Below are 255129 nucleotides of genomic sequence, written 5' to 3'. Positions count from 1 at the left end.
ATGTCATAGCAGAGAATCATTCTTCACGTCACCCAAAACTGGAACAGTCCATTGTCAGATATTTAGGCCCCGGCACCCAGACAGAGGAGAGAGGTCCCATAACAGAGATTCAGGCTTCATGTCAGCAGAGAATCAGTCTTCATGTCATAGCAGAGAATCAGGCTTCACGTCAGCCAAAACTGGAACAGTCCATTGTCATATATTTAGGCCCCGGCACCCAGACAGAGGAGAGAGGTCCCATAACAGAGATTCAGGCTTCATGTCATAGCAGAGAATCATGCTTCACGTCACCCAAAACTGGAACAGTCCATTGTCATATATTTAGGCCCCGGCACCCAGACAGAGGAGAGAGGTCCCATAACAGAGATTCAGGCTTCATGTCAGCAGAGAATCATTCTTCATGTCATAGCAGAGAATCAGGCTTCACGTCAGCCAAAACTGGAACAGTCCATTGGCATATATTTAGGCCCCGGCACCCAGACAGAGGAGAGAGGTCCCATAGCAGAGATTCAGGCTTCATGTCATAGCAGAGAATCGTGCTTCACGTCACCCAACACTGGAACAGTCCATTGTCAGATATTTAGGCCCCGGCACCCAGACAGAGGAGAGAGGTCCCATAACAGAGATTCAGGCTTCATGTCAGCAGAGAATCAGTCTTCATGTCATAGCAGAGAATCAGGCTTCATGTCAGCCAACACTGGAACAGTCCATTGTCATATATTTAGGCCCCGGCACCCAGACAGAGGAGAGAGGTCCCATAGCAGAGATTCAGGCTTCATGTCATAGCAGAGAATCATTCTTCACGTCACCCAACACTGGAACAGTCCATTGTCAGATATTTAGGACCCGGCACCCAGACAGAGGAGAGAGGTCCCATAACAGAGATTCAGGCTTCATGTCAGCAGAGAATCAGTCTTTATGTCATAGCAGAGAATCAGGCTTCACGTCAGCCAAAACTGGAACAGTCCATTGTCATATATTTAGGCCCCGGCACCCAGACAGAGGAGAGAGGTCCCATAACAGAGATTCAGGCTTCATGTCAGCAGAGAATCAATCTTCATGTCATAGCAGAGAATCAGGCTTCACGTCAGCCAAAACTGGAACAGTCCATTGTCATATATTTAGGCCCCAGCACCCAGACAGAGGAGAGAGGTCCCATAGCAGAGATTCAGGCTTCATGTCATAGCAGAGAATCATGCTTCACGTCACCCAACACTGGAACAGGCCACTGTCAGATATTTTTAGGCCCCGGCACCCAGACAGAGGAGAGGTTCATTCAACTTTGGGTTGCCCCGCAATATAATGGTAAAATGAAAATAAAAATAGGATTGAATGAGGAAGTGCCCTGGAGCAGTGGCGTACCAAGGAAGGGGGGCGGGGGGGCGGCCCGCCCCGGGTGCCACTCACAAGGGGGGTGCCATGACGGAGTCACCCCTCCATCCACTGCTGCACCGCGACGCGACTCCGCCAGGCGCCGACTTCTGTGGAAGGATTATTGCGGCGGCGCGCAACATGACATCACGACGCTGACGCCGCGCCGCCTTCACCGAAGCGGAAGGATCCATTACCAGCGGTCGGACGGAGCCTGAGGCATCATCAAAATGTGAGTAAATAATTGTGTAATTAAGGGGTGTGTGTGTGCGTAATTAAGTGGGGGTTTGTAATTAAGGGAGGGGGGTGTAATTAAGGGATGTGTGTGTGTAATTAAGGGAGGGGTAAGGTGGGGAGGGAGGGGGTGTAATTAAGGGGGGGTGTAATTAAGGGGGGGTGTAATTAAGGGAGGGGTGTAATTAAGGTGGGGAGGGAGGGGGTGTAATTAAGGGGGGGTGTAATTAAGGGAGGGGGTGTAATTAAGGGGAGAAGAGAGGGGTGTAATTAAGGGGGGGTGTAATTAAGGTGGGGAGGGAGGGGGTGTAATTAAGGGGGGGAGTGTGTAATTAAGGGGGGTGTAATTTAGGGAGGGGGTGTAATTAAGGTGGGGAGGGAGGGGGTGTAATTAAGGGGGGGTGTAATTAAGGGAGGGGGTGTAATTAAGGTGGGGAGGGAGGGGGTGTAATTAAGGGGGGTGTAATTAAGGGAGGGGGTGTAATTAAGGGGAGAAGAGAGGGGGTGTAATTAAGGGTGTGTGTGTGTGTGTGTAATTAAGGGGGGTGTAAGTAAGGTGGGGAGGGAGGGGGTGTAATTAAGGGGGGGAGTGTGTAATTAAGGGGGGTGTAATTAAGGTGGGGAGGGAGGGGGTGTAATTAAGGGGGGGTGTAATTAAGGGAGGGTGTAATTAAGGGGAGAAAAGAGGGGGTGTAATTAAGGGGGGGTGTAATTAAGGGGGGTGTAATTAAGGTGGGGAGGGAGGGGGTGTAATTTGTAATAAATATTATTGAAAACATTGAAAAAAGTTTGTACATGTTTTCTTAACTTTCTTGGGCGGGGGGGTGCCAAACAAAGGGTTCGCCCCGGGTGCCAAATGCCCTGGAGTACAATAATATATGGTTAAGGGGAGGTAGTTAATGTCTAATCTGCACAAGGGATGGACAGGTACTGTGGGATCCATGCCTGGTTCATTTTTATGAGCGTCAGCTTGTCCACATTGGCTGTAGACAGGCGGCTGCGTTTGTCTGTAATGACGCCCCCTGCCGTGCTGAATACACGTTCAGACAAAACGCTGGCCGCCGGGCAGGCCAGCACCTCCAAGGCATAAAAGGCTAGCTCTGGCCACGTGGACAATTTGGAGACCCAGAAGTTGAATGGGGCCGAAGCATCAGTCAGTACGTGGAGAGGTGTGCACATGTACTGTTCCACCATGTTAGTGAAATGTTGCCTCCTGCTAACACGTTCCGTATCAGGTGGTGGTGCAGTTAGCTGTGGCGTGTTGACAAAACTTTTCCACATCTCTGCCATGCTAACCCTGCCCTCAGAGGAGCTGGCCGTGACACAGTTGCGTTGGCGACCTCTTGCTCCTCCTCTGCCTTCGCCTTGGGCTTCCACTTGTTCCCCTGTGACATTTGGGAATGCTCTCAGTAGCGCGTCTACCAATGTGCTCTTGTACTCGCGCATCTTCCTATCACGCTCCAGTGCAGGAAGTAAGGTGGGCACATTGTCTTTGTACCGGGGATCCAGCAGGGTGGCAACCCAGTAGTCCACACACGTTAAAATGTGGGCAACTCTGCTGTCGCTGCGCAGGCACTGCAGCATGTAGTCGCTCATGTGTGCCAGGCTGCCCAGAGGTAAGGACTCCAAACTCCATACTGAAAAATACAAAGAAAAAACAACAACAAAAAAACCGCACAAAAACCGCAACTGTCAGTTTTGACTCATCAGACTATGAGGGCTTTGAGACCAGTATGGAGATACAATCAAGCGAAAAAGTGGACACAAAAAATAATACTACAGGAGCTCAGTCCTCATATTACAAGAAATCAAAAATGAAGTCTAAAAATCAATCAAAAAACGAGTCAGAAGAGGAGGAAGAAAGCACAACAAGAAAAGCACACAATATGGCTACCCGATTTAAAAGAAAACAGTGACTCAAACACATGAAGTGATTCATTTATCATATGCCATTTTAACTAGAGCACAATTAGAATTGTTGAGTTTGGGTTTAAATTTTGTTCCTGCCACTGACTTTGACCTGTTTTCAACCTTACTGGATATTAATAAATTCATCAGATTACTTACGGTTAAAAAACATTTCAGTGAGGTTGGGAACAGTTCAGACTCAGTGGCAGACACGAGGGTTGAAAAACATCAAAATCTTTATACAGGTTTTTCTTTCCGTGAACAGGTTACATTGTTGCAATTGCACAATTTGCAGGAATTTTCAGATGACATGTGTGAACATAATAAAGTTAATTTTCAGGCGAAAAATCCCAATTTCTATCCCCTTAAATCACGGAGCAGTGGAATGGATACATTCCAAGAAATAATAGAGAAAGAACTGATGCAAATCCATGCTGACACAGTCGGCAACAAAAATAAAAATAATTATAAAAATAATAACCTTACTAAACTACAAAAAATAGCTATGGGCGAATTAAGAGATAGGGAAGATATTGTCATCAAAATGGCGGACAAGGGCGGCGCGGTGGTGTTTCTAGACAAAATAGTATACCAGCAACAAATGTTGGAAATTTTGGGGGATACAACTACATATTGCAAGTTGGACTCCAATCCTTTGGAGTGCTACCGCAAGGAGTTAACGAACATTCTACAGGAAGGTAGAGATTTGGGAATTTTTTCCCATGGTGATTTTCAATATTTAAATGTACAATGTTCGATTACTCCTATTATACACGCCTTAGCCAAGGTTCACAAAGGTCTCTGCCCACCACCGCTCCGCCCTATAGTTTCGGGAATTGGTTCTCTGACAGAGAAATTAGGCCAATGGCTAGATACAATCTTACAACCTTTAGTCAAAAGAACACCGGGGTATATAAAGGACACAGGAGATATACTGAGAGGGTTCTATGATAAAAAATGGTCCCAAAATTATACATGGTTGACAACAGATGTAGTCAGCCTCTATCCTTCCATCCCCCATCATATAGCGCTCCTAGCGTTAGAATACCACTTACATCGCTACAGTATGCATGGTGACGTTTTCATTGACTATGTACTAAAGATAACTGATTTTCTACTCACACATAATTATTTTAGTTTTGACAACAAGTTTTATTTACAAATACAGGGTGTGAGTATGGGAGCGAAGTTTTCCCCGTCACTTGCAAACGTCACCATACTGTGACTGGGAGGAGCGCTATATTTATGACACCGATAATTCCCTTTGGTGATTGTATAGAGTGGTATGGCAGATACATCGATGACCTGTTATTCATTTGGTCTGCCGATGTATCTGCCATACCCTCTTTCCTGCAATATCTCAATGGTAATCTTTATGGCTTGCGGTTTGTTGGAGCACATGATGGCTGCAAAATTAATTTTCTGGATGTAACTCTGATGGGTATTCCAGGACAGACAATATGCACCCGAACATACCGTAAACCCATAGCGGGAAATACAGTACTGCGAGCTGACAGCCATCATCCTCTCCACACAATAAAAGCCATTCCAGTAGGGGAGATGATCAGAGCCAGGCGCAATTGCAGCAGGGACTCTGACTTCTATGAGGAGATACAAACAATTGCCAACAGACTACAGGATAGAGGTTATCCACTGTGGATGACCGAAAGGGCATCTAATATAGCCAAGGGAAAAAAACGGCAAAATTTGTTATTTGGAATCCCCTTAAATCACAAAAAATCTAACAGAAAAGAATGTAATAGAGAAAAAACTGCTAGAAATAGACAGGAGAGAGAAAACGGAATCAAATCAGATCATGTGGACAAATCCACCAATATCCCAACACTTGTACTAACCTTCAGCAACCAATTCTCTATAATAGAAAAAGTGGTCTCCAAGTGCATTCCCATCTTGTATGAGGATCCACAATTATATAAAATACTAAGGGGAGGACACAGAGTAGTATCCAAGAGACCTGCGTCTTTGGCTGCCTCACGGTCTCCTTCTTGTTTTAGCTTAAAATCAGTGGGAAAATCACAGACATGCTGGTTGCGATATACAGGCTTTTCACGATGTGGCAGCTCCCCATGCAGAGCTTGCAATTATGTTACCCCAAAAAAACAATTCCAAGATTCTGAAGGTACCAATAAATATTGTATTAAAACTTACATTAACTGTAATACATCAGGGATTATATACATTATTGAATGTGAGGAATGCCGGCTAATATATGTGGGTTATATATTAAATCCTGCATATGTTAATATCTCAAGTGCGGCAAAACACTTTATCACGGCTCATAATAGAAGTCTATCTTCATTTACAGCCTATGCTATAGAAAGAGTGTTTTTGCCCACAAGAGGCGGAGATTTCAAAAAGCTTGTATATCAAAGAGAAGCTTTCTGGATTTTAAAATTAAATTCCAGAAGCCCTGCAGGACTAACAGAGAAAGGAACTTATGTATATTTACTAATAGCATTAACAACTACACCATGTTGCAACTTTGAAGGATATTATTGTATAGCCTAATTCAGTGTTTCCCAACCAGTGTGCCTCCAGCTGTTGCAAAACTACAATTCCCAGCATGCCCGCACAGCCAAAGGCTGTCCAGGCATGCTGGGAGTTGTAGTTTTGCAACAGCTGGAGGCACACTGGTTGGGAAACACTGGCCTAATTGAACTGAAATTGATTGCACCCAGCAGATACAGAGGAGTGTTCAGACAGGGCGTTTCCAGATGCAGAGGAGTGTTCAGCCAGAGCGTTTTCAGATGCAGAGGAGTGTTCAGACAGAGCGTCTATAGATGCAGAGGAGTGTTCAGACAGAGCTTTTTCAGATTTTTTCATATATTTGTTCATTTTTTATATCTCGTGACTGCACTTTTATTTCTCTCCTCCCTACCTGCTGGATGCAATAATATTATAGAATGTTTGTTCATAATGGCTCATTTTGGATTTTAATTTTTAATTCTAAATGTGTTTTTGTGCACTTAAATTTCTGTTATCACTTTTAATTACAACACCTGAGATGACCAGCACCGCCCTGCTAGTTTAATGGGGGAGGGATTTCTGTGTTCACCTCTCTATATATACACTGTGTTGGAAATTTACTGTGGAGGTCATGATTAAGAACCAGGGGTGGGATTCAAATTTTTAACAACAGGTTCCCTACTCAGCGGTGGATACGCAGCGCGTCACGAGTCATGACACATATTTACATACACCATATATATGCAACACAGTCACGACATATTTACATACACCATATATACACTACACACAAATACACTATATATACACTACACACATACCACTCAACTTTTAAAAAGCCTTAGGCCCCCTCTTTGTTATTACTGTAATGGCCCCCTCTTTATTATTATTATAATGGCCCACTCTTTATTAATAATATAATGACCCCCTCTTTTTTATTAATATAACGGCCCCCTCTTTGTTATTACTGTAATGGCCCCCTCTTTGTTATTACTGTAATGGCCCCCTCTTTGTTATTATTATAATGGCCCACTCTTTATTTTTAATGTAATGGCCCCCACTTTATTATTAATATAATGGCCCCCACTTTATTATTAATATAATGGCCCCCACTTTATTATTAATATAATGGCCCCCACTTTATTATTAATATAATGGCCCCCACTTTATTATTAATATAATGGCCCCCTCTTTATTATTAATATAATGGCCCCCACTTTAATAACAAAGAGGGGGCCATTACATTAATAATAAAGAGGGGCCATTACATTAATAATAAAGAGGGGGCCATTACATTAATAATAAAGAGGGGGCCATTACATTAATAATAAAGAGGGGGTCATTATATTAATAATAAAGAGGGGGCCATTACATAGTGGAGTACCGCTTAAAAAAGCTGCTCTTACTCTGTGGGCAAAATAGATGTGTTTCCCTGTGTGTAGCCACCTTAAATATTGTCATCAACCCCATCCATAACTCTTGTTTGGCTAAAAGAATCTAAACATTGGGTCAGGATGAGGGGAAGGTGGAGTAGGCACCTGCTTAGGAGAAATAATTAATACTTACCTCTCTCTCCTTCACAGCTTGTGGCATCCTGGTACAGGCGGTCACCAATGCCTCGCTCACTGTGCCTTCCCGCGCCGCGTCATCTCGCGAGATCCGCCGCAGGAGGTAGGTACGTGACTAAGTCCTGCGTCGCACCTCAACTGAAGCCGCTCCCCCGACCCCTCCTCACTTCGCCTGCCCAGCTGCCCTGCACAGTGCGCGTCACACAGGGGCCGACAGGGCCTCTCCTCTCGGCTTCCGCTCCGCCCCCACCCCTATAGCTACGCCACTGGTGCAGGCGCAGCTGCAGGACCGGGTCGGGATCCCTGCTTCTCACCGGTCCTGCGAACCGCCTGTAATTTTAACAAACGGTTCGGCAGAACCGGAGAGAACCGGCTGGATCCCATGCCTGTTAAGAACCATCTGGTTCGAAACATGTAGACCGTACTGGGGCTTATTTTTGGAGGTTTCTATCACCGCTGTACATTTGGTTTGTGGAATAAATGTCAAGCAAGAAAAACAAGGTGCTGGATCTTTTTTCCTTTCCGTTCAAGTTTATATGCTTGGGTCTTATCCCATCCGTGCACTCTTAAAACTGTTGATGCAGGTGAGCTGGACTTTTACTATTATTTGTAAGGACAAGCTGTCCTCTGTGGGAGGCGTATCGTCATCGCCCTGCGTTTCCCCCCAACCACGCGCCAGTGATGGGCCCGAGCTGCGTTGGGTGCCACCCCGCTGTGAACATGCTTCAGCCTCATCCTCCTCATCCTCGTCCTCCTCGTCCTCCAGTAGTGGGCCCTGGCTGGCCACATTTGTACCTGGCCTCTACTGTTGCAAAAAAACTCCCTCTGAGTCACTTCTAAGAGACTGGCCTGAAAGTGCTAAAAATGACCCATCTTCCTCCTCCTCCTCCTCCTCCTCCTGGGCCACCTCCTCTTCCATCATCGCCCTAAGTGTTTTCTCAAGGAGACATAGAAGTGGTATTGTAATGCTGATAACGGCGTCATCGCCACTGGCCATGTTGGTGGAGTACTCGAAACAGCGCAACAGGGCACACAGGTCTCACATGGAGGCCCAGTCATTGGTGGTGAAGTGGTGCTGTTCCGCAGTGCGACTGACCCGTGCGTGCTGCAGCTGAAACTCCACTATGGCCTGCTGCTGCTCGCACAGTCTGTCCAGCATGTGCAAGGTGGAGTTCCACCTGGTGGGTACGTCGCATATGAGGCGGTGAGCGGGAAGACCGAAGTTACGCTGTAGCGCAGACAGGCGAGCAACGGCAAGATGTGAACGCCGGAAGCGCGAACAGACGGCCCGCACTTTATGCAGCAGCTCTGACATGTCGGGGTAGTTGTGAATGAAGTTCGGCACCACCAAGTTCAGCACATGCGCCAGGCAAGAGAGGCAAGGGATGTGCGTCAAACCGGCTAGTCCCAGAGCTGCAACGAGATTTCACCCATTATCGCACACCACCAGGCCGGGCTTGAGGCTCACCGGCAGCAAGCACTCGTCGGTCTGTTGTTCTATACCCTGCCACAACTCCTGTGCGGTGTGGGGCCTGTCCCCCAAACATATGAGTTTCAGAATGGCCTGCTAACGTTTACCCCGGGCTGTGCTGAAGTTGGTGGTGAAGGTGTGTGGCTGACTGGATGAGCAGGTGGAAGAAGAGGAGGAGGAAGCCGAGTAGGAGGAGGAGGCAAAGAATGTTGCCCTGCGATCCTTGGCGGCGGAAGGACGTGCACCAAACAGCTCTCCGCCTGGGGCCCAACTGCCACTACATTTACCCAGTGTGCAGTTAGGGAGATATAGCGTCCCTGGCCGTGCTTACTGGTCCACGTATCTGTGGTTAGGTGGACCTTGCCACAGATGGCGTTGCGCAGTGCACACTTGATTTTATCGGATACTTGGTTGTGCAGGGAAAGCACGGCTCTCTTGGAGAAGTAGTGGCGGCTGGGAACAACATACTGTGGGACAGCAAGCGACATGAGCTGTTTGAAGCTGTCTGTGTCCACCAGCCTGAATGACACCATTTCATAGGCCAGTAGTTTAGAAATGCTGGCATTCAGGGCCAGGGATCGAGGGTGGCTAGGTGGGAATTTACACTTTCTCTCAAATGTTTGTGAGATGGAGAGCTGAACGCTGCCGTGTGACATGGTTGAGATGCTTGGTGACGGAGGTGGTGGTGTTGGTGGTACATCCCCTGTTTGCTGGGCGGCAGGTGCCAACGTTCCTCCAGAGGCGGAGGAAGAGGCCGAGGCGGCAACAGCAGAAGAGGTAGCAGGGGGAGCCTGAGTGACTTCCTTGGTTTTAAGGTGTTTACTCCACTGCAGTTCATGCTTTGCATGCAGGTGCCTGGTCATTCAGGTTGTGCTCAGGTTCAGAACGTTAATGCCTCGCTTCAGGCTCTGATGGCACAGCGTGCAAACTACTCGGGTCTTGTCGTCAGCACATTGTTTGAAGAAGTGCCATGCCAGGGAACTCCTTGAAGCTGCCTTTGGGGTGCTCGGTCCCAGATGGCGGCGGTCAGTAGCAGGCGGAGTCTCTTGGCGGCGGGTGTTCTGCATTTGCCCACTGCTCCCTCTTTTGCTACGCTGTTGGCTCGGTCTCACCACTGCCTCTTCCTCTGAACTGTGAAAGTCAGTGGCACGACCTTCATTCCATGTGGGGTCTAGGACCTCATCGTCCCCTGCATCGTCTTCATCCCTGACCTCCTGTTCAGTCTGCACACTGCAGAAAGACGCAGCAGTTGGCACCTGTGTTTCGTCATTATCAGAGACGTGCTGAGGTGGTATTCCCATGTCCTCATCATCAGGAAACATAAGTGGTTGTGCGTCAATGCATTCTATGTCTTCCACCACTGGGGAAGGGCTAGGTGGATGCCCTTGGGAAACCCTGCCAGCAGAGTCTTCAAACAGCATAAGAGACTGCTGCATAACTTGAGGCTCAGACAGTTTCCCTGATATGCATGGGGGTGATGTGACACACTGATGGGCTTGGTTTTCAGGCGCCATCTGTGCGCTTTCTGCAGAAGACTGGGTGGGAGATAATGTGAACGTGCTGGATGTACTGTCGGCCACCTAATTGACTAATGCCTGTACCTGCTCAGGCCTTACCATCCTTAGAACGGCATTGGGCCCCACCAAATATCGCTGTAAATTCTGGCGGCTACTGGGACCTGAGGTAGTTGGTTCACTACGACATGTGGCTGTGGCAGAACGGCCATGTCCTCTCCCAGCACCAGAGGGTCCACTAACACCACCACGACCATGTCCGCGTCCGCGTCCCTTACTAGATGTTTTCCTCATTGTTACTGTTCACCACAATTAGAAAACAATTATTTGGCCCAATGTATTGAATTCAAATTCAGGCCTTTTTTTACAGACACCTAACACTATCTGGTTATCTATTTAGGTACCGTATTACACTAATACAGGCACAGCAGTAACGACAGATTTAGCTGAATATAAGTTGTAGGCCTAGTATTTAGGCCCTGGATGACAGGTATACGTTTACGGACAGAATAAGACTTGGAAATGCACGGTAGCGTGTGTGTGAAGTTATTGAGAATGACCCTATCCGCACCTTCAATCTAATATACCCTTTTATGGATAGATTTAAAGTAGGCCTGATACAGCAGAAACCACTGATTTAGGGAATTGCTAAGTTGGGAATTGTATTTCAACCCAGAACAAAAACTGTGCTTTGGCGGACACTAAATGAATTGACCAGCCTCAGCAATAAACACAGATTTAGCTGAATATAAATTTGAGGCCTATTATTTAGGCGCTGGGTGACAGGTATACGTTTAGGAACAGAATTAAACTTGGAAATGCACGGTAGCGTGTGTGTGAAGTTATTGAGAATGACCCTATCCGCACCTTCAATCTAATATACCCTTTTATGGATAGATTTAAAGTAGGCCTGATACAGCAGAAACCACTGATTTAGGGAATTGCTAAGTTGGGAATTGTATTTCAACCCAGAACAAAAACTGTGCTTTGGCGATACACTAAATTAATTGACCAGCCACAGCAATAACCACAGATTTAGCTGAATATAAATTTGAGGCCTATTATTTAGGCGCTGGGTGACAGGTATAGGTTTACGGACAGAATTAGACTTGGAAATGCACGGTAGCGTGTGAAGTTATTGAGAATGACCCCATCCGCACCTTTAATCTAATATACCCTTTTATGGATAGATTTAAAGTAGGCCTGATACAGCAGAAACCACTGATTTAGGGAGTTGCTAAGTTGGGAATTGTATTTCAACCCAGAACAAAAACTGTGCTTTGGCGGACACTAAATGAATTGACCAGCATCAGCAATAAACACAGATTTAGCTGAATATAAATTTGAGGCCTAGTATTTAGGCGCTGGATGACAGGTATACGTTTACGGACAGAATTAGACTTGGAAATGCACGGTAGCGTGTGAAGTTATTGAGGATGACACTATCCGCATCTTCAATCTAATATACCCTTTTATGGATAGATTTAAACTTGGCCTGATACAGCAGAAACCACAGATTTAGGGAATTGCTAAGTTGGGAATTGTATTTCAACCCAGAACAAAAATATATCCTTTGCCAGACAGCAGACAGTATTACAATTGGCTGTCCACAGCTGAAACACCAGATTTAGGGTACTGCTATTTTGGCAATTGTATTTCACCCCTAAAAAAAAAAAGAACGCACAGCCAAGCCCCTGATGTAGGATATAGCAAAAAAATAACCACACTATTGATGGTTAAATGGACTTGGTGGCAGCTTGTGCTGGCGCACCACAAGACACAAAATGGCCGCCGATCACCCCAGAAAAAAGTGACTGAAAAACGCTCTGGGCAGCCTAAAAACATCGAGCAATAAAATAGCAGCAGTTCAATGATCCACAGCTGTAGATCGATCACTGAATTAAGTGTTTTTGAGTTAATCACTGCCTAATCTCGCCCTAACAGTCGCAGCTGCAACCTCTCCCTACACTGATCAGAGCTGAGTGACATGCGGTGCTACGTGACTCCAGCTTAAATAGAGGCTGGGTCACATGCTGCACTGGCCAATCACAGCCATGCCAATAGTAGGCATGGCTGTGACGGCCTCTTGGGGCAAGTAGTATGATGCTTGTTGATTGGCTGCTTTGCAGCCTTTCAAAAAGCGCCAAGAAAGCGACGAACACCGAACCCGAACCCGGACTTTTACGAAAATGTCCGGGTTCGGGTCCGTGTCACGGACACCCCAAAATTCGGTACGAACCCGAACTATACAGTTCGGGTTCGCTCATCCCTAATCATATGTTTAAGTAGTTTTATATTTTGCATTAGCTAATTGACCTTGAAAAATATATTTTATCAAATGTAACAATTTCCCAAACATTATTTGAATAAATTGTCATTTCAGAGTAAATTTGAGATGTATGCATGCGCCACGTATATGTTGTTCACACAAAGTTGTGTATTTTAAGTTAAAAAAATTAGAATTTTTTAACGGTTGTAGACAAATGATGTAATATATGTTTTCATGTGATTTTCCTATACAGTACTGTGGACAGTCTGGATGAACCAGAAGAGTCAGAGGGGGCATTAAGTGGAGACTCATCGCCAGTTTTTTCCCCGGCTACTAGTCCTACCCCAACGCCAGCTGAGGAGCCAGACCAGCCATCCCAGGCTGAGGCCTCCCGATCTCCGAGAAGTCTTTCACATCTACAGCAGCCGCAGCCCAGGAGACGCCGCAATGTCCCTCAATCTTCCTCTGGGCAAGCAACTCGGGAGGCTATAGATGCCCGAGTCATTGAATTCCTTGCCCAGAGGAGGAGTGACGGCATTGAGGAGTCGACGCTGAGGGGCCTTGCCAGTATATTGAAACAAGTCCCCGTGACTAAACATCCCGAATGCGTTGCATCAATAGCACTGGTCATACAAATGTATGCCTCCAATTATCAGGGAGACATACACTCTCAAATAAATTACCTACGCAGGCAAATTCTCAATATCCCCCCACATGTACCTGTCCCCGGCTATTACCAGCCTCAAGTGCCACCTCAAGGGCCATCTTTCCCCCCCAATACCACTTACCAGCACTTCCAAGCCCCGACACCATCGAGTTTTCCGCCAAAGATGGCAACTCGGGCCACTGATCCTGGCTAGGTACGGCCACAAGCTGCATTTCAGCCTGGCTCGTTTAGGCTACTTTCACACTAGCGTTCGGCTGTCCGCTCGTGAGCTCCGTTTGAAGGGGCCCACGAGCGGACCCGAACACTTCCGTCCAGCCCTGATGCAGTCTGAATGGATGCGGATCCGCTCAGACAGCATCAGTCTGGCGGCGTTCAGCCTCCGCTCCGCTCGCCTCCGCACGGACAGGCGGACAGCTGAACGCTGCTTGCAGCGTTCGGGTGTCCGCCTGGCCGTGCGGAGGCGTGCGGATCCGTCCAGACTTACAATGTAAGTCAATGGGGACGGATCCGTTTGAAGATGCCACAATATGGCTCAATCTTCAAGCGGATCCGTCCCCCATTGACTTTACATTGAAAGTCTGGACGGATCCGTCCGAGGCTATTTTCACACTTAGCTTTTATATGCCAATATAATGCAGACGGATCCGTTCTGAACGGAGCCTCCGTCTGCATTATTATGATCGGATCCGTTCAGAACGGATCCGATCGAACGCTAGTGTGAAAGTAGCCTTACACGAGAACTTTTTGACCTATAATCTATTATGTTCATGCTTGTATATTATTTGGTTAAATATATGTGTCCCAAAAACATTTTTGAACAGAATGTATTTCCTTGTGTGATTTTTTTTTATTAAACAAACAAATATTTACAGTTCATAAACACATTTCATACACACATATAGACGCACACTAGTTCACAATGTACATAAGTTTTATTTGGGAGGGACAGAATCAGTTTTTGATATTATGTGAACATGAGGTATTAGAAGATTTTTTGGCCTATTACATTAAATTCTAATGATGCAAATGTTGGTGACATTTTCATTCAAACATCATTAGTAAGGATATGTACGTTAAAAAATATGCTGGCCAAAAAACCTCAGCCCGCAAGCCCACTGTCAAGGGTCCTCAGTCTCTTGCGAGTCCCTACATTCAACTACCGCAATAAATGTAATTAATCTATCTACAAAACAATAAACAACTACAGAGCCCAGAAGAATTCAAAAACTGCCACGAATAGCATCCCTCTGCCATGGCAAGGACCCCTCTGGGCAGGGCCGTCTTTAATAGTGATTGGACCCTGGGCAAGAATTTACTTGGGCCCCCTGAATCCCGCCTTCCCACACCCTAAAAAAATCTTATACTCACCTGTGTCCTTTCACTGGCGCTCACTAGCTGCTGGTACAGCGAGGGATGGTGCAACGCAGACGCGCACACCTCACCGCGTCCTGGCACAGGCGGGCGTGATGACATCATCACGCCTGCATGAGCTGGGATTTCACTACCAAATAGACCTCAGGCCTGTAGCCTATGACAAGTCTTGTCGCCTTCTGCAAATTTTAAGGCGCATTGGCGACCATTTTGGTCGCCATCTGGAGCGCTGTATTGCATCAATGACATGAACACTCTCCACATATCATGTTATATTACATCAGTGACATCACTGCTCTCCACATATAAGTGATATTTTACATCAGTGACATCAACGCTCTCCCTGTGCGAGCTAACCTTGTGGTAGTGTTACCTGCAGTCCTATGTAAAACCACAGATAACACTAGTGCTGAATAATGTAGTAGTGTTACCTGCAGTCCTATGTAAAACCACAGATAACACTAGTGTAGATCATGTGGAAGTGCTACCTTCGTCCTTAGTGTGCCTCCCTGTGTCTATCGCACGGACTCCATGCTGGCGCTGACTCCTCTTCCTTCTTCTTGCCCCGCACAGAACGTTCTGAAGCAGCTGCATCAAGACATAGGAACACTGTGGGCATGGTGATATACACAGGGAGAGACACCCACACAAAGGGACGGACAGTCACACACAGGGACGGACAGTCACACACACACAGGGATGGACAGACGCACACACACAGGGATGGACAGACGCACACACACAGGGACAGACAGACGCACACACACAGGGACAGACAGACGCACACACACAGGGACAGACAGTCGCACACACACAGGGACAGACAGTCGCACACACACAGGGACGGACAGTCGCACACACACAGGGACGGACAGTCGCACACACACAGGGACGGACAGTCGCACACACACAGGGACGGACAGTCGCACACACACAGGGACGGACAGTCGCACACACACAGGGACGGACAGTCGCACACACACAGGGACGGACAGTCGCACACACACAGGGACGGAACAGTCGCACACACAGGGACGGACAGTCGCACACACACAGGGACGGACAGTCGCACACACACAGGGACGGACGGTCGCACACACACAGGGACGGACGGTCGCACACACACACACACACACACACACAGGGACGGACAGTCACACACACACACATACATACAATTAATATGATCACCACACCACTCCATCATGGGCCAGTGGCAGATGGGACCCATCCAGTTGTTACTACCAAATACCTGTAAGTTGCTTGGCTGGCTCAGGCTGTGTCTGTTGTGCGCTCGGGCTCGCTCCGCCTCCTTCTTCTCTCTGCCTGTGCGGCAGCTGCGTCACGCTCCAGCAGCCACTGGTCTGCTCTGTTAAAGAGACAGGCAGGCCAAGCAGCAGAGCGGAGCGCAGAGCAGCCGCGGGCCCAGCCCCCTCCTCACTCAGTCTCTTTCTATAGTCCGGACCGTGACTCCGTGCTGTTAGATGGCTGGCGGGTGGCGGCGGCGGCAACAAAAATATAGTAGTAAGCACAGCCCAAAGGCCGGCCCTGTGCGCAGCGCACAGCTCCCATGTCCCGCTGCAATATTCGGCAGCTAAAAGGCTAAAAAGTCTTGTTGGTCACCGAGTGCTGCTGGGCCCCCCAGGAGCAACTGGGCCCGGGGCAGCTGCCCCTTTTGCCCTGCGGTAAAGACGGCCCTGCCTCTGGGCTGTAAAAGTAGTCTGCATAGAGTTCCCGAACTGCAATGCCTGCAGTCCCAGGTCGTCTATGCAGGGTCCTTTCCAAACTCAAATCTGATGACGTAGGAACATCTTCCAGGTCAACAGAAGAGGAAGCCTCGTGAATCCTGGTGAAGTTGTGTAGAACAACACAAGCTTGAATCACCAGGGTAGCATTTTCCTGGTCCATTTGTATGGATGACAAAAACACCCTCCACTTGCTAGAGAGTATCCCAAAAGCGCACTCAACATACCGACGGGCACCAGTCAACCGGTAGTTGAAAATACGCCTTTGGACATTCAAACCACGCTTTGGAAAGAGCCGCATAACATGCAACCCCTTCATCCGCCACGATGACAAATGGAGCCGGCGGACCTGCATATCCGGGCAGTCTTCTGGAACTCGGGCACGGCAAGCTGGTTGGCAGGAAGCCGCTCACCCATTCTAGAAGCACTAAAGATGCGAACATCCGCAGTGCTTCCATAGGTCCCGATATCAACCATTATAAACCGGTAGTTACTGTCAGCAACAGCCATCAGCACTACCGAAAAATATTGTTTATAATTGAAGAATCGGGACCCTGAGTGAGGAGGCTTCTTCACACGGATGTGCTTGCCATCCATTGCCCCGATGCAGTTTGAAAACTGCGCTGAAATTTGGAAGCCCTCAGCAATCCGAACCCAATAGTCCGCCTTGGGCTGCGGCATCACCGTCTCTCGGAGTTGCTGCCAGATGACATGGCAAGTGTGACGTACAATCCGAGATATCGTCGAGGTTCCTAAAAGAAACTCAAAATGCAGGGATGCAAAAGAGTTCCCAGTTGCAAGGAATCTGTTGAAAAAAATAAATAAAAAAAATCAGTCAGCAGCAAATCAAAGGGAACAACAGATTCATGAATCATGTATAATGTTGTATACAAGACATGATATTAAACACCCTATGTCAGTGGTGGCGAACCTATGGCACGGGTGCCAGAGGCGGCACTCAGGGCCCTCTCTGTGGGGCACCCACACCCTTGAAAAAGTATATGGTTTTACAATTTACCTTAGACTTTTCAAAACATTCATCTGCGCAGGGCGCACTATGAACAGGACAGGCAGCACTGCATGTAAGCAGGCTATTGTAGCTCAATGATAAAATACATGGAAGATAAACTATATTGGACTATAGAATTCAAGTAAAATTGCCGTGTTGTCACTTAGCGATAAATACGTGGGTTTTGGGTTGAAGTTTGGAAACTCGGTTTGTAAACAGCTCGCCATCACTGCCCTTTGTCCTTTTGTGTCTAGGAGCAAAACACTAACAGCTACTGGGGTGTGGGCAGTACTACCACAACTAAGTGACAACAACTGTGTTTAGCCCCATTAGAAAATGCTAAAAGTAATGTGAAAGTTCTAAATTATGTGAACATTATGCATGATGAGGACGCTAGCTGAAAATCTCTGGGGTTGGCAGCACCACAATCCACCAAAATAGGGTACAGACCAGTATCTAGGCTTCAAGCCGGGAGGTGCACGCAGATAGGGAACATGACTGAGGGTCCCAATTCTTCCAGACACTACAATAATCCACAGCACTCGTCAGAAATTGACGAAAAAAGATGATTTATTCACTCAGACAGGCAGGTTACAGCCTGCTGTAACCTGGCTGACTGACTGAATAAATCACAATTTTTCACAAACTACTGGTGAGTGTCTCGGGGACGTTAGCTGAACACAAGTTTGAAACTTGCACTAAAGAAAAAAAAAACTTCTATAACGGGGTTCCGAAGGCGCACTCGGTCTCCCATCAGCCGCAGACCTGCTGCTTAGCTTCGGGAGCGAGGATCTGTGTTTGACCTTGTTCCCAGGGTGGCTTTGCTAGCTGGGAGGCTCCCTGCTCCTAGGTCTGCCTTGAGCGCCGAGCTGATCACTCGGTGCTCGACTGGTCGGTCTGTCGGTCATGTGACGCTGGCCACGTCATATGACCCTCACTCCCCTTTATAAATACAGGCAGCCTGCTGGCCACAGGTTGCCTGTTAATTTAGGTACCTGGCAGTTGTTGGATACCTGTGTACTTACCTGATCCTGTTCCCTGACGATCCTTTGCCTGCTCCTCCTGTACTGCGCATCCTTCCTGGTAAATTGACCTCGGCTTCCACCTGACTATTCTTTGCGGACTCCTTTGGTACTTCTCGACTCTCCTGGTATTTATGACCCTGGCTTCTCCTGACCTTTCTTTGCTTATCCCTCTGTACTGCGTTGTCCTCTTGGTTTTGACCCGGTCCGTTCACTATCCGTTATTTGTCTTGTCTGTCCTTCCCGCACGTATTCTAAGTTAGGGACTGCTGTCCAGTTGTCCCCTGTCATTAGGACTCGTGAGGCAAGTAGGCAGGGCCAGGAGTGAGGGTGGAGCGCAGTGGTCACTATCCTCCCCCCTGTGTGTGTGTGTGTGTACGTGACCGTTACAGATTAACAGGCACAATAACCACTGTATAATGAATCCTCTGGTGACCCTGACTGACCATGTCTCTAATTTGACGCAGATGGTGCAGGAGCTAGGGGAAAAACTCAGTTCTTTTGAGTTAGGGCAAGGTTCTTCCACTCCTCAGGCCTCCAGTCCGCATTTTGAGCCCCAGATTAAGCTCCTAGAATCCTTTTCTGGAGACCGGAAGAAGTTTCTCTCTTTTAAGGAGAGTTGCAGACTTTACTTCCGTTTGCGCCCTGTGTCATCTGGCCCCGAGAGTCAACGCGTGGGCATTATCATTTCCCGACTACAGGGTGATCCCCAGGACTGGGCGTTCTCTTTACCTGCTGGCGCCAGTTGTTTAACTTCTGTGGAGGGGTTCTTTCAGGCCCTGGGTACCCTCTATGATGAACCAGACAGGGCTCTAGTAGCCGAGACGGCTCTAAAGGCACTGGTTCAGGGCAATCTACCTGCAGAGGATTATTGCACCCAATACAGAAGGTGGTGTGGCCCCTCAGGATGGAATGAACCAGCCCTGAAGAGTCAGGTCAGGTCTGTCTGATAATTTAAACGATCTTCTGGTCAGTTATCAACTTCCAGAGACCTTAGAGGAGATGATGACCCTTGTTGTCCGACTTGACCGACGGGTTAGAGAGAGACGGCAGGAACAACAGTTCTCTTCCCAGATGGTGGTCCAGCCAGAGGCCTATCCCAGAGACAATGCTGAGGTCTCCACCGAGGAACCCATGCAGGTTGGCATGACCCGAGGGAATCTTCGCCGCAGACGTGGAGAATGCTTTTACTGTGGAGATCCTGACCATTGGATCAACCAGTGTCCTAAGAAGGTCCTTTCTGTCAAGTCTCCTAAGGCAAGGCAACCTAAAGACCAGGTACACTGATTTTTCTAAATGTAAGCTTTTGGTACCCATTACGTATTCTCTGGGGGTAGATAAATGGCTGGGTAAGGCCTTTATTGATTCTGGCTCAGCGGCCAGCTTTATTGACTCTGAGTACGCTGTAAGATTGGGTATTCCAATGTTTGCTTTACCAACTCCTATCCATGTCATGGCTATTGATGCTACTCCTCTTATTGGTGGTACGGTGAGCTCATATACCTCAGAGATTTCTCTAACCGTGGGTGTGTGCCAATCAGAGAGATGTTCCCTTTTTGTCCTGGAGAACCTACCGGTTGAGGTGGTACTAGGGTTGCCTTGGCTCCGACTACATAACCCCACTATAGATTGGTCCAAGTGGGAGTTGGTGAGATGGGGGCCTAAGTGTGACTCGTGCTTGTCTGTGGTACAGGCTGGGGTCTCAGTAAAGTCTGATACTTTACCCACTGTTATTAGGGAATATTCTGATGCATCACCAACCCCGGAGGTTCTACCCCCCCATAGACCTTATGACTGTACTATAGAGCTAGTAGAAGGGGCCAAGTTTCCTAAGGGGCGAATTTATAATCTTTCTAAGCCCGAACGCAAGGCCATGGAAGATTATATTAAGGAGAGCCTTGGTAAAGGGCATATTAGACCTTCTGTCTCTCCTATGGGGGCAGGGTTTTTCTTCGTTAAGAAAAAAGATGGTGGTCTTAGGCCATGTATCGATTACCGGAGAGTAAATAAAATCACTGTCCAGAATAGATACTCCCTCCTATTGATTCTGGATTTATTTAACCAGGTTCTGGGGGCAACCTGGTTTTCCAAGATTGACCTGAAAGGGGCATACAATCTAATCCGAATCAAGGAGGGAGACGAATGGAAGACGGCGTTCACTGCTCCGGCAGGACACTTTGAATATCAGGTGATGCCTTTTGGACTCAGCAATGCCCCAGCTGTGTTCCAAAACTTCATGAATGACATTCTTAGGGAGTTCTTAGGTAAATTTGTTATTGTCTATCTTGACGACATTTTGATATTCTCTCCTGACTTCGAATCCCATGTGTCTCATGTTAAACAAGTATTAGAGGTGTTGAGGGAGAATCGGCTATCCGCTAAGCAAGAGAAATGTGTCTTTGGTGTACAGGAGATTCTGTTTCTAGGGCATGTTCTGACTCCTCACGCCTTCAAGATGGATCCTGGTAAGGTACTAGCAATTAAGGAATGGGTAAGACATTCATCCTTAAAGGCCTTAGAACGGTTCTTAGGTTTCGCCAATTACTATTGTAAATTTATTATGAATTTTTCCGTAATTGCTAAACCCTTCACCGACCTTACTAAGAAAGGGGCCGATTTGGAGAATTGGTCTACTGAGGCCATTTCTTCATTTGAAAAATTAAAAAAGGCATTCAGTAGCGCTCCCATTCTGATCCAGCCTGATCAGGAGAGACCTTTTATTGTGGAGGTGGATGCGTCCGAGGACGGCGCAGGAGCAGTCCTTTCACAAGGTCCTGCTAGCCTCACTAACCTGAGACCATGTGCTTTCTTCTCCAGGAAATTCTCTCCCACTGAGAGAAACTACGACATAGGGAGTAGGGATCTGCTGGCCATTAAATGGGCATTTGAGGAGTGGAGGGGGCAAGGCATTGTGTAACTGTTGTCACTGACCATAAAAACCTTACTTTTCTCGAGTCTAAGAGGTTGAATCCCCGTCAAGCCAGATGGGCTCTGTTTTTTACTCGTTTTGATTTTTCCATTACGTTCAGGCCGGGAAGTAAAAATGTGAAGGTGGACACATTATGTCGGAGCTTCCATGCTTTTCAACCTTCTGAGGTACCACCTGAATCCATCATACCTGCAAAAATCTTCATAGCAGCTCTAACCCAGGATATCTCAGCTCGCATTAGGTCTGAACAACACCTGGCACCAGTATCCACCCCAACAGATAAGTTGTTTGTTCCCGTACAATTTCGTCTCCAGCTGTTGGGTGAGTGTCACGATTCTGCCTTTTGTGGACATCCGGGTGTTGAGGGCACTAAGGATCTGATAAGGATCTTATTGGTGGCCCACTCTAACTAGGGATGTCAAGTCCTACTTGTCAGCCTGTGAGGTTTGTGCCAGGTCCAAGACACCTAGGACTCGCCCTGCTGGTAACCTACGACCCCTACCCATTCCCAGTAGACCCTGGTCCCATATCTCAATGGACTTTATAACTGACCTACCGCCGGCGGAGGGTAAGACTGTAGTTTGGGTAGTGGTCCGTAGGTTTAGCAAGATGGTCCATTTCATTCCCCTGACTAAACTCCCGAATGCCAAAACCCTGGCGTCTATTTTTGTGAAAGAAATTGTTCGATTGCATGGTATCCCGGAAAATATTGTTTAGACAGGTGTGCAGTTTGTGTCCAAATTCTGGAGGGCCTTCTGTCAAAAATGTCAAATTTCATTGTCTTTTTCCTCTGCCTACCACCCTGAGAGTAATGGGCAGACTGAATGCCTTAATCAGTCTGTGGAACAATTCTTGAGGTTGTATGTTGCTGATGACCAGCAATTATGGGTGAAATTTCTTCCATTGGCTGAATTTGCTTTGAATAACCGTGTCAATTCTTCTGCTGGGGTTTCACCTTTGTTTTGTAACCATGGTTTCCATCCCCGTTTTCATTCTGGGTCATCCGTCTCCTCCTCTAACCCTGAGGCGGATAGGCTCTCCTCTGAACTGTGCACAGTTTGGGCCCGGGTTCAATCGAACTTAGAAAAGGCTCAAAGTTCTCAGAAACTCAAGGCCGAAAAAAGTTTGCTCCTCGTTTTATTGGACCATATAGGATCACGGAGGTGATTAACCCGGTTTCATTTAGGTTGGAGCTGCCCGAGTCATTCCACATTCATAATGTGTTCCATAGATCTCTACTTAAAAAAATATTTTGAACCGGTAGTACCATCGAAAGCCTCGCCTCTGCCGATTCTTGTTAATGATGCTGTCTAGTATGTGGTGTCTAAAATAGTGGATGTCAGGAAGGTGCGTAATTCCTTGCAGTACCTGATTCATTGGAAGAGGTATGGACCTGAAGAGAGATCTTGGGTACCTGCCAGGGAGGTTCATGCTCCTAGACTTGTTTGAAAATTTCATTTGGAACACCCTGAAAGGCCATCACCCGAAGTCTTGGGTCTGGTGGCCCCTCGTAAAAGAGGGAGTACTGTAACGGGGTTCCGAAGGCACACTCGGTCTCCCATCAGCCGCAATGATTGTAGTGGATGGCACTCCTGTTGATGGTGGTCGGTGCTCAGTGGAAGGGGTCTATCAGAGTATATTCATATAAACCACGGCACTCGAAGTATTTGCAAAATAAGATTCTTTTTTATTTATTGTCCATCCCAAAATGGATCTTTTTTGTAAGTGCACTGGCCAACGTTTCGGTCTGTTAAAGACCTTGATCACGGCCTGAAAAATATATATAGGTACAACATTTTTTAGTACCTCATAGGTACAAAGTTAATGGACAATAATTGGTACAGCAATTGCCAAAACAAAATAATAGAAAAAGTATTACAACTTCAATAGCTGTCAATCATAAAGAAACAGTAGACTAGATGAATTAAGTGCGCCTTATAAGGCATGCTGGAATATGCTTGGCAGGACGTAGAAGTTTGTCTGTATCTTCGTTATAAGAATTATATGGAGACCTGTATATAAAAGGGTCATAGAGTATGTAAGTACAAGTTACTCTACTACTGCAACATCGTCGATTGCAGTAGTAGAGTAACTTGTACTTACATACTCTATGACCCTTTTATATACAGGTCTCCATATAATTCTTATAACGAAGATACAGACAAACTTCTACGTCCTGCCAAGCATATTCCAGCATGCCTTATAAGGCGCACTTAATTCATCTAGTCTACTGTTTCTTTATGATTGACAGCTATTGAAGTTGTAATACTTTTTCTATTATTTTGTTTTGGCAATTGTTGTACCAATTATTGTCCATTAACTTTGTACCTATGAGGTACTAAAAAATGTTGTACCTATATATATTTTTCAGGCCGTGATCAAGGTCTTTAACAGACCGAAACGTTGGCCAGTGCACTTACAAAAAAGATCCATTTTGGGATGGACAATAAATAAAAAAGAATCTTATTTTGCAAATACTTCGAGTGCCGTGGTTTATATGAATATACTCCCATCAGCCGCAGACCTGCTGCTTAGCTTCGGGAGCGAGGATCTGTGTTTGACCTTATTCCCAGGGTGGCTTTGCTAGCTGGGAGGCTCCCTGCTCCTAGGTCTGCCTTGAGCGCCGAGCTGATCACTCGGTGCTCGACTGGTCGGTCTGTCGGTCATGTGACGCTGGCCACGTCATATGACCCTCACTCGCTACTATAAATACAGGCAGCATGCTGGCCACAGGTTGCTTGTTAATTTAGGTACCTGGCAGTTGTTGGATACCTGTGTACTTACCTGATCCTGTTCCCTGACTATCTTTTGCCTGCTCCTCTTGTACTGCGCATCCTTCCTGGTATATTGACCTCGGCTTCCACCTGACTATTCTTTGCAGACTCCTTTGGTACTTCTCGACTCTCCTGGTATTTATGACCCTGGCTTCTCCTGACCTTTCTTTGCTTATCCCTCTGTACTGCGTTGTCCTCTTGGTTTTGACCCGGTCCGTTCACTATCCGTTATTTGTCTTGTCTGTCCTTCCCACACGTATTCTAAGTTAGGGACTGCCGTCCAGTTGTCCCCTGTCATTAGGACTCGTGAGGCAAGTAGGCAGGGCCAGGGGTGAGGGTGGAGCGCAGTGGTCACTATCCTCCCCCCTGTGTGTGTGTACGTGACCGTTACAACTTCACTATTGGGATGTTATGTGTCAGGGATTAACGGTTTGAAAAAAAAAAAACTTTTCCACAAAACATTATGGGCAAAGAAAAGTTACTTCAGCAAACAGAAGCACATGTCTAACAGCAGCCATTTTCGAGCACATGTTCCCCCTGACAGAAGCAGTGCACATTACTGTTGATAATTTAATTGTAAAATATTTCTTACCTCAACGTGACAATGAGCCTTTCCTCAGGAGAAATGCTGCGCCTCATATTGGTGTCCATGAAGGTAAGGACAAAAGGAAAAAAACTTCTCTGGACACAGCCGCAAATCTTAGTAGAGGGTATGAAAGTGTCCTTTCCGGTAACGTTGTGAAACAATCGGATGGACCCAAAATCGCTGCCTTCTACTCGGTTCCTCATCCAACAAAGGAGTGCACTGTCCCGATCGCTGAGAAACAAGCCAATGCAGTAAGACCTCTTCCTCAGAATCTGACATGGTGATACAGCAAAGATAAGCAACCAAATGAACCTCTGTACTCTGTGAAGACTACAGAAAATGGCCAGAAAACCAAACTCAGGTGACCTTGATTTATACCAGTATCCTGGGTGGAGTTATTAAAATTAAAAAAAATGTCACCATTCCTTGTGATTGGGCGGTCCGCAAAAAAAACAGACACATGGAGGCACAACGGAAGAAAAAACGGACACGGAACAACGGAACCCTGTTTTGTGGACCATGAAAAAATACTGTCGTGTGCATGAGGCCTTACTAAGATATTTTAGCCTTCTCACATTGGCCCACAAGGAAAAAGCAGGCCGGTAATGGACCATTTCTTGTGGGCCAATGTGAGAAGGCTAAAATATCTTAGTACTGAATTAGAATATTCTTTAATATAGTTTATCTTATGCAAAAAATTGGCAATTAAATATGCGCATTAATCGAATCACGTTAGGGCGTTAGGCAACTTTCCTATTGAGTTGGCTTGGTAGAATTGTCAAATATGTCGAATATAGCGCTATATTCGTAAATTACGAATATAGCGCTATATTCTACATATTCGACAATTTAAACAATGTAAATTACGAATATAGCGCTATATTCTACATATTCAACAATTCTACCAAGCCAACCCAATAGGAAAGTTGCTTAATGCCCATACGCAATTTTATTAATGCGCATATTTAATGTTTCGCATAAGATAAACAATATTAAAGAATATTTTAATTTAGTGCTGACTAAGATATCCCACTGTTAAAAAAAGAGACGTGCTGAAGAGGTTGAAATTTGCCAAAGAGCACATTGACTGGCCTAAAGAGAAATGGTGCAACATTTTGTGGACTGATGAAAGTAAGATTGTTCTTTTTGGGTCTAGTGGCCAGAGACAGTTTGTCAGATGACCCTCAATCACTGAATTCAAGCCACAGTACACTGTGAAGCATGGTGGCACAAGCATCATGCTATGGGGATGTTTCTCATACTACAGTGTTGGGCCTATTTATCGCATACCAGGGATCATGGATCAGTTTGAATACATCAGAATACTTGACGAGGTCACGCAGCCTTATGCTGAAGAAGAAATGCCCTTGAAATGGATGTTCCAACAAGACAATGACTCCAAACACACCAGTAAACGTGCAACATCTTGGTTCCAGACCAAAAAGATTGATGTTATGGAGTGGTCAGCCCAATCCCTGGATCTTAATCCAATAGAAAACTTGTGGGGTGACATCAAAAATGCAGTTTCTGAGGCAAAACCAAGAAATAGAGAAGAACTGTGGAATGTAGTCCAATCATCCTAGGCTGGAATACCTGTTCACAGGTGCCAGAAGTTGGTTGACTCCATGTAACACAGATGTACAGCAGTTCGCAGAAACAGTGGTTATATAACTGAATATTAGTTAAGTGATTCAAAGGAAAGCAAAATCTTCAAACATTTTTCAGTTTATATAGTGAATGTTTGAGTTTGTAAAGAAGAATACAAACACTGCTATTTTTTATTATTTTTTTAACAGTCTAATATTCACTTTTCTTCAATTTCTTCAGAGGAACAACACAAATTTGATATATTTTTCTTCATGTTTTGATTGTGTAGTGCTACCAATATATTTGTGTTTATGGAAAGCTATTAGAAGGATTTGAGGCTTTATTCTCTTTTTTTCAACACACTGCTATTATTTTGAACACAACTGTATGGTTCCAGTTCATCACTATAATCACTGTACTTGTTAAGGTGGTGAGACAAAGCATGCATGGCTGCTTGGTGGGGAAAAGAAGGATAAATGGTGTCATTTATCAAACTGGTGTAAAGTAGAACTGGTTTAGTTGCTCATAGCCCATAGCAACCAATCAGATTCCACCTTTTATTTTCAAAAGGAGCTGTAAAAAATGAAAGTTGATTGGTTGCTAAGGGCAACAAAGCCAGTTCTACTTTACACCACTTTGATAAATGAGCCCAAGAGTTTAAACCTCACATGTTAGCCAAGAAAATGTGGAAATCCATTTACTGGTCTGCATAGCACTCAGAACATATCTACTATCCTGTAGGCATTCCAATGTATGAGATATCAAGGGCTTACGATAGTTGTCCAGCCATTGGAAAAATCTTAAAAAAATGGAACCCGAGTAGGATATAATAGGTCTGTATTCTAGAGGGTTGGTGTTCTTTATTACATTTATTTAAATGAAGTCCGTCTTCCCATTTTTGTTTGAGTGCCATGTAGTCCTTTGTTGGATCAGTGTCCAGTTTCTGGTATCCTGCAAAATAGTGAGAATGACATTTTCCCTTTTATCGCCACTACTGCACATCCTTTGTCTGAATTGTGCACAATAATATCCTTCAGGTTATTCGAATCGGACTGGAGAAAAAATGGGGACATTACTGGGGTGTATCCCCATTGAGGGGTCGCCCTATTGTGTCTGGGGTGGACTCGGTCACTCAGAATAGCGGTATCTATATCGATTGGATTTTAAAGGGCTTTGTATCCGCCCTTCCTTCCTATACCAGGGATACTATGGACTTTCTACAGAAAATAGAGACCATAAATATAGAAACATTATGCTCACTTGCATAGATGTTGAATCCTTGCATAGCGCCATTCCTCACTCAAAAGGACGGATGGCAGCTGCAGAGTTTCTCAAAACGAGGGCGGTATGTTATAGGTTCCATAATGATTTTGTGGTGATGTTCCTCGAATTTGTCCTTACCCATAATTTTTTTTCTGTTCGATTCACGGTTCTTCCACCAGCTCAAGGGGACCGCGATGGGGAGCCCTTGTGCCCCTACATACGCTAATCTCCTCCTGGGCTGGTGGGAGGATAAGGTGGTCTTTCCTGATGTACAAACCTGGTGGGGTGACAAGATTGTGTTCTGGACACGCTATATTGACTATGTCTTTTGTAATATGGAATGGTGACGCTGAGGAATTTGAAACATTTGTTAAGCCCAGCTCATTTATATTAAGTGCCTTATCTTTTACCTTTGCGTTTCATCCAGATACACTAACGTTTTTGGCTGTCAGGGTCACCAAAGAAAGAGAGAATGGTCACGACCACCTTCAGAAAGGCTACCGCGACGAACAGTTAACTTCATTGGGACAGTCATAATCCTACGAATCTAAAAAGGGGTATCCCCCGGGGTCAATACCTAAGGATGAGGAGGCTACCCACAGAAGGTCCTAAGAGGGGCTTTCCAAAATGCAGAATCATGCGAACGTAATTCCCTCCTAGTACCTAGGGAATCCAATGCAAAAGGGGAGGAAATCATCCGGATTATCTCCACCTTTGATGTGAAAAATCGGCAGGTGAGGGCCATCATTGGGGGCTTTCCAAAATGCAGAATCATGCGAACGTAATTACCTCCTAGTACCTAGGGAATCCAATGCAAAAGGGGAGCAAATCATCAGGATTATCTCCACCTTTGATGTGAAAAATCTGGAGGTGAGGGCCATCATTGACAAATACTGGCCCATTCTCCTAATGGACTCAGGCGTGGCTGATGTACTCCCTCCTCGTCCAAGTATCACCTTTAGGCGAGGTGGATGTCTACGTGACTAGTTAGTACATAGCCATTACTCACGACCAGCTCTTGAGGAGACGTGGTTAGATAGAAAACCGATCGGTACATTTTGCTGCGGGTCATGTTTGGCCTGCTGCTATCTGAAAAGCACTAAGACCAACATTTGCTCAGTCACAAACAAGCGATACGATATCAGAGACTTCGTCAATTGTAGGGTAAGGGGGTAGTGTATCGCTGCCAATGTACGTGCCTTAAGGATTACGTGGGAAAGACCTTCAGGGAATTTCGTCGACATATTCTGGAACACACTAACGACATGAAGAAAAAGAAAGATACCCCTATAGCGAATCACATGTGGGAACATCATGGTGGTGGTCTGAGGTCCCTGAAATTTTCAGCCCTGGAATTAGTGAGACCCTCCCCCAGAAAGGGTGACTGGGACAGGAGAATCCTTCAAAAAGAGACCGAGTGGATCAACAGATTCTGCTCCCAGTCACCAAGGGGGCTTAATGAGCAACTTACATTCTTATGTTTTATTTAACCCTTAAGTTGTAAATCTCACCTACTTCAAATTTGTTTAGCCTCTTACTGTATTCAATACGCTTCATTCTCTATAACTGATAGAAAACACTATCGACACAAGAAGTGTCATGTCACTATTTAAGAGACCGCTCTATATCTGAGCGTCTATCTATATATATCTTATGTATCTATGTGCTGGCAAGAACAGTTGGTGGTCTATCGCACACTCACTAATCTTTCCCATGCTGCCCTCATAATGTGTGGTCATAAAACATAAATATTATTATGCCCCCCCTTTCCTTCTTTGGGGGAGTACTAGTGTGGGACACATATATGGAATGATAGCAATGGAGGGTCGTACTCCCTTATGATCTGTCTGGCTACACATACCAAGTAAGCGCAATATTACTGCACATTGCGTTCCACTGTGTACATTGGTGGAGCGCGCGGCCACTTTCCTGTATCACGTGAGTATGTCACGTGACCCGGACATCGCACGTGCATTCCACTTGCTTCATAGGTGAGACGCATGGCCAAATTGTTAAGGATCCCGCAAACAAGTCATGTGATCGCAGTATCGAGGGAGCCGCAACATAATGGCATAGCGGCACAAAGGTATGCCGGCGCTGTCACGGATGACGCTTTAGTGCTGTATGATTGTGGACACCATTTGGTCTAGTGAGATCTTCTGGTATGTAGGCATTGTAAGCAGGACCTGGCCAGTGGCATTCATCGTCATGTGACAAACATGGGCGGAGTAGTATCTAGCCAAGGGCAGGTCTAACTTACTATCACATGATTACATGAGCGGATCAGGATTGGCCAATGCAGGTGGGGTCTGTCTCTATCCAGGCATATAAAAAGTGAGCGTGTTTGCTTGGACTAATTGGAGCTGTATCTATTTGCCCCCTGGAGCCCCTCCCACTGTGCACTATCGGTCTGTGAGTGAACAATGTGGACCGGACTTATCAGATAAGTACAATACCAGTGGTTATTATTGAAGTATCTATTTACGTCGACACTGTATATGATTTATAGCTAGATTGTTGACATACATCGTGTAGTTTATCATACTCTCACAGACCAGTGCCGTTTTGGGGCGCTCCAGCTTTTTCTCTTCTCTTTTTCCTTTTTCCCTGTGTATTTTTTTTTTTTTATATACTTGATCTGATACTTAACTATTAGTGTTTGATACCAAGTGTCCCCTGACGAACCTTAATTACCAAAAGGGGAAACGCGTTGGGACTGTGAACCAAGTACAGGACTGTGAACTAAGTACTGTGTATTAAATGTATGGGATATTCAATCATGTATCGTGTATTAGATTGAAGTAAGGACAGGTTAGCCAAGGCACGCGGACAGAGTGCGCCTACCATCCAGGTGTATCTCTGGGCTGAAGATACTTTTGTAGAGTGAATTAGGGACAGACATTAGATGTATAGACGTGTTGTCCCAGTACTAATTCCCTAACCACTGGCTGTCTGTTCAGGTTATCTTAGCTCCTTCTGCAGCTGCATTCTTATATATTAGTCCTTTTGGGATTTGTTTTTGATATTGAATCTATAATAAAAGTAAAGTTTTAGGTGATTGCTTTCAGTGATAGTGACTTTACTGGGGGGGGGGGGCACAAGAGAATATTACTGAAGGGACAGTGGGGGGAAAACTACTACATGGGGGCAAATTACTAGTGTGGGGGAAATTAATATTTGGGTAGGAACTATAGGGGCATTTCTATTACAAGGACATATTAGGGGACATTATTTTTAAGGGACACTATTCAGGCATTATTACCTGGAGCACAATATAGGATGTTATTATTACTGGGGGCCCTCTAGGGGACATTATAATTGCTGTAGACACTATAGGGACATTTGGGGGTCATTTATAAAACTGGTGTAACGTAGAACTGGCTTAGTTGCCCATAGCAACCAGATTCCACTTTTAATTTTAGACAGCTCCTTTTGAAAATGAAAGGAATTTGATTAGTTGCTATGGAAAACTAAGCCAGTTGTACTTTACACCAGTTTGATAAATGACCCCAATTATGAGAAATCTAACATGTCTGTGTAACAAACTCTGTAGAGACGAGATGCGGCTGAAAGAATTAGTCATGGCATTCTGGGGCAAACGGAGGAGAAGAGGAAAGAGAAGATCTACATGACAGGAGATTTCACTGGAAGTAAGAGGTATGTGGTGCTGTATTCTATTATATGTAGAGCTGGCTCACTACTGTGAGCTGCGTCTCATCTTCTCCTCCAAGTCTTTTTTTATTATAAATTATCGTATTTTTCGCTTTATAAGACGCATGCCTCCCCTAAATGGGAGGAAGAAGTCAATGCGTCTTATAAAGCGAACGTGCCCAGAAATATGGCCGTCACATTGCAGGCTGTTATCTAGAGACGCACCTCCAGTGTTAATAATTTGAGGCGGCGCCCTCTAGTAGGAAGTGTGGGGCGGGTGGCGGTCATTAAAGCTAAATTCCGCCTGCACGCATTTTTAATAGGACGTGTGAGCGCTCAGTCTGCCGTTGCTTAGCAGCACTGAGGCTGTGCTGTCCTCCAAACCACACCTCCCTCCCCTACTGTGAGGCGCTCCAGCACTGCTGCCCTGTATGTTGAACTGATTGGTGGTGAGCACGGCGGGAACTGCTGCTCTGCCGTCTCCACCAATCAGTTTAGTCAGCTGCCCGACTGCTCGCCACTACCAACTGCTCGTCACTACTGAACCTCCGGCACCCCGAGTCAGCACTGCTTTCCCCTGGGACTACTGGGCTGCCTCTACCTCTGCCTCTAAGAAGGGGAGCTCAAGGGCCGACCTGGACAAATACGTATTACATATGGCTATAACCTGTCCTCATCTATAGGAATACACCCATGTACTGCAGTACATGGGTACACTCTTTAGGATGAGGGGGGTTATAGTCACATTTAATATAAACACTGTCCAGGAGCTGTACTATTATTGGCCTAAGTGTTTGCATTAAATGTGACTATAACCCCCCTCATTCATAGGAATACACCCATGTGCAGCAGTGCATGGGTGAATTTCTCTGGATGAGGGGGGTTATAGTCGCATTTAATATTAACACTGTCCAGGGATTGTACCTGTGTATAATAAATGTGACCATAAGCCCCCTCATCTATAGCAACACACCTATGTACTGCAGTAGTAGCATGGGTGCATTCCTATGGATGAGGGGGGTTATAACACAGGTGCATTACGGTACACTGGACACTGTTTATATTATGACTATAACCCCCTTCATCCATAGGTATGCACCCATGTACTGCACATGTTTTAGCACACCTTTATGTTGAAAATATTTTTTTATTATTTTCCTCCTTTAAATCTGGGGTGCGTCTTACATTCAGGTGCGTCTTATAAAGCGAAAAATGCGGTATGTATTTTAAATTTGACAACTAAAAGTTTAATTTGGCTCCTAAATGTTGGCTCCTGGGTATTTTTGCAGTCCTATGTAACACTACAGATAGCATAAGGTAAAAGGTTTCTCTGGGATTTATATATTCATGGCCTATCCTCAGGATAGGTCATCAATATGGGATTGGTGGGGGTCCGACTCCTGGCACTCCTGGATACGCCGATTTGGATGTGACTGAAAGCATTTGTGAGACGGATCCGTCTCACAAATGCATTGCAAGAACGGATCCGTCTTTCCGCTTGTCATGCGGACAGACGGATCCGTCTTGTATTTTTTTTTCACATTTTTACCGGCATTCCGGATGCCATACTCTATGGGGGGCATTCAGGCAAGTCTTCAGTTGCTACGGTTTTATCTTTTGCCTGATCAGTCAAAACGACTGAACTGAAGACATCCTGATTCATCCTGAACGGATTACTCTCCATTCAGAAGGCATGGGGATATGCCTGATCAGTTCTTTTCCGGTATAGAGGTAAGGGAGCAAAGTACAGGGTATTAGACTCACCAATCTTGGCCAGGTTGGCCAGCAGGTCAGTGGCCACTGGCAGGCAGGCATAGATTCAGTCACACAGTGCTGCTCCAGTGACTTGTGCTTCATATCCGTATCTCTTAGTAGTACTCACCAGATTTAACCATGTATTCACAGTGGGACTGTTTCGCGAAAACCAAAAACGTGCTATCAAAAGTCTTGCCAAAAACATTATCTTAAAAGATTTTTTTTGTATTGCTGACAGCTCACCTTGGGCAGCTCACCCAATACCCAACATTCGGGGGAAAAAGGGATCCGCACCTTCAATTTTCCCTCAGTGTATTTATGGATAGCCCCCCAATAGGGTTTCAACTCTGCACAGGACCAGAACATGTGCAAATAGTCCGCTTCAGGAGCATTACACCTAGGGCAGTTGGAGTCGTTCCTAATCCCACATCTATTAAGCCAGAGAGGTGTAACATAAAGTCTTTGTAAAATATTAAACTGCACCACCACGTGATTAAAATTATGGTAAACCAATTTTAAATTCAAAGTTACCTTCTGCTGGTCATCCAAATGAATCGTTGGGCACTCTGGCCAGCAGAAGAAATTTTGATAAAAGTGAGAAATCTTCAACTTGTGTTCCGAATTCCCTATCCACTCATTAAATTGTGCTGAAGTGTGTATATGAAACCAGTTTTTTCCTTTATACTCAAAAGTGCCGCTCTTAACTGTAAATACCGAAACCATAATAATTGTGATTTTTATCAAGATAATGGCTCTGGTTACTGACACTTTTGGGGGGCTATTGCAACTGGCTAGTGAGGGCAGGCGGGATTAGCCTCAGGGCTGTGGGCAGTGGCGGCCATCTTAACTGAATAGTGAAATTGCAGTTTTATGCAGACTGGTTGCTAAGGGCTGAACCTTATTAAATATGGGGTAAGTCAGTCTAATAGTAACTGATTCTGGAATATCATGTTATTAGTAACTACATATATGAAAATTGAAATTAGGGTCTAAGTGTGACAGTTATTAACCATATTAATAAACCTAGGGCCAAAGACCATCTTATGAAGCACTCTCCATAGAAATCACCACTCAACTGTCAAAGGCCTTAGACGCATCTACAGACAAGATAGATCGTGAAGGCCCTCCAAAAGTCTGTATATTAGAGAAAAGACGATGTAGATTATAATGAGTCCCCCTGTTGGGAATAAAGCTATTTTGGTCTGGATGTATAATTGACATCATAACACTAGATAGCCTCATAGCCAAGATTTTAGAATAAAGTTTAACATCTGTGTTAAGGAGAGAAATCGGTCTATAGGATCCCAGCTCATTAGGGTCTTTACCCTTCTTTAATATTACTATTATCGTGGCCTCTGTCATTGTTTCTGGGAGGGCTCCCTCTTTTATTTAATCAGAGAATGTTCTCCCCAAATGGGGAAAAACAACCTCCCCATATTTACGATAAAACTCGTACGGGAGTCCATCCAGTCCGGGGGAAGAGTTACGTGAACAGGCCTTCATTGCATCCACTATCTCTTGAGGGCAAAGGTCCATCTCCAGACGTTCCTTTTGCCCGTCTGTGAGAACCGGAAGGGAAATAGAGTCCAAGTATGAGTCTATCGCAGCCTCTGAGGGCACCCTCTGATTCAGATAATTCAGAAAAGTATTTTATAAATACTTCAAATATCCCCTCCTGATCTTTCACAATAGTACCATCAGATGTGCAAATACTACAGATCTCTTTCTTTGAGTCCTGGCTTGCTATTACTCTAGCCAGCATCTTCCCAGGGAGACCTGCCTCTGAAAAATATTTTTGTCCTCTAAAAAACAGCCTCTGTTGTGCTTTATCCAGAAGAAAATCTGAAAGAGCCTGGCTTGTCCTATTCATAATCTACCTTCCTCTGTTTTTCCCTTGACATAACTAGCCTTTCCTACAGCGTCTGCTTCCTCTAGTTCTTTCTCCTTCATAACATAGCGTTTGCTCAGGTTTGCAATTGTACTAATCCCGTCTGCCCTTCAACATCTACCTCCGACCACTCCTCAAAATCATCAGCAACCAGGATCTGCTCTATCATTCCTACGCTGATGACACCCAACTTTATTTACACATTACCAACAAAAAAGATCAATACCACGCCCTGGAAATCTGCCTCTCATTGATCGACGAGTGGATGACTGAGAGCTCTCTCAAACTCAGTGGTTCCAAAACAGAACTCCTCTTCCTTCATGCAAACGGAAACAAAAACACTAGCATAACATGCACGCCACCCACCATCTTCAGACAAACCATTACTCCCAGCACCAAAGTCAAAAATCTCAGTCATTTTTGACTCAGACATGACAATGGATGCACAAATAGGATCAGTAGTCAGTGGATCCCATCATCTTCTTCGCCCACTGCGCAGACTCATTCCCTTCATCCCTGAAGGAGACACAGCAGCAGTAGTTGGAATAACCATCAATTCCCGACTGGACTACGCAAACTCCCTCTATCTAGGACTTCCCAAATATAAAATTTCACGTTTACAAGTTGTCCAGAACACAGCCGCCAGACTGATAACTGGAAAAAAAAAATGGGAATCTATTACTTCGTCCTTGAAGACCCTCCATTGGCTACCCGTGAAGGATCGGATCAAATTCAAGACCCTCTGCCTCACCCATAAATGTACACAAGGGAAAGTACCCCAATACCTCTGCGAAAAAATAAAGCACTACACCCCAGGTCGCCCCCTCCGGTCAGCTAATCAGAACCTCCTCTATATCCCCAAGACCCGCTACAAATCAAAAGGCGAACGAAGGTTCGCAGTCCAAGGACCCCGGCTATGGAACATTCTACCTGCGGAGATCCGCTCAGAAGAAAACAATCTAGCCTTCAGGAAGAAGCTCAAGACCCACCTCTTCTGAAGGCACAGGCAGTCAAGGGCTGCAAAAGCGCCTTGAGGCGATTTAGTTCGCAATTGTAGCGCTATATACGTTATTAATTCATTCACTAATAAAAATCCCTCTCATAAATGCTTTGAACGCGTCCCAAATATATTGAAATTTAGCAGAGGCATAATTCCTATACCAAAAGTCAATAATCTCCTTTTCTATCTGATTGTGATGATGAATTATTAATAGCCAATGGGGATTCAATCTAAATGGGGGTTTCACTCTAGAGACATTCCCACCCCTACATAGCTCTATTGAAAAGGGAACATGGTCTAAAACGGATCTGGCCTCATATTTCATACGTTTGACACAATTTAGATAACTTTTATTTATCAAGGTCAGATCAATTCTAGACATAGAACTTCTCGATTTACTGACACAAGAAAAAGCTCTTTTCTACTTAAATAGATATTCCCAGACATCCACAAGGCCCACCTCTTGGCAAAAATGAGCCAGGGGGGACTCCCATTCCGGGGAACACCCATTCCCTCCATAACAAATCCTATCCACCTCTGGGTTCATTACACAGTTGAAGTCCCCATTGACTATCACCAAGCAATCAGGCCACTGATCCATAAAGGCCATCAAACAATTCAGTACCTGCCTAGAAAACGGAGGGGGCATATAGATAAACGCCAAAATACATAGCTTTCCTTCAAGCCTGCCATGAAGAAAAACATATCTCCCCTGTTTATCCATTGAAGATGCCAAACATAGAAAATTAATCTGTTTGTGAATCAATACTGTAACTCCTCTGGAATAGGTAGTGTATGTGGAGTTATAGGCCTGTGTAGCCCACTTCCCACCAAGTTGGGGTATCTTCTCCTGTGAGAAATGAGTTTCAACCAAACAGACAATAGCTGGCAGATGTCTCCTTATCAGATCTAATACCGCCTGTCTTTTTACCTTATCCCCTAGACCTCGAACATTCCATGTAAGTATTCTTATAATCATTAATTAATCCTAGGATTCCCAAGTACCACTCCCTCACGCCTTACTCCGTTCCCCACCTCATCATTAGACGCATCGCAGCAATCCCTCCCCACCCACCCTCCCCTATACCCCCCAATCCCAAACCTTGATTCCTCTTTGATCTGTGACTAGAAGAAACAGACCTCTTAACTAGGACAATCCCTCCCCCACTCCCCAGGGATTCGATGGGCCCTTTCAATAAGAAACAATGGTGAAAAATGTTCTTTCCAAAATTATCAAAAATTATAGATTGTATCGTTCCTACTAAGTCTTTATCATCTACTAAGCCAATAATTCGTACATTGTATCTTCTTGACCGATCTTCTAAGTTCACCATATTTTTTTTTTTCAGGAAGTTATAATCAATTTTTACTGTAGAGTTCTCCTCTTTTAATACCTTCACTTCTTGCTCCAAATTATTCACTGTGTTTTCTAAATCTTTAATTCTATCTCGTATCTACTCAAGTCATCTTTTATAATAAGAACGTCTGTCTGTACTGACCCCAATTGAACCGCAATATTTTGTATCGCTTTTCCATTGTTTTTAACAATGGATAGAATCTCATATAATGGGGAGGAGTTGTCCGTAGACGTCTCCCCGTCTCCAGGGGGTTCCCCCTCAGGTGTCTCCTCCGGCCTGGGTTCGGGACTGTTTTTTCTTGTATTAATGTCCTGCTTCCCTTTTGGACCTGACCTGGTACTTAAATTTGATTATCTCAAATATTGATCAATTCTGGAGGACTCTGCTTGTTTCTGTCCTAACTTAACCAAAATCAAGTCGGTTGAACGTCTTCCCCCCCCCCCTCCTTTATGTTAATTTGCATATGTATAAAATCGTTTTTTTACACAAAATACAGGTGACAAGTTCCCTTTAACCACTTCAGCCCCGCTAGCTGAAACCCCCTTCATGACCAGAGCACTTTTTACACTTCGGCACTACACTCCTTTCACCGTTTATTGCTCGGTCATGCAACTTACCATACAAATGAATTTTACCTCCTTTTCTTCTCACTAATAGAGCTTTCATTTGGTGGTATTTCATTGCTGCTGGCATTTTTACTTTTTTTGTTATTAATCAAAATGTAACGATTTTTTTGCAAAAAAATGACATTTTTCACTTTCAGCTGTAAAATTTTGCAAAAAAAACGACATCCATATATAAATTTTTCGCCAAATTTATTGTTCTACATGTCTTTGATAAAAAAAAAATGTTTGGGCAAAAAAAAAATGGTTTGGGTAAAAGTTATAGCATTTACAAACTATGGTACAAAAATGTGAATTTCCGCTTTTTGAAACAGCTCTGACTTTCTGAGCACCTGTCATGATTCCTGAGGTTCTACAATGCCCAAACAGTAGAAAAACCCCAGAAATAACCCCATTTCGGAAAGTAGACACCCTAAGGTATTCGCTGATGGGCATAGTGAGTTCCTAGAACTTTTTATTTTTTGTCACAAGTTAGCGGAAAATGATGATGATTTTTTATTTTTTATTTTTTCTTACAAAGTCTCATATTCCACTAACTTGCGACAAAAAATAAAAAATTCTAGGAACTCACCATGCCCCTCACAGAATACCTTGGGGTGTCTTCTTTCCAAAATGGGGTCACTTGTGGGGTAGTTATACTGCCCTGGCAATTTAGGGGCCCAAATGTGTGAGAAGAACTTTGCAATCAAAATGTGTAAAAAATGACCGGTGAAATCCAAAAGGTGCACTTTGGAATATGTGCCCCTTTGCCCACCTTGGCAGCAAAAAAGTGTGACACATCTGGTATCGCCGTACTCAGGAGAAGTTGGGGAATGTGTTTTGGGGTGTCATTTTACATATACCCATGCTGGGTGAGAAAAATATCTTGGTCAAATGCCAACTTTGTATAAAAAAATGGGAAAAGTTGTCTTTTGCCAAGATATTTCTCTCACCCAGCATGGGTATATGTAAAATGACACCCCAAAACACATTCCCCAACTTCTCCTGAGTACGGCGATACCAGATGTGTCGCACTTTTTTGCTGCCAAGGTGGGCAAAGGGGCACATATTCCAAAGTGCACCTTTCGGATTTTGCAGGCCATTTTTTACACCTTTTGATTGCAAGGTACTTCTCACACATATGGGCCCCTAAATTGCCAGGGCAGTATAACTACGCCACAAGTGACCCCATTTTGGAAAGAAGACACCCCAAGGTATTCTGTGAGGGGCATGGCGAGTTCCTAGAATTTTTATTTTTTTTTGTCACAAGTTAGCGGAAAATGATTATTTTTTTTTTTTCTCTTTTTTCCTTACAAAGTCTCATATTCCACTAACTTGCGACAAAAAATAAAAAATTCTAGGAACTCGCCATGCCCCTCACGGAATACCTTGGGGTGTCTTCTTTCCAAAATGGGGTCACTTGTGGGGTAGTTATACTGCCCTGGCAATTTAGGGGCCCAAATGTGTGAGAAGTACCTTGCAATCAAAATGTGTAAAAAATGGCCTGCGAAATCCGAAAGGTGCACTTTGGAATATGTGTCCCTTTGCCCACCTTGTCTGCAAAAAAGTGTCACACATCTGGTATCGCCGTACTCAGGAGAAGTTGGGGAATGTGTTTTGGGGTGTCACTTTACATATACCCATGCTGGGTGAGAAATATCCTGGCAAAAGACAACTTTTCCAATTTTTTTATACAAAGTTGGCATTTGATCAAGATGTTTATCTCACCCAGCATGGGTATATGTAAAATGACACCCGAAAACACATTGCCCAACTTCTCCTGAGTACGGCGATACCAGATGTGTGACACTTTTTTGCAGCCTAGATGCGCAAAGGTGCCCAAATTCCCTTTAGGAGGGCATTTTTAGACATTTGGATCCCAGACTTCTTCTCACGCTTTAGGGCCCCTAAAAAGCCAGGACAGTATAAATGCCCCACATGTGACCCCACTTTGGAAAGAAGACACCCCAAGGTATTCAATGAGGGGCCTGGCGAGTTCATATAAAAAAAAATTTGGGGCATAAGTTAGCGGAAATGGATATTTTTTTTTTTTCTCACAAAGTCTCACTTTCCGCTAACTTGGGACAAAAATGTAAATCTTTTATGGACTCAATATGCCCCTCAGCGAATACCTTGGGGTGTCTTCTTTCCAAAATGAGGTCAGTTGTGGGGTGTTTCTACTGCCCTGGCATTTGAGGGTCTCCAATCATTACATGTATGGCCAGCATTAGGAGTTTCTGCTATTCTCCTTATATTGAGCATACAGGTAATGAGATTTATTTTTTCCGTTCAGCCTCTGGGCTGAAAGAAAAAAATGAACGGCACAGATTTCTTCATTCGCATCGATCAATGTGGATGAAAAAATCTCTGCCAAAAAAAAGAGGGGAAAGGCGTCTGCCAGGACATAGGAGCTCCGCCCAACATGCATACCCACTTAGCTCGTATGCCATGGCAAACCAGATTTCTCCATTCACATCAATCGATGCGGATGAATAAATCATTGCCGGGATTTAGATATATTTTTTTATATACAAAGTGTTTGCCAAAGCATAGGAACACCGCCTCCTCCTCAGCTCGTATGCCTTGGCAAACGTATCTTTTACAGCAGAGGAAAAATCTCGTCTTGCAGCGCCGCATACACCGACTTGCGTGTAATCTGACAGCATTGCAATGCTTCTGTCAGAATGCAAATCAGTGCTGCAGCTAGTCGATCGGTTGGTCCACCTGGAAGGTAAAAAAAAAAAGAGAAAACCAGGCCGCAACGCAATAATTTTATTAACTTTGGAACAGAACATATAAACTTTAACTTTTTGAACAGAACATTAACCTTTTTGCTTACTGGTGTTTTTTTGTTTTTTTTACCTTTATAGAACAAACCTCTCCTTCCCCATGGGTCAATGTGCAAAGCGCAAATCGCCCAAAGATGTGGCGAAGGGCGTTATGCACTTTGTCCCAGGTGAAAGGAGACGTTTGCAGCAGCTGTGAGTGAATGGGCCCTAATAGCCCTGTGTGCCTGTCCTGGTGAGATGTGATCCCTATGCTAGGTGTACCTGTGTGTGGTACTTCCGGAAACACTCCCCTAAGCATAGGGCAGGGTGGTCAGGACAGAAATAGCGGGTGTCACGCCTTATTCCACTCCTGCTACAGACACGACATCTTTTTTGGGGTGACGGTTGGGTTGAGGTACCGGCAACGACATTGGGGAAATGTCGCTCGTGTAGACGGCTAACTAAACTGGTGGATGGGGCCACGGAACCTCCTGGGTACAGGAGGTTCTTGATGATCTCTTCCTGAAATTTGAGGAAGGATCGTGTTCTCCCAGCCTTACTGTAGAGAACAAAACTATTATACAGAGCCAATTGAATCAAATATACAGACACCTTCTTATACCAGCGTCTGGTTCTGTGGGAAACTAAATACGGAGACAACATCTGGTCATTGAAGTCCACCCCTCCCATGTGAAGGTTATAGTCGTGGACTGAGAGGGGCTTTTCAATGACACGGGTTGCTCGCTCAATTTGTATTGTCGTGTCTGCGTGAATGGAGGAGAGCATGTAAACGTCACGCTTGTCTCTCCATTTCACCACGAGCAGTTCTTCTTTACACAATGCAGCCCTCTCCCCCCTTGCAAGACGGGTGGTAACGAGCCGTTGGGGGAAGCCCGCGTGACTAGTTCGCGCGGTGCCACAGGCGCCAATCTGTTCTAGAATCAAATGCCTAAAGAGGGCCACACTTGTGTAGAAATTGTCCACATAAAGATGGTACCCCTTGCCAAATAAGGGTGACACCAAGTCCCAGACTGTCTTCCCACTGCTCCCCAGGTAGTCAGGGCAACCGACCGGCTCCAGGGTCTGATCTTTTCCCTCATAGACACGAAATTTGTGGGTATAGCCTGTGGCCCTTTCAGAGCTTATACAATTTGACCCCATACCGGGCGCGATTGCTTGGCATGTATTGTTTGAAGCCAAGGCGCCCGGTAAAATGTATTAGGGACTCGTCCACGCAGATGTTTTGCTCTGGGGTATACAAATTTGCAAATTTCTGGTTGAAATGGTCTGAGGGGCCGAATTTTGTGGAGCCGGTCAAAAGCTGGGTGGCCTCTGGGACGGGAGGTGCTATTGTCACTAAAGTGCAGGAAACGCAGGATGGCCTCAAAACGTGCCCTGGACATGGCAGCAGAGAACATGGGCATGTGATGAATTGGGTTTGTGGACCAATATGACCGCAATTCATGCTTTTTAGTTAGACCCATGTTGAGGAGAAGGCCCAGAAAAGTTTTAAATTCGGAAACTTGGACTGGTTTCCACCGGAAAGGCTGGGCATAAAAGCTTTCCGGGTTGGCGGTTATAAATTGTGTGGCATACCGATTTGTTTCGGCCACGACTAAGTCCAAGAGCTCCGCAGTCAAGAACAGCTCAAAAAATCCCAGGGCCGAACCGATCTGAGCTGTCTCGACCCGAACTCCAGACTGGGCGGTGAAAGGGGGAACTACAGGTGCGGCTGAAGTTGGGGACTGCCAATCGGGGTTTGCCAGCACCTCAGGGATTCTAGGGGGTCTATGGGCCCGTCTTTGCAGTGGCTGCGACGGGGTAACTACTGCTCGTGCCACCGTACCAGCTTCAACTGCCCTTCTGGTGCTCGCCACTTCACCATGTTCTACGGCAGTGCTGGTACTAGGTCCAGGGAGGGCTGCGCTGCTGGTGTATGCCTCACCACGTAATCCGACAGCGCCAGCCCCACTCTGCTGCCCTTGAAGCGGATCCTGCGCAACCTGTGGTCTCGCGACACGGGGCCGGGTACGCCTGGTGCTATCAGGGACCTCAGCCTCCTCGTCCGAACTTTGGGTCAGAGTGCCACTGCTTTCTACAGGTTCATATTCTGACCCGCTAGATTCGTCAGATGAGGGTTCCCATTCCTCATCCGACTGGGTCAGAAGCCTTTAGGCCTCTTCAGAAGAATACCCCCTGTTTGACATTTGGGCAACTAAATTTAGGGGTATTCCCTGAGACTACCCAAGAAAAAAAGCAAGCCTGTCTTACAAATGGGAGGCTAGCGAAGTACCGGAGGCCGCTGCGGTTGATAAAAAAAATATCAAAACGGATTTTTTTTTTTGCCGCAGCGCGTGTAAAGTGACTGTGCAGTGATCAAAAAATATATATTTTTTGTCACTGCGGTGGGGCGAGTGTGGGTGACCGATCAGGCCTGATCGGGCAAACACTACGTTTTGGGTGGAGGGCGAACTAAAGTGACACTAATACTATTATAGATCTGACTGTGATCAGTTTTGATCACTTCCAGATACTATAAGTACAAATTCTGATTAGCGATACGCTAATCAGCGAATAAGTGACTGCGGTGCGGTGGGCTGGGCGTTAACTGATCCCTAAACTACCTAACCAAGGGGCCTAAACTATCCCTAAAACCTAACAGTCAAATACCAGTGAAAAAAAAAAAGTGAGTTTACACTGATCACTTTTTTCCTTTCACTAGTGATTGACAGGGGCGATCAAAGGGTTAATTGGGGTGCAGGGGGTGATCTGGGGCTAGTGTGTGGTGTTTGGTGTACTCACTGTGAAGCCTGCTCCTCTGCTGGATCCAACCGACGAAAAGGACCAGCAGAGGAGCAGGGCAGCCATATAACAGATCATATTTACTAATATGATCTGCTATATGGCTTCTGATTGGATTTTTTAAAAATCATCAGCTTGCCAGCCGCGATCATTGGCTGGCAAGCTGATGACGTGACCCCCCTTGACGAAATGCCGGCCCGCACTGCGCATGCGCGGGCCGGCTAAGCGCGCCATCTCGCGTCTCGCGAGATGACGCGCCAATGCGTGATTGTGCGCAGCGCTGCCGCCTCCGGACCGCAGATCTGCGTTAGGCGGTCCGGAGGCGGTTAAAGACTTGTCATACGTGCAATGTAGCTCCACATCTGAAGGTGGAACTCACCCTAGAAGGAGAAGCAAAGACACAATTTTCTTGACAACAATGTTTTGATCATATTTTGAACTTCATGGCATTTTTAACCCCTTGATGACCAGCCTGTTTTTGTGCATTCCAAGAGCTTTAAATTATTTTACTTTTCTATCACTGTAGCCATATGATGACTTGTTTTTTGTGGGACAAGTTGTAGTTTTTAATGCACAATTTTGGGGTACATATACTGTAAACTTTTATTAACTCTTCTAAGAGGGGTGTGAAAACAGCAATACCACCATTGTCTGTTTACATTGGCAATTTTGTGGCATAAATAACATGATGGGCCAGATTTATCATTAGCTCAGGTCTGAATAATGGAGTGAAAAAGTCCCAAACGCTAAAACTGCGCACAAATTTGCGACTTTTTTCTGCTCTGCACTATGCTCGCCAGTTTTCTGAAAGTGGGCATGTTTTCTTATGTAAATGAATCTCTAGACAGATTTACTATTGGGACTATTTAAAAAAGTCTCAATTTCACTCCAGTGAGGACCATGCTTATCTTATGAGACTTTTTAATAGAACATGCGACTTTTTGATAAAATGTGCGACTTTTGTAAAGCTGCTTACTGTCGGATAAACTGCTACAGTTAAACCACATTTATTACAGTCTTAAAGGGCCGATCATAAATCTGACTTGGCTAAAACTAACTTTAGCCATATGTGGAGTGAGCTGTCAGAGTCATGATAAATCTGGACCGATAAGTTTAGTCTTTTGGTCAGTACGATTCCAGTGATACCAAATTTATATATATTTTTTGCACGTTTTACTACTTTCTATATGAAAGTAGTAAAACGTGCAAAAAATATATATAAATTTGGTATCACTGGAATCGTACTGACCAAAAGACTAAACTTATCGGTCCAGATTTATCATGACTCTGACAGCTCACTCCACATATGGCTAATCGATTATATTCGATAACTGGATTCGTTGTCGACGAATCCAGTTATCGAATAATCGCCGATTCGTTGCTATGCGGGCGGGCGCTGCATCTTTATTTTACCTTTTTACAATGACGCTCCCGCTCCTGTAACAGCCAGGCAGAGCGGACGGCGGCGTAACGTCACTCAATCACGTGACGCGCCTGCTCCGCCTCCTTCATTCATGAAGTGGGCGGAGCAGGCGCGTCACGTGATTGAGTGACGTTACGCCGCCGTCCGCTCTGCCTGGCTGTTACAGGAGCGGGAGCGTCATTGTAAAAAGGTAAAATAAAGATGCAAGCGCCGGGGCTGTTAGGGGGAAGGGGGGTCTGTGTATAGCACTGCTATGGGGAGGGGGGAGGATCTGTCTATAGCACTGCTATGGGGAGGAGGGGGGGTCTGTGTATGGCACTGCTATGGGGAGGGGGGTCTGTGCACTGTTATGAGGAAAGGGATCTGTGCACTGTTATGCCCATAACAGTGCACATATCCCCCTCTCCATAACTACGCCGTCCACAGATCCCCCATAATAGTGTCGTCCACAGATCCCCCATAATAGTGTCGTCCACAGATCCCCCATAAACGCCGTCCACAGATCCCCCATAAACGCCGTCCACAGATCCCCCATAAACGCCGTCCACAGATCCCCCATAAATGCCGTCCACAGATCCCCCATAAATGCCGTCCACAGATCCCCCATAAACGTCGTCCACAGATCCCCCATAAGTGTCGTCCACAGATCCCCCATAAGTGTCGTCCACAGATCCCCCATAAGTGTCGTCCACAGATCCCCCATAAGTGTCGTCCACAGATCCCCCCATAAGTGTCGTCCACAGATCCCCCCATAAGTGTCGTCCACAGATCCCCCCATAAGTGTCGTCCACAGATCCCCCATAAGTGTCGTCCACAGATCCCCCCATAAGTGTCGTCCACAGATCCCCCCATAAGTGTCGTCCACAGATCCCCCCCATAAGTGTCGTCCACAGATCCCCCCCATAAGTGTCGTCCACAGATCCCCCCCATAAGTGTCGTCCACAGATCCCCCCCATAAGTGTCGTCCACAGATCCCCCATAAGTGTCGTCCACAGATCCCCCATAAGTGTCGTCCACAGATCCCCCCATAAGTGTCGTCCACAGATCCCCCCCATAAGTGTCGTCCACAGATCCCCCCATAAGTGTCGTCCACAGATCCCCCCATAAGTGTCGTCCACAGATCCCCCCATAAGTGTCGTCCACAGATCCCCCCATAAGTGTCGTCCACAGATCCCCCCATAAGTGTCGTCCACAGATCCCCCCATAAGTGTCGTCCACAGATCCCCCATAAGTGTCGTCCACAGATCCCCCCATAAGTGTCGTCCACAGATCCCCCATAAGTGTCGTCCACAGATCCCCCATAAGTGTCGTCCACAGATCCCCCATAAGTGTCGTCCACAGATCCCCCATAAGTGTCGTCCACAGATCCCCCATAAGTGTCGTCCACAGATCCCCCATAAGTGTCGTCCACAATTTGTTTTAATATGGCCTTTGAACATAATTTTTCAAGTAAGATCATATAAACCTCTGTTTTGTAATTTTGTCGTTTTTCCCGATTAATCGATTAATCGTAGAAATTAATCGGCAACTAATCGATTATTCAAATAATCGTTAGCTGCAGCCCTACTTTCATACAATAAAAACACTTTAAAAAAGTTTTTGCATCGCCGTATCCCAAGACCTATAACTTTTTAATTTTTTATTCTACGGTGATGTTTACAGCATTCACTGTGCAAGATAAATTATGTGATAATTTTATAGCTCAGGTCTTTATGGATGCAGCGATACCAAATTCGTGGAGGGAATTTTTTATTTATAACTTGGAACTTTTTAAAGGGAGTCTGTCAGCAGATTTACCCCTTTTTAACAGTTGCCATTATGCTGTAGCCGCAAAACAGACGATTAACACAGTACCTTGATACGCTTTGGTGGACTTTTAAATCTGCCAAAAACGAACTTTGATGAGGGCTCGCAAGTGCCCAGGGCGGAGTCCACCGTGTTGGAGCCCAGGCAGCTCTGCCTCTTCGGCTCTTATCCCCGCCCAGCCTCCTCCTCTGCTCGCCTATCTGTTGTCTCTCCCCCTCAGCGAGATCCCGCGCCGATGCGATAACTTCCTTGGCCGGGGCATGCGCACTGCAATGCCCATTGCTGACACGGCATCGCAGTAGCTTATGCGCATGCCCCGACCAAGGAAGTCATCGCGTCGGCGCGGGATCTCGCTGAGGGGGAGAGACAACAGATAGGCGAGCAGAGGAGGAGGCTGGGCGGGGATAAGAGCCGAAGAGGCAGAGCTGCCTGGGCTCCAACACGGTGGACTCCGCCCTGGGCACTTGCGAGCCCTCATCAAAGTTCGTTTTTGGCAGATTTAAAAGTCCACCAAAGCGTATCAAGGTACTGTGTTAATCGTCTGTTTTGCGGCTACAGCATAATGGCAACTGTTAAAAAGGGGTAAATCTGCTGACAGACTCCCTTTAAAGAGGACTTTTCACAGGTCCTGATATTACAATATAAGTACCTGTGTAGGGCATATTGAGGAGATGTGATATCACTTTATTTTTATTTTTTCTGATGTTCTGCTCCGTTCTCCTTCTCCCTGGCTGTGAGCTGCCTAATCGCAGCAGAGCGCATCACAGCCAGGGAGTAGATGAGCTTTTTTTTTCTCCCTGGCTGTGACGCACTTGCTTGTCAATGGGTCCACTTGCTTGTCAATGTTGCTACACTAGTGGGTGCACATCTTGTACATTGTTTCTACTGCCTGAATAAAGACGAGGATTTTAGCTACCAAAGAAAACGTGAGTGCTGGAAATTTTTTTTTACTTATGTTATAGAGGCTCACCTGCCTGTTCCGTGCACACGGGTGATCCAGGTTGATTGAGTGAGCTGGACTTTTCTCTACTTACTACAGGCCCACTTGCTGTGTGACAAATGAGAAATATGTCTGTGCGCCCTCAAAGACCCCCTTCTCACTGCCACTGCTAATGGCATATTGCCACTGTTGATGGACATTACATCCAGCACTACCAAACACTCAGGATACAGTTAGACATACCTCTATCATCCAATGACTTCTCTTCTGATGTAGATGTTTGATTTCCTCATCTTCTTCATTGGGAGCAGACTTCCATAATGACATCTTTCGGACATGTCTCATCTCTGCAGAGTATGTCACATGGATAATTTAAGTTCCTAATTTTTTCATTATCCCCCCTCATCCTGATGCCCCCAGAGTGTTATCCTGCTGATACCACCAATACTGTGCTCTCTAATACCCATAAACACTATACTGAAGAAATCACAGCACCATACAGATAGCCCCCCCACACACACACACACATATTACTGGTGCTCTCAAAAGTCCCACCAATTATAATTCTCTTCTAGAGTGCTCTGATTACTAATAGTGTCCCTTACAGTGAAAATGCTCACTGAGAATGCTCTCGTTAATAGTACTGCCTTCCATATTGTGCCTAATAATAATACACCCCAACAGTCCCCTAGTTTAAATAATAGTGCCCTCAGCAGTGATAAGTTCTTCATAGTGCCCCCAGTAGAAATAAGGCCTCCTAAACTGCTCCCAGTAGTAATATGTCCCCTTCATAAAGCCTCCTATAGAGCCTCCAGTAGTAATAAGGCCTCCTGTATAGTGCCCCAGTAGTGCCCCCAGTAGTTATAATTCCCCCTGTATTGCTGGTGTCCCCTGTAGCAGGGGTGTAACTATCTCTGTAGCAGCCTTAGTGGCTGCTACAGGGCCCGCAGTAGCAGGGGGACTAGGCTGTCAGTATTTAAGTACACTCTGTATACACTAACACTAACTAGTGTACAGCAATAGTAATAGATGACACAGCAGCCAAACTCTAGCCTGAAATTACCATTCGGAGCCTGGACCAGGAGGCATACTGTAAACTATGCCTTGGGACTTAGAAGGAGAACTGTAAGGGATACCTCCCCTCATGCCCGCTTGACTTCAACTACGTCGAGCTCACGAGACGCAGTATGGTCACTGGTTACCAAGACGTGACGTTACACCCTCCCGGAGGAGCATGTAGGGTCAGCTTGGTACAGTTTACACTGACTCCTCCTGTCCACATGGGCACAGAGAGGCAACAAGCTGAGGGAGCCTGGTCACTGCCCCAGTGAAACAGCGCTTCCTCAGCTCGGGAAACCACCAGCCACCAGCTTCTCGTTTGATATAAGCCCGGTCCGCTAACGGGATTATATAGGGTGAGAAACCAAGCCGCGGTAGCTTCTAACTAGGCCGAAACACGGACGTAGGGATTCATGATCGAGATACAAGATAGCACAAGATTAAGTTATATATTTAATCGCCTTAAGGGGACACTAGATAACACAATATATACAGTGGTCTGAGGATACGAATACAGGTAGTATGGTACAAACAGGATTACACATGGTACAAGTCAGTTACCGGGTAGATGAATGTTCCTTTGGGTTATGATGGTGGAATAGTCTTTGGCTGCGGTCACATGGGGGAAGTGATGTCAGAAGTTTCCAGGTCTCTCCAAACACATGGCACGATGTGACCCCCTTTCAGAGAAAGACTCAGCCCGCTGTCTTGCATGAGCTTTTGACCTATAGCCGGACGCTCCCCTCCCCGCCTCTGGGGAGGTTCCCCTCCTCCTCTTCTGGGCTGGCAGCCAAGGACCCAAAAAACCCATTAGGGCCCATAGCTCCAGACCAGGAGGTCCCAGGGAGATGGTTCTGGAACCAACAGATCCACCTGGGTTCCGGCTACAAGTAAAATCCAAACATGGTACCGTCATTTGGTTTCTGTGGGGATGGAACCCAGTTAATGGATTTAAAAGTGCAGGAGTGGCCCACCCAGGGCACAGGCATGAAGCTCTATGCCTTCTTGGACCTAGTTGGCTAATATAGAAGGAGACCAAGAGGAACACATTGAAATTGGGTCCTGAGGAAGAAAGGGTGTCCCGAGACCGAGAGCTTAAAACATTGCTGATATTTTTCCATATTTTGGCTTATGCAGACTTCAATAAGTTATTTATGTTTTATACTGATAGAAGCCTGAAAGGAGTGGGGTGGTCCTGACCCAGATCCAAGATGAAAAGGAGCAAATCATTACCTATGCCAACAAGACATTGGAGACAGGGAAATGTTATTATGAGTTTGGGCAAAGTTTGATCGTTGAGCCAATAACCCTCAGACCTACTTGGACACTGTATCTGGGCACCCTGGAATAAAGATGGTTTGGAAGGTTGGTCAAGTTTGAGTGCAAGATTCAGTCAAAACTTACAGTAAGGCCTCTTTCACACGACCGTATGGCTTTTTCAGTGTTTTGCGTTCCGTTTTTCACTGATCCATTGTTCCATTTTTTGTTTCCGTTGTGTTTCCGTTTCTGCTTCCGTTTTTATGTATGGCATATACAGTATACAGTAATTACATAGAAAAAATTGGGCTGGGCATAACATTTTCAATAGATGGTTCCGCAAAAACTAAACGGATACGGAAGACATACGGATGCATTTCCATATGTGTTTTTTTGCGGACCCATTGACTTGAATGGAGCCACGGAATGTGATTTGCACACAATAATAGGACATGTTTTATCTTTCAACAGAACGGACAAACGGAAATACGGAAACTGAATGCATATGGAGTACATTCCATTTTTTTTGCGAAACCATTGAAATGAATGGTTCCGTATACGGACCGTATACTGATAGGCAAAAAACAGCCAGTAAATGAAAAAAAAACTGTTGTGCGAAAGAGGCATTTTTCCCTCAACCCAGTAAAAAAGACGACTGGCCCTATGAACAAGGAGTTAGAGACTGAGACACTCCCCTTTATGCTTGTTGAGGACAAGGGATTGCAGGCCTCTGAACTGGGGGGTGAGGCTGTCCAGAATACTGTAATGGTTAGGTTGCTATTCCAGAGTTCTGGTGGTTAATGAGTGGTGGAAAGAGCAACAGCAGAATGGCCACATTTGGTGAACAAATGGTAGCTTGCAGCTGGGTCCTCGCCAAGCCGTGGAAAAGAGAAGCTGTCACTTGCTGGGAAGCTGCTCCCTTAGACCCCTTTTACACGGGTGAGATTTCCGTGCAGGTGCAATGCGTGATGTGAATGCATTGCACCCTCACTGAATTCGGACCCATTCACTTCAATGGGGCTGTGCAGATGAGCGGTGATTTTCACGCATCACTTGTGCGTTGCGTGAAAATCGCAGCATGCTCTATATTGTGCGTTTTCCACACAGCGCAGGCCCCATAGAAGTTAATGGGGCTGCGTGAAAATCGCTAGCATCCGCAAGCAAGTGCGGATGCGGTGCGATTTTCACGCACGGTTGCTAGGAGACGAATCGGGATGGAGACCCGATCATTATTATTTTCCCTTATAACCATGGTTATAAGGGAAAATAATAATGTTCTTAATACAGAATGCATAGTACAATAGGGCTGAAGGGGTTAAAAAAAAGAATTTAACTCACCTTAATCCACTTGCTCGCACAGCCCGGCTTCTCTTCTGTCTTCATCTATGCTGTGCACAGGAAAAGGACCTTTGATGATGTCACTGCGCAGTGACGTCATCAAAGGTCCTATTCCTCAAAGAAGAAGACAGAAGAGAAGCCGGGCTGCACGAACAAGTGTATTAAGGTGAGTTAAATTATTATTTAATTATTTATTATTTTTAACCCCTCCAGCCCTATTGTACTAAGCATTCTGTATTAAGAATGCTATTATTTTCCCTTATAACCATGTTATAAGGGAAAAAATTTCAATCTACACAACACCTGACCCGAACTTCTGTGAAGATGTTCGGGTTTGGGTACCAAACATGCCGATTTTTCTCACGCGCGTGCAAAACGCATTAGTGTTTTGCATTCACGCGGAAAAATCGCGCATGTTCCTGCAATGCACCCGCATCTTTTTCCGCAACGCCCGTGAGCACCTGAGGGGTTCTGCGGATCGCAGCGCACAGTCAGAGGCTGGGTGCCGGGTATGGGATATGTCCGGCACCTGCAGTCTGCGTTTGTATTAAGCATAACGATATTCATTGGTGGTGCAGTGTGCCGAACCCCCCCCAACCCCAGTATTATAAATCAGAATCGTTGGTGGAGCAGTGCGCCCCCAACCCCCCCAAAGTATTATAATCATTGGTGGTACAGTGCGCCCCCAACACCATCCCCCAAAGTATTATAATCATTGGTGGTGCAGTGCATCCCCAACCCCCCAAGTATTATCATTGGTGGTGCAGTGGCAGCTTCCGATCGGAGCCCCAGCAGTGTAAGCCTGGGGCGCCGATCGGTTACCAAGGCAGCCAGTACGCTACTGAAGCCCTGGCTGACATAGTCCGCTCCCTGCTGCTGTGTGCACAGAGCACAGAGCACAGAGCAGCTGGGACAGTGTGAAGTCCTATTCACCCTGATAGAGATCTATCAGGGTGAATACGACAAGGGATGAAATATCCCAGGTTCTAGCCCCTAAGGGGGTAAATAGGTATTAAATAAAGTAAAAAAAATAAATAAATATTAAGTTTAAATCACCCCTTTGCCCAATTTTACATATAAACAATAAAAAAATTACCTGAAAAAGCGATATGCCACGCCCAAAAAAGTGCGAACTATTAAAATATTTAAAAATATCTCCTATGCGGTGAAAGCCGTAACAGGAAAAAAAACTAAGAACGTGCAATTTGCCTAAATTAGGTTAGGACTGTTCTATTATGGTCCAGACGTTCCATAAAATGCGGAATGCACGCAGCTTTTTTGGTGTTTTATTTTTTTCATGTGGTATCGAGTATCTCAATACTTTTTTATGGTATCGAAATAGAGTCAACATTTTGGTATCGTGACAACCCTAGGTAAGACATGTGTGTTTTTTTTTATTATACCGTAATTATAAAAATTTATATTTGGCTCGTTAATTTTTCAGGTTAGGAGCCAATGGCTCCTTGATATTTTTTTTAGTCTGGACCCCTGAGCTGGTTGCCTAATCATTAGGCAATCATCTAGGAACTAGTACCCGCTTGCCCATTGGTCATTTTTTGGAGTTTCTACTCTAGGGGTGCATCAGGGGGTCTTCAAATCTGATACGGCAACTTAAAATTATCCGAGTGAAGCCTGCCCTCCAAAAACCATATGGCAATTATTTCCTTCTGCGCCCTGCCGTGTGCCCGTACAGCAGTTTACGACCACATATGGGGTGTTTCTGTAAACTACAGAATCAGGGTAATAAATGTTGAGTTTTGTTCGGCTGTTAACCCTTGCTTTGTTACTGGAAAAAATTGATTAATATGGAAAATCTGCCCAAAAAGTGAAATTCTGAAATTTATCTCCATTTTCTTTTAATTCTTGTGGAACACCTAAAGGGTTAACAAAGTTTGTAAAATCAGTTTTGAATACCTTGAGGGGTGTAGTTTCTAAAATGGGGCTATTTATGGGTGGCTTCTATTAGGCCCCTTTCACACGGACGAGTATTCCGCGCGGATGCGATGCGTGAGTTGAACGCATTGCACCCGCACTGAATACCGACCCATTCATTTCTATGGGGCTGTTCACATGAGCGGTGATTTTCACGCATCACTTATGCGTTGCGTGAAAATCGCAGCATGCTCCTCTTTGTGCGTTGCGGTGCGATAATCCACGCAACGCAGGCCCCATAGAAGTTTATGGGGTTGCGTGAAAATCGCAAGCAAGTGCGGATGCGGTGCGATTTTCGCGCATGGGTTCTAGGTGACAGTCTAGTCACTGTATTATTTTCCCTTATAACATGGTTATAAGGGAAAATAATAGCATTCTGACTACAGAATACATAGTATAATAGTGCTGGAAGGGTTAAAAAAAAAAAAGTTAACTCACCTTATCCTCTTGATCGCGTAGTTCCCGGTCTGTTCAGTGCTAGCTGTGGGCTAAAGGACCTGTGGTGATGTCAGATCACATGCTCCATCACCATGGTGATGGACCATGTGATTGGAGCATGTGATCTGATGTCACCACAGGTCATTTAGCCACCAGCTAGCAAAGAACAGACCGGGAACTACGCGATCAAGAGGATAAGGTGAGTTAACTTTTTTTTTAACCCTTCCAGCACTATTATACTATGTATTCTGTAGTCAGAATGCTATTATTTTCCCTTATAACCATGTTATAAGGGAAAATAATACAATCTTCAGAACATCAATCCCAAGCCCGAACTTCTGTGAAGAAGTTCGGGTTTGGGTACCAAACATGCGCGATTTTTCTCACGCGAGTGCAAAACGCATTACAATGTTTTGCACTCGTGCAGAAAAATCGCGCATTTTCCCGCAACGCACCCGCCTCTTATCCGGGCAAAAAACATGACGTGTGAAAGAGGCCTTATGTAAGCCTCACAAAGTGACTTCAGACCTGAACTGGTCCTTAAAAAGTGGGTTTTGGAAATTTTCTAAAAAATTTCAAGATTTGCTTCTAAATTTCTAAGCCTTCTAACGTCCCAAAAAAGAAAATGTAATTTACAAAATGATCCAAACATGAAGTAGACATATGGGAAATGTAAAGTAATAACTATTTTAGGAGTTATCACTATCTGTTTTAAAAGCAGAGAAATAGAAATTTTGAAAATTGCTAATTTTTCCACATTTTTGGTAAATTTTGTATTTTTTTTATAATTAAAATATTTTGACTCAAATTTACCACTGTTATGAAGTACAATACGTGACGAGAAAACAATCTCAGAATCGCTTGGATAAGGGCTCCTTCACACTTGCGGCAGGATGGATCCGGCAGGCTGGTCTCCCTGTCGGATCCGCTGTTTCGCTGAGCTGCCGGGCCGCCGTTCCGTCCCCTTTGACTATAATAGGGACGGGGGATGAGCTCCGGCACAGCACGGGGGTGCACGGCGAAAGCCTCTGGACTAAAAAGTCCTGCATGTCCGACTTTTTAGTCCAGCGGCTTTCGCCGTGCACCGCCGTGCTGCGCCGGAGCTCAGTCCCCGTCCCCATTATAGTCAATGGGGACGGAGCAGCGGTCCGGCGATACAGAGAAACAGCGGAAGGACGGATCCGACAGGGAGACCAGCCTGCCGGATCCATCCTGCTACAAGTGTAAAGGAGCCCTAAGTAAAAAGCGTTTTAAAGTTATCACCACATAAAGTGACACATGTCAGATTTGATAAAAATTGGCCTGGTCCTTAAGGTGAAATATGGCTGTGTCCTGAAGGGGTTAAGCTGAAAAATGGCAAGGTCCTTAAGGGGTTAATGATCAGCACTGTATTAGTTACAAGCTGTGATGGCATTGGCTCTGGAGTTGTGCCCACACCATCAATTATGGATGTACAGCTGGCAGCCAACTCCTATTGTAATTGTGTGTATGGATGATGTACCGCTATGTGTAATATGTGCGTTTGGATGATATGATACTGTATTTAATATGTGCAGGGTCTGATTAAGGTTGGTGGATGCTCCTGGGCACAAAATGTAGTGAAGGCCCACCATAATTGTAATTTTATTTTAACCCCTTAATGAGCAGCCTTTTTTTGGCCTGAATAACCAGATGTTTTTTGTTTATTTTTTACATTTTTATTTATTGTCGCATTCCAAGAGCTATAACTTTTCTCCCCAGTCGTCTCCATGACACCAAGTCCTGAGATTGACTTCCTTCTGATTGGACAGGAAAAACACAGAGGTTAAAACCCCCACCCCCTCCTCACATCACCAGTGTTTTTCCTGTCCCATCAGGATAGGAAGCAGGAGAGGTGCACGGAGCTCGTTTGGGCTCACCTGGATTGATTCATTCACAGGCTGAGGTCGGATCTGCAGAGCAGCTCTCCCTCCTCCGTTCGGTTAGGCCTGGGCTCGGGTGCAGTTGAGTTGCCCCTGCGAAGATTCCCTCTGCGGCGGTCCCGGAGGGCTTGGTGCAGGGGGAAGGAAGAACACGGCGGATCGGCATTATGATGTGTCCCTTGTGGCCGGCCGGCGAATGACGTCAGACGCCGGGGGCGGAGCAAAGCGCGCTGACGTCATTCACATGCGCCACAGGTCCTGAAGCCTAAGAAGGCACTATAAAACCTCACATCACAGGACCTGTGTAATGGCTCCCTGCATAGCGTGGCTCACGCGTTTGATAGAGCATCTCTGGAGCGGTCGGGAGTAAGGATGAGCACCCCCCTCACGCCGGGCTCTGGAACCGAGCCTGCATCAAACCCTGGGACCGTGAGTAACCTGCTCTCAGGCACATGCTTTGTATGGATGGTTCAGTCTGCTCATCCTTTCCTCCCTTACCATTTCAGGGAGAAAAGGATTCGGCTTCTACAGCTAAAAAAACTAGGAAATGTGGTATCTGCTGCAAAAGATTGTCTAACACTGGATCCAAGCCCCTGTGTAAAGAATGTACCTCCAGTGTCGTCAAATCTGAGTCTTCTAGTTTAATTGAAGACATTAGGAAAGTGGTTACGGAAGAGGTCCAGCTGGCCTTAACTGCCAAGGAACCTACTCCCCCCAAAGTTACCCCCCCTCAGGACTCCCGTAGCATTAAATCTCTTATCCTGGATTCCGACTCTGAGGGGCTGGCGGTCTCAGACTCCGAATCAGTGCAAAAACACCCAGCATCTTCAGATGAAGAGGGTGAATACAAGCGCTTCCTGTTTAATCCCGAAGATATCGATGAACTTATCAGGGCCATCAGGGCCACCATTCAGATGGAGATGCCAAAAGCTCCTAAATCTACCCAACAAGAAATTTTTGGGGGTCTAGGGGAAAGGAATAAGGCGGTCTTCCCAGTTCCAGATAGTGTCCAAAAATTAATTCGGTCAGAATGGGAAAAAACGGATAAAGGATCCTTTAACCAAAGGGGAATTAAGAGGCGCTACCCCTTTAGCCAAGAGGACAGTACGGACTGGGAGACCATACCAAAAGTAGACGCACCTGTGGCTAAGGTGGCAAAACATACGGCTCTACCGTTCGAGGACTCAGCGCAGTTAAAAGATCCTCTAGACAGGAAAGCGGAGAGTCTCTTAAGAAAGACCTGGGAGACTACGGCGGCCCTTCTCAAACAGGGTGTAGCCTCTACATGTGTGGCCAGAACACTAAACCTTTGGCTAGACCAGCTGGAGATACATCTGGTCAACAAGACACCGCGGGATCAAATTCTAGAGAGCTTGCCTCTGTTAAAGATGGCAACCTCCTTTCTAGCAGACGCAGCAGCCGAATCGGTTAAACTATCCGCCCGTACAGCTGTTATCTCAAATACAGCGAGGAGGGCACTATGGCTTAAAGCGTGGTCACGAGATATCACGTCAAAAAATTAATTAATCGCACTCTCCTTCCACGGTCAGTACGTTTTCGGAGAAGATTTAGACAGAATCCTAGAAAATGCGACAAATAAAAAAAGGGGTTTTCCAGAGGAGAGATATAAACAAAAAAGGCAGCCCTTTTGTGACCGATTCTTTCAGCCCGAGAATAAAAAAGATAAAGGGAAGATTGGGAGGTGGAGCTATGCGAAGGGAGGCAGGGGGAGAAGTTTCCTCTTCAACCCAAACCGGGCTGAAGCCTCCCCATCCAACAGCAAACAATGACGCCATACCAGTGGGGGGAAGACTCAGCTCCTTTCTAGGATCTTGGGAGCACGTAACAAACAGCCGGTGGATTTTAAGTATTATAGAAGAGGGTTATTCGATAGATCTACTCTCCTCCCCTCCACAAAAATATGTGATCACTACCCTTCCCCCATCTCAAACTACTACCTTAAAAAACGACATAAAGAACTTGTTAACCTTGGCCGCCATAGAGCCCATTCCAAAAAATCAGACAGGACTGGGATTCTATTCCCGTCTCTTCATTATAAAGAAACCAAACGGGAAATCCAGAGTGATTATAAATTTGAAACACCTAAACAAATATGTGAGATATCAAAAATTCAAAATGGAGACCCTGAAGTCAACGGTGAAGCTCTTAAAGAAGGATGCAGTGATGGCCACAATAGATTTAAGCGACGCCTATTATCACGTCCCAATTCACAGGTCATCAAGGAAGTTCCTAAGGTTTGCGATAGAACTGGAGGGAAACATTCAGCATTTCCAGTTCAAGTGTCTCCCCTTTGGGATCTCTTCTGCCCCAAGGGTTTTCACCAAAATAATGGCGGAAGCCTTGACAACCTTGAGAGAAAGGGGATCACACAAATTGCCTTATCTGGACGACCTACTGGTAGTGGCAGACTACAGAGACCCTGGAAACCCACCTCAGGTTAGTCCTGGATCATCTACAGAACCTAGGTTGGCTCATCAATTGGGGAAAATCGGATTTATTCCCGTCCAAACGGAAGGTTTTTTTGGGCATAACTTTTAGGGAGTGTTAGGGAGTCTTTCAGCCTGCATCCCAGCAGTAGCCTGGGCACAGTTCCATCTAAGGCCACTCCAGAAGTTCATTCTAGACAAATGGAACAGATCGCAATTAACTCTAGAGAGGAAAATATTCCTAGATGCGGAGACCAAAAAAATCACTAGTGGTGGCTCAGCAAATCCAACCTAGATAATGGGATTTTCTGGGCACAAGATCTCCCCCTAGTCATTACAACAGATGCCAGCCTCCACGGTTGGGGAGCGGTCGTCCAGGGGAACTCCTACCAGGGAACATGGAGGAATTACGTGAGACAACAATCCTCAAATTTCAAGGAGCTGAGGGCAGTGTGGGAAGCACTGAAACACACGAGTCAGTTGGCAGAGGGTCGCCATGTACTAGTCTACTCGGACAACGCTACAGCCGTGGCCTTCATCCAACACCAGGGAGGCACAAGGCATCGCCTACTACAGAGCCTGGCAAACAATCTTTTCCTGGGCAGTAGACAACATACAATCTCTTTCAGCGGTTCATCTGAAGGGAGTTCTAAACATTCAGGCCGATTACCTAAGCCGGCACAGACTAGACCCAGGGGAATGGAGGTTAGCAGCAGAAGCCTTCCACCTAATCACAAAGAAATGGGGCAAGCCGACGTTAGACCTGTTTGCATCCAGGAGAAATCATCAACTAAACCAATTCTTTTCCCTCAACCCCAGGGATCATCCTCGGGCAGTAGACGCCTTCAACCAGAGTTGGACAACAAACTTAGTCTACGCGTTCCCACAACTTCCGCTTATCCCCAGAGTGTTACAGAAGTTCCTAAAAGAAAATTGTACACTAATCCTGATAACCCCCTTCTGGCCCAAGAGGAGTTGGTTCTCTCTCTTGAAAGCCCTCAGCGTGGAAGCTCCTGTCCCTCTACCTCGGAGGCCGGACCTTCTAAGTCAGAGGCCCATTACTCACCCAGACCTAAAAATACTAAAATTAACAGCCTGGATTCTGAAGAATCCAACTTATTAAAGTTTGGTTTATCTAAAAAAGTAGTGAACACCTTACTCCTCAGCAGGAAACAGAGTACCAACGACAAGTATCTAAAAATATGAAAGAAATTTGCTGATTGGTCTGGAACCTCCTTCAACCAGTTCAGAGCCAACATCTCACTAATCCTTGATTTTCTTCAGGAAGGGCTAGATTTAGGTCTATCCCCCAATACACTTAGGGTCCAGGTATCGGCTCTAGGAGCACTTTATAATACCAAGCTAACGGAACATCCCTGGATATCCAGATTCCTTAAGGCAGCAGATAGGATCACACCTACGATTAGAAACATGGTGGCACCATGGAACCTCAATACAGTACTAGGGGGTCTAACCTCCGATCCGTTCGAACCTCTGGACTCTACCCACATCAAATGGCTTACCATTAAAACTATTTTTTTGGTGGCAATAACCTCAGCCAGAAGGGTCTGTGAGCTACAGGCCTTGTCCATCCAAGAACCATTCCTTTCAGTATTTGAGGACAAATTAATTTTCAAATTAGATCCGACTTTCCTCCCCAAGGTAGTTTCGACCTTCCATAGGTCTCAGGACATCGTTCTTCCTTCGTTCTGTGACGATCCGAAAAATGATCAGGAAATCACCTACCACACACTAGACATCCGGAGGGCGGTCTTAAAGTACCTGGAAGCTACCAGTCCTTGGAGAATAGACAAAAATCTGTTTGTCCAATTTTCAGGTCCTAACAAAGGGAAGAAAGCGGCAAAAAGTTCAATCTCCAGATGGATTAAGATGGCAATCTCAGAAGCATACAAAGCTCAGGGAAAAGACGTCCCTGCTTCCCTAAAGGCACATTCTACGAGAGGCATGGCTGCCTCCTGGGCGGAAAAAGCTTCAGCCTCCTTACAACAGATTTGCAGGGCAGCAACCTGGAAAAGAGTTCATACTTTCACCAAGCACTACAAACTAGATTTAGCTGCTAATGATGACCTAAGATTTAGACGTAAGGTCCTGTCTGCAGTCCCCCCCCCCTAATTGTATCTTTGATATTGTCTCAGGACTTGGTGTCATGGAGACGACTGGGGAAAAGAGTATTACACTCACCGGTAATCCGGTTTCCTGGAAGTCTCCATGACACCACATACATCCTACCCTTTTTTATGCTATTAGCTATTATCCTTTCCTCCTGGGGTTCTTCGTTAAAATACACTGGTGATGTGAGGAGGGGGGTGGGGGTTTTAACCTCTCTGTGTTTTTCCTGTCCAATCAGAAGGAAGTCAATCTCAGGACTTGGTGTCATGGAGACTTCCAGGAAACCAGATTACCGGTGAGTGTAATACTCTTTTATTTTTCCATCGATATGGCCGTATGAGGGCTTGTTTTTCGCGGGACAAGTTATAGTCTTTAATGCCACCAATTTGGAGTACACATAACTTCCTGATTAACCTTTTATTAATCCTTTCTGTAGGGAATCGGAAAACAGCAAAACCACCAATGAGTTTTTACATGACAAATTTTGCAGTGTTCATTTTTCAACATAAAAATATATAATATATAAATATAACTTTATACTCTGGATCAGTACGATTACAATGATGCCAAATACGTATATATTTTTTTTAAGTTCTACTACTTTTGCACAATAAAAAAACTGGTTTTGCATCACTGCATCCCAAGACCGATAACCAATTTTTACTTTTCTGTCTATGGAGCAACATAACACTTTTTGATTGCTTTTTGGCCTTATTCACACAGTCAGTGTTCGGTCAGTGATTTCTATCAGTGATTGTAAGCTTATACCATATCTCTGTGTAGCCTCCAATCCTAGATTTGGCTCACAATCACTGATCGAAATCACTGACCAAAACACTGACGTGTGAATTAGTCCTTTGTCTAAATTTTTTGTGGTGAATAAGCAAAAAACAGCAATCTTGACACCGTTTTTTTATGGCGTTCACTGTACAGGATAACATGATAATTGTGCAGCGCTAGTCATCACGGATGCGGTGATACCAAATATGTGGAGGGGTTTTCCTGATTTTTTTTCAGTGGAAAAAGGTATATTTTTTAACTTGATTTTTTTTGTTTCTTAAAACTTTATTTTAACTATTTACTAGACCCACAAAGGGACTTTAATATGTGATTGCTTCTATAATGCACTGCATTGCTTATGCAATGCAATGTATTATTGTGTCAGTGCTACCCTGCAAAAAAAAAAAACACTGAAGGCAGGCCTGGACCTTCATTAGGCATCGGCACTCCACAATCTCATTCGTCTAAGGGGTTAAACGTCTCGTATCGGCAATTCTGCTGGTCCGGGCTGTTAAAGCATGTGAGAGCTAAGCCCCCGCTGTTTACTTCATAGGAGATCCATGCACCGCTTAGGCCAAGTTCACACTTCAGTTAGTGTCTATTCACACATCCGCAATTCCATTCCGCATTTTGCGGAACGGAATTGCGGACCCATACATTTCTATGTGGCCGCACGACATGCGGCCCCGATCGGAATTGCGGACCCGCACTTCCGGGTCCGCAATTCCAATCCTGAAAAAAATAGAACAAGAATAGGCATATTCTCTTAGTGGCGGCAATGTGCGGTCCGCAAAATGCGGAACGCACATTGCCGCTGTCCGTGTTTTGCGGATCCGTAAAACACAAACACGGATGTGTGAATGGGCCCTAATTTGGTCAGTTATTTCCATCAGTTATGGGAGCCAAAACCTTATCTTTGAGTAGGATTCACTACTGGTTTCGGCTCACAATGTAGTGTCCCACTAGGTAGGGGTGGGCACTACACAAGGGTAAATTGGTGTGCGCGTTACTCCTACTCACAAGGGGCAGAAATGTCATATTTAATTGTGCATTTAATGTATGTTCTAATGTGTTTTTATATGCAATGTTCCCCTGTATGATGCAATAGCAGACCTAGTTGGGTGTAGTTAGACATCCCAGACACTAGAGGGAGATAGGGAGCCCCTAGTATAAATGTCCAGGTCTAGACAGGGAGAGTGTGTGCAGAGTCAGGAGTAGTGATGGGAAGTTCGGATCTTTCAGCTGAATCGGTTCATTTGAATCAGCTCATTCAAATGAACCGATTCATGAATCGGATCTTCGGTTCACTTCCTGAGCCGGCAGAGGCAAGTGAACTGAAGATCAATGTGCATGCTCAGTTCATCGAATCTTCGGTTCTCTTGCTGAGTCGGCTCTCAAGTGAACCGAAGGTCAGAGAGACTCGCTCCTGGCAAACACAGCTCTGCTGCAGTGGAGCAGACTGTGATAATTGTCTGAGAGTTTTAGTTAAAAGAATCGTGTCACCGAGTCCCTACCAGACTTCCTGCTCTGCTACATGCTAGATCAATGCCCCCCCTTCCCCCCCGGACGGACTAGCAGGGAGCCGCAGAGCAGGGAGCCTGGCAGGGACTCGGTGACTCACGGTTCTTTTAACTCAAAAGAATCAAATGAGTCTCTGACTCATTCGATTCTTTTAACTAATAGACTCAGACGATTCTCTGAGTCCCTGCGACTCCCCCTGTGCTGTGTCAGTGCTGGCTGCCTCGCTCTGATTGGTTGGAGGGCGGGGAGGGGCGGGGCTAGCGTCCACTGGAGGCTCCTATTTCACTGCCTGCTGCTGCTTCTATGCTGATCTGACTGAGCCGTTTCACTCGGATCGGCTCAGTCAGTGGAACCGACTCTTCCGGATCAGTGAACTGAATCGGTTCAAAAGAAAGATTCGTTCATGATCCGGACATCACTAGTCAGGAGTCTGAGAAGACAGAGGTTAGAAAGCCTTCTCCTGACATGCAGCTTGATAGCCCTGGCTGCTAGCTATGACCAGGAGGTTAGTGAGGAGATCCAGCCTGCCTGAAGCCAAGAGAGCCTTAGTTAGCTCTGAAGACACCCCAGTAGCAGGTCAGAACCTCCTGGGAGAAACCCACAGTCATTCACCGGACAAGTAAGGACATCACAGGGAAAAGATAAGTAACCCTGATGGGCAGATGCAGTAGAAAGTAGAGCAAGGATTTAATTAATACCAGAGGAAGAGATATTTACCAAGGATTTAAGCCACCATTTAGGCATCCGGGCCTTGGGATAGAAAGCCAGACAGGAGTTCTAGAAAGAACAGTGTACACTATTTCTGAGGAAAGGTACAACCTGATTCTGAGTGCATTGTGGATTTACCCTCTGAGTATCTTGCATAATTAATACCTGCCATTTTGTGGAGTAAGCCTACTTGTGAAGCTGTGATCTAAAAGACTGTGTTACTATCTGATGTACAAAGTTGGACTGTTGAGTAAAGCAACGTTTGGTTCACTATACCACCTGTGTACCTCACTTATTCCAACTATCAACTGGTGTGCCACCGTCAAAGGCACTGGCGTCACGAATACAACAGGGACCTTGCCCCAGGCACTCAAAATACCTGTAACATCCAGGGCACCTCATCCACCATCAGGCCTGGTCCCTACATACAGAGTGTGCCCCAGAGGAACCGTGTCTACCTCTCCTTCACTGCCACACGCCTGCCCAGGGTTCTCCAATACAGTGAGCAACCCTCGATTGCCCATAACCGTGACCTCACCTCGCTATACCCTGCAGGTCTGGCGTGTTGCAACAATAACTGATGGAAATAACTGAACAAATAACTGAAGTGTGAACTTGGCCGTTGTGCAACCGTTCCATGCATTGGGGACCGCAATTAGCGGTCCCCAATGCACGGGCAACATCCGTGCGGCGGTCAGGGCGGCTTGAGACCCATTCAACTTGAATGGGTCCGTGATCTGTCCACACCAGAACATGTTCTATTTTTTTGCAGTGTGGAGGCATGGACAGAAACACCATGGAAGCACTCCGTAGTGCTTCCGTGGGGTTCCGTGCCTCCGTTCCGCACCGCAGTTCCGGATTGCGGACCCATTCAAGCGGGGAGCACACGTCTGGGGCCCGCATATTGCGGACCCGCTGTTTGAGGGTCGTAATACGGCCACGACTGGGCAACGGCCGTGTGCATGAGGCCTTAGACTGGGTTGTCCTAAAAAGGTGGTGACCCAGCCTCAGTCTCTTAGGGACTCCTGTAAAAAGGCATATTGTTGGTTCACTAAGGGGTTAAAGATAACCGTAAAAAAAAAGGCTCAGTATACATATAAGATTCGATTGGTGCGGCACATCTAATTCAGATTTGGAAGAAAGAGGACAAAGCCTGCTTTAATGTTACCAGAACACATATTGTTCAGCCACTGACTAAGTAAGTTTATGAATGATGGATCCTTTATGCTGTTTCTGTCCTTACTATGCATGTGTATTGCGATACTTTCTAGTCCCTACAGAAATGTTTACATGATGCATATCCAGCACTTTACATTACATCGGTACTTCTACTGGGTTCCATGCAAAGTGAAATGGTGGAAGGGGACAATACATGCTTTTCTATACAGTCCAGACCCTATAGAATCAGGACACGATGCACCTTTTTACCTTGATATACCTTTTTTTTTTACAAAAAAATGATGCCAACATAAAGTAGACAGAATGTTGATTAATAGCTATTTTTGTGAGGTATCACTATCTGTCTCAAAAGCAGAGAAATTCAAATTCAGAAAATAGTATATTTAAAAAAAAAAATTATGTCAATGTTGAGTTTTTTTATAGACAAAAAAAGGTTAAACATATTGACTACGTATTTGTAGCACATAATGTGATGGCTATGGGGATTAAAAACATAAGTTGTGTCATCTTTACTCTATTTGTTTAACAATAAAAGGGGTTGTCAGAGCAAATAAAGGGGTATTCCTATCACAGACAATGGGGACATATCGCTAGATGTCCGACACAAGACTGCTGAGGACAGTGATTGGCTGCAGCAGTCACATGCCCTATACCTGCATGTCACAGTAAGGCTCCAGTCACACGTCCATATAATGGGTCCTCATCCGCGCCGGTGCGGACCCATTCATTCATTATGGGGACGGAATGGATGTGGAGAGCACACTATGTGCTCTCTGCATCGGCATTTCCGGAGCACGCCCCCGATCTTCCGGTCCGCAGCTCCGGGGAAAAAAAAAATAGAGCATGTCCTATTCTTGCGGACAAGAATAAGCATTTCTATGGGGGTGCAGGCTGGGTGTATCGCGGGTCCGCTACGCACTACGGACATCTGAATGGACCCTAATCAAACAGCACTCTGGCGGCGAAGAACCAGACTTGTAGCGCGGAAAATAGCCGCTGGACAGGAGGTGAGTATGTAATCATTGTAAAGCATTTAGGGGTGTTGGGGGCACTCAGATTTTAATTATGTCTGACAATTCCTTGAATTTTTGGAATCCCATAAAGAATGGACACTTGATTCCAATCTATGTTTCTGACTGCAGTGCCACACCTCCACCAGGAGTTCAGCTCCAGCACACAGCACACCTCTACAGCTTCTCACACAGTGACGTCCGACGTCACACCCACGTGACTCTCGGCCGTTCCTGACACTACGCGCGCTCCCGAGCCTCCTGGGCGCGCGCTAGTCCAGGCCCGCTGTGACGTCAGACTCCGCTCAGAGCGCGCGCGCCGTCAGTCAGGAAAAGGGGGTGAAGAAGATGGCGGACGTGGACGATCAGCTGTCCGACGAGGACAAGGTTGGTGTGTCGCCGTGCGCTGGCTGCCTGTCCACTCTGTATTATCACGGTCTTGTGAGGTGCTGTGCAGGTACACGGTCAGGCTGCGGGGGGCGCTGTGTCTCGTCTGGTATTGTGTATAGGCCCCGGTGGAGGCCGGTTACGGGCTGGGTCAGCAGGTGACTTCCGTACAGGGTGACAGCCGGGCTCCGCTCGGCACCTGCTGCTCTGGGCTTCGGCTCGGTTCTTCCTCCTCTGCCAGTGTGTCCGCTCCTTGTAGGGCCTTAGCCGAAAATAGGAACCAGGAGGGTGGGGACCCGGCCACCCAGGGTGCCCACGGCGGAGGCTGGACATGGCAGTGCCTCCAGCATGATGATGCCAGGCTGTGCCCTCAGAGGCCTGGTCAGTGTGGGATCAGCACTGCCCTGCGACATGCCCCGGGAGGAGCTGTGCAAGGGGGAACTTTTCTCATGAGCCCAACACTTCCTGACAGTGACTTCCTCTATATAGTGTGTACACATGGCAGGCGGCCTGCCCCTCTGTGCCCGAGATCAGCAAGCCTCTGAGGATATCGTGTCACATCTGTCAGCTGGTGTCTGTCCCTCTGTGCCCGAGATCAGCAAGCCTCTGAGGATATCGTGTCACATCTGTCAGCTGGTGTCTGCCCCTCTGTGCCCGAGATCAGCAAGCCTCTGAGGATATCGTGTGTGTCACATCTGTCCGTCAGTCTCTCCCTGTCTGTCAGCTGGTATCTGCCCCTCTGTGCCCCAGATCAGCAAGCCTCTGAGGATATCTGTCACATCTGTCCGTCAGTCTCTCCCTGTCTGTCAGCTGGTGTCTGCCCCTCTGTGCCCGAGATCAGCAAGCCTCTGAGGATATCATGTCACATCTGTCCGTCAGTCTCTCCCTGTCTGTCAGCTGGTGTCTGCCCCTCTGTGCCCCAGATCAGCAAGCCTCTGAGGATATCATGTCACGTCTGTCAGCCGTGTCCGTCTCTTCCTATGTCTGTCGGTCAGTCTGTCTGTGGGCCGGTCAGACTGTGTCTGTCAGTTGGTCAGTCTCTCTCTCTGTCAACTGGTGTCGGTCTGTCTGTGGGCCGGTCAGACTGTCTGTCAGTTGGTCAGTCTCTCTCTCTGTCAACTGGTGTCGGTCTGTCTGTGGGCCGGTCATACTGTGTCTGTCAGTTGGTCAGTCTCTCTCTCTGTCAACTGGTGTCGGTCTGTCTGTGGGCCGGTCATACTGTGTCTGTCAGTTGGTCAGTCTCTCTCTCTGTCAACTGGTGTCGGTCTGTCTGTGGGCCGGTCAGACGGTGTCTGTCAGTTGGTCAGTCTCTCTGTCAACTGGTGTCGGTCTGTCTGTGGGCCGGTCAGACGGTGTCTGTCAGTTGGTCGGTCTCTCTCTGTCTGTCAGCCGGTGTCAGTCTGTCTGTGGGCCGGTCAGATGGTGGCTGTCAGTTGGTCAGTCTGTCTGTGGGCCGGTCAGATGGTGGCTGTCAGTTGGTCAGTCTGTGGGCCGATCAGATGGTGGCTGTCAGTTGGTCAGTCTGTCTGTGGGCCGGTCAGATGGTGGCTGTCAGTTGGTTAGTCTGTCTGTGGGCCGGTCAGACGGTGTCTGTCAGTTGGTCGGTCTCTCTCTGTCAGCTGGTGTCGGTCTGTCTCTCCCTGTGTCTGTCGGTCAGTCTCGGTCTGTCTGTGGGTCGGTCAGACGGTGTCTGTCGGTCTGTTTCTCCCTCTCTTTCTTGCTTTGATTCTTTTTTTTTTTAATCGAATGTTACAAAATTCCGGTTTGGCACCATCAGAACTTTTTGAAAAATTTGAGTTGAATTTCTAAATTTTAAAATCTGTTTACTAGTCTGTAGTGCCCAGTGCGTGCCCTCTCTCCTGAATGCCATACTGCAAGGGCAGCTGTACAGAATGGGGCAGAAGGGAGCCAGCGCTTCCATATTAATTTGGATCTTAAAAGGGGTTATTCCAGTATCAAAACATTGGCTGTGGCTGGGGGTCCCCCTACCTTTAGCTATGTAGCGCCAGCAAGCGTGCGTCCGCTGTATTCACAGGCTACATATGATGCAGTCGGGGATCCTTGTAATATACCTGCCCCCACCGCCGGATCTCCAACTCCTGGGTGTTGGCTAGGTCCGTAGATCATGTGATCACTGTGTACGGTAAGTCACCGTGGCTACAGCAATGTGGTCATTGTGTACATCACTACCCAGGACAGAGTGACACCAGGGGTGGGGACAGAAAAATTATGTCGGCCCTACACACCCCTTCATTGCCATATGTAGTTCAAAAATAAGGGGCCCCACAACTAGTGACCACTTCCACCAGAGGAGCAGCTGCCTCCTACACCTGTGATGCAGGGGTACATGCTGAGCTGCTCCTGTGCTGTGGAGCTTTCCTGGTGCATGCGCTGAATGCGGTGTGTGAATAGAAGCCATAGGTGCCCATGGTACATGTAAGACTGCACTGGCTGGTGGCATGGCAGCGCACACCATCTGGAGCAGTGGTAAAATATTTAGGTTCCTTTTTTCACCGTTGATCGAGGGCATGCTGTTTCAGTGGAAAGGGTGATGTCCACATATAAGGGGTTTTGATGACTTATCCTAAGAGCCTCCATACCTGCCTGATATTCAGGGAAGACTAGCACCATCAGCACAGGCTGATGCAAAGTAAATGGAAGGACTGGCAGAACGCTGCTGATTACACAGGAGATGTGCTGCCGATAACCGTCTGTCTTTCATCCTGCTGAAAAACGCCAGTAAACCGACAAGCATTGCTTCATGATTATACTGGTCAGTTATAAGGACAGAGCGCTCAATCGGCCCGAATATCGGTCAGTCTAACGAGCTGTCGGGCATCTCCACCGATCAGCGCCTATCAGCTGGCGCTGACAATAAAGGGTCCATTCACACGTCTGTGTTTTGCGGATCCGCAAAACACGGACACCTGCAATGTGCGTTTAGCGTTTTGTGGACCGCACATCGCCGGCACTAATAGAATATGCCTATTCTTGTCCGCAATTGCGGACAAGAATAGGACATGTTCTATTTTTTTTGGTGGTGTTCTTACCACTGGGGCCCCCATTGATCATGAGAACGGGAGCCCCCCTGAAATGGAGGTAGTGGCTGATTGGAAAAGCACCCTGCCGCCCCATTCATTTCTATGGGAGTGCCGGAGACAGCAGAGTACACAGTGTTTTAGATGGAGCAGCGCACTCCTGCTCTACCAATGACCTGTAACTAAAAGCTCCGGTCTTCAGCCTTGTGCTCTGTTTGGGTCTGAGGTTGGGGGGTCTAAACCCAGACACCCCAGCCGACCGCTGTCCCCTCTGCAGCCTCAGGTCTTGCACTTTGAATGGGGTTGGAAGCGCAGCATTGAGTGTAATGGTCATACTGAGTTACTACAGCTCAGCTCCTGTACAGACCCCTGTGAGCCCCTCTAGACCTGTGGACATATAGAGCCTGCGCAGCCCCCATATCACCGCTGAAATACAGTGCTAAATAGTTAGTTTTATGCTATAAATGAATGAGCCAATAAAATACTAAAGGGAAAACCTTTCACCGGTGTAAATGTGCAACCTGTGACTGTAGTGCTGCTGGGGAGACTACACGTTGCATTGCATGCTGGGATTTAGGAAGTCACCGAGCACTGTGCTGGCTGGGAAGTGATCTTCATGCTTGTAATGCATGACCTGACTTATCCAGTGATATGTGGCCTGGTGCACCCTGCCTGACCTGTAGGAGGAAGTGCTAGTGGTAAGGGGACCTAGCAGAGCGGGCTGCAGCTGCCTGTCAATGCTGCAATTTATTGATGTACAATTCCAGAAAAGATCTCTGGAGGATCAGCGTGCTACAAGGAGGTTTCCCTGCTGTCGGAGGAGTGCGTGCCGGACACGGATCTGGAGCTGCCCATTCCCTTGCTGTCAGTTCTCAAAGCTGCATCAATATACATTGTCAGGACTGCTGTGCATGCATAGGAGTCCTCTCCATTATGTTAGCACAGCACAGGTGACCGGACTGGGGGGCTGTAGGGAAACTATAGCCATATGGACTCTTTATTTGCCATACTACTCCTGTATTACAGCAGATAACGGTCCAGAGTCACGGTGATGGACTCCCGTTAAAGAATACATTTGCCGCATATGGCTACATTCTTGAAGTGGCACTTAGGCTTTTTTATGCTGTGATGATTCCATAGTCAGCCACTTCTTTGTTTTCGTGGCCGCAGTGATGAGCACTGAAAAGTGTTACAGCTGCTCCAGTTGACTATGCCAGTTTATACACTAAAAGAAGCAGATGCGCTTTAATTGTAGGTGTAACTTTTATGATGGGTCATTTTTGGAAAAGAGGACTGTTCGTGTGCATGAGGCCTAAGGTGCATGCTTTTAAAAACTGTGCTCATAGGTCTTCAGGTTCCTGAGCATCTTCAGTTTTCTCCACCATTACACCTTTTTCCATATAAAAATGTTGTTTTCATCTATAGTCAGTCATAGACAGCCTGAGGTCACTGTGTGTCGGTGGTATAGTACCCTGAATCTCTGCTGTGGGGTGGGCATGACTGGCCATTCAAGGGGTTCTCCGGGAACGCACTCTAGGACTGGTTGCTGGAGGCCCCTGTGGTAACATTCCTGGACAACACCTTTTTATAGGCCTGAACTAGACCCCAACAATCACTATAATGGAGGGCCCAAGCACCACTCCTCATCGCTGCATGACCAGTGCCAGGAGGAGCTTACATAGCGTGTTCACACATGTCTGTGGGGCTGATGTACACAGCAGCAATTTGATATTTATCGCCTATCTTGTGAATGGATGATAACAGTCGGTTCCGGAAAACTGTATTTGGAAGTAGTAGAGGCTGGAATTTGTGGCAGTCTGTCTGACCTAGCCAGCTCATGACCAGGCATTGTGCAGTGAACAGCATAGTCACAGGGGGGCAGCACTGTGGCTCAGTGTCAGGCCAAGGATGACATTCGCATGGAGTGTGCATGTTCTCCCTGTGTTTTCATGGCTTTCCTCCCACACTCCAAAGACATACTGATAGGGCACTTAGATTGTGAGCGCCACTGCGGACAGCAAGTGAAGATGTCTGTAGACGTGCTGCTGAATATGTCGGGGCTGTACAAGTCAGTAAAATAAAGTAGCACTTTTCAGCAATATAAAACAAATTCTATGGGGTCAGTTTACCAGCATGCCCTTCATTCTAGTGGTCAGTGGGGGTTCAGGGGGTCAGAACCCAAGGGATTAGTAAAGCTGGCCGTAAACATGGGCGTAATATCGGCTGAATCCTCTGATTCCAGAAGAAGAGCTGTCAGCCAAACAGCGGCCTGGTGTATGGCTGAGGTTCGGGCATATTGCAGTGAGGTGGCCATTGTTCATATGTGATATGGGCTTCTATTTTTTTCAGTGGCTGTAGACCCTTTGTTCTACGTGTACAGGCCCCAAGGAGGGCCTTTATTTAATATTATATTGAAGGGGTTCTCCTACAGTAGAAATGCCCCTCCTATAGACGATACTTGCCCTGCTCCCAGGCACCCACTTCCCTCTGAATCGCTGCCTTTCATCCAGTGACAGGCGAAGCTGCAGCGGTGACCAGCCGCCTAGCATCGCGGGTGATGCTAAGGAGGCTGCTCACCATCACGGCCTGCTCTTGGCTGCTTACCCCATTGCCGGATGTTTTGATCTGTGCGATGGGGAGATGCAACGGGGGCCATTCAGGCATTTAGAGGGACGCGGGGAGCAAGTAAGTATGATCTATAGGAGGGGCCTGGACGTTGTGGGGAAGGGAGGTATTTCTAAACATCTTTTAATGCTTTGATGTTGTTAAAGAGTACTGCAAATTGTAGCTGTGACATTGAAAATGCACGTCTCAGGCCTTGCCTTACATAGACTGACCTGTACCTTCCCCAGAAGTGTCTACTTTGTTATACATTTTATTTTATTTTTCTAGGTACGTGTAGCTGCAAAATTCATCATTCATGCTCCGCCTGGAGAGTTTAATGAAGTGTTTAATGGTAAGTAATACTGTTAGCGGTGTATTCTGAAGGTGGGCACACATGCGCTGCTCTCTCCATTCACTACTATGAGAGAAAAACAGCCAAGCACACTTACTTGGCGAGTTTCAGAACTTGTATAGAAGGGAATGGAGGGAACCCCAGATGTTCAGCCACCTCTCTAGTCAAGAGATCGCATCTATCAGACATTTATGGTACATCCTGTGGATACGCCATAAATGTTTGAGGTGGGAATACCCCTTTAGCCATAATGATAAAGGCAGAAGAAGGGAAGCTGTCATATGGCTGTGTGAATGAAGCCATGGCCTGGCTATGGCTGCCGCAATAATCACTAACTAGAAAAGTTTATGTAGGTTTTAGGCTCTCAGCCTCTTGGGAGTACATCCCATGTCTCTACATGCAACTCCCATGGTCTCTCCTCTGATGTATTTGAGTAGGGGGCATGGGCTGAAGAATGGTCTATGGTATTTAAAAGGGTTTTCAGAGACTTAACAACTAATGAACGATCCTCTGGATGGGTCATCAGTATCTTAGCAGTGGGGGCCACAACCCTCGGGATCCCCACTAATCGGCCACTTGAGATGGCATCCACACCCCCCCTGTGAGCTCCCTGGCCTTCTCCCTGCTCACCAAGCACGTGAACGTGACATCACTCGGACTAGGGAAAGCTGAGAGAAGGCTGCAGTGCTACTACCGGTGAAAGTGCCTTCTGAAACAGCTGATCGCCGAGTCCTCCTGATGGAAATCTGCTTCATTTTTGGTTGTTATTGGTGATTTGTACAATTATCAGATTTGCCATTCTTTATAAAAAGATGCATGTACGTCAGTGCTAATACACACTATTTCCCAAAATGCATGCTAGTTTCTGTGGGAAATATCGGGTCATGTCATGCCTATTTCCAGACTTGCATTCCAGCTGGAAAAGCTGTCAGAGGGAGGGAATCTTTGAAGTGTCATTTACATTTTTATTCTAAGGGGGTGGCCAAATTGGTAAATTACAGTAATGCCATTCAGAAGCACGTGATGGCATAAGCAGCAGCTAACCTTAGCCTTCATGGAGGTGCCTCACCTTGGAGTCCTGGGTAATGGTGTGAACAGTCGCTGCTGCCCGTATAATTTCCTAGATGGCACTTTTCTCTTTGTACTGTGCCTGCATTGAAAGTGGGGTGTCCAGTGCTTCCCCAATATCTTTTATCTACGCTTGCGTTGATTTCAGCGCCGACACAGTATAAGGAGAAAAACAACATCTTGGAAATGATATGGACAATGGCGATTATTTTACACTGCTACCGAAGATGCCAAAGTCGGGCACCTTCATGCAGGTGAAGGTAAGCCCAGAGGCCAATTAGCAGCTGCTAATGTCACCACACACTATTGCAGGGGTGGTCAACCCGCGGCCTCCTTTGCTGCCTATGTGTGGATCAGGTGATTTGAAAAATAATCCGCTATGTACATTTGCTGAATTTACTTATTTTCATCCTTAAAGGGGTTGTGTTATCTCAGACATTGGTGGCATATCACTAGGATGTGCCATCAAAGTCAGGTAGGTGCAGGTTTTAGAGGTGGGACCCTCATCTATCTTTAGAATGGACCCTGAAAGTGAAGGAGACTGTACTGTGCATGTGTGGCTTGCTCTCCATTCATTTCAATGGGAGAAATGAATGGAGAGCGCACCACAGAAGTGCAGCCACCGCTCTATTCACTTCTGAGGGACTGCGAGAAATACACTGTGTGTATTAGAGGTATTTCCTATCCTGGATGCTGCTCCCTTGACATTATCATGATTTCCAATGTCTGACCTCAACTCTAATGATTTGTACTGCGCCATTCTAATGTCATAGGAGTAGCATTCAGGACGGGCAATACCTGCGGCACACGGAGCGTATTCATCACACTGAACACGCTTGTGTGAAATTGGCCTTTCACTGGCTGCAGCATGCCAAATCCGTATTTAGCTCTGTAGATGCTGAATACAGATCTTTCTGGAGTGTCCTCTCTTCAGTTCTCGTCTCCTACAGAAATAACCACTAAAGGGCTATATTCAGCATATACAAAGCCAAATGTGGATTTCACATGGCAGAGGAGCACTAAATAAGATAGAGGCAGGGATTCAAGAGCCATTTAAGAATGAAAAGAAGCAAAATCAAGTAATGATATACATTGCAGATTGTTAAATTCTCCTGATCCCCACAGTGGTTATATGGAAATGTGAATGACTGTTTGGCCATGTGCATGTCTTCAGATTAAAGGGTGATGCTTTGCTGAAAAATATAAAGGTACATTTTTGCACATACTACAGACTGGCAAGTATTGTCTGAATTTGTTCTGAAATAATATTTCTTCCACAAAATTTTTCCCATGCAGATGTTCGGCTCCTGCTTAACAACGATAATTTGCTCAGGGAAGGTGCTGCTCAGTAAGTATCAGGTTCATGGAGTTTTCACAAAAATAGTAGACGTCTCACTTTAGTAAATTGCATTAATCATGTAGAGAAAGTTAATACAAGGCACTAATGTATTGTGATTATCCATATTGCTTCCTTTGCTGGCTGGACTCCCTTTTCCATTTCATTATATACTTTCCATGGTTATGACCAATCCATCAGCAGTGGCTGTGCTTGCACACTATAGGAAAAAATTGTGACTTCTCTGGTGGCCGGGACTGTGGGAGTGCGCATAAGGCTGGGTTCACACCTGAGCGTTTTACAGCGCGTTCCTACGCGCTGTAAAACGCTTAACAAGGAGAAACCAATGATTCCCTATGGGAATGGTTCACACCTGGGCGTTTTACAGCGCGTACGATCGCGCTGTAAAACGCCCTACGCTCCAAAAAGTACATGAGCTTCTTTGGGGCGTTTTGTCGCGCATTCCCGTACATAGACATTCGGGAACGCGCGACAATGGGCGTTCGCTTGTCTCTGTATGCGCGATTGTAAACGCCGGTACAATCGCGCATACCGAGCGCTCAGGTGTGAACCCAGTGTCAGACAACGTTTTTTCCTATAGTGTGCAAGCACGTCCACCGCTGATGAATTTTCAGGGTGGTGATAACCATAGAAACGAGAAGTACTGGTATGTAATTAAATGGAAAAATGAATCTAGCCAGCGAAGGAGACAATATGGACAATCACAATACATTAGTAAGTGCCTTGTATTAACTTTCTCTATATGATAAATGACATTTACTAAAGTGAGACAACCCCTTTTTAATTAGATTTTTTTTTTTTAAATGGTTTTTCATGCAATAGAATACCACCCTGACTTAACTTCGTTTTTCAGGGTACTGCTGTTTCTAGTTTTAAAGGGAAGGGTATTGAGTGGGTGCAGGTATCGTCTACTGAATGGTCTATAAAATTTCTAGCAGTCAACTTACATTGAGGCTGGCGGTATGTAATTTGCTTGCCAAAGCTTCATCTGGCAGATGTGCCTCGGACAATCAGGAGCATGAAGTTTGACAGCTGAACAATAGCAAGAAGACTGATAAAAGTAGTCCACCTTCATGCAAGGCTGGTGGGAATAAGTAGGATGCTCTTGGCCATACAGAAAAGGCTGGTATAATGGGAAGTGTTACCTATGTGGAGGCAACTTCCATACCAGGGGCCTGGCTCTCCGATCTCTGGGGAGTCCTTTGGGCAAGCAGTTATCTAAGAACTCTTTTATACCACGTGCTTGTGACTTGCATTGTGCAGGAATTAGTGCACAGACTTTTCAGCTATATTTTAGGTGCTGGTTCATTAACTTTTTTGTGTAAAGTTTATGACAGGACCTTGTATTATTACAAGTTGATATATAACATTGTTTTCTACATTTAGTGCCTTTGCACAATACAACTTGGATCAGTTCACCCCGCTTAAAATTGAAGGCTATGAAGATCAGGTATGTGGTGATTGTTCCCCATTTTTTTTACTATAGTCACAGTTGTTATTTTTAATCTGTTATTTCTGTCTAAGGCTACTTTCACACTAGCGTTCGATCGGATCCGTTCTGAACAGATCTGCTCATATTAATGCAGACGGTGGCTCCGTTCAGAACGGATCCGTCTGCATTATAACTTAGAAAAATTTTCTAAGTGTGAAAGTAGCCTGAGCGGATCCGTTCAGACTTTACATTGAAAGTCAATGGGGGACGGAACCGCTTTAAGATTGAGCCATATGGTGTCATCTTCAAGCGGATCTGTCCCCATTGACTTCCATTATAAGTCGGAACGGATCCGCTCGCCTCCGCACGGCCAGGCGGACACCCGAACGCTGCTTGCAGCGTTCAGGTGTCCGCTCACGGAGCGGAGGCTGAGCGCTGGCAGGCGGATGCATTCTCAGTGGATCCGCCTCCACTGAGAATGCATTAGGGCCAGACGGCTGCGTTCAGGGCCGCTTGTGAGCCCATTCAAACGGAGCTCACGAGCGGACACCTGAACGCAGGTGTGAAAGGAGCCTAAATTTGTGCATTATACAGTCAGGTTTATAAATATTGTGACATCGACACAATTGTAACATTTTTGGCTCTATACACCACAATGGATTTGAAATGAAACAAACAAGATGTGCTTTCACTGCAGACTGTCAGCTTTAATTTGAGGGTATTTACATCCAAATCAGGTGAACGGTGTAGGAATTACAACAGTTTGCATATGTGCCTCCCACTTGTTAAGTGACCAAAAGTAATGGGACAATTGGCTTCTCAGCTGTTCCATGGCCAGGTGTGTGTTATTCCCTCATTATCCCAAGTACAATGAGCAGATAAAAGGTCCAGGGTTTATTTCAAGTGTGCTATTTGCATTTGGAATCTGTTGCTGTCAACTCTCAAGATGAGATCCAAAGAGCTGTCACGATCAGTAAAGCAAGCCATCATTAGGCTTAAAAATCAAAACAAACCCATCAGAGAGATGGCAAAAACATTAGGCGTGGCCAAAACAACTGTTTGGAACATTTTTAAAAAGAAGGAACGCATCGGTGAGCTCCGGAAAACAACTGTGGTGGATGACCGACGAATTCTTTACCTGGTGAAGAAAACACCCTTCACAAGAGTTGGCCAGATCAAGAACACTCTCCAGGAGGTAGGTGTATGTGTGTCAAAGTCAACAAGAGAAGATTTCACCAGAGTGAATACAGGGGGTTCACCACAAGATGTAAACCGTTGGTGAGCCTCAAAAACAGGAAGACCAGATTAGAGTTTGCCAAACGACATCTAAAAAAGCCTTCACAGTTCTGGAATAACATCCTGTGGACAGATGAGACCAAGATCAACTTGTACCAGAGTGATGGGAAGAGAAGAGTATGGAGAACGAAAGGAACTGCTCATGATCCTAAGCATACCACCTCATCAGTGAAGCATGGTGGTGGTAGTGTCATGGCATGGGCATGTATGGCTGCCAATGGAACTGGTTCTCTGTGACTGCTGACAAAAGCAGCAGGATGAATTCTGAAGTGTTTCGGGCAATATTATCTGCTCATATTCAGCCAAATGCTTCAGAACTCATTGGATGGTGCTTCACAGTGCAGATGGACAATGACCCAAAGCATACTGCAAAAGCAACCAAAGAGGTTTTTTAAGGGAAAGAAGTGGAATGTTATGCGATGGCCAAGTCAATCACCTGACCTGAAGCCAATTGGGCATGCATTTCACTTGCTGAAGACAAAACTGAAGGGAAAATGCCCCAAGAACAAGCAGGAACTGAAGACAGTTGCAGTAGAGGCCTGGCAGAGCATCACCAGGGATGAAACCCAGCATCTGGTGATGTCTATGTGTTCCAGACTTCAGGCTGTAATGGACTGCAAAGGATTAACAACCAAGTACTAAAAAGTGAAAGTTTGATTTATGATTATTATTATGTCCCATTACTTTTGGTCCCTTAACAAGTGGTAGTCACATATGCAAACTGCTGTACTTCCTACACCGTTCACCTGATTTGGATGTAAATACCCTCAAATTAAAGCTGACAGTCTGCAGTTAAAGCACATCTTGTTTGTTTCATTTCAAATCCATTGTGGTGGTCTATAGCGCCAAAAATGTTAGAATTGTGTTGATATCCCAATATTATGGACCTGACTGTATATTGATCGTTATGCACGATTATAGTGTGGAGATGCATACAGGACTGACCCTCACATCCACTATGCCCATACTTCATGCCTGGCGTCTCTTTCTTTTGTTGTGTGTTTTTTTTTTTTTTTTTTTTTGAAGAGCCATTGATATCAGGAGCCAGAACTTTTAAAACGGTTAGGTCTGAAAATTGGACAGCAAAATAGATCTGTTTTCTCTGTTTCAAGGGGTATTCTTACACAGTCATTCATGGCTGAGATTGGAGTACTCGTCAAATACAGCAGCCAGGTTATGGAAACAGCTGAGAGGACTGTGCTGCACTGTTTCTGTAAATCACATAGAAGTTATTGGGAGTCGGGAAACTGCAAGCTTAGAGGTTTCTGAAAATCAGCCATCTCTGGCTTCCTCATGGGACAAATATACCAGCCTCAGCCATGAATAACTGAGATAGGAATATCTTTTTCATCGCTATCGGTGTCCTAAGGGCTCTTTCACACCTGCGTTCTTTTCTTCCGGCATAGAGTTCCGTCGTCGGGGCTCTATGCTGGAAGAATCCTGATCAGTTTTATCCTAATGCATTCTGAATGGAGTGAAATCCGTTCAGGATGCATCAGGCTGTCTTCAGTTCCGGAACGGAACGTTTTTTGGCCGGAGAAAATACTGCAGCATGCTGCGCTTTTTGCTCCGGCCAAAAATCCTGAAGACTTGCCGCAAGGCCGGATCCGGAATTAATGGCCATTGAAAGGCATTGATCCGGATCCGGCCTTAACCCCTTAAGGACCAGGCTCATTTTCACCTTAAGGACCAGGCCATTTTTTGCAAATCTGACCAGTGTCACTTTAAGTGCTGATAACTTTAAAACGCTTTTACTTATACAGGCCATTCTGAGATTGTTTTTTCGTCACATATTGTACTTCATGACACTGGTAAAATAAAGTCAAAAAAATTAATTTTTTTGCATAATAAAATACCTAATTTACCAAAAATTTGGAAAAATTAGCAAATTTCAAAGTTTCAGTTTCTCTACTTCTGTAATACATAGTAATACCCCCAAAAATTGTGATGACTTAACATTCTCCATATGTCTACTTCATGTTTGAATTATTTTGGGAATGATATTTTATTTTTTGGGGATGTTACAAGGCTTAGAAGTTTAGAAGCAAATCTTGAAATTTTTCAGAAATTTACAAAAACCCAATTTTTAGGGACCACTACAGCTCTGAAGTCACTTTGCAAGGCTTACATAATAGAAACCGCCCAAAAATGACCCCATTCTATAAACTACACCCCTCAAGGTATTCAAAACTGATTTTACAAACTCTGTTAACCCTTTAGGTGTTGCACAAGAGTTATTGGCAAATGGGGATGAAATTTGAGAATTTCATTTTTTTGCCTAATTTTCAATTTTAACCCATTTTTTCCACTAACAAAGCAAGGGTTAACAGCCAAAAAAGACTGTATCTTTATTGCCCTGACTCTGCCGTTTACAGAAACACCCCATATGTGGCCGTAAACTACTGTACGGCCACACAGCGGGGCGTAGAGTAAAAAGGTGCGCCGGATGGTTTTTGGAAGCCAGATTTTGCTGGACAGTTTTTTTGACACCATGTCCCATTTGAAGCCCCCTGATGCACCCCTAGAGTAGAAACTCCATAAAAGTGACCCCATCTAAGAAACTACACCCCTCAAGGTATTCAAAACTGATTTTACAAACTTCGTTAACCCTTTAGGTGTTGCACAAGAGTTATTGGCAAATGGGGATGAAATTTGAGAATTTCATTTTTTTGCCTAATTTTCAATTTTAACCCATTTTTTCCACTAACAAAGCAAGGGTTAACAGCCAAACAAGACTGTATCTTTATTGCCCTGACTCTGCCGTTTACAGAAACACCCCATATGTGGCCGTAAACTACTGTACGGCCACACAGCGGGGCGTAGAGTGAAAGGTACGCTGTATGGTTTTTGGAAGCCAGATTTTGCTGGACAGTTTTTTTGACACCATGTCCCATTTGAAGCCCCCTGATGCACCCCTAGAGTAGAAACTCCATAAAAGTGACCCCATCTAAGAAACTACACCCCTCAAGGTATTCAAACTGATTTTACAAACTTTGTTAACCCTTTAGGTGTTGCACAAGATTTAATGGAAAATAGAGATACAATTTCAAAATTTCACTTTTTTGGCAGATTTTCCATTTTAATATTTTTTTTCCAGTTACAAAGCAAGGGTTAACAGCCAAACAAAACTCATTATTTATGGCCCTGATTCTGTAGTTTACAGAAACACCTCATATGTGGCTGTAGACTGCTGTACGGGCACACGGCAGGGCGCAGAAGGAAAGGAATGCCATACGGTTTTTGGAAGGCAGATTTTGCTGGACTGGTTTTTTGACACCATGTCCCATTTGAAGCCCCCTGATGCACCCCTAGAGTAGAAACTCCATAAAAGTTACCCCATCTAAGAAACTACACCCCTCAAGGTATTCAAACTGATTTTACAAACTTTGTTAACCCTTTAGGTGTTGCACAAGATTTAATGGAAAATAGAGATACAATTTCAAAATTTCACTTTTTTGGCAGATTTTCCATTTTAATATTTTTTTTCCAGTTACAAAGCAAGGGTTAACAGCCAAACAAAACTCATTATTTATGGCCCTGATTCTGTAGTTTACAGAAACACCTCATATGTGGTTGTAGACCGCTGTACGGGCACACGGCAGGGAGCAGAAGGAAAGGAATGCCATACGGTTTTTGGAAGGCAGATTTTGCTGGACTGGTTTTTTTGACACCATGTCCTATTTGAAGCCCCCCTGATGCACCCCTAGAGTAGAAACTCCAAAAAAGTGACCCCATTTTAGAAAGTACGGAATAGGGTGGTAGTATTGTTGGTACTAGTTCAGGGTAGATATGATTTTTGGTTGCTCTATATTACACTTTTTGTGCGGCAAGGTAACAAGAAATAGCTTTTTTGGCACGTTTTTTTTTTTGTTATTTACAACATTCATCTGACAGGTTAGATCACGTGGTAATTTTATAGAGCAGGTTGTCACGGACGCAGCGATACCTAATATGTATACAATTTTTTTTATTTATGTAAGTTTTATACAATAACTTCATTTTTAAAACCAAAAAATTGTTTAGTGTCTCCATAGTCTGAGAGCCATAGTTTTTTCAGTTTTTGGGCGATTATCTTGAGTAGGGTCTAATTTTTTGCGGGATGAGATGACAGTTTGATTGGCACTATTTTGGGGTGCATATGACTTTTTGATCGCTTGCTATTACACTTTTTGTGACGTAAGATGGCAAAAAATTGCTTTTTTTGCACAATTTATTATTTTTATTTTTTATGGTGGTCACCTGAGGGGTTAGGTCATATGATATTTATATAGAGCCGGTCGATACGGACGCGGCAATACCTAATATGTATACTTTATTTTTATTTATGTAGGTTTTACACAATGATTTTATTTTTGAAACAAAAAAAATGATGTTTTAGTGTTTCCATAGTCTAAGAGCCATAGTTTTTTCAGTTTTTGGGCGATTATCTTGAGTAGGGTCAAATTTTTTGCGGGATGAGATGACGGTTTGATTGGTACTATTTTGGCGTACATGCGACTTTTTTGATCACTTTTATTACCTTTTTTGGGAAGTAAGGTGGGCAAAATTTCAATTTTCTCATAGTTTTTATTTTTTTATTTTTATGGCGTTCACTGTGCGGGGAAAGTAACATGACCGTTTTATAGATCAGGTCGTTACGGACGCGGCGATACCTAATATGTGTAGTTTATTTTATTTTTTTAATTTTTATTCAGTGATAAATGTTTTTTTTTTTTATCTTAACTTTTTTCACTTTTTTCACTTTTTTTTTTGACCCAGACCCACTTGGTTCTTGAAGATCCAGTGGGTCTGATGTCTGTAAAATACAGTACAGAACCTATATAGGTATCTGTAACTGTATTTTACTTACACTGAACAGATCTATGCTTTCAGCATAGATCTGTTCAGCACCATGGACAGCAGGACGCCTGAGCAGGCGTCCTGTTGTCATGGGAACCTTCCCCGTCTGCTCAGTTATGGTCAGAACTGCGCAGACGGGGAAGGGTAAGGACGGGGCTCTGGGGGGGCTGTCTGGGGGCTCTCTCCCTCTCCCATCGGGGGGCTGCAAAGGCACAGCAGCCCCCCGATCGGAGAGGGAGGGAGCTCCCTTTTACTGTTAACCTTTTCCATACAGCGGTCCGTACGGACCGCTGTATGGAAAGGGTTAAACGGCTGACATCGCATCAACGATGTCAGCCGTTTATACCAGGGTGCCAGCAATGTGCTGGCACCCTGGTATACCCACTGTACACCAACGATTATTCAATGGGAGGCGGGCGGGGGATCGCGATCCCGCCTGCCGCACCGCCCGCCTCCCGCAACGCCCCCACCGCCTGCGACAACCCCCCTGCACCACCCGCTGCCATCAAATCATGCAGGGGTGCAGGGGGGGGTGTACTATATTGATTTTAGACACTCTGAAGTTTCTGATCCCCGCGGTCAGGGACCGCGGGGATCAGAAACTGCAAAAAGCGCAGCAAACCGCAGGTCTGAATTGACCTGCGGTTTGCTGCGATCGCCGACACGGGGGGGTCACATGACCCCCCCTGGCGTTTTAACAGGATGCCGGCTGAATGATTTCAGCCGGCATCCTGTTCAAATTAACCCCTGCGGCGCCGGAATGCCGATTTTAAAGTCAGGACGTACCGGTACGTCCTTGGTCCTTAAGGACTCGGGAAATAGGGCGTACCGGTACGTCCTATGTCCTTAAGGGGTTAAGCTAAACTCGTTTCGGCGCATTGCCGGATCCGACGTTTAGCTTTTTCTCAATGGTTACCATGGCTGCCGGGACGCTAAAGTCCTGGCAGCCATGGTAAAGTGTAGCGGGGAGCGGGGGAGCAGCATACTTACCGTCCGTGCGGCTCCCGGGGCGCTCCAGAGTGACGTCAGGGCGCCCCACAGACATGGATCGCATGGCACGTCATCCATGCGCATGGGGCGCTCTGACGTCACTCTCAAGCTCCCCGGGAGCCGCGCGGACTGTAAGTATACCGCTCCCCTGCTCCCCGCTCCTACTATGGCAACCAGGACTTTAATAGCGTCCTGGGTGCCATAGTAACACTGAAAGCATTTTGAAGACGGATCCGTCTTCAAATGCTTTCAGTATACTTGCGTTTTTCTGGATCCGGCGTGTAATTCCGGCAAGTGGAGTACACGCCGGATCCGGACAACGCAAGTGTGAAAGAGGCCTAAGACTGTCGTTGTTTTCGAAGGAAGCAGTCAGTTTGGATTTTAAGCCCTTAACGCCATATGTACAAGAGATCGTATGGAGTGGCTTCACATGCTGAGCTCACTCTATACATTGCAGGTACTGGCTATGTAATATAGAAGACACCCGCCAGCAGTGGCCGATCTTGATTAATCCCTCAGATGCCATTGTCCATAGTGACCACAGCATCTGTGTGGTTAGAAAGAGGGACGGTTCTCCCTCTGATTGGCGGCCCCTTGCAGAAATGGCAGGGTTCTGATCAGTTGTTATGACAGCATAGGGCCTTGTGAAGGTTCCCAGTACTGTCATAGCGAGCTGCCTCCTCCTCTCGACGGCTCTGGCGCATTCTCAGCTTTTTTATGTTGGTTTGGCAGTTGGGGTCCATTCACACGTCCGCAAAACACAGACACCAGCAATGTGTGTTCCGCATTTTGCTGACCGCACATCGTTGGCACTAATAGAATATCCCTAGAATAGGACATGTTACATTTTTTTCAGGAATGGAATTGCGGACCTGGAAGTGCGGGTCCGCAATTTCGTATCCAGGCAGCACATAGAAATGAATGGGTCCGCAATTCCGTTCCGCAAAATGCAGAACACAATTGCGGGCCTTAGTGAAAATATATAATATAAGACTAGCAGAGCCATTATCAGAGCTGTCAGTGCTTTGATGTGATCCCAGTGTTATCTTTGTATGTGTGCACTTCAGAGGAGGCGGATGGAAAGCTGATACAGGGTGGGTGAAGGGAGTCTCCTCCACACAGTGACCAGTATAGCCTCTCCCATCCAGCTCTCTGCACTGGTTCTGTATTCAGTCCTCACCACCTGTGATGTATGTGCAGCTGCTGGCTTACGTACCTGGACAAACTGGGCAGAATGGAGCAGAACATCTGTCTTCCAAGGTGGAGTTATAGCTCTGAAGAGCGGGCTGTGTATGAAGTGGATGCTGCACTGGATACTGTATAAGCAGCGAATTCTCCTGTATGGCTGGTTGTGGAAGCTTTTCTGAGGCAGACTTCTGATGCTTCATACTAAACTGTATAGCACCATCAGGAATGGTCACCCGGAGCTGAGCATATCATAATCCACATAACAGGAGCAGAAAGGCAGTTGAAGAGAAAGTGGGAGGGGATTACCTCTTTAAAGGGGTTGTACCACAAATAATCTACCGTTTTCAAACCAGCCCCTATAATTAAAAACTTAGTATAGCCACTGAGTTATTCGATAATGTTTCTGTATAGCGCCACCTGTTAATTATTCTTCTCCTTATTTCTTGTCCACTTCACTTTGGTGGTCACACGCGCTCAGTTTAAACCTTCAATGTGTCACCAGCCATATGTTCTGTTAGAAGCTGTGGCAGTTACAGGGAAACGGCTGCAGCAGAAAGGACACACCCCCTGAGCTGCCTGCTTGAAATAAATCTAGCAGGGCAACTGGAGCAAGGAATGTGGAGATCTCTGGATCTATGTGAGGTACAGGACTGTATTGTCATGTACTATATGATGGCTCATTTTCATTTTGTATATCAATCAGAATCGTGGCATAAACCCTTTAAGGGATTAATATGTCAATTTCTTTTATCTCAGGTATTAATAACAGAGCATGGAGATCTTGGTAATGGAAGATTCCTAGATCCTAAGAACAAGATTTCATTCAAATTTGATCACTTGAGAAAGGAGGCAAGTGACCCTAGACCCTATGAAGGAGAAAATGCCATAGAGTCTTGGAGGAACGTCATTGACACTGCAGTGAGATCCTATGTGAAAGATCATTATCCAAGTGGAGTTTGTACTGTAAGTAGTGGGTCCTACTAAAACTTGGACTGCATGTTGTTTCAGGACCCCTTTACTAGGTTCTCACTGTAGAAATCTTTGTTTTCAGGTGTATGGCAAAACAATAGATGGGCAACAAACGATAATTGCATGCATCGAAAGTCATCAGTTTCAAGCTAAGAATTTCTGGTAAGTAATTCCCTACCTGTCACCAAAAGAGGTGAAAAAAGAACTAAAACCTAACCTTTAATGTTACACAATATGTCACTGAACACCACACCCACCAGGATAACAAACCCCTACAGTGACAGCTTATTCCCATAGAGTAAAACCTGACTCTTACCCCTTGCAATGGAGTGGGGGGGGGGGGGGCAGGTAAGTATGAGTCTTTCAGGGGCCATGCTGCAGGAACTTGTTACAAAATCATTTTTACCAGAAATACACAGAAAAATGCCAACATTTCCTTCCATCTTGCTTATTCATACACATTCAGTTCCTTCACTGCAGCTTAATACCTCCTCCTGCCCCATAGTTACAGGCGCGAAGCAGGAAGCACTTTACCTTACTAGTGGGGAAAGCGCTTGTTTGTTAACACTTTAATTTAATTTATTTTTATTTTTTTTGTGATTTAGCGCTTGTGGTAGTTCAAGTGGTTGTAACATTTTTATGTGTTGAACTACCCAATTTTTGCAACAATTTTTTACATGGCACATGGGGCCTAATTTATTTTTTATTTTTATTTGGTGGAAACTGTACAAAACATTTTTATAGGGACACTGACAGGCCCAATAACATGAACAGTTCACAAAATAGTTTGAAAAATACTGTCACCCTTGGCCAGAAAGCCAATAATCGTCTCTTTTTGCAGACCGCCTATTACACACTTTATATACCCACCAAGCCAGCTCAAGGCACTACGCACTGGCAGTGTCGAAAGCAGGACGTGGTCATAATAATGTGAATCAACTTCACACACGCTACTGCACAGCCCAGTATCCGAGAACATGGCTGCGCTGCTCACCCCCACCCCCTAATATTAAAACATTGGTGGCGCAGTGCATCCTCCGCCTTCCCCCTCCCCAGTATTAAAATCAATGGTGGCGCAGTGCGCCCACCACCCCCCAGTATTAAAATCATTGGTGGCAGTGGCCACAGAGTCCCCTCCTCCTCATTGGTGGTACAGTGGCAGCTTCTGATCGGAGTCCCAGCAGTGTAATCCTGGGGCTCCGATCGGTTACCATGGCAGCCAGGACGCTACTGAAGCCCTGGCTGCCATAGTCGGCTCCCTGCTGCTGTGTGTACTAAGCACAGGGCAGCAGAATCAGTGTGAGATCCTATTCACCCTAATAGAGCTCTATCAGGGTGATTAGGACAAGGGATTAAAAGATCACAGGTTCCAGCCCCTAAGGGGGAAATGGTTATTTAATAAACAGTTTAAAAAAAAAAAAGGTAAAAAAACGAAACTCACCAAAATATTAAGTAAAAATCACCCACTTTCCCAATTTTACACACACACACACATATATATATAATTACATATCGCCACGTCCAAAAAGCCCAAACGATTAAAATATTTGTAAAATCTCCTATGCGGTGAACACTGTAACAGAAAAATTAAATCGTGCGATTCGCTTTTTTTTTTTTTCTCTTTTTCTTTTTTGTCACCTTGTCCCCCCCAAAAATAGAATAGAACTGTTTGATTATGGGCTGAACATTCCATAAAATGCGGAATGCACGCACCTTTTGTGGGCATTTTTTTAGCCTCTGGATCTCGTCACGGTATCTCTGTGCATTCAAAATGCCATCAATAAAATGCACCTGTGTTCGTTGTCCATAACATACCCCTGCCCATACCATAACCCCATGGCCACTCGATCCACAACGTTGACGTCGGCAAACCGCTCACCCACATGACACTACACACACAGTCTGCCATCTGTCCTGAACAGTGAAAACCGGGAGTCATCCGTTAACAGAACGCCTCTCCAACATGCCAGACGCCATCAAATGTGAGCATTTGCCCACTCAAGTCAGTTATGATGACGATCTGCAGTCAGGCCCAGACCCCGATGAGGACAACGAGCATGCAGAGGAGCTTCCCTGAGACGGTTTCTGACAGGTTATGCAAACCGATTGTTGCTGCAGCTGTCCGAGTGGCTGGTCTCGGACGATCATGGAGGTGAACATGCTGGATGTGGAGGTCCTGGGCTGGTGTGGTTACACGTGGTCTGCGATTGTGAGGCCGGTTGGATGTACTGCCAAATTCTCTGAAACGCCTTTGGAAACTGCTTATGGTAGAGAAATGAACATTCATTGCATGGGCAACAGCTCTGGTAGACGTTCCTGCAGTCAGCATGCCAATTGCACGTTCCCTCAAACGTTGCAACATCTGTGGCATTGTGCTGTGTGCTCAAACTGCACATTTCAGAGTGGACTTTTATTGTGGGCAGTCTAAGGCACACCTGTGCAATATTCATGCTGTCTAATTAGTACCTTGATATGCCACACCTGTGAGGTGGGATGGATTATCTCAGCAAAGGAGAAGTGCTCACTAACACAGATTTAGACAGATTTGTGAACAATATTTGAGTGTAATGGGTCTTTTCTGTATGTAGAAAATATTTCAGATCTTTGAATTCAGCTCATGCAAAATGGGAGCAAAACCGAAAGTGTTGCGTTTGATATTATATATGTATATACACACACTGTATTTTTCACTTTATAAGCCGCACCTAGGTTTTAGAGGAGGAAAATCAGATTATTTTTTTTTTTTTTTATCAGATCTGAAATCAGACCCCCAGTCTTCATCAGACCTCAGATCAGACCCCCATATGAGACCAAAAATAATTGAACTTGCCTCTAATGCTTCAGACTCTGCACATCCAGCTGCTGCACTCAGGTCTTCTCTGGGCCCGTGCACTAGGTTCTAAAACTGTACTCAGTCATGACAGTGCAGCTTGATCCCAAGGAAGACCAGGGAGCGATGAGTACAGCCAGCACTAGCAGTGCTACACTCGCCCCTCCCTGCGCCTCCTGCATACTAGTGAGCACTTCTATAATGGAAGCACTTACTAGTATTCGCTTTATAAGACACACTGACTTTTTTCACCCGAAAAAGTGTCTTGTATAATACCAAGTTTTTTTTTACCCTATAAGTTTTTTTATATAGACCAGGGATGCTCAACCTGCGGCCATCCAGCTGTTGTAAAACTACAACTCCTACCATGCCCTGCTGTAGGCTGTCCGGGAATGATGGGAGTTGTAGTTTTGCCACAGCTGGAGAGCCGCAGGTTGAGCATGCCTGATATAGACCTTGTTCTGCTCTTCACCTGAAATATTTCTGCTCCCAAGCATCTTCAGGAACATTTCTGTATAGTAATGATATAAGCAGCTCTTATGAGCTGAACCTAAGTTTGCAGTGTGTATATTGTTTTCTATCAAATCACAAAAAAATGAAATACATATTTTAATTTGTTTTACAGGAATGGACGGTGGAGGGCAGAATGGAAGTTTACAATCACACCATCCACTACAAAGGTGGTCGGCATTCTAAAAATTCAGGTATGGTTATGTAGAGTTTGACTTTATAAAACTCTAATGCAAGTAGAGTCTGTGTTCATTTATGTCATTTATGCCTACGTCTACATGAAATTATCTTTACAAAAATAAAAACCCAATGTCTTGGCATACACTCCCTGTATCCTCTCCCTGGGGTCAGTAGGCTGTACAGGGGAACAGTGATATTAATAGGGTATGACCTTTCTTCACGCTGTCACTTGCAGCTTTCTTGGCCCCTACAAAGGGTGCTGCGCCTAAATAATGTTTATGGTATCATATGAAATATTCTGAGCATGAAGCTGAAGGTTGCCGCCAATTTTTTTTATTTTATTTTTTCCTCCCTGTTTTCCAAGAGCCAAGAGTTTTTTATTTATTTTTTACTTTTCTGTTCACTTTGCCGTATAAGGGCTTTGTTTTTTGGCGCAACGAGTTGTAGTTTTTAATGGCTTCATTTGATTTACCATATCTTGTATTGAAATAGTTTTTTATCAATTTCACCTCCATACTGTTTTTTGGGTTTTGTTTTTAAGACATTCCTTGTGTGCTGAAACCAATATAAAGACTATTCTGCAGGCCAGTGCGATTATGGTTATGCTACCTTTATATCGTTTTTAATATGTTTTGCTCTAAAAAATGGCAGTTTAGCTACAGCCATGGCGGCTTTTACTTATGTCCTTGGTAGTGAAAGGGTTATATAGGGTTTACTGGCATCCAAGGTAATAGGAAATAGACTAATCAAATCCTACGTGATGTGCACCATACGGAGCTAAATCTTGTTATTTAAAGGGGATGTCTGGGTTCAGAGCTGAACCCTGACTTATCCCCGTTTTCACCGAGGCAGCCCTCCATTTCATGCTCCGATGCTCTCCTTTGCCCTGTGCTGAATCATGCAGGGCAAAGGCATTTTATGGAGTTCCGGTGACATACTGGGCTCTCCATAGGGACTGCTAGGCGGAGGGCCCCCCCCCCGCTCTGCAGTGAGCCCTGTGATGTCACTGGCACTAATGGGCAGGATTTAGTTCTGTCCTAGCCACACCTAGTAGTGTTAAAAACAGCCCTTGCCCTGCGTGATCCAGCTTAGGGCAAGGGAGAGCATTTCATGCTCCAATGCTTATATCAGAAGGGCTGCCTGGGTGAAATTGGGGATATGTCCGGGTACAGCTCTGAACCCAGATAATCTGTTTAAAGAATCGTGTTCTCAAAGTTTTGGTAAGTGGGTAGCTTTAGAGCTAGAACCCCCTTGTCTGTGCGACTGATATTGGTATTGTAAATGTCATCATGGGGGTTACTGCTGTACTGTGGACCTGTCTCTGACCACACTAGTAGCTATATGCTTCCTAGGGTTCTACCTGGTGTACATGCAGGGAATGTGCCTTCCATACTGAGCACTGTCTGTACATCTCCTGAAATATGGGAACCTGTCGCCACAGTATGAACATATATATCACTTACAACCTATACATGAATGTAATGGTACCTTTTGTTATTTTCTTTACACTTGCAGAAGCTGGAAATACGACGTTTAATTAATATGCAAATGAGCACTCGCAAGTGCCCATGGGCGGTGTTCAGTGTGTAGGAGCCCAGGCTGCTCTGCCTTCTTTCATGGTTACTCCCACCTCTGCCCGCCCTCCTATTCCATTGCGTCATCCCTAGGTCTCTCCGGGGCATGCGCACTGCGATGCCCATTGTGGGCATGGCATCGCCTCAACTAGTGCGCACGCGCCGGCAAACTGGCACTATTTGGGAACATATGAATTAAACGTGGTTTTTCTTGCTTCTGTAAGTGTAAAGAAAATAACAAAGTTACCATTACATTCATGTATAGGTGTACTACAGGACAATGTAAGTGCTGTATATGTTCACATTATGGAGACAGACTCCCTTGAAAGGGGTTTTCCGAGACTTTTTATTTTTTTTTTAACAGATGACCTGTCCTCTGGAACACGTCGAACAGACAAAGGAGCCCAGCACTTCTGCCACTTCAGTGTACAGATTGGTGGGGGTCTCAGTAGCTAGACCCCCACTATCAAAAACTATGATATGCCAGTTTGTTAAAATTATAGGTACCCTGTAACGGACAAATTAGGCTCAGCTCTAGAAGTACTTATTGCTTCTGTTTGGTTTGCCACTTTATTTCAAATCCACGGTTTACCCCCCCTTATAAAATTAAAACGCGCTATATATATATATATAATATATATATATCCGAGATCCTGCGCACTTAGTCTGTCGGCTGGCGCATGCGCACTGCGATGCCCATTCCTTGTACGGCATCACAGTAATTAATGCGCCTGCGCATTAATTACTGTGATGCCGTACAAGGAATGGGCATCGCAGTGCGCATGCGCCGGCCGACGGACTGAGTGCGCGGGATTTCGGCGAAACAGCAAGTTAGTAGATAGGCGGTCAGAGGGAAAGGATGGCCGGGGGGAAGCGAAGAAAAGGCTGAGCTAGCAGGGCACCTACGAGGGTAACACCGCCCTCTGGGCTCTTGCGAGCCCTCATTTGCATATGTTACAAAGATGTTTTTTGATGGTTTTATAAGTCCAGGATTGATGCTAAAGGTAACGTTTTTATTAACTGTAAGGATGCTAGAAAGCTAAGGGAAGGGTTACAAACGTGAAATGCTGATGACAGGCTCCCTTTAAGTAAATTCTATTTATAAAATGTATTTCTTTTCATACAGGTTCATTATTATGAAGATGGTAATGTTCAGCTCGTGAGCCATAAAGATATTGCGGAGTCGCTAACGGTGACGGTAAGTGCACAATATTTCTACATTACTACAGCAATGGTAAGGACCATTACACATACAGGAAATGTTCCTAGTTAACATACTTTTTTCTGTTATAAATTTTCTTTCCCATTTAACCCATAATAAAAGGTTATACTACAATAAATATATAATCCATATAATAACAATAAAAGACCTTACCATAGTGAGAATGTGTGTTTTTTTTTTTTTTTTTTTCAGGTTTCTGAGCAAAAAAATAAATAAAACTATTACTGGTTTAGTCACATGCACAATATGTGGTTTTAAAGAAACCTGCAATATTTATTAGCTTTTTAAGCCTAAAATCATTATTCTCAATATGATATATAGAGGGTCTTTTACTATGCAGGTGTACAGACCCATCTCATTCTTTATTTTCTATGCCTGTTTTAGGCATAGAAAATGGTCTGAATTAAACCAGCACAGAAGCTGTCTTACTCTGGCGCTAGATATGCTGAAGTTAAGTAGAAGCCTGCGTGTCTTTTCAACTTCGGCAGATCCACCACCAGCTATAGGGGTTATTAAGACCTGTGTCTAAAACGCCAGTCTTAATAAATTACCCTATAGACTTTTATTATGAGTTAAATGTGGAAGAAGAAAAACCTGGAAGTCTCTCCCAGGATTCAAACTTGGGATCTCTACATGCAAAACCATGCACTTATCACCAATCTATAGCATTAGCACATAGAGATGCCTATAAGCTAAACACATTACTGGTGTCTTTCTAATCGTATATTGTGCTTGTGAATGAAGCAGAAATATGTATATTAGCTTTCTGGGCACATCTCAGTGTGGTGAAGCTATAGTACGTGGTGTATATGATATGTAGCTGCTAGAACACAGCTCTGCCCTCAGCATGTCTAGCCCTGTCAATCAAGGAAAGGGAGGGGAGCACATAGCAGTGCTCAAACAATTTAGCCCCGCCTCCCTGGTGCTCCAACTTCGTATTTGCATATGAATATAAACATAGATTTCTCTGCAGCTGTTTAGCATACAGACAATAGAAAGGTATCGTTTTAATCAGCACGATGAGCCCTACCACCAGGCAGTTTCTGGTTAATGGGGTTGATCCTGGTGACAGAGCTGCTTTAAATTATTAAGGATGGTCAGTTGCCATTGTTGCCGTAGTAACATGGGTCATGGGTATAATTCTTGCAAGGACTTTGCATTAGCTGTTCTGTGGGCTGGAATTACTGTACGTAGTTTAATGTGCAGGTTTTTTATTTTGTGATTTTATTTTTCTACTTTAGAATGAAGTTCAAACTGCAAAGGAGTTTATTAAAATTGTAGAGGATGCTGAAAATGAGTACCAGGTATGTCTCCAAGATGTGAAAAGGGATGTACACCTTTGCAACTAGTATTTTGTTCCAGTGCATCTAAAATGAAAATCTACTGTTTTGAGTATAAAGCTCATTTGCAAGCCGACGTGGCTCTATGGTTACGAGCTACAAAAAAGAAACCTTGGAAGTAGTCATGCAATACCTGCAGAGTGGGGTAACTCATGACTGCAGTATCGGTCTACACATAGGGTTTGTGATCTGTTGCCAGGGAACTGCAGAAAAGAGCTGTGTGTCCCTGCACTATGTATGATGGCTGTAGGTCCTCTGCAGTCCTCCTGTAAAGTGTGATGCGCCAATCAATGGCAAACCAGTGTTCAGTGATGATAGCAGGTTCTGCCTTGTTACTAATGATGGCTACATCAGAGTTCACAGGAGGGCTGGAGAGCACATACTGCAATCAGACAGGACCAACACCAGGTTGGCTACGGTGGAGGGAACTTTGACCAGCCTTCGGTATGTCCAGGACATAGGTGAACCAACCCTGCTTTTTATTTTATTTATTTTTTATTTATAACTTTAGTTAGGAGATTGTGTTCTAACAAGATAACGCCCGTCCACACACTGCTCGTGCTACACAACGTGCTCATCGGGGTATCCAGCATATCCCCTGGACATCTTAATCAACAGATCTCTCCTCAGTCAAGATTGTCTGGGACTGGATGGGTTGACAGTTCCCCCATGCAGAGCAGCTAGCAACCACCTTGGCTGAACTATGGATCCAAGTTGAAAGAGCTGAATGACATTCCACAGGAATATATCCAGCATCTGTACGACCAGATGGCTGTTACCATGCCGGAGGGGTAGCCTGTACCGCAGCAAGGGGAGATGCCACCCAGTAGTAATGTGACCCTGCTGCAGAACCCAAAATTAAGGGTGCACCACCTTGGTTGTGTGATCATTGATCAAGCACCACTAGAAGCTTATATATTGTCAATCTCAGCTCAATCACATTAACTTTTCCAGGTCTTTTTATATTTTCCACTATATGTAAATTTAGTAACACTGGATGTTACTGCAACAATAGTTCCGCATGCTGGGGCTAAGCTAGGGCCAGGACCCCACCTCTATATAAACTAGCTGGTCTTCTTTAGGAAAGAAGCATTGGGCGTGCAGCTACATGTCCATTGAGATGAGAGGGAGCTACAGACACCTCAGTCATGGTTTGCATAGCTTACAAAAAAATAGCAATTTATTTTATTAAAAGGGTTTTCCGAGACTTAAATACCGGTGACCTGTCCTATAGACAGGCCATCAGTATCTGATTGGTGGGCGTCCTTCTCTCAGCTTTTCCTAGGCCAGTGATGACACGTTCATCGGTCACGTGGCCTAGGCACAGTTGTGCTTGGTGAGCAGAGAGAAGGCTGCAGCGCACACAGGAGTGCAGGTGCCTTCTCAAGCAGCTGATCGGCGGGGGTCAGAAAGGAAAACCGTTTTAATCTGCAGTGTGTGGTATCCGTCTTTTTCTGCTTCTCCTACTTGTCATTTTGAAAAGCTGTCCCACCGTGCTCGGAGTGCCTTAAACATTGTGTCTCTTGTCTTCTCAGACTGCAATCAGCGAAAACTACCAGACTATGTCGGACACTACTTTCAAAGCCTTACGCCGGCAGCTGCCAGTGACACGCACCAAGATTGACTGGAACAAGATTCTTAGTTACAAAATTGGCAAAGAGATGCAAAATGCCTAACGTGAACATTGCATGACTGGATGATTTTAGTGTCTGTGCATATAAATAAACATGGTTACAAAAGTATTTGGAACTGCCAACTCGCCTGGTCAGCATGGCCCTTGCTCTAAAATAGGACATCACTAGATTCCAATAATTCAGCTACAGCACAACATTTCCCATATTAGTTTCATTACAATGTGTTTACATTGGGGGTGCTATATGTGCTGTATATGATTAGTCCCCATAAAGCAGTTAGGAGAAGACCTAAAAACAAGCACTCTGTAAGGAAAGACTTGTCGGTACAGTACTACACTCCATTATGCCAGCTCTAGAAGAAGGCTCTTCAGTGTGGCTTTGCCATTTGTCTGAATACTTTATTGTACCTTTTTATATTTTGCTAATTTGAACTAACCCCCCGAAGAGTCAATAAAGTAAAATTAAGGCCACGCTCCCCTCTCTCTCTCGTTCTGAAATTGATAAATCAGTCATTGCTTAAATATATATGAAATGCTTTCTTCCCATGACAGCTATTCAAATTGGCTTGAACTCCATCTGCCCTTAACTCTTATTTTATTACATAGCCGCCGATGTATTATAACAAGGCAAATTGTAATATATATATAATCCTGTACTCCTCATGTCTGTCAGTTTATTTTTTCTGTTTCTGCACTTGATGTATTACAATTCAATGTGACATTAAAATGCAGATTTTCTATTCCGCTGAGTGCGTCTCTCTTGTGGCAGATCACCTATGGTTAGTTTTCCTACATGAAAGTACACACTTAGGCCTCATGCACATGACCGTTTTTGTGGTCCGCATTCACTCTGTGTGCTGTCCGCATCCGTTGCACCATTTCGTGGCCCCGCAAAAAAAATATAGCATGTCCTATTCTTGTCCGTTTTGCGGACAAGAATATGCATTTCTACAATGGGCTGCTCGTTCCGCAAATTGCGGAAGGCACACGGCGGCTTCAGTTTTTTTGCGGATCGCAAAAAACTGCACGGTTGTGTGCATGAGGCCTTATTCAAGGGGTTTTAAGTGACTTTTTTTTTAACTGATGACTTATCCTCTGGTCCGGGGGATCTGCCTGACCGGTGGAGGTCTGACACCTGGGACTCCTAGCCAATCAGCTCATTGAGAAGACACTGGTGCTTTTGTAAGTGCTGCAACCTTTTTGCAGCTTTCTCTAGGCCAGTGATGTCCCATTCATTAGTCACATGGCTTAGGGGCAGCTCAGCCCCATTCAAGTACGTACCGACCACAGTGCTGTACATTGTATAGCGACTGTGCTTGGTATCACTTGATTGGGACTGATGAACATGATGTCACTTGGCCTAGTGAAAAGCTGTGAGAAGGTTGCAGCACTTACAGGAGCTCCGCTGCCTTCTCAAACAGCTGATCGCCAGCGGTCCTGGGTATCGGACTCCCATCGATCAGATACTGATGACCTATCCAGAGGTTAGGTCATCAGTTAAAAAGTCTCAGAAAACCCTTTCAAGGAAGGCCCAAGCATCTTTCTAAGCCCCATGCACATGGCTCATCATATGGTGAGCAAAATGGAATCAAACTCCAGTCACTTCAGTTCTTTAGATCCCTTATGGATCAGGTTTTTCTCAAGAAGCACTGAATGCAATCTTTGTAGGGTTCAGTGATATGACATGCGATGGATTATCACAACCGATATTTGGGATCTGTATGATATTGGTTCCAAATACCTGTAAGCATGAGGCCTTGAAGAAAAGTTTTGGTAGTGAGCTGTAGCACTGCTGCAGGTCGTCAATCTGTAGTAGTGCTGGTCACACACTGTGTCCGGCCGATACTCCGCATTGTCGTATGACCTCACCATGCCAGCTGATGCTTAAATTTTGCGCTTGCAAACGCCCTATTTTTGTGACTTTTTGACACCAGAATTCTGGAGAGAAGGTACGATAAATCAGGGCCTAAGTGTTCTGTCATGTGCCCAAGAAGTGTCTGATAACGCTACCATGAAAGCCTTACGCTGGGTTCACTCCTGAGCGTTTTACAGCGCGTTCCTACGCGCTGTAAAACGCACAACAGGCAAGAACCAATGATTCCCTATGGGAAGGGTTCACACCTGGGCGTTTTACAGCGCGTACGATCGCGCTGTAAAACGCCCGACGCTCAAACAAGTACAGGAGCTTTTTTTGGCGCGTTTGACGCGCGTTTGGGCCATAGACTCTTTGGACAACACTGCTGTCAATCACCCAAACGCGCGTTCACTATTAAAAAAAACGCGCGTTTGAGAAACGCCTAGGTGTGAACCCAGCGTTATTGAAGGACTGTTGCCGCCAGTGCCGTATGCAGTGAATTCTGGCAGGCTGTTCTCTACCGGAATTCACACTGGAGGTGTGAAACTAGCCTTAGGGTATGGTCAAACGACACTGCAGATCTGTGTGGGGAAAATCCCCAGCGCTTTACAGTACCGGCAAAGTGGATGAGATTTAAGAAATCACATCCACGCGCTTCTTAAAAAATCCACAGCGTAAATGTTACCTGTGGTGTGAATTTAAAATTCACTGAATATGACATTGTTCTGCAGATTAATGTCCTGTGTGGGCGTACCTTAAGGGTCCATTCACGCGTCCGCAACTGTTTTGGGGCTCCGCAAAGCACGGACACTGGCCATGTGTGTTCCGCATTTTGCGGACCGCACATGGCCGGCACTAGAATAGAAATGCCTTTTGTCAGTGGCTGCGGACAAAAATAGGACATGTTCTATTTTTTTTTTTTTTTTGCGGGGCCGCAGAACGGAAGTGCGGATGGAGACAGCACACTGTGTGCTGTCTGCATCTTTTGCGGCCCCATTGAAAATGAATGGGTCTGCACCCATTCTGCAAAATTGCGGAACGGATGCGGACCAATTTTGCAGACGTGTGAATGGACCCTTAAAGAGTATTTGCTTCTTGTAAAGTGTTGGCATTTTGCTTGGATAAGCCATGAGTTACGTAATGACTTTCAACATATTGAACCCCCACAATCTTGAAAGTTTGGCACCAGGTCTCCACTGTTTTTCGTTGGTACATAGGCACCCAGGCCACCTGCTGTGCTGGGATCTGGTAAATGGGAAAACTGAACCAGCGCTGTGGCCCCTTCATTCTCAGGATCAGCATGAATCCCTGAGGTCAAACCCCACCAGCCATGAAGTGATGGTCTTATGACCAGACTTTTTTTTTTTTTTTCTCAGAGGTGTTTGGGATAAAACAGATAAGTATCAGTCTTGTCTTTTTTTTTTTTCCTTTTTGTTTTCTTACACATTGGATATCTGCTGACACCTCTTCCTCCTGACCCACCCATACAAATTCACATGTTTGTGTTCTCAAAAGAAAAAGTTGGAAAAGCACCTGCCACACAGCGTATTCACCTTGAGAAAGAATAGAGCATGTTGAAATCTAACTCGTCAGATCTTCCCCGTTACCTGCTGTCAGTCTAACAACACCATACACATAGATGGTTGGCTGGTCCCATCTGCAGGTTCGGTGGACTGTGTAGTAGCCGGGCCTGGTTACAGCAGGACTGCTCCCATTTCAGACACCGTGAATAGAGCGGTATAGTTTCAGCCCCTGAGCTTCTGAAAACAGCTGATTGGTAGGGCTGTCGGTCTGGTAATGATGACATCAATAAGGCCTGGAAAAACACTTTAGCGCTAGTTGCTAGGTGTTGCATTTAGGAACCAAATTTCTCTGATATAACAAAAAATATAGAAATCTGTTAAAGCACACCTAAGCATTTATAATATTTTTCAAGCATTTATTTTATGTCTCAGAAATGACTGAGCAAATCTTACAAGGAAGGCCTCATGCACACGACTGTTGTGTGTTTTGCGGTCTGCAAATTGCGGTGCCGCAAAACACAGATGGCGTTCGTGTGCGTTCTGCCATTTGCGGAACAGCACAGACAGCCATTGCTATAACTGCCTATTCTTGTCCGCACAAAGGACAAGAATAGGACAGATTATATTTTTGGGGGAGGATCACGGAACGGAGCAACGGATGCGGACTGGCACATAATGGGGGTCTCTGGCTACTGGCACAAGGGGGAGGCTGTCATTACTGGCACATAATGGGGGGTCTCTGGCTACTGGCACAAGGGGGAGGCTGTCATTACTGGCACCTAATGGGGGGCTGTTATTACTGGCACATTATTGGGGGCACTATAGGGGCATCTACTGAGGCCACAAAGAAGGGGTGTTTTATATGGGGGGCTCTGTACAGTAGAATTTTATACTGGGACACATTATGGTGGGTACTATGAGGAAGGGGGGAGAGGAGTACTATGGGGTCATCTACGGGGGGCACTAAGAAGGGGTATTTTATACTTGCAAATTATGGGGGACACTGAGGGCATCTACTGGGGCATTTTATACTGGTACATTATGGGGGGCACTAGGAGGAAGGGGGGAGAGGAGTACTATGGAGGCATTTATTGGGGGCACGATATAGGGGTATTTTATACTGGCACATTATGGGGACATTAGCTCAACTGGGGGCATTACAAGGGGGTATTTTTTGCACTGTCACATTATAAGGAGAATTATTTCTACTGGGGGGCATTATGGTGGGCTTTATTACTCCCCCATGGTATGACCCCCCAGTAGCAGCACCGGCCTCTCCCTGCTCTGCTCTCCCTCTGCCCCTTCTCCAAATCCTTATTATGAAATCTTTCTCATTAGGATAAAACAGAACATCAGCTCCGCCGAGCCCCCAGCAAAGTGTGGAAGTGGTGTCCGAGATCCCCAAGGGCCAAGCCAAGTAACTAAGTTTTCATGTGAAATATGTTTGTTATACACATATAGCCTACACTGTTTAGTCAATAGGCTTTACCACAATTTTTTAACCCTTAGGCCTCTTGCACACGACTGTATTTTGCGGTCCGCAAAAAATACTGATGACATCCGTGTGCATTCCGTATTTTGCAGAACGGAACAGCTGGCCCCTAATAGAACAGTACTATCCTTGTCCGTAATGTGGACAATAATAGGACATGTTCTATTTTTTTGCAGAACGGAAACGGAATGCACACAGAGTACCTTCCGGTTTTTTTTGTGGACCCATTGAAATAAATGGTTCCGTATACGGTCCGCAAAAAAAAAAAATGGAACAGACACAGAATGAAAATATATTTGTGTGCAAGAGGCCTTAGATGACCGCTGCCATACATGTACGGCAGAAGTTGACACTTTAAATATGGTGCCTGCTCACTAGTGCAGCAGGCGCCATAGCTGCCGGGTTTCTACTGTTTCATACAGAAGACACCTGGGGCTAATTTCTGCTATCAGCGTTAATCCAGATGACAGACATTTAACCTCTCAGATGCCGTGGTCAAAGGTTTTACATTTTTCCGTAATAAAACACAAGGAAAACTATATAAATGTGGTATCATTGTAATTAGGGATAAGCGAATCAACTTCGGATGAAACATCCGAAGTCGATTCGCATAAAACTTTGTTTCAATACTGTACGGAGCGAGTGCTCCGTACAGTTTTAGAATGTATTGGCTCAGATGAGCCGAAGTTAAATTTTTACTGGAAAAAAAACATTCCCCCGAACTAGGGTTCACTACCTTGGAACTGAACCTGAGTTCGGGAAATGTTTTTTTACAGTACAAAATAATTTATGAAGCTATTGCGAGAAGTCTCGCGAGACATCGCAAAGCAATAACTTTGGCTCATCGGAGCCAATACATTCTAATACTGTACGGAACACTCGCTCCGTACAGTATTGAAGCAATGCGAATTGACTTTGGATGTTTCATAATTGTAATCATACTGACCCGGAGAATGAAGGTAACAGGTCAATTTTACCTAATTGATACCACCGTAAATAGAAAACCCATAAAATTGTGGCGGCATTCTGTTTTATTTTTTCCAAATCCGCCCTGTTTGGGGGACCGGAGGAGTTAAAATTAGCGACAGGGCAGGGGACTATGTAAGAAAAAAAATAAAAAAATAAACACCTTTTAAACATTCCACCAGTCTTATGTTATTCATTGTTCATGTGACTGCTGCAGCCAATCGGTCACGTATGTGGTGTGGTGCGAGGACACTTCAAAGGTAAAGTTTTTTTGTATTTGTTTTTTTTTTTATACATGCCCTTTGCCAAATTAATTTTTTTTTTTATAGGAAACAATAAAATTAAAAATTACTAGTTAGAGGAAGCTCACCAACTATGGTGGAGCCCGGTCCACTGTTCACCCCTCAGTGAAATATAAAGATTATATTAGATAAAATATGACTGGCTCTCAATTGTTTACTTACGTTATATTCAACCATAAACAACTGATATACATATAAAATTTATAGATATAACTATTTAGTATAAAACCTACTATCCGTTGTAATTCATATACCAAAAGCGCTTTAAATTAATAACATACATAGAATGACCTAGATCCCTCATGCGGAGCTCTCGCATTAAGGGTCCATTCACACGTCCGTTTGTTTCTTTCCTGATCTGTTCCGTTTTTTGCGGAACAGATCTGGACCAGTTCTGTACCCATTCATTTTCAATGGGTCCTGAAAAAAAATCGGACATTGTGCTGTCCGATTTTTTTCAGGACCCTTTGAAAATTAATGGGTACAGAACTGGTCCAGATCTGTTCCGCAAAAAACGGAACAGATCAGGAAAGAAACAACGGACGTGTGAATGGACCCTTAAGATGGTAAAAAAATGAATATTATTCATTAGTTTTTACACCACTGAGGAAGAAACATAGCCGTTCCGAAATGCGTCTGGTGTGGGCTGACACAAGGACAGTTTGGACAGTGACATATAAGAAAGTTACTAAGATCAAGATTGATTGACACTTGGCGTTCATATAAGGAGACCTGGAGCAGCGGCGAATATATTGTGGACTAAGCGGGGAGTAGCGCTAATCTAGCTGGGAAGGCACAGCCGGCAGCTGATCACACAAGCCGCAACCCCAGAAGATCAATCACGGCTGTGAGTTACACAGACTTGTCCGGTCGTAATGTGAATATTGCAGCACAATAGTACAACGTGCGCACACTCCAGCAGCTGCTAACACAGTCTATGTGAATGTGACATCATAAGGAGTGTTAATCACAAACAAAAGCTTGCTGCTATAACAAGCGCCCAATACAGATACAGCTGTAAATAACGCACAGGGCAGTTTCTAGGGAATTTTGCCAACAGGGCGAACAATACAAAAGCGCCCCGCCATTCACGTTTAAAGAGGACCTTTCATGGGTCCCAACATTGCAAGATAACCATCAGGCTGTGTAGAGCGGCACCCCGGGATCTCACTGCACTTACTATTATCCCTGGGCGCCGCTCCGTTCGCCCGTTATCTTGCAGTGTTGGCACCCATGAAAGGTCCTCTTTAAAGTGTGCACAGATCTCAGTTTGGTCACTTTAATTTTCTTTTCAGTTTGTTTACACATACCTCTTACATCCAGTTTCAGACCTTCAGACCAAACCATCATTTTTCAGTGATTTTTCCTCTCTGCAGTTTGCCAAAAAAATCTTAGTTTACTACTTTTCCATCATCCTCCCATCTTCTGGACAAATCATCCTCCTACCCCCAATACTGTGCTGCTGTGCTTCCCAATACAATACTGCAGAAACAGATAAACCCCCTGATAATAGTAGTACCATGCAAGGCCCCCCATATAAAATATCCCTTCTTTGTGGCCTCAGTAGAAGCCCCATAGTGTGCCAGTAAGAAGTGCCCCAATAGATGCCCCCCAATAATGTGCCAGTAAGTGCCACTATAGATGCCCCCAATAATGTGCCAGTAAGTGCCCCATAGATGCCCCCAATAATGTTCCAGTAGAAAGTTACCCAATAGATGCCCCCCAATAATGTGCCAGTAAGTGCCCCCATAGATGCCCCCAATAATGTCCCAGTAAGTGCCCCCATATATTCCCCCCAATAATGTGCCAGTAAGTGCCCCCATAGATGCCCCCAATAATGTCCCAGTAAGTGCCCCCATATATTCCCCCCAATAATGTGCCAGTAAGTGCCCCTATAGATGCCCCCCAATAATGTGCCAGTGAGTGCCTCCATAGATGCCCCCTAATAATGTGCCAGTAAGTGCCCCCATAGATGCCCCCCAATAATGTGCCAGTAAGTGCCTCCATAGATGCCCCCAATAATGTGCCAGTTAGTGCCCCCATAGATGCCCCCCAATCATGTGCCAGTTAGAAGTGCCTCTCCATGCCCCCCCCAATCATGTGCCACAAGTATTGTCCCGTATAAAAAAATAAATAAACACTTATACTTACCTCCATGTCAGTGATGCGATGCAGGCCTATGTCCCGTGCTGTACGGATCAGGCGGTGTGATGACGTAATCGCGCCACCTGCACTGGCCTCTAAGCCGGCAGCCTATCAGAGGAACAGGGAAAAGACACGCCTCTCCCTCCCCTGCCGCAGCACAGGCATCTGTATCACTGTCCTGAGGACGGCGATACAGATGACTATGGAGATGAGCGCTTCCACAATGGAAGCGCTCATCCCCCGATACGCTCTCTGCCCTGACTCTAATTATAATACAATTGACCCGTTGCCTTCCCCCTGCATCGCCAGTGTGACCAGCGCCCCCCTTTGACTTGCGCCCTGTGCGGTGGCACCCCTCGCCCTGCCCTAGAAACGGCCGTGATAACGCCTAAGTCCTGAGGGGCTAGCTGCATCCAAAGTGTCTACTATATCAACATGATATGAGATCTATTATAATTTACAACTGAAACACCGTCCAAATACTTTTCAGCCTTTTGTTTTTTAACATTTTTACCATTTTTAATGCGAGAGCTCCGCATAAGGGATCTGGGTCATTTTATGGGAAACAACTTTAAGTGGATGTTCTGAAAGGAAATCAAAAGAACAGTAGGGGGCATCATAACATGATAACATTATTACCTACACCAAAGATCAGCTGCTGTGAAACTACAACTCTCAGCGTGCACATTTACTCCGATATTCCTACAACTCCCACCGAAGTGAAAGGAGGATTCTGGGAGTTGTAGTTTCAGAAAAGCCTTTCCTAGACCAAGAAACCTTTTTAATTATGGAAACATTCCTTTAAATATTTTTCCACCTACTATTGTTGCTGCTATCATTGTAAAATGCGAATGTCGTGTGTGGAGTAGACCCATAAGGGTGGTTTCACTCTAGGGCACAAAATTACTAATCCTATAAATGGCATAAACCTAGCCAGGCTGTAGACCATCAGCAGGTTTATCACGGGGGCTCAGGCTGGATGATAGATGTGGTGCGGGGACAGACGCTTCCCTCTGACTCTCTATACCAATTATTGGTTGGCTTAGTTTGAGACTAAACGTTATGCCAGGATTGTGGCATAATTTTGCCACTATATGGCACATCTAGTAAGCTATGCCACTTGTTGAGCAAGGTGCTGAAGATCCATTAAGAACTAGATGCTCCAAATTGTGGTTCTGTTTACGATGTGTCTAGATGCACTGACATTAGTAAATCTATCACTATGTATTTATTTATTTTTTAAAGGCCTTTTTTGTCTGCTTTTTTCAGTTTCCTTGCATTTATGCTACATTATTTAGACTTCTACAATAAAAGTATGATAGAAAAATGCCACTAAACAAAATGCCTGTAAAAAGCATGGATTTCATGGCGTTATTTTTTACTAACCAATAATGCAGCTGGCATTTCTATGCTGCCCTCGCCACCTTCCTGAAAATGGGTCATGGTGTTGGTAGGGCCAGCGGGCCCAACACATTTGATATACAGTTAGGTCCATATATATTTGGACACTGACACAAATTTAGTTTTTATTACCTGTTTACTAGAACATATTCAAGTTATAGTTATATAATGGACATGGACATAAAGTCCAGACTTTTAGCTTTCATTTGAGGGTATCCACATTAAAATTGGATGAAGGGTTTAGGAGTTTCAACTGCTTTACATGTGGCACCCTGTTTTTAAAGGGACCAAAAGTAGTTGGCTGTTTCATGGGCAGGTGTGGGCAATTCCTTCATTATTTCATTCTCAATTAAGCACATAAAAGGCCTGGAGTTGATTTGAGGTGTGGTGTTTGCATTTTGAAGATTTTGCTGAGAAGTAAACATGAGGTCAAAGGAGCTCTCCATGCAGGTGAAACAAGCCATCCTTCATCTGCGAAAACTGAAAAAAAAACATTGCTACACTACTAGGAGTGGCACAATCTACAGTTTGGTACATCCTGAGAAAGAAAGAAACCACTGGTGACCTCAACAATGCAAAAAGACCTGGACGCCCACGGAAGACAACAGTGGTGGATGATCGCAGAATAATTACTATGGTGAAGAGAAACTCTCCAGGACACTCTCCAGCATATAGGCGTATCAATATCCAAATCTACCACAAAGAGAAGACTGCATGAAAGTAAATACAGGGAGTTCACTGCACGGTGCAAGCTACTCATAGGTCTCAAAAATAAGAATGCTAGATTGGACTTTGCTAAAAAAAAACATCTTGAAAAACCAGCACACTTCTGGAAGAACATTCTTTGGACAGATAAAACCAAGATCAACCTCTACCAGAATGATGGAAAGATGAAAGTATGGCGAAGGCATGGTACAGCTCATCATCCAAAGCATACTACATCACCTGTAAAACACGGCGAAGGCAGTGTGATGGCTTGGGAATGTTGGCTGCCAGTAGCACTGGGTCCCTAGTGTTTATTGATGATGTGACACAGGACAGAAGCAATCGGATGAATTCTGGGGTTTTCGGAGCCATACTGTGTACTCAAATCCAGCCAAATGCAACCAAACTGATTGGTCGGCGTTTCATAATACAGATGGACAATGACCCAAAACATAAAGCCAAAGCAACCCAGGAGTTTATTAAAGCAAAGAAGTGGAATATTCTTGAATGGCCAAGTCAGTCACCTGATCTGAACCCAATAGAGCATTTCACTTATTAAAGACTAAACTTCGGACAGAAAGGCCCACAGACAAACAGCAACTGAAAACCGCTGCAGTAAAGGCCTGGCAGAGCATTAAAAATGAGGAAACACAGCGTCTGGTGATGTCTATGAGTTCAAGACGTCAGGCAGTCATTGCCAACAAAGGGTTTTCAACCAAGTATTAGAAATTAACATTTCACTAACAATTATTAAATTTGTGTATTTACTTTTGAGCCCCTGAAATGAAGAGATTACGTTTAAAAAACGCTTTAGGCTGATTTCACACCTGCGTTAGGTGCGGATCCGTCCGCACCTATAAATGCAAACGCTGGTATCCGTTCAGTGCGGATCCGTCTGCATACACTTAGTCAAAAAAAAGTCTAAGGCCTCGTTCACACTTCAGTGTTTGGTCAGTGATTTCCATCAGTGATTTGTGAGCCAAAACCAGGTGCAGCTCTAAACATAGAACAGGAGCAGATCTTTCCCTTCTACCTAATGTCTATGGAGGCTCCACTTCTGGTTTTGGCTCACAAATCACTGATGGAAATCACTGACCAAACACTGAAGTGTGAACTAGGCCTAAGTCTAAGTGTAAGGCTTCATGCACACGACTATCAGTGATTTGACTTCAGTGGTCCGTGTCCGATTTTGCGTCAGTTGTGTTTCCTTGTGTCTTCCTTTTTTTTTTTTTTTGTCTGACAGGGGAAAAAAAAGGAAGGTTAATGAAAAGTGTAATATTATTGCACCAAGGTCTTTTAGAAAAAAACGGACATGGACACGGATGACATACTAGTTGTGCATCCGTTTTTTTTTTGACGGACCCATTGACTTGAATGGGTCCTTCCTCCGTTTTCCACTGACAAGAATAGGACAGGTTATATTTTTTTGACGGACTGGAATCACGGATCACGGACGCGGAGAAAAAACGGAGGACTATCATTTTTTTTTCACAGCTCCATAGAAATGAATTGGACCTCCGCTAAACTGTTAAAAATGACGGAAAGGACGCGGATGCACACAACGGTCGTGTGCATGAGGCCTAAGTCAAACGGATCCGTCCTGACTTTACATTGAAAGTCAATGGGGGACGGATCCGTTTACAATTGCACCAATATTGTGTCAATGTAAAAAGGATCCGTCCCCAGTGACTTCCATTGTAAGTCAGGACGGATCCGTATGGCTCCGCACCACCAGGCGGACACCAAAACGTCTGCCTCAAGAGCAGAATGGAGGCGGAACGGAGCCAAACTGATGCATTCTGAACAGATCCTTATCCATTCAGAATGCATTGGGGCTAAATCCGTTTGGGCCGCTTGTGAGAGCCCTGAAACGGATCTCACAGGCGGACCCAGAAACGCCAGTGTGAAAGTAGCCTTAGTTCCTCACATTTTATGCAATCATTTTGTTCAACCCACTGAATTAAAGCTGAAAGTCTAAACTTCAACTGCATCAGAATTGTTCAAAATCCATTGTGGTAATGTACAGAACAAAAATGAGAAAATTTTTGTCTCTGTCCAAATATATATGGACCTAACTGTATCTCCAAAAAAGAGAAAATAGCGTGGATCGCACATCCACATGCCCTGCATTGATCTATTATTGCTTTTTCTCATAATTTATAGTGTACCACACTATAATCTGCATACTGTACTGTATATGAGGCATTAGTATTAGGGATGAGCAAATCTACAAGAGCTCCGCTCCGTACAGTATTAGAATGTATTGGTTCAGATGAGCCAAAGTTATTGTTTCGCGAAGTCTCGCGAGACTTCGGGTAATAACTTCATAAATTAATTTGTACTGTAAAAAAAGATTTCCCGAACTTGGGTTCGGTTACAAGTGGTACCTCTTGCTCTGTACAGCATTGAAACTAAGTTTTATGCAAATCGACTTCGGATGTTTCATCCGAAGTCGATTCGCTCATCCCTAATTAGTATACATTTTGATCAAAATGTGGGACCTACTCTAAATTGGTGCAGCACCAGATGGTGACCACTGCGCCACAACAACGCCCTGGCAGGCGGCACAATCCAGCAGTCCAACAGCAACCCTGCTATCAGGCGAAGCCCCCTTGGCGCTGGGCTGCACCGACCTACAGACACAGCAACAACAGCAGCCATGCAGCACCGCACCATGTGAACAGATGTCAAAAACTCATCTTTCCATTTGATGTCTCCCCCTGTATATTTTTGTGGGATCCCTCCCATTGTATATAAGACATACTTGGCCCATACAGTATGTCAGATGTACGTTTGTGTACAAAGAAAAAGCCAGATGTATGCTATAATTAGTGGTAAGCGAAGCGAGCTTCGTATAATAGATCCGAAGTCGCTTCGGTCAAAACTTTGAATGCTGTATGGAGATCTGTCTCCATACAGCATTCAAATGTATAGGCTCCGCCGAGGTGAAATTTGTTATCTCCGAAGTCGCCGGATATTGATTATTCAACTTGAAAACAATTTTAATACTGGGATCCAAAGTCAGGCCTAATGTCTGCAACTGGCAGTAACACAGATTGAGGGAGCTGCCTGTGGCAGGGCTCCATAGGGGGAGATTTATCAAACTGGTGTAAAGTAGTAACCAATCAGATTCCCCCTTTGATTTTTCAAAGGAGCTGTGAAAAATGAAAGGTGGAATCTGATTGGTTGCTATGGGCAACTAAGCTAGTTCTACTTTACACCAGTTTGATAAATGACCCTCATAATGCTAATGCACTGGAGTGTATGAGAGAAGCAATCTAAAGATTGCTTGTTATAGTTCTCTATGGGAACTGTAAAAAAAAGTTAAAAAAAAATATAAAAATAATAAATACATTTTTTTTAAATATAAAACTTCCAATTACGCCCCTTTCTCCAAAATGTAAATAAAAATATGTAAAAAATAAAAAATAAACATCATGGGCATCGCTGCATGCAAAAACACCCGTACTATTAAAATATAAAAATATTTATCGCAAATGGCGAAACGAAAAAAAATCTAAATGGCTGAATTGCCTTTTTGATGATTCACCTCCCACAATTTTTTTTAAAATAAAAAGTGATCAAAGTCATACACACCCCAAAATAGTATCAATGAAAAGTACAGGTCGCCCCGCAAAAAAGTTATAGGGGTCAGAATATGTCGATGAAAAGAAAAACATATTTTATTTTCTAGTTTTTTTTTTGTGGTATCGCCATAATCATACTGACCTGGAGAATGAAAGTAAAAGGTCAGTTTTACCATATAGGGAACGCTGTAAAAACAAAACCCATAAAACTGTTGCTGAATCACTTTTTTTCCAACTCCCCACTATATCATATGCAATATTAAATGGTAGAACTAGACACTGCAACTTGTCGCACAAACAACAAGCCCCCACATGTGAATGTAAGGCTTCTTGCACAGGACCGTATGGCTTTTTCAGTATTTTGCTGTCTGTTTTTAAAGGATTAAACTGTTCAGTTTTTTGTTTCAGTAGTGTTTTTGTTTCCGTTCCGTTTTTCCGTTTGTGATGGAAGCATACAATAATGTTTAAACAGTAAGTACATAAAAAAATTGGGCTTGGCATAACATTTTCAATAGATGGTTCCGCAAAAACAGAACAAATACGGAAGCAAAAACAAGCCCTTCTAGTGTTGGTGATGCGCACAGTGATGAGCTGCTGCACCCCATCACTCTCCTCAGGGGTGGAGCACTAAGGACAGTGATGTGCTGTTTTCCAGCATGTCACTGCTACAGTGGCAGAAGAACCAGATGTGCACCACAGAGAATGGCGCTGGAGAGGGGTGACATTTTTAATGATCTCAGACAGCAATTTTAAACAATTTCTTGTCTATCACAGTTTCAAAATTGAGACCATAAAATCTACAGTAGCCCTTCCAACCCCAAATTGTTTTATGGCATCGACAAACGCTTACTTCCACATCTCTATTTCTGCCATCTACCAAAGATTTCTCAAGGTAGCAATCCTTCACCTTTCCAAACTAACTTATCTGTAATTTTGTGCCCTGCAGTTCAGTATTGCAATAGCTCCATAGTTATCTATGAAAGCGGCAGCAGAGATTGCGGCACACATAAGATCAGAAGCTTGAGTGTTTTTCCTGTATCTAGAAGATTTTCTCTTAGTGGGAAGTTCTAAAGAGAGATTGTCATTTCAGAAAGCTGTGTCTCTCCTAGACCCATCTACCTCCACCTTCATGGCAGTTCCACAGTCTGAAATTCATTCTTGGCCCTTAAATTAGAGGTTCTAGGTCAGAGGGACAGGTCAGATCAGGTTCTGGAAAAGGGAATATGTCTCACAGAGAAAATTCTCAGTTCTCCCCTCCCATGGAGGGACTTCAGGATTTGAGAAAAGGTCTTCCATGGAGGCACAGCTCCCCAAAGGTGTTAATGACAGATGTCAACCCCATGGATCGGGGGTCCACCTAGCAGAGTTGTGCTTTCAGGGAACTTAGGGGCAAGAAATGATAAGCTCTTCAAATACTGAATAACTTGTGGCAGTTTAGCAGGCTCTCCATGCATCTGTTCCTTACCTGAGGTTGTCTGATGTGAAGATTTTCTCCTATAATTCTACGACAGTGGTACAGTTGAACAATCAAAAAAGACAGGAAGTCCATCACTAATGAACGTGACATTTCAGATATCCTTTCTTGTGGATCAAATTTTTGTGTGGTTAATAGCAGTCCATGTGAAAGGGAAGGAGAACATCAAGTTGGACTTCTTTAGTTGGCGCAAGTTACATCAGGGAGAGGGGTGCCTCAACCCAAAAGTGTTTCAGCTAATTCTAGACCTTTAGGCTGGGTTCACACCTGAGCGTTTTACAGCGCGTTCCTACGCGCTGTAAAACGCACAACAGGCAAGAACCAATGATTCCCTATGGGAATGGTTCTCACCTGGGCGTTTTACAGCGCGTACGATCGCGCTGTAAAACGCCCGACGCTCAAACAAGTGCTTGAGCTTTTTTTTGGGCGTTTGTCGCGCGTTCCCGCACATAGAAATTCGGGAACGCGCGACAATGTGTGAACGCCAGTCTCTGTATGCGCGATTGTAAACGCCCGTACAATCGCGCATACAGAGCGCTCGTTTCAGAACGCTCAGGTCTGAACCCAGCGTAAGGGTGTGCAATATATAGACTTGTCTGCAACCAGAAAAAAAAAAATTCAGACTGTCCATTGGCAGTAGATGCTATGTGTCAGAGATGGGACTGGCCCCTAAGTAATGCATTTCCACATCTAGTGCTTATTCTAATAGTGTTGAAAGAAAATCAGGTAAGGGCTCATGCACATGAACCTATTGTTTGTATGCATATGATCTGCATTTTTTTGCGGGTCAGAAGTGGACCCATTCACTTCAATAGGGCCGCAAAAGATGTGAACAGCACACCATCTGTATGTCCGTACCCATATGTCCATTCCGTGGCCCCGCAAAAATATAGAACATGTCTTATTCTTGTCCGCATTACGGACAAGGATAGGACAGTTTTATTATGAGCCAAACGTTCCGTTCCGCAAAATGTAGAACACACATGGCCGGTATCTGTGTTTTCCGGATCCACAATTTACAAACCGCAAAACAGGCAGCAGTTGTGTACATGAGCCCTAAGACCGAGAGAAAATCGCATCCTGATAGCTGTGTTTTGGCTCCGGGCCTGGATCTCTTTTCTACGGCCTCTTGCAATTTCAGATCAGGATAGGTCATCAATGTCAATCGGTGGTGGCACCTCCACTGATCGGCTGTTTGAAGGGGTTGCAGCTAGTGTTGATCGAGCACCAAAGTGCTCGGGTGTTCGGGCCGAACACCTCGGGATGCTCGGTAGAGCACAATGGAAGTCAATGGGAGAACCCTAGCATTAAACCAGGCACCCCCTTCTCTGAAGAGAGGAGGGTGTCTGGTTCGGAAACAGCATGGGGAGGATGTCTGGCTGCATCTTGGACTCCCAGGTCGCTGCTGGGAACGATGTTGTCCGAGAAGTATGCCACTTTTACAGACTGACAATAATATGCACAGAACCGACGAGGAAATCAATTTGAGAGGAAAAATTGTTAGCAAACATTCTTTCCTGTATATTTACTTGTATATAAAGTGCTGCCAAAAATTACAAGGAAGAGGCACTCCGATACAACCTGTATATCACATAATGGAGGGCCTCATTCACATTGTGATACAATTGTTCAGGTAGTAGGACTCCTACACTCATAAAGCCTATGCACTAAGTGAAAGAGCTGCCAAAAATTACAAGGAATCGGCATTCTTCCAATACACCGTTTATTACACATAAAGGAGTGCATCATACATCCTTGAAAAATTATGATTGATAGCCTGCTGGTGACCCTCAAAAACATTAGGAGCAAGGGCCTGCTGGTGACCTTCTAAAACATTACAGGCGAGGGCCTGCTGCTGAGCTGACCATCTAAAATATTATATGCGAGGGCCTGCAGGTGAGCTGACCCTCTAAAAGATTGTAGATGAGGTCCTACTGGTGAGCTGACCCTCTAAAACATTATATGCGAGGGCCTGCAGGTGAGCTGACCCTCTAAAAGATTGTAGGTGAGGGCCTGCTGGTGAGCTGTCCCTCTAAAACATTATATGCGAGGGCCTGCAGGTGAGTTGGCTTTCTAAAACATTATATGCAAGGGCCTGCAGCATTTTCAGTTGACAGGCGGATGCGCTTATCAGTTATTATGCCCCCAGCAGCACTAAATAGCCGCTTGACAAAACGCTGGTGGCAGGGCAGGCCAGCACCTCAAAGGCATAGAGCGTCAGTTTGTCCCACGTGTCCAGCTTGGACACCCAGTAGTTGTAAGGCACAGAGGGATCAGTGAGGATGCTGACACGGTCTGCTACGTACTCCTTCACCATCTTCCAAAATGTTTACCTCCTTGTGACAGTAGGCCACGCATCAGGGTGAGGGTGCTGGCGGGGTGTCATGAAACTGTCCCAGGCTTTGGAAAGTGTTGCCCTGCCTCTGTTGGAACTGCTGTGTGTTCTCCTCATCTCCTCTACTCAGTTGGCCAAGGAACTACGTACTCTGCCTCCAGCGTTGTCAGCTGGAAATGTTGGAGCAATTTTTCAACAAGGACCTTCTGGTATTGCACTATTTTGCTCGTCCTCTCAACCACAGGAATGAGAGATGAGAAGTTCTCTTTGTAGCAGGGGTCGAGAAGGGTGAAAAAACAGTAATCGGTGTTGTCCAAAATGTGTGGGTCATGGGAAAGGCAGCCTAAGGCCCCATTCACATGAGCGAGTATTCCGCGCGGGTGCAATTCGTGAAGTGAACGCATTGCACCCGCACTGAATCCTGACCCATTCATTTCTATAGGGCTGTTCACATGAGCGGTGATTTTCACGCATCACTTGTGCGTTGCATGAAAATATAGCAGCATGCTCCTCTTTGTGCGTTTTTCACGCAACGCAGGCCCCATAGAAGTGAATGGGGTTGCGTGAAAATCGATTTTCACGCACGGTTGCTAGGAAACGATTGGGATGGAGACCCGATCATTATTATTTTCCCTTATAACATGGTTATAAGGGAAAATAATAGCATTCTGAATACAGAATGCATAGTAAAAGCGCTGGAGGGGTTAAAAAATAAATTAACTCACCTTAATCCACTTGCTCGCGTAGCCCGGCATCTCCTTCTGTCTTCATCTTAGCTTTGTGTAGCAACAAGGACCTTTGGTGACGTCACAGTCATCACATGATCCATCACATGATCTTTTACCATGGTGATGGATCATGTGATGACCGGAGTGACGTCACCACAGGTCCTGTTGCTACAAAAAGCTAAGATGAAGACAGAAGGAGATGCCGGCTACGCGAGCAAGTGGACTAAGGTGAGTTAAATTATTTTTTATTTAACCCCTCCAGCGCTTCTTTACTATGCATTCTGTATTCAGAATGCGATTATTTTCCTTTATAACCATGTTATAAGGGAAAATAATACAATCTACAGAACACCGAACTTCTGTGAAGAAGTTCAGGTTTGGGTACCAAACACGCACGATTTTTCTCATGCTAGTGCAAAACGCATTACAATGTTTTGCACTCGCGCAGAAAAATCGCGGGTGTTCCCGCAACGCACCCGCACATTTTCCCGCAACGCCCGTCTGAAAGAGGCCTTACATGAAGTCAGCCATGTGTGTTAGAGTCCCAACAGGCAACACTTCGCTGTCATCATCAGGAGGATCACTCTCAATCTCCTCATCCACCCACGCTGAACAGATGGAATTAAATGTCCATGGGTACTACCCTCTGTATCGGAGGCAACCGTCTCCTGCTCATCATCCAATTTGCGCTGAGAAGACGAACTGAGGGGGGTCTGGCTATCAACCTCTGTAATGTCTTTCCCTTTTTCCACGTGCAAAGAGTCAGCCTTAATTGTGAGCAGCGAGCGTTTGAGTAGACACAGAAGTGGGATGGTTACGCTGATAATAGCGTTATCGTCGCTTACCACCTGTGTTGATTCCTCAAAGTTTCTTAAAACCTCACAGAGGTCAGAGATCCATGCCCACTCCTCGCTTGTGAAGAGCGGAAGCTGACTGGAAAGGCGACGACCATGTTGCATCTGGTATACCACTACTGCCCTCTGCTGCTCACAAAGCCTGGCCAACAGCGCGTTTTCACAGAGTTCCAGCGTGTGCTCACGTCGCACAACAGTCGGCGAGCTGGCAATTGTAAGCGCTGCTGCAGCTTTGACAGACCGGCGGAAGCTGCCGATGACTTGCGGAAATGGGCACACACGCGGCGCACCTTCACCAGTAGCTCAGGCAAATTAAGGTAGGTTTTGAGAAACCGCTGAACCACTAAGTTGAACGCGTGGGCTAGGCATGGGACGTGTGTGAGCTTGCCGAGCTCCAAAGCCGCCACCAAGTTATGGCCATTATCAGACACAACCATGCCTGGATCTAGGTTGAGTGGCGAGAGCCACAGCTCAGTCTGATCTCTTATCCCCTGCCACAGCTCTGCGGCAGTGTGCTGTTTGTCACCTAAGCAGATTAGCTTAAGCACGGCCTGTTGACGCTTCCCCACTGCAGTGCTACACTGTTCCAGCTACCGACTGATGGCTGACTGGTGCTGCAAGAGGATAATTCTGAGGCGGAAGCGGAAGAGGAGAAGTGGGGGTTGAAGCCACTAACCTAGGTGGTGGCAGAAACCCTGATGGAATTAGGGCCCGCAATCCTTGGCGTCGGAAGCACCTATGCCATCCCAGGGTACGACTCTCTCCCGGCCTCCACAACATTCACCCAGTGTGCCGACAGGGAAATGTAGCGTCCCTGGCCGAAAGCACTTGTCCATGTGTCAGTGGTTAAGTGGACCTTCCCAGTAACTGCGTTAGTCAGGGCACTGGTGATGTTATGGGACACATGCTGGTGTAAGGCGGCTGGGGACTGCGTAACGAGGGACAGCCGCCGACATCAGGCAAGAGAGATTTCCGCAAGGGAGTACTCCGGGGAACAGTTGCGGGCCTGTTTGGTGTGGCTTGCCTTCTCCCTTTTGCCACCTCATTGCCTCTTCCAGCCTGTTGTGGTGCTGCAGATCCCTCCCCCTCTGTACTGCTGTCCTCGCTCGGCTTGCCACCTTCTCAGGTTGGGTCAGTGACTTCATCGTCCACCACCTCCTCTTCCTCACTCTGCTCATCCTCCTGACTTGTTGACCTAACAACAACCTCAGTTATTGACAACTGTGTCTCATCCTCAACCTCTTGAGACACTAATTGCCGTTGACTTATTGGCAACTGGGTCTCATCATCATCATTCACCTCGTGGAACACTAATTGCCGTTCCCCACCGTCATCTTCTTGTTTGGGAATCAGGGCACAAGATCTGATGTCCCTCTTCAAGCGGCTCAAGAGGCCCAAATGAAGGAACTGCGCTGAAAAGAGCTCCTCGGAATATCCGAGTGTGGGATCACTTGTTTGGCAAGACTCTCCATGGTGGGAGGAAGGAGGATCAGGGTGAGGATTGTGTTGACCAGACTCTTGGCTACTGAGACTGGACTTGGTGGAAGACAGGGTGGTGCTTAACCGACTGGAAGCATCTGCTGCAATCCAACCGACCACCTGGTGGTGTGTCCTGCAAACTGGGACATAAAGCTAGGTATCGTGGATGATTGTTTTTCTTGGGCACTGGCAGCAGGCACAGTTTCAACGTGCCCAGGGCCACCGCCTCTGCGTGCACCATCAGCATCACGGCCACTTCCCTGTCCCTTACTGCTCGCCTTCTTCATATTCATATATTCTTCCCTGATGTCAGCAGCGGCTAATATAAAATTACAGGGAATGTCACAGGTATTTTGGATGTGGAAACGTTACACAGGAGAGGTACCACTGGTAATGTCACTGTCCGTAGCGCACACCGTCTACGGAAAAAGTACACTGGATGTCGCAGGTATTTGAGATGCGCACACGTTACACAGGAGAAATACCGCAGATAATGTCGCTGAGGTCACCAGCGGCTAATAAAAAATTACAGGGAATGTCACAGGTATTTGGGATGTGGAAATGTTATACAGGAGATGTAACCCAAGTAATGTCACTGTCCACAGCGAACATCGTCTACAGAAAAAGTACACTGAATGTCACAGATATTTTTTGGATGCACACACTTTACACAGGAGATGTACCCCAGGTAATGTCACTCTCCGTAGCGGACACCGTCTATGGAAAAAGTACACTGGATGTCAGATATTTTTAGGATGCGCACACGTTACACAGGAGAGGTAGCACAGATAATGTCGCTGTCTGCAGCGGCCTAACTTTTGCACACAATTTAGCGTAGGATGCACTAAAAATGGATACTGCTGCCACACACAATAGTCCTTAAAATGACTTTTGGGTCTGTAAAGTTTTAGCAACTTAGCGCAGGTTGCGCTAAAAATCTATATTGCTGCTGCCACACACAACATATATAGCACCTGATGGCGTGTTCCGGCCAGCCAATTACTGTATTGCCAGTAACCAACATGGCTATGGCATTACAGTGAAGGGCAGTACTTACCCGTACGTTTATTGGCTGCGTAGCAGCCAACAAACGTGTGGGGAGGAGACTCGAGCACATGCGGTATTCAGCCGAGCATCGAGATGCTTGAGCCGAACTGGTGTTCGGCTGAGCATGCTCGATCAACACTAGTTGCAGCGCTTGTGAGAACGCTGTGTCCTCTTCAATGTCTGTCTGTACACCGTCCCAGTGTAACAACAGCTTTTTCTCCCATTCAGGGGAAAATACTGCATGCTAAAAATACAGACACAGCTACGTACACATTTACTACACACATATTACATGCTGGCACACTGTCCGCATCCGTTGCTCGGTTCCGTGGTCCGCGAAAAAAATATAACCTGTCCTATTCCTGTCCGTTTTGCTGACAAGAATAGGCAGTTATATCAATTGCTGTCCACGCTGTTCCGCAAATTGTGGAATGCACACGGACGCCATCCGTGTTTTGCGGATCCGCAATTTGCGGACCGCAAAACACACAACGGTCGTGTGCATGAGGCCTAAAAAGGTTTTCTGATATATTTTTACTGATGACCTATCGTGCTTACCAAGCACAGTGTTGTCACTTGGCCTAGGAAAAGCTGGAGAAGACCAAGATGCTACTGCGAGCACCACTGCCCTCTCACAGCTGATCGGCGGGGGTCCTGGGTGTTGGACCCCTACTATCAGATACTAATGATCTATAATGAGAATGGGTCATCAGTATAAATATCTCCAAAAAAAACTTTAAAGTCAATGGATACCTGAGATGTCCGACCATGGATGTGTGAAACAGGTCTAAGTACACATTAGGGGCGGATTAGGAACTTAAATTGGCCCTGGAAAAAAAACTAAAAGTGGCTCCATGTTGTAGGTGAATTCAAACTGATAGAAGACTGGACAAAACTAGTAGGTGGGGACAACCAAAGTAGGTGGGGCTAGGGTTGAGCGATATACTGATATCCACGATATACCGCGATAATAAAACACTGGGATATGGCGATATCACCGTTTCCGAAAAACCGCGGTATTTAATGACGTCATAGGAGTGGTCGCATGTGTGCTGACCTACTTCTAAAATGTCCGATTCCACCTGCTCATGTTCCCCGGTCACTGGCCTCTGCCTCCTGCATTACTACTAGCACGCGGAGGGCTGAACCTGGCTGCAGGGACGAGCAGGCTTCTTTTTTTTCTTTTCTTCCCTTTATATAAACCTGTGATGGCAACTTTACCAAGACTTTGTACAAACTTTAAAGAGGACCTTTCATGGGTCCAAAGAATATGAACTTAGTAGCAGCCTACATAGAGCAGCGCCCAGGGATCTAAGTGCACTTACTAGTATTCCTGGGCGCCGTTCCGTTCGCCCGCTGTGGCCCCCGGTAATTTCTCAACATTCGGTGCAAGGAGGAGGAGACGCCAGTGTCTCTTCTTCTCCCTGACAGCAGCGCTGTCCAATCACAGCGCAGAGCTCAGAGCCAGTGAGAAAGAAAAACCTCCCTGGCTCTGCGCTGTGATTGGACAGTACTGCTGTCAGGGAGAAGAAGAGACACCGGCGTCTCCTCCTCCTTGGACCGAATGTTGAGAAATTACCGGGGGCCACAGCGGACGCGGGGTGCGGCGCCCAGGAATAATAGTAAGTGCACTTAGATCCCTGGGCGCCGCTCTATGTAGGCTGCTACTAAGTTCATATTCTTTGGACCCATGAAAGGTCCTCTTTAATATGTGTCACCAACGCATGTGTCTTAACTCCAGTGTCCACCTGTGATGTGATACGCATATAAATAGAGACGTCATTGTGTACATACATGACGTGTATATATCGTGTGTACTGGGCTCCGGTAGACTGATGGTTTACATTGATGGTGTTTTCATCTGCGTCGCCCTTTGACCGACAGCCCACTACTGACTACTAACATAACCCCTGGCTATGTCACTGCTCCTTCAGGTAATGACTGCAGTCACTGTCCATGGGGGTGATTTATAGGGGTAGGAGAACTTCATATTTGAAGTCAGCTTCCTCGTGTAGTGCTATTTTGGGGGTGGAGAGTGACATCACCACAGAATGATCCCCCCCCCCCCCATACCAGTTGTCACTTCTAGCCCATTTGGAGCCCAAAGAAGACTTCCTCCATCTCCCAAAGAAGACTTCCTCCACGAATTATCCGAATAGGATTTTACCCCAGTTAGATGGATCGTAAGAGGCGTCCCTACACTACCACACACCGCCCCATACAGTATTATAAAAATGAGTAAAGAGACGACTGGCACTCGCTATATGGTACACATCAAACGTCTAGTTTATTAACTGCCTCCTCAGCAATGGAGTGATGACAGCAACACATAAAATTTAACAACTTATATATTAAAAGTATACAATCAAATCCCCTCTAAAAATAATAAAAATTCTCTAGTTGTATAGACATATAAAAACAGGGCCTCCTAAGAAAAATAATTAATATTAATGACGATACATGTGAATTGTTCCTGTTAAGGATAGTAGCTGTTAAATGGCATAGATCGTCAAGCCTGTTAGTCTCCTATTCAATATCCACAGTCTATGTGTTCAATTGTTCCGGATCCAACAAGGGCAAACACTAGTTGGAAAGTCTATAGATATGCCGCTGGAGGATATCACTCCTCTGGATGTAACACTTACTACAGCAGTCCTTTGGCCCGTTGGAATCCCGGCCTTAATATACAATCTGTTAGGGGTAGATATTGCTTACCCTCCGATCGATGTTATAGACAGTCCGGTTTGTCCTGCTCGCTGCGTCATTCACTTCCAGCGTCCTGGGCGAATTTGCAGCCACCGAACTAATCACTTACTACACTGCTCACTCTCGGCGTCCTCGCTCTCTGGTAATGGACACGTGGTACCTCAGAGATATCGCGGGATTTGGCAATTCCTTTCCGATAGTTCTGTGAGAAGGTGCTTTCGGTGCAATGTAGAGGTGGAGCGCTCCAATCGTTAATGATGATTTAGATGTTTTAAATCTCTATTTTCATATCCGGAATTTTGCTGTGGACAGGGACATAACGCTAAACGCGTTTCGAAGACTTCCGTCTTCTTCCTCAGTAGCTATATCCCTGATCAGACATCATCCCCTTTTATATTGTCACAGGCAATCCACAAAGTCTGGACTGGAATCTTTTATTTCTATATTCTTCATGCGTTTTTGGTGCGGTTTTTAAAAAACGCATGTGCGTTTTGTATTCCATTACAACCGCCACTTCTTAATTAGTCCTTATGACCCCAAAACACAATGTTATTACAATGTAAAAATAATCTAAAATAAAAGATGAATTAAAAATACAAAGTCTAAAATGTACACATACATATGTATTAAGACAAGGTAGTAGTTCATAAAACTTAGGTGTATGAAGGGACATCGTCCTGTATATTCTATAATATAGTGTGGACTTAATGGATGGTAAAGGAAATGGAGAAAAGGGGAAGTGGGCCCATCCACAAGAGGGGATCACACCACCGATGAACGGCCAAAATGCGATCCCCAATTGACTGAGGGGCACACCACCCATTCTACAGGAAACCAAAAATTTCCAATTCCGCATTAAGTCCAGCTGGTATCAGGCTTCCAAAATTGTAAATTTGCTTGGATTCTGCCCTAGACATCCGTTCAATGTGGTTTCCCCCCCTCCAATGCCTGTCTATTTTTTCTAACGCCACAAAAGACAAGCCTGAAGGGTCTTGTCCGTGGACTTCTTTAAAGTGCCTTGAGAGTGAGTGCTTCTCATATCCCTTCTTGATATTAGAGATATGTTCAGATATCCTCACTCTCAAGGCTCTCTTCGTCCGACCGATGTACTGTCTCGAACACGGGCATTGAGCCAGATAGATTACACTAGCAGAGTTACATGTGAGGAACTGTTCTATCTCCCACACAAAAATATTCTGTGTGGAAGATACCCTCTTGGTATTTCTTGGGATTTTAGTGGTTTTGCAACAAATACACTGGCCACATTTGTAAAAACCTTGCAAGTTGGTTAATCTTCCAGTATTTGTTATTTTTACCTTTTTCATCTTGACCGAAGGGGCTACTTTTATCCCTAGGTTGGCTGCTCTTGTATATATTATTTGTGGCCTTGGAGGTATAAGCCTACCTATTATTTTGTCTTGCAGAAGGTGATGCCAATGTCGTTTAATGATTTCTTCCACTTTCTTCCTTTGTGAAATGTAGGGAAGAATAATTCTAAATTGGGGATCTATTTCATTTTGTTCTGCTGTTTTTGCAGTCAGTAGTGAACTCCTCGGTAACTTCCTCACCTTTTCCAATGACCCTTCTAATATATTACTCGGATATTGTTTGGCCAGGAATTTATCTCTTAGGTGTAAGGCTTCCACTTCAAACTGGGCCTCTTCGGTGCAATTCCGTTTTAGTCTACGGAACTGACCGAAGGGCACATTTAATAGCCAGCTTCTCACAGAACTATCGGAAAGGAATTGCCAAATCCTGTGATATCTCTGAGGTACCACGTGTCCATTACCAGAGAGCGAGGACGCCGAGAGTGAGCGGTGTAGTAAGTGATTAGTTCGGTGGCTGCAAATTCGCCCAGGACGCTGGAAGTGAATGACGCAGCGAGCAGGACAAACCGGACTGTCTATAACATCGATCGGAGGGTAAGCAATATCTACCCCTAACAGATTGTATATTAAGGCCGGGATTCCAACGGGCCAAAGGACTGCTGTAGTAAGTGTTACATCCAGAGGAGTGATATCCTCCAGCGGCATATCTATAGACTTTCCAACTAGTGTTTGCCCTTGTTGGATCCGGAACAATTGAACACATAGACTGTGGATATTGAATAGGAGACTAACAGGCTTGACGATCTATGCCATTTAACAGCTACTATCCTTAACAGGAACAATTCACATGTATCGTCATTAATATTAATTATTTTTCTTAGGAGGCCCTGTTTTTATGTCTATACAACTAGAGAATTTTTATAATTTTTAGAGGGGATTTGATTGTATACTTTTAATATATAAGTTGTTAAATTTTATGTGTTGCTGTCATCACTCCATTGCTGAGGAGGCAGTTAATAAACTAGACGTTTGATGTGTACCATATAGCGAGTGCCAGTCGTCTCTTTACTCATTTTTCCATACCATTGGACTGATTGAGTGAGCAGTCCCTCGACTAGAGCACCCTTACCATACTGAGAAGGGAGGTGAGCTATCCACTAAATCTTACCCATACAGTATTATGTCTCCTTGTGGCCCACCGCCCCATACAGTACAACGTCTCCTTGTGGCCCACCGCCCCATACAGTATAATGTCTTCTTGTGGCCCACCGCCCCATACAGTATAACGTATTCTTGTGGCCCACCGCCACATACATTAAAACGTCTCCTTGTGGCTGCCCCATACAGTGCAACGTCTCCTTGTGGCTGCCCCATACAGTGTAACGTCTCCTTGTGGCTGCCCCATACAGTATAACGTCTCCTTGTGGCTGCCCCATACAGTGTAACGTCTCCTTGTGGCTACCCCCATACAGTGCAACGTCTCCTTGTGGCTGCCCCATACAGTGTAACGTCTCCTTGTGGCTGCCCCATACAGTGTAACGTCTCCTTGTGGCTGCCCCATACAGTGTAACGTCTCCTTGTGGCTACCCCATACAGTGTAACGTCTCCTTGTGGCTGCCCCATACAGTGTAACATCTCCTTGTGGATGCCCCATACAGTGTAACGTCTCCTTGTGGCTGCCCGCATACAGTATAACGTCTCCTTGTGGCTGCCCCATACAGTGTAACGTCTCCTTGTGGCTGCCCCATACAGTGTAACATCTCCCTGTGGCTGCCCCATACAGTGTAACGTCTCCTTGTGGCTGCCCCCATACAGTGTAACGTCTCCTTGTGGCTGCCCCATACAGTGTAACGTCTCCTTGTGGCTGCCCCCATACAGTGTAACGTCTCCTTGTGGCTACCCCATACAGTGTAACGTCTCCTTGTGGCTGCCCCATACAGTGTAACATCTCCTTGTGGATGCCCCATACAGTGAAACGTCTCCTTGTGGCTACCCCATACAGTGTAACGTCTCCTTGTGGCTACCCCATACAGTGTAACGTCTCCTTGTGGCTGCCCCATACAGTGTAACGTCTCCTTGTGGATGCCCCATACAGTGTAACGTCTCCTTGTGGCTACCCCATACAGTGTAACGTCTCCTTGTGGCTGCCCCCATACAGTATAACGTCTCCTTGTGGCTGCCCCCATACAGTGTAACGTCTCCTTGTGGCTGCCCCATACAGTGTAACGTCTCCTTGTGGCCGGCCCTATACAGTATAACATCTCCTTGTGGCTGCCCCATACAGTATAATGTCTCCTTGTGGCTGCCCCATACAGTATAACGTCTCCTTGTGGCTGCCCCATACAGTATAATGTCTCCTTGTGGCTGCCCCATACAGTGTAACGTCTCCTTGTGGCTGCCCCATACAGTATAATGTCTCCTTGTGGCTGCCCCATACAGTGTAACGTCTCCTTGTGGCTGCCCCATACAGTATAATGTCTCCTTGTGGCTGCCCCATACAGTATAACGTCTCCTTGTGGCTGCCCCATACAGTGTAACGTCTCCTTGTGGCTGCCCCCATACAGTATAATGTCTCCTTTTGGCCCCAAGTGTTTTTTTTTCCTGCTAAATGGGTATTTATCGCGATATATATCGTGATCGCGATAAATTTCTTAATATCATTATCGTGGGAATATTTTTGATATAGCCCAACCCTAGGCGGGGCTGGCAATACTGTAGTGCAGCGCAGAATACTGCCACCCCAACCACAGTATTTGACTGTATCACCACCATGAGGGTAGTAAGACAGTTGAGTACAGGCGGGCACCTGCGGCCGTCATTATGTACAAGAGGGCTTGAGTGGCCCCCTGGGCATCGGGCCACCGGGAAATTTCCCTGTAGGGTGTATGGCCGGTCTGACCCTGCCTGGTACACAACATTGTGCAGACAGAATACACATTGTGCAGACATACACATACACACACAAAGTAAGGCCAGGGTGGCTCTGCACTGCTAGGTGCCCGCTGCACTCGGCTGGGGTTGTGGGACCTGTCAGCCGCCTGTGGTAGCTGAGGGGGAGGGAAGCACCTTTCTCTGGGATTGGCTGCAGTGTGGGCCGCACACACAGGCAGGGCTTGGGGCAGCACACAATAAAATATGGCTGAAGCTGCGACAGGCTTCCTGGAGCAGCTGAAGTCGTGCATGGTGTGGTCGTGGACGTATCTGTGGACGGTGTGGTTCTTCTTCATGCTCTTCCTGGTCTACATCCTGAGGGTCCCGCTGAAGATCAATGACAATCTGAGCACAGGTAGGAGGGGGGCACTGCTGCCACGTTCTCTGCGCCCAGGAGGCAGGCGGAACTTTCTGCAGCTACTTGTGGAAGTGCAGGGCACGGCGGGCGCCGGAGGAGACGGGCACACAGGGCACCGCTCCGCTGCGCGGGCACTTTTCTTTCTTTCTTGTACTTTATGTTGTTTTCTTATGGAGTTTTCAATGGATGGCGGCGAAGAATCTGCTGGGTCCTAGCGCCGACCGTGCCGGCTGCTGTGTGGGACTCTAAGTCACTAGCTTTCTGATGCGCGGTATTTTGGCTCTTCTGTGACGTCATTGGCCTGTAATAATAGGGCGTGACGTCAGTTGTGGTAATGAGTGTGACTTCATGCATATGATTCATTCCTCCATAGAAGACAAGTCACTGACACAGGGGTGTCCCACAGCTTCTAGATGCTTCCACAGGGGTTCACCCCCACTTTCTGATTTGGAAATGACTTGTGACCAGACCCTGCCTCTACGGTGTCAGTAGTGGCGGGACGGCCTTATGAATGTATGCGGTTTAAGTGCGATTATACTGGGGTCTTTACCTTGATGAATAGCGCTATAGCGGGGTGCGGACAAATCCCAGGAACCATGAAGAAACTCCATCTGGAAATTCACTCCTGCTTCATAGGCGGACATCTATGAAACGTTTTCTGCACCGCCATACACCACGAAGGCTCCTCAAGGGTCTTCTGAATGTGCAACTTGACCACCTGTTGGTCAGACATGCCATACACTTGTGGTGGCCAAAATGGTCCCATGACCAGTTCAGCGCTATATTCTGAAGAACCTCAAGTAGCCAACATGGCGTATAAAACTCTGAGATCAGTGTACGGGCAGAAGTGAATTTCCAGGTGTGTTGGCTCCGTGGCTCTTGGGATTTGGCCACATGCCACTATGGCTAATTTCAGATGAGCATGTTCGATACAGGAAAAACACTCCTGGGTTTCCCGGACTAAACGCTGCTCCTCATCTCCACTTCTGATGCTGCGAGTTCCTGTCTGACCATTGGGTCTACTGCACTGACGACATTGTATAATACGCTATAGCAGACAGGAGCTCGTGATATCTCGGATCTTTATGATGCTGTGAGTTTGGGTCAGGGGTCCAGTGTTCAGTTCGGGAAATGTGGCTAAACACTGAGCGTATTTCCCAGACCGAACAGGCTCACGTGAAATTAGCCTACAGCGATTTTACACCCAGATGGATCACGTTTTCAGCTACCATGAGCCTGCCATCATTTGGGTTTTATGGCCGAAATGTCCATAAAAATTCATTTGGGCCTACTTTTATAACGTGCATGGTCAACTTTAGCCACTTTTTTCACCTAACTGAGCAGAGGGGCCTGGCTGGAGACATACAAGACAATAACTCCCCTCTGTACGATGACCCTGAAGACAAGTGGACATTCACTTCAAGGTGGTCTGTGCTAGTGATAAGCTCCCATTTTTGGTTTTGGACGTTTAGCCTGTACAGATAATACACGTTGAAACCGTGTACACAGTATTTCACCTGTACAAGCCCTGCAACAAACCTCTCAAAACCTGTGCTTTTCTCAGTAAAACTGTGTGCGGGCACCTTCTAGTGAATAAGCACCCCCCAAAAGGGCGCTTGAGGGTATTCAGGAGGTGCAGTATCAGCTGTTGCATGTTTACAGGGGTCTTAAGATGGTGCTTCACAGGTTAGACAGGGAGAAAAAAGCATCTTTATGACCCACCACATCAGTCTATTACATGGACATTGATTTCAACCGGAGCTGTGTAATGCATTGTTTGACCTGAGGAGGCACTGCAGGGAAATGCAACACTGGTATTTGCAGTTGTGGGACTGTGAGTCATCAGTTCATATTTGGGGTGGGGGGGTGCTTTTAAATGGGTTTTCTAGGAATAGAATATCGATGGTCTATCCTCAGGATAGGTCATCAGTATCTGAAAGGTGGTGATGCTAGTTGTTGGAACCCTACCGATCAGCTGCTGCACTTTGGTGAGGGCTGCAGCCTCCTCACAGCATACCAAGCACAGCGCCGTACATTGTATAGTGGCTCTGATTGGTATTGCAGCCCAGGCCCATTCACTTGGATGGGACTGAGCTGCACATAGGCCACGAGAACGATAAACATCATGTTGTTGGCCTAGGAAGGCCAGAATACAGCTGCATCCGTGTGGACCGATGCAATAAATTACATAAGTCTCAGTACTTATCTTTGCCCCCCATGTATTACTCTACTGGGATTCGTTTTCCCTTCTGCATTTGATGATTGTATTGTAAGCCAGTGACAAGAGGTGGGCTTGAGCTTGGGTGTGCGGTCACAGGCCCTGATGAGCTGGACTGATGTCCAACGAATCGCGTTGGAACGTTTAGAAGGACCAAACGAAGTACATGTTTTATGACCAGAAGATTGACATACTGGTGACAGGGCTCTCCACCACAGCGTGACGAAGCTGGGCAGTCTCCATTTGCTGTAGGTGTGCTGCCTATTGCCGACCGCATTTGCGGATCCGCAATACACAGGCGCTGTTCCGTGGGCATTCCGCATCACGGATGCAGACCCATTCACTACGGAGAGCTTCCGTGGGGTTTCGTCCTGTACTTCCGCTCCACAAAAAGAGAGAACATGTCCTATCTTTTTGCGGAACGGGGGAATCGCAGACCCATTAAAGTGAATGGGTCCACGATCCACTGCGGCTGCCCCACAGTCAGTGTTAATGCATTGCTGCTCGCAATTTGCGGGCCACAGCACCGCCGCGGGGCACACACGAACGTTTATATTTCCAATTACGTTCCGTTTTTTGCGTTCTGTATACGGAACCATTCATTTCAATGGATCCGCAAAAAAACAGAAGGTACTTCGTATGCCTTCCGTTTACGTATTTCCGTTCTGTTCAAAGATAGAACATGTCCTATTATTGTCCGCATAACAGACAAGGATAGTACTGTTCTATCAGGGACCAGCTGTTCTGTTCCGCAAAAAACGGAATTCACCCGGACGTCATCCGTATTTTTTGCAGACTGCAAAATACTGAAAAAGCCATACGGTCGTGTGCAATAGGCCTAATAATATTAACATGTTATTTGCACCACCCCGTAAACGATACAAAAATCACAGTGATAATGGAATTGTTACTACCCCCTACCCAAAAAAACAACTAATCAGTAAGTCCCATGTACCCAAAAACATTGTCGCCATAAATATACCAACATATTCAATAAAAGTAAAACGTGCCAGTTATGTTGAGCAATGAACGTCGTAAAGTGCAAAAAACAATAGTGGAATCGTGTTTTTTTTTTTTTTTTTTTTTTTTTTTTTTTTCCATTACCGCTCGCCAAAAAAAGGGTAAGCAATAAGATAAATGTACACCAATAGGTACATTTATGTGTCCCAAAATTATTTTTTTCTGTTGAACTGTAGTTATTTCCAGGAAAAAACTAAAATGAATAATCAAACGACACTGATAATCGCCCAGCCCTAAATGAAATAAAAATACAGAAGTCTTAGAATATTTAGGGTCCATTCACACGTCCGTTTTTTCTTTCCTGATCTGTTCCGTTTTTTCAGGAACAGATCAGGACCAGATCTGGACCCATTCATTTTCAATGGGTCCTGGAAAAAATCGGACAGCACAATGTGTGCTGTCCGTTTCCGTTGTTCCGTTCCGCATGTCTGTTTAAATATAAAACATGTCCTATTCTTGTCCTGAAAAATCGGATCCTGGTACAATACAAAGTCAATGGATCCGCAAAAAACTGATGACATTCGGATGTCATTCCGTATGTCATCCGTTTTTTGCGGATTCCGTTCCTGGAAACACATAACAAATTTTTTTTATTTTTTTTTATTTTTATTTTTTTCAAAGAAATCCAAACAACTTTATTTGATTATTGAAATGTATACATGTTCCCGTTTTTTGCGGATCCGCAAAAAACGGATGACATACGGATGACATACGGAAACATTTTCAGGAACAACGGATCCGCAAAAAACTGACCGTTTTTCAGGATGAAAAAAAACAGGACGTGTGAATGGACCCTAAGTGTGTTGTGCATTTGGCGTCTGTGGGTTCAGAGGTGCTGTACGTGATCCGTCATGGATAGGTTTTCGCGGGTAATGTATATGTCTGGCCATTAGGCAATGCTTTCTGTATGTTCTGTGGCCGTAGAGGCTAAATATAGCTGGAGCTGCTGGTATCCGTCAGGCTGCAATATACACAGTTCTGTGCAGCCCATAACCATGGAAGTCTGTGGGGTCCTGCTGCTTTTCCATATGCCCCTAACTGCATGTAGATGGCTTTCTGATCAATTTGGACAGAAAGAAATGATGTCCCTTTCTGATGGACGCCCCATTACTTCCCTTAGAAGCATTTCTACCAGAGGAACTTATCTCTGTAATACAGCACGGATGCATGTAACCTATGACCGCCACCATTATGCCTTACCCTTTCTCGCTCTCTGTTCACCTGCTTAAAGGGGTTATCCCAAAAGTAATACAAATGGAAATCGGCCATCCTATAGTACATACCAGGCTTCCTAACAAACCTAGAACCAGCCCTGTACCTTACATGGAACCAGAGATCTCCCCATTCATTGCTGCAATTACCTTGCTAGATCTATGGCAAGCTGGCAGCTCGGGGGCATGCACTTTCTCAGGGGGTGTGTCCTTTCTGCTGCAGCTGGTAGCACTTAAAGGGGTTGAACCCGGACATCCCTCCATTTTCACCCTGGCAGCCCCCCCTGACAGGAGCATCGGAGCAGTTCATGCTCCGATGCTCTCCTTTGCCCTGCGCTAAATTGCACAGGGCAAAGGCATTTTTAGGAGTTCCAGTGACGTACCGGGGCTCTCCATGGGGCTGCCAGGAAGCCCGGTGACGTCACCGGCACTGATGGGCGGGATTTAGCTCTGCCCAAGCCCGCCTCTCAGAAAGTTACCGCCCGGCAGTGTGTTATTGAAAACAAAAGAGCCCGTGCCCTGCGCGGTTTAGCGCTTGGCACGGGAGCACATTGGAGCATGAGATGCTCCGATGTCAGGCTCAGGGGGGCTGCCGGGGTGAAAATAAGGGTATGTCCGGGTTCAGCTCTGAACCCGGACAACCCCTTTAAAGAATGGAACTGCACATGTGCGTCATCCTCAGTGAGCCAGACAGAGAATTTAGAAAAAGGGCAGGTGGTGCTTTACAGATTTCAGTGAATATACTAAATCTTTAATTACCGTACATGCAATTACAAAAGTATTCAGATCATCCAGGTGCTGGTTTAGAAAATGTTGAATATTTTTTGTAACAACCCCTTTAAATATTATCTATGTTGACCACTGATGTCAGCATGCCTGGCGCTCCTTTATGGTGCACAGGTTCCCTGTGTATCTTCAGTGTAGGCCTTCAGTATGGAGTCTGTAGGGCCAGGAGCCCACTGATCAGCTGGCTGGAGCTGCTGCGGCCTCTTCATTCTTCACCAGGCGTGGTGCCATAGTGTGACACGAGTGAAGTCTAATCTTGTGCACTGTCCTCTCTTAGGCTTGTTGACGGTTTGTGGTTGCAGCTGGACTTCCTCTTGAGGTTGATGTCTTCTCTGAAGTTGTAGGTCTGCATGGTAGATGATGATCTGCAACCCTGAAAGGAGCACAAGGCGGCTTTTTACGCCCCTGCACTGCCATAGTATACAGCTAATTTATGGCGAGACTCGCAACTAAATTTGGTGCATATAGGGCAGGCCCCTGGATGCTGTGGTTTTTAATCTACTTTTTCACCTCTTTCCAAGAGAAAAAATAGCAAAATTGCCGGCCCCCATCCTGTCCATGTGTTTTACATGGTGTGAAAAATAGTCTCTACTATTTTTGCATCAGACAAGCTTTAATAAATGACGCCCAAATAATTTTTGGTCATCTAACATCACATAAAGTGCAACACCAAGCGAACAAAAAGGCGTATGCCCCCCAAAATAGTAGCAATCAAACCGTCGCCTCATCCCGCAAAAAATGAGATCCCTAACTAAGACAATCGTTAAAAAAATAAATAAAAGCTATGGCTCTCAGACTATAGAGACACTAAAACATCATTTGTTTGTTTCAAAATGCTTTTATTGTGTAAAATTTAAATAGGAAAAAGTAGATATATTAGGCATTGCCACGTCCGTAATGATCTGCTCTATAAAAATATCACATGACCTAATCTAGGGCTGCAGCTAACGATTATTTGAATAATCGATTAGTTGTCGATAATTTAATCGATTAATCGGGAAAAAACACCAAAATTACAAAACAAAGAGGTTTGAAAAATGATGTTCAATGGCCATATTAAAACAAATTGTGGATGACACTGTTATGGAGGGGATCTGTGTCTGGCACTGTTATGGGGAGGGGGGATCTGTGGATGACACTATATAGAATCTTATGCTATATGTGCCATGCACAGATCCCCCTCCCCAATAACTGTGCCATGCACAGATCCCCCTCCCCAATAACAGTGCCATACACAGATCCCCCTCCCCAATAACGGTGCCATGCACAGATCCCCCTACCATTACAGCCCCGGCCCCGCTGCTCACAGCAGACTATTCCGGCAGTAACTTTTACTCGGCGTCAACGCATCTTTATTACCTTACAATGAAGCTCAGGTAACAGGCAGAGCGGGCGGCGGCGTAACGTCTCTCACGTGATGGACCTGCTCCGCCCACTTTATGAATGAAGGAGGCGGAGCAGGCGCGTCACGTGAGTAAGTGACGTTACGCCGCCGTCCGCTCTGCCTGTTACTGGAGCTTCATTGTAAGGTAAAATAAAGATGCAGTGATTTAAAGTAAACCACCCGCCTGCATAGCAACGAATCGGCGGTTATTCGATAAAGTTGATTAATCGTTGCAGCCCTAACCTAATCCCTCAGGTGAACACTGTAAAAATAAATAAAAACTGTGCCAAAATTAACAAAAAATTTTTGTCTCCTTGCCCCATAAAGTATAATAATGAATGATCAAAAAATCATATGTACCCAAAAAATGGTACCAATAAAACTGGCACCTTATCCCCTAGTTTCCAAAATGGGGTCACTTTTTGGGAGTTTCTACTGTAAGTGTGCATCAGGGGGGCTTCAAATGGGACATCGCATCTAAAAACCAGTCCAGCAAAATCTGCCTTCCAAAAACCATATGGCGTTCCTTTTCTTCAGCGCTCTGCCTTGTGCCTTTACAGCAGTTTACGACCACATATGGGCTTTTTCTGTAAACTGCAGAATCGGGGTAATAAATATTGAGTTTTGTTTGGCTGTTAACCCTCGATGTGTTAAAGAAAAAAATGGATTAAAATGGAAAATCTTCCAAAAAAGTGAAATTTAGAAATGTCATCTCCATTTTCCTTTAATTCTTGTGGAACACCTAAAGGGGTAACAAAGTTTGTAAAATCAGTTTTGAGTAACTTGAGGGGTGATTCATGGGTGGTTTCTAATATGCAAGCCCCACAAAGTGACTTCAGACCTGAACTGGTCCTTAAAAAGGGGGTTTGGGAAATTTTCTTAAAGGTTTTAAGAATTGCTTCTAAAATTCTAAGCCTTTTAATGACATTTCCAAAATTATGTAAACATAAATTAGACATATGAGGAATGTTAAGTATTAAATATTTTATGAGGTGTCACTTTCTTTTTTAGTGTCCATTCACACGTCCGCAAAATGTGTCCGCATCCGTTCCGCAATTTTGCGGAACGGGTGCAGACCCATTCATTTTCAATGGGGCTGGAATGTGCTGTACGCATCCGCATTTGCGGATCCGCATCCACATATGCGGATCCGCACTTCCGCATCCGTGCTTCAGTTTCCGCAAAAAAATTGAATTGCGGACAAGATTAGGCATTTTCTATTATAGTGCCGCCAATGTGCGGTCTGCAAATTGCGGAATGCACATTGCCAGTGTCCGTGTTTTGTGGATCCGCAGAACACTTACGGACGTGTGAATGGACCCTTAAAAGTAGAGAAACAGAAATTTTGAAAATTGCACATTTTGGGTAAATTTTGGATTATTTTATAAATAAAGGTGAAATATATCGACTCAAATTTACCAGTGTCATGAAGTACAATGTGTCACGAGAAAACAATCTCAGAATGGCTTGGATAAGTAAAAGTATTCCAAAGTTATTACCACATAAAGTGACACATGTCAGATTTTCTTAATTAGGCTCTGTCAGGAAGGGGGAAATGGCCCGGATGTGAAGTGGTTAAAGAGATATTCCTATCCGTATGTTTGGAACAGATGCCACGAATGTCCATTCGGTGACGGTCTCACCTCCATTCTTTTCTGTGGGAGTTCCGAAAATAGCTGTGTAAGCATGCTTGCCTATTTACGGAACTCTCATAGTGTGCATGGTGGCCATCTGTCCAGTTATAGTGGCCTCTTCTCAAGATACAGTAGGTGCCAGTCTCCCCTCTGGATCCCACAATCGGACATTTATTGCATTCCGTGTCACTATAGACAGGAGATAAAATCGCTCAGGCACTGGTTAAAGGGGTTGTCCTATTTGGACATTTATGACACGGAATACAATAAATGTACAAATAGGACAACCCTTTTAACCAGTGCCTGAGCGATTTTATCTCCCGTCTATAGTGTACGTCCTGTTTTGTTGTAGTGAAGAATACAACTTTATACACATTTACCATGCCATGTCCTTTCTTTAGCTCACAGTTAGATGTTGACTCTCTGGAGGACAGAGCACATTGTGAGCGGTTCCTTTCATTACTAGGATATTCTCCTAGCAGGGTGACAAGCTTTGGCCGTGTTTCATTGTCTGAGGCCTGCTGCAGCCATTTAGCCTGATTGCTCGCTGGAGATGAGAGGATAATATTGGATGTGGTTTTCCTTATTTATTTTAGGAGACCGCTGCTGTTGGAGATTATGGAGCTCAGCAGTATTTAACCTGGGTATTTAGAGAGGGTTCTGCTGGTGAATGTTATCATAGTCCGTGTCTCTGTAAAGTCATACGCTTTGTTTTTCCATCATAGGGACGTATATCGAGCTGTGACCTTACTAGACTGACCAGAAACCAGGGAGCTGCCGTCCGCGCAATTAACCCCTCAGGTGCCGCGGATGGCAGCGCCCTGTCAGAGGTGCGTCCCCATCACCATGGGAACACCTTGGGTTTAGAATATACCATCGGATCAGAGTTTTCTCCAATCCGATGGTATATTTTAACTTCAAGCGTCCCCATCACCATAGGAACGCCTCTCCACGCCCAGCTCGTCGCCGATCCACTGCGTGATGCTCTGATGAACAAAGCCATCTCAGCCCTGCTACTTGCCCGCCGCAGGGCTAAGCTACTGAACAAACTACCTGCCTGGCGCCTGGAACTGCATGTCCTGGGCATCGGGTGATGCGATTTCCACACCCCTGTGTCCATTATAAACGTCCACCAGCCAAAAGCCATCATATGGGTGATTAAACACTTCTTTTGAGAAGATACGCTTGGAGTGCAGTCCAATTTTTATATATATATGTGGGTAAGCACCTGTTACCATACTTGGACTTTGCACCCGTCTTTTCCCTGTACTATCTGAGGGTGGTGCCGCCAGTGGTTTCTTTTTTATATATATATATAAAATTATATATTTTAGGGTCTCGGCTCTCTAGGACGTACCGTTCCTAAGATATTCCCAAAAAATGACCCACATTAGCCAATACAAGCCTGCAAGTCTTTCTCTTCAAATCCCAACTGCTATAAACACAGTTTTACTCCAGGTTTCCATAACAACCCAGCCATTTTTCTTTGCTGCTTAAAGGGGTGGGCACAGTGGAGGTCACTGTTAAAGGGGCGGTTACAGGTAAAGGGGGGGTCACTGTGAAAGTCTCTGTTAAAGGGGCGCTAAGTGTGAAAGCCACTGTTAAAGGGGCGGTTACTGTTAAAGGGGCGGCCACTGTGGAGGTCCTGATCTGGGCAATGTGGGTCTGATCAGAGCAGGGGGAGGTCCTGATCTGAGCAATGGGGGTCTGATCTGAGCAATGGGGGTCTGATCTGAGCAAAAGATGCGACTCTCTAATTCAGAGAGAAGAGCCTTGTGGATAAAGGCCTGGGGGGGGGGGGGGGATAGAACATCTAAAGCTAAGTTATGCTCTATTGCTTTTTCTGGAGAGTATATTTTTCGGTCCGGTCTTAGCTGCTTTTTCGAGAATAGAGTCTGATAAAAAGTAGCCCTTTTGTGCCTTTTAACCCTCAGTCTAGATCCTACAGGGTCAAAGGAAAATCGGTGAGGTGGAGCTATCAAAAGGGGGTAAGGGCAGGGGTTTTCTCCTCAATCCCCAAAATAAACAATCCGTTAAACAATGATGCCAAAGTTGGGGGAAGGTTGAGAAGTTTTCTATCCCAGTGGAAATCCATGACCCGGAACCCCTGGGCCTTGGACATCATAGAAAAAGGTTACAGGATAGAATTCTCCTCAACTCCTCCAAAAATATTCCAGATAACCTCACACAGCCAAAGCGTGTTAGGAAAAATTTGGCAGGGAATCTTAGATTTAATAGACTAAAAAGTGGTAACAGAAGTCCCTGAACTAGAAAAGGGAAAAGGTTATTATTCAAACCTTTTTCTAGTCCAAAAACCAGATGGGTCTTTCCGTACCATTATAAATCTAAAAGGGTTAAACAAAGCCATTACCTACAGAAAATTCTAAATGGAGTCTTTTTCTTCCATTATCCCTTTAATCAAAAAGGAGCTTTCTTGGCGTCCATAGATCTAAAGGACGCCTATCACCACGTCCCCATACACAAATACAAATACCTCAGATTTGCATTAATAGACAGCACCGGTGTGCTAAATCATTTTTAGTTCACTGCTCTACCCTTCAGGATATCGTCCGCCCCAAGGGTCTTCACAAAACTGGTGGTGGAAATGATCTACCCTCTCAGGACAGAAGTATTAAAAAAAATTCCATACCTAGACTACTTCCTTATAGGCAACGGATTACCTGATTCACAAATTCGCAGATTTAGGCTGGTTAATAAATCGGAAAAAATCTTGTCTAGCACCATCTACTCAAATGAAATTCCTAGGGGTGATGCTAAATTCAATTACCCAGATGTCATCTCTACCACAAGAAAAGTTGGTATCATTGAGGGGAAAGATAAAGAGTTTCCAATCCCAAACTCTGTGTTCTATCAGGAGTGCCATGAGCCTTCTGGGAATGATGACCTCATGCATCACCGTAGTGGCATGGTGCCAGGCCCATACCAGGATAATTCAATCATGGCTATTATGGAAGCGGGACAGAAAACTGTTTTCCCTAGAGAAAAAGATAGCTATCCCCCTTCGCGTAAAATCAGATTTAAACTGGTGGACGGAAAAGTAGAATCTGTCGAGGGGCGTAACCTGGTTGAGAAATCCAGACGTCCAGATCATCACAGATGCAAGCGGTATGGGATGGGGAGCAAAGGTAGCCTCCTCAAACTACCAAGAAAGGTGGTCAAACGAGATAAGACAAAGATTATCAAACTACCGACAGTTGAGAGCTGTCTGGAAGACTCTAAAAGTATCCCAAGAACTATTGTCAGGAAAACATCTAAAAATATTCTCTGACAAGGTAACAGCTGTGGCCTACTTAAAACACCAGGGGGCAGAAGATCTCCAATCCTAGAGGGTCTGGCGGAAAGAATATTCTTCTGGGCAGAAAGTAATGTACTTTTAATCACAGCGACCCATCTAAAAGGTTCAGAAAACATAGAAGCCGACTACCTCAGCAGAAAAATTTTAGACCCAGGGGAGTGGTCCCGAAATCAGGAAATTTTTCAGAGAATTTCCAAAAGATGGGAGTTCCTCAAATAGATCTATTCGCGTCAAAAACCAACACGGAAGTAGACGCCTTTTCAGTCAGGTGGACCTGGAACCTCGCTTAAGCTTTTTCTCCCTGGGCCCTAATCCCTCTGGTACTGCAGAAAATAATAACCGATCCTGTAACAGTAATACTGGTTGTCCCCTATTGGCCGAAGAGTAATTGGTTCCCCGTCCTGAAGGAATTAGCTCTGGAAGAGCCATGGAAAATACCTCTCCAGAAGGACATTCTATCACAATGTCCCATCCTTCACCAAGATCCCAGCCTGTTCAAATTATCAGCATGGATCCTGAACGCGAGACCTTAGAAAGTAGAGGCCTTTCAGATAAGGTTATTAATACACTAAAATCCAGCACAAAAATAGTTACTTCTGCAATCTATCTCAAGATCTGGAGAAAATACTGCATTTGGCTGGCACAAGATTCACCAATAAATTCTACCCCAAGTATTGAAGATTTTAGATTTTCTCCAGAGGGGGCTGGATATGGGCCTCAGACCCAGTACACTAAAGGTACAGATATCTGCTTTGGGGGCATGCTATGATACAGATCCAGCCAGCCATAGGTGGATAAGAATATTTGTAAGAGCTGCTTCTAGATTAAGGCCATCTAGACGCCAAGAATTCCCCAGTGGGATTCAAACCTGGTCTTGAAGGGTCTAATGAATTCTCCATTTACTCCCTTACAGGACATTTCAATTAAACATCTTACTTTCAAAGCTGCGTTTTTAATAGCTATAACATCACCTAGATGCCTGGGAGAGATTTCCCCCGTGCATTTAGCCAAGGTGCCTGCTCAATGATTTGAGCAGGCACCTTGTTCCGATCAGCGCCCGCCAGGCGGCGGTGATCGGAAATACACACTATGTACCGGTACATCATGTGTCTTTAAGTACAGGGACAACAATGCCATACTGGTACGTCATGTGTCTGGAAGAGGTTAAGTCAACTATGTCCTGCTGTTGCCAAATGTCAGGCCTTACTAGTCCCACAAATATAAAAGCCAATTCCACAAGAGCAGCGGCTTCTTCATGGGCTGAAAGAGCGGGCGTTTGTCTAGACCAGATCTGTAGGGCCTCCACCGGGTCTAATGTAAGGCTCTATTCACACGTCCGTAATGTGTTTTGCGGATTCGTGGATCCGCAAAACGCGGACACGGCAATGTGAGTTCCGCATTTTGCGGACCGCACATCACTGGCACTAATAGAATATGCCCATTCTTGTCCGCAATTGCGGACAAGAATAGGACATGTTCTATTTTTCTCGGGAATAGAGTCCACCATAACGGCTCGTAAATGAAAACACAAAAAAGTTCTAGCTCTTAGAATGCAATTTAACAAAAATGTGCTTGGTCACTAAGGGGTTAATCCTGGGGATTCGATTGGTTACCATGGCAGCCAGGACACTACTGAAGCCCTGGCTGCCATGGTAACCTCCCTGCTGCTGTGTGCACTATGCACAGGGCAGCAGAAAGAGTGTGAAGTCCTATTCACTCTGATAGAGCTCTATTAGGGTGAATAGGACAAGGGATGAAAAGATCTTAGGTTCTGGCCCCTAAGGGGGAAAATAGTTATTAGATAAAAAAGTTAAAAAAAAACATTAAAATATTAAGTATAAATCACCCCCTTTCCCAATTTTACATATAAAATTTATAAACAATAAATTAATAAACATATTACATATCGCCACGTCTGAAAAGCCTAAACCATTAAAATATTTTTAAAAAATCTCCTATGCGGTGAACGCTGTAAAAGAAAAACAAAAAAAAGTGAGATTTGTCTTTAGTATCGCAATACTTTTTTATGGTATCGAAACAACCCTAATCCTATCCTACCTTATGTCCTCTATCTTATATCCACCCCACACCAACTGCCGCTTGGTGTACATAGGATAGACCTTTTGTGGTGCTTTCAGCGCTTCCTAATAGCATGGAGCGCCATACCCCATTATTTACCTCATCCAGCAGGGAAGAGGGAGATCTCTACACCGTGCCCTGAATACAGCGCTGCACAGCTACCCCGTCTCCATCAGGGAATCAACGCTTATCCCCTGCAACAGGGACAGCCGCGCGCATCCCCTCTACAACCAGGGTGGCAGCACATATCCCCCGGTAACCCCAGATATACAGGGGATGTGCAGTGCATACATCGCTACTCTGAAATACCAAACTACCCAAACTAAGAATTGTATTATTTATAAATAAATAATCAAAATGACGATATTTAATAAACAATAGCACATCCCTAAAATGAAATTTCACATTCTGCCCTGAATACAGCGCTAAACGGTGACACCGGCTCGACCAGGGATTCAGAGCACATCCATCTGCAACAGGTACGGCAGTGCGCACCCCCTCTACTACCATGGCGGCAGCGCGCACCCCCTGTACTACCAGGATGTACAGAGGAGATGCTGTGCATACATCACTACCTCCAAGTATTAACTGATAATGGCATTGTCAATAAATAAACCATAGCACACTCCTAAAATGGAATCTAGCAGCCAACATCACTGAGGTTCCTGCGCTAATACCGGCTCCCCACTGAAGTCCCCGCTCTATAAACAATAACCATTTTACTCCTGCTACCCAGAAATTTGCTACCTTTACACCAAGAAAATGATTTGTACACAACCACCAAGAAAATGATTTGTACACAACCACCAAGAAAATGATTTGTACACAACCACCCATCTATTAATTGATTCTAACTTCAAGAAACAAACATACGCCACTGCTACATACTCCAGAGCAGGGACAACTATATCAATCAACCCGACTAACACACGCCCGCAATCCCCCCCCCCCTGGCCTGCGCGCCCAAAATTTATTTTAAATGTGTTCTGACCCCCTCTATTGTGTACCGTCCTGGAGAATAGGGCACTTCAGCTCTTGAAACGCGTAGAGTCCTGGCAGCGCCTTCCAAGATCCTGAACTATTTTTTTACAGCTGCTGAATGCCTTGGAGCAAACACAGAGAACCACAGCTGCAGCCTCGGACGGCCGCCTGCTGGTCGGGACATGAAATAACCAGCCGAGTAATCTACAGCTGTTGTGACTCCTCACAACACAATCCGGTAAGCACCTCCTTACCTTTTAACCTGATACCGCACATGTGGCGCTCTATTCTCCCTATTTTAATTTTACATAAAAACTTTTAGTAGTATTCATGTACAATGCACATTATTTAGTACCATATTTTTTGCCCCATAAGATGCACCAAGGTTTTAGAGAAGGAAAATAAGAAAATATATTTTTCTTCAGACTTCACCTAAGAGCCCCAAGAAGGCTGCAGTTCAGAGGTCATGTTAATTAGACCCTAGGTCAGACCCCCCCCCCCCCTAATCAGACATCATATAAAACCCCCAACTCGCCTCTACTTTTCCGGACGCTGACACCGCTGTTCCTGAGATCCAGCGGTCTTACTGCCACTCTGATGTCGCAAAGTGTGAGGTCAGAGAGTGCGCTTACATCCACATGCTATGCACAGGTCACAACACAACAGCGGTGCCTGCAGAAGGAGACCAGTGAGCGGTGAGTACAAAACCAGCACAAGGAGCACTGTATTCACTGCCCCCCAGTCATACTGAACTAATGAGCAATTTCACAATGCAAACACTCGTAAGTATTTGCCTTTATAAGGCGCACTGGCATTTCCCCCCAAACGTATGTCTTATAGGGCGAAAAAAAGCGGATATTAAAAAAATTTAAGCAAAATAAATGGCAATTAACACACTTAACTCTCTTTATACATATTATGAATACTACATGTATGCAAAAATGTGGTTATTCAATTGAATAGACTTTTGCTGCCTCCTAATGTCCTGGTTTATAGAGATGTAAATACCAGCATATTGTACATAAATACTACCTAAGGTTTTCAGTTAGACAAAATTCCTTCTATTGATAAAAAGGTGCTCTGTCGCACACTGCTAAGGTGTTGTTCTTCCGTACAGAAATCATGAGTCCTGGGATAACTCAAAAAATATTTGCTCCTTTACAGATTTCTTTTTGTCTCTTTGCACATTTTTCACACTTGCATATGTCAGATTATCGAACAAATTTGAATATCCGACAATGATAATCTGAGTAAATATAAAAAACCATTTTTTAAATGATGGTTTCTTTTATTCACCCATAAGTCCTCGATATCCTGTAAGATTCAGGAACTCAATTATAAGATCTGGTCTAGGTGGTATAGGACCCCGGTTAAGCTCAGCCAGTTTTACCCCTCTGTCCCGGACACATGCTGGAGGTGCCTGAACTCTAGGGGCACCATGGTACACATTTGGTGGGAATGTCCAGGAGTGGCCACACTATGGCGTGATATTTTCACGCTACATGATCATTTTTACAAGACCCATACACCTCCATCTCCCCAGTTAGCTCTTCTTTCAGTTTACCCGGGTAGAATCAACTTGGTTAAGAAAGGCATCCTTAGATTCTTTATCATAGCAATGCGCCAAATCATACCTCGAGTTTGGCGCTCAACAGAAAGCCTTCTAAGAGTTACTTGGGTGGGGGCTGTAGATTGTCTGGCGCGCCTGGAGGAGTTGGGTGCCGAAGCCCAGGGATCTGGCGTGGCACATTCTAGACAATGGGAAGCCTGGTACCAGTTCCGGGCGTCGGCAAATTTTTCAGGTTGGTTGCCCTCAGGTACTATTACTTAGCGTACTCATATTAGTTTTACTGCTATAAAATCTTGTCTGGATTACTAGTACACTACCTCTCCCCTCCCTTCCTTCCCCCTTCTTCCTCTTGTCCTTCTGTCTTGTCTTCCCCCCTCTCTCCATTCATCTTGAATTGATGATTGCTGATTTTATATTTGTATGGAGCTATGATACTGGAATACGTAATTTTCCTGTGATTCATTATGTCTATGCTTATTGTGGTTTTCAATAAAAACAAATTGAACCATAAATGATGGTTTCATTTATTAAGGGGAAAAGCTATCCCAAACAACCGGGCCCTATGTGAAAAAAATAATACCCCCCCAGCCCCCTCCCCCATGAATTAGCAGTGATTAACCACAGTGTTTGGAAAGCTGTGTTCAATTTCACTAGCCACACCCAGGCCTGATTACTGCCAGTCACTTAGCCCCTTCTACCCTGGGCCAGTTTTCGCCCTCCTGCCCAGGCCATCTTTTGCAAATCTGATGCCACTTTATTTGGTTTTAGCTTCGGAACACTTTTATTTATACAAGCAATTCTGAGATTGTTTTCTAGTGACACATTGTACTTCATGACAGTCATAAATTGGAGTCAATATATTAAACCTTTTTTTATTTATAAAATAAATCCAAAATTTAATAAAGATTTAGAAAATTTTTCACAATTTTCAATTTCTCTGCTTTTAAAACAGAAAGTGACTACATGCTAAAGTATGTCTACTTTATGTTGGCATCATTTTGTAATTGTCATTTAATTTTTTTAGGACATTAGAAGGCTTAGAATTTTAGAACCAATTCTTAAAACCTTTAAGAAAATTTCCAAAACCCGCTTTTTAAGGACCAGTTCAGGTCTGAAGTCACTTTGTGGGACTTGCATGTTAAAAACCACCCATAAATCACCCCATTGTAGAAACTACACACCTCAAGTTAATCAAAACTGATTTTACAAACTTTGTTAACCCTTTAGGTGTTCCACAAGAATTAAAGGAAAATGGAGATGACCTTTCTAAATTTCACTTTTTTGGCAGATTTTCTATTTTAATCCATTTCTTTCTTTAACACATCAAGGGTTAACAGCCAAACAAAACTCAATATTTATTACCCTGATTCTGCGGTTTACAGAAACACCCCACATGTGGTCGTAAACTGATGTAAGGGCACACGGCAGGTCATAGAAGAAAAGGAGCGCTGTATGGTTTTTGGAAGGCAGATTTACCTGAACTGGTTTTTAGATACCATGTCCCATTTGAAGCCCCCGGATGCACCCTTACAGTAGAAACTCCCAAAAAGTGACCCCATTTTGGAAACTAGGGGATAAGGTGCCAGTTTTATTGGTAGTATTTTTATGTATATTAGGTTTATTGTGAGACAAGGTAACCCAAAAAAATGGCTGTTTTGGCACAGTTTTAATTTTTTACAACATTTATCTGACAAGGTAGATCATGTGCTATTTTTTTTAGAGCAGGTTGTTATGGATGCAATGATATCAAATGTCTACTTTGTTTCAGTTTTACATAATAAAGCATTTTTGAAAAAAATATGTTTTTGTTTCTCCATTTTCTGAACGCCTTTTTTTTTCTGCCGATGGTTTTCTGCAGGGGCTTGTTTTTTGCAGGAAGAGTTTGTTTTTATTGATACCATTTTTGGGTGCATATGATTTTTTTGATCATTCATTATTACACTTTATGGGGCAAGGTGACCAAAAATTTTTTTGTTTTGGCACAGTTTTTATTTACCGTATTTTTTACCCTACAAGGTTTTAGAGGAGGACAATAAGAAAAAAATATTTTTCATCAGATCAGCAATCAGACCCCCAATGTTAATCAGACCTCAGATCAGAGCCCAGTATAAAGAAGACCCCCAATCATAGCACAGATGAGACCCCCATGCCTCATATCAGCCCCAAGTCATATGTGATCAGCCCCCGGCCTCAGATCACAAAATAAACCACTTACCTCTCCTGCTCCTGGACGCCGCCGCTCCTCACTGCCCTCTATCTTCTTCCTCCTGCTTTCTGCTGTGCTGTAAACCGGCACGCACAGCATGAGGTCATAGAACGCCCTCACGCTGTGCGCAGCCACTGCACAGCCGACGGCCAGGAAGCGGTGAGTACAGAGCCTTCACCACTTCCTGGTCCCCTGGTACTATTGAGCACTTATAATGGAAGCACTCATTAGTATTCACCCCATAAAACGCAGGGCCATTTTCCCCCCACTGAAAAATACGGTATTTATTTTTACAGCGTTCACCTGAGGGGTTAGGTCATGCGACATTTTTATAGAGCAGATTGTTACGGATGTGGCAATACCTAATATGTATACTTTTCTCATTTATTTAAGTTTTACACAATAATAGCATTTTTTAAACAAAAAATGATATTTTAGTGTCTCCATCGTCTGAGAGCCAGAGCTTTTTTATTTTTTGACCGATTGTCTTAGGGAGGGTCTCATTTTTTACGGGAGGAGGTGACTGGTACTATTTTGGGGGCATATGCATTATATATGCATTTGATCGCTTGGTGTTGCACTTTGTGATGCTAGGTGATATTTATAAATTTTTTATGGTGTTCACCTGAGGGCTTAAGTCATGCAAAATTTTTATAGAGCTGGCTGTTACGGATGCGGCGATACCTAATATTTTTCTTTTTTTTTTTTTCTTTAATACAATAATGGCATAAACAACAATAAAATGATGTATTAATGTCTCCATGTTCTGAGAGCTATAATATTTTAATTTTTTGATAGATTTTCTGATGTAGGGGTTCATTTTTTGCGGGATGAAGTGACTGTTTTATTTGTACCGATTTGTGGGACATACACCTTTTTGATCACTTGGTGTTGCACTTTTTGTGATGTAAAGTGACAAAAATGGCTTTTTTTGACAGTTTGTTTTATGGTGTTTATCGAATGGGGTGGATCATGTGATAAATTTTTAGAGCCAGTCGTTACGGATGCAGCTATATCTAATATGTGTTTTTTTTTTCTCTTCTATTTTTTCATTATAAAATCTGGGGAAAAGGGGTGTGTGTGTGTGTGTGTGTGTGTGTGTGTGTGTGTGTGTGTGTGTGTGTGTGTGTGTGTGTGTGTGTGTGTGTGTGTGTGTGTGTGTGTGTGTGTGTGGTGTGTTTTTTTTTTTTTGTTTTTTTTTTTTTTTTACAGTGATGCTGGAGGATACAGCAGGGCCCGAGATGAGAAAGAAAGTCATTGACATCTATAAGTCTGGAAAAGGTTGCAAAGCCATTTCTAAGGGCTCATGTACACGACCATGTGCTGGCTGCGCCGCGCTGAGGACCGCAAATTGCAGTCCTCAATGCACAGGCACCGACCGTGGGGCCGCCGCATGCGGATCGAAGACCCATTCACTCCGTAGTGCTTCCGTGGGCTTCCAATCCATGCCTCTGTTCTGCACCAAACCGCATGCCTCTGTTCTGCACCAAACCGCATGGAAAATAATGGCATTCTGAATACAGAATGCAGTTAAATAGCGCTGGAGGGGTTAAAAAATATAAAAAATAATTTAACTCGCCTTAGTCCACTTGCTCGCGTAGCCAGCATCTCCTCCTGTCTTCATCTTAGCTTTGTGTAGGTAGCAACAAGGACCTTTGGTGACGTCACAGTCATCACATGATCCGTCACCAAAGGTCCTTGTTACTGCACACAGCTAAGATGAAGACAGAAGGAGATGCCGGCTACGCGAGCAAGTGGACTAAGGCGAGTTAAATAGAAAAAAATGTAACCCCTCCAGTGCTATTTAACTATGCATTCTGTATTCAGAATGCTATTATTTTCCCTTATAACCATGTTATAAGGGAAAATAATAATGATCTGGTCCCCATCCCGATCGTCTCCTAGCAACCGTGTGTGAAAATTGCACCGCATCAGCACTTGCTTGCGGATGCTTGCGATTTTCACGCAACCCCATTCATTTCTATGGGGCCTGCGTTACGTGAAAAACGCTGAATATAGAGCATGCTGCGATTTTCACGCAACGCACAAGTGATGCGTAAAAATCACCGCTCATGTGAACAGCCCCATAGAAATGAATGGGTCGGTATTCAGTGCGGGTGCAATGCGTTCACGTCACGCATCGCACCCACGCGGAAAAACTCACTCGTGTGAAAGGGGCCTTACAGTCTGGAATGTATTAGATGACACTGACATAATGCTGCCAGTGTTATCCAATACATTCCAGAACTGTAAGGGTTACATAGTATCATAAATCAATATAATGCTATGTGAATCCCGTCAGTGCTGGGAGGTCAGGCCGGGTGCAGCAATGCGGACTCGCTGTGGGAGGAACGCTCGTCTACAAGGGGCCTTAAAACAAGACTCATTGCCAGTTTTCGCACACAATTGCAGTTGTTGCCACCAAGGATGGCACAACCAGTTATTAGGTTTAGGGGACAATTACTTTTTCTCATAGGTCCAGGTTGTTTGGGATAGCTTTTTTCCCTTAATAAATGATTATCATTTAAAATAATTTTTTTATTTATTTACCCAGGTTATCCTTGTCTGATATTAAAGTGTGTGTATGTATGTATGTATGTATTTATGCACGTATGTTATATAGTGAGTCACAGGACACCCTTCTTATATTTCATAAAAAAACTCCATCGGAGGCAAGTGGGCGGGGAGGGCTGTAAACTCAGAAATATGGGGACTTCTTGTTGGAGCTGTTAGAACCCAGCTGCATAAAACTGCTGACAGATTCCCTTTAAAGTTAGAGAGGACCTGTCACCGCTTCTGACATGCCTGTTTTAATAGCTTCATGCATTTCCCATGTAATAATTCTGGAGCATTTGTACCATTCCTTTATTATTTCTGCTAGAAGTTAAAGGGAGCCTGTCATCAACATTTCACCTTTTGTAACCCTTCCCTTAGCTTTCTAGCATCCTTACAGTTAATAAAAACGTTACCTTTATGATCAATCCTGGACTTATAAAACCGGCAAAAAACATCTCTTTGTAGCATATGCAAATGAGGGCTCGCAAGTGCCCAGAGGCGGCGTTACCCTCGTAGGTGCCCTGCTAGCTCAGCCTTTTTTTTTCGCTTCCCCCCCCCCCCCCGCCCCTTCCTTCCCTCCGCCCGCCCATCCTTTGCCCTCCGCTTGCCTATCTCCTAACTTTTTGTTTTGCCGAGATCCTGTGCACTCAGGCCGGCGCATGCGCACTGCGATGCCGCTTCCTTGTACGGCATCACAGTAACTATTGCGCATGCGCCGGCTAAAGGCGTGAAAACACAACAAAGAAGGCGGTCCATCGGCGCATGCGCATTAATTACTGTGATGCCGTACAAGGAATGGGCATCGCAGTGCGCATGCGCCAGCCGACGGACTGAGTCCGCAGGCGCGGGATCTCGGCGAAACAAGAAGTTAGTAGATAGGCGGTCAGAGGGGAAGGAAGGGGCGGGGGAAAGCGAAGAAAATGCTGAGCTAGCAGGGCACCTACGAGGGTAATGCCGCCCCTGAGCACTTGCGAGCCCTCATTTGCATATGCTACAAAGAGATGTTTTTTGCCGGTTTTATAAGTCCAGGATTGATCATAAAGGTAACGTTTTTATTAACTGTAAGGATGCTAGAAAGCTATGGGAAGGGTTACAAAGGTGAAATGTTGATGACAGACTCCCTTTAAGAATAATTACTAGCAGTCTGCAGTAAGGGTACAGAGGGGAGGTAACAAGAAACCCAAGCATCCGTCTTAAAGTAGAAGTAGAACTTGGTGTTACTTTGTGAGTGCATGTGTTGGGGTAACTATTGGCCTGAATTTCACAGAATGTAATAGGTGGTGGCAGCATCTATTTGAGTCAATTCTCAATATGGAGTCTCTGATCATTTGGAATCTATTGGGTCTGATAAAATTATTCTGACCTTTTGATACATTGTATATTTGTCTTAACTGTTTGTGCAAGACCTTGTCCTTCTTCTGTCTGATGAAAACTGGTCTGGAATATGTGTGCAGGGCTTTGTCTATTTTATCTGATGGACTAAACAAGGAGGACGTGTACAAGGTATTATCCCATTTTATTTATTTATTTTTACCTGAAAATGAACAAAAATATCTGTTTAGAAATGTGTGTCCAAGAGTGTTAAAGGGGTTCTCCGGGCTTTTAATATTGATGACCTATCCTCAGGATAGGTCATCAGTATCAGATTGGCGGGAATCCAACACCTGTCACCCCCGCCGATCAGCTGTATGAGAAGATGGCACGCACAGTCTCTTTTCCTGTTCACTGCTGATGTCTATGGCAAAGCAGCGGCAGAGCAGGAAGAGACACGGGAGATGGCACATGCACACTGAACGTGCCATCTCCTCATACAGCTGATCGGTGGGGGTGCTGGCAGTCAGACCCACACCGATCTGAAATTGATGACCTATCCTGAGCAGAAGTCCTCTATATTAAAAGCACGGACAACCCCTTTAACTATTTTCTGCCAAGGTTATCTTGGGATTCATATTTATTGCGGCTCTGAGAATTGGCCACTCCAAGGTCTAAAATAATAAGAGATTAAGAAGATATGCACAGTGACCATTATAGATTACATAAACTGGCTACGTTCCATTAGGGGGTGAAGCTCTTTGGTTACAAAACTGTACAGTCCCTGACAAAAGTCTTGTCGCTTCTTTATTTTGTAGAAACTCCTGCTATTAACCTGACTTTTAATAAATCAATTGGTGTTAGAAATAGCTCATATGAAAAGCTAAAGCCCTCCCAAATGATGTTTAATGCACTGAAATAAATTAGTTTCACTGAAAAAAGATTTATCATTTAATCAAGACAGAAAGGTCAAATTTTGCCAAGACAAAAGTTTTGTCGCCTATACAGAAATTGAACAACTTTACTGCAAATCCAAAAATATGTCAGCAAATTAAGTAGTGGTGCTGTGAGATCCAAATTTAGAATCTTGTATGATTTCCATGAGCTTGAAGGACAGCATCCATGCGGTTTGGCAAGGATTCATACAATTTATTGATGAAGTCATCAGGAATAGCAACGAAAACAGTCTTGCATGCCTCCCAGCGTTCATCAATATTCACTGCTTTCGTCTTCCATGCTTCCTCTTTCATCCTACTCCACATATGCTCAATGATGATCATGTCTGGTGACTGGGCTGGCCAATCCTGGAGCATCTTGATCTTATTTGCCTTAAGGAACTTTGATGTGGAGATGGAAGTATGCGATGGAGCACCATCCTGCTGCAGAATTTGGCCTTTTTTATGGTTGGGAATATAAAATTTAAGATTATAAGATTTCTTGGTATTTTAGACTATTGATGTTGCCTTCCACCCTGCAGATCCCTCGCACACCCCCATACTGGATGTAACCCCAGATCATGATTTTGCCTCCACCAAACTTCACTGTTTTCTGGGTAAATCTTGGCTCCATGCGGGTTCCAGTAGGTCTCCTGCAATATTTGCGGCGACTGTGGTGTAATTCAACAGAAGATTCATCTGAAAAATCCACATTCTGCCACTTTTCCAGCGTCCATCCTTTTAGCAGGCTGTGGCCCCTGGCAAATGCCACACGGTTTTACAGTTGTCTTTTGTTTAGTGCTGGCTTATGTGCACTGATTCGACCATGGAGGCCATTTCGAGACAGAATCCAACAAACTGTTCTGGTTGACACAGGGACTTCAGGTGACCAGGTCTCGTGGAAAATGTGCTGGCCTTGGATTTTCGAGCCAACAAACTGTCCTCTCGAGCAGTTGTATTGCGGGGTCAGCCTGACCTGACCTTGTCCAAAACGTCTCCAGTCTCTTCAAATCTTTTTTTTTTATCCTCTGAACTTGACGCTGAGGCACATTGAAGGTGTCTGCCACATCAGCAGTGGATCTGGTCTTCAGCCTCTTGATTATCAACACTTTAGTCTCCGGGTGAATCTTAGGCATGTTTGTCTAGTTGCAGTTGATGTGAAGGTCTAGTGTACTGGGGTTCTTTTTATACACACCTGAGACCTAATTGATCCATTATTAGTCACAGGTGAAGCTCATATGACAAGGCGACAACACTTATGTCTTGGCAAAAATTGACTCAATGGGCTTTACCAAGCTGTGAATATTAGAATACTTATTACAAAAGCTGTTGGGATCAAAATGACCCATTTCTTGTAACAAAATCTTGATTAGAAATATATTTTAGCGGCACTTCAGGTCAATTTGTACACAAGCGACAAGACTTTTGTCAGGGACTGTATAAAAGCTGGACCTTTTTAGTTAAAAAGGTTGGATTTTGCCTATGAGGAGACGTCCCTGCATAGGAATATTGGTGTTCCCATTTGAGTCTCTGACTGCTTTAGCTGAAACAGGCTCTCCAGCTGACGTGTGTTGCTGTCAGATAATGCTAACTGAATAGGAGATGTAAGTACCTTCATTCTGGATGTAGTGTGGTTGTAATTATCTAATTGGTAATTATGTGTTGTTTTTTTCTAACCCTTGTTCGTTGTAAGTTTTTCTATTCTTTGTTTGTATTTACCTAATTTGCTAAAAAAAAAGGATATACATTTGCCTGATTATCCCTATTCCCTTAATAAATGTTCTTCTTTATTTTACTATTCTTAAAGTGGTGTGGATTGTCTCTTTTAACCCCTTAAGGACCCGCCGTACATGTACGCGGTAGACACCCGATCAGTGGCAGGGGACCGGCAGTCACTGATAGCCGGACCTGGTCTGTATGCGCCGGCATCGGTGAAAACACTGATGCCGGCACATTAACCCTCACACTGCCACGTATAGCCGTATAGCGCTGACCGCAGCACATGCGGGATCCTGCTGGGTGCGGGGTGGCCATCGGGGACCCGAAGGCGGGGAAGGCAGCCCGATGCCTTCCTTGGGCATCGTGGCTGCCATCCGTGACAGCCTGTGAGATCCAGTCCCCTGGATCTCAGAGGCAAAAAGGCTGTAAGTGTATTACAGTGTGTAATACACTTACAGCCAATGCATTGCAATACAGAAGTATTGTGATTCATTGTAAAGGGGATCAGACCCCCAAAAGTTGAAGTCCCAGAGTGGGACAAAAAATAAAGTAGACATATTGGATATCGCTGCGTCCAACTGGCTCTATAAAAATAATATTATTATTTATTATTAAAGCGCCATTCATTCCATAGCGCTGTACATATGGGAAGAGGTATACATACATAATACAGACAATTGCACTAATCCTAAACAAGACAGGTTACAAACTGGTACAGAAGGAGAGAGGGCCCTGCCCGTGAGGGCTTACAATCTACATGGTATGGGAGAAGGACACAGTAGGTGCGGGTGAAGTTGGTCATGGTGGTATAGAGGCAGCAGGGTCACTGGTTGTAGGCTTGTCTGAAGAGGTGGGTATCACATGACCTAACCCCTCAGGTACATACTGTCCCAAAAATTAAATAAAAATTATGCTAAAAGTCTAACACCAAGCGATATAAAAGGTGTATGCCCCCCAAAATAGTACCAATCTAACAGTCACCTCATCCCGCAACAAATGAGCCCCTATCTAAGACAATCGCCCACAAAAAAAAAAAAAAAACTATGGCTCTATGGAGACACTAAAACATTATTATTTTTTTGTTTCAAAAATGCTTTTATTGTGTTAAATGTGTATATATATATATATATATATATATATATATATATATATATATATATATATATTTTTTAAGTAGACATATTAGGTATCTCCGCGTCCGTAACAACCTGCTGTATAAAAATACCACATGACCTAACCCCTCAGGTGAACAGCCATTTTTTTGTCACCTTACATCACAAAAAGTGTAATAGCATGCAATCAAAAAGTCATATGCACCGCAAAATAGTGCCAGTCAAACCGTCATCTCATCCTGCAAAAAATGATGCCCTATCTAAGACAATCGCCCAAAAAATAAACTATGGCTCTCAGAATATGGAGACACTAAAACATGTTTTTTTTGTTTTTGTTATTGTGTAAAACTTTAATAAATAAAAAAAATATACATATTAGGTATTGCCACGTCCGAAAGAAGAACCTGCAGTATAAAAATATCACATGACCTAAACCCTCAGGGGAACACCGTAAAAAAAAAAAGTGTCAAAAAAGCCATTTTTTTGTCACCTTGCATCACAAAAAGTGCAATACCAAGAGATCATAAAGTCATTTGCACCCTAAAATAGTACCAATTGTCATCCCATACTGAAAAAAATGAGTCCCTACAGAAGACAGTTGCCCCAAAACAAAAAAAAAACTGGCTTTCGGAATATGAAGACACAAAAATGCTTTATTATGTAAAACAGAAACAAACATATTTGGTATTTTCACGTCTGTAACAACCTGCTCTGTAAAAATAGCACATGATCTAACCTGTCAATATGTGACGAGAAAACAATCTCAGAATGGCTTGGATAAGTAAAAGCGTTTTAAAGTTATCACCACATAAAGTGACACATGTCAGATTTGCAAAAAATGCCCTGGTTCTTAAGGTGAAAAATGGCAGGGTCCTGAAGGGGTTAAAGAGTATCTGAACCTGAAATGTTATTGTTAGCAATACACTGGGGTGCGTGGACTGTGTTGGGCTGTGTGGAGTAAATGAACACTTTGGAGTCACACACATGGCAGGGCAGTGTGTATTAATAGCTCTCCCTAGTATATAGACAAGCTAAACTTGCTTAAAGGCAATGTCACCTTTAAAAAAAACTTCTGCCACTTAAGGCAAGTTAATGACACCATTCTTTTATATTATTTCTTGAACATGATTATGGGGCAGCCATCTTACCAGAACTGTTAACAGCACTTAGAGATATGCTTTACAGCAGCTCCATGGGCCTTAGACACAATAGTCTGGAGAGGACTTCTATGGAAGAGTTTTCTAGGCATGCTCTGTGACCTGTGCAGAGGTCATTGTATAGGCAGGGAGCAGATAAGCTGTGATATCGCCTGTTGTAAATGGTGGAGCCCGTGTTTTCTACATACAGGCCTTATCTGTCGTTGTAATCCTGCCTGTGGTGATAATGAGATGACTACTGAAAAATGATCTCCACTGAGCAGGAAGTGACATCTTATTATTAGCCTTAATGGCCAGTATGAAAAAATACTGAATTATATGCTTTTCTCTTAATATAGATTGGGACATGGAAAATTTCAAATATCACTAGTTTATAAAAATGTTTTGCATGGATTTATTCAATAGATAAATACATTTCCTTTAAGAGGTTCTCCTATGTACATATTTCAACTCTTGAGCCATCAGCTCCCCATCTTCCCACAAGACTGTTTTAAGAGCGTCCCAATGAATGTAATGAACCCTGTGGGGCATTGTTATAACCTGCATGCAGGTATTCTCACCTTGAAGCGTTGCTGATGCAGTCACTATATGGAATTTGATGTCCGCCAGCTATCTCAGAGCGTGGCTAACACCTGCCTGCTGCTAACAGTAGGATCATTTTTACAGTTTAGATTTTTGACATTTTTACTTACCTGTTGATGAAATTCCAGTTTTACTAGGCTTTAAATTAAGCTAATTTCAAAGCTTCACCAAGAGAAGAAACGCCTTCCAGCTGCAAGTGTGCAGAACTTCTGGGAGGCACTGTAAGCTGCCGAGGAGTGACAAGGCTCTCGCCATTTCTTTCTTACTTTGAGGATATGCCCTAGAAATAAAACAAATGTTGCCCTGCTGGAGCTGATAGAATATGTTGACTTTGGTCATATAGAATAGTTTTTTTTTTTTATTATTATCCAACATACAGTAGCTTATATCAAGTTAATGGATGTCTAGTTATTGGTTTAAAATTTACCTTCATGGTTGTGTATTATATTTCTTTTGTTAGTAGGTTACCATAGCTCAGGCACTGTATTGAATTTGGTAGAAAAATTTAAACCCCGGAGAGAGGAGAAATATTCAGGGACTTTGCACCTTAGTCTGATTGATTTTGTGACGATAATTGTAGCTACTGCAATGGCTGCTGCACCATTCCTACTTCCTGGGCTCAGTTAGGCCTCATGCACACAGCCGTTGCTCTTCCGTTCCGTGCACTGGCTTTGCGGTCCCCAATGCACGGGCAACATCTGTACTTTCAACAAGCGCTGCTTATTACAGCAAGTCAAATGAAATCTTCCATCATGCAAATTATAGGTGTGCATGAAATCTATTTTATTCTACTTTTTGCAGCTTAACTTATTTTGCTGCTTTATTTTTTATATGATATACCTTAGACAAATGGGCCCCTCACCAGTCCAGACAAGGGCATTGTTCAGCCCCAGCAGTCATCATAGTTTGTTTGGGATATGGACACAGCTGAGCATACATGTAAGGCTAGCTCTCTGTGTATGGGGGGATAGGGCAACCTTATTTTTTTGCTCCGAGATGGTCCTAGAAGTCAGAACTCTACTAATCAGATTGATTTGGAAGTATAAAGATAGGCCATAAATGTTGTTCATTTCTGTTTCTGGCAAATGAAACCCCACGGACATGTTTTAGTTTGCTTAAAGGGTTGTCTCATCTGACACTGGTGGCGTATCTGTCTATGCCAGAGGCACACCTATCTCCAGAACGAGACCCCACCACTCATTTCTGTGGGACTGCTGAAGATGGACAAGTGCTGGCTTGGCTATCTTCAACAGTCCCATAGAAGTCAATGGAGCAGTGGCTGTACTAGTGCAGTGAATGAAGAGCGCGCTGCCCCTGCACAGTGCGCTCTTTTACTTCCAGAGGGCCCATTCTGGAGATCTGACACTGGTGGAACATCCTAGCAATATGCCACCAATAACGATGAGCGAATCGACTGCAGATCAACCATCCAAAGTCGACTCTCGTAAAACTTTGTTAGAATATTGTACGGGGCGAGCTCTCCTTACAGTATTAGAATGTATTGGCTTGGATGAGCTGAAGTTATTACTTCGCGACTTCATGTTATAACTTCAGAAATTCATTTCTACTGTTAAAAACCCTTTCCCGAACTCTGGTTCGGTTCCGTAGTCGATTCGCTCATCCCTAGCCACCAATATCTCCGATAAGGCAACCCCGTTAACTTATATCACATATATGATGTGAACATGACTTAAAGAGAGATTTCCTTCTAATATGAGTTATGGCACAAAGCCAATATTTCTCCAACCAATACCACACATTTCTGGGCAAATATCACACAGCTGGGCAAATTTCAGAATAAGTTTTTTTTTTTCCCTTAATTTTTTATTTATTTTTATTTATTTTTTTCGCTACAGGACTGAGCATTTTCAGTAGTTTTTTTGGACATCTATGCTCTTTATTTTGGTTTTATGCATAACACGTGTTTTAGTTTTTCCATGATGAGGTTTCATTTTTGCAAATCGAAATAAATAAATCTGGAATTCTTGTTGGCGACAATCCCATTGAGTTCTCTCCCCACGTAGCACCTCGATTCTGCTGGCTTCTTTGAATGTACAAGTGCAAGGCTACCCTCCGTTCACTGCTGTGCAAGATGTAAGAAAGGGGATGTCTCCTTTTCATTGTGGCTTTGGTGACAAAGGAATTCCTATTTGAATTACTCTGCTTTCTGCGAGCCCCCTCCTAGGCTTTGGTTAACAGCAGTCGGTCATTGCAGTGTCCTGACGTCATTCAGTGTGTGCATAAGCTGTGCTATTGTCTTAGGAGCTAGTAGGGCTGAGGACTGCAGTATCTGGTTTCTGCTACCTATTTCTGCCTCACTGCATCATACAAGAGACATATTGGCCTTCGCTTGCCCATTGGTCTGCACGTAGATGCTCATGATTTTTTCTCTCCATCAAGAGGGCTCTTTCGGTCTGGGCGAGAGTGCGGTGCAGCCTCCAGCCTTAGAGGAAGGTATCTGGCAGCTGGATAGCTGGAGCTGCATTGTCTGGCTTCATGAACCCTGCTGTGTGAAAGCCTCCTACATTAACTCCATCATTTCATCCTAATTTATTATACCCGGATCCACGGCTAGCCATGTTTGGTACAGAATCCTCACGTAAGTAGATGAACCCTGAGCTTTCTTTTATGGGCATTATGATGACATTAGAAATAATTGTGAAGGATGCTCAGGCTGTTCTTGGGGGGGGGGGGGGGGGGGTTTCATCGTCCTAGATGCAGAGGAAGTCATAGAGGGGCGAAGGCTTTCCCAGAATCTGTTGACAGAGGGGGAAACATGTCAGTGATTCGGTAATGGATACGTCTTTGGATGAGAGGCATTGCTTGTCTGTCGGGAGGGATGCAGGATAAAGACAAGGATGATGCTGACAGCTGCCTAGCTATGGTTGCAGGGTGGCCACGTCTTACATTTTATAGATACATCTTTGGACCTTGTTACATGGAGGCTTAGACTGTTTGAGGATGATGCTGTAGCCTCCATCATACATGAAGGTCCAGGATACTAACGTTTTATAACATTACTGTAAGTGAAGGCTTGAAGAAGTGCCATTCCTGAGCCTGGTCCTATACAAATTTGAAGACCGAGGCTCTAGAGCCTCCACCTGCCATTGTATAACGGCAAAAAGAATAGATGAAACACGTGCATCCCCTTTTATATGGAGGTGCAGAGGTCATGTGTGCTATAGGTTATGGTGTGGCGGCCCTCTATCTATAAAGCCATGGAAGGAAATTTCCTTTTTTTTTGTCTGCCATGGTGCCGCAAGGAAACCTGCAGGTGCACACAGCCCTTTGTTTGTGGGCAGAGGAGCACCAGACACTCAAGGCTCTGACCTTGCCACTTGCAAGTCACCTTAATAAGCTTTACGAGTACCACTCGTGCCACCTCTGACAGGCCAAGGGGAGAAAAGAGGGAACAAACTACATACTATTTTATCTGACTTGGGACATTTTATATTGGACAGAATAGGGAAATGTTCTGTTTGAAGGTTTGTTCTTATTCTCTTTAAGATGTGAATGATTTGCAGCCATTTTCTTGATGTTCGATAGTTTACCATTACAGGGCAGTGCACATGTAGACTAGTGGACGTGGACATCACACTGACTATTCTTGGTGTGATGATTCGATGGTTTGGAAATAACTGCTTTGCGTTTTTAGTGGAGTTTTTTTTTATTTGTTTGCATGGGCAGTCTTAGAATGGGGTACGTGTAAATCCCAGTTGAAGCTGAGAAACTCCAATTTTGGGGTCTTCAGTCACTGCAGCAATGGTAATGCTGTGTCTGCACCATGAAGGAGAAGATGTTGCTGGACTGCTAGCAATGGCTGCCTCTTCCCTTAGCACAAGGCGGCCTGTGCAGCATTAATTCTGGATGATTCCATTTTTATTGCCTGCTGCAATGTGTTTGTGTATTCCAGGATCTTGGAGGATGTTCCCGTTGTCGTTTGCACATGGTTTTCTATTAAAGCCACACACATACTATCTGTTTGCTCTCTGCGGCTAGCTGTTTCCATGGCAACCAGATTGCTAATAAAGAGGAGGGGGGTTACCATTGTGCTCATTCTAGCATGGCAGCAGCAGAGCGCCTGACACTGGGGGTGTGCTGAAATGTATTACCTGCAAATTGAAATGCTTACAAAAGGCTTTATTGAAGTGAAAGTATTCCGAATGTAGAATATTAATGTGTATTGTGTAAATGAGGATGTTAGTGGTCTTCTAGGTCTCACTGATTTAGCAGTTTGAAAATGTAGTATCTTTGAAATACAAAATTGCCTATTTTCTGGTATTATGCAATTTCCTTGGGGATCACCCATGAGCAGGCTAGTTGCTGCAGTTGGACTATGTGACTACTGTAATTATGATCAGTACATATAATAGATCATATATGTACTTCATAAATGGGGTGCTATAGGAGTTCTCCTGATTGGTCAAGGAAGAAGAGACTGATGGGGATCTGGACAGTGTTAGAACGGGCTCAGTAGGGGATTGGTGAGGTGACTATTACTATTTAAGTTTTTTAAGCCATTCCAACTTACTGTCTGCACAACTCCTACGTCAAGGTAATGATCCATTCAGGCCTACAACCAAATTAGAACTGTACGTCTTTATCCAACTCAAAGGGTTGTTTAGCCTTCTCAGAGTGATGTCCTATCGTCAGGATGGGCCATAACTAGCTGAACAGTGGGGGCCTGTCACCCTGCACCCCATCCGATCAGCTGTCCAGATGTAGCATTGGCGTCTGAGCTACCCAGCACAGTCAACATTGTAGTGGACACTGCTCCCACTGACTTCAGTACTACACCCGAACAGCTGATTGGTGCAGAATGTCAAGCCCACTTTAATCAACTAGTGATGGCCTATCCTGAAGACAACCCCTTTAACTAGACACGTGATAAAAAGATCAGGTCAAACACTAGAGACCCAAGGGAAAGCTTCACCGGGGATGGGGGGGGGGGGGGGGGGGGGAAGAAAGCACAACCCTTTTCAAGCCTTTTATCAGGGCCTAAATAATTGTGTGGTCTTCACCAATTTTTCTGAGGAAATGCACATGCATGTTTTGAGTTACAGTTTGTGGTAGAGTTTTTAAGCCAAAGCCTGAAATGGAACCAGTAGGAAGGAATAGTACACGTCCTTCGTTACTTTTGGATCCAGATCTGGCATTACCTCAAAACATTGCAGCAGAAATTGCAAGGGTGATTCCAAGAAGAACATACAACACAACTGATATGTAGTCATAATTTTTTTTTCTTCTTGGCAGCTGAAGATATTGGTGTTGGTCCCATGTTCATATGTGCCTGCATTGCTGGTTTAATATATGCAAATGAGCCTCTAGGAGCAATGGGGGTGTTGCGTTACACCTAGAAGCTCTGCTCTCTCTGCAACTGCCGCTTCCTCTGCACTTTGACAGAACCAGGGGTGATGATTTTTTTCACTGCCTGGCCCGGTCTATAAAGTTGCGGCATGTGGTGTCATATGGTGTGATGTTACATTGCTACATTGCAGACTTCATGTCGCACAAAGCATTGTAGCCCCTGCCTAATGCTCCAATTTCTTACAATTTTCAAGAGCTCTGTAAAGGTCCATTCACACATCCGCATAAATGAGTCCCCACCCGTTCCGCATTAATTTCAATGGGGCTGCAAAAAATGCAGACAGCACACCGTGTGCTGTCCACATCTGTAGTTCTGTTCCCAGGCCCCGCAAAAAAGATAGAGCATGTCCTATTCTTGTCCGCAATTTAAACCTACAACAACCCAAACTACAATACAAAAACTCCTCAAAACAGCACCAGACTATACCAAAAAAAGAACGAGGATGTTTGTTATGATAAAAAAAAATCTCTTATTTATTTAATTAACACAAAAAATATACAAGTGGAGTCAGAAGGGACAGGACATAAAGACTGAGCCTCTCATGGGGCTCAACAATCTGGAGAATCACTCTTGAGGTAAGTTACACCATGAACAGTAAAATATGCAACAGTAGTGCAGGGACGAAAGACACTGGAGTGGTTGGGGGTACGGATACTGATCCCCAAATTATGGAACCTGACCTCCAATCTGCCTCAGCGTCCCACATGTGAACACTGTTGGGTAGTAGGACCACGGTTGTGTACTAGTATAACAGATGGCTATTAAACAATAACAGTTACCTCCCGTCCAACCCAGCACAGGTTAATCACGTTACAAACCCATGTTGCTGCTATTCACTGGTGGAACAAATCCCCAAGCGCCTCAACCTCGACACGTGTTTCGCTACGTAGGCTTCGTCAGGAGGTACTATTCTTGTCCGCAGCCATGGACAAGAATAGGCATTTCTATCACAATGCCCGCCATGTGCGGTCCGCAAAACACTTGCGGACATGTGAATGGAACCTAAGTTAAAGAAAGCAGTCTGGTTCACATCCAGGGCTGTTTTAGCAAAACCTTAAAGAGAGTCTTTCGCCTAAAATGACCATTATACACCACAAACATCATGATATCCTTTGCATTCCACATATTCTAATCTTACCTTTCATATTGCTGTCCATCGCCTATTGTCTCATAAAAACGCTTTTATTCCATATGCTAATTGGCTTCTGAAGGTGCCAGGGGGCGGCGTTTATGCGGCTGGTGCCCAGGCCCCACGGCGCTGTTCAAATCAAACCCCTCCCCTTTCACCCCTCTGGCCTGCCCTAGGTTCTTGAGATTCCATCCTCCAGTCATTGACAAATCCTCGCGCCTGTACACTCCATTACCCACTATGGGCAGAGGTAGCAGAGCGTTTAATGCGCATGCGCCAGCCCTTACCTCCAGCAATATGAAAGGTAAGATTATAGTATGGGGAATGTAATGGATATCATGATGTTTGTGGTGTATACTGGTCATTTTAGGTGAAAGACTCCCTTTAAGGCTTTAGTTTTGAGCTGCCCATACACATGAAATGAAAGTTGGCCTATATGAAATCTCTTGTGTATGGCAGGCTTTACTGTGTTTTTCTTATGGTTGTGCATGCAAGGCTCTGTTCTCGTCTGCACTCAGACTTTAGTGGACATTTTTGTCAATATTTCTGCATTTTTACAGCTATTCTGCAGTGCCATCACTATTCTTGGACTCAAAAAATAACTCAATCCCAACGAATCCCATCCATAGTGTCTGTTGGAAAACCGATAGTTCGCAACGCCATACTACTGTGCAATACTAACTAGCATCCAATGTCGGACCGCAATAGGGACGAGTCTCCCTAGCATCGCGGGTGACGATAGGGAGGCTTGTCCTCGTTGCGGACTAGTGTTGGCTGCTCCCCCTGTTTTGATCAGGAGCTATGCGGGTGCTGGGCAGTGGGGTAATTATAATGTTTATGAGGGGGCTGGGCATTGGGGGGGGGGGGCTTTCTAGGGGTTAGATAACCTTTCAATGGATGATGTCTACTTGAACACCCCCCCTAACAATACTAAAAACCTTAAAAATCTGAAAACGTAACTTTTAAGAATTCAGGTTTTCACTCTAGATAGAAAAGTTAAAAGTTGTGTAGACCACTATTTAAAGTTTGTTTCTTTTGTGTACCATAAAGAGGTGGCTCTTATAGTTGTTTTTTATGGTTGGTACATTTGTCTAGGACTTTTCAGCCATGACCAATAGGTAGCATTTTCGCTCTTGTGTGAACCCAAGTCAATATACTAATGCTTCTCGATATTTGACAAGCTGTGCATGCATTGCTATATATACCAAATTGCCTGCTCACGTTAAAAGCTCTTCATGGTGGTTGCCTACATTAGTAGGCTGTTTGTAGGCTGGAACTCCATTGGAACTAATAGAAGTCTGAATGATGAGCTTGTCAGGATGATGTTCAGGTGCCCAAAATTGAAAGTTCTGGGACTTAAAGTGGCTGTCCAGCAAAAAAAAATAGTCCTGTTTGGCTTACCAATGACTGCCCCTGCTGTTCATTTTCCAATGCATCCTGGGTTCCCTGTCAGTCTCTGCGGTCTTCTCTACCAGGTTTGCACCCGGTATCGAACTTTCAATACCCAATCGATACTTTTGTACCCGGATCAATACAATACCGGGATTTACTATTTTCCGATACTAGACTGTGTTAGGGAGGTGCTGTAGCCGCTGGCCACCAATGAAGATAATACTGGGGGGATGGGGGGAGGCCACTGTGCCACCAATGAAGATAATTAACCCCTAAATACAAATGTAGGTGACGGGTGCTGGCTGTATCACACAGCCGGCACCCGGCCTTAATGACAGGGATCCCGCCAAACCCCATCAATTAACCCCTCAGGTGCCGCGAACGATGCTGATTGTGGTAATTGCTGAGGTTTGGCAGCATCGCTATTCCCTGTTATTGATGCCGAATTTATATTTACAAGTTAAAGGGGTTATCCCACTTTGCGTTTTTAAACTTACCTGCTGCCACCGCGCGTTCACTTCCTGGATTCTGGCTGGGGGCGGGCTTCATCTTGATTGAAGTCTTCTCCCGGCCGGGCCGCGCGCTGGACTGAACACGCACACCGCCGCGCATGCGCAACTGTGACTTATTTCTGGCCAGTATAGTACAGAGCCGGCGTGTGCGTTCGCAGCTCTGTACTATTCTGGCCGGGAAGAAGTCACCGTCGCACATGCACGGCAGCGTGCGCGTTCAGAACACACGAGCGGCCCGGCCGGGAGAAAAGGAGGAGTCTGGGCAAGCACGACCAACGGGATTTTGGAGAAGAGCGGTGGTCGTAACCAGGGGAGACTGAGTCACAACAATAAGGTAAGTGGGGATGAATTTTATCCTAATCGGTGGGAATTTGTTAATAAAGTATATTTACAAAAATGATCACTGTCAAATCATTAACAGATTTACAGTGATCATTATGATGGGATAACCCCTTTAATTATTTTCACTGGTGGCGCTGTTGTGTCCCCCCCCCCCCCCCCCCCAGTATTAATTTCCTTGGTGGCCAGCGGCTACAGCCCCTTCCCTACTCGGTATATTCATTGGTGGCAGTGGCAGATTCCGATTGGAGCCCCAGCAGTGAAATTGCGGGGCTTCAATATGTTACCATGGCAACAATGATGCTACTGAAGCCACCCATGGCTGCCATGGTAAGCTCCCTGCTGCTGTGTGCACAAAGCCCAGGGCAGCAGGGACAGTGTAAAATCCTATTTACCCTAATAGATCTCTATTAGGGTGAATAGGACAGCCCCCCAAGGGAGCTAATAGTTAGTAAGTAAAAAAGTTTAAAAAAAACAAAACAAAATTAAAAATATTGAACGTTTAAATCATCTCCTTTGCCAATTTTACATATAAAAATATATAAACAATAAAAAAGAAACATATTTGTTATCGCTATGTCTGAACTATTAAAACATAAAAAAATCTCCTATGCTGTGAATGCCGTAACAGAAAAAATAAACACCAGATTCAACACTTTTTGGTCACTATTATGAAATGCACACAGATTTTTTTTATTTTTTTTGGTGTTCTATTTTTTTCCGCATGGTATCGAAATCCAATCAAAATGTTGGTATCATGACAACCCTATTCTCTACACAGGAATATGACCACTGGCTAATCAGGTTTATTCCCCTTAATGTTAAAAGAGCTTTACAGGTTTGTTCAGGATTTTGATATTGATGGTGTCTCCTCAGGGCCGGAGTCCCATTTCTCAAAAAAAATAATGCTTCTTCCTCCCCTTGATAACTTCCATCTCATACCTTTTTTATATAGGGCTCTAATGCTGAGGAGATATTGATGCACACTTCCATCTTCTGCTTATGTGAACGGTCTAAATTTGCTAAGATCTCACTTTTGTTATAGTCCCAAATCTTTTTTTCTTCAATAGAATATCCATTTTATTTTATTTTTATTTATTTTTTTCTGCTGCAGGCATTGAGAACCAGAGAATCTGGTTGAGGTTTGAGGCCATAGATCTATTTATAATTATGCTGTAGTCTAATAAATTGCATCACCAGGAGACATAATCCAATGTGCCATCTGTTCTGGTTTTCGTTTTTTTTCCCAATTCGCTCATGTCTTTCTGTGAAATGAAAATGGTCTCATTTGATTTGCATTTTTGATCTTGTTACACACAAATGAAGACTATGGAAATTCTGTGTAGTCCAGAGCCGTGCATGACACAGATCATTTCATCCAGCTTTTATACGCGGTTCTTCGGTGACCTGGGCATGGGCAGGGCTCTTCTGTCATGTAATAAATTCTAGCACATAAGCTTTTTTTTTTTACTGGTGTACACTTTGTATCATAAATGAACTAATTTAATTGTTTTAATACTTACGGTAATGACCTCAAAGGTGACGGCCAGGAACCAACTTTTGTGTCCTACAAGGAGCTTTCTGAAAGTAGAATACATCAGAGAAGTGACATTCCCTTTAAGGCTCCATTCAATGTCTTCAAACCTAGAACTCCTCAATGTCTTAAAGGGATAGCCTAGTTAATAAATGGATTAAGACCTGTAAGACTTTGTGCATTTTGAGAGCTAAAGATAATCTGGAGATGATCTTTAAAGTTTATCATCATCTTCCAGTTTCCATGTAAGTCATGAGGGTTGCCACATGCTGCAACTGTCCAAATTCTCACATTACACTATTATTTCCCGTGGGCAAAGCATGTATTGTCTTGCAGCCAGCAGTATGTTCCTGTAAATTAGCATTAGGAGTTGGTTTGTTTTCTTTATGTACATTCTTGCTGTAAACTTCTTTGCCAAGGTTTGATGGAATAAACCTACTTAGAGTGAACCGGTTACCATGAATTGCCGTGCAACATGTATATGTTTTTTTGTGGGAAATACTTTGGGTAAACCTTGCAACTTATTCAATGACCGTATTTGTCGCTCCATAAGATGCACCTAGGATTTGGAGGAAGAAAAATATATTTTTTTATTGGACCCTCATTCCTCATCGGACCCTCATTCCTCATCGGACCCTCATTCCTCATCGGACCCTCATTCCTCATCGGACCCTCATTCCTCATCGGACCCTCATTCCTCATCGGACCCTCATTCCTCATCGGACCCTCATTCCTCATCGGACCCTCATTCCTCATCGGACCCTCATTCCTCATCGGACCCTCATTCCTCATCGGACCCTCATTCCTCATCGGACCCTCATTCCTCATCGGACCCTCATTCCTCATCGGACCCTCATTCCTCATCAGGCCATCGGACCCTCATTCCTCATCAGGCCTCAAATCAGACTCCCAAATTACATCCTCCTAGATTACTAAACCTCAGATCAGAGCCCCATTCCTCATTAGACCAGACAGTGCAACCACTATTTAGATCCAGCAGCTCTTCCTGCACTCACCGCTCCCTGATCTTCTTTGGGCCCGCACTGCACTGTGACTTGACCTCACACAGTGTCAGGTCATAGTGCGTGCATTACGTCCTGACGCTGTACACAGTCATGACAGGGCAGCATGGTGCCCAGAGAAGACCAGGGAGTGGTGAGTACAGCCAGCACCAGTAGTACTGTATTCACTGCTCCATGGTCCTGCAGTGTCCTAGTGAGCTCTTCCATTATAGAAGTATTCCATAATAACTTGTATTCGCTCCATAAGATGCACTGCCATTTTTCTTCCACTCTTCTGGAGGGGGGTGAGTAAGTGTGTTTTAGGAGTCAAAGATGAGGTCTTATTTAGTGATTGACAATGATCTTTCAATGCATGGTCATAAAGGGAAGGCTGTCGGTCAATGATGGGACTTGGCAACTCAGAATGAGCAGAAATTTAAGTGTATAAATACAAGTTTTATCGAATCTCTTTTCCCACAAAAGCATCAATCTGCTCAGCTCCTCCTGGTCTAGAACATGCTACCTGCAGCTCAGACATAGTGTTCAATGTGCCTGGTTCCCTTTAATCCAGCCGGTGCTATACAGTTTATGTGCTATAGTTCTTTGTACTTTAGAGGGTTTTAAATTGTGCCATTGATATGCCATTTGTTTTATATTTAGGACTTTTTTTTTTTTCATTTGTGTTGCTTTGCTGACACGCTACAATCAGACCTAGAATTACATGTGTATATATACACATACAATGAATTTTCCATTTGGATTTCCCTGTTTAGATTGTGTATCTGTCTGTTTTTTCAGTGGCTGTTTCACCACTTTAATCCACTAATTATAACACTGAGTGTTATGGATACATGCTCTGAAGTAGCAATGATCACGTGTCATGTAGTAGTTCTCTGTTCATTATGATTGCAGCTACACTGATAAATCACAGTGAGAATGACTTTAGTACTGTGTTGATAAAGTATCACTTCAGAAATAAATTTTTGCAGATTTTTGAGTATTTGATGCATACTTCAGGAATAGCATGCAAAATTGTTTGTGAGAGCGTGGCAGTCTACTGTAGCTTTCTGTGGCAGTCCCACTAAAGAATTTAGACTTTCATTATATAATATATATATATATATTTATATTTATTATTTTTTTTCTTTAGTCTGTAGGTAAACTAGACAGCAGAACTCTACCTACTGTATATCTTTTGGCATGCAGTGTACAAATTGTATATATTGCTTTCCTTTCGAGGTGGCCTTAACATTACGCAAAAGTGGTCACTTTACTTTACTCCAACCATTGAGTATTCACAAAGCTCAGGGAAGGTCTGGATTATAATGCACAGAAGATTGGCTGTCTTTTCTGTGGACAGACCAGCTGTTTTGTGGATTGCAAGTGGACACATTTCAACCGTCTGACAACCTTCAACCTTGGAGTCTGAATTGTCACATAGCTTTTACTCCATGCCCTTCAGTGTTCTTGAGAATTGGCTTACATGCACACGAATGTGGTTTGGTTCCACATCCGAGCCGCATTTGTTTGCAGCTCAGGTGCGGACCCATTCACTTCAATGGGGCCACAAAAGATGCGGACAGCACTCCGTGTGCTGTCCGCCACCGTTGCCCCGTTCTGTAGCCCTGCAAAATAAATAGAACATGTCCTCTTCTTGTCCGTTTTGCGGACACTGATAGGCATTGTTACAATGGATCCGCAAAAAAAAGGATGCCATACGGACGTCATCCGTTTAAAACACAAATGTTTGTGTGCATGTAGGCTTAGATTAACAATTCCACAAGAGACTAATTTTAAAGAATCTGACATGTAATTTTCCCTAATAGATTAAAACTGTATTATTATGAATGCAAATTGCGGCATTAATATCCCAGTTCAGCTAGTGTTCGAAAACAATGTCAAGAGAAGTCTCGCAAGCTTTTTTTCTACTATGCAGGAGCAGTTTACATGTATAATATATATAGACTATAGCACTCTAAGGGGGCGGCCACATGATCAGGTTTTTTTATGCAGTTTTGGAAGCCAAAAACTACAAGTGCATTAAACAAAAAGAGTAGGGCTGAAATGATTTCTCGAGTAAAAATCCTTGATGCAAATTTTTTACATCGAGGATTCGTTTGTGTCATGTGACCACGGAGTGGGAATGAAGCGCTTGCTATTACCACTCCATGGTCACCCGCGCTGCACTTTCCTCCTGACATATCGTCAGGTCATAGTGCTTGTAAGGGGCGCACTGTGTGACGTCAGTATAACGAGCTGTGGAGCAGCGCCCCTATAGGAGAGGTAAGTATTTTATTCCACTGGCACTGGGGACATGGCTAGAAGGGGGAGATGGTAGCACTAGGGGGGCAGCTGAATGCATGGGGGGGGGCTGATGAGTTTTTATAAAGAAAAACATTCTTTTAATTCGTTTTTTGTTATCAGAGTACTCGATTAATTGTAGGATTAATCAATAGAATACTCGATTACAAAAATAGTTGATGCTGCAGCCCTAAAAAAAGAGGATAAATCGTATCTGTCCATTGTATTTTCTTTCCTTCAATGATCCACTCCTGACTTTGGCCTCCAAAACTGCATCAGTAATCCTGACTGTGCTAGGGAACTGCACTATTAGGTAGCATTTTTCGCTGTGAAATATATTAAGTTTCATCCAGATTTGTAGAAGATTTTTTGCAAATTTAAGTCCACACTGCAGGATAATTTCTGGGGCAATTTTTATTTTATTTTTTCTGCATCATGTTTGCAAATATGTTTCTGGAAGCCACACCGCCACTGCAAAAGAATTTCCCGTAAAATGATAAAAGCCTAGGTACACCTTTTTGGGGGCATTTTTTTTTTTTTAATTATGGCATTGTACTTATTTTGAGCTAAAAATCTTTTTTTTTTATTTTTTTTTTAAATGTTCTTTATTAAAAATATGGAATCCTTTTTTGCCTCCTTTAACCTCCTTAACAACCAAGCCTGTTTGGTACTTGGAGGTTGTGCCATGATTGATGAATAGAATAAGAATTCCACATAATACAGTACATGACAGACTAACAGGGTGTGTCCTTTCTGCAGCAGCTCTTCCTATCACAGCTGGATGGGCCTGTTCTTTATACTGCAACTCTCTGCCTATCACAGCTCAGTGGGCAGCTCAAGTACAGCACTATGCTGTTTCCCTAATTTGGAAACAAACAGCATGGCTTGCTGTACTACGCTGTTTCCGTAGCTCCCATGCACCGCTGAACAGTGGCGTGTCAGCCTGTGTGTGTGTGTATGTATGTATGTATATATATCTTTTTTTTTTTTTCTTTCTCCCAGACTATGAGCTGAGCGCTGCGATTGGCCAGCGCTACAGCCTGGGAGAAGGAGACGCCCAGGAGAACTAGAGCAGGCTCCTCCCAGTTGAGCCAAAAAATCTGAAGATACCGGAGCCTATACCGGGAGAACGGAGCGGCGCCCAAGGATAATAGTAAGTACAGGGAGATCCCTGGGCGCAGCTCTCCATGTCAGCATACTTAGTTTAGATTTTTTTATTGTAATGAAAGGTCCTCTTTAAGAGAGGCTCATAATGTGTGGGGGGCCAGTTAAGGGGGCCATGCGTGAAAATCACAGCATGTTTTATATTCTGCGATTTTTCACGCAACGCTGGCTCTATAGAAGTGAATGGGGCTGCCTGAAAATCGCATCCGCACTGCGTTTTTCACGGACGGTTGCTAAGAGATGTTTGTATACCTTCAGTTTTTTATCACGCGCATGAAAAATGCATTAAATTGCATTGCACCTGCGCGATAAAAACTAAACGCGATCACATACAAAACTGAATGCCCTTGGTTGCAATATCGTGCATTTTTCTGAATGCATTCTCGACACATCCGGACCTAATCCACTCATGCTCATCTGCAAGGGGCCTAAGGGTTAAGGGCTGTATCATACTGTGAGGGGATAATTTAAGGGGACATTATACTGTGTGGAAGCCACTTAGGGGGTATCACTCTGTGAGCGGGCATTTAAAGGGCTATTATACTGTGTGTGTTGAAACAGAGGGCATCATTTTGCTGTGGGGGCTCTTAGGGCATCACATTGTGTGGGGAGGCAATTAGAAGGCATCACACTGTGTCAGGGGCATTAAAGGACCATTATACTGTGTGGGGATACCAAGTGATCACCCTGCTGTGAGGGGGCTCTTAGTAGACATGCTACTGTGAGGGGGGGCTCGAAGGGATATCATACTGTCCAAAGTGCACTAAGGGATATCAAGATTGTTAGGTGGCACTAAGAGTATTCTTATTGTGTAGGGAGGCACTAGAGGTTGAAAAAGATTAGAGTAACATGGCTTCTCTCTTCCAAAACCCTCACCTCCCCAGTCCCTGGGGTTGAGCTACAGAACCATACATGACCAGCAATAGGTGTGTTGCTGTTTTCGGAAGAAAGCTGCCGTGTTTTTCTGAGTAACCCTCCGCCTGTCTTTTGCCTGTGACGTGAATTGGTGGCACCCTGTCCATGACCACTAGTCTAGCACTCTGCAGTCCATGTAGATGGTATGCAGAATCAGTAACTGGATATGCTTGTAGTGCACATGTTGTACCTGTAGCACTAGGTGGACCCTCCTCCGGTCATTCTATGCTTATGGCATTTGCCTCTCAAGCAGTTCTTCTAATGTTGCTGATTTGTCACATTTCAATGTTTCCAATCATCCACTAGTTTTAATATGGACACAGACCCCACGAGTAAACCTAAAATACAGCTTTTAAATCCTGCTTGCATTTATTGAAGATTTATCACCCATGTGAAAGAGTAACTGCCCCCTAAACCTAATAACTGGCTGGGCCTCCCTTGGCGGCAATAACTGCAATCCGATAACGTTTGAGGAGTCTTTTACATCTCTGGAATTTTGGCCACTTTTCTTTGCAGAGTTGTTTTAATTCCCCTACATTGAGGGGTTTTCAAGCTTTAGCTGCCCATTTTAAGGTCTTGTCGCAGCATCTCATTGGGACCCAAGTCAGGACACTCCAATGTTTTAATGGGCATCTGTCACCATATATCACTATGTCAAACGGTCAGCAGCTGTCCATCCACACTTCTAAGAAGAGTCCCATGATGTCTCTGGCATCTCCATATGTTCCGTCAATCCTCCCAAAAATACATTTTTATAATATGCAAATGACTCCCCGGGTGCAACAAGGGTGGTGCTATAGCACCCAGTGTCTCCCCTCCCTGTTTTGTATGCCACGCCACCAGCACTGTTATTAATAGACCATCTCATGGAATAGCACTCTGTACATGCACAGTAAAGCTATAGAGACTGCCCATCTGCCTGGCGGACTCCTTCCCTTTACTGTGCATGTACAGAGTCCACGAGAATTCAGGGACTGCCTGGCCTGTCCATCACAGCAACAGGGTCGCTGCAAAGAAGACAGAGTAGCCTCTGGGTGCAATGTCACCGCTCTCATTGCACCTAGGGGGTAAGTCGCATATGATAAATAGTCTTTATTCAGAGGATTGACTGAACATATGAAGATGCCAGAGACCTCATGGGACTCTGCTTACAAGCTCAGATGGACAGCTGCTGACCATTTCACATAGTCATATGCGGTAACCCTTTAATTTTGTTTCTTTTGAGCCTTACGCCACTAGGGGGTTTTCGGACAGGCTCCAAAGCCTGGCCGTAGTTGTGGAAGGAATCGCACTTACCTGATCCCCACCGCTGGGTTCTGGCTGCAGCAGCTCCCTGTTTTGTGTCAGAATCCTATTTGACGCAGGTCATGTGGCCACTGCACTCAATATTATGGCGCATAATATTAAAGGGGTTATCCCACGAATAATGTAAAAAGTGAAAATCATACATAATCTAGCAAATGACAACCTCTTTCTAACAAAGCAAGAACCATCCCTGTACCTCATATGGATCCACAAATCTCCCATTCATTGCTCCAAGATTTATTTAAAGCTGTCCACTTAGTGGGCATGGTCTTTCTGAGGGGCGTGTCCTGTCTGCTGCAGCTGGTGACAGTTAAAGGGATGGAACTGAGCATTTGCTTCCCTCTCGGTGAGCAGGACAGAGAAATTAGAAAAAGAGACAACAGCAGGTGGCGCTATACAGATAACAGTAACTATAATAAATTTCTTAATTACACACAATTACAAAAGCATTTAGATCTAGACGCTGCTTTGAAAACTGTTGAATATCTAAGTTCACATTTTTGGTATTCTGAGTAAATGAAAAGCCTTACTTGTGGGGTTCACAGCAAGAAGCACTTGCGGGTGGGTAACTGCGCATCTGCTTCAAGATTACTGTGAAGAGATCAGTTTCTTTAGTTATTACTTTAGAAACCACAGTTTTTATAAGCTTTTTGAAGGAAAAAACTATTGTGATTTCAACTAATTAATAAAGAATACATTTCTGAAGTTTTCCTTACAACAGAATCTCCAAACCAGAAAAGAAATCTGTCAGAGTTTAGAACAAAAGCTGCTAAATACCTTTTAAATAAAACCGGATAATGTGGTTTAGTAATTGGCTTACATTTTAATACAGCTTTGAACAGATTAGGACGTGGCCTATGAAGTAATGCACACACCACGTAACACCTCTGTCTGATGCACATCCACTTTCCAACTTGCTGACGTCCAACCACTGCAGATTTTCTGCCTTTTCCAAACATTGGCAACTTTTGAAAATTAAAGAAGCTTCCTTCATATCCATGAAAGAAAGAAGCCATATGTAATGACAGAGGGCAGGTTACAATGCCAGCTCCCAGCAGTAGGCACACAAGTCACACTCTCAGGCCTTTACCCACCTAAATGGGCCAGAATTCTGGCTTAATGTGCAAAAAAAAACCTGGCACAAATGCTATGCACCACACTTATTATGTGTTTTAGACTTTCGTTGTGCCTTGTCAATAATACGGAGTGTTTTTAGTGGGGAAATGGGTGTGGCTTTGTGGAAATGGGGCGTGGCTTACGATGTACCAACTTGCGTCAGAATATTGGTGAAAAGTAAGCCATCGGTAGGTGCTCTAAAGTAGTAATAGACAAACGTGTCTGAAGATGCATCAGATTTATCATCCAGCATGAGCCATTGTGAAAAATACGGGATCCCTTTTAGACTGCCTATTGTAAGGTTACATGTTCTAGCTATTAGACAAGGTCACGTGAATGGAATGAGTATTTGTATTACACTGCACTTCCGAGACAAAGAGCAGTGTAATGAAGAGGATGTGACGCTCGCACTGAGCGCCGCCTCCTCGTCTCACAGCTGATCGGTGGGGGTGTTGGTTTATATTTTAGGTTACTTTTACACCAGTAAAAACTCTTTCGTTACTCATAATACAACCATCTGCATCCGTTCAGAACGGATCCAGTTGTATTATCTCTAAAATAGCCATGACTGATCAGTCTCTAAAACCATTGTAAGTCAATTGGGGACAGATCCGTTTTCTCTGACACAAAATAAAACTGATCAGTCTCCATTGACTTGCATTGTGAGTCATGACTGTTCTGTCTTGCTCCTCATCCCAGGACGCACTCAAAAAAGCTGCTTGCTGTGCCTTTGTGTGCGTCATGGGAACGCAGTGAAACAGTTTTGTCCCCATTGACAATGAATAGGGAAATGGGGACAAAACTAAAGCGTTTTCCTCCGCTATTGAAATCCTATGACAGATCTCAAAACCGAAAAGGAAAACACTGGTGTGAAACTAGCCTTACAAAAGATTTCAAGACGAAACATTTCTAAAATTATTAAAGTATGTTTGTACAATGAAAATGGATGTCATTTGTGTAATTTGACTAGAGTGGATTTTGGTAGCCAATTTTTCTATTGCTAGTTATATGGCACCGTACTGCCAGTACAGACATTAGAAACTCCTTCAAATGACTTTTTTTTTTTGTATTTTTGGACATTTTAAGCTTTTTTTTATTTTTATATATGTATGTATATGTGTGTGTGTGTGTGTGTGTGTGTGTGTGTGTGTGTATATATATATATGAAAAAAGTACATGTGTTTTTTGTATTTTTTTACGCAGACAAAAGATCTACTATACTAAGAGACCCAGGATTATTATTTTTTTTACCCTAATCAAAAACCGCAATCAGTGATGTGGCTTAAATCCGAGGCAAGGGGCACTTTCCGTTGTAGGAATTGCATTGCCTGCGGAGTAATTAGAACGGGTAATACTTTCTCCAGTACGGTAACCAGTTGCTCATATACCACATGTCGTTGTGGCATGCAATATGTGGGCAAAACCAAGCGGGAGTTCCGTCGCCGTATAGGCGAACACTCAAACGACATCCGGAACAAATCTGACACTCCTATAGCTAGACATGTGGAGTTCAAACATCCGGGGGAAGTCAAGCCTTTGATGTTCCAGGGTATCGAATCCAACCGTATGTCCCCGCGAGGCGGTGACATCGACACCAAATTTTCTCATAATATTTGAATGGCCATGTTGGAGCTCAGCCAAGCATTACCACTATACGATGTACGGGGCTGTCCTTGGAAAGTTGTTGGGAGACTGCATTGTTCACCAGAGCACTGGTGAGCACCGCAGCTTCCTGAAACAACTGATCGTTGGGGGTATTGTTGAGCGAAGCTATCTTCGGATGCTTCATCCGAAGTCGCTTCTTCAAAACTTCGGTATAATACTGTGGGGAGATTCGTCTCCGTACAGTATTAGAATGTATGGGCTCCGATGAGCTAATGACAGTGCAGTCACAGAGATCTGCAGCGACACGAGGCACCGCGGCAGATCGCAATGCAACCCAGCGCTTTTATACTCTGGGTTACAGATAAGAGCTAACTGCCTCAACCTACAAAGTCGTGCGGCGGTGAGCAAATGATTAACCTTCCCACTTTTATCCAGTAATATTCATCTGTTGAGGTGAAATGCCAGGTGGTTTTAACAAACATTATCATTTTGAAAAACGGGAAGTAATTGTTTGTGGGGTGAAATTATAAAACATGCCATTCTTTATTGGATCTTTAGGTTTACAGAATTCTATGCTAAAATGGCATGTTACTTTTATTGTGCAGGTATCAAGGTTTTTTACAGTAATAATTAATTCATGAAGGTATAATAACTTTGACTCATCGGAGCCAATACAGTCTAATACGGTACGGAGTGGGAACTCCGTACAGTATCACAACCAAGTTTTTTGCAAATCGACTTTGGATGTACCATCTGAAGTCGATTCGCTTATCCTTAATTACAATACCAAGTTTAGAAAGTTTTCTATGCTTTTATTACTTTTAAAATAAAAAAAATTGTCATGACATGATATTCTGACACCTATAACTTTTATATTTCCATCTACAAAGCTATGTGTGGGCTTGTGAGTTTTTTTTTTTTTGGGAAGGGCAAACTGAAGTTTTTATTGGTATCATTTTGTGGTACATATGACATTTTCTGTTAAAGGGGTTGTCCGGATTCAGAGCTGAACCCGGACATACCCCCATTTTTACCCAGGCAGGCCCCTTGATATTTAGAACAACCGAGAAGAGAACTCCAATATAATACATACAATACACTGGGGTCTAGCATAAATTACTATGACAAAAAAAAAAAAAAAACAATAGCCCCAAAAGGAATGAGGAGAACACATAAGGCACGAGGCTTACAATGACATGACGAAGCCTTTTCCTGGCGAAACGCGCGTCAAGGTACAGCTCTGTCCAGACATCCGGTGCTTCCACACGTTACGGGTAACTGATGCATTCCTATGTTCACTGCTAGTGTCTTACTATGCTACCGCTGCCGTGTCCTTGCTCTGTGTTTACTTGACATTTGTGACCTAGCCTTGCTTTCTAACCACTGCAGGCTGGCCATCATTATTTTCATGGGGTGGTTTGACACTGCACTGGTGGCAGTTAATATTATGTACACTCTGGATTTGCAACTAGCCATATGTTATTTTGGGTAATTTACATTAGACCCATCAGTGCTTCGTTCAGTATCCTTGGATTCTCTGGTTTGTTCCCCTGTCAGTACAATGCATGTGAGGGTGGGGATTGTTGCCCCGATACACAGGGCGTCCCGTCCTCCCGTGACCTTGTGCCTTATGTCATTGTGTATATTTCATGTACTAATAAAGCTTCATATATTTTATGAGTGTTCTCCTCATTCCTTTTGAGGCTATTGGTTGTTTTTTTTGTTCATAGGCCCCTTGATATTAGCATCAGAGCATTTCATGCTCTCCCTTACCCTGCACTGTAGGGTGCAATTCAGCGCAGGGGCGAAAGAACATTGGAGCATAAAATGCTCCAAGGCTCATATTAGGGGGGCTGCCTGGGTGAAAATGTAGGTATGTCCGGGTTCAGCTCGTAAGCCAGACAACCCCTTTAAAGAATTCACTGTGCAGGAAAAATATTTTTATACTTTTATTTTTTGTTACATTTTTAGATGTGTTGATACCAGTTATGTTTATTTTATTTTTATATTTTAAAATTGGGAAAGGGGTAATTTTAGAATTTTTAATACTTTTTTTGGTGCCAAATATTGTTGCAGAAATTTCCACAACTGAAAATCTTGTTCCATTTGCCTGAATAGAACTAATTCAGAGAACCATGTGCTTGCTGCCTCATTCAAATAAATAGGACTGATTTTCTGTAGCAGAAATTTCTGCAGCGTGAAGGCGCCCTAAAGTTTCTTAAACATGTGATTGTTGGATTGCTTATTGCATACACTGTAATACTTTAGTATTGCAGTCTATGGTGATTGTGATATCTTCCTATGAAGCCCACCTGCCGTGTATGGAGTGGGCCCGCTCCATACACTCTTTCCACCTTTGACATTCATGGAGGTCAGCTATGGGGGAAGGATGATATATTTGAGCCCTCCAGGCTTGATAGAAACCACAGGTCAAAGTGAAGGGAAGCTGAACATGCCCCTGTGATCTGCAGACGGCTTGGTTTAGAGCAGAGTCCATGAAATCACTGCTCTTTCTATGCTTAGTGGTCATGTGGAGGGTCCCACCAGAGATTGACCGCTATCTATTTGTGCAGTCATAGAGGGAAGGCTGTCACTCACTGTGTAGGACCGCCCAATGGACCCCTAAGTGCAGAATGAGCAGAGATTTGTATGAATAAATTACCAGTTTTTCTGAATCTTTTTCCCAAAAATCAGTTTCAGTCTGCCCATCTCCTCCTGCTCCATAACAAGCTGCAGACAGATAGCTGAGGGCCCCAGTGTAAAAACAGTATATGGACCCCTTGCTCCCGATCATGGAGCATCCATCCATATGTTTTGCTTTCTCCCTGCTAAAAGTATGACCTTTCTGTGTCACTTGGTATTATGCCGTGTTTTTTGCATGTTTATAACTGACTGCATAAATTGGATTTAAAGGAGGTCGGGCTCTGTTATCTCCATTACATTCATACATTAGAAACCTTACGTTGATGTAAAGAATACTTTACTATATTATTGTACTGTCCAATTTATTACATCACTTTGTGTGCTTTCATTTGGTTGGTATTTTAACCGTCATGTAACTGCATGGAATATATGTTACAGATTAGTTGTATTTCCCTCTTTTTTCATTACTTTCTGGAAAGTAACTTCAGCTTGTCTGTTACCGGACATCCAGATTAGTAGATATAGGAACAATATATACATGATCAATTAGTAACATGTTTTTAATTTGGCATTGACACGTGGCTACGCTAATGATACAGACACATTTGTACATTTTTTTGATTAAATGTCATATTTTTTCTCTTTTAGTGAGTATGTTTTTGAACACACTAACACCTAAATTTTACGTTGCTCTGACCGGCACATCCTCCCTCATCTCGGGACTTATTTTGGTGAGTACACAAAGATTTTTAAATTGTAATATAGTGCTATAGCTAAAGTATCTATGATCACAGAGTGACAGCTCTCTTTAAAGGCTTTTTCTACAATACTAATTGTTCTGACTGTTAAGTGGCAGAGCACTACTGTGCCGGCAGTTTCCCTTCACAGTGACATTTCCAAGATAAACCAAAGGGACTATTTTTCCTTTGTTCTTGTGATCAGTGTAGATCCCTGAGCTGGACCCCCACTAATCATAATGTTCTAGCATACAGTACTAGATGGGACTACCCCTTTTAAATCCTGTTTTCCTCACAAAGCAATCGATGAAAGATGTGCAGGAGTACACCACCGACCACAGGCGATGACAGAATGCCCACCCACACATTATGCATTGAGAAGCCTGGAAATAATAATGGTGTGATCAGATTGAGCGAAGAGTGAGCTCCTATGCAAATTTGTTTTGTAGAGCAAGGGCTCATTCACACAACCGTATATTTGAGTCTGCATCCGTTCTGCACTGTGTGCTGTCCGCAACTGTACGTCCGCTCCGTAGCCCCACAAAAAAGATACCACGTGTCCTACTCTTGTCCTCAAATGCGGAGAAGAATAGGCATGTCTATCATAGGGCTGGCCATTCCTTCCATACAATCCAGAACACACAGGGTTGGCATCCATGTTTTGCGGATCCGCAAATCACATACAGTCGTCTAAATGAGCCCTAAAACTGTTTAAATACAAAATGGCACGGCCATTAAGAGTCTGTTGGAAAACGGCACCAGTTAGCAGTAAAACATGTTGGGGCCGTTTTAGGCCACATTGTGGTCACTACCAGTGATGGTCAGTTCGCAGTGTTCACCAGCGAACACATGCGGGCTGCCATCTTTGGTAAGGTAGACTCATCCGTCCGGCGATGCACAGGTAAGCCTGTAAACCTGTGCCTGTGCCGGGAGCCAGTCTGAAATCAAATGCAGTCACCGGGAGCAGGCAGTTTCAAGAACAGCCCTATGAATGCCCCGGCGGCTGTTCTCGGAACTGCCTGTTCCCGGTGACTGCATTTAATTTCAGACCGGCTCCCGGCACAGGCACAGATAAGGGCTTACATGTGCATCGCCGGACGGGTGAGTCTACCTTACTAAAGATGGCAGCCCGCATGTGTTTGCTGGCGAACACTGCGAACTGACCATCACTGGTCACTACGTGACCTTACATTGAATGGCACTACTAAGGGTACTTTAACGCTAGTGTAAAAGTATTCCGGTATTCAGTTCCGTCATAGGGACTCAATACCGGAAAAAAACGCTACAGTTTTGTCCCTATTTATTGTCAATGGGGACAAAACTGAACAGAACGGAATGCTCCAAAATGCATTCCTTTGCGTTCCCAGACCGGAGCGCAAACCGCAACATGTATTTTGTTTTCCGTCCTGGAAAAAACATTTTCTCTGCCACAATAGAAAACTGATCCGTCCTCCATTGACTTTCAATGGAGTTCAAAACGGATCCGTTTTGGCAATGTTAAAGATAATAAAAAACTGATCTGTTCATAACGGATACAGATGGTTGTATTATTAGTAACGGAAGCGTTTTTGCTGAACCCTGCCGGATCCAGCAAAAACGCTAGTGTGAAAGTAGCCTAAGGAACTGCTTATTCCTTCTGGCAGAAGCAGTCTTTCACAAATGTCTTCCACAGAAAGTTCCTTCTTCTAACCTGAAGTGCTGCACCTGTCTTACAAAAGAGGTTCTTGAGCAGCTGCAGCTTAATATACCTTAGATCTTTTTGAACATATGGGATAGGTTCTGCAGGAACTGGTGTGTAGTAACACAAGTGATTTGGAGCTCCACGACCTGTTTAAAAGCACATGGTCTAGGACCATGGAACATTATTTAAAGGAGTTGTCTGGGCTATAGATGTGGATGACCCATCCTCAGAGAATAGGTCATCAATATTAGATCAGTGGGGGTTTGATTCTCGGCACCCCCACCAATAAGCTGTTTCAGGCAACCGCAGAGCTGGAAACTCTACAGTGAATGAAGTGGGAGCAGAAGACTCGGTACACTGTAAAGTTTCTGGCACTGGCATACTGCAGCTCAGCTCAAATTTATTGGAATAGGAGCTGATCTGAAGATCCCCCGGAATGACCACTAAACCGTATACGGAGCTGTGCTCTGTACACAATCTAGTTCAGGGATGGCCAACCTGCGGCCCTCCAGCTGTTGTAAAACTACAATCCCCACCATGCCCTGTTGTAGGCCAGGGATGGCCAACCTGCGGCCCTCCAGCTGTTGTAAAGCTACAATCCCCACCATGCCCTGCTGTAGGCTGATGGCTGTAGGCCAGGGATGGCCAACCTGCGGCCCTCCAGCTGTTGTAAAGCTACAATCCCCACCATGCCCTACTGTAGGCTGATAGCTGTAGGCCAGGGATGGCTAACCTGCGGCCCTCCAGCTGTTGTAAAGCTACAATCCCCACCATGCCCTACTGTAGGCAGATAGCTGTAGGCCAGGGATGCTCAACCTGCGGCCCTCCAGCTGTTGTAAAGCTAGAATCCCCACCATGCCCTACTGTAGGCTGATAGCCATGCTGGAAATGGTAGTTCTGCAAAAGCTGGAGAGCCGCAGGTTGGCCATCCCTGATCTAGTTTCTGACACCAGGACTGCCTAAAACAGCTGCTCAGCGGGGGTGCTGGTTGTTGGAACCCAACCAGTCTGATATTGAGAACCTACCCTGCGGATAGGTCATTTATATCTGTAGCCGGGACAAACACTTTAATCCCATATAGAATTCATCACATTTTGCTGTGTTTTAGGAACATTCTTTTTGTCAGAGTTTTACTAATGGAATTTAGTTTTCCAGAACCATATTTCCTTTGTATTTGTATGACGATTGAGATGCTTTTATACCTCTACCACGTTGTCTGCTGACTGCTTTGCAGTAGAAAATGAGGCTCGTTTCTGTTCTTATGCACATATAATGTATTTTTCCTAGCTATTGTGAGGACTTGTTTTAATAAAGATTATAGGGGGACAGTTATTAATAAATAGGTTGCAAATCTTGTCACACACCATCTGTTCAGTAAAATTTGTGGCATTTCCCCCCTAACGCCACTTTTCCCGAGTGCCAAGAAAAGGAGACGGGCGGGGGAGCGGGCAGGCTCGTCTCATTACTGATAGTCCGTATGAAACTCAAAATTTTTATTACTTTTTGTTTTGTTGTGCCTTTTTGCCCATTTTAGACCCTGTGGGGTATCTTTTCCAAGACATAAGATAGGAGAGTGTTTTTCCAGCGCTTCCTGTCCATAGACCTCAATTGAGCTGATAATTGGAGAACCAGAATGTACAAGATGTCTAATTTAGAAAACCCATTTTCATATACCATATTAGGATATTCTGAGTTAAAAGTGGACAGAGTCGCTAAGAAGAGAATCGTTCTCTGGAGGACCAGTCCTGCATCACACAGACAACCCACTGATGTGGAAATGGGACTAGCTTATTTTTTTTTTCTGTTTTACGTTCCGTTTTTTGCGTTCGTATATGGAACCATTTATTTCAATGGATCCGCAAAAAAAACGGAAGGTACTCCGTATGCTTTCTGTTGTTCCGTTCAAAGATGGAACAAGTGTAGTACTGTTCTATCAGGGGCCAGCTGTTCCGTTCTGCAAAAAACGCATGTCATCTGTATTTTTTGCAGATCCTATTTTTTGTAGACCACAAAATACTGAAAAAGCCATATGGTGGTGTGCAAGAGGCCTAAGGCTACATGCACACGACCGTATGTGTTTTGCGGTCCGACGCAAAAAAAAGTGTAATCTGTTTATTTGTTTTTGTTTGTTTTTTTGCGGATCCATTGTAACCATGCCTATCCTTGTCCGCAAAACGGACAAGAATAGGAGGTGTTTTATTTTTTGTGCGGGGCTACGGAACGGACATACTGATGCAGACAGCACACGGTGTGCTGTCCGCATTTTATGCGGACCCATTGAAATGAATGGGTCCGCATCCTATCCGCAAAAAAAAACGTAATGGACACGGAAACAAAATACATTCGTGTGCATGTAGCCTAAGGCCTCATGCACACGGCCGTTGGGCGGCTATGGCCGTATTGCGGCTTGCAAACGGTGGGTCGGCAATCCACGTGTGCACCACGCATCACGGATGCGGACCCATTCACTTGAATGGATCCGCAATTCCGGAGATGCGGATCGGAGTCACGGAACACCGGAAGCACTACAAAGTGCTTCCTTGGTGTTTCTTTCCGTTGTTCCGCACCGCAAATAAATATGACATGTCATTTTTTTATTTTTTTTTACGGTGCGGACAGACCACGGACCCATTCAAGTTGAATGGGGCCCGCCCACTGCACGGATGTTGCCCATGCATTGGGGAACGCAATTGCGGTCCCCAATGCACGAGACGGCCGCACAACAAGGGAATAAACTGCTGCTATAAGCGTTGACCCTTCTTTTTCAACACTTCCGCAATTCGCCCTGGCATTCTGGATTGCAGCTTCTCGACCAAATCCTGACTTTGTCCATCTGCTTTTTGAGGATTGACCACAGGTTCCTAATGGAATTGTGATTTGTGCAGTTTCCTGGCAATGGACCCAAAATTTCAATGTTTTGTTCATCCAGCCACTTGGTTATCACTTTACCTTGTGACATGGTGCTCCATCATGCTGGAAAAAGCATTGTTCATCACCAAATTGCACCTGATCGTTAAGAGAAGTTGCTCTTGGAGGATGTTTTGATGCCAATGTTCTTAGGCAATATTGTGAGTGCCCATTCCCTTGGATGCAAATCAGCCCCACACATGAATGGTCTCAGAATGCTTTGCTCATGATAGCGCTAATTTTTTCTTCTCTGGACAGTCATATTTCCAGATATCCCAAACAGTCTGAAGGGGGCTTCATCAGAGAATATAACTTTACACCAGTCCCACAGCTGAATCCTCTTTAGGAGATGGTCATGGCACTTGCTGGACTTTTTGGGCACCCTGTAGCCTTCTTGGTGATTCGATAAATGGTTGATTTAGGTGCAATCTTACAAGCAGCAATTTCCTTGCCTGTGAAGCCCTTTTGATGTAAAGCAATAATGACTGCACATGTTTCCTTGGAGGTAACCATGGTTAACAGAAGAAAACAATGATTTCAAGCACCACCATCCCCCCTTTTAAAGCAGCGGGAGTGATATCAGCTTCCTTGTTAACACTTTCTCTTGATTTAACAAGAAGATAATTTAAATGATGTTAGCAGGTCATTTGCCATGGCAGGACTGAAATGCCATGGAAATTGTTTTTTTGGGATTAACTTTATTTACGGCAAGGAATGAATTCAATAATTTCAATTCATCTGATCACTCTTAATGCAAATTGCCACCATAAAAACTGAAGCAGCAAACTTTCTGAAAACCAAGATTTGTCTCGGTCTCAAAACTTTTGGCCACAACATTTAGTTGACACTTACATAATGTGTATGGCCAGCTTTAGTCTGTTCAGTATTTATCTTTGCAGACTTCACACCATTTTCATAGTATGACCCCTAAAGCAGAAAAACTGCTATAAAATTTTTTGAAAGTTGCAAAAAAAGTATTTGAATAGTTCACTCTGTGCCACTGCAGATACTATTTCAGGCTGCTTTCACACTGTGGTGTGTAGCCCATTAAATGCGATCTGTGTGGCGGCTGCATTTCCCAGACCAACAGTGGCTCTTCTGGCCCCAACTCACTACATCATAGATCACTATGAAACAGTGAGTTCGGCTCGCATGAACCACATTTGGTGCAGGAAATTTTGTCGTCAGGCTGTAGGTGTTACACATAAGATGGATATTTGATGGGGCATGGCGACAGAGACCGAGAGAGAGATGGATGGTACACATGGATAGGAAAAGGAATACTATCTGACTTAGGCCTCATGCACACGACCGTTGTTTTGGTCCGCATCCGAGCCGTAGTTTTTGCAGCTTGGATGCGGACCCATTCACTTCAGTGGGGCCGCAAAAGACGCCGCATCTGTTGCTCCGTTCCCTGGTCTGCAAAAAAAAATCACCTGTCCTATTCTTGTCCGTTTTGCGAACAAGAGTAGGCAGTTATATCAATGGCTGTCCGTGCCGTTCCGCAAATTATGGAACGCACACGGACCCCATCCGTGTTTTGCGGATCACGCAACGGTCATGTGCATGAGGCCATAGGGAAAGGATAAGTAATGAGCGAGGTGAGGTGACAGTATAATTTTTAAGTTGGACCTTTAAAAGCCAAACACAGTATTATTCCAGGATCATCCATTTTTGTTGATGGTCCGAGAACCCAGTATAGGGTCTTCTCTTCTTCCTAACCAGTGCGTGGAGCAAGTCGTTGCATACTGTAAGTCATTTTGTGTGAATGAATCCCAGAGATCTGTGAAGGCATGTGATGTGAAAGACCCTTGTGCATAGAGAAATGCATAGACCTGCGCCTCCAGGCATAAGGAGGATGGCTGTTTAATTGATTCTCTGTGGATAGCCTCTCCCCAAAGAAGAGCACAGTCAGTAATGAGCCATCCCTGCGGGGAAAGACACCTAATTGTTTTATTTTCTCTGGTGAGGGATATTTTGTACTGCAAATAGCTACGGTATGTGCTGATTACTCTACACCTTCTTCTGTTGCACTGACTGGACCCACGGTGGACTGAAATCGATATTTCATTTGCCTAGTGGCGTATTACTAAACAAAGTAGGGATCGTCTATTAAAAGAGCTGAACGCTTCCTGGCAATAAAATATATTATGCAAAACTGCAGACAGCACATTTGTTTCCTGTGGCTTTTGCCCCAGGCTTCCAAATTGTTATGGTTGACGCAAGGTCAGTATTTGTAATGTGTCCATGGATTCTCTGCGAAAGCAATGCCTTCAATACTCATATCACTTTATACTCAATGACTCTTTGCTACTGTTCATGTGAATCGGGTACTAAAAGGTGAAAATATTGTGTATCACTGCCCTAATAAGGGCTACCTGCTGCTCCGAAATCTGTCAATGAACGTGCCACAGCAAATATTGAGACTGAGTACCCAAGTGATGGAGACGGCCCCCCTGCATTGTTTAAAGTGTAACTGTCATTCTTTTTTTGGGTTTTGTAATGTGTAGGGGCAGTGATACTGACCATTTTTGTAATATACTTTAATTACTGCAATTGTACATTTCTATTGCAAAAATAGCTCTAAAGTGGCCCATTTTGAGCCTAAGCAACGCTCCTCTGTTTATATAACAGTCAGCGTGGAGCAAATCTCTACAGTTACATAAACAGAAGACGGGAGCTCAAAATGGGCCACTTTAGAGCTATTTTTTCTAATAGAAATGCACAATTTCAGTAATTAAGTATATTACAAAACTGGTCACTATCCCTACCCCTATACATTCCAAAAATAAATAAAAGAATGAAGGTTACACTTTAATATAGTAGCGCCCACACAAGTACCATAAAACACTCAGAGGAGTAGCAGCAATCCCGTGCCAGCCATGACAGTGCCATTACAAAATACCACCAGTTTCTCTCCATGGGTTTTCACTGCTGTCTACCAAAAACATGCGCGCAGCCGTTTAGGAGAATTGTAGCATTCCCTCTCTGTTTAACTATATACGCAGTAGGAGGTCACCATTGGAGAAGACAAGGCAAGTGGTGGATACAGGGGCATGAACACATTGGGGCAGACCTACTATTAAAAATGCAGCAGAAAAGCGGGCATAGCTTAATTGGTCCACCACAAGACAAAATGTTGGCACATTTTTGGCATGAAACGAAGCCAACTTATAGATAAACTAAAGGTCTGTTTATACGAGCCGATAATCGATCAAAGAGATATAGTCAGCACTATAATCATCTAGTTTACATGCAGCAATTAATGTTTGTTCTGAAAACCCTTGAATCAAATATTAAAAGTAGTCTCTGCCATATTGTTTATAGTAAATAGGAGTTGTTGGGTGTGTAGACGAGATGGCTTAGTATAACGCCTCATGCAGACGTCAGTGTTTCACGGACGTGTGCTGTATGTGTTCCCCACGGACAGAACTTGCCCCTATTCATTTTAATGTGTATATGTATGCACGGACGTCTGCATGATGCTTAAGACGTGTTATACTAGACTTCAGTTCAGTTTTAATGCCCATCCACTATTTACATTCTATTGGCTACATTCCTGTATATGTTTTGCGGTCCGCAAATTGCGGATCTGCAAAAAAAAACGGATGATGTCCATATGGCATCCGTTTTTGTATATGGCTCCATTGTAACGATGCCTATTCTTGTCCGCAAAACAGACAAGAATAGGAATTATTTTTTTTTTGTTTACAGAACGGACATACGGATGTGGATAGCACACCGTGTGCTGTCCGCATTTTTTGCGGACCCATTAAAATAAATGGGTCTGCATCCTATCCGCAAAAGAAAACCGGAACAAACACAGAAACAAATACGTTTGTGTGAATGTAGCCTAATCGCTTAAAGGGAACCTGTCACTGGGATCACCGCTAGCACATCCGCAATACCCAGTCCCCATAGCTCTGTGTGTTTTTATTGTGTAAAAAAAAAAAGGATTTGACACATATACAAATTAACCTGAGATGAGTACCTGTATGTGAGATGACGTCAGGGACAGGACTCCTCTCAGGTTAATTTGCATATGCATCAAATCGTTTTTTTTACACAATAAAAGCACACAGAGCTATGGGGACTGGGTATTGCAAATGTGCTAGCTGTGATCTAGCAACCCATGGCCTCAGCTCTATACACAAAATGCCGGTGACAGGTTCCCTTTAAACAATTATTGGCTTGTGTGAATGGACCTTAGGCTAGGTTCACACCTGAGCGTTTTTACAGCGCGTTCCTACCCATTTTGCGGACGTGTGAATGGACCCTTAGACAGTATTAGTAAATCTGCCCCAATTATTCTCTTGCTGATTCTTGGAAACATATTTGGTATTGGCCTGACTAGCCCGGAGCCACACTGCAGCCATCTTGGCTATATACATAGATGAGACATATGCTATGACTCATGACTCTGCAGATCTGTACATGATTTCAATTAAAATAAGGCTGGGATCACATCTGCGCTTTTAATTTCGGCAGCGGAACGGACTGCTTTTGGCCGGACAAAATATACTACACACAGCATTTTTTTGTCCGGCTAAAAGCCGGCATATATGCCAGAAAGCGGTTGGATCCCCACCAGATCCCATTACAGTGAATGGCGATCTGGCGGTGCATGGTGGTATCTGGCTGTGTCGGATACAGTAAACTCTGGCAGTCTGTTCCTCCGTCCAGAAAAGACTGCCAGGGTTAAAAGCGCAGATGTGGACCTAGCCTAACACAAGTTTTTTGGCTTTAAAATCAGGCATCTGCTAATGTTATCAAGGAACAAGCCATTAGTTCCTAATACAATTCAGATAAGACCGAAATAGATCTGTGGCTGTCAGCAGGATCAGGGCAGGACAATTCCCCTGATAACGTTCTCGCTGCTTTATAACTTGAGAAAACCAAAAATAGCATAATTGGAAGACACATGTAATGTGAAGCTCAGGAGCTTGTCGTATCCACATGATGATGATAGAACTGTTCTGTAACTGGAATAGATTTTACCATTAGTAGAAAACCACGGTAAGGCTACTTCCACACTAGAGTTTTTTTACTGGATCCGGCAGGGCTCAGCAAAAGCGCTTCAGTTACTGATAATGCAACCGTCTGCATCCGTTATGTACGGATCTGGTTGTATTATCTTTAATATAGCCAAGATGGATTCGTCATGAACTCCATTGAAATTCAATGGGGGACGGATCCGTTTTCGATTGTGTCAGAGAAAACGTTTTTCCGTGGACGGAAAGCAAAATACAACATATTGCAGTTTGCTCTCCGGTTTGGGAACGCAACTAAACGAGCAGAATGCATTTTGGAGCACTCCGTTCTGTTCAGTTTAGTCCCTATTGACAATGAATGGGAACAAAACGGAAGCATTTTTTTCCGGTATTGAGACCCTATGGCTGATATCAATACCGAAAAACTAAAACGCTAGTGTGAAAGTAGCCTAAGGAGCGCACCCAGTTATTGCCGTTTTAGTCTGTATGTCCAATAAGTTACTGCCGTCTCCCAACACCTTACAAAAACCCACAATCCTATAACATAGGAGATATGACCCAAATGCAAAATGTTAATAAATGTATACATACAAGCCAGATACAAAATGTGGCAGAGAATGGGAAACTCCACACCTGAAACCATAGGGTAACAGTAGTCCGTGTACATCCAAGAAGTTCATAGATGGTGAAGTGCCCAGTGCAAGGGAGATGCCCAACAATCCACTTGCAGATGAAGCTGGGCACAGGAGACGTGTTGGGGCTGGGATCTAGTTCTTTGTGTTCTTGGCGAGCCACATTGTATGTATGCATGTACTATTAAGGGGCTTTGGTGAATGTTTTTTGCATGACCATGACTGATTTTGTTTTGGTATGAATTGGTACTTGTCCATAGTCCCTTACTACAGACGTGGACAAAATTGTTGGTACCCTTTGGTCAATGAAAGAAAAAGTCACAATGGTCACAGAAATAACTTTAATCTGACAAAAGTAATAATAAATTAAAATTCTATAAATGTTAACCAATGAAAGTCAGACATTGTTTTTCAACCATGCTTCAACAGAATTATGTAAAAAAATAAACTCATGAAACAGGCATGGACAAAAATGATGGTACCCCTAGAAAACACAGAACATAATGTGACCAAAGGGACATGTTAATTCAAGGTGTGTCCACTAATTAGCATCACAGGTGTCTACAACCTTGTAATCAGCCATTGGGCCTATATATATGGCTCCAGGTAATCACTGTGTTGTTTGGTGATATGGTGTGTACCACACTCGACATGGACCAGAGGAAGCAAAGGAAAGAGCTGTCTCAAGAGATCAGAAAGAAAATTATAGACAAGCATGTTAAAGGTAAAGGCTATAAGACCATCTCCAAGCAACTAGATGTTCCTGTGAGTACAGTTGCACATATTATTCATAAGTTTAAGATCCATGGGACTGTAGCCAACCTCCCTGGACGTGGCCGCAGGAGGAAAATTGATGACAAATCTAAGAGACGGATAATCCGAATGGTAACAAAAGAGCCTAGAAAGACTTCTAAAGAGATTCAAGGTGAACTTCATGCTCAAGGAACATCAGTGTCAGATCGCACCATCCGTCGTTGTTTGAGCCAAAGTGGACTACATGGGAGACGACCAAGGAGGACACCATTGTTGAAAACGAATCATAAAAAAGCAAGACTGGAATATGCCAAACTACATGTTGACAAGCCACAAAGCTTCTGGGAGAATGTCCTGTGGACAGATGAGACAAAAATCGAAGTTTTTGCCAAGGCACATCAGCTGTATGTTCACAGACGAAAAAATGAAGCATATCAAGAAAAGAACACTGTCCCTACTGTGAAACATGGAGGAGGCTCTGTTATGTTCTGGGGCTGCTTTGCTGCGTCTGGCACAGGGTGTCTTGAATCTGTGCAGGGTACAATGAAATCTCAAGACTATCAAGGAATTCTAGAGAGAAATGTACTAGCCAGTGTCAGAAAGCTTGGTCTCAGTCGCAGGTCATGGGTCTTGCAACAGGACAATGACCCAAAACACACCGCTAAAAACACCCAAGAATGGCTAAGAGGAAAAAATTGGACTATTCTAAAGTGGCCTTCTATGAGCCCTGACCTCAATCCTATTGAGCATCTTTGGAAGGAGCTGAAACATGCAGTCTGGAAAAGGCACCCTTCAAACCGGACACAACTGGAGCAGTTTGCTCATGAGGAGTGGGCCAAAATACCTGCTGAGAGGTGCAGATGTCTCATTGACAGTTACAGGAAGCGTTTGATTGCAGTGATTGCCTCAAAAGGTTGCGCAACAAAATATTAAGTTAGGGGTACCATCATTTTTGTCCATGCCTGTTTCATGAGTTTATTTTTTTACATAATTCTGTTGAAGCATGGTTGAAAAACAATGTCTGACTTTCATTGGTTAACATTTATAGAATTTTAATTTATTATTACTTTTGTCAGATTAAAGTTATTTCTGTGACCATTGTGACTTTTTCTTTCATTGACCAAAGGGTACCAACAATTTTGTCCACGTCTGTATTTACTGCTCCAGCATGTACTGATTTTCAGACATGGGTGGGTTGTTGTCTCTTGTTGTGCTTTATTATATATTAATTTTCTGGACACACTGACCACTGTTATCCTATGTATTCTCTGCCATGTGTCTTTTATATATGCTTAATTGTTCATTAGTGGAGGATTGTGATATTTGATGGAGTGACCCTAGCTTATTCTAGCTCTTCCATTTTTGCGGACAGCATACGACCGTCTGAATGAGCCCTTACATGCATTATTTTGTGACTCGTGGTATGTGTATTTTATATGGCTGCAGTATTGGAAATGACTTTACAAAAACAGCTGGTATCTAGAATGGGCTCTAGAAGTGAAGTAAATTTATTTCCAGCCGTCTTAGTAGCAGGTTTATGTTACATACCATCTTCAGTGGGTACCAGGACTGCAGATGCAAAACATGAAGAACAAGACTTCATTAATGTCTTGAATCATGATACCATGCTTAAGCTTTTCAAGGGGTACTTTCACAGTAGCGTTATTTTTTTTCCGGTATTAAAATCTAGTAAAGGGTCTCAATACTGGAAAAAAACACATTAGTTTTGTCCTAATGAATTCTGAATGGAAAGCAATCCGTTCATTATGCATCAGGATGTCTTCCGTTCCGTCCCTGGTACGTTATTTGACCAAACAAAATACCGCAGCTTGCTGCAGTATTTGTTCCAGCCAAAATTCCGGAACAATACCGCACTTGCCGGATCCAGAGATGTATTTATGCCGGATCCGGTACCAAGTGTTCTGGAAATTGCTGCGTCGCCGGATCTGGTTTTCCGGTCTGCGCCTGCGCTGGGATATAGGAGGAGCTAGTTTAGCTTTTGATCTTTGAAAAACCAGTTATTCCGTTTGAAACCGGATGAGACTGATCCGGAAAAAAGATATCCGTTTGCATACGGTTTGCCGGATTCTAACAATGCTAGTGTGAAAGTACCCTAACTCTCTGTTCCTGGAAACTTTCAAAAGTCACTTTGCCTTTCAGATTTACACCCTTAAACTGCCACTAACCTGTTATCCAGGATGCTCGTAGGTTGACAGAGCCCTTCTATATTCTGGCTGATTCTGCATAATGTGGTACGGGCATGATGTATTCTGATGACTTGTAAGCAATCGTAGAGATTCTCCCCAGTGAGTTCTCCTCCTGGTTGGAGTGACATCCCAGAGGCCAAAATGTCATCCTAAGCCACCTTCAGCATCTTACCACGTGCAGATGAAGCTGAAGCTAGTATACCTCACTTTACTGCGCATGTACCTGATGTCATTGGAGATGCCTTGTGAAAATGTACCAGTTTAAAAAACAAAACCGAATTACTTTACTATGTTATTGTTCAGCACGGATGCTGTCTATTGTAAAAACGGACAGCACCCAGATGGAAATATCGCCCATGTGAAATCGGCCTTATTGTCAGTTGCATTAGAATGTGCTTGTAGACCTCCTTCCCCTCTCCTTGTCGTAAGAATCCAGAGTACCAACAGAGGTGCAAGGGGCCTAACAGCCAAGAGAAAGGGCTACTGCGAAATAGACAATATGTGGGCAGTGTGACAATATTGCAGCATAATCTGATTTTAAAATGAGCTAACCCGTCCTGTTTCACACATCTTCTTACAACTATCTAATCATTAGAAAACCACATGAAAACGCTACATTTTTCTCTTCATCCAAAAGCATAGGAAACCTGATGCAAAATAACTTTTTCAAAAAGCCAAGCTTATTTCTATTACTTTATGAAATGTATTAGAGTAATGTCAATGTGATGGTCTTACTGCACAAACTGAATGCTGTAATGGTTATATATATATATATCTTGATATTTTTGCCTTGCTTTTTAGATATTTGAATGGTGGTATTTTCGGAAGTATGGAACATCCTTTATTGAGCAAGTCTCTGTAAGTCACTTGCGCCCTCTGTTGGGAGGAGTTGACAATAGCCCACCAAGTAACTCGAACACGAGTAATGGGGATGCGGATTCAAGTCGACAGAGTGTTTCAGGTATGATTGGGCTTATAGCTGAAGTTTATTTTGTGCTAGTCCCTGATTACTCATTTAATAATACTTCCACATGTAGAAAGTATGCTCGGTGTATTGACATATTGGATGAAATATCTAAATCATTTAATAATTAACCTCTTCCATTAGTACTGTACTGAAGAAACCTCTATAGAATACATCTAAAGGAGTGGAAATGTTAGTGTTCGCATCCGCAAAAAGCACATAAAATGTAAAAGTTACCCACACAGTGGCGCCATAGCACTGCCTTATGAAAAGCATTTAAAAAAAAGTAAATTGCTGTAGAAGAACATTTTCAGGAGAAGAAATGCAATAGTTTTTAAATAATTAAGATTGTAAAGAGCAGGCATGCATTATTCACATGTATTCTGGCGTGAATGGTGCACCGATATATAGTTCACTTCTATTTGATAGCACTTGCAGATATGTCGCATGCTAAATCTAGCTCTATGTTCTCTAGAGTTGCTTTGCAGTCTAGAAGCAGCCATTTTGGGTGGAGGACGGCTGGACGTAGGGGTTCCTCTAGGCCAGTGTTTCCCAACCAGTGTGCCTCCAGCTGTTGCAAAACTACAACTCCCAGCATGCCCGCACAACCAAAGACTGTCCGGGCATGCTGGGAGTTGTAGTTTTGCAACAGCTGGAGGCACACTGGTTGGGAAACACTGCTCTAGGCATTAATGAGCACCGATCAGTGATGCAGCTTGTCGATTGGTGCTCAAGCTGCGTTTACAAGCAGCAATTATTGTTAGTATGGGAATAAACGATCGCTTGGGGTACCTTCGCACTTGCGGCAGAGGAATCCGGCAGGCAGTTCCGTCGCCGGAGCTGCCTGATGAATCTGTCAAACGTGTGCAAACTGATGGCATTTTAAGACTGATCAGGATCCTGATCCGTCTTACAAATGCATTGAAATGCCGGATCCATCTTTCCGGTGTCATCCAGAGAAAAATGGATCCGGCATTTTGTTTTTTCAAAAACTGATCCGGCATTTCAGTATTTGGAATGCCGGATCCGCAACGAATACATTCCTATGTAAAAAATAGCCGGATACAGCATTCCGGCAAGTCTCCAGTTTTTTTGGGCTCGAGATAAAACTGTAGCATGCTGCGGTTTTATCTCTGTCCTGATCAGTCAAATAGACTGAACTGACGCACCCTGAACAGATTGCTCTCCATTCAGAATGCATAGGGATAAAACTGATCAGTTCTTTTCCGGTATTGAGCCCCTAGGACGGAACTCGGCGCCGGAAAAGAATAACGCAAGTGTGAAAGTACCCTAATATGATCATTAATCCCCACAGCATGGGTCTGTTGTGCACACTGATTAAACGAGCCAGGTAATGGGCAGCATGTTTGCACACCGCAGTATTCGGCTGAACGAACATTCTCGTGAATTTTTATTCCGATGATGACCCATATAAAAAGACCTTAAATGTTTCCTAATGGCTAAGGGAATCTTTTTCTGCCAGGTAAAACCAGATAGCAACACATATATCCTTTTTTCCGAGCTGTTTTTATTTTCTGATTACAGATTTTCTGATTGTAAGTTTAGAACATGATTGTGGGGCTGCAGTCTTGCCTGGGTTCTAAACAGCATTTAGAGAGATGCTTTCCAGCAGCCACCATTAGCCATAGACACAATGAACAGGAGCCGACTCGTTGACATGGTAGAGTTTTCTAGGCATGCTCTGTGACCTGTGCAGAGGTCAGGAGGGAGTAGATAAGCTGTGATATCACCTATTGTTAATGGTGGATCTTGTCTTATCTACACACAGAGGTGATATCCATCATTGCTAATCTCCATGTAATGATAAGCAGATAACTACAGTAAAGTGATATGTACAGACCAAGAATGCCGCCTGTTATTAGGCTTGGTGGCCAGTGCGGAAACTGCAGGATTTTGTGTACTTTAAAAAAAATATAGATATTGACATGGAAAATTCAAAATAACATAAAAAATTATTTAAAAATATGTTTAACATAAAAACATGATTTAAACAATAGGTCATTTTCTGATGACCCCTTCCCTTTTAAAGGGGTTATCCTGGAAAAGATAATGATCACTTTTCCTCAGGATAGCTCATCATTGTCACATCAGTGGGGATCCAAGTCCCGACACCCCCGCGATCAGCTGTATGGGGAGACGGCACGTGTCCGCTGCTGTATGTCTATGGGACAGCAGCAGTTGGGAGGAAGACAGAAGGGAGTCGCCACGTGCGCCCTGTGCTCCATCTTCCCGTACAGTTGATCGGCGGGGGTGCAGGGTGTCCGGGAACTGCTGCACTCACTGGAGCTCTGGTGAGCAATGCAGGCTCTTGGCAGCTTTCCAATGATAGTGCCATATATCATACAGTGGCAGTGCTTGGTACTGCAGCTCAGCTCCATTGACTTGAATGGGGCTGAGCTGAAACTAGGCCATATGTCCGATGTACAGTGATGTCACTGGCCTAGGAAGAGGCTTTGGCGCTCGAGACCTCTTCTAACAGCTGATCGGCTGAAGATAAGTCATATATATATATATATTTTTCTAGATAACCTCTTTAAGCTTAGAATAATCACTTCTTTATATTGTAAATGTTTAATATCTTTAATTGTAAAGACTGGATTGGTGCTTTTGATTCAAACGTTATGGGAGTGGCGGAAACGGCCAAAAACAGCCGTTCTAGGGATCGGCGGGAGTCTTAGGAGTTTGAATAATAATTTTTATAAGCTTTATGCCTTTTATGTATGTTGTTGTTTTTAAATGGTCTTAGAATCAGTCTGAATTAGTCAGGGATTTAGGGAAAATGAATGTGAAGAGCAACTTTTTTTTCCCTAAGGAAGTATCTAATATCTTAAAAAAAAAAAAAAAAAGTCACTCTTTTTATACTTGGTGTTTAAAGGAGTTTAGGCCATCACTAGCTGATCATCCAACACCCCGCACTCCTGCCGATCAGCTGGACAGCACTCCGTCACTGTCCACTATGTTGATGGTGCTCTGTAGCTGGCAAGTGTTGGGTGTTGAACCCCTAATGATCAGCTAGGGATGGCCTATTCTGAGTATTGGACATCACTTAAAGATTGGACAACTCTTTTAATGATTCATTTTGCTTATATGTTTTTTTATTTATTTATGTTTTGTCCTTCCTCATCACAGAATGTAAAGTCTGGCGAAATCCTTTAAACTTATTTCGCGGAGCAGAGTACAACAGGTAATTTCTTGGAGGGAATGTACTGTGCAAACGTGTGTGTGTGTGTGTGTGTGTGTGTGTGTGTGTGTATATGTGTGTATATATAATATATATACACACACTTGCAGGTAAAAAACTAAAGTCATCCGTATCTGATCTGTGGGGGTCCGACAGATTGGTGCTCCTGTGAGTGTTGCAGCCTTCTCTCAGCTCACCAAGTACATTGTGCTTGGTATTGCGCTCATTTCCATTCACTTCTATGGGGCTGAGCTGCGCCTAGGCATTGTGACCGATGATTGTTGTAACTTGGCCTAGGAAAACTGGAAAAGGGCTCCGGCACTACTGCGAGTGCTGCTGCCTTCTCAAACAGCTGATCAGCGGGGTCCCGGGTGTCAGACCCCCATCGATCAGACACTGATGACCTATCCAGACGATGGCTCATCCAGTATTTTTAAAGTTTCTGAAAACCCCTTAAAATGGACATTGTCAGTTTGCTAGTTTAATCCAGAAACTGCATACAAAAGGGGTTGTCCAGCGGCAAAAAAATACTGTTTAGTAAGTAAAATTTTTTATTTTATTTTTGTATTCAATTTGCAATGATGTCCCGGTTTAAGAGCCCCTCTCTTGTAACTGACAGCTCAACGGCATGTTCAGTCCTACACAAGCTGTGTTGGTAGGATGAAGGCTCGGTTCAATAGCTAAGCCAGCTCCATTTTCCACCACTGCTGATTTGGAGACGGAGCTTAGCTATTGAACTGAAGAGGATAGCCCATCCCTCTTCCTCACGTCACCAACACGGCCTGTATAGGAACGAACACGGGAGTGGAACTGCCAGTGCCAAGAGAAGGACGCTGAATCGCTGATAAATGCAGTACATTAGTAAGTTGTCAGCATTCATACACCATAAGCAGGACACCCCATTTAAACTCACTGACTGCACAAAATACCAGTGCATTGCCAACGCTTTGGAACCATTTACGAGATGGCTCTGTTTTCCTGAAATGGGGTTTAACATTCCTTCTTATTGTGTCTCCTTATTGACCTGGTAAATCCAGGCTACTGGAGATTTGGGAAGTGAAATGAGGATGATCAGCTTGACTTGTAATGAGTAGACTGGAAGGAGTAAATCTCATTGCTAGTCTAAGTCTCGGAAATGAGTAACGCTGCAGGGATTTCCATCTCCCAGGCTGTATGCCGCTGAGGTGCTGTGTAACACAAGACGTCTGAGCCATTGTCATTTTGACAGGTGCAGAGAACCACGCTGCATACAAATGTCTAATTGCTGCGCCTTACCAGGATCATAAATATTCACTTTTGTTCTATGAATTTGTAGAACTAACTTCTAGTCACCGTTTCTCGGTTTTCTGACATATATTAAAATGTACATTGTACAGTTTTTCTCTCTTTAATATGGTGTCTGTTATTTTGTATGGAACTGAAAAGTTTTTTCTGTTGGATCACAACCCTCCAAATAGAATACACAATCTTTTCATTAGAAATTAATGTATGCCTGCATTGACTTGTTTCTACAAATGTGCACGAAAACCTGTCCAAAAACTCGTAAAGCGCCTGGTCCTATAGATATTGGTCAGACGTGTAAATGACTATTTAAAGAAAATACACAAAAGATGTTTTATTACAATAACTATTTTGTTGTGGCAAATACGGCTGTGTGGTGTGCCCACGTCACATTACATGTTCTTTTTGGAATCTGTCACCAACTGATGGCATTTGTAAGGCTGATCAGGATCCTGATTAGTCTGAAAAATGCCTGATCAGTCAGAAAAATGACTTGAAATGCCGGATCCGTCTTTCAGGTGTCATCCGGCAAAACGGATCCGGCATTTATTTCTTTCACCCTTTTTTTTTTTTCGGTCTGCGCATGCTCAGACCGGAAGGGCAGAACCGGCATTCCAGTATCTTGAATGCCGGATCCGACACTAATACATTCCTATGGAAAAAAAATGCCGGATCCGGCATTCAGGCAAGTCTTCAGTTTTTTGGGCCGGAGATAAAACCATAGCATGCTGTGGTTTTATCTTTTGCCTAATCAGTCAAAATTACTGAACTGAAGACATCCTGAGGCATCCTGAACAGATTACTCGCCATTCAGAATGCATGGGGATATAACTGATCAGTTCTTTTCCGGTATACAGCCCCTAGGACGGAACTCAGTGCCAGAAAAGAAAAACACTAGTGTGAAAATATCCTAAGAAAAAGCAAAAATAAATAAATGGCATCAGATAAAATCCACTCCTATCTATCTACAGTCAGGTCCATAAATATTGGGACATCGACACAATTCTGACATTGTTGGCTCTATACACCACCACAATGGATTTGAAATGAAACAAACAAGATGTGCTTTAACTGCAGACTGTCAGCTTTATTTTGAGGGTTTTTACATCCAAATACGGTGTAGGAATTACAACAGTTTGCATATGTGCCTCCCACTTGTTAAGGAACCAAAAGTAATGGAACAATTGGCTTCCCAGCTGTTCCGTGGCCAGGTGTGTGTTATTCTCTCATTATCCCAATTACAATGAGCAGATAAAAGGTCCAGGGTTCATTTCAATTGTGATATTTGCATTTGGAATCTGTTGCTGTCAACTCTCAAGATGAGATCCAAAGAGCTGTCACTATCAGTGAAGCAAGCCATCATTAGGCTGGTTTGTTTTGTTTTTCCAATCAGAGAGATGGCAAAAACATTAGGCGTGGCCAAAACAACTGTTTGGAACATTCTTAAAAAGAAGGAACGCACCGGTGAGCTCCGCAACACCAAAAGCCCTGGAAGACCACCGACAACAACTGTCGTGGATGACCGAAGAATTATTTCCCTGGTGAAGAAAACACCCTTCACAATAGTTGGCCAGATCAAGAACACTCTCCAGGAGGTAGGTGTATGTGTGTCAAAGTCAACAATCAAGAGAAGACTTCACCAGAGTGAATACAGAGGGTTCACCACAAGATGTAAACCATTGGTGAGCCTCAAAGACAGGAAGGCCAGATTAGAGTTTGCCAAACGACATCTAAAAAAGCCTTCACAGTTCTGGAACAACATCCTGTGGACAGATGAGACCAAGATCAACTTGTACTAGAGTGATGGGGAAAGAAGAGTATGGAGAAGGAAAGGAACTGCTCATGATCCTAAGCATACCACCTCATCAGTGAAGCATGGTGGTGGTAGTGTCATGGCATGGGCATGTATGGCTGCCAATGGAACTGGTTCTCTGTGACTGCTGACAAAAGCAGCAGGATGAATTCTGAAGTGTTTCGGGCAATATTATCTGCTCATATTCAGCCAAATGCTTCAGAACTCATTGGATGGCGCTTCACAGCGCAGATGGACAATGACCCAAAGCATACTGCAAAAGCAACCAAAGAGTTTTTTAAGGGGAATAAGTGGAATGATATGCAATGTCCAAGTCAATCACCGGACCTGAAGCCGATTAAGCATGCATTTCACTTGCTGAAGACAAAACTGAAGGGAAAATGCCCCACGAACAAGCAGGAACTGAAGACAGTTGCAGTAGAGGCCTGGCAGAGCATCACCAGGGATGAAACCCAGCATCAGGTGATGTCTATGCGTTCCAGACTTCAGGCTGTAATTGACTGCAAAGGATTTATTTGCAACCAAGTATTAAAAAGTGAAAATTTGATTTATGATTATTATTCTGTCCAATTACTTTTGGTTCCTTAACAAGTAAGGAGGCACATATGCAAACTGCTGTAATTCCTACACCGTTCACCTGATTTGGATGTAAATACCCTCAAATTAAAGCTGACGTTCTGCAGTTAAAGCACATCTTGTTTGTTTAATTTCAAATCCATTGTGGTGGTGTATAGAGCCAAAAATGTTAGAATTGTGTAGATGTCCCAATATTTGACTGTATGTCTGTCTGTTTAATCTAGCAAGTACAAGTACAGCATATAAAGATAAAAAGACCCCTTATAATTATATTTAGCCATTCTTTTTATAAACAGACATTTCAAAGCCAAAGGACCTTATACTAAATATTGCAAATTATAATTATCCTGTTTGATCCATATTTAAACGAAGAAATGCAGTTTTCTTTCACTTTGCACAGTGCGATTTCCAACGTACAGGTGAAAAGTTGAAGAATTAGAATATCATGTAAAGTTCATTTATTTCAGTAATGCAACATAAAAGGTGAAGCTAATATATGAGATAGACTCATTACATGCAAAGCAAGATATTCCAAGCCTTTATTTGTTATAATTTGGATGATTATTGCTTACAGCTTAGGCTCCTTTCACACCTGCGTTCAGGTGTCCGCTCGTGAGCTCCGTTTGAAGGGGCTCACGAGCGGCCCTGAACGCAGCCGTCTGGCCCTAATGCATTCTCAGTGGAGGCAGATCCACTGAGAATGCATCCGCCTGCCAGCGCTCAGCCTCCGCTCCGCTCAGTGAGCAGACACCTGAACGCTGCAAGCAGCGTTCGGGTGTCCGCCTGGCCGTGCGGAGGCGAGCGGATCCGTTCCGACTTATAATGGAAGTCAATGGGGACGGATCCGCTTGAAGATGACACCATATGGCTCAATCTTCAAGCGGATCCGTCCCCCATTGACTTTCAATGTAAAGTCTGAACGGATCCGCTCAGGCTACTTTCACACTTAGAAAATTTTTCTAAGTTATAATGCAGACGGATCCGTTCTGAACGGAGCCACCGTCTGCATTAATATGAGCGGATCCGATCGAACGCTAGTGTGAAAGTAGCCTTATGAAACCCCAAAGTCACAATCTCAGGTACTCAGGGGGTACGGATTAATTAGCTGACTAGAGTGTGACACTTTGAGTTTAGAATATTAACCCTTTTACAATTCTCTAATTTTAAGTTGCATTAATGCAATTCTTTTTACGTTACATTACTGAAATAAATGGACTCTTGCACAATATTCAAATTTTTCGAGTTTCACCTGTATTATGCGGGAACCAAAACTCTGCCCCACTGGGGAGCTCCCAGCATGCAGTATTTAGGTCCCATTAAAACAGCTTGTGTGTTCAATGCTTTCCCTAAGGCTGGGTTCAGACCTGAGCGTTTTACAGTGCGTTCCTACGCGCTGTAAAATGCTCAACAGGCAAGAACCAATGATTCCCTATGGGAATGATTCTCACCTGAGCGTTTTACAACGCGTACGATCGCGCTGTAAAACGCCGGATGCCCCAAGAAGTACAGGAGCTTCTTTGGGGCGTCTTCGCGCGTTCCCGTACATAGACTTCAGCGGGAACGCGTGACAATGGGCGTTCGCTTGTCTCTGTATGCGCGATTGCAAACGCCCGTACAATCGCGCATACAGAGCGTACGCTCAGGTCTGAACCCAGCGTAAAGAAATCATTCATTTAAGTTAGTTTTAGGATCTCCTTGTAGAGATAGTAGCATTTTCCATTCACATACTAAAGGGAACCTGTCAAGGTGCACATGTAGGCAGCATATTATAGTGTAGGATGAGCTGAGCAGATTGATGCATTGTGACAATATTCACTATAACTTGTATTTTTATTTATATATGCTTCTTTACTCTTTCAATACCTTATCGTCAAGTGTTGGTGGACTCACTCAGTGTATAGTTACTGAGAATAACTGTCAGTCATTGAGTAGGACCACCCGCTGGACAGAGAATGAACCTACTTTCCTACAAAAATTTACAATAAATCATCTTTTTTCATTTTGGTGCATAATATAATGCATTTGTGATGTGCAAGTAGAGCTAGGTCCTTATGCCACACTCCAGCTGACCATATACCTTTGATAAATGCCTGTTATCCAGCAAACAGATGTGCTGGGGACGCAGTTTGATTTCAAAATGCCTGCTCCTTTTTTCTCTGTTAGAAGAGCACTAACATGGAGAAATGTATAATCAACACTTGAATGCATAGTTCTAATTGTCGTTGTGTTGCAGATATACATGGGTGACAGGACGGGAACCGTTAACATATTATGATATGAATCTTTCAGCCCAGGATCATCAGACTTTCTTTACATGTGACACCGATCACATGCGGCCAGCAGATGCAAGTAAGAACCACACTGAATTTTGCCACTATTTAAAAACGGGGACAGTGATTTTAAAGGGTTTTTATTTTATTAGGAAATTATGTGAATTTTTATTAGAAAACAGTCTGTAAAGTGTCCCCTTAGCAAACTGAATGTTTCTAAGATTCCTTCTTATGTGGTGTACTGAAGGTTGAAGGTGGGTACATGTAAGATGCAGGCTTCAGCCTCATTCCACGAGCCCTGCCTCCCTACACGTCTAATCCATTACTCTCCTCTACATATAAGGAGAAGAGCAGGACTGCAGCAAGCATACAGGAACATAGTACACTTACTATCAGTGCTAATCGCTGCAGCTATGCTTCTCTCCATATCTTAGCTCTAACCAGAAGATACATTGGAGCGCTGCTAGTAGCTGTTAAAATATGCATTAAAGCTTGTAAAATTAGTTCTTTAGTTAAATACATTAGACGTAGAATGAGGAAGCGTTTGGGCAGGGACAGAAGAGGCAGGCTGAGAAGTCTGCTTCTGCTTCTTACTTTTCCGTCTTCAGCATTCACTAGCCATTGCTTAGTTAGAGAGTTGCTAAGGAAACACTTTAGTAGCCTGGCCTTACATGTCATGCACTACAGCAGGGCATGTGCAAGCTCGCCCTTACATGTCATAACCTGCAACTGCTCTCCAACCAGGAGTGTGCAATCCTTACATGTCATACTGTATAGGCCCCATGCACACGGCCGTGTTTCACAGCCGTGTGCGGGCCGTGGAACCGCGGCCTGGATCCCTCCTGAGAGCAGGAGCGCACGGCGTCACTGGTTGCTATGACGCCGTGCGCTCCCTGCTGCCGGCACAGTACAGTAATACACTGGTATAGATCATACCAGTGTATTACTGCATAGCGGCGGCAGCAGGGAGCGCACGGCGTCATAGCAACCAGTGACGCTGTGCGCTCCTGCTCTCAGGAGGGATCCAGGCCGCGGTTCCACGGCCCGCACACGGCTGTGAAACACGGCCGTGTGCATGGGGCCATAGTCAGAGGGGGGGGTGCAAGCCTGGTCTGCATGTGATGCATGCACTGGAAATTGGCATGCTCAAGCCTGGCCTTTCATGTCATGTCAGGTTTGATTCCACAAGTAGTGTTCATAGAGTTCCCCAGCAATTACATAAACTAGTAAAAATTGCCCCCCATTCTTCTTCACAAGCACCACCTTGATATCCCAGTAGTCACAGAAGGCCTGCCCTCTTCCACCGCTGATTACAGAAGGCCCAAGCCCTTCTTCAGCAGGCAGTCAAAGCAGTACTCCCCTAGAAGCATAGTTCCTCTCAGTAGTCACAGGGAGGTCTCTTCCCCAAAGCCGAAACCCCTTCCAGTAATTGCTGCTGATCCTCCACCCACCTCTTCAGTTGTGAAAAGTGACACCATCCCACCTCCCCATTTGCCAGAGCAATCACTTTTCCCCACATGTCTTTGCCTACCACATGCTTCCTGTGCTGGCAGAAAGACATATACAGTAGTAGCCTGTTGCTTCCTGCATCAAGTTCTACTAATAGAGCGTTCTGTGACAGCCACTGTGCGCTCTTTCTGCCCAGCAGCAACAATCTGGGTGAAAAGAACCAAATGCATGCAGAGGACAAAAACCAAGTTGCCATGTTGACTAGAAACGTGACCCTTACTCCCTGCACCATCTCCATTTTGTCTAACCCTGCCACAGAGTGTCATGTTAATGTTATAACACTTTCGTGTACAGTAGTCCAGAGACCAATGTGAATTCACCTGCAAACAACCAGAAAATAATAAAATGATCGTCTTTTACACTGAACAAAAATATAAACGCAACACTTTCGGTTTTGCTCCCATTTTGCATGAGCTGAACTCAAAGATCTGAAACATTTTCTACATACACAAAAGACTCATTACTCTCAAATATTGTTCACAAATCTGTCTGAATCTGTGTTAGCGAGCACTTCTCCTTTGCTGAGATAATCCATCCCACCTCACAGGTGTGGCATATCAAGGTGCTGATTAGACAGCATGAATATTGCACAGGTGTGCCTTAGACTGCCCACAATAACAGAGACCACTCTGAAACCGATCCAGAGCATCCCAAATCTGCTCAATAGGTGACATGTCTGGTGAGTATGCTGGCCATGCAAGAACTGGGATGTTTTCAGCTTCTAGGAATTGTGTACAGATCCTTGCAATATGGGGCCGTGCATTATCATGCTGCAACATGAGGTGATGGTCGTGGATGAATGGCACAACAATGGGCCTCAGGATCTCGTCACGGTATCTCTGTGCATTCAAAAGCCATGAATAAAATGCACCTGTGTTCGTTGTCCATAACATACGCCTGCCCATACCATAACCCCACCACCACCATGGGTCACTCAATCCACAACGTTGACGTCAGCAAACCGCTCACCCACACAACGCCACACACGCTGTCTGCCACCTGCCCTGAACAGTGAAAACCGGGACTTATCCGTGAACAAAACGCCTCTCCAACGTGCCAGACGCCATCAAATGTGAGCATTTGCCCACTCGAGTCGGTTACGACGAACTGCAGTCAGGTCCAGACCCCGATGAGGACGACCGTGCTTCTTTGAGACGGTTTCTGACAGTTTGTGCAGGAATTATTTGGTTATGCAAACCGATTGTTGCTTCAGCTGTCCGAGTGGATGGTCTCAGACGATCATGGAGGTGAACGTGCTGGATGTGGAGGTCCTGGGCTGGTGTGGTTACACGTGGTCTGCAGTTGTTAGGCCGGTTGAATGTACTGCCAAATTCTCTGAAACGCCTTTGGAGACGGCTTATGGTAGAGAAATACATTCATTGCACGGTCAACAGCTCTGGTAGACATTCCTGCAGTCGGCTTGCCAATTGCAAGCTCCCTCAAACGTTGCGACATCTGTGGCATTGTGCTGTGTGCTCAAACTGCACATTTCAGAGTGGCCTTTTATTGTGGGCAGTCTAAGGCACACCTGTGCAATATTCATGCTGTCTAATCAGTACCTATGATATGCCACACCTGTGAGGTGGGATGGATTATCTCAGCAAAGGAGAAGTGCTCGCTAACACAGATTTAGACAGATTTGTGAACAATATTTGAGAGTAATGGGTCTTTTGTGTATGTAAAAAATGTTTCAGATCTTTGAGTTCAGCTCATGCCAAATGGGAGCAAAACCGAAAGTGTTGCGTTTATATTTTTGTTCAGTGTAGTTATTAGTAACCGTATGTGATATTCTGCTCTAGCAGTGTTGAGGGTACGTTTGTCATCGGAGGGTATGTCTTTAGAATCCATTATGGTGGATTGAATTTCCTTTTTTGTTAAACAGTAATGCAAAAAGCATGGCGGGAAAGAAACCCACAAGCCAGAATTTCTGCAGCACATGAAGCGCTGGAATTAAATGAGTGAGTATGCCTTTATCATACCTGAGTGCGCACTACATCTACTTACAATATGTCACAATTAATATATGCTGCTGAGACCTATGGTAACCTCTTTAGTCTACTGCAAGGATATGTTAAAGTGGTTTTCTAATTTATTTTTTAAACTGATGACCTATTCTCTGGATAGGTTATTAGAATGTAATTGGTGGGGGTCGGACACCTGGGACCCCCGGCGATCAGCTGTTTGAGAAGGCCAAGGCGCTCACGTGACTGCTGCTGCAATAATACAGCTTAGTCTAGGCCAGTGACGTCACATTAATCAGTCACGTAGCCTAGGTCCACCACAGTCCCATTCTAGTGAATGGGGCTGGGCTGTGATACCAAGCACAGCCGCTATACAATGTATGGCACTATGTTTGGTAAGCTGCGAGGAGGCCGCTGTGCTCGCCACGGTTCAAGTGAGAGCCATGGTTTCCTCAAAAAGCTGATCAGCCAGGGTCCTGGGTGTCAGACCCCTACTGATCAGATATTAGTGACCTCTCCTGAGGTCAGAAAGTCTCTTAAACATTTGTGTTAAATAAATATACTAAATCTTTAGAAAAAAATGTAAAACTCTCATCCCCCTCAAATTTCACTGGTCTGGCCAGATAACTTGAGCTGCATTTTCAGAACTTTCTTCAATGCAATGTAAAATTTGCTTAGTGCATTAAGAAACTAAAGTCACTGCCCGACGACATAACCCAAGATGGTAGCTTAGTCTTAACGTCATCCTTCCAATATTGTACCCATATATTGTAGTGGTCCTACAGCTTGAGGAGCACTGTAACCACGCATGCATTGAAAATCTAATTGTCTTACCTGCACACGTGGGGCTACCTTTTATGTACATAACCTATTGTTTTTTTTTTGTTTGTTTTTTATTGAGCACAGATGTGCCACTGCCTTCATTTTACTGGCTGAGGAAGAAGCAACGACAATTGTAGAGGCAGAGAAGTTGTTTAAGCAAGCACTGAAGGCTGGGGAAGGCTGCTATAGAAGAAGCCAGCAATTACAGCACCATGGTGCTCAGTATGAAGCTCAGCACCGTAAGAGCCACCTATTCTGTAGACACAAATGTGCAGTTTCTTTAGTCACCATTGGTTTTAATAAACATCAGCAGGGTCCAATTTCCAATTCCAATATATATCTTTTTAATTTGGTCAATGCCATGTGCTTCTGTTCCCTATCATTTTGGCATACATTTGGCTATTCCTATCTCAGACATGTACGGCATATCCCCAGCTGTGGGTACCACTTCTGAATGACCCCCACCCTGCCTGATCAGGTATCCCACATACAGGCAAAGAAAAATGGAGTTTACAGTAGACTTGGGCTACTTTCACACTAGCGGCAGGACGGATCCAACAGGCTATTCACGGATCCGTCTTGCCGCTAATTCGCCGTACCGCCGCTCCGTCCCCAATGACTATAATGGGGACAGGGGCGGAGCTCCGGTGCAGCACGGTAGTGCACGGCGAAAGGCAGCCGGACTAAAAGCACTGCATGTCCGACTTTTTAGTCCAGCGGCCTCTCACCGCGAACTGCCGTGCTGCGCCAGAGCTCCGCCCCCGTCCCCATTATAGTCAATAGGGACGGAGCAGCGGCACGGCGAAATAGTGGCAGGACGGATCCGACAGGGTGAACAGCCTGTTTGGATCCGTCCTGCCGCTAGTGTAAAAGTAGCCTTAGCTTCCTGCATTGACATAGGTTTAAATGGGTTGTCTAGGATTAGCAAAATACCATATTTTTCGTTCTATAAGACGCACTTGCCCTTAAGACCCGAAGAGGAGAATAAGAAAAAAAAGTTTTTCATTAGACCTCATGTTAATCAGACCTCAGCTCACAGCCCCAATCAGACCCCCAATGTTAGTAAGACCTCGGATCAGACCCCAATGTGAATAACCCCATTCAGACCTCAGATGAGGCCCCCAAGTCACAAAGCAAATAAAAAAATAAAAAAAAATCAAGTTACCTGTCCTGCTTCGGACGCCGCCACATCTAGGATACAGCTCTCTTCTTCTTCCTGCTGCCTTCTGTGCTGTGGTTTGACGCGCACAGTGTGAGGTCACAGCACAGCTGACGGCAGAAGACCGGGGAGTGCTGCATTCACCACTTACCGATCCTCCGGTACTAATGAGCGCTTCCATAATGGAAGCGCTCATTAGTATTCACCCTATAAGACGCACTGACATTGTTCCTCCAATTTGGATAGGTGCTCAGTATGAAGCTCAGCACCGTAAGAGCCAGAAACTAAAGAGTTTCTTTAGTCACCATTGATATAGGGCTGAGCTGCAAGGAGGCAGACATGTTTATCCAATCCTGTATAACTCCTTTACAGTTTTAAAGGTGTTGCACGTGGTAAGAAAATCAAGGTTTCTTTTTTTCCAAACAGGCTTTTTTCTACAGGCTATTAGTAGTATTGCAGCTCAGCCCCATTCACTTCAATATCAGACATCACTCATGGGGAGGATTAGCACTGTTTTAGTTCATTACAACCTCTGTTGCACTCTGGCCACCTGCAGTCAACACTAGAGTGAATGTATGCTGTAAGATCCTATGCTCGCCTCTAGTGGTGATTGCAGCCAGCCAGAGTGTTAACCTGTTAGTGACCACCAATACGCCTTTTTACGGTGGTCACTAATGGGCCATAGACTTGACCATAACTTTTCACAGCTGCCTAGTATTATAACTTTTAGACCTTTTACCATTGGCACTTCAGGAATGAGATTGCGGGTTGCCAACATCTTCACATGGCAGCCTAATGCAGATACCAGGCCTGCCTGCAGTGTATGGCCATCAGACTGTGCATCTCTGGCGCACCCTAATGGTGTCTGTTAGTATAGCACTCAAAATAGAATACTTTGCACTGCATAAGCAGTACACTTTATTATAGAAGCAATCAAAAGAGCGCCTATTAAAGTCCCCTCGCATAATGGAAGCGCTCACTAATATTCGCTTTACAAGTTGCACTGCCATTCCCCCCCCCTCTCTCTTTTTTTTTTTTTGTCTCATTAAGCGAAAAATACGGTATATCAAAAAGAAAATGCAGCAAAATTTATAACATAAAAGCTCGATGTCGGCATTTCTATATTTTTTGGGCATCCCCCCCCAAAAAAAAGTTAATAAAATGTAATCTTTAAAGGTATTCTGTCACCAGATTTATCCCTATTAAGCTAGCTGACATTAGCGATGTGCAAACGTCAGCTAAACCTAACTAGCCTATTCCTACTTTTATCTATGCCCCCGTTATGCCAGAAATTAAACTTGTATAATATGCTAATTAGCCTCTAGTAGCAGGGTGGCATTGTTCCTGCTCCTAGAGACTCCGGTCTTCCACCTTTGTCGCCTCCCTCCAAGTCCTGATTGACAGGGCCAGGCAGCACTCGCATCCGTCTGCCAGCCCTTAGCTCGCACCGTTCAGCATACGGCGCAGGCGTGGTGAGGGAAAGAAGCTCGCAGCTTCCTCACTGCGCTGGCAGACAGATGCGAGCACTGCCTGGCCCTGTCAATCAGGACTTGGAGGGAGGCGACAAAGGTGGGAGAACGGAGTCTCTAGGAGCATGGAACAACAAACTATAAGTTGTCCTTCAACTAAAACAACCCTCATACGGCTACATCAACAATAAAATAAAATTTTATAGCTCTTGGAATGTGATGATGAAAAATGCTTGACCACTAAGGTCCAAAACAGGCTGATCACTAAGGGGTATAACTTTTTGTTGACCATGCGGGTGACACACATGAACACAAGTGGTAAGTGTTTCCTAACTACCCAGGGTCATAGTCACTACATTCACCCTTGTACATCTCCGCTGGTGTGCCCAGTTCTTGTAGATAGCTGTAAAGAAAATAAATGCTTACTTGCTGACACTGTTACATAGACTTTCTATATATGTCTGCTTTCCACTTGTGTTGTTTCAGGACGAGACACAAATGTATTGGTATACATTAAAAGAAGATTAGCAATGTGTGCACGGAAGCTAGGAAGAACAAGGGAAGCAGTGAAGATGATGAGAGATGTATGTGTGTTTGTCAAGCCTTTCTTATGGAACCATTCCTTTAGCTTGTGTCTTGCAAAAATCTTGAACATAAAAATATTTTCCCTAATTTTCGAAAACCACAGAAGCTATCTAACATCCTGTTACATCAGTCATATGATATGCAGCACCATTCTTTATGTCAAATTTAGTTACAAAGCCACATGGGACCAAACCTCCAATGGTAGTGTGGACAGATCCTAACATCAGAGTGGAACTTAAATTTGAATGAGGCCTCTTAACTGCTTGACACCTGACCAGGTCATAAAAAACATAAATCGTATCTATATACAGCACAGGTTAGAAGCTGTATGGTCAGTGACCAGCTGGTAGAGACTGCTGGGGAACGTGGAGAGAAGACAGAAGTGTTCTTCACCACTTGTGCATAGAAATGTAATATATCAAAAGTAATAGTATACACAAAAAGTCTATTTTAGTGTAACACTACAAATGGCTAAATGGTGTCTGGTCCTGAAGACTCAAGATACCCCAGACCTGAACTGGTTGTAAGAATTCTATATAAGTGTACCACATGTGAATGCAGTAGTGCCTTGTAGCTTATTAGATGCAGCTCCATGCGGTGCTATAGACGTTCTGGTAACAGGTAAAACAAAAGGAAAACATCACGTAAGACACAGGAAGACATGGAGTGGGGTAAATGTGTTCACACTGGCTTGTTACTGGGCTGTGCTCTCTATCAGTTTCTATAAAATTGTAAATGTTGGAGCCAGCTTATGACACATCAGTTATGAGATACATTGATTTGTCACTAAGCCCATTTTAAAGGGCTTCTCCCAGATTTTCATATTGATGACCTATCCTCAAAATAGGTCAACAATATGAGATTGGAGGTCCCAGGAGTCATACCAATTAGGGCACGAATCAGCTGTATTAAGAGGCCACGGCACTCCGTGAGCGATTAGGTCTATCCCTAGGCCATGTGGCTTTCCATGCATTGGTCACATTCAAGTGAGTGGGGCTGAGATGTAAAACCAAGCACAGCTGCTATACAATGTACAAATGTACAGCGCTGTGCTTGGTAAGCTGCGAAGGTGTCTGGATTCGACCCCCAACAATGTCATATTGAGGACCTATCTTAATGGTAGGTCATCAATATGTAAATTCTGGAGAACCCTTCAAAGAGAATTGATCAGAAAATTACCTATTGTTTAATTCATGTTTTAGCGGCCAGTATGAAAATGTTGATGGTGACATGGGAAATAAAATAAAAAGAATCATCAAAAATTCTAAAATAATGTGTTTAACATTTAAAATCTTTCACAAACTTTTGATATGTGATAGCAACATATTACAGTTTTAATTGACAGAGTCCTTCACCAATCACTTGAATGAGGAGCAAGAAGCACTCCCATATCACGCATCACTCTCCGGAAGCAAGATGGGCCCATAGACTTTATATTTAGGCTGTTTTGCTTCCTCTCCTGCAGAGAGGAGAGATAGTAGTACACTATGCAAGAGCTTCTCTATCCTTGTTGTAGCGATCAGTGAGACTCTCATGACCCTCGCCGATCAAAACCTTCAGTATGGCGCTATGACATATCAAAAGTTTTGTGAAAGCTCAGTGACCATTAAAACAGTAACAATCTGTATGTTTAAGAACAATTCCAATTTTCCTCACCATCATCAAGAATGTATCAGACCGTCCCAAGATGGCCCACATCCAGCACTTGGTAAACTTGAAAGATTCAACGAGGTCAGCATCTCCCTCAATGGTTTCTGTATTAAATCAGTCCAACATGTAAAAAAAAATTGACGTTTCAGCTACATCAAAGCCTTTCTCAAGCATCCCAATACCATTGCATATACATTCATATATAGGCAAAGAGTGGTCCTATAAACCAATCAAAGATTAGTACGTAATTAACATATGCCATCAGTGTGCTCACCAATTATTACTCTTAGATCGTGATGGGCAGTCTGAAGCCTCAATGTATGGATGTGGGTGGACCGGCCGCAGATTACTTCCTGCCGTGTCATTTGACACAAGTATTGCTCCACTCTATACCTCTCCGCTCATGTCCAATCACCTCTAGGCCTACCATGTTCAGCAACACCTGCGTCAAATGACACGGCAGTAACCTATTGGTGGAGTTGTAGTAACAGGAGTGGAAGTGGCTGGGGCATGTAAGTTTCTTTGATATTGTTACTATGGAGTTGGAGCATGTGAAGAAATACTCTGGAGATGCTAACTATGGGCAGCACGGTGGCTCATTGGTGGTCTTAGGTTCAGAACAATGACAGTATCTGCATGGAGTTTGGATGTTCTCCCCATGTTTCTGTTCGGATTCCTCCCACACTTCAAAAACATACTGCTAGGGAATTTAGATTGTGAGCTCCACTGGGGACAGCAAGTGATGACAATGTATCTAAGGTGCTGTGGAAGATGTCCACACTAAAATAAATAAAAAGATGCAGGAAGTGATCCTTGGCCCGTCCGCATCCATACTTTGAGGCATATACATTGGGGCTTCAGACTGTCCATCATGGTCTGAGTATTGATTGGTAAGCACACTGCTAATATATGCTCATAATTATGTATTGATCTTTGACTTGTTAATAGCACTAGCCTTTACTATATACCGATGTATAGGTCATATTATTGTGATGCTTGGGAAGGACTGATGTAGACAAAACGCAGCGTTTTTGGGGTTGATTAAATAAACGAACCATTGAGGGGATGCTAACATCATTGAATCTGTCGGTCATTTTTGATATTCTTTTTAAAGGTTTTCTGCAGGTGGCTATGATTCTAATTGGCTGTAAGATTTGGATGCTTCTCTTCCCTGTGGAGTTATCCTCCAGTGTTACTAAAGTCGGTGTGTTGGCTATGTCTCATTTCTTCTAGTTAATGAAGGAGTTCCCACTGCTGAGTATGTTCAATATTCATGAGAACTTGTTAGAAGCTTTGCTAGAGCTCCAGGCATATGCAGATGTACAAGCAGTTTTAGCAAAGTATGATGGTGAGTTCATGCCTCGTACATTCACATCCTCATGCACCATGTCTTTATATTTGCTAATTCTCTCCTTGCAGCCTGAACACCTGTTTTTGAGCATTGTTACAAAAATATGGCTGTCATGGCCAATCTATATTTTGGGTGGGAGAGGGTTAGTGGCCATTTCATTTAAAGTAAGTTTTATTGGCACTATACAAGCCTTTCTGTCGTCAGAAGACTTTAACCGGTGGCATTGAGATCAAATGTTATGTAGAATGAAACATAAGTAATTCCTCCTTAGGTACTTATGAACTACAGTAATAAAGGTGAGATCACAGACATATTTTCCGCTCTGGAAATGCATCAAAATCTGCGTTTCAATCTGAAGTGGATATCCACATCCACTTTTCTTGTACTTCAAAACGCAAATCCACGACAGCAAATCTGCAGTGTATACGTTACATGTGAACATACCCTAAGGATATCTTCTTCGGGTTATTGTATTCATGTTACTGCAAGTCTGACCATTCATAGATGAATGTTGGCTTAACCCATCTATTTTTGGTGGGTGTCCCTACTTACTCAGTGGCAGACATTGGGTGAAAGAAGGGTCCAGCTTTTTGGCATTCAGCATGCCCTATCCTTTTGTTCTCAGGAGAGAGAAGTCACCACCAGAGGAGTCTGGCAGTGGCTTTCTCCAATCTCCCCATTGAAAGCCCATTCATGCTTGGTGAGCTAAATCCTTCATGTCTATATTATTATTTGGGAAAGTTCCTCCAAGGGCTCTTTGACATCAGGGCTATTATTTTTCATTCTTTTGCCCTGTTTATAGAAGCAGAAAAATGGAAATAATGGAAGTGCCGGATTCACTGACACAAACTGAGCCTAACAAATCCCATTGACTATAATGGCATCCGTTCAGTTTCTGTTCTGGAGGGAAAAAATTAAGCGGAGAAGAAAGTCTTGCATGCAGGACCTTTCTCTCCTCTGTGATGGGAGGATCTGAACAGAGCCTCCAATGCAGATGTGAACAGGCTCTAATGTGTATTGGTAAGTTGACGTTGAAGAGGACCTGTCACCACTCCTGACATACCTGTTTTAATAGATTCATGCATTCCTGGTGTAATAACAATTCTGGAGCATCTATTCCTATGTCTCTGTTGTGTCATTCCTTTTATTATTTCTACTAGAAGTTGTGAATGAATTGCTAGCAGTCTGCAGTAAGGGTACAGAGGGGTATTAACCAGTTGGGGGGGTGTACCTGCACAGTCTGACTCTATCTAATCAGAGAGTGCTGCCATTGTCAGACTGTGCAGGTACACCCCCCCCCCCCAACTGGTTACCTCCCCTCTGTACCCTTACTGCAGACTGCTAGCAATTCATTCATAACTTCTGGTAGAAATAATAAAGGAATGGCACAACTCACAGACATAGGAATAGATGCTCCAGAAGTGTTATTACACGGGAAATACATTAAGCTATTAAAACAGACATGTCAGGAGTGGTGAAAAGTCCTGTTTAAAGGATATACATTTATTAAAACAAATTTTTTTTCTATTTCACAGTTTCTATAATCATATTTTTTAAATAATTTTATAATTATTTGCTGTTTCTTCGTGAAAGCATGCCTACGTGCTGGTCTTTAATTACTGCTTTTTGGTCTTTTCTTTTACAGATATAAGTTTACCAAAATCTGCCACAATATGTTACACAGCAGCACTGCTCAAAGCACGGGCAGTATCAGACAAGTGAGTGTCACAGATTGTCACATCACCAATTCCTCCATCATGTACAGGGAATACATAGATTAACATTTGCCTCATATAGTTTATCAGAATATTCCTGTTTTGTTGCAGGGATATTACTGCACTCTTCCAAATCTTCATGGTGGCTCGCTGTATTGTACACCTTCTGTTAGAACAGATAGAAGCCACGCTCCACACTGAATGCAGCAGCCTTGGAAACCCAGTCCAGCTACAATATATTCTGATGAATTTTATGAAGAAATGGCAATCTATTGTTCATTGTTGTGTGTTTTTTTTACTAAGCAGGGGGTATTTCCGTGCAGAAAAGTAAAATCCACTTTGATTTAGTGCAGGGAATAAAAGGAAAGGATCCTGCCAGGAAAAAACCCCAGTATAAACGGCAGCTTAGTTGGGGCCGGCATAGCTAGTATTGTGGGACAGCATGCTGTTCAATGTGTGCGCTCATGGAAGTGCAAGTAATTTTTGTTTTCATTCTTTTTGTCCTGTAGATCGACCAGTACCTGCAACATCTTTCCTCCCTACACAGCGACTCCAGCTTGGGAGGGCAGGGCAATGGTTGTCACAGCTTTCCCTGGGTGTCTGCCTGCCAAGTGCAGCTCTGGAGTTAGCCGTGAGGTGTGAGGTGAGAAAGAGATTGCATGGTCTGGTTTATTTCCTCTATACTAGGGCATATAGCGACATGCTGGAGCAGTATGTAATACCGCTACCCCACTCCATCTGCATTGAGCCTCATTTATAGGGCAACATTCCATAAAATGACACAAATACAGTAAATGTATGTGTACTGTTGTGTGATTCTCACTATCTAGAGAGCGAGTTTAGAAAAACCAGTAATGAAAGCTATAGCCTATGACTATGTACACAGAGCCCAGTGTTACTTCTTGTATTTAAAAGTTTATTTTTTACTCAATCAAACCAGTTTTTTTTTTTCTTGTCGTTCCCAGATTCTCCCCAGAAGCCGCATCACGGCGAGGGCTCAGCACAGCAGAAATGAATGCCGTAGAGGCAATACACAGAGCAGTGGAGTTCAATCCACATGTGCCAAAAGTATGTCTACCAATGACACTGGCTTTATGAAGTCTGTTTGGTATCCACAGTATAGTCAGTTTACATGACAGGATCCCTTTCTAACTTTTAGGCAGGTTTCAGACAACAATGGCTATAATACACATGGAATACACCTCCCCCAGTCCTACTGACCCAAACATAGATCACTTTACAGGTGCATCTCAATAAATTATCATATAATCGAAAAGTTAATTTATTTCAGTAATTAAATTTAAAAAGTGAAACTCATATATTAGATAGATTCATTACACACAGTCTGATCCATTTCAAGCATTTACTTCTTTTAGTGTTGATGATTATTGCTTACAGCTAATGAAAACCCAAAAGTTAGTATCTCAGAAAAAAAGTATTATATAAAAAATTATTTATAATAGAGAAATGTTGATCTACTGAAAAGTATGTACAGTAAATGCAGTGAATACTTGGTCGGGGCTCCTTTTGCATGAATTACAGTATCAGTGCAGCATGGCATGGAGACGATCAGCCTGTGGTACTGCTGATGTGTTATGGAAACCCAGGTTGCTTTGATAGCGACCTTCAGCTCTTCTGAGTTGTTGGGTCTGGTGTCTATTATTTTCTTCTTGACAATATCTCATAGATTCTCTATGGGGTTTAGGTTAGGTGAGTTTGCTGGCACAGTGATGCCGTGGTTGTTAAACCAGGTATTGGTACTTTTGGCAGTGTAGGCCGGTGCCAAGTCCTGCTGGAAAATGAAACCAGCATCTCTATAAATCTTGTCAGCAGAAGGAAGCATGTAGTGCTCTAAAATTTCCTGGTAGACGGCTGCGCTGACTTTGGACTTGTTATAACACAGTGGACCAACACCAGCAAATGAAATAGCTCCCCAACTATCATTGACTGTGGAAACTTCACACTGGACCTCAAGCAACTTGGACTGTGTGCCTCTCCACTCTTCCTCCAGACTCTGGGACCTTGATTTCCAAATGAAATTCAAAATTTACTTTCATCTGAAAACGGCACTTAGGATTACTGAGCAACAGTCCAGTCTTTTTTCTCTTTGGCCCAGGTAGGACACTTCTGACTTTGTGTCTGGTCATGAGTGGCTTGACACAAGGAATGCAACAATTGTAGCCCTGGGTGTCCTGGATACACCTATGTGTGTGGTGCCTCTTGAAGCACTTACTCCAGCCGCAATCCACTACTTGTGAATCTTCCCCAAATTTTTTAATGGCCTTTTCTTCACAATCCTTTTGAAGGCTGCAACATGTAATAAACAATCTACATAATATTTCACTTTTTAAATTACTGAAATAAATGGACTTTTCAATGATATTCTAATTTATTGAGATGCATCTGTAGAACCCTTATAGCCTTAGGAAGAACATGATGTTCTATCTATAATGTACTTTGTTTATTACTTAGGATATATTTCCTAAAATTACCCTGTGTGTGACTTTTACCAGAGTCGGGTAACAAGTACTTTGAACTGTCACAATTAATATTTCACAAAGCACAAGGATGTGGCTGTCACGACTAGGAAAATGAGGCCTCTGGCTGGTAGCACATTCCATTTTCGAAGACCATGAACAAAATCGGCTTATAGGTGGTAAAATGTCATTAAAACACTAAATGATGCAAAAATATGCTAATCTACCACCCCTCCAGATTCTTTAACTGTATACATCATCCAGTTTGGGGCGCATGTCTTCTATACCAATGATTTATGATAGTCTAAGCCTGTACCAAGTGTACCATGCTCCTACTAGTCTGAAAAATATTATAGACAGGCATGACTGGTTTGAAAAACGGGCAGGGTATGTCAACCCACGTTATGTCGGTGAGGCTTCGGCCTGCATATACCTCACCCTTGTTCAAAAGTCTATAAAAGAATATCGGAGAATTAAAAATGTTCTACTAACATCTTAGAAAATTAGTCCGACATTTCCAGTTAGCTATTGAGGTTACTGTTTGGATAACTGTTTTCTAGGATTTGCATTATTAGCTGCCCATCCATCACTGGAGACTTGTAGCATATGTTTGAGTGAGCTGAATATATTCCACCAAAACAGAAAAATAGCCATATAGTATAGGTGGACAGGAGGGAAATTGTGTAATGTAATTAGAGAGAGAGTGACACCTTTCGGTTTTGTTGTGGAGGCCTTTTTACCAAAAGTGACAACAGAAAGTGTGGCCACATTGATGGTTTCTTAAATTGGTTTCTGAAACTGTTGTTGATTGGACATGCTGTTATTATCAATATTCCTTGTCCTCTCTAGAAAACGGATAATAGTTTGCAGTTTTTAAAGCCACATTCAGATGTGATGGCTTTGTTGCAGACAGGGCCGGCCTTAGGTGTTCAGACGCCCTGTGCGAGCTAACCTTGTGTCACTAAGTGAGCACTTCCTGTCAGTCCGGCCGGGTACAGGAAACAAAAGCTCCTGTACCGCGGATCGAACAGAGCTCGGCCATGCTACATTAACAGCACACAGCAGGCACAGGCAGGATTCTTTAGAGCGGCAAGCGCTCAGCTTCAGCCGCTCAGGCGGCGCAGCATGAGTGGCGCCGCCGGCCGCCCGAACTTATATAAGCAACTTTTTTTTTAAACCGCAACGGGCGCCCCCTGCTGGATACAGGGGAGGGGGAGATGGAGGGGGCGGGGGCCCCGCCCCGAGGGAGAACACAAGTGCCGCCTCGCCTGCCGCATATTACATTGCGAGCTGTCGGCCGCCCGGCGCCCCTGTTGCTATGGCGCCCTGTGCGGCCGCACAGCCCGCACACCCCAAAGGCCGGCCCTGGTTGCAAATTTTGGTTGCATATGCCATGTTGAAGATGTGCTACAAAGCACCGTACCATTCATAAGCCCCTTTCATACAAGGCAGAGAAAACTGAGCAGATTTCAGGACATGCTGCAGATTTTCAAATTCACAGTATTCCTTATATGTTGTGGATCCAAGTCCTGTAACAAAATTCACTTGCAGATTTGGGCCCCATTCACGTGACCATTTTTTTTGGTCCATTTCCAATCCGCATTTTTTTGCGGATGGGATGTGGACCCTTTAATTTCAATGGAGCCTGAAAAAATTGAGGTTGTATTCATATGTCCTTTCTATAGCCCTGCTCAAAAGATAGAACATATTCTGTTCTTGTATGTTTTGCCTACAAGAATAGGCGTTGTTACAATGGGTCCCCAAAAACGGATGCCACACGGACATCACACGAACGTCATCCATATTTTTTGTGGATCCACGGTTTGCGGTCATGTGAATGCACCCTTAGATTAAGCGGTGGAGATATTGTATAGGAAGTTGTCTGAATTCATGTAAGGTGAGAGATGTCACTTACACATCTGTATCTCTTCTTTTGTATCTTAGTACCTTCTTGAAATGAAAAGTTTAATACTGCCCCCTGAACACATTCTGAAGAGAGGGGACAGCGAAGCAATAGCATATGCTTTCTTTCACCTTCAACACTGGAAAAGGGTAGAGGGAGCTTTAAATCTCTTACATTGTACGTGGGAAGGGAGTAAGTATATTGTTCTTTTCTAACTTCTATTGAACAGCATAACGTGAACTGGACATTGTCGGGGTCATTTATCAAACTGGTGTCAAGTAGAACTGGTTTACCCACCTAGTTTCCCATAGCAACCAATCAGATTCCACCTTTAATTTTTTCACAGCTCCTTTGGAAAATGAAAGGAGGAATCTGATTGGTTGCTATGGGCACCTAAGCCATTTTTTTCTTTACACCAGTTTGATAAATCTCCCCCTGTGCCTCTTTGTAAGGCATCAGATTCTTTAAACTGGATTTACAAAGATTTTTTAATCAGCCAACGATTACATGTGTTTGGTGAATGGCAGATCATGGGATTGGACAGGCTTTCAATCTATGGGATTCTTTTACTTCCTGCAGCATAGGCGACTGCTTATCTCTGATCCTATCATAAAAATTAATTTCCCAGCATTCTTTAATTGGAAGCAATATTCAGTCTGTACACATCAGTTACTTGTGAAGGGGTTATGCCACTAATAATTTCCTTTCCACTGCCGAGTACATCGCTCAGAGCAGTCCCATGGAAGCAAATAGAGAAGTGGCCGTGCATGCTCACTACTACTGCGTTCTCATGAGACAGTTCATTGGCACTTGGGTGGGCCCACAGTGATGAAACACTTATTTTCTATCTCGTGGATGTGAAATAAGTGTTTTAAGTACCAGTGTTTTAAAGGGGTTCTCCAGGATTTTCATGTTGAGGGCCTATCCTCGGGAATCGGTGGGGGATCGACTCCCGACACACTTGCCGATCAGCTGTATGAATAGGCTGCAAGAGCGCTTAGGCCTCTTCCTAGACCATGTGATGTCATGTTCATTGGTCCTCAATCAAATCATATTGTTAATGGCATAAACATTTATCGCACAACAGGACCACAGTGGTGCAAAAACGTCGATATCCCAACTTGACTCAGAGTTAGGGTCCATTCACACGTCCGTTTTTTCTTTCCTGATCTGTTCCGTTTTTTGCGGAACAGATCAGGACCAGTTCTGGACCCATTCATTTTCAATGGGTCCTGAAAAAAATCGGACAACACAATGTGTTCTGTCTGTTTCCGTTGTTCCGTTCCGCATGTCCGATTAAATATAAAACTTTTCCTATTCTTTTCCGCAAAAATCGGATCCTGGTACAATACAAAGTCAATGGTTCCGCAAAAAACGGATGACATTCGTATGTCATTACGCATGTCATCCGTTTTATGCGGAATCCGTTCCTGGAAATTAAATCCTGCCCACAGAAATCACTTATTCACTTTTAAAAAAAATATATAATTCTAAGAAATCCAAACAACTTTATTTGCTTTGTGAAATTTATACATGTTTCTGTTTTTTGCGGATCCGCAAAAAACTGATGACATACGGAAACATTTTTATGAACAACGGATCTGCAAAAAACGGACCGAAATTCGGGATATAGAAAAATACTGACGTGTGAATGTAGCCCTAGGGTCCATTCACACGTCTGTTGTTTCTTGCCTGATCTGTTCTGTTTTTTGCTGAACAGATCTGGACCCATTTATTTTCAATGGGTCCTGAAAAAATTCGGACAGCACAATGTCTGATTTTATTATTATATATTTTTTTTTTCAGGACCCATTGAAAATGAATGGGTCCAGATCTGTTCAGCAAAAAACAGAACAGATCAGGAAAGAAACAACGGTCATGTGAATGGACCCTTAGGCTACATTCACACGTCAGTATTTTTCTATATCCCGAATTTCGGTCCGTTTTTTGCGGATCCGTTGTTCCTGAAAATGTTTTCGTATATCATCCGTTTTTTGCGGATCCGCAAAAAACGGAAACATGTATAAATTTCAATAAGCAAATAAAGTTGTTTGGATTTCTTTGAAAAAAATAAATAAATAAAAAGTTTCTGTTTGCAGGATTTAATTTCCAGGAACTGAATCCGCATAAAACGGATGACATACGTAATGACATACGAATGTCTTCCGTTTTTTGCGGATCCATTGACTTTGTATTGTACCAGGATCCGATTTTTGCGGAAAAGAATAGGACATGTTTTATATTTTTTCGGACATGCGGAACGGAACAACGGAAACGGACAGCACACATTGTGCTGTCCAATTTTTTTCAGGACCCATTGAAAATCAATAGGTCCAGATCTGGTCCGCAAAAAACGGAACAGATCAGGAAAGAAAAAACGGACGTGTGAATGGACCCTTAAGGTGCTCTCTCCCCCCCCTCAAATCCTAACAGGCCTCTCACCCAGTTAAGGCAGTACTCTCTGCTCTGCACTGATGAGGGGCAATCACCCCGAAACAGCTGTCTGCAGATGAGGTGCTGGCTTATTTAATATCTGAGTCATGTCTCGAGGCTTATTTAAAGAGCTGAACACTGACTTATAGGACAGCTGCCTTACATCTGGTGACATTAGAGGCAGAGCTTGTTATTTGCATCCCTTTCTTACCAGAATTCCAGAGGAGCATGAATGGCCTATAAGTCTCCTCATGCCGATTTAAGGTGCTCTCTCCCCAAGCAGAGATAGTACCCCCAGACTCAGAGTAAAAGACGCACACAAAAAATCAAATTGGCTTTTTTGGGTGGTTTCTTTATCAAAAATACTTCACATTATAGTGCATACAAAAATGACTTGTGGTCAAAAACACATATTTATCACAAAAGTCCATACCTAGCAATAAAGTCCTGTGTGCATAGTGTCCATCTGAGGTTCAGCATATGTGGTGCCTAGCAAGCATGTAGCTACGTTTCGGAGATCAAGCATTGCGGACCCCTGAAACGTAGCTACATGCAAGGGGAGTTGCTTGAAATCAAATAGTTCTCATGTCGTACCATAGGGTAAACTGCATTTTGCTACCTACCTTGGGTAAAATAGCAGGGGACTTGAATTCTGGGCATCCTTGCAATCTTTGATGATAAGATGTACATAGGCAAACCTATACTCTAACCCGATCTCTGCCAGGTCAGTTTTCACACTTTTGACAAACACAAATAAAACCATAACATAAAGGCCTATAATTATAAGACATGCAGACATTATATATGGATTATCCTGAATTTCATTACTGCCATATTTACAATACTTAGAAATGTGATGTTTTCAGTGCACATTTTGATAAAATTGTGTGAGCCCATCTGCCCCGATAGGCAATCTTATCACTTGGGACCTTTCACAAAAGGGGCTGTCCTCTCCTGGGCCTCCAAAATGAACTCTGTAGAATCCAGCTATATTGTGAGTGCACTGCCAAGATGGAAGCAGCCGCTTCCTCAAAATGTACAATGCAAAAAAACTGATGAGGCCAATGCTTCCAAACAACCTTGCAGACAGGTCAGTTTTCACACTTTTGGCAAACGCATATAAAACCTGAACTTAAAAAAAATAAAAGCTCTTACCCACATTTTCTCTGTACTTAGGACATGTCAGGTCATCTTTGTTTTAGTAACTTCTTGCATTCTCCATGTAATAACAATTCTATAGAATCTCTTTGTATAACTCTGTGATGCCTCTTTCCTTTATTAGTCCTGCTGGAAGTTATGAATGAATTGCTATGAAGGTGGTGGGTCGTCAAACTATGCAAACACATCCCTAACTGGTAACACCCATCTGAACTTTCATTGTTAGCAATTTATTCGTATCTACTAGCAGGGATAATAAAGTTATGGGACACCACAGAGTCAAAGGAATAACAAGGACAATGCAAATAGCTGCTTAAACAGACATGTGCGGAGCAGTTACAGGTCCTCTTTAAGTACAAAAGATAAAGAACTGGTCATATACATAACTTGTGGCCAACTGTTATCTCTCCTGATACTCCCCATGCACATGCATACTCGGCTTGGCAGGTACTGTGAATGGCAGAGGGGAAAAAGCTGCTGCCAGAGACACCTGTGATTGGTGGCCTATCTTCTCAAAAATCAAAGGATCGGACATGTTGAAATCCAACAGCCAGACCCTTCTTTCCCCTGACATTTACTATCAGGGAGATTTGGGAGGGCCCCATCTAATCAGCTAAAGTCTAATGTGTATGCCCAGCTGAAGTCTTTCCGTACAGATAGTAGGAATGTGGTGGAACGGAATGCTCTTTTTATGAGGTGAAATGTTAGTTGTTGAGAGGATAGTGTGGCCAACATGTAATTGTACGTGTTACCTCTTATTCTTCACCATAATTGCATGTCTTTGAAGACCCAGCACATTACTATTACATCATATAATGTTTCTTTTATTTATTTTTTGAGCTGCAAATTAGTCCAAGTCATCTATCCTTCTAAATCTAATTATTCTGGCAGCCTGGCTACATCTAACTCGTGGCTCTGCTTTCTCTAGGACAAGGACTGTAGGTAGTAATAGATGCCATCTTGCCGGCACGCTTGGCGTGGTTCTGCACTACGTAATTGTCTTGTAGTTTACACACTTCACCAGCAGATGGCAGATTTGCATATACCATTCTTTTACTCCTGCTTTACGAACTGCCAAGTACAATTACAGATACAGTTCCCATAAAATAATTACATAGTAATTAAATGTTCATATTTGTTTTGTATGTCTCATGTTCTGTATCAAGTCAGTATAATTGGGCCTCTCCTGAGAGGTTGTATAATTGCATCTTTGGGTACATTATAGGCAGAGTCCCTGAGGCTTCTCCCTTTCAGGTAGTAGCTCAAGGCTGGATTGTGATTCTCGTGTTAGACTGGCCAAGGATATGGTCACACATCAGAAAAAGCAGCAGGTCCACATACAGACCAGTCCTAGAAACGCAGCAATTCGGCCTAGGTGTAGGGATAATACCTACTTGGTCAGTTTTGTTAGATCACCTGGAAATCTGAGGATTTTTAGATTTTTCACATGGTGCAATGCTGCATAGCGGAGTGCTCCATGGCAGCAGGAGCGCCCTTGGGTTGGTATGGCCCAGAGCCTGACAGCAGGGGTGGTTTTAGGCTTCTGGGATACTTCCAGCAGGTCCTGTATTGTGGTTGTGGCACATTAGTGTAGGGACTGAATTTTGATCAAATTGTGCTTAGTAGCAATCGATAAGTTAATTAAATGTGGATAAGTGGTCTGTTTTTTTTTGGGGGGGGGGCTCTCATTACTAATGCTTGTGTTGCATTGTGTATCTATCGTCTCAACAACATTTTACCTTTTCCTTTATTACAATGCAACATTAATTGTGCTTCTTCTGCCTCTCCAGATAAGTGTTTACATGTTCGGATATAATTTTAATTAGGCCTGCACAATATATCTCCAAAGCAATCGCAATTAATCGCCATATCGCAATCGCCAATTTGCCGACCCAAAAATGCTGCAATTATATTACCATATTTTTCGCTTTATAAGACAAACTTTTTCCCCCCCAAAAGTGGGGGAGGGGGGGGGAATGGCAGTGCGCCTTATAAAGTGATGGTTGACTTTTTACGTGGTTGACACAGTCATCAGTTACAGTGCGGGGAGGGAGGAGGGGCTGGAGGCAAGTCGTTATTTTAATGAACAAATGTTCTTTGATTTATTCTATTTTATTTATCTGTTCTGTGCAATGCTATTAAGAAAATGGGAAGTTTTGTATTTTGTACTTTTGCAGTAATGCAAATATGTTATTTAATTTAGTAAAAGATGTTTTATTTTGAAAAACACTGTGCATTTCAGTTCTTGAGTTAAGCATAACTACATTTCTGCATTATCAGTAATTTGTGTGTGCTTTTGCCTTGAAAATCCAAGCAAATAGACCTCTAGCACAATTCCCTTAAAATATCGCATCGCATACCGTTATCGCAATTTTTAGGGCCCTAATCGCAATCGCACAAAATTCCCATATCGTGCAGCCCTAATTTTAATCAACATATCTAGTTGTTTTATGTCTGAGCCAAGCACAACTGATGACATTTTTGTGCACCAATCCAGCACAGGAGACATCTGGCATCACAGCTGATCCCAGAACTGCTCCCTTAGGAAAGCATGGATCAGTTTTTGCATCAGTTTCCCTCTGGCATTTCTGTACCACAACCAAAGGAAACAAAACTGGATTGATGGACAAAAGAAAAGGGTCCTTAGCTCATAGTTTGATTAGTAAAAATAATGGAGTAGGGGACAAGTATCTGATAAGCAGGGGTGCGAATGCTGGCACCCCACAAATCACAGGAACAGGTGTACCAAGTTCCAGGTGGTCGAACATGCGTTCTACTTCTCCATTCATGCTTTATGAGACTGCTGGTGATAGCCGAGCACTGCAATCTGCTAACTCCAGCAGTCCCATGGAGTACCAGTATGCATACTCAACCGCGCATCTGTTAATTAATGGAATGGACCCCTAGATTGTCCACCAGTTGGTTCCTTATCCCCTATCCTCTGGATAGGTGACAAGCCATTTAAAGATACGTTTTAAATTTAGCATTTCAGGAGCATAATGTTTTCTTACATTAGTTACCAGTCCCAGAAATGGCAACCTGGGAGCATCTTTCACAGGAAAACGCTCAAATATCAGGGCACGGCAAAAATGGAACTGAAAAGGGCTGAGCTGAATATAGTTAGACCCGCTGTGTTTAAAGGGGTTGTCCACTTTTTACTATTGATGACCTATCCTCAGGAAATCAGATCGGCGAGGGTCTGACCCATCAGATGTTTGAAGAGAAGGCAGCTCTCATACAAGCGCTACCTACTCTCCTCTGTTTACCTGCACGCCACAGCATTTGCAGTGGTGAGCACTTGTAATTACAAGTACGGCGTCCCCATTCACTTCTATGCGATGGCTCTTTCTGTTCAAGTGCATAGGAAGGAGCCTTCCCATAGAAGAGAATGGAGACTCCATACTTATAATTATACTGCTCACCAGTGTAATTGCTGCGACGTGCAGATAAACCGAGCAGAGAAGGCAGCACTTGTATGAGGTGGGGATGCCAGGAGTTGGACCCCCGCCAATCTGATATTAATAACCTATCCTGTATGTTTCTTCCTCTCCTGAAGAAGGGGACATATGTACTTCCCCGAATCATGTTGAGCTTATTTTTAATAAGAATAAAAAAATACTTTCTACTACATTCTTTGAAGTTCCTGTTACCATCCTTGGGATATAAGAATCCACTACATCACTGAAGCGACCTCGGCAAGGGAGGAGAGGGCTTAAGTGTATTGAGTTCATCTTGTGCCCCTCTCCCTGGTGAAGTGAATGATAATTCCTTTCATTTAATTATTTATTTATCCACTTATTGACACTACTGGCTACCTGTCTTTTGCACTCCCACTGTATTCCCTACACCTCTGTGTAGCCCCCCTTTTTACCTTCTTATCATTTTGTGCAGTTCATCCCTGTTGCTGGATGAATTGAAATTTGCGGGTGCAGCCTATTGACCAATTCTCCTATAGGTCCACTGTAGTCCCCTGGTGCTTCTTCCCACTTATTTTCCTCATCCTATTCATCCATCCGCTCCCCTACCCTCCGAGTTTTAACTTTTTTTTTTTTTTTTTTTTTTTTTTTATATTTGCTGAAAGTAACTAATCCATATTTTCACTCTCTGCAGTCCTGGATACATTTCAAATGCTTTTCGAAAAATATCTAAAGCATATTTATAATTCAGAAGTATCCAGGAGAAATTTTATTTAACTTATAGGCAGAAAACTGCATTGTGTAAATTGGCGCATAAAGGCGCATTTACACTCCCACATGAGCAGCACATTGTCGGCAGGGAAGCGTTCTTTCCCGACAGTCGGCTGCTTATTCAGTGGGAGTGAAGCACTGCATTTACTTCACATGCAGCAATCATCTCCACAGTATGGAGGTGCTACTGCTATCACTCATCATACAGTTGCACTGTTTCTGGGCAGCAGATCGCTGTTTAGACATTACAATCTGCTGCCCAGAAACGATAATTTAGGTGCCTGCACAAACAGGATTACTCAATAAACTAGTATTTTGCTTACTTATCGGGTGATCGGTGGCATCGTTACACAAGCAGATTGTCAGGAACGAGTGTTCACAGGAACGTTTGTTCCCAATGATCTGCCAGATTATCTACTTCTACCTTGCTTTATTAATAATTGAGGGTTTTACTTTGAAGGCTATGTATACCTTAAGGGGCAATTTTTTTATGATTTGCATTTTACTCGTTTTGGGATAAAAATCTCTAATTTTTTTTTTCATTGGGTCTTTATTAAAAATATTGTGCCATTCTGTCACAAAGGGTTAACGGTTTTTCTAACTGTGTGACTGGTCCTTTCACTTTGTGCAAATAACCCTCCTCTCTAAGCTAAGAGATCATAAACACATCTCAGTTCTTATCTTAATGGTAAGAATGTGGCTTAAATAAGTGTTTATAATGTCAGAGAGCAGAGATGAGGAGCCCATCAGCTCCCTGCCTGATGGAAGAAAAAGAAAATTCAGATCCTGGTAATAGAACCTCTCAAGACCTATTGAAAATTACTATGAGTACAATGCAATAATTCCAAAAAAAATTGCCCCCAAAGGTATACATAACCTTCAAAGGAAAATGTATCTGCCAGTTAAAACCGGATAGTAACACATATCCTTTTTCTTCTAATTTCTTTTTATTTTCTAATTCCAGATATTATTATTCTATTTCCTGAACATGACTATGGGGATGGCCATCTTGCCTAAGCTCTTCTTAACAGCATTTACACAGCATTAAGAAAATTGGTTTACAGCAGCTACAGCGAGGAACAGAAGTATTTGAACACCCTGCTATGTTGCAAGTTCTCCCACTTAGAAATCATGGAGGGGTCTGAAATTTACATTGTAGGTGCATTCCCACTCTGAGAGACAGAATAAAAATCAGGAAATCACATTGTTTGATTTTTAAAGAATGTATTTGTCTTGCACTGCTGAACATAAGTATTTGAACACCTGAGAAACAGCAAGAATTCTGGCTCTCAAAGACCTGCCTTTAAAAAGTCCACCTCTACTCCACTTATTAATCTAACTTAGTAGCACCTGTCTGAGCTCTTTAAAGACACCTGTTTACCCCACAGTCAGTCAGATGCCAACTACTACCATGGACAAGACCAAAGAGCTGTCAAAAGACACCAGAGACAGAATTGTGGACCTCCACAAGGCTGGAAAGGGCTACGGGGCAATTGCCAAACAGCTTAGTGAAAATAGATCAACTGTTGGAGCAATTGTTAGAAAATGGAAGAGGCTAAAGACTACTGTCAGTCTCCCTCGGACTGGGGCTCCATGCAAGATCTCACCTCGTGGGGTATCACTGATGATGAGAAAGGTGAGGAATTAGCCCAGAACTACAAGGGAGGAGCTAGTCAATGACATGAAGAGAGCTGGGACCATAGTTTCAAAGGTCACTGTCGGTAGAATACTACGCCGTCATGGTTTCAAGTCATGGATTGCACGGAAGGTTCCCCTGCTCAAGTCATCACATGTCCAGGCCCGTCTGACGTTTGCCATGAGTGGCATGAGGATGATCCAGAGGAGGCATGGAAGAAAGTCATGTGGTCAGATGAGACCAAAGTAGAACTTTTTGGTCTAAACTTCACTCGTCGTGTTTGGAGAAAAAAGGATGAGTTGCATCCCAAGAACACCATCCCTACTGTGAAGCATGGGGGTGGTAACATCATGCTTTGGGGGTGCTTTTCTGTGAAGGGGACAGGACAACTGCACTGTATTAAGGAGAGGATGAATGGGGACATTTATTGTGAGATTTTGAGCAACAACCACCTTCCCTCAGTCAGAGCATTGAAGATGGGTCGTGGCTGGGTCTTCCAACATGACAACGACCCGAAGCACACAGCCAGGATAACCAAGGAGTGGCTCCGTAAGAACCATATCAAGGTTCTGGAGTGGCCTTGCCAGTCTCTAGATCTAAATCCAATAGAACATCTTTGGAGGGAGCTGAAACTCTGTGTTGCTCAGTAACCGCCACGAAACCTGACCGATCTAGAGGAGATCTGTGTGGAGGAGTGGGCCAAAATCCCTGTTGCAATGTGTGCAAACCTGGTCAAGAACTACAGGAAACGTTTGACCTCTGTAATTGCAAACAAGGACTTCTGTACCAAATATTAACACTGATTTTCTCAGGCGTTCAAATACTTATGTTCAGCAGTGCAAGACAAATCCATGCTTTAAAAATCATACAATGTGATTTCCTGATTTTAATTTTAATTTTAATTTTATTCTGTCTCTCAGAGAGGGAATGCACCTACAATGTGAATTTCAGACCCCTCCATGATTTCTAAGTGGGAGAAAATTGCAGGGTGTTCAAATACTTCTGTTCCTCACTGTACATGGGCCATAGACACAATGGTCAGGAAGGGACCTCATTGACTTCTATGGGAGAGTTTTCTAGGCATGCCCTGTGACTTGTGCAGATGTCATTGTACAAGGAAAGAATAGATGAGCTTTGATAATCCCTAGGGATGAGCAAATTTTGTATTTTGAAGTGCGGGTTCGTGTTGTAGTATTTACTGAACTGCGTTATGGGTTCCGTTACCACGGACCATATCGCAATTTCATGACTGAATGCATAACGTAATGCCTTTTAGAGGCATTCCGTTATTCATTCCATCATAATAAAAGTCTATGGGCTGCATAACGGATCCGTCCGGTTTACATTATGCTGGAGTCCTCTCCTGCAGGCCATAGACTTCTATTATGACGGAATGAATAACGGAATGCCTCTAAAGGCAATCGGTTATGCATTCTGTCATGGAATTGCATTATGGTCCGTGGTAACTGAATCCATAACACAATTCAGTAAATGCCACAACACGAACCCGCACATGAAATTCAAAATATGAAATTCGCTCATCCCTAATAATCAGTTCTTGTGAATGGTGGATCCTGTCTTATCTCTCATTCCTATCCTGCCTGTTATGATATCATCTCTGTGTATAGATAAGCAGTAACTGCAGTAAAGTAATCTGTACAGACTTAGACTTAGTGGCCATTGCAAAAACTGCAGGATTTTTATTTATTTTTTTATATTAGATATTTACATATTGACATGGAAAATTAAAAATTACCAATAAAAATTCTTAAAAAATATGTTTATCCCCTTCCTGACGCAGTGATTTTTGCATTTACATTTTTCACTTCCTGCCTTCACGGAGCCCTAACTTATTTATTTTTCTGTTCACATAGCCATATGAGGGCTTGTTTTTTGTGGGACAAGTTGTACTTTTAATGTCACCATTTAATATGGCATACGATGTAGAGGGAAGCTGGAAAAAAAATTCAAATGGAGTGGAATTGCAAAAAAAAAAAAAATTCTGATACCATTATATGGGTTTAGTTTGTACGGCGTTCACTATGTAGTAAAACTGACTTGTGCTCTCCATTCTCTAATGTCTGTGGAGGCTCCAATCCTGGATTTGTATCACTGATGGAAATAACTGACCAAAATACTGACGTGTGAAAAAAGGCCTCTATCACACAACCGTTTTTTTTCCCGTTTTTTGCGTTCCGTATACGGTCTTCCGTATCCGGTCTTCCGTATCCGTTCTGGTTTTGCGGAACCATCTATTGAAAATGTGATACCCAGCCCAATTTTTTTCTATGTAATTACTGTACGGAACAGAAACGGAAACAAAAAACGGAACAACTGATCTGTGAAAAATAGACCGCAAAACACTGAAAAAGCCATACAGACGTGTGAAAGAGGCCTATGGTATAATACTGAAAAAAAATTGTACTTTTGAAAAAATCCATTTTTTCTTGTCATCGACATTCTGACCCACATAACATTTTTAGCGGCGCGATCTGTAGTTATTGCGAACACCATTTTGGGGGGTATATGACTTTTTGCTCGCTTTATATTCATTTTTTAGGGGGGAATCAAAGTGATGAAGAAACACCAAATTAACATTTTCTTTTCCATTATGTATGGGATACTTTTTTAATACTATTGGCATTTTCGCATGCAGGGATACCCATAATGTTATTTTTTTTAATTGCTTATTTATTTTGATATTGGGGAAAGGAGGGTGATTTGACTCCAACTTGCAGTTGTCAGATTGCAATGTATAAAGAATAATGGAATTTGCACCATTATTCTATATAGAAATAGGTATATTACAGTTCAGTGCTGCCACCTGCTGGCCTAAACTGTAATATACAGATAATGAGCGTATAAGCCTAGTACAGGCTTAGGGTCATTACCAGCATAGAACGATATCCACCAGGGAAAGTCACATTTGACCATGGCATCTGAGGGGTTAAATGTCTGCGGTTGACATTACCGCCAATCACTGGCAATAGCCACGTGTGTTTGCTGTATGAAAGAGCAGGCACCCAGCGGCTATAGCGCTCATGAAGTAAACGATGATGACACATTCCCTTTTTAATGTGTTCAGTCCAGAAGAATATGATAATCCCATTACACCTATTTTACATGCACTACCAAAAATCCATAAGAGGGTTATTACCCCTCAAATGCACCCAATAGTCTCAGGAATTGCTTCATTGACCAAAAGGCTAATGGAGTGGCTTTATTCGCTTCTCCATCTTCTCGTTCAGAGGGTTCCATGGGTACTTTTGCTGAAGATGACGAAAGTTACACAAATGTAAAGTGTAAATCTCAAATGAAAGGAATTATTGTTCCTTCGTCATCTTCAGCAAATTTAGTGATGCCCTTTTGAGAGGAGAATTTTTTTATTTACAGTATCCAACCCTTTTGTGGAGCATGTTCTCTGGTATGGCACGTACATCAGTGACCTCCTAACGATTTGCCAGGTATCTACTAGAGTTTGTGCCCTATATTAACAATACTTCCTTCGATTTGAGATTTACACCTTACGTTCGTTTTTTGGATTTGTGTATTGGTGGACATGCATAATGAGGTTATAAGAATTACCACATTTCAGAAAATACATATGAAAATACAATTTTACACTCCCACAGTCCACATTCGGCTCACTCCATTAAATCTGTGCCAGGAGAAGAAATGATTAGGGCTCTGTACCCTAGAACTAGGCAGAGCCTATAAGAACTAGGTTGAGTGCCAAAGGATATCCCCAGTGGCTGCTGGGTAGGGCATTCCAAAAATTGCACATGCAAAATGCAGAAGGGATTTATTATTAAACATTTTGGCACAATAAAATAAGTTGTATATACCCATACGGGTTTCCATACAATGGATTTTCTTTATATCAACCAATCTGCCTCTTCTTTTGGAAGATGAGGAAATGGAAATGTTACCATCTAATGGCTGTAGGGTGTTTTCAAGAAGGTCACGTACTACAGGAAATATTCTTTCCCCCTAGTTTGTTTATATCATCAAATGTGAATAAAACTTGGCTTCGTTATAATGGTTTATTAGGTGCGGTTCACATCCATGTAAAACATGTATGAATACTTTGCTCTGTAAAACTTTTCAGGATTCAGATGACTTAAATATCTTTCGGATAATTCTGATTTGGTCGTTTGTCATATTGTGAACAGTATGTGACAAAATGTATGTTGAAACTACATTTTGTAGATTTGAAACTTTTTGAGCGCTTTAGGCTACTTTCACACTAGCGTTCGATCGGATCCGTTCTGAACGGATCCGCTCATATTAATGCAGACGGAGGCTCCGTTCAGAACGGATCCGTCTGCATTATATTGGCAAAAAAAAGCTAAGTGTGAAATTAGCCTCAGACGGATCCGTTCAGACTTTCAATGTAAAGTCAATGGGGGACGGATCCGCTTGAAGATTGAGCCATATGCTGACATCTTCAAGCGGATCCGTTCCCATTGACTTACATTGTAAGTCTGAATGGATCCGCTCGCCTCCGCACGGCCAGGCGGACAGCTGAACGCTGCAAGCAGCGTTCAGGTGTCCGCCTGCTGAGCGGAGCGGAGGTCTAACGGTGCCAGACTGATGCAGTCTGAGCGGATCCGCTCCATTCAGACTGCATCAGGGCTGGACGGAGGCGTTCGGGTCCGCTCGTGAGCTCCTTCAAACGGAGCTCACGAACGGACCTATGAACGCTAGTGTGAAAGTAGCCTAAAGCGAACCTTTCACCAGGATTTCACTTAATAAACTATTACCAGTACCTTATAGATATCCTCATTGTGTTTCAATGCATTCTTGTGCCGCTTTCCTGGGATGGATATTCATGAAAAAAAACGAGTTATAAAGTCCTCGTCTCCAGCTCCTGAAGTCACGCTAGAAGTCAAGGGGGTAGCCATTCCCTCACTCCGGGCTGTAACTCCCCTGCCCTAACCCCTCCTCTAAGTAGTGTAACTGACACCCGGCTCAGTCGCCGGGACCGCGCTTGTACAGGCGGCGCATGCGCAGTCAGACTCAAGCGCGATCCTGTAACTGAATCGCGCGTGAGGAAGAGAAGACAGGCAGGCATCGGGGACGGCGCATGCGCGATTCAGTTACAGGATCGCGCTTGAGTCTGACGGCGCATGCGCCGCCTGTACAAGCGCGGTCCCGGCGACTGAGCCGGGTGTCAGTTACACTACTTAGAGGAGGGGTTAGGGCAGGGGAGTTACAGCCCGGAGTGAGGGAAGGGCTACCCCCTTGACTTCTAGCGTGACTTCAGGAGCTGGAGACGAGGACTTTATAACTCGTTTTTTTTCATGAATATCCATCCCAGGAAAGCGGCACAAGAATGCATTGAAACACAATGAGGATATCTATAAGGTACTGGTAATAGTTTATTAAGTGAAATCCTGATGAAAGGTTCGCTTTAATTGATATTAACCCCTTGGTGACTTCCGCTGTACATGGCACCCTAGCCGCCAGGTTTCTGCTGTTTCAATCAGCAGAGACCCTAGGCTGATGCATATATTTAACTCTTCAGATGCTGTGGTCAAATTTGACCATGGGATATGAGCGGTCCGGAAGCAGAAGCCACGCTCTCCTCCGCCCATAACAGTCGGGGAGACTGAGATCGGGGAAGCTGTTACATTACAGTAATAGCCAGAAGCCTTAAGCAGGCTTCTGTAGCTCCTACTGTAATATACCAATATAGACCAGCAGGTGGCAGCACTGTATTGGTATATTGTAAATGGAGTGTTCTGTGATGGCTATATAGCCATCACAGAACATAATGGGCAATCTAATGACCTTAATGGGCAATGTAACCTTGCCCCAAAATAAAAATACATAAAAAAAAATAAAAAAATACACATTATGGCCATTGCTACGTGCGAAAAACGACGGTGCTATTAAAATATAACATTATTTATCCCATACGGTGAATGATGTAATGGAAAAAAATTAAAGTTGTCGATTCGCCATTTTTTGTCACTTTACCTCTTCAATAAAAATTTAATAAAAAGTGATTAAATAGTTAGTTACACACACTTCCAAATGATATCACTGAAAAGTACATATCGCCCTGCAAAAATAAGCTCTCATACAGCTCTGTACACAAATACAAAAAGTTATAGGGGTCAGAATATGGCGATAAAGAGAAAAAAAGTTTTTTCAAGGCAGTTTTTTTCTGTATTAAAATGCAAGAAAAACGAGGGTAACAGGTCAATTTTACCTCATAGGGAAAGCCGTAAAAATAAATAAATGAATAAAACTGTGGCAGAAGTGCATATTTTTTTCCAATTCCACCCTATTTGGATTTTTTTTTCCAGCTCCCCACTACATTATATGCAATATTAAATAGTGCCATTAGAAAGTACAATTTATCCAGCAAAAAAATAATCCCTCATAAGTCTATGTGAATGAAAAAATCCAAAAGTTATGGCTCTGGGAAGGCAGGAATAAAAACCAAAATGCAAAAACGGAAAATCACATGGTCCTTTAAGGGTTAATAATGCTACCATCGGCAATATTTCTAGTGTGGCAAAACATTTATTCACAATCATAATAGGCCAGTTTGCCACTTAAAAGCTTTTGCTGTAGGGAAATTGACTAAATCATACTGGGGTGGGAACCAGGTCTCTTCTAAGGCCCTTGCACACGACTGTGTGCCCTCCTAGATATACGGTCCGTGAGCGAGCCACATTTCCCGAAGCGGCATCGATTGTGCGCACAGGAGTACACCGCATCATAGATTACAATGATGCTGTACACGTCGGGCCGCTCGCAGGACTATTGTCCCGCACTCATAAGATCTACCCCATGTGTGCTCCGGGCCACCAGAGAGGCCAGCACTTATTCCTATAGTGTGCAAGGACCACCACTAATGGATTGCAGGGTGGTTGTAACCATGGAAACGAGCAGTGTATAATGTGATGGAAAAGTGAATCAAACCAGAAAAGGAGGCAATATGGACAATAACAATACGGGGACTCGATGTGTCAGAAGGCAGCCCGATGCCGTGCAGAGGCTGCCCAATGCCTTGCACTGGATCGGGACCTGCCTTCTATGGGTGCCGAGGAGATGCAGCCTCAGGCTGGGTCTCCTAGGCAACCTGTTAGTGTACTAATCACTGTAGTACACGAACAGGCAATTCATTACAATACAGATGTATTGTAATGCATTGCAGAGGGGATCAGACCCTCAAAAGTGAACTTCAGAAATAAAGTAAGGAAAAAAAAGTAACAAAAAATATGTTTTTAATAAAATTAATAAAGAAATACAATTTAATAAAGTAAAAAATAAATAAACGCCCCATTCCCCTTATTTTATAATAAAAAAAATGAAAAAATGACCGGCTCTATAAATATATCACATGATTAACCCTGTCCGATATATATCATAAAAACATAAAAATGGTGTAAATAAAAAAAGCAATTTTTGTCACCTTGCATCACAAAAGTGCATCAAGTGATCAAAAAGGCGTATGCCCCCCAAAATAGTACCAATCTAACAGTCACCTCATCCCGCAAAAAATTAGCCCCTAACTAAGACAATCGACCGAAAAAAAAAAAAACTATGGCTCAGAATGCTTAGTAGAAGGTCAATTGAGGGTTAAAAAATAAACAAATTAACTCACTCCTCCAATTGATCGCGTAGCTATTATTTTCCCTTATGACCATGTTATAAGGGAAAATAATAAAGATCGGGTCCCCATTCGGATCGTCACCTAGCAACCATGCGTGAAAATCGCACTACATCCGTAGATGCTTGCGATTTTCACGCAGCCCCATTCACTTCTATGGGGCCTGCTTTGCGTGAAAAACGCACAAAATAGAGCATGCTGCGATTTTCACGCAACGCACAAGTGATGCGTGAAAATCACCGCTCATGTGAACAGCCCCATAGAAATGAATGGGTCTGGATTCAGTGCGGGTGCAATGCGTTCACCTCACGCATTGCACCCGCGCGGAAATCTCGCCCGTGTGAAAGAGGCCTAAAAACTTTTTTTTTTTTTTTTTTTTTTTTTTGTTTCAAAAATGCTGTAAAACGTAAGTAAATTAAAAAAAGTATACATATTTGGTATCGCCGCATCCGTAAGAACCTGTTCTATAAAAATATCACATGACCTAACCCCTCAGATGAACAGCGTAAATTTTTTAAAATAAAAACGGTGTAAACAGCCATTTTTTGTCACCTTACATCATAAAAAGTGTAATAGCAAGCGATCAAAAAGGCATACACACCCCAAAATAGTGCCAATCAAACAGTCATCTCATCCCACAATAAATGAGACCCTAGTTAAGATAATCATCTAAAAACTGAAATAACTATGACTCTCAGAATATGGAGACACTAAAACATGATTTACATTTTTTTTTTGTTTAAAAAATGCTGGTATTGTGTAAAACTTAAGTAAATAAAAAAAGTAAACCTATTAGGTATCGCCGCGTCCGTAATACCTGCTCTATAAAAATATCACATGACCTAACCCCTCAGGTGAATACCATAAAAAAAAGTGTAAAAAAAATGAATTTTTGGTCACCTCACATCACAAAAAGTGTAATGGCAAGCGATCAAAAAGTTATATGCACCCCAAAATAGTGCCAATCAAACCATCATCTCATCCCCCCAAAAAATGAGCCCCTACGCAAGACAGTTGCCCAAAAAATTTATAAAACTATGGCTTTCAGAATGTGGAGACACTAAAGAATTTTGATTATAATGCTTTGTTATGTAAAACTGAAGAAATAACCAAAGTAGTCATATTTGGTATTGTCACGTCCGTGACAACCTGCTCTATAAAAATACCACATAATCTAACCTGTCAGATGAATGTTGTAAATAAAAAAAAAACAGTGCCAAAACAGCTATTTCTTGTTACCTTGCCTCACAAAAAGTGTAATATATAGCAACCAAAAATCATATGTACCCTAAAATAGTACCAACAAAACTGCCACCCTATCCCGTAGTTTCACTTTTTTGAGTTTCTACTCTAGGGGTGCATCAGGGGGGCTTCAAATGGGACATTGCAGCTTAAAACTATCCCAGTGAAATCAGCTTTCCAAAAAACCATATGGCGTTCTTTTCCTTCTGCGCAATGATATGTGCCCGTACAGCAGTTTACGACCACATATGGGGTGTTTCTGTAAACTACAGAATCAGGGCCATAAATATTTAGTTTTGTTTGGCTGTTAACCCCTGCTTTGTAACTGGAAAAAATGGATTCAAATGGAAAATCTGCCAAAAAAGTGAAATTTTGAAATGTTATCTCTATTTTCCATTAATTCTTGTGGAACACCTAATGGGTTAACAAAGTTGGTAAAATCAGTTTTGAATACCTTGAGGGGTGTAGTTTGTAAAATGGGGTCATTTTTGGGTGGTTTCTATTATGTAAGCTTCACAAAGTGACTTCAGACCTGAACTGGTCCTGAAAAAGTGGGTTTTAGAAATTTTCAGAAAAATTTCAAGATTTGGTTCTAAACTTCTAAGGCTGGGTTCACACTTGAGCGTTGCGCAAACGCGCGTTTTACGCGCGTTTTTGACGCGCATTTTTATGCGCGTTTTTGTAATAGTAAACGCGCGTTTGACGCGCGTTTGTGTGATTCACTACAGTGTCCTATGGCCACAAACGCCCCAAAAGTCGCTCATGTACTTTTTGGAGCGTCGGGCGTTTTACAGCGCGATCGTACGCGCTGTAAAACGCCCAAGTGTGAACCATTCCCATAGGGAATCATTGGTTTCTCCTTGTTGAGCGTTTTACAGCGCGTAGGAACGCGCTGTAAAACGCTCAGGTGTGAACCCAGCCTGAGCCTTGTAACATCCCCAAAAAATAAAATGTCATGCCCAAAATGATCCAAACATGAAGTAGACATATGGGGAATGTAAAATAATAACTATTTTTGGAGTTATTACTATCTATTATAAAAGTAGAGAAACAGAAATTTGGAAATTTGCTAATTTTTCAAAATTTTGGGTAAATTTTAGTATTTTTTTATAAATAATTTTTTTTTATTTTTTACTCCATTTTACCAGTGTCATGAAGTAGAATATGTGACGAAAAAACATTCTCAGAATGGCCTGGATAAGTAAAAGCGTTTAAAAAGTTATTCACACATAAAGTGACACTGGTCAGATTAGCAAAAAATGGCCTGGTCCTTAAGGTGAAATATGGCCGTGTCCTTAAGGGGTTAAAAGCAGATAAAATCAAATTTGGAAAATTGGAAATTTTGTTACATTTTCCCACGAAAAATAAAAAATATTCTACTACCTGGATCTGAATACTTTTTTAATTGCATGTAATTAAATATTCAGTATAGCCACAGAGATAGGCCTCATGTACACGAACGTATTTTATTTCCATGTCCGTTCCGTGTTTTTTTTTTGTTAGTTTTTTATTTTATTTGTGGACCGTATGCGGAACCATTCATTTCAATCTGTCCGCAAAAAAAACAGAAGGTACTCTGTGTGCATTCCGTTTCCGTATGTCTGTATTTCCGTTCCGAAAAAAATAAAATAAAATAGAACATGTCGTATTATTGTCCGGATTACAGACAAGGATAGGACTGTTTTATTAGGGGCCAGCTGTTTTATTCCGCAAAATACGACGTCATTCGTATTTTTTCCGGATCAGTTTTTTGTGGACCACAAAATGCATACGGTTGTGTGCATGAGGCCTTATTAAATAAAATGTATCTGTATCTTTCTTAATTATTTGACCTGCCCACTGAGAAGGTCGCACATGCTCAGTTTCATCCTTCAACTGCCTCCTGAGCTGTGATAGGGAGAGCTGAGACACGCCCCCTTAGCTGCAGTAGAAAAGACCCTTCCATTGACCTGTCAGGTTGATATAAATCTAGCAGAGCAAAGAATGGGGAGATCTCTGGATCCATGTGAGGTAAAGGGCTGGTTCTAGCTTTCTTAGACAGAGATTGTCATGTACTATTGTATATGATGTCAGAATTTTATTTTGTACATTAGTTATGGGATAACCCCTTTTAAGTTTAGTTTTCTTTTATAAATAAAGATTAACATTAGCATAAAGTACAATGTGTCATGAAGCAACGTTCTCAGAATCTCTTGGATAAGCAAAAGCATTCTAAAGTTATTGCCACATAAAGTGACACATGTCAGATTTGAAAAATGGAAGGCCAAAGTTGGCTTCGACTTGAAGAATTATGAGAATTGCCAAAGCTGAAAGCACAGTCTATGGTTTTATAGTGAAATGTGACATTTTTAATACACTTATCTGCTGGAATTCTTTGCTGCTGGTTTCAGTTAAAACTTTCTTTAGAATTATCCGATCCAAGCCTTTCTGGAGCGGCTTGTTCCACAGTACGTTACTTTCTGTATTCGCGGTTCAGGAGTGTGTGCAAACTCTGCTGCCAAACCAGATTGGCTGAAATAACGCGGCACTTGGACGGGCCTGTCTATGCTGATGTATGTCAGCTGCCTCGTTGTGTAATGTTTGTAGGTTCACGTCACCTCCACAGTCTAGTATACACTAACCACCCAAGGGTGACTGGATCTCATTCTTTAAGAGGTTGCACCCACACGTCGCATCACAAACTATTTGAGCATCACAAAAAAAGACACCTTTATTTTCAGATTGTATCTTCTATGTCATAAAGTAACTTGTTGCCATAATATATATAGATAGATATATACATATATAATGAGCACCACCCTGCACGAGGGTATAAACTATCATGGATTGTCCTGACACATAGTTACCTCCCAGATCCTTAACAAGATACCTTAAAGAGGACGTGTAATGTCCTCAGAGAAATACAGCAGGCTACATACTCCAGCCCCCCCCCCCCCCCCCCCTTCCAGCTGCTTTTGCCTCCTGATAGTAGTGAATTGTCAGTGAATATAGAAGTATTGCAGTGTATTACTCAATCACATGTCCAAGTTCCATAGGGCGGACTAATATTGTAAAATAAAGGAAGTGTTAAAAAAAAAATATTAAAACATTTCACTTATAGAATATTTAATTTTATTTATTTATATATATATATATATATATATATATATATATATATATATATATATGTAAAAACGGGCAGCACTCCAACAGATTAAAAAAATAGAAAAATACTTTATTCACCCACAAAGGTCATGCGACGTTTCGGCTCTACACAGGAGCCTTCCTCAAGCAGTGTGTACAACCCAAATGCTGAACATGTATAGTGTAGTGCCAAGTTACAATGTTTTGCACATCAGGTGAACTCATTCAATAGCAATTTAGTAAATCATCAAAGTATACAGTGCAATACAAATATAAAAGAACTATGAAAAAGAAAAAACATACATAAGCAATGTTGTGTAATCAAAATACCCATAATTTGACATAAAATACATTTGTGATTACAAAATATAGTTATCTCCATACAATAACACATGATTAATATTAGTAGCTGTACCAACTGTGATCAATTCATGAAATGTTGATTCAATAAAGTGTCAGGTGCTTACTATATACGAGATGCGCACGGATAATGAAGGAGGGAGCCCGGCCATCATCCACATTGAAGTGTGCCTAGAGCTCAACTGCGCATGACCACATGACGTTTATTTCGTATTTCCGGGTATCCCTGTCTTCGTCATGCGGCGCATAAGCTTTCAAGCCACAGTGTCGATTCGGCCATCTTAGATGAGGGTGATGTCAACCCATCACCAAGCGCAGGTACATAACCTATCAGGAAGGTCCGGTATATTGCAGGATCAGGGTGGTAATGACATACACATATATATATATATATATATATGTATGTGTCCTATGTCTATAACGGTGGCTAAGTGGGATCGGATGAAGGCTACCGCAACATGAACGAGGCGGAGTCTCTAGCCGTGACCAAAGAGCGACTACGTCACTGCATAAGGATACAGGGTCGTACCGCATCAGTGGACAAAACCCACCTATCACCACACTTGGGTGAGGGTTCTCCTCATGACCACCCACCATGCATCTAATGGACCATGGCTGAAAAGAACCATGTACCAATTTTTTAAAATACAAACAATTTCTGCGCATTGTGGCTGCACAACCCCATATGAACGCAGTACCAGTTCTCATCTCCTCCACTTCCGCAACGCATCATCAAAAAAAGGGGGGGGGAATTAAGAATTGAAAAAACATATAAGGACTTATAACATAAATAGGGATCTGTGTTTTGTACACACAAATCGCATAATAAACACATGCAAAGGGCAAACCACACGCCTAGCCAACCCCAACTTTGTAGTCCACATTCAGACCATGCGGTTTGAGGGAATCTAGTGTATAGATCCATTTCAACTCCCTTTTTTTTTTTTTTTAAAAGGTTAATCCTATTACCGCCTCTCCTGGGCATTGGTACAAAATCAATGATGCAACACTTCAAATCCTTTTCTGTATGCTTTGAATTAACAAAATGTTTCAAAACTGGTAAATCCAGTTGTTTCTTCCTAATACTGAGTCGGTGATTATTGAAACGTGTCTTAAGATCAGTAGTTGTCTCACCGACATACACCAGATTGCAAGGGCATACAATTACGTAAATGATGTAACTGGAGTCACAAGTCAGATAGTGCCGTATCTGATATGTAGCCCCAGTTCGGGGGTGTGTAAAGGTCCTACCCTTAAGAATGTACTTGCAATTTACGCAAGACAAGCAGGGGAAACAGCCAACGCTGTTGCCTGTAAGTGTCAATTGTCTTGCTATTTTCAAAGTGCCCACATCGGCCCTCACCAGTTGGTCTCTGATACTCCTAGACCTTCGGTAGGACATGATAGGGGGAGATTGAAACTCCTTAATTGCATTATGGCAACCGCCCAGTATGTTCCAATGACGTCGGATAATATTACCTATATCTGTGCTTTGTTTGCAGTGAGTTGAAATAAAGGGAATCCTGACCATTTGTGTTTTTCTCTTTAGGATATTGTCCCTGTCCAGACGCGCGACCAATTCCTTCTTTTCTTTCAATAGTTTAATTGGATAGCCTCGTTTCTCAAATTTGTACATCGGTGTGTCTAACATACTGTCAGCTGTTACAGGGTCTGAGACGATACGTTTGGCCCGCAAGAACTGAGAGTATGGAAGAGATCTCACCATAGATCTAGGGTGATTGCTGCTATATGTCAACAGCGTATTCCTGTCGGTCGGCTTGGTGAACAGTTGCGCTTAATGAATTGAAACACTATCGCAAGCTTACAATTAAGGCCGCTGATAAAGGCAGTGATGTGGTCGTGTTAGACACCCATAAATACATTGCCGAAATCATGCGGCAATTGGGTGATAACACCATCTACAGACACATTGACTCTGACCCTAGGTTCAAAATTGTTGGGCTCATTGAGAGTGTATTAACCAATGCTTTACATGCGGGGATCATTGACGAGGGACTTGTGGATTTTCTCACTGTGGCACATCTGGTCACTCCCGTGATTTATGTGTTGCCCAAAATCCACAAGTCCCTCGTTGATCCACCTGGCCGCCCCATCGAGTCGGGCTCTGACTCGATCTTTAGTCATATTGCTATCTTTCTTGATAGGTTTCTAGGACACTACTGATTTCTTGCTCAAACTGCAGATGATTGATCTGGTGGGTGTACAAGGAGTGACATTGGCTTCTTTTGACGTCACCTCACTCTACACCTCAATAGATCACCAGAAAGGATTAGCTGCAGTTTCCTCTATGTTGGAAAAATCATCACTTACGCATTATTCCCAACAATTTATTACATCACTATTGGAAATTGTGCTTTGGTATAACTATTTTTTATTTCAAGATTCTTACTACATCCAGGAACAGGGCGTGGCGATGGAGTCCAATGTAGCCCCAACGTACGCCAATATTTTCATGCGTCGATTTGAGGAGGATGTCGTCTATGGAAGCCACCACTTCAACATGTTAGGGCGTGGTGGCGGTACATAGACGACATCTTCCTCATCTCGACTGGTGACGTTGAACAGATCCATGATTTCCATGGATTCCTTAATGTAGTCGACAATGCACTACAATTTACTTTGGTGCATTCCCATGTAGAAATGCAGTTTTTGGATACACGGGTGATCCTGTCGGATGGCAGGTTGCAGACAGAACTGTTCACCAAGCCGACCGACAGGAATACGCTGTTGACATATAGCAGCAATCACCCTAGATCTATGGTGAGATCTCTTCCATACTCTCAGTTCTTGCGGGCCAAAGGTATCGTCTCGGACCCTGTAATAGCCGACAGTACGTTAGACACACTGATGTACAAATTTGAGAAACGAGGCTATCCAATTAAACTATTGAAAGAAAAGAAGGAATTGGTCGCGCGTCTGGACAGGGACAATATCCTAAAGAGAAAAACACAACAAACACAAATGGTCAGGATTCCCTTTATTTCAACTCACTGCAAACAAAGCACAGATATAGGTAATATTATCCGACGTCATTTGAACATACTGGGCAGTTGCCATAATGCAATTAAGGAGTTTCAATCTCCCCCTATCATGTCCTACCGAAGGTCTAGGAGTATCAGAGACCAACTGGTGAGGGCGGATGTGGGCACTTTGAAAATAGCAAGACAATTGACACTTACAGGCAACAGCGTTGGCTGTTTCCCCTGCTTGTCTTGCGTAAATTGCAAGTACATTCTTAGGCTAGTTTCACACTAGCGTTCGTCGGTCCGCTCGTGAGCTCCGTTTGAAGGAGCTCACGAGCGGACCCGAACGCCTCCGTCCAGCCCTGATGCAGTCTGAATGGATGCGGATCCGCTCAGACTGCATCAGTCTGGCGGCGTTCAGCCTCCGCTCCGCTCGCCTCCGCACGGACAGGCGGACAGCTGAACGCTGCTTGCAGCGTTCAGCTGTCCGCCTGGCCGTGCGGAGGCGAGCGGATCCGTTCAGACTTACAATGTAAGTCAATGGGAACGGATCCGCTTGAAGATGTCACCATATGGCTCAATCTTCAAGCGGATCCGTCCCCCATTGACTTTACATTGAAAGTCTGAACGGAACCGCTCAGGCTACTTTCACACTTAGAATTTTTTCTAAGTTATTAATGCAGACGGATCCGTACTGAACGGAGCCTCCGTCTGCATTAATATGATCGGATCCGTTCAGAACGGATCCGATCGAACGCTAGTGTGAAAGTAGCCTTAAGGGTAGGACCTTTACACACCCCCGAACTGGGGCTACATATCAGATACGGCACTATCTGACTTGTGACTCCAGTTACATCATTTACGTAATTGTATGCCCTTGCAATCTGGTGTATGTCGGTGAGACAACTACTGATTTTAAGACACATTTCAATAATCACCGACTCAGTATTAGGAAGAAACAACTGGATTTGCCAGTTTTGAAACATTTTGTTAATTCAAAGCATACAGAAAAGGATTTGAAGTGTTGCATCATTGATTTTGTACCAATGCCCAGGAGAGGCGGTAATAGGATTAACCTTTTTAAAAATAAAAAAAAGGGAGTTGAAATGGATCTATACACTAGATTCCCTCAAACCGCATGGTCTGAATGTGGACTACAAAGTTGGGGTTGGCTAGGCGTGTGGTTTGCCCTTTGCATGTGTTTATTATGCGATTTGTGTGTACAAAACACAGATCCCTATTTATGTTATAAGTCCTTTTATGTTTTTTCAATTCTTAATTCCCCCCCCCCCCTTTTTTTTAGATGATGCGTTGCGGAAGTGGAGGAGAGGAGAACTGGTACTACTTTCATATGGGGTTGTGCAGCCACAATGCGCAGAAATTGTTTATATTTTAAAAAATTGGTACATGGTTCTTTTCAGCCATGGTCCGTTAGATGCATGGTGGGTGGTCATGAGGAGAACCCTCACCCAAGTGTGGTGATAGGTGGGTTTTGTCCACTGATGCGGTACGACCCTGTATCCTTATGCAGTGACGTAGTCTCTCTTTGGTCACGGCTGGAGACTCCGCCTCGTTCATGTTGCGGTAGCCTTCATCCGATCCTACTTAGCCACCGTTATAGACATAGGACATATATATATATATATATATATATATATATATATATATATCATTACCACCCTGATCCTGCAATATACCGGACCTTCCTGATACGTTATGTACCTGCGCTTGGTGATGGGTTGACATTACCCTCATCTAAGATGGTCGAATCGACACTGTGGCTTGAAAGCGCATGCACCGCATGACGAAGACAGGGATACCCGGAAATACGAAAGAAACGTCATGTGGTCATGCGCAGTTGAGCTCTAGGCACACCGGATCGCACGCTTCAATGTGGATGATGGCCGGGCTCCCTCCTTCATTATCCGTGCGCATCTCGTATATAGTAAGCACCTGACACTTTATTGAATCAACATTTCATGAATTGATCACAGTTGGTACAGCTACTAATATTAATCATGTGTTATTGTATGGAGATAACTATATTTTGTAATCACAAATGTATTTTATGTCAAATTATGGGTATTTTGATTACACAACATTGCTTATGTATGTTTTTTCTTTTTCATAGTTCTTTTATATTTGTATTGCACTGTATACTTTGATGATTTACTAAATTGCTATTGAATGAGTTCACCTGATGTGCAAAACATTGTAACTTGGCACTACACTATACATGTTCAGCATTTGGGTTGTACACACTGCTTGAGGAAGGCTCCTGTGTAGAGCCGAAACGTTGCATGACCTTTGTGGGTAAATAAAGTATTTTTCTATTTTTTATCTGTTGGAGTGCTGCCCGTTTTTACATATTTTTGTATTCATCTGGATTTGCTTATATCCACATTGGGCTGGTGCACCCTTTACCTATTTTTCATCGAAGACTGTGCTGCCAATCCTTTTTCTTCATATATATATATATATATATATAAAACACTACAGAACAGAACACATAATTGGTATCTCCATAACTGTAATAGTGTGGACTAATCTTTTTTTTTTTTTTTTCCACAACTGTAAAAAAAATGTAAAGTTTTATGTACCTTGAAATGGGACCAATGAAGACTATAACTCTTACCGTAAAAATTAGTTAACTGAAAGTTTTATAAGGCCTATTTAAACAGTTTTTATTATAGTAAAAATCCTATAAATGTATTACAGCTATAATTGTAATGACCTGCAGAATAAAATTTAACATGTCATTTATACTACATGATGAATGCAGTAAAAATAAAACTTGAAAGCAAAGATGGACTTGATGTTTTTTTTCCATCCCTATTCCCTCCTTCTAAACAAATTAATAATGTTTTTTTAGTATATTCAGTTAAATGGTTCCATAAAAAAAAATGCATCTTACTCCACATACGTAAATATAGACTTATGTGGTTACATTGATGGAAAAAACAAAGTCCATTTTTTAGAACACAGTGATTAAAAAATAATTAAACATTAAGCTATAGTATCTGAAAGTAGCTCATGTTTGATTTTACAGTATTGTTTTATCCTTGTTTTCCACTGTTCAGCGGTTTAGCTTGTTTTAACATTGGTTACCTCTATCTGTAGAGTATTTTCTAACAGCGACTACCACACAACCCCAAAACATTACCAAACCACCCTTAGTGCTGGTTTCACATGAGCGTATTCCTAAAATGCTGTTATTTTAAGTCATTAGGGCCACAATCAGGCTAGGAATGTGACCATAAGTCTACATGCACAAGACCGTATGTGTTTTGCTGTCTGCGAATTGCTGATCTGCAAAAAAAAAACTGATGATATCCGTATGCCATCCTTTTTTTTTTTTTTTTTTTTTTGCGGATCTATTGTAACCATGCCTAAAACGGACAAGAATAGGACATGTTCTATTTTTTTTTGCGGGGCTACGGAGCGGACATACTGATGCGGACAGCACATGGACCCATTGAAATGAATGGGTCCGCATCCTATCTGCAAAAAAAAACTGAGCGGACAATGTTCGTGTGCATGTAGCCGTATACTTATACTCGTGAAAAAAACTGTAATCGTCAAACAGTTTATTCTGCATTTTATCAGACGACAGTGATGATGATTTTCATAGATCTACATACAAAAGTTAACAGGAGAAAATGAATTAATAAAATAAGCAATTTCCTGAAATTACTTCATTGGCGTGCTGTCTCCAATATATTTAAAAGTGTAGGTGGAGGGAGATCACCCTTGGGAAGTGCACCCCTATAAGCCATCTGGACGAGTGCTGTGGCCACCATTTTGCTTCAAAGTTATCAGGAGGAACATTTAACCAATATCATGTTAGCGCTAGGAAAGCAGTACAATCCAATGGTGGTCAGCTGCTCCTGCAGGTTCTTGACAATGGTGGTCAGCTGCTCCTGCAGGTTCTTGACAATGGTGGTCAGCTGCTCCTGCAGGTTCTTGACAATGGTGGTCAGCTGCTCCTGCAGGTTCTTGACAATGGCGGTCAGCTGCTCCTGCAGGTTCTTGACAATGGCGGTCAGATTCTCCTGCAGGTTCTTGACAATGGTGGTCAGATTCTCCTGCAGGTTCTTGACAATGGTGGTCAGATTCTCCTGCAGGTTCTTGACAATGGTGGTCAGATTCTCCTGCAGGTTCTTGACAATGGTGGTCAGATTCTCCTGCAGGTTCTTGACAATGGTGGTCAGATTCTCCTGCAGGTTCTTGACAATGGTTTGGTGCATTTGTTTTACCTACCTGACCATTAGTATTCCTCCGAAAAACTACGTTTATATAATGTTTCGTTGTACCACAATCCACCGTGCACTAGAATTCACCATTTTGAATCTATTCCCCTTTTGATGCATTCTTTCATTTGTCTTGGCAGAGCTGATGGCACACTGGTTCCTAAAATAAACTAATTAAAACTGACAATGGAAGGTTCTTGGTGGTGCTACAGATGTAACCAGTGTCATCTTGACTTCAGGTGCACCAGGATGGTCACTTTAACGTGATTTTGTTATATTACTTTAATGTGATGTTTATGCTAAGCCAGTCATGATAATGTTGGGTACACCTGTAGATGTATTACTATAAATAAATAAAAATTCCCATTTTTCTTCTACATTAAACGTTATTTACCCGTGTCCGTAACCCGATCTGATTTATTTCACATAAATGCTTGCTCTTTCATTTTATTTCTTGACACACACTGTGAGGAATGTATTTTTGTACACCACTATGTTAAGTCATATGGTCATATGATGAAGTTGATGTGTTTTGAAATGACTGGAATTGGAATCCTGTCAGTGTGTCTAGAATTCTCCAGTCACCGTGTACTAGTTGTCCTCGTGTAAAAAGGTCCTTTTATTTCTATGCTTTTATTGCACTTCCTACTTCTTCAAGAAGGGAACATTCTGATCATTTTTGTTTTCCTATTTACCGTACATATGGCTCTCTGCCCGCAAGGAGCTCATCCCAGTTTGATGCCTTGTTGGTGTCCATTGTTCTCCTTAGAATTTGAAGGAAATAAAGTATCATGATTTCTAAACCATTTCAGCTAAAAATCTAAATTCAGCACTCTGGCCTAATTAATCATCAGACACAGGAAGCCTGTGTGACATCCTTTTCCTTAAATTTCAGGTGTGCTGGTTATGTAGTAACCTGGTTATAAGCCAAATGGTATTCCTTTACCATTATAATGTACTACTTGTATGCACACCAAGGAAATTGTACAGCATTAATATTGGTTGAATTGTGATGCATATATTTGTATGGTATTCACATTGCATTGCAGTTTATATATAGGCTTATACAGTATTAATCATTGTTATATATGTAAAATATACAAAAAAGCAACTGTATAGGGTTGCTGCTTACAATGCGAGAGACCTAGGCTTCTAGATCTGTTATACGTTATTTTAGGCAGTTTTAAACAAAAGATAATAAAATTGTGATAAAAAAATTATGACAGCCTTGTTTGGTTATTTCACATTTTGTTAGATTGTGGCCTTGTGCTAAAATAAATATCTAATTTTTCCCCAAAAATACTGGAATAAAAAGTGATTAAAAACGATAAAAAGGTATATACTGTACATTCCAAAACTGTGTCAATAAAACCAACAGAATATCCTGCAAAAAAAATAAAATAACAATTTGGCTCCACCTACAACATGGCGTCACTTTTAAATTTTTTTTTGTATTTTTTTTCTAGAGCCACTTTGAGTTCACAATCTGTCCCTGTTGGTCACCTCTTTTACCAAGGAAGTTCCCCCCCCCCCCCCCCTTCAGCCAGCTCTTGGAAGAGTCGGAACTTCTTCCATTTAAGTCCTCTTTCACATGAGCGACTTTTCTGTCCAGATGCAATGTGTGCAGTACTTCATTGGGTCATTTCAATGGGTCTGTGTACATGAGTTTTTCATGTATGCATTCAGGAAAAATTGCATGTTCTATATTGTGCGTTTTTCGTGCGGCACTGGCTCTATAGAAGTAAATGGGGCTTTTGTGAAATATGTAAGGCATCCAGATGCAATCCTGATGTAATGCATTTTTTACTGATGGTTGCTAGGAGATGTAGATTGTTATTCTTCAGTTTTTCTTCACACGCATGAAATGCATGCAATCCGGATTTTAAAAAAAATGCACACACTGAACGCAGTTGCAAAAAAAAAAAAAAAAAAATGATTGAACCTGCATGTAAATCCATCAGTTTTTCCTGAACAGATCCTGACACAATCCGTATCGCTCATTTGAAAGAGGCCTAAGAATTGTTGAAGGCCACTGTGCTGTTGGGAACTTTGTGCAACAGAAATGTTTTGAACCCTTCTTCAGCTATGTGTCGCTTCAAAATCCTGTCTCTGAGCTCTACAGGTTCTTTCCGCCTCATGGCTTTGTCTTTGCTCTAATATGCTTTGTCAGCTGTTAGACCTTATATAGGGTTGTATCTTTCGAAATCATGCCCAGTCAACTGAATTTTCCACAGGTTGACTCCAGTCAAGGTGTAGAAACATCTCAAAGATGATCAAGAAAAATGGGATGCCCCAAGAGTTGTCATAGCCAACGATCTGAATACTTATGTCCATGCTAAATTTAAGTTTTTCCTTTTTTAATAAAGTTGCAAACATAATATTTTTTGAAATTTTTACAAACAATAGGGATGCCAGTATACCACATATCATTGTACCATTAGATGGTAAGGATATGCAAAGCCAATAACTGTGTCCCAGAACCCCTTCCCAACCCCTAGCAAAGAGACGGTTATCAGGATCCTACCCGTATTACCACAAACCACCAAGGCTAACGATACAAATCCAGCACACCCAGGTCTAACGACGAGCCATAACCAAGTAGGGTACCCCACCCGCTGACCATAACACCTTCTTAGCTTCCCTTGCAGGACATTCTTGAACATAAAAGACTATCCAGGAACTCTACCAGAACTGCCTCCCATTGTTATAGGCGTAGTCAAGACTGGGGAGAGGAGGATCCATTTCTAGCAGAAAAAAACATTTATCCAACAATGTGTTGTAAATTTAAAAATATATTTCCTCTTTACATATACTTTGCCAGGAAAAAGGTGTGCTTTATTAACCCTGTTTAGGGAGTCATTAATAGAAGGAGGCTGTGCACAAATCCAATGCCATGCTATTAGCTTCTGGGCCTGGAATAGTAAATGTTGCACACTAAGGCCTCGTCCGCATTTTCCACGGACAACACACATACCTACTGGTTTAAATATATGTTCACACTTCAGTATTTTTTTTTACTGACCTTGGGTCAGTAAAAATAATCATGGAGACATGCACTACTTTGGGATATTAAGTGCAGATTGATGGGGAAAAACTTGTTTTTATTTTGGCACAAGGCTGTAAGTTAACAAAATGTAAAAAAATAAATTAAAAAAAAGTGAAAGGGTCTGAAGACTTTCCGAGTGCACTGTACACAGTTGCTTTGAGAATGGTGGTTATATAACACATGGTATTTAAAACATCAGTAAAATCACGAAGAAATGTGATTGGATATTTGTTTTGTGACCTGCATTAGGCTACTTTCACACTTGCGTTTTTCTTTTCCGGCATAGAGTTCCGTCACAGGGGCTCTATACCAGAAAAGAACTGATCAGTTTTATCCCCATGCATTCGGAATGGAGAGTAATCTGTTCAGTTTGCATCAGGATGTCTTCAGTTCAGTCGTTTTGACTGATCAGGCAAAAGAGAAAACCGCAGCATGCTACGGTTTTATCTCCGGCGAAAAAAAACTGAAGACTTGCCTGAACGCCGGATCCGGCATTTTTTCCCATAGGGATGTATTAGTGCCGGATCTGTCGTTCCGTTATGCGCATGCGCAGACTGAAAAAAAGGTGAAAAAAAAATAAATGCCGGATCCGTTTTGCCGGAACGACGAATCCGGCATTTCAAAGCATTTTTTCGACTGATCAGGCATTTTTAAGACTGATCAGGATCCTGATCAGTCTTACTAATGCCATCAGTTAGCATACATTTTGCCTGATCCGGCAGGCAGTTCCGGCGACGGAACTGCTTGCCGGATCTCTCTGCCGCAAGTGTGAAAGTAGCCTTACACGTATGATAAGTCCATCTTACTATGCTGCACGCTTCTGCTATTGGTGAGCATTGTAAAAAATAAAAATGACAGCCCGATCATGCTTAAAAAACTTTTGGTATATTCAGGTGGACCTCATGAGAAATATTCATGGTAGTGTCTAAGCTTCACAAAAAATGAAGGACATATGCTACAATGTGGATATGTTATAAATGAGGAGCATTTCATAGTTCTGAAGAAATGATCCTTTTCGAGTTGTAACTGTGGAATTAGGATCTGAAAATGTAGGACTAACTTGTCACTGTCTTCCATTTGTGTTCCTATGATGTAATCTGTTCCTTGAAGAATGATGGCAGTGAGAACATCACTCATATGACCGCTATTCTCACATCACTTACGCCTGTTGAAATATTAAAGTGGAACAATGTGACTTTCAAGGCCATTGGGGATATCTTGCAAAACTGGTAGAAATGGAATTATTCAGAAGATGTACAAGCTCTTGTTACATTAGATATGCAGGACACTACTCTGCAGCCTGTGTTAAATTATTCCACTGTAACTGATCAAATCCTACACACCCCGGTTTTATTCCTTAAATACATTTCAGACATCCATGATTTATGTACCAAAATAAATGCCATCTGTTAGCAAGACCCTGCCTCTCCCTATGAATAGGGGCCTATAGTCTTGTTACATCTTGTGGCTAAAATAAATCTATATGCTGACAGACAATGTGGTAATATGCACATCAAAGTCCAGTCCTGGGATTGTGGTGCAAATTCCAGTGTCTGTGCTCGGATTCCCTGATTGAAACCTCTCTTGGGGACAGATGACAACTCTCACCAGTAGGAAGTGTATAGACCTGAGTCGTGGCAGCCAAAATGTGAGGATTGCTTTTCTTCTATGCCCGCCAGTATGTATGCGTTTTACTGTCTTGGTTCTACCACATAATGACTGCAACTATGATCCAAACAACATGGACTAGGTGTTGCATATTACATTGTGTGTGATACTGTTCTAACGTATATTCTTCTCCGATAACTTCATTGTAGGTCGGTGTTAGATATTTAAAAATGACCAGTCAGCTCTCTAGACGTGATTGTTTTGGTAACCACTTGCATTCCCCATGTAATAACAATTCTGGAGCATCTGCTCTCATCTATAACTGTATGCTGTGCCGTTTTTCTCTTATTCCTCTTAGAGGTTTATGGATAAAGGTACAGTTGGGAGTTACCAGTTGAGGGTGTGTCCCGGCTGCTCCCAGTAGACAATGTGAGACACCCCACTGTAACCTCCATCTGTACCTTTTATCTGTAAACTTCAAGCAGCAATAAGAGCAGAACACCACAATACAGAGTCAAAAGAGTAGATGCTCCTGAATTGTCATTCCATGTGGAATACATTTGTTTACCTAAACCAACATGTCGGGGATGGAGACGGGTCCTCTTTAAGAATTTTTTATGTACCATGTTGTCTGTAAGAAAATGCTTTGCTATTGTATGATGCAGTATTCTTGAACTACAAGACTGATCTACCCTGTCTTTCAGCATTCAGAATGATTCCATACCCACTGGAAAAGGGTCACCTTTTTTACCCATACCCCATTTGCACAGAAACCGCCGACAGAGAATTACTTCCATGTAAGTACCTTTTTTCCTTCTGTTGAAGTTATCTGTAATGTTTTGCACCATGTATGTAAATTACTCTGCCAGAAGCCCCACTCTTAGCTAGAGTTTTGTGAATACCTGTGTGCGTCAGTCACTTGCATACATGGCAAGAAGCATTCAGATTTCCTAACTGTAAAGAAATAATATGTTTTGTATGAGACCTAAAGACACTGCAGTTTACAGGGCCTGCAAACAAGTGTTATGCTGTGCATTTGGAAAGTCGTCATATAGACTTTCACTTTTTTTCATATTTTGTGTTGCGGCTTTGCGGTAAAAATAAAATAAAAATTCCCCCATAAATCTACATGAAGTATGCCATAATGAGAAAGTGAAAACACAATTTATTAAAGGAAAAAGTAACATTTTGTATGGACAGAAGTATTCAGTCCCTTTGCTGTGACACTTGAAATTTTACTCTGGGGCCTCCCATTTTTTTATTTTTTTTTTTATTTTTTATCATCTTTGAGATGTTTCTAAACCTTGATTTGAAGTCAATCTGGGGTAAATTCAGTTGATTGGAAATGATTTGGAAAGACACAACCCTGTGTATGTAAGGTCTCACAGCTGACAATGCATATTACAGCAAAAACCAAGCCATGAAGAGGATAAAACTGCATGTAGAGCCCAAAGCCATGATTTTGTGGATGCACAGATCTGGAAAAGTTATGCTGCACTGACAGTTCCCTAGAGCACAGTGGCTTCCATAATTCTTAAATGGAAGAAGTTTGTAACAACCAGGACTCTTCCTAGAGCTGGCCACCCCTCCAAACTAAGTAATCAGGGGAGAAGGGGCTTGGTAAGAGAACCCAACAATCCCTCTGCCTGAGCTCCAAAAATCCTGTGTGCTGATGGGAGAAACTTCCAGAAGGTCAATCATCACTGCAGCACATGGCAGAGTGACCAGAAAGAAGCCTGCCTGGAGTTTGTAAAAAAAAATAAAAATATTATATGCCTAGCATTGATTCTAAGCGTTGTCTGGTGGGAACCAGGCACTGGTTCATCACCTGCCCAATACCATCCCTATAGTGAAGCATGATGATGAGAGCACCATGATATGGGGGTGTTTTTCAGTGGCTGGGTCAGGGAGATTGGTCAAGGTTAAGGAAAAGCCGAATGGAGGAAAGTGCAGAGAAATGAATGAAAACCTAATCCAGTGTACTCTGGCCTGAAGGCAGAGGTCACACTACATTTTTTGCAGAAGAGTAAAAATACTCCTCAAAAATGGTAAAGGGAGCACGAAAGTTGTAGTAATTCAAATACATAATATATAGGCCTACACTTGTTCACATCTGCGTTGGGGGCTCCGTTCGGGGACCTCTGTTGAAGATTCTATCAAAAAGACCGGACAAAAAAGCCTTGTATGCAGGACTTATTTGTCTGATAAAAAGACAGGATCCTGATCAGAAACTGAACGGACTCCATCATAGTCAATTGAGTCTGTTCAGCTTTGTTCCTGTCAGTTAGGGTAATTCCATATACATATCACATTTTTGTCATACGTTTAACGTACACAAAAAAAAGTATATGTTAACGGATGCCTCAGACAGATACCATACAGTGGCATCCATTCACCATACAGTTCCATTTTATTTATTTTTTTTACAAAGTATACATTGGCCTAATACTTTTTTTGCTAGACTTTGCATGATGGAAAAAAAAATATTTATATTTTTTTACAATGAAACTCTATGGATACAATATGGCATCTGTCTGAGGCATCCGGTAACATATAAGTTTTTTTCTGTACATTAAACGTATGACAAAAACCCAGCCTTATGTGCCCGATTCAGCACTTCTGTTATTTTTGTTGTTCTGCTCATCTAACAGAGCAGAACAACAGAAATAGTGGCAGTGTGAACGTGGCCTAAGAGGTGGCTATGCAGGGGACCATTACTGGTCTAAACATCAGGCAAGTACAGTCAAATATAGTGCATCTTCCCTGTACTTTATCACTTGGCTATAATGGCCTGCTGTGCATTCACTACACACAGTGTGATGTATGGAGTGCTGGGGGAGATGATCACACACTGCACTACATACATTACACACATCACACGCTGCGCTGTCACCTTCTACTGCATGTCCATCTTGATATTTGGGCTGTAGTTTTCCATCTTTTCAGCTCCACTGCTGCCATGTTTGCTGGGGTCCTCAGTCACAGCGCACCGCTCTTCTTACTACAGCAACAAGCAGAACTGCTCCCCCTGCTGCAGGGTACTATATTGCTCCGGCAGTGCACCCAAACCAACCAAGAACAAAGCTCCGTGCTGTAAGGAGCTTTGTTATTGGTTAGTCCAGGCATCGGCAGCATCGCTGCACTGCCAGTGTCATTCACAGTGCTCAATGAGCTGATGAATGGCGGGGAAAGGCGTATTGCTACCCGTCAGACTTTTTTCAGGGAGTAAAATGGCCTGAACAGGTGTCTATGATGCTTGTACAGGTGTTATTGCGACCTTTGGCTCAAGGTTCACCTTTCAACAAGCCAGTGACCCTAAGCATACAGCCAAGATAACAGGAGTGGCTTAGTAACCATTCTGGGAATGTGAGTGGTCCAGCCAGCCGAATATCCCCAAATCCAGGTGTGTAAACCTTGTGGCATCATGCCCAAGAAGGATGGAGGCAATCGCTGCAAAAGGTGCTTCAACTTAGTCCTGAGTAAAGGGTCTGAATACTTATCTGAATGCCAGATTATAGTTTCTCCTTCTCAATAAATTAGCAAAGGGTTTGAACATCCTGTTTTCACTTTATTATGAGGCATTGAGTCAGAATAATGGGGAAAATCAGAATTTTTGCACAAGGCCAAAGTGTGTGTGTGTGTGTGTGGGGTGGGGGGGGGGGTGAAAAGTGTCTGAGGACTTTCCTAATGCATTGTTTTATACAGGTATATGTAATTTTACACTCACCGTAATAGAAACATATCTGCGCTGATAAAACCCTAAATATTCATCTTCTTTTGCAGCATTTCACGAAGTTTCAGTATATCCAAAGAAAGAACTTCCTTTCTTCATACTCTTCACAGCTGGATTGTGCTCCTTCACAGCCATGTTGGCTCTTCTCACACATCAGTTCCCAGAGCTTATGGGAGTATTTGCAAAAGCTGTAAGTATCCACTTCCTAGTGCATTGTTTATTTTAGGGTACGTTTACACTTACGGCAGAGGATTCCAGCAGGCAGCTCCGTCGCCGGGACTGCCTGACTGTTCCGGTATTCTGGTCGCAAACAGATGGCATTTGTCAGACGGATCCGGATGTGGATCCGTCTGACAAATGCATTGAAATACTGGATCCATCTCTCCTTTGTCATCTGGAAAAACTGATCCGGTATTTATTTATTTTTTGCCTTTTTAAAGGTCTGCGCAGACCAGAAAGCCGGATCCGTTTGCCGGAACACTTAATGCCGGATCCGGCATTAATACATTTCAACATGCATTACAGCAAGTGTTAAGTATTTTCTGGCCGGAGAGAAATATACAGCATGCTGCGGTATTTTCTCCGGCCAAAAACCAAAAAACGCAAGAGGGACTGAACTGAATACATCCTGAACAGATTGCTCTCCATTCAGAATGCATTTTTTTTTCCAGTATTGAGCCCCTAGGACGGAACTCAACACCGGAAAAGAAAACCGCTAGTGTGAAAGTACCCTAATGCTCATAAACCCAGTCTGCATATTATGTATGGCTGGCAGCATATACACCATGATCTTTTACATATATGAATACAGGATCTGGCTGATCATATGTTATTTGTCCTTCACAGTTCCTGAGCACCTTGTTTGCACCTTTAAACTTTGTAATGGAGAAAGTGGAAAGCATACTCCCTTCCAGCTTGTGGCACCAACTGACTCGAATTTGAGGCTCCTGCAGCACTTACAGAACATCATGGCTGCCAGCAACAAAGCATGACCTGGAAAAAGAACTGTTCATGAATGGACTGTCTGTTCTCATATACAAACTGTTTTTGTTGTAAATTGGGAAAACCATTATGTTCAATTATATTTTGCCTTTAGAAAAAAAAAACACTTCTTTAAAATAAAGTTTTGTGTATGGCAGCAGAATGTTCCTCATCTGCCTCAGTCATGTCCAATTCCAGATGCCAGGGTATTTTAGTAGCCAATATCTAGGAGTTCTATAAATGTGGTTTAGGATCCATCACCTGACTCTTACGACATCAGTATGGCACAAGCAGTTACAAGACACCAGAACCGCTTAAACCGTAGAACATGCCAGTATTGACTGTCCCTTGGACTTTCTCTGGTCTCATTATGTGATAACATTGAATCACAGTGGATTTCATTCAGTTTTTTACACTGATCCATAACAGCCAATATTACACACGTAATAGGGATGAATATTTATGCATTCTATTAACTTGTGGTTAATAAGAAATTTAGATCAATCTGTAGAGGTTTTCACGGTCATTGAAAGGGTATTTCGGTTGCAACAAGTTGAACTCTAGCCACCGAATAGGGTCTATTACAGGTGCATCAATAAATTAAAATATCATCGAAAACCTAATTTATTTCAGTAATTTGATTCAAAAAGTGAAACTCTTCTATAGATTAATTACACACAGAATGATCTAATTCAATTTATTTTAATATTGATGATTATAGCTTACAGCTGATGTCAGTAGATCAGAAAATTACATTATAGAAGACCAATTTAAAAAATATACCGGTATATTTTTACTACAGAAATGTTGGCCTACTGAAAAGTATGTACAGTATATGTACTCAATACTGTTGGGGTTCCATGAATTACTGTATTAGTGCAGCTTGTGGCACTGCTGAGGTCTTATGGAAGCCCAGGTTGCTTTGATAGCGACCTTCAGCCCATCTGCATTGTAGGGTCTGGTGTCTCTCATCTTCCTCTTGGGCTTAGGTCAGGCGAGTTTGCTGGCCAATCAAGCACAGTGATACCCTGGTTATTAAACCAGGTATAGGTACATTTGTGTGGGCAGGTGTCAAGTCCTGCTGGAAAATGAAATCCGCATCTCCATAAAGCTTGTCAGCAGAGGGAAGCATGAAGTGCTCTAAAATTTCCTGGTAGACGGCTGCGCTGACTTTGGACTTGTTATAACACAATGGACCAACACCAGCAGATGACATGGCTCCCCAAACCATCACTGACTGTGGAAACATCACACTGGACCTCAAGCAACTTGGATTGTGTGCCTCTCCATTCTTCTGCCACAATCTAAAAACAGGACTTTGGACCACTGAGCAACATCCCTTTTTCTCATTAGCCCAGGTAAGACACTTCTGACGTCTCTGGATCATGAGTGGCTTGACACAAGGAACATGACAGTTGTAGCGCATGTCCTGGATACGTTTGTGTATGGTGGCTCTTGAAGCACTGACTCCAGCCACAATCCACTGGTAAATCTCTCCCAAATTCTTGAATGGCCTTTTCCAGAGAATCCTTTCAAGGCTGTGGCTATCCTGTCCCTGTTGCTTGTGCACCTTTTTTTTTTACCCCTCTTTTTCCTTTCACTCAACTTTCCACTAATATGCTTTAATACAGCACCTTGTGAACAGCCAGTTTCTTTAGCTTTGACTTTTTGTGGCTTGAGGGTGTCAATGACAGTCTTATGGACAACTGCCAAGTCAGCAGCTTTCTCCATGATTGTGTAGCCTACCAAACCAGACTGAGGGGCCATTTAAAGGCTTAGGAAACCTTTTACAGGTGTTTTGTGTTGATTAGCTGATTCGAGTGCGACACTATTGAACTTTTTCACAATATTCTAATTTTATGAGATGCTGACTTTTTGGTTTCCATTAGCTGTAAGCCATAATCATCAACATTAAAAGATACACAAAATGATCTATTTGTTTGTTTGATTCACTTTTTGAACTGAATTACTGAAATAAGGTTTTTGATGATATTCTAATTTATTGAGATGCACATGTAGATCAAAAGAACATGGACCTTGTACACCGCAGGGCCGCCCAATATTACTGGAGCTGCAAGTTGAGGATGCGCAGTGCCGTTCCATTCATCTCTATGGTCCTGCCAGAAATTGTAGAGCACTTCTACTCTCTCTGGCTGCAAATGTACCCAGTGTCCTTTCCCAGCTCATTTGTTGCTTCTTTCTCTTTAAAGTTTCATGAAATATGGTACATATCGCACTCCATGCAGCTTGACCTCAACAATTTGTATGCATCCTTAAAGAAAAAAAAGGATACATTTTACAAGCATATTGCCACACAAGTACATGGTATATGTAATACAGCACTAGAACAGAAGCCATATATTTTTTACAGATCAAGATTTTCTTATCTCCATTGAGTTCTATAGGTGAAAGACCTGCCTATGGATCTGATGGAGAATGCTGTGGTTCATTTTTTACATGGGCAGCATATAAAATACTGCAGTATAAATATACTGTAATGAGTTTGAGCCCATAAACTAACATTAGCCTTGCTTTTGGGACTTTTAATTAAA

The 255129-nt window shown here is 43.7% G+C and overlaps 2 protein-coding genes across 4 annotated transcripts; both read left to right on the top strand.

Annotated features, from left to right (window-relative positions):
* The first annotated feature begins 65724 nt into the window (after window positions 1-65724).
* On the top strand, window positions 65725-95022 carry CAPZA2 (capping actin protein of muscle Z-line subunit alpha 2). Its single transcript, XM_044280294.1, has 10 exons — window positions 65725-65855; window positions 71786-71849; window positions 74214-74265; window positions 75661-75724; window positions 84776-84982; window positions 85071-85150; window positions 88444-88522; window positions 91209-91280; window positions 92546-92608; window positions 94180-95022. The coding sequence occupies exons 1-10, from the start codon at window positions 65817-65819 to the stop codon at window positions 94318-94320; spliced, it is 861 nt and encodes a 286-aa protein (XP_044136229.1). The 5' UTR covers window positions 65725-65816; the 3' UTR covers window positions 94321-95022.
* Window positions 95023-123292: 28270 nt separating this feature from the next.
* Window positions 123293-252757, top strand: ST7 (suppression of tumorigenicity 7). 3 transcript variants are annotated; one of them, XM_044277003.1, is made up of 15 exons: window positions 123293-123490; window positions 174243-174325; window positions 188304-188463; window positions 191617-191671; window positions 197572-197687; window positions 201000-201075; window positions 201985-202139; window positions 205015-205112; window positions 207997-208111; window positions 209760-209832; window positions 210795-210897; window positions 214251-214386; window positions 248568-248660; window positions 251647-251786; window positions 252443-252757. In XM_044277003.1, exons 1-15 carry the CDS (start codon window positions 123340-123342, stop codon window positions 252536-252538), a joined length of 1650 nt encoding a protein of 549 aa, XP_044132938.1. In that variant the 5' UTR covers window positions 123293-123339; the 3' UTR covers window positions 252539-252757. The 3 variants fall into 3 exon arrangements, with proteins under 3 accessions (XP_044132938.1, XP_044132937.1, XP_044132939.1); XM_044277002.1 differs by having other exon boundaries at window positions 214251-214401; XM_044277004.1 differs by lacking the exon at window positions 174243-174325 and having other exon boundaries at window positions 123358-123490; window positions 214251-214401.
* The last annotated feature ends 2372 nt before the right edge of the window (window positions 252758-255129 follow it).

Source organism: Bufo gargarizans, chromosome 2 (genome assembly GCF_014858855.1).
Source record: "Bufo gargarizans isolate SCDJY-AF-19 chromosome 2, ASM1485885v1, whole genome shotgun sequence".
Lineage (NCBI taxonomy): Eukaryota > Metazoa > Chordata > Amphibia > Anura > Bufonidae > Bufo > Bufo gargarizans.
Note: the sequence above shows the minus strand (reverse complement) of the source record. Positions and strands in the feature narration are given on the sequence as shown.

Bases quoted from the DNA above. Each gene is read 5' to 3' on its own strand.
- ST7 (XM_044277002.1), top strand. From the start codon at position 123,340: ATGGCTGAAGCTGCGACAGGCTTCCTGGAGCAGCTGAAGTCGTGCATG. The intron at 188,464-191,616 runs GTATGATTGGGC...TCCTCATCACAG, and splicing joins AAGTCGACAGAGTGTTTCAG to AATGTAAAGTCTGGCGAAAT. The intron at 209,833-210,794 runs GTGAGTGTCACA...TGTCGTTCCCAG, and splicing joins GCACGGGCAGTATCAGACAA to ATTCTCCCCAGAAGCCGCAT.
- CAPZA2 (XM_044280294.1), top strand. From the start codon at position 65,817: ATGGCGGACGTGGACGATCAGCTGTCCGACGAGGACAAG. The intron at 84,983-85,070 runs GTAAGTAGTGGG...CTTTGTTTTCAG, and splicing joins ATCCAAGTGGAGTTTGTACT to GTGTATGGCAAAACAATAGA. The intron at 85,151-88,443 runs GTAAGTAATTCC...TTTGTTTTACAG, and splicing joins TTTCAAGCTAAGAATTTCTG to GAATGGACGGTGGAGGGCAG.